Genomic DNA, 288,358 nt, shown 5'->3' on the forward strand with positions numbered 1-288,358 from the left:
AAGAGGACCAGGGTTGGGTGAGATGTTACCAGCAAGTAGTAAGAGAGAGAAAAGGAGCGGAAGTATAGACAGAGAAAGCAGGAGAGTGAAGAAGCTAACAGAGAAGGGGTTAACTGACTGTGGGGGGGGGGGGGTAGGGTGAGCAAAGAGAGTGCATGTTGAGGAATACATAGTAACAAGTAATTGTGAGTCATAGGAGTACAAAGAGCAGAGCAATATGTAATATGGGTTGTAGTGAAGATTGTCATCTAGTTAAGTTCCAGGAGTGTGATAGCAGTCAGTCAGGGAGTAGCTTGGTGAAAAAAACATTTCAGGATGGCAGCAGCAGAGGTAGTGTAGGCATCCAGGTGGTTTCATGATGGTTCAGTCCAGAGGTATGAGGTGGGAGTAGTGGAGTGTGATGGCATGTCCAATTCTGTTCAACTTCCTGGTTTAATTCCCTTTATTAATTCTCAAACCACTTAGGATTTGGACACGTGACCTTGCCTGTTGTTTAAATAGAAGTGCTTTGGGCCCTGAATATGGATGGACTGATGGGAGCAACAGGGAATTTTGGATATCACTTGAACCTGGGTAGGGGAGGGGATTGGCAGGGCAATAAAATCAATTAACACTAATGTGGGACAAATGGGTAGGGAACAGATAGTGCTATGGCCAGATTCAAATTTGTGCAATAAGTGCATCTAAAAGCGTACCATAGACAATCAAACCAATAAGTATGCAGTCATTGTCATGGATGTCATATGTACAATTTAGTGAATTATTTTTATCCAATACTGCAATATTTTGGTGCAAGTCAACAACAGATGGAAAACAAATTTCCCCAGCAAGCACAGAATATGTCAAGATATAGTAAGTTCAGACATTTTGGTGTGATGGGTTGATGTTTTTAATGAATTTTCACTGTGTGTACAGATAAAATATATGAGTATTAAATTATCTTATTTTACATTAACATCACTTTACTTTGTATCAAAATGTTTGTTAATCTTCAGCATAATAATTTTATATGACATGTAACCATAGATACTGTAACTGAAATTAACAGATCCAAGGAAAACAGATCCAAGGTATTGCTCTACCAATAGACAAACCCAACAATTACACATATTAAATCGAGACAACCATTGTAATCAACAGTTTGATTTTGTATTTTTTTATTTTTGTTTATGAAAAAAATATAAAATATGATTTGTGTGTGCTGGAAAATGATACTTGAAGAATGTATGGGTTTCAAATGCTATGCAATTAAGGTTTATCACATCTATTTTATATCAAAATAAGCAAAATAATAATGAAGTAGGCAGTAAAGGCAGTAAAATCTACACACAGTGCTAACTGAACTGATATTTATTTAGCTGTAGTAACTTCATTTCAGTTTTCCTCAGCTTAGAGCAGTGGAGTCAATGAGTAAATATTTGTATATGTAACATATATATATATATATATATGTTGCCATGAGCTAGTGCATGTTACACATTGTTTTCCTTATTATGTGCAATGAGAATTTCATATGTTTAATGGCCAAACACATAACAATAATACTAATCCAGATGTTTATAATTAGATTTGTATTATTTAGATGTTTAACAATTATCGAATTCATTTTTAAATGAAGTAGATAATTTTTATTACAGTGTTATTTGCAGTTTATATATACAGCCCTTTAGTTATAATGTTGATGAAACCTTGGATAATTTGTAAGTGGATTTGGCTGCATATTGGCATAAATGTGCTCTTCTTCCATGTTGCTGGTCTAAGAAAAAAAAAACTATTAAAATCAAATATCCAACATTTACTGAATTGAATATGTGCATCACAAATTAAATGGCTCACTTAATTGCACCCCCAATCTAATTATAATTTCTTCTCTTCGCTTCAGTGCTACATTCAGCAACCAGGAGCATAAAGAATACCTGGTATTTCTGACTATAAAGAGCATGAAACTCAATATCTTTCCACCCATTACAGAGTTGGATGCCAAAGCAACCAATCACCAGGAGTTTGCAAAAATGCAATGGGAAAAAAGAGTCCTAAGCCATGTGTAGGGTTTCCCTTTTTTTTTAGCATTGGGTAAGTAAAACAAAAGCTTTTGGGAAAAGTTTGACTATAGTCACTGCAAACTGTTATTAGGTATTCATTGGAATGAGCGGGTACTGTACAGATAGTGCTGTTTATTCCATGGAGAGGAGAAACAGCAGTGCTTGTTCCTGTTGGTTAATTAGTGATCCGCCAAGATGTATCACATAGGTTTACTGGGTTAACAGTAACAAGTCTCATAGGTTTACTGGGTTAACGTCAGTATTTAATGATCAATTTCTAATCCAGAGACTAAAGCTGCGTACACACTGCCAATTTTTGTCGTTGGAAAGGATCTTTCACGATCCTTTCCAACGACAAGGGAGTGCACGATGCATGAACGGTGCTGTACATACCGTACGATGCCGATTATCGGGCGATAAAAATCTGACGTGTGTACATAGCTTTACTCTGGGCGCAGTTCTTATCAACACAAGACCACCCCAATAGTTGCTATTGTTAATTACTTTGATGGTAATCCCTTTAAGTTCAAAGCTATTACTCTACTAGGCAGAAGGGAATGTAATTTAGAATATATTGAAAAGTTTTGAAAGGAGTTTAGGAAATTTCAAAGTTTAAATTCATTGAATCCTACACTAATGTATATGCCTAAACAAGATTAGCAGGTATTAAAAATTATTTGTACATATATAAAAAAAAAACTGTATTTTTTAAAGTATTCACTATTCCATTTAAGTTAAATGTTTTCCATACGTCATACATTAACGTGTAGCCACTACAGGGCTAACCTATCCCCAGGACACTTAAGCCAATCAAAATCTCATTTATTGACTGAAATGGAGGAATTAGCAATGTAATCTGGAACAGGGCTGTCCAACTAGAGGCCTTGAATGCCGCAAATAAATCAGGATTCCTTTAAAAACATAAATAAACATTGTACGACTATTTCTGGGAAATATTAAAAATGTGTTCAGATCCTGGCCTTCGAGAACTGAAGGTAGACCGCTCTGATCTGGAAGGAACACTTAATATCAGTAAGTGTGCAGCTGAAGATGGGAAAGTTTAGCTCGGTAAAAATCAAACTACTTACAGCTCTATTGTCTGGCAATGAATACAATTCAATGAAATGTATACTCCTAGATATAATCCACTAGGCTATACTGAAAGCATAAATATTGTGCAAATATGACACACATATACTGAAAATAATATTTCCATAGAAAACTATTGTTAACATAAATCCATTTACCTTCCTATAGGTGATATTTTGGCAATTATAAAACATCAGCTGTAAAATTATTTATGTATTCCCTAAAATATACCTTTTTTATTACATTTCAGAAGTAATAGGATTTTTTTTTTCTTTTACTATTTGTGTCTGATTCAAGAGATTACTTTCATTTCCTGTCCTGTAAACACAAGAAATGAGGTAGAAGGACAAAGAAAAAAAAATGAATTTCTCTATCCTGACAGGGGTCAAATGTTTCCCACTCCAACAGAAACTAGAAAAAAAGCTTTAGATACATCCTAAAATGTAAATAGATTTTTAGATTAGAACATGAATGGCCCGAATAATGGGTATCAAAAGATGGATTTTGGCAGCACTAAATAACCAAGAACTGTGGATGTATAAAACATTAATGACTTTACTAATTACAATTAAAAAGTCCTTACAAATGAAAATCCCTGATCACAATATCACAGATATTTAAATCCTTTAAATAGCCCCTAAATATTGGTAGTTCATGCAAGACAAAAGCTTCCAAAATGTTTACCAACGTGTTTCGTAGGTATACTGCTTCTTCAGGGGTAGGTGCACAAGGATGGGATAGGGCATGTACTACCTATCTCTGAAGAAGCAGTATTCCTACAAAAGTAGTCCTTGATCTACAATATTATGATCAAGGACTGTCACTAAATAATATACGTAAATAAAATCATTTATGTTTAAAATATCCACAGTTCTTGGGTAGGTTAGTTGCCGCCAAAATCCCTCTTTTTATGCTCGTTTTTAGGGATGTGGCAACGTCCTCACTTGGGGAGATAGCCTTTTTATATTGTCATATAAATTTAGACTAGCAAAATTACCTAAATCTTTTGTTATATTAGTTTTGGTAATATGCTGCATAAAGGTGGACAACAAAATGTGCCAGTACTAATGCATAACATGATACCGCCAGTTTAACTCTGGAAGCTTGCTGGTCGAAGGAGAAAGTAGAATAATGACATCATTAAACTGATTATGCTTTTTCATTCTTGAATATATGTATAGTAATTCATGTTTTACTATTCTATAAATGTTAATTATTCATTAAATGCAAATTCATACTTCTACTGGTATACAGAAAAAAAACTTGATTTATCACCTGCTGAGAAATATATTCTGGGCAAAATGTGGGTGTTTCTGGCTTAACTTCTCTTTTCTTATGCTTCCAATTCTTCCATTTCCTAAAACAAGAAAAAACAACATTTTGGTCAAACAAAGGTTCATTTCCCTACTATGAAGGTAAATTAATTTAAGAGTGATCTATGAACAAATATAAACCTCCACAACCCTCTAACCCATCCTGCAATTATTTTTTACCTTAATATACTTACCTAAGCCTGCACACAGAGTCCCTTACCAGCACCGTTTCATGGCTGGTGGATCACTAAAATAGTGCTGCAAATGTGCCCATGCTGGCTGCTCCTTGATACTCTCCTCTCACTGACTTTACTGCTGCAGACTCCTCTTCTGGATCCTAGGAGGATCCCGCCACTGGACAGCCAATAAGAAGTGCACTAGGGATGACCGAGAATGCCTCTGACAGTCTTGCAAAAATTTCCCTGAACTTCCAATGGGTCAGCGAAATTTCGGCAAACCGAATTTGCGAATTCCATTGAAGTTCGGTTTGCAGGTTCCCACGGTCCCTGGGCTGTTACAGCCCAGTGACCGTGGGAACCTGTGGTCACAGCTGATTGAAAGCATGCAGGTGCCTCCAATCAGCTGTGACTGCAGGCGAGTTCATCTGAGTTCATTTCCCACGGTCACTTTGCTGTACTTATTGATAAGTAAAGCCCAGTGACCGTGGGAACTTGCAGTCACAGCTGATTGGAGGTACACAGGTATCTCTTACTCTGCAACACATTTTCCAGCACAGTAATATGATACATCTGTTACATTTTTGTTGCAGTGGATAAAAGAAAAGTGTGTTACAGAGTAAGAGATATATTTTACGATAACCTGTAAAAACAAAAAAGTTAAATAAACACAAACACTCATTAAATTCATTTAACAATAATTTTTATTTTAACACTTTTTTTTTTCCGAATTTTTGCCGTCGAATCTCGTTTTTTTTTCATGTCGGGTCTACCTGAATTCGAACAGCCATATTCAGGTCGAATATAAGGACAACCCAAATTCAAACACCAACACTAATTACTACCCTCTGCAAGTATATATATAAATCATATTATACCATCACACTGTACATCCTGTTAAACAATACACGACATTGCTGCCAGCAACCACTGAATTTATTGAAAAGTATTCTGGGTTTTATGAGCAAGTCTTTTTCTATTTTGCTGAACTGGTAACATGATGTATTTTCATCCGTTAGCAGTGTACATTTCTACAACTTGAATATGACCTCAATGCAGAAATCTTCTCTGCTTTATATATTCTTACCAAACTACCAAAAGCATGAACATTCCATTAAATGTAAAGCTATATATATATATATATATATATATATATATATATAGTATAATATAATATTGTATAATATATATATAATATAAAATAAATATATTAGCAGTCATGGAGACCATAAAGTCTCTTTATACATTTAAAGAAACCATCAACAAAATTAAATATCTAGTCCATCTAGTCCATAGCATTGAGACGAGTCTAAACTCAAAGATTCTTGATACCAAAAAGTCAATCCTTGATGACAAAGTGACAAATCACATCACAAAGTCACCAATCTATTTAGTAACATCAACCTAACATCAAAACCTAAAAACATAAAAAAATAAAATAAATATACAATATTTTAATATACAAATGCAGTCAAATGCAGGTAAGTTTGTATATTATATTAATATTGTGAAAATTTTAATATTAAGCAGGCAAAAATGTAAGAAGTGCTCTGATTTTATAGGTGATGTAAAAGTGCAAAGGCTGATGTGGTTAAAGCTAAACTATGCTCCCAGAGGGTAAGCCTATGACAGCCAGAAGTGAGTTAAATTACATGGGCTTGTAAAAGGAATTACTGCAGCAGACAGCTCTGGAATTAAAATTATTATAGCCAAAGCTACTTCTTTATTTTGTTTATTTTTTAATATTTTTTTTAATCTTGAGTTTTGGGTCATATATTTCTCATATGGGTCATGAGAAATTATGTTATGCATGTTATGCTCATGGGTCATGAGAAAGAAAACAAATGGTAATATACAAAATATACTCTAATATGAACAATTGCAAGTTTTTTTCACATTATAATGTAACAAGGAGGTTTGGTCAAAATGAGCTAACATGGGTCATGTAACGAGTTAATTGGTTGAGATCAGTGTATAATTGTTACCTCCAGATTGAGTGCTGACACTGACATTTTCTCGATACGTGGAAAGAAATGCCAGCTTCTCCCTGCCTGACTCTTCCCAGTTAGATCATATGGAAATGGGCACTCCCTGGGGTAAACCCTGGAGTCGCGTGATCTTACTGCTGGAACTGTTGCTGTTTTGGACCATTGTACGCAACCAATGAAGGTAAGTACTAACTTTATTTTAAGCAGTGGCTGAGTGTTTTGTGTCATTCTTTAACCCTTCCTGACCCTTGTAGCCTCACAAATACTTTCACCTTGTTACAGCCTGTTCTGATAAAAATCTATTAGCTGTCATTGCTAACCTCTACTTCATGCTCTAAAATTTATCTTGGCCAGTAATAAAAAAAATAAAAAGAAATGACCAGTTAGGTGCTAGGTAGACAACATATTTAGAAGGGGAACAGATTCCATCAAAGCAGCTACCCTGTACATTTTCTGTATTGGTCATAGTTTATAGCAAACCCAGCAAGCCCTACTTAGGTAAACTTTTCAGCACTCTCCAAATTCAGGGCATCCTCCTGTGTGCTGCTAAAAGTACAAAACAAAACATTTTCAGTTACACACTGATCTGCTTTTAGTCAACTTTAATATCCCAACCTCACTTTTTTAGCATTGTACATAACTTCAACTGTGTTTCTGACTGTTCTCAAAGAAACCTTGGTTGAATATCTAGCAGCAGTTGGCAAAAAGACATGATACAAAGATATTATAGTAAATGTGCTGTGTTTTTTATCCATTGACATTTTTGTACATTTCTTTCCTTTTAAATCAGAAAACATTCTCTGGCTGCAGAATATTCTTATGTTCCTTTTTAACACTGAAGGTCAAATATCTGTAGAATACATTTTTTCTTATGCTTCATGACCATTGCTAACTCACTGTAATTGTTTTTTCAGACTAATGGTTTGTTAAATATTTTATAGCTCAGGAAAGTATTTGTATACGCGTCAAGAGGTTTATCTCTGAAAAAGATGAGAATAAACTCTAATGGAAAACTAGCAAAGGACAAAGAACCTGACATACTGTCTAGCAAGAAAGTTTACCAAAAGTAACTTGTAAAAGATGGTTTTGTTGCTCATTTATTTATAAACCTTCATTTCCTGGCAGAGCAGAACATGCATTTTTTTCTGGTAGAATTATAACTTAAATAATGAAACAATATCAAAAGTTCTTATGAAGAAATACAGGGAGCACTTATTGTTGACATTTGCTAGAGTGACATGAACCACTCAAGTCAAATGCAATTGTTTTAATAGATAGAAGACTACAAGAAAATATGAGAACTGGTCCTGTTTTTTTACATGGATGTTGTTTAAAATGTTTCCTCCAAGTCATACTATCAAATACATATAGTCTTATTATACTCAAACAATAGTCCTATAGATTGAAACATTAACATATATCACCGGGGAACAATTTTGAACACATTTTTTGTTGACTTCAATTTTTAAGCTCATTTAGATTAAAATAGGTATGCTGATTCTGAAAGTGCAGTTAGTTTTCTTCTATCACGTCAGGTTTTTTCTCTACAGCCTATATTAATGCGATTACCATAGAGTGGATTTGTATAGGCTATTCATTTACACGCAAGACAGTGTGGTCAGAGGTTGTGTGCTGCTCTACGTAGTGAATAGGCAAAATTTATTTTTCTACTTACACACGTATTTCCTTTCTTTCAGATCATGTCTGGCTCTGCTGTTTTTCGCCACAAGTGCCTAAACAAGCCTGATTCATTTCGTTATATCTGTAGCAGTTTCACCATTCCCAGTCATAAGGTGTGCAAACAATGTGTTGAGGGTTTATGGATGTGGACAAAGGGAACACCTTATAAGATGTTACTTTTGTACAGTGAAAACTTCAGAAAACTTAAGAAAAATAAATGTAAATGTAGAGTATCCTAGTCCACCATCGGCTATACGCCCAGTCGCTCATTCAGATGAAATCCCAGGGCCAGTTTTCGTTACACTACCCTCTCTTAAAGAACATGATTTTGATGATGAACTAGGTGACAACATTGATGACGTTTGAAATTGAAGAGGACTCTGTTCAAAAGATCAACATTAATTGAGTGATTTGGAACGTGATTTGGGACTATCGAAGAAGGCTTCAGAACTCCTATCATCAAGACTGCGTGGGAAAAACTTACTTGAAAAAGGAACAAAGTTATCCTACTTTTGAACCTCTGCAGTATTTTAGAACTGACAGTGGCTTTGTGTATTGCCATAACATACCTGGTTTATTGGAGGAATTGGGAATTCCAATCTGTAACTCAACTCAATGGCGACTATTCATCGATAGCTCAAAGAGGAGACTGTTTCAAGTACCTCATTTTGGCATTTCCTAGCCTGTCATTTGAAAAAATAAAGGCCAGTGTGTTTAATGGTCCACAGATCTGGCAACACATCAAAGATGAACATTTCATCAGGACAATGTCAGAAGTCAAAAAGAATGCTTAGCTATCATTCAAAGCCATTGTCAAGGACTTTCTTGGAAACACACAAGCAAATAATTACACACAAATTATCCAGAAACTCTTGGAGAGCTACAAAATATTTGGTTGCAATATGAGCATCAAGGTGCATTTTCTGCATAGCCATTATTCTAACTGTACGGAAAACCTTGGTGCAGTCAGTGATGAGCAAGGTGAATGATTCCACCAAGATTTGAAGGTCATGGAAGGACTGTATCAGGGTAGATGGGATGTACATATGATGGCTGACTATTGTTGGAGCATCCGGCAGGATTGCCCTAAAGCTAAGTTTTCAAACAGGTCTGAGATGTCTGCGGAGCACCAGTACGCTGGTAGATGTATTGAGAGGGCAGAATACAATCATACAGCCATGTCATGTGGAGAGGATTGTGGACTGGGTCTCAGGGGCCTCAAGTGCAGCAGGCTCTTTTTCTGCAGCAGTAGCTGCAGGAACCAGCACAGCCGTGACAGGAGAAAAAACAGATGTTAGCGCGGCTAATGTGCTTGTACCTCCCAATGACTCTCCCATGTTGTTTCACAAACAGCCTGAGGATCTGTCAGTGCGAAGTTCTGAGCAGGAGGCAGACTTTGAGACCCTTGGAGAGTGTGGTCAGGACTTGCTGAGCGAGGGTTCTGAGTCAGTGGCTGCATTTGCAGAGGTTGGCTTAGATGAAAATGAGGATGATGATGACCATGATGTCACCTGGGAACCACCGGTGCGTGTAAGGGCTAGCAGCAGTTCTAAAACAGATGAATAAAGGCAGCAGCAGAATGGGGATGGAAGGGGCCGCAAATCTGCCTCATGTGAGTCCCAAAGAAGAGACACACGAGTGGGCACAAGCAGGGGAACAGTCAGAGATGGGGAGATGTCAGGGACCGTGGGTGAGATGGACCTGGAGCAGACGCAGGGCACCCAGAAGATGCAAAGGCAGGCAAAGAAAAAGAGCAGCAGAGTGGTAGCACGCACCTCTCCAGTGTGGTTCTTTTTCATGTTGAAATATCAGCTTTTGTCAGCAGGTTTCGTGGTGTCAGACGCCGCAAGATGGGTACTCCAGTGACCCCTTCAGCTCCCCTAGCTCCCAGTCCCTTCAGCTTACTCTAACAGAGTTCTGCACAAGGCATCAAGCTATGGGCCCAACCAACAAAATAGTCATTGAACTCAATTTCCGTCTAGCCAAACTATTGGCCTTGCAGCTACTGCCATACAGCATTGTGAACTCGGCTTTCTTCCGTGACCTGATGGCCTGTGCCGAGCGGTGGTAAAATATACAAAGCAGGCATTACTTCTCCCACACAGCTGTACAAAGTTTAAATGATCATGTATTGGATAACATCTCCAGGTCACTGGCATTCTCAGTGTCTAGCCAAATCCACGTCACCATGAACAGCTGGACAACCAGGCATGGAGTGGGATGCTACCTGTCCTTCCCCGCTCACTGGGTGGCCTTGGCTCAGTGGGCGGTAGTCTGCAAAAGGCATTACAGCACCTGGTTCCCCTGCCAAGGGATGTGGTGGGAAAGCAAGGCCACCCCAGTCCTCTTATTCCTTTTACTCCATTCCTTCTACGGTCAACCCCTCTCTTTTCGACAGTCCTCCCGAAAGGCCAGCAGCGGAGGACACTGTGGTTAAGCGGGCACACCACTATGGCTCCCTCAAGCACATGCATTGCCAGGCAGTGCTGAAACTGGTGTCCTTGGGGGAGAAAAGTCACACCACCAGAGAACTCTTGTCCGCTTTGCACAGAAAGGTTGTGCCCTCCAGGCTCACAGCAAGCAACGTAGTGTGCGACAACAGGGCCAACCTTGTGGCCGTGCTGCGCATGGGCCGCATAACACGTGCCCTGCTTTGCCCACATACTGAACCTGGTGGTGCAGAAGTTCCTCTGCACGTACCCAGGACTGGAGGACTTACGGGGACCGTCTCGCTCCATCTGCAGCCATGTGCGTTCCCCTACTGCCGCAGCGGCGCTAAGCAAGATCCAGCGCCAACAGAGGCTGCCACGACATACACTGATTTGTGACACCGTGACTAGATAGAACTCCAGCCTGCACATGCTCCAGCGTCTGTGTGAGCAAAAGCTAGCCATCCGCCATTACTTGGTCAGCGTGGTGCATGGAGGCAGTGGGGCCCTTGGTACAGCCACACAACTGAGCTTTTTTTACCAGTGACCAGTGGCTACAGATGGAGACGCTGTGCAAGGTACTGGTCTCTTTGAGCAGGTCACAAACGTTGTGAGTCGGGAGCAGGTCACAAACATTGTGAGTCGGGAGCAGTCAGGCTGGAACGATGTCATAACCATCATCTTTCTGCTTGATATTACCCTATGTGGCCTGATAGAAAGTGGCTATGGGAGAGGAAAGGAAGAAAACGGGGAGGAGGATGAGAGTGATATTACATTCCATAGCGCACAGCCAGCATCAGGAGAAGCAAGAAGGGACACTGGCCAGCATCAGGCATTCCAAGAGGCAGAAGAGGAGGAAGATGATTATTTTTATGATGATGATGATGAGGGAGACCATGTTGGGGCTGCTGGACAGGACCTGTCCAAATCTCATTTGTGCTGTCACGCCCCAGGCATTGTGCAGGCGATGGAACAACAGGAACTGCTGCAGCTTGAAGAGGAGGAGGTGGGTGAGGAGGGGGAGGATGTTTTGGCACCTACTGAGGGACAGGAGGAGGATGAGCCCGGAAAACCCCTCTTTCATATGTGTGTCCACATATGAGGGATGCCTACGGGGGAACCCCCGCATTTGCAGCATCAAAAACCGGGATGATTACTGGCTGGCCACCCTTCTGGGTCACTGCTACAAAGACAAAATGTCTTTTATAGTCCGTTTATAACCAACTTGGCGCAAGAGAAAGAAAAGGTGGCCCGCCTGAGTAGACTACTGTGTGACAGGCTGTGCATGGAGTTCCGAGCACCACATTCCACACAGGGAGCTTAGGCGGACACTGCCTCCACAGTATCCTCCTGTAGGAACAGCAGTAGTGGAAGCAGGCCGCACACATCAAAAAGTCTAGGCCAAGGCAGGGGGGGGTTTTCTGGATGCCTGGCGAAACCTGATGCGGCCACATCAAACAAGTGAAGTGCGGAGGCATAACCATCGAGAACGGATGAAGCGCATGATGCACAATTACGCTGGATCTTTTCTGGCTGGTGGTAGTGGTGGTTTTGACGACAGCAGTTATGAGGAGGATGCCTGTCCTGACAGTAGTGACGCCATTCATTTTTGGGTCAACAGGCTTGAAATCTGCCCGCAGTTGGCACAATATGCCATCAAGCTTCTTTCCTGTCCGGCATCCAGTGTTCTGTCCAGAATAACCTTCAGTGCCGACGGCGGAGTGGTCACAGACAACCGATCACGACTGTCGCCGGAAAATGTCAATCACCTCACCTTTTTGAAAATGAACGAAAGGCGGGTTACTAACAACTATCATACCCCCACTGCAGATGTCACTGATTTACTGACACAAGGACTCACTGGCCAACCAAGATGCCTCTGTGAACCCACACTGCTTCTGTGCTGAGTCTGTGGCTGGATATCACCAACACCCTGTCAGCTAAGCCTGCTTCCGTTGAATTTGTCCGCTAGGTATCGCAACGTACAGGGGTGGCATTCATCGCCAATGTCATGCTTGCCATTGTGCCAGCTAGCAATATACTTTAAATTTCTGCTGCTTTGCGGGAGGCCAACAAACTGCAGATGAAAACCCCCAGTACTGCCACACTGATAGGTACCATAGCCTTTGCCTAATTTTTCAGCTAAGTATTGTAGGATTGAGGGTTGGCATTCATGTCATCCACTTCATGATGCAAACTAGCAATATCGTCTATCTTCCTACCGCTTCCGGAACCACAGCAACAGTGCTGGCGCACAAAACATCTTGGTCTGGCCCTCCTACGTTTACTTAAACATTTCAGATATTTGTATTACACACTTCTGGGTGGCATTGATGATGGACTACACCCAGCTCTAGATGCCAGTTACCAATGCAGTCCATGCTCCGTCTCAGGGCCCACCGCCTCCTCCTGCCTGTTTTGCTGCTGCCTGTCAGTACTCCATTCACTTAAATTGTATTACACACTTAGGGGTGGCATTGACGATGCACTACACCCAGCTCTAGATGCCAGTTACTAATGGGGTCCACACTCCGTCTAAGGACCCACAGCCTCCTCCTGCTGCTGCCGCCAGTCAGTACTCTATTCACTATAATTGTAATACATACTTCTGGGTGGCATTGTCGATGCACTACATCCAGCTCTGGATGCCAGTTACCAATGTGGTCCCTGCTCCTACTCAGCACCCACCACCTCCTCAGGCTGCTGCTGCCTGTCAGTATGCCATTCACTATAATTGTATTACACATTTCTGGGTGCAATGTTGATACACTACACCCAGCTCTAGATGCCAGTTACCAATGCGGTCCCGGCTCCTTCTCAGGGCCCACCGCCTTCTCCTGCTGCCTGTCAGTACTCCATTCACTTTATTTGTATTACACACTTCTGGGTGCATTGTCGATGCACTATACCCAGCTCTAGGTGCCAGTTACCAATGTGGTCTATGCCCATTCACTATATTTGTTTTACAAACTTCTGGGTGAAGTGGCCATAGAAAAGGCCATACAATATAAAAAGTAAAGATTTAAACCTTAAAATGTCTACATAGTTAGGTCTGGATGGTTATCAGTACAGACTTGAGCAAATTGTAGATAGAATACATTAAATACAGTTCATAGGTGTGACTCTTCTGCATGAATCATCAAGTAAAGTAAAATAAGAAACGTAGATAATTTGCTATGGACTTTTAAATGTGTCAAGTCCTAGCAATTAGTAATATTAGTTCATATGTCAACAATAAAATGAACGATAAAAAGCGTTCATTTTGAAATACATCTTTAGGGAAACATTCGCTCCCTAAAACTACTCCTACTGCTTCTCAGTTTTGCAAATGACACCGTGGAAAAAAAAGAGGGCAAACCTGCACAAAATTTTCATCGTAACTGTGAAGCATGGCGAATAGCAAACAAACTGCATTTATGGCTGTCCATAATCAAATACATCTTTGTACATAGCGCATCTGAACAAGAGTTAATTGACGGAAATATGAGTAAAGAAATGGTCACATGAAATAGGTATAATTGCTAATACTATCCAGTGGATGCACTCTAAGAAACATTTTGTCAGCTGGGCATCCATGAATGTTGTAATATCCCTTTTTTTTATTCAATACTATATTCTATACTGTTATAACTGTACTCCTTAGTTTTCATACTATAGTACATCCTAAATCTTACCTTAATATACATATTAATGCAGTACCAAGGATTACTATGATAGCAAGCAAAGATGATCCGTACATGACAAGGACTGTAGAAAGTGAAGCAATTCCTGAAAAAGAAAATAGAATAATTGAATGTAAAAAAAATGACTTTTTATCTTTCCAAAATGAAACATTTCTACATTGAATAACTATTTAATAACAAGGTATGTGGACTGATACATTTGGTTTATATGTATATGACATATGTCACCCTAAAGTTTAATTGGGCTTTGGGGAAAATCTTATAAAGTATTTAAAAAACATGGTGTTAGGTTAATTAGTCCCCCCCCCCCCAATTGACCTTAGATTGTGTTAATGACATATGACCATGGATTGTGATATATGACATTAGATTGTGAGCCCTTTTGAGGGACAGCTAGTGACCATGACTATGGACTTTGTAAAGTGGTGTGCAATATGTTGGCACAATATAAATACTGGATAAAAATAATACTCTTATTTACTGTTAGGTACAATATGGCAACAAGGCCAACAACTCTTTGTCCTTAAACAATAATTATATAACAGCCTCTTAATGCCACACTGAGCAGGAAGCACAGCACAGACTATGTAATGAGTAAATTTAGCTGCTGTCATGTACAGAGGCAGTTACCTTCTGTACACAGTAATAGGTCTCAGATCAACATATATTGATAATAATACATACTTTAGGCTGATTACATTCACAAAACTTCAACAAATAAACAGATTATAAATTCAATTAAACAGCAATCAGCTTGAAGTATTTTAGTATTGAGATCAGCTATTAAAAACATCTCTCTGTTAAAGAAGTAAATAAGCATGTTATTGCCCTGTGATGATTTTAGCAAAATTGTAAGAACTCCACGGAGACTGCATGCTATAAATACATACTGCTGGAAACATGTTTTTGTAAAATGTACTAGTGAAAAAAATAACAACATATAAACTACAAAAAAATGAAAACCTTTATTGATTTGTTTATTATGTTCTTGTATTAAAGTATTTGGCTTATGTTAAAGAAATCATCATACTGTATGGTATATTTAGCTTTAAAATGTATATATATAGGCAACATTTTTTTTCTGTAGTTTTAAGTTAATTGGTAAGTGGTTAGACTCTCTGAGTTTTTTATTGCTGTTCCCACTGTGGAGACATTTTTTTTATGCCTAATGACTAGTAGTGGTCAGATAATTCTGATCATAGTCAATTCCAACTCAGATTTGAGCTTTTCCAACTTCAGATTGGAACTCAGAATTTGAGTAATCAAAGCTCTAAATTCAAGTTCCGAGGCAAATGAAAGTGCTTTTGGAAACAGTAATTTGGGTAAACATGCTTGGGAACAGTGTAATTGTTAGACAAGTGAAATCACAGCAGCTGGTTCCAATTATCCGCAGGAATTTTTTTCCAATATGAGAAAACAAATGTGCTTGTGTATAACTGGAACTAATTGCTGTGATTTCACTTAGTTAACAGTTACATATGAGAAAACAGGGGAAAATCTATGCAAATATGGGCCCCAAATGCACAGGATTCCAGCAAACTGCACTCCTGCTATTCTGTCAATTTGGGCCCTGGAGAAGATTGGAGTCCTGTGCAAATTCCTCAACCCTAAAACCTTGATGTCTTGATGTGAGGGGAAATCTTAAAATGGGGACACCTGTTTTAAGGAAAACTCTCTAGAATGAAACAGTCACATCATAACGACAGGGAGTTAAGGTAAATTTGCCTAGTGGGGTGCAGACAGCAAAACTTTTAGGTTTTAAACTTTCCCTGCTCTATACAAAACTAAAAACACATTTTTTACTACACATAGTCTTTAAGGATTCACATTAAAAAAGTCTGCTCATTTGCCATGCTAACTATTTACTTACCAAACAAACTTTTCATTGATTGACTTCTTGAATACTATCAAACAAATAATAAACAGCAACATTTAACTTTTTCTTCCATGGGCTCTTTATACTTAACCTCCCTAGTGGTTAATTTTTTTCCGGATTTATGTGTCTAAAAGCAGTACATTGTTTTTCATGAAAATTTATTTTACAGTATAATATAATAGCATGAGTATAATAAAGTTTGAAACACAAAATCATGTAAAAATAATAAATTAAGTAAATTTAAAAAAATTTATATATTGAAAAAAAAATTTAATTTTTTTTTTAAATTTTAAAAAAGAAATACATATTATACTTTTACTATTATATGTACTGTAAAATAAATGTTCTTGAAAACAATGTACTGCTTTTACACATATAAATCCAATGTAATGCATTCAATACAGTTTTTTTGTATTGCAATACAAATGGATTTTGAATTTCCCGCCCCACCGGCAACATGAACTCCCCGGTGACTCATCGGGTGCAGAAGCCAGCTGGAGGAAGAAGGAAGAGGACAGAGATTGTGGCGATGGACAACACAGGACGCCGGCGGATCAGGTAAGGCTGTATTTACTATTACTTCCCATAGGATTACCTACCCTGAGTGTGACTCGGGTGTTACCGCTTTCAGCAATTTTTTTCTACTCCGAGTCACACTCGGGCTTACCGCTAGGGAGGTTAATAAAATGATCTGGTAACCTGGTGACTGCAAAGAGAATATAAATGCAGGTTAGTACATAAATCCCCTGACATGTTTTACCCATAGATTTAATGAGGGAGATATGAAACGCATCAGTGGATTTGTGTCTGGAGATGTGTTGTGAACTGCCCTCTACTTTTAAAATAAATATACCTTTATTTATCCCACCATGCACCAGCTGTATACCTGTATGCTCTTCCTCTATTCAGAACTGCTGGTCCTCTTCAGGTTGAGCTATAATGAGCGCAATGAACCCTTTTTCAAGTGATCTAATCCCTGACACACACATAGGTTTACAGTATTCCAGAGAGGGTGGCATTTACTTATCATTATGTAAGCACCACTCCTCAGCTGCTTCTGGAGAAATAAAGGAAGGACTGGACCAGACCACAGAAAAAGAAGCATGTTTAAGGTGTTCTTAAAATAAAAACTGATACGTCCTTTAAAACTGGTTAAATTATTTGTGAGATTTTGCTGAAAGTTTTACAAAAGCTTTCTGTACATCCACAAGTTCGTACACAAGCTCAAGCTTAGGTGAACAAGGCCTAACCAAACACCAAGTTCTGTGGTTAGCATGAAATTCCTCTTGTAGCCTGTGTAAGTCATGTAGAAACTAAATAATGGGAAGCCTGTTCAGATTTGAGGTTAGACCTTAAGATAGAATTTACCAGATGTAGAACATTTACAGAAATGGAGAGTGGTAGAGGTATAAAAAAAGGTATGAAATGCATAACTAAAATTGCCATACCAAAAATCTGTACAAGCTAGCACTGGAGACTGGAGAGACAGAAGACTATAAGGGACACAAGAGCAGCTCTCTGTACAAGTTATATTTATAATTAAATTAAATGCATTGAAATCTGTTTTTCTCTGTAATTTTGTGGGCAAAATCATGTGTTTGTGCCACTGAAAAATTACTGTACTATAGATTAAGAAGAAAAGCACAAACAAAATAGCATTTCAAATGTATTACCATTCATTAATAAATTAATATTTCTAAAATAAGGCTATCACAAAATGCTAAAACAGATTTGTAAACGATTCAAGTTTGTACTATACTCCCCAAATGTCCAATGCTAAGTTCTTCCTCCATTCCTATCCCAATCACTGTTTATGGTGGAAATCAAATAATTTCCAGTTTCAAGCTATTTTTTGTTACAAAAGCAGAAAACTGACAGCATGAAGATGTGCCTGACATTAGAAAGAGTCTTCAAAATCAGTAATATTTCCTAAGTTGACAACAAATGGTTATGTTACCCCCAACATCTGCTTATTTGGTCCTGCCACTTGTTGAAACTGCTCTGACATCTATATGCTTTAGTTACATACTATGGAATCCGGAGGGAACATAGACAAATACTGAAAGTCAATATTAGCAACTTGAAGTCACTGGACATGCTGGCAGGGACGTACGTCAACACAGAAAGGTAATAAAGAAAAGTATACATAATACCAGAGGTGAAAATAAAAGTTAATTCCACAGTGTTTGTTCTTTCAAAAAAAAATGGGGTTACAGTGTATGTGCTAAAAAGTCACCAGCTGGAAACAAGTTCAATGAAACCTTGGAAAAGACTATACCTACCAGCAATAAAATGTACTGCAAGGTTATATAGAAAAACATACTCTCAGGGAACACTTCGTATTTGCATGGAAATATCAGTGGATAAACAGAACCATGAATTAATGTACACATCAAGGCTATTACACATATCAAGGACCCTTCCTGGGCTGACAGCCCATCATTTACAAACAAGAAGTGAAATATAGCAACGTGTATCCATGAACAAGGACATTTACAATTTATATGGTTTAGGTTTAGATTTATTAATATGAAATGTGAGATTATGATTAAACCTTTGACAAGTGATGGCAAACTGTGTGTAATTTGCTACTCTGCTCAATGGAATGTAAAAGAAGAAGGATGATGAGCACTGTGGTTGGAAGTTTCACCTTTCTTAGATGTGTTTATAATGTCTGTACATTGTTTTAGTGGCAGATAGAACAGATTTGGAAGCAAACCATCAACAGGGGAACATTTTCTATAACGTGTCAAAATGAGGGATAGAAAAAAATGCATTCAAAGGTTAATTCACCCAAACATTTGTTCACATATATATCACCTTTATTTCTAGGCACTAAAATGAAAAACTATGTTTGTCTGTTCAAATAGGTTTAAAAAGACAACAACTTCCTTGAATGGTACTTTTTTTTAAAAATGACTAGTTTTTCAAGTGCTGCAAAGAATAAATTTCCTTGCTTTTACATGATTTTATTTATTAATATAAATACCAAGTAGAGCATCATTAGAAAAATGGATGAGTATTTCTGACGATTTTCATTGGGCTAGCTGCACATCATGATTGACATTTATTGACGTAGAAAAGGCCATTTGAGCAAACATTGTGTGGTACAAGGTCAGAAACACCAACTCTGCTGCAAAGATTTCCTTCTTTTCTTTATTGATGTTAAGAACTACATTAGGGCAGCACAGCATGAATGCCCTAGTGTTCACATTGTCTTTCTTACCTGGCTTTAGGAGCATTTCTACTACAACAGCTTGATCCATTTCCTCTGTATAAAAGTGGCATCTGTAGAAACCTTCATCTTTTTTAGATGCTTTCTGGATGCTGAGGGTGATGGTCTGAAGGTCTGAACAATTCACAAGGCTGTGCTTTGAATAATCAAAACCATAACTCAGCTGTTTTCTTCTATGCATTGTAAGTTCACAGTATGCGATAGTGTCCACCTTCCCATCTGTACATTTTTCTAAGGTCATATTATTCACATTTCCTTTCAAAGTATACTGGAAGGTCAAAATAATATTTGAATTTTCTGTAAATGTTGTTTTAGTTGATGGAATTATTTCACCAAAGCCATCTATAAAATAATAAAATAACACTTTTATATATGTGGTCAAAAATATACTTAACAGTAAACAGGTTTTACAAGTGCTTATCTTCCATTAATTCTCATGCAGACTGTTTTGATAAGTCCCATAATGAAATAAAAAAAATATGAACTTTGAAATAACTAAAAATGATTTACTGGTAACAGTTTATAGGACATATACAGGGTATAGGCTAGTAAGCTTTAAAGAAAAACCCCAGAGCATTTCTTGTAGTTGTAGTAGTAGTTGATCCCAGATCTTAAAATACCAATGAAGACTTCCTTGAAGATATTGTACAGAATTAGTTAAGTTGTATTTGGTAAGTAAGACCTGTTTATTCTTTGGACATAATTGCAAATTAGTGTACTAAAACGTAATTATTGCTATCTGCAAAATAAAATGTGGTTTCTTTTATTTTATTCTTTTATGTTTGATTGATGGTAAATGTTTGTATTGTGTTGCATATCTGCAGGTAATATTCTGCTGCAAAAAAAAAAAAAAAAAAAAAAAAGGAATAGATAGATGTTCTAGGGGATGATTAACCTGAGAATATTAACTTTCCTAACTTGTGGCCACACAGTTTTTCCTCTCTTTGCTGTAACAATCGGTCCCCCAAAGCCAATTTCCTTGTTGATATTGGATGTGTTGTTTTACCACCACTCTCATTTAGGTCACCAGGTGCAAAGAAGGACTACCCCCTCCATTGTACATGATGATGGTGGACATTGTGATGCAGGATTACTTTGGTTGCAGAGTCTAAATGACACTACATACCCCCAACGAGGGGTTATGGGATGGTAACCTAATATCTTTTCTGCAGAATGACAAGAGGTCATGGCCCCCAAGCCTCTCACCACCAGGGGCAAACAGGAACAGGAGGCTACAGCTTAGGAAAAGACAGCAGAACAAGTCAAAGACTGGCTGTGGTCAGGGTAGGTGGATGGCAGAGGACATGGTTATAAACAGGCTGGCAGAAGGCATGGTCATGGACATGGTGAGAAAGACGGCTAAATTAAGACGTGGTTGTGGATCAGAAAAAAATATGCACAACTTGATGCACATGTATTTGTGCATCCATTTTAGCCCTGAGACCCTCCACTGGTGGATGTGCAACAGGTAAAGAAGCCTACTCCTAGTTCAGTGCTTGAAATAAAACAGGATGACCAGACCAATAAATGTTGTGGATAAAAGAAATAGGGAATAAGTAATTCTGTTACATCACCCCTAAGAAAAACAAGGAATATATTCCTTACCTGGGGGAAGGATGGTGAGGCAATTGAAGTTTTTAAGCACAGGTTTACCATTGTTATTTTGAAATGTGTCAGGAAATGGACTATACACAGTCCACAGCAGTTGAGCAAGACCTAAACCAATCTTAGGTGCATTGGGAGAGAACTGCAATACATACAAGCAGGCCTGAGAAAAACATTATTTCCTGCTATAGGTCTAAAACTTTATAGAACACATAAAACTAAATAGTATTTAATGTGACCCATTAGATAGAGTCCTCAATAAAAATTTGGAGGAGGGACAGTATATGAATTGTTTCTGCTGCTACAATGTTAAATGGGTAAAGGTGACTTCTGAAGGAAAAAGCCTTGGTTAGGATCAGCCTTCATGTGCTGTAACTAATATACCCACTAGAATAATTTCCAGAAAAGCCATGTTTAATTAACGATGTGCCAAAGGCATTCATTTATCAGTTTATTCTAGATGCTCAGAAGGTTAACATTCCAATGTATTTATTTTTTTCTATAATTAAAACAATCCCTTTTGTTTTGGGTAATTGTACAGCATCTGCAATTTACACCTAACCATTTTAATCATTGTTGATGGTATGCCTTATAAATTCAATTTCCTTCTGGAAATGCATCCAATTATTGTTTTCAAACTACATTATCCTAAAATGTATTTTGTAGAAGGAGAAAAAAAAGAACAACAGTGCCTATAAAATCTTTGTTTTACTGCAGCATGATGTACAGCTCATGTCGAATATTACACTTATTATGACATGTTGAAGAAGAGGGGCCACAACATTGCGGCTTTACGGCTAACTTTTGTGGAAAGAATATTTTTATTTACGGTATTTATTTTTCTGTGTGTTAATTTAAAATTGTAATTCTTTGCCTTTCATCAAACTCTGTGGAATTAATTCTACTTCCAGAGGCTTGAGATACTGTAAATTTATTTAGTAACAGTAAAGGTATAGGTAGCTGAAATTCTTCATTTTTTTATTTCCATAACCATCAGCACTGTGGTTTAAGAGTGATTAGTGTCAAGAAGAAAAAAGTTATAGGTTGTGCATTAAAGCTTAGGTCCTGCTACGTAGAAATAAATACATAACACTCAAAGGTTGCATTGCAAGTGATCTCCTTACATTTATTCCAAAATGAATGCAGTCTGCCTGTGTCAAGTCTCTCTGAGCATCTCAAATTTGTAGAGAACTTATTGACTCATTGAGTACCAATTAATTGATATATTCGAAACACCCGCACTGACATTTCTTATTTTTGAACAATTTGCCCTAATGGGATATTTTATAAATATTACTCTTGCTGACATATGCAAAAATAAGTTCTCCCTCAGGATTTCACATTGACCAGCTAAACAATTGAACCCAATAATATTTTAAAAAACATCAACAGACAACTCATCAGGATGGAGAATGTAGTTCTGGCTAAAACGTCTGGTTTGTTTCTTTTTCTGTATTGTCCGATAACTGTTAGGATGTGACATCTCTGTGATTTATGAAAGTGCATTGAAGATCATTTCTGATTTTAAACATCAACTGACAACTCATTATGATGGAGAATGTGGTTCTGTTATATAATAGACAAGAGGGCAGCAGGAACCAAATACTTATTTTCAAATCAGTGATCTATAGTATTGGCAGACAGTAAACAAAACTAGTATGTTCGTAATAAGGTTTTCAATGCTACTTTTCTTTGAGCAGCCTAAACTGTTATGTTCACCAATACAGAGGTTAAAACAATAACTATTTTTAACCACCACTAAACCTGACCAATGCCACCTGAATATTTTTTTCATCACGGGTTAATAAAAAATGTATTATTGCTTTATTAGGAATTGTGAAAATTAGTGTAATGTAAATGTTTTGGGGATGGTGAAATGCTATTAGGATGTAGATTCTTTTATTCTTTGGTGAATCTAAAGGACTGTATCATGGAACTCTGTGCTGCCATGACTCTCTATATTCAAAATATAACATTGCTAAAATGTATCTTCCCTAAATACTCTGCTGAAAGTTAATATGCTTCCAACAGGCATCAGATGAAATTAATGCATTGATTCCAGTGGATTATATTTATACACAACATTCAGGGGAATAAATATAATGATAAACGTTTTTGGGAGATTAAAAGTTGGGTACATCTCTATTGATACTGGGTTTTATCTACTCTAGAGGACTCCAAGATCAGCTTTACTTATGTTTCTACGTTATTAGTTCCAAACATTCTCAACTTAGTGCAATACATTTTGTAGGTGTAAGTTCTCTTCTTCTACTACTGAATCAACAAGTAATAAAAAAAAGCAAATTCAACCCCTCCATACTAGGTTGGGATTCACAATTTGCTGCACCGGGAAACCCAATATAAATTGTTAGGTAATTAAATGGTCCAAAGGTTTTATGGTAAAGCATGGAAAGTATGTATTACTGGCAATGACCTGGAAAGTTTGTAGTAAAGATTCTAAGACCTCAATTCCTTGTAAGAGGAATCTATAGTGTTTTTCTATGTATAACTGGTAGGTTTTGTATTAGCAAAGAAGGCAGCAATTTTTCTACAATACAGATGAAACTTTGCTTTCTGCTTTGTAGTGTTTGTCCCCCACGTCTCCTTGTTACAACAATTACAGGTCAGCAAACATCAATGCAAGCAATATCATTCCAAACATTGATATTATGTTATCTAAATATTACTTGAAACAGACTAATCTTGTACATGCGGACCGAAAGATGAAAGAAGGGTAAAATTTACAGAGATTTACTACCCAAAAAATGATTACATTACTCCACCTGACAATAAATGTAACATTCTCTTCCTTATATAAATTCACTGCTGTCTGATAGATAAAATGACAATTGTGTGTGGTTCCTGGACCCAGAGTACTGGAATATGATTAGTTTTATGTTTTAGAACGCTTGATCCTATTTACAGTATATTCAATTATTAATATTATTAGGTATTCTAAGTAGAACACAGAATCCCCTAAACTAAGTGAATACTTACTTTCCAAAGCAACTCATTACATGCCCTTTTCCTTCGTTAAATCAACCCTTATAACAAGTGGCAACCAGATGTTTTGCACATTATTCATTTATTATTATTCATTTTGTTATTAGTGCTGGGTTCTTAGTTTAGTTTCCAACAAGACAGTATCTGCCTTCTGTTTGTATGTTGTACTTGTGTAAATATGGGTTATTTTCAGCTACATAAACTTACGAATAAACTTATTTTCACACAGTTTTTAACTTCATGTCAAAAGTACTCATGTGAATCGAAACTATCTCTGTAGAGTTCTATGAATTATATAAACATTGCAATATAAAAAAAGAAGCCATAAGATAAAATATACCAATAGGTGACTGTGGTGTGAATAAAGATAGTAAAATACAGGGATGTACTTTTAAATGGGGTTTTCAAGAAATACCGTAAATCATGTGCCTAAATGCATGACAAGGGAAGGCATTAAAAACGGCATTTCTTACACTGTGCTGAAGCATATGAAATCTAAATGACTGTATCATGGAACTCTCTGCTGCCATTACCCCCCATATTCAGAATATAACAGGCCTGAAATATGACCCCTAAATACTCCACTGAAAGTTAATGCTGTTTCCAACAGGCATCAGATGAAATGAATACATTGATTCTAGGGGATGATATCTATACATAATATACGGGGGAATACTGACATAAATCTAGTTAAACATGGCATAAACTATACAGATAAAATAGTAGCACACAATTTATTGGTAGAAAACTTATCATATTAAAAAAAGTAGTGTAGAAGCTTTTAGAAATTATACATTTTATACAAAAAAAACACATTGAACAAACTTTCTAAAAAGTTTGATACTGCTACTCAGTTAATTGATTGACCGGTGTACCACCTATAGTTACCTATCCACAAGAATAAATACATAAAGCTGCTGTATACATAAATGTATCACTGATATCTTTACAGAGCTGCACTTCTAGTATTACAATAATTAATCTATTATCAATGCTATTTGGAACTGTTGGCACTTATTGTTGCTTCTGTGGATCCACCATTACTTCAAGATTAGTATACAGCCTATTTAGGCTATGTGCCTGCTTCCTGGATCTTTTCCTTATTCTCTTCTCCCTTGCTGTTGGCTCTGGATCACCTTCCTTCCCTGAGAGATCATTAGGATAGATAAGCATGTTTTTAATGTTTTTTTCTGGTAATAGCTGTATGATTCCTCCAGAGATAGCGTGCTACTGAAGAAGCATATTTAATTATGCGAAACGTGTTGGGCCTGGAGGTTTTCATGGTGAACATGTTTATTGTATCTCAAGATAGAGGTTATGTAGAATGTATAACAAGAGTCTTTTGTGGACTTAGCTATGTTAATATTTAATGTGCAATAAATGTGTAAAATTTTATTTATGTTATTTTGTTAAAATAATATTGTGTTCAGCCTAAAAAGCCTCCTTTTTTTTGTGGTTTTGGTACTATTACTTTTGGGGTGTGGCTTGGTAGATAATTTATTTATACCCATAGGTAAGCATTTCTGGTGTTCCTCTCTTAGTTGGCCTCATATCAGCTACCCTCAAAACAAGATTGCTCCTTACTGCCAGTTCTAAGGCAGGGGTCGGCAATTTTTTTGGACTACTAGGCCATTTCAGGAGGTCAAGAAGGCACACTAGGCCAGAAGAAACATGGAGTCCAAGGAAAAGTTTTTTATTTAAAAATACAGTACGATCAATGGGAAACATAATGTTGCATGTTTTTAGAGACAGATACAATATCAGGTTCTAATGGTGAGGAGTTAAGCAACTGAATGTCATTAAGGTGATTATCAGTGAGCTGAGAGCCCAGCTTGTTCTTACAAAACCCCATCTTGGAGAACAGCTGCTCGGACGAATAAGTGCTGCCAAACATTTTGATCACACGCTTGGCACAGGCTAACAACATTGGAAACTGAGCATGTGGCAGCTAATGGTAGAAGTCAGAGAGTTGTGCAAGAAGTAAACTTGGACAAGAGAGCGTCCAAACTCTGCAGCTCAATCAACTCCAATTGCACATCAGAGGGGCGTTGTCATAGGGAAAGTCAAAAGGAGTGCTGACAATCTTGAATTCTTGCAAATAAGAACGCACATCAGTGAAGCTCGAAGAGAATTCATTCTGTAGGGTTGACAGAACACTGATGCATTCTTTGGTGTCAACGAGGGCTGTATCACACTGGGTGAAGGGCGGGAAATGGACAGTCGCCCTTATACAGATTTTTCTCCCATAGAATCAGCCTCTCTTATAATGCTCGCAGGTGGGCTTTCATGTTAATGATGAGCATGTCATGTCCTTGAAGCTTCAGGTTAAGTTTGTTAAGGTAAGAGCTGATATCAGTGAGGAAGCCGAACCAACAGAGCCAAACCTCGTCAGAGAACTTGAGGCCCCTCTCACTGACGAAGGAAACGATCTAGGCCACGACTGAGCCAGCGAACCTCAGTGTTGTAAAGCAGATCGCCGTAATCAGCCTCTGCAGCTTCACACATGTGCTTGAAGATGTGGTGGTTGAGAGGACGAGCAAGCACTGCGTTCACTAACTTCACCACAACAGACGTAGTGGCCTTCTTCCTTGACTGCTTTGTTGCCGCATTGGACAAAGAATATTTCGTCAGTCCATTTGGGGTTGAAGACACGACGTTCGAAGTCAACCTTCCGGAGACTGGTAGCTGTGCGTTGCTTCTGCTCTTTAGGCATAGTAATTGGGGTTACTGTGCAGGAACTCGATGATATCGCAGGAACTCGCGACAATTCAATTAAACCGGATCCAACCATAAATAACTAGGGGGGTGATGTTAGTCCGGACTGGAATACTGGCTAGACCTTATCCGGCCTAAAGGCCAGAGTTTGCCTACCTCTGTTCTAGGAAGTCACCAGTACTAATTGATGAATGAATCTCTCCTGCGGGAAAGGGTATTAGTATTCCTAGAGAATTTAAGGTACATCCAGGACGGCATTAAGGGTAGGGTAAAAGCAGGATGGAACTGTCCTTCGCGACAGGGGAGATAAGCAAAACAATGTAATTTTTGAACATACAAGGCCATCTAGCAGGGACAAAATTATAGGTTCTTGGGGGTTTTTTTGTGGTTTTTTTACTGAAAATAGTAGAAGGGTTTAGCTTTGCTTTAACCTCCCTGGCGGTAACCCCAAGTGTGGCTTGGGGTAAAAAAAGCCAAACTCGGGGTAGCTAAATACATAAAAAATAAAGAATTACCTGGTCCCATCTGTGTCCTCCAGTGTCCTGCCTGTCCACTTCCTCCAATCTGTGCCCCGGGACGTTCTCGGTGACGTTGGTTCATGCATCGGTGTGTGTAGGGAGTGTGGCGAGAATTTCAAATTATTTTGTATTGGATTCAATACAAAATAACTATTGAATCCAATACAAAGTAATCATTATATTATATAGGCTACTGAACAGATATATACCAGGTTTCATTTTTTTTTTTGCACCCTTGTTTTAACAAGTTATTGTTTTTTTTTATGTTTATTATTAAACTTATTAAATATTGGATATATTTCAGTGAGTTATGCCCAAGAATTATATGCCTACAATGTAAAATAAACTTTCATGAAAGACAATGTATGCTTTTATACATAAAATTCCGGACAGAACTAAACCGCCCAGGAGGTTAATAGTTAAAGGTTAGCTTGGGGGTTTAATGCTGAGGATCCGGTAGAAGCGGAACTGAGCCCTCTTATCCGCCTATAAATAGAAGATCAGTAGTTACCATGATGCTCCACACATGACCAGCTAGAACACCAGTCATTTGAGGCACTGAAATATCATGTCTTGTCATATTTTGACTGTAGCATACACTGACCACATGGTAGTTCGAAAAATGTGAATGAAAATCATTTACATTTATTGAACATTTCTAACCTATGTTTCTTTTGGGAAACACAAACTGGTGGTTTTAGTTTCACTTTAAGTGTTCACTTTAAGTCTTAGTTTATGGGTTCAGTGTAAGAGGTAAACGATGGTTATTTTTAGAAAGAAGGGTTAAATGTTGAGATTACAGTGTAGAGGGTTAAAATCCTACCTTCTGTTAAATCCATTGCACAGCAGCTTTTTTAAAAAAACAGTAATGCCTGCAACACTTCTTTCTGGCTCTGTCCCCATATGGAAATTCATCACTCTGCAGTCAAGTGCCAATCATCTTCTGGTTTGGTGAGACCAAGCAGCATCCAGGCTGTCATAAATACATCCCTTGGCATTATCATATTTGTCTGGTCTTTCAGGGCTTCTAAACAGAATTGCACTACTATATTATAATTGAGTGCAGAGTAAGGATCCATTAAATACCTCTAGAAAAAAACCCAACATAATGGGCCTGATTTATTAGTTACATAGTCAGCCAGGGTTACAAAAAGACCATAAATTTTAAAAACCCTATAGACATAATTGATCCAGAGGAAGGCAAAAAAGAAAACCCTGGGACAAATTGCTCCAACAGGGAAAAAAATCCTTCTTGCTCTAGTGAGATAATCAGATATTCCTTTGATCAACAATCTCTGTTATCTTTACTTTAATACCCAATTAAATTATATGTTTCTAGAAAAGCATTCAGCTTTTTCCTAAAGCAATCTATAGAACTACTTCTTGAGGGGGACTATTCCACATTTTCACAGACCTTACAGTGAAGAATCCCTTCCTTACCCGGAGACAACATTTCTTTTTCACCAGATGCAAAAAGTGCCCTTGTCCTTTCTAATGTCCTTTAAGTGAAAAATAGGGATTAGAGTTCTCTATATGGACCATTTATATATTTATACAGGGTGATCATATCCCCCCCCCCCCTTAAACGTCTCTTCTCAAGGGAGAACAGATTCAGTTCAGCTAATCTCTTCTCGTAGCTAAGCTCCTTCTTATTAATAAACCCTCCAATGGAAAAGGGATGGAGGGATAATGGAGGGCATACAAAACATTGGGTTGTGCTTCAGGTGTTTTTTCCATTAGTTGTAAACTCACAGTAAATTTCACAATTGTCTGAAATGCAGGTCGAAAATAATGCACTGGTGCTCAAAACTGAACTGTCTGCTTTTCCTATTTTAATTTTAAAACAATTTTAGAAAAAAACATAACTTATGAAGCATCCTACACAGTATACATACATACTCACTTCCTTCCAAGGCCATATTTTGATTCAGTATCCACTGACACTCCTCCTCATTTTCTGTAATAATCGAACTTTTGGCATTATTTATCAAGGATGGTATGCTCATATTAGCCAGTCACATCACTCATTTTATTCAAGTGTGGAATAGGAGATTAAACAAAAAGTAGTATTCAAATGGCTGCTATGTTCAACACAGACAGCTATTCCTTGGGGTCCTAATAAAAGAAGCCCATTCTGTCTATGTGAGCTTTCTGTTCTATCAGCACATATGCAGATATATTCTTAGCAGAACACACACCAGTAAAATTGAGCATTTCCACTGGGCACAATAAACACTTCAGTATCTCCTACAAGCATAATTAATCTAGAGAGATAATTAACACAATGTACATGTATCAATATATCCATTGTTTACAATGTCAAATTCATTAGAAATATATATATTATATATACACACACACACCTACATTTACAATTAGTATGTGCACTCACAACTTGCATCCAGATCCTATCTATCATCACCATCTGTTTCTTATCTCATTCATCTCAGCAGTGTGTCAGTTTTCAGCAGCATCATTAACATTTATTCATGCTGCAGTAACACTTCTTTTTCATTGATAATGCTTTGTAAAAAAGAAGACGTTGCTGAAAATGTAAAACCTTGTATTGATTGGATGGCATTATGATTACATTGATAAGAGAGCGCAGGGTAGAAACAAAGCAGATTGCAATACCAGCTTGTTTTTCAAGCAGAAAGTTATGGAGTTATAATTCTTATCATAGCTTCACAATTTAAAGTGCAACAAAGCCTAAATGTAAAAATAATGAGCAGGCAGGTTCTTTACTGCAGAATGGACGAGCAATGTATCAATTGCAATAGAATAATCTTATTCGCCTGTTCGCAATTACAGTTGACAATCGAAACTCCGACCATCGATAAAGCGTTTCCTTCAGTTTTCAGGCATGAATTTCAGATAGCATTTTCAATACAGGGGACTGCAGTATACTGTTTGGCCACTGATGTTTTTGGCGCTGTTCTGCAGAAACAGCTGTTAGGTCTGCTTGCTACACTAAATACACATTGAGACGTCCCTGCTGCCTGCTCCCTTGAACTATGCCAGATGTCTGCAGGTGCTGGAAGGAGAGGAAGGCTATGTTGGCCCTTTATAAATCCTGTTTATTAATAATAATAATAATAATAATAATATTAAGGCTTGCCTGTATGTGGAGGTAAGCATATCTTTCAAAAATCTGGAATTTTCAAAACCTGGCACTCCTCAAGTCCCAAAGGTTGCCGGATTTTTGAATGTCAACTGTATTTAAGTAAACCCACCTCTCCTCATTCTAGCACTGGCATCTCCATTCTGTCCTTTTCTAGGTTTGGGATATTTGGCCATCTGGATTGGCCAGGCCAAATAGCATAACTCCCACAGAAATTCATTGATGATTTCCATCATAACCCGTCCCTTCTGCAATTATATATCTGCATGATTGCAATTTTTATAAAATTTGGCATTGAGATACAAAGGAAATTAAGGTATTTCCCCAAATTCTTAGGACACACCACCAAAACTGTCAACATTTGAAGATTTCCTCTTAACCTCAGATGTATGTTATTGCAGTAAATTAATGCTTTTCCCTTCCCTTTTGCTCTAATAATCATCTGAAAAAATTGAGAAGGTGAACTTCCCCATTGAGACAACAGACAGCAACACAAATCTGACAAAGAGTTGAACCTTGACAAACTATGCAAGACCAAAAAAATTACTATATAGAGATTTTAACGTATAGTTTCAATAGGTAAATGGGTTTTGAGCCAAGATTTGAACAATTGGCTCAGAGGATGGTACTCTGGCCTAAGCAGCACTAGGTCTCCGGTTCAAATCCTTGCCGGGACATTATCTGCAAGGAGCTTGTATGTTCTGTGTCCCGTGTTTGAGTGGGTTTCCTTAAGGCTTTTTCCCACATCCCAAAAACATGCAGGTGGGTTATTGGCTTTCTGTCAAAATTGGCCTTAAACTGTGTTAATGACATATGACTATGGTGGGGACATTAGGTCGTGAGTCCCTTTAAGGGACAGATAGTGATATGACAATAGACTTTGTAAAGCACTGTGTATTATGCCAGTGTCATATAAATACAAGTAAAGAAAAAAAAATAACCAACAAAATACCATTTACAATGGATAAACTTTGAAAACTCGTTTTGATTACAAAATAAGTTTTCCTCCAATTAGGAATAATCTGACAATTGTGATTTTGTTATATATCACCCCTAAATAAACACAAGCCTCAGTCTTACCTGCTTGGACCTTTATCCTTTTCTGCACTGAACCTTTTGGAAAGACAGTAAATGTACACAAATAGATACCAGCGTCTTCTTCTGAGACATTTTCCAAAGCTAAAGAGAAGTCTGTTGATGAATTCTCAACAAGAAATGACATTTTACCCTTGTACTTTTCTGAAATATATGTTCCAAAAGTCTGATGAGAAGAAACAATTGGTTCCCAAGATGATCCATTCCATTTCATCCAGGAAGACTGAATTAAAGTCTCATTTATAGAATATATGCAGTCCAAAGTTATTCTCTTTCTGAGTAATACTTTTGTATCCACAAAATCTTCAAGTAGAACATCTAAAAATAAAAGCAGCATTATGTTTGAAATTTTACATTGTTATACCCTGATAATGAATTTAGTTTGTGTATTGTAAATCCACTTTGATCAATAAATACAGAAATTATATCAAGAATTACACTAACAGCCATTAATGAAGAAAATTTTAGGAATTCAGTTATATATAGACGTATCTTACTTTTAATAATCTGCAGTAGAATCAATCCAGCAAAAACCAGCATCTTCTTAAGCAAGAGCTCTTTACATTTGCAAGAAAGTGAAAATAGTTATTCTGTTTTAAAAGGCTGCATGCTCATTTCCTCTATCTAGTTTCCAAAATTAGCTCTGAGACCAGCATGGAAAGAACGGTGTCATGATAATACTTTGCCCCTAGTTGTGAATTGCTATAGCAGTTTATAAGTAGCTGTAAGACCATTTTAACATTTTTATGAAAATGGTTCTTCATTTAAAACAATCTATAGCCAGCCTGTCAAATGCACAGTTAATACAGTATGCATGTAGACATGGCAATATATTTCCAGTTCTGTTTAGCCTATTTGGTAATTCACACAGCCTTGCAACACTGTATCACCAGGGTAGAGCCAGCACTATGTGTTTTGCAGCCATACCCGATAATCACTGCTGAGCTCTTCCTTAAGCTACGTACACACTTCCAATTTTTATCGTTGGTAAACGAACAATGAACGATCCTGCACGATATCTGCGAACGATCGTATGGCACCGATCCTGGTACCTACAGATAACGACACGATCGTTTAAAGATATTGTACACACGATAGATGCGATCGTTTGAACGATACAGGAAGTGACGTGCACCACAGGAAGTGAGCGAACGTTCGTTCACCGCGCATGCTCAGACCATGGACGGACACAGACCATCAGTGAACAACCGTACACACGATAGATGGTCAACGATCGTCGTCCAATCCGATCCGCCGGTCCGGTCGTTCATTTCCAACGACTTTCCTCGTTCGTCGGCGTCGTTGGTTACTTTTTTTACGAACGATTTTTGGCCAATCGGTCGTTCGTCGTTCGTTCGTCGTTCATTTCCAACGATAAAAATTGGAAGTGTGTACGCAGCTTTAGGCTCTTCTTCCTTACTGTAAGTACCTAAATATTTTTCTTTACAGTTCTGTATTTTTCAGTACAAGCTAACTATCAGCATTGTGTAATGCAAAAGAGGCTAACTGGTTCAAATCTCATTTTTACAGTTTGATGCCTGCTATGTATGGGGGTTGTGTCATTATAACGTTTTTTATTTTCACTTATTTAATATACCTTTGCTGAGGATATGGTAATAAATGTTCTATGGGAAAAGTAGCAGTGCTTGTGATGACAGCCAATTACGTGATTGTGCAGTATTTAACGACTGTCCTGTCAGATTTAGTGATTGAAAACCAATCAGCATGGTTCCCCATCACGTGACCACTACGACAGCTAATCACAGTAATTAAATTACAAATGATCCCAGCTAGCTCAGCTTTTAAAGTGATACATTTATATATAATTAATAAAGTTCTAAAAAATTATAAGCTTTTAAGTACAAATATCATTTGTATGCTGTAATTTTCTATTCATCAGCTCAAAATAAAATATACGAGAGGGGACGACAGAAATTAGGTGAGACATTTTTGAATAGTTTACATTTTGAGAGATGCTTTAAAAAAAGCAGTTTTGAAAAATAGGTCTAAAAAGGAAAGCATTTATCAGGAACTCACCAATTATGCTTGTCCCAAGAAACATCAGTTGTGGATTGTCCATCGTTGTCTTGATCTACAGATGATTCTTCCTCCTGAAGATTTCTGCTCTTGCACTTCCAGTGTTTTACTACACTTTGGCTACCCATGTTGGATTCCTCCACACCATCCAAAATTAAGAACTGAATCCAGAACCTCTTACTAATCAGATAGTTAGGATAGACCAGTCAAAATTAACGAGGAATCTAAGGTTCACAATTTAAAGAAATTTGTGATAAACTGTATAAAATATCTGACAGTTTTTTATGAGATACCATGACATCTTTCTCCTAATGGGTGACCAGTGGCACAGAAAGACATCAGGCCCTAGCCAATTATTGTTTAGAAACTATAAATATAAAGTTAATTATCAAAAATTAAACAGTGATGCAAGCTGAGATTTTAAGCTTGAAAGGGGCTACCTTGGAGTTGTTGGGAATTGGTTCACCTAAACCTGTATTAACCCGTTATTACTATGACCTCAAAAACCTACAAATTTTTGGGTGTACTCAACAAATGTGAAAAAAGTACCACTAGTGGAAAGAGTTTTATTTGTAGATAGGGGGATGATAGGTGGAGAATATAGAATGTCAGCCGAGGTAACAACAAATTAACATAATGACAAAATCCCCAAAACGGCCTAGATTATTCATTTTCATATTCATGAGCACCACCTCACCCCAAATCATTGTAAACTATCATATTATTAAATGTGCTCATTTCATATCAAATCACACCAACACAGGCGAATGAGCCAATGGAAAGACAACCGCTTTTTCTTTTCTGCTAGCAGATAGGGACAAGACAGCCTGTTAAGTGAAAATAAACTTTTGGGCTTTCTCTATCATGAAACTACCCTGCACAAAATGTTTAATTAAGGGCATACAAATACTGGGAATAAGTCATACGTGTTTAGTAAAGTTAACCAAGAAATGACCATATTACTTTTTTAATTAAAAAGTATAACTATAGATAACAAAGGACAAACTGAGATTTTAAATGTATATTTTTATCTTTGCAATGGAATGTCCAGTATAACGTAGAAAGAATCAGCCAGTGCTCCTCCTTTAACATTACCTGTCGAAAAAGAGAGAAGTGCAGTTATAACTGACCAGAATTACCATAGATAAAACACCTAGCCCAGATCACTTCTATCCCTGTGAGCTAAAGCAATTAAGCTCAGTAGCTGATAGGCCACTATATCTTACGTTCCTAGACTCTCCTATAACTGGGTCAGTTTGACATGACAGAAGTACAACTGATATTGTACCATTATTTAAGAAAGTTAGAAAAGTTTAAACTTGGAAACTAAAAAACATGAAACCTAAATTCTGCAGTCTGTAAATCCTTTTTTCATCTATACATTTTTATTTATACAAAGTTTTACAGAGAACAGAAGCAGACACACGTCTTGAATGGAATGTGATATATAGAATGAACATCAACATTTCAGACATAAAACATTCAAGAGTCAAGCTTTGTTAGATAGATTCCATAACATATCACAAATTGTTCAAAAACAATAAAATGCAGGGAATTGTCAAGGATATTATGTATATCTGTGTTCAATATAAAGCTGTTGAGGGGTTGATCCAAGAGGATATAGGAGACCAGTAGTGGAGAGGTGGTAAAGAGGGCATGTGAACAGGGGTATGGGAATGAGAAAATGAAGCCAGTAAACATAGGAAGGGTGGAGGGCTAAGCACAGAGATGACCAGCCTTCAGAGGGGGAATGTGGGAAAGTAAACAGAAATAAAAGGGGTTGGAGGTTGGAGTGAAACTTCAAACAGGGATGAAGAAATGTAATGAATTAGCAAGGTTACATTAAATATAGATCATGTCTGACTTACATGATCATTTTTTAATAAGCAGTATATTTTAACTTAGACACTAAAAAATCATTGATGTACTGCATTTAGACTTCACAAGAGTATTTAAAACATTATTTCATAATAGCTTGGTACATAGATGGGGGATTCAAGGAGAATACCCATATATACTAGAGTTTGAAATTTAACTAAAAGTGAACTGCGAAGCAAGTTGCTGTATACATACAGGTAGTTCCCAGGTTACATACGAGATAGGGAATGTAGGTTTGTTCCCAAGTAGAATTTGTGTGTCGGAACAGGTTGCTATTTTAATAAATGCAATTAAAACTTCATTGAGCCTAGACATTTATTAACCCACCTAGCGGTATTCCCGAGTGTGACTCGGGGTGGATTTTCCAGGCAAAAAGCTGTATTTATGAGTCCCACTCGGTGAAGCTTTCACCTAAAAAAACAAAAAACAAAACACACTTGCCTTGTTGCGTTGCAGTCTCGCGGTGTCCTGCTGGTCTCGCAGGTCCTGGGGACACGTCCTTCCTCCTTGATCTCCTCGTCGGTGCGGGCGGATTGGCTGGAAATTTAAATAATTTTGTATTAGATTCAATACAAAAGAGCTGTATTGGGTCCAATACAAAGAAATATTCATATAATATATATATATATATATATATATATATATATATATATATATATTATACATGCTACTGTACAGTTATATTACATGTTTAAATATTGTTTTTAACAGATTTTTGTTTTTTTTAAGTTTAATAAATTTGTTAAATGTATTAAATATGGGTGAGTTATACCTAGGAATTATAGCCTACAATGAAAAATAAATTTCCATGCAAAAAATTGTACCGCTTTTTGCATGGAAATTTGGAGGGAATTAGACTGCTAGGGAAGGTAACTTCTGGAGGAAGCTGTGCTTTGATATGCAAAAAGAAACAACTGCAGAGTTTGTCTTGGTCATTAAAGAGTTACAAGAGGTTGCAGAACAGCTCAGGTCTTAAAATCACCCACAACCTTGGCTGTGTTTGCTAAATAATTTCTTCTGCAAGGCATGCAAATAGACCCCCTCCCCCCATCAAGCCTTTGTCCTGCACACGAACGAGCAGGGAAGCAACATTTGTATCTAGGAGACGTCCATATGTTGGATGTCCTTAACTCGGGGACTACCTGTACTTACATTTCCAGTGGCCCATGTCTTAAAACATTGCTGTGTAGATCCTCTTCCAATGCAGGCATCAGAAATGTCAGTGTGTTGAATGCTAGTTGAAAACTGTGTTGTTTGTTCTTTAGTGACTTACAAGCCCATGAGAAAAAGATCACTGCACGAGCAGGGAAGGAGATATTTGGCATATTTAGAAGTGTTACATATCTACGTTGGCCAGCAAAGCTTTACACTTTGGCCATAAAAAAGGTATATTTAAACATCTTGATTTACAAGCTAGCTTTAGTTTTGGTCCATTGTGACAGGGTCACTTTAAAGAACTGGTTTAAGGAGGGAAGGTAAAAAGAAGTTGTACATTTAACATATTTAGAATAGAAGAATATTAACGGACCACAATCAATGGCATTAGATCCACTTCCATTCAAACTCTGTTATGTCCTGGTCTATTGTAAGCATGACTGCTGTTTTTGCTGAGGGCACAAAAAAAGTAAAATGATTATTACTTGTCAGGACAGTGATAGATGGCTAGAGATCTTAACAAATTGTAATTGTTGACAGTTAAAATTAATGCAGGTAAATGTAAGGTTATGCACCTGGGCCATGATGATAGCATTGTTCCTGTACAGAACACAACTTGTAAAATAACAGCTTGGGAAATATTGTTTGTTACTAGCTGTCTACTCAACAACAAAGGTACAAAATGTAAATCTTGAAATGTACAAAAAGGAAGATGAAAATACATTAGGGAAATATTATACTGTTTCCGCAATATTTTAATATGTAGCACATGAGGTAGGAAATTAAAAATGTGAGGTTTTTCCTATGAATAGGCCACATTTCCACATATGGGTTGTCTTGCTGTTGTCCCTTTTTACTTACCTGGCTGCCTGTAGCCCATTTTTCAGTTTAGTGGCTGCCTGTATTGTTTTTTACAGTCCCCATATTTGAATATGTTTATAATTGTACCATGCATTATCTACTTTATTCATATCATATATATGTTTAAAATGTTTTTGTTTTGCTGTTGAAACATAGGATAGCTTGTTACTATTGACAAATTGTTTTCATTAGATACCAGACCCTTTTTAAGATCTACATTTCTCCTCAGGAACCAATGAATCGCAGAGAGAGAAATGGTGGGAGATGTAGTATGTCACCTATCACCGTCAACATTTAAAACATTTTATTTAGGCATTATAGCTATTAAGAAGACATATGTATGCCGAATAGAGATCCATTGTTCATTTAGGAGATGTAAACTACCTATATCTGTCACATTTTACCTCTTCCTCGCTAAAGCGAAGGTGGCTCTTTCCTGCGCATGCGGGCAGTACTAACCATGGGCGTGCGTGCTCTCCCAAGTTTTTTTTTTTTTTAATATTTTTATTGATTTTCAAGGAATAATGATACATCAATTTCTATTAAATAACCGTATCATACAGATTTATTGTACAATAACCAAACTTGAGGTTGAAACTAAAACAACATACATAATACAATTTGAATGAGATACAATACTTGTACTTTGAACAGGGAAATCTTTAATACAAAGAAAACTTTGTGAATGAATTATAGTTGTCAGAATCAGTTATCGTCTAAATTAACATAGAAATCAGAAGAAGAAGGTTCCGATAATACTAGTCAACAAACATTTTCTTGCCAAACAGATTAACCACCTGGGCGTTTCACTGATGTCTAGATTTCTGTACCAAAAGTGGTACACTGTTTTTCATGAAACTTTTTTTTTTTTTTAATTGTAGACCTGTAACTTACAGAAATATGTCCGAACAAGGGTCTAGTAGATATCATGAATATAAAAAAAGTTTGAAACACACAATCATGTAAAAAAAAAAATTTACTTTTAATAAAATTAAATAAAAAACACAAAAATCAGCTAAACAAGAATACATAAATAAATCAAAAATACTAAAAATGCAATAATTCGGTATACTGTATAGTAATATATTTTTCTAAAACACCTCCCTAGTGTGGTAAATTTTAAAACGTCACATCCCTTTAGACAAAACCACATAAATATATTTTGTATTTTGTATTGGATTGGATACAGGACTTTGTATTGAATCCAATGAATGAAATGAATTTCCCGCTACGACCCCCATCGACGGGCGCATGTTCAGACATCATCAGAAATCGCAGAGGGACGCGTACGCGAACGCCGGGTGTTCTAATTTTTTTCCAAACATCTGTACTTCCATGCAAAAAGTGGTAAATTTTTTGCATGGAAATTTATTTTAGATTGTGGGGTATAATTCACCGAATTCCTCAATAATTACTTATAATTCACCGAATTACCGCATAACTCACCCAAATATGTCTAAAATTTTATAAATTTAATAAAAAAATTTTTTATAAAACAAAACAAAAAAAAAAAGTAGTGTATAATGTAATGTAATTGTACAGTAGCTTATATAATATATATATATTACAATTATATATATATATATATATATATATATATATATATATATATATATATTATATAAAGATTTCTTTGTATTGGACTCAATACAGCTTTTTTGTATTGAGTTCAATACAAAGTTATTTTAATTTCCCGCCCGCACCGACGCATGCAGCGACATCACAGGGAAAACCCGGAGATTGTCACTGCACTTGCCGGGAGAAGAAGGAAGAGGACAGACGTGTCCGGAGGAGCTGCGGGGACCGGGTATTTTTTTTAGAAATCTGCGCTGGAGAACGACGCTGGAACAACAGAACAGAACAGATGATCACAGCGGGACCAAGTAAGTGATGGCATTTAACCACCTGAGAAAAGTTTGGGTTTAACACTTTTTGCAAGTGTTTTTACCCCAAACCAAGGTCGGGTTTAATGGCCGGGTGGTTAAAAGTCATTTTAGGTTACGTTTGATGCAGATTCCAAATATGTTATTGGTTTTGCTAGATTGGCTCTAGTTTTTGAAATAATGACCTCAATATTAACCTTATAGAAAACTAATGAAACACGAAAATTAAACTAAATTGGCCTATGTATACAAAAATAAATTTTTTAAATACTTAATATCAATATATTCTATATTCAGTATATTTACAGAACTAATCACAAAGAAGTCATCGAAAAACTCTGTTTGTATAATTTCCTTTTATGCTGATGATCAGGACAATCATGTTGAAGGCTCCAGCAGTAGTCTGCTATCATGTGTCTATCCCATCAGCCCTGATACCTTTCTTCCATCACCTTTATATCTTGATGGAACCTCTCCCCTTGTTCCTCACTGAAATCGCCAAGGTTTCCTGGAAATGGCTATGGAGACAGTGTACCTTTATGCTCAAATTAGCAGCCACATTTTTAAAGTTTAGGAACAAGTTTTGTACGTGTTCATTATTTTGTGCTTTATGGTTACCCAAGATGTTCTTGACAACTATGACATTGCTTTGCCAGGCAGAAGCTTTAGTATGAGTTATGTAATGTGAAGTTTGAATCATTTATGTTATACATTTTTCTGTAGTACTCTTGCAATTGTTAAATAAAGGGATGTGGCATGTCATGGGATAAGACGCGACCTACACGGACAAACCCTCTTTTTATTTTTCATTAAACTTTATTAGATTTTATAAAATATAAATGAAAAGTTTACAATAACAAGATTATTGTTGAGTGTATGTGAGCTTATCATTGGTCATAATCCAATTCAGTTTGGGCTTATTAGCGGTCAAGGTCAGTGTGGGAAGGACAAACCTCTTTAGACATATGAAAAAAAAGGAGGGGAAAACAGCCTTGCTTTGTTTTGAAGAATAGCCTAATGATGATAATTTAATAAATATGCACAGAAATTCAAAGTATATATAAAGGTATGGCAAACTAAATGTGCATGACAGGTTTACCATTAGCATCTTTACAATAGAAAGAGGTTCTTTATGGTGAAAATGGTAATGGTAGTTTATATTTCATGAATATGGAGGGGTTTAAATAAAAAGTGTCTATTGACAAATCAGTGTCTTTTGGAGATCGCCCCCCCCCCAGGCAGGTAATTAATCTACCCTTCTACACATACCTAGCTAACATTTATTACGTCCCTATTGAAACTAAACTTGAACATTCCCAAAACAGAAATTTACGGGCATTGTTGGTCGCTTTCAACCCATCACCAGGACAAAAAGTTAAGACAAAATGTACCATTAGATGTAAAAAGCAGAAACGTGGCAGAGAATCCCTGCTAAATGATTACCAGACAAAAATTATTGATAGAAGAAGGGTATTCAAAACTGCAAATTTACCAAATTGGTACCAGAAAGCTGGTTGTCTATTGCGGATTATCTAGATTCCCATGAATATTACTAAACTTAATGCGAATGTAAAGACTACTTTTTGTTTTTAGTTTTGGATAAAATGTGTCAGGTAAACCTTTTATTGTTATCAGTATTTCCTGCTTGGGAGATTCAGAACCCTCTTTGGGTGACCACTGTCACTAATAATAAAAAAAGAAGTTTTGACCTACTTACACATTTTTTATTTTCTTCTAAGTAATATTAATTTTACTTTATTTCTGATCTCTTGCAGCATTACTGTATCTTCCTAAATTTGTCTCGCAATGTTTTATGCATTAAAATTCTTCATTTGTAAGTCTGAAGCTGTGCTCATAGAAGTTTAATGATGATTAATATAAAATAATTTTCTTCTGCTGCTAAAACTAACCGCATAAAATAGGACAAAACAATACAATTAGAGAAAATATATAAGTAAATAATATATATATATATATATATATATATATATATATTATATATATATATATTAGTGTGTATTAAAAAAAAACATGAAATATCCCATTTACAGGTGTAATTCACTTAGTACAGCAATAACAGCCTTGAGTCTTTTTTTAGTATGATGCAACAAGCTTTGCACATCTGGATTGATAGGTTATCTGACATTTATCTATTCAAATCATCTCAAGCTTAGTCAAGTTGGATGGGGATCGTCAGTGGGGTCAACTTGGACAAATTGTTGGCGAAATGAACAAAGGCAAACTCAAGCAATGCTAAATTATATATATTAATATATACAAATAAGGCAATGTGATCAATATGAATTTCATCATTTTACAATAAGAAGGATTAACAAGTGCAAAACATTCAAGACAGTTGCCAGTCTTCCCAAAACTAGACATTACAGCAAATTCATCCTAAGGACAGCTTTAACCTTTCACATGGTAAAGGTTATGGTTCATGACAGTACAGCTAGAAAAAGACTGAACAAATATGGTTTGTTTGGAAGGGTTGCGAAGTGAAAGCATCTTCTCACTAAAAAGAACATGACAGTACAGCTAAGGTTTGCAATGTTGCATCTGAACAAATCACAGGACTTCTAGAGCAATGTTCTTCAGACAGACGAAACCTATGGAGATGTTTGGCCACAATGCACAGAGCCACATTTAGCGATACCACACACAGCTCAGTACAAAACAGCTCATACAACAATTAAACGCAGTGATGAAGGGGTTCCAATTTTGGCTTGTTGCAGCCACAGAACCTCCAGTTGTCCATGAACTCTTCTGAATACCTAAGTATTTTTAAATCAAATGTGAGGCTAATTCTTGGCAGAAACTGCAACAGCATGATCTCAAGCACACCAGCAAATATACAAAAGAATAGCTAAAAAAAAAGAAAAAATCAATGTGTTGCAATTGCCCAGTCAAAGTTCAGAACTTTATCAGATCAATATGTTGTGGTGGCTTCTTAAGAGACCTGTTCATAAAAAAAAATGCTAACAAATCTCAATAAACTGAAGAAATGTTGTAGAAAAATGGGCAAAATTTGCCCACAATGATGTGAGAGACTGACAACGTCTCACAGAAAACAGTTACTTGCAGCTAATGATTATGATGGTGTATCTTCAAGCTACTAAGCCCTGTGGTATACTTATTTTCCACACAAATGGCTTGCCCGTTTTTACTTATTTTTTCAATCAACAATAAACCAATGGAATGTGTTGTGTGAGGTCAGAGACTGAAAATCATCTAATGATTTCCTAAAATATCCAAAAATTTATAAAATAAAAGTTGTGGTTAAAAATACTTGAGACATTTACTGGAGTGTATATTTAACAAACGTTGCACACATCATGTAAATGGTATTTTATTAAATCAATAAATAGAACACATATCAAATTTAAAATAATATACAATTCAATACATATTTACAAATAATTGAGAAGTGTAAAGAACACATGCAATTTTATGATAACGAAAAAATTGGTGAACCTGAATCATTAGGTAACATATAATATTTTGGAAGAGAAACTTTTACTTTTTCGTCAATTATTTAACAGCAACATTATTTAAATTTTTGAAACGTTATATTATAGCTGTACAACTACGATGTTAAAAGTTTAGTCGGAATGTAGAGTACAAATGTGGACCAGCATTTTGAATTACTTTTTTTTTTTTTTTTTTTTTTTTTTTAAAGCTGAACCAAACCAGACTGCCACAGGAGTCTCAGTATTTCTCTTAGTGAATATGTAAACATAAGAGCCAAAAATGCCATCCTAACACTGCTTACTGCAATGCTAAAGCCATTGCTGGTTTTAATGCAGATCAAATGCATTTAGAAATAACTACTGAAAAGCAACTAAATATAAATTTTACATAAAGGACCTATTTTCAGCACTGTATGATTCTGGTTCTCGGAAGAGATATATTTGTACATGCTAACATTTCATCTCATACTTCATCTGAAATCTAATGTAAAAAGCCTTTAATATACTTTCTTAAAGCTATTGGTCACTTCTATAAGCGTCTTCACCTCCAGTGGACCAGTCTCATGAAGATGTTTTTATGTGTTGTATATCTGCACCTCATTGACAGCATCATGTACAATGATGGACTGATGGTCTGTGCTGTACAGTAAGACATGGAAGCGCCACCTACACTGCAACTGCTGGAGGAATAGTCAGCAGAAGGCAGGTATAATTAACTGTTATATTTCACTAGACTTAACATGCAAGGCTTAGTAGACACATAGGATGGGCAAGAGCTATGAAAAGGTATTTTTACAAGCTAACTGGAGTTTAGCCCACCAAAAACTAATATTAACTGAAACATTCCCTGGTGGACAATCCATCACTGCGATTGAAACACATAGACTTGAAAGATTCTCCACCAGGGAATGTTTTAGCGAGATCCTACTGCTTCAGTCTCCAAAAGATATATCATTAGCCCAGGAGTGACTAAGCCAACCAGACCATTCCGATAACACAAGAATCAAGTTTGGGGAGACTGACCCTTGCAATATCAAAAACCTATGACAAAAGGTTTCAACTTGCAGATTTAAAGCAAATTAAAAATTATATAAAATATCTCTAAATTTAATCTGGAGCACTATGCAGTTTATAAACTGATATTACTGATTTGTCTGATAGCATCAGTACCTAACCTAAATTGGTTACTGTGCCCGTGGTGGACCCTGAATCATAGACCCATGGCTATTTCTAAGGTTTCTCAGTAAAACAGTGGGCAATGTCTTTGTAATGTATGTTGGAACAGCATTTCAAAATACTGAAATCGACAATTCTTGTGTTAAAGCTTATATGAGATTTTAGTAGTTTGGTTTGTATATATTATAATGCATACCCACTACTACGCCTCTTCAGGACACAGAGGCTCTGACAACTGCTTGACTCAGTGATATGAGGTCTTAAGTACAGCCTCAGATTAGGAGTCGGGGTCCTTCCCTAGACATTGTAAACAGATGTAGGAACTAAAAGGGGTAATGCTAATTTATACACCTTGGTGGACAAAAAGGTTAACACATGTAATCTCCATATCATTCATGCTCTCATATACATGTACATGAAAATGAACAGCAAAGGGTCTGGATAATGTAAGTAACAAAACAATGCTTCTATTGCAATTTTTTTTTGAATGCACAAATTGCTACTAGCTTATTGTAGCACAAAGAAGAGTAAGAAAAATCTTCTGGTTTTAAATGATGTGATAGATTTCACACAGTAAATTTGTCCTTTCTAGAAACATCTGCTCACATAGTATAAATCATGTATCGGCCAGGTTTGTTAATCACTCTAGTGTGTTGTTGCTGCCATTGTCAATTGGCAAGAACTTGCTCCAGATTCTCCAGGCATTTTAAATGATACACTTCATGTCTTTTTTCCAAGCCAGTTTCATCTGTGAATTGGGAAAAATGGCAAACATAAAAATCCACACTAATAGAACATTATCCTGAAAATAGACTTGTAGTATCTTTGGAAAAAAAGACTGTTGAGCTTCATAAAAACATTGCACAGGTCATATAATCATCCTATGTATATTTAAATAGAAATCAGCTTTCACATGAAAAGTGTGATATTCAAGATATCCACAAAACTAGAAATAACCTACACAAGTTATGCTAAGCCTTATGTCCTAACATATGAGTCTCTACTGGTCCTTTAAAGAGACCCTGTAATTTTCCATTCAAGGTAAAGTGACAGGGTCAATGTAAAGCCTCCTTCTCCACACACAATTACATACCTATCTTTCTAAGGACTCCTTCCTTTGCTGCCAAATAACCAGGTGTCAGGTCTCAAGTGGTGACAACTTCTCTCTATCACAACATAATGGTCTACAGTCTGGATTCTAGACCTAAGCTCTTAATAAAGGAGGTCAAAGACAGAAGTGCTATGTATTTTGAAGCAGAAGACACAGAAGTGGTGGAACAGTACTAGAGAGACAAGTATAAAATCGCCATAAAATATGGATCTCCTTAATGTAATTGCAACTCTTACTAACCAATAAGCAGCTTTGGGAGGTAGAAGTAGTAGAGCCAAGATTTGCACATTTAGCTGCCTAAAGCTCTAGTTCAACTTTATCATTATCATTTAGTTTTTACAGAAGATCTTTGCTATTGCAAATTTTTATGATATGATAATGTAAATACCTGGGTTAGGTACACATTACTGAAATACAACAAAACTGGATAGAAATTGTAGATATTTTGCTCTTGTAGAACGCTGTCCCTTATTTTCCCATGATTTGACATGCCCAAGTAGATTTTACTGGTGGTTAGTGAAGCCTGCATTAACTGCTAAATTTTGAGTGTGATACCCACTTGATGTAAATTAAAGTGAACTTGTGCCCAAATCAGAGAAAGATTCTGAAAAAAACAATAGAAGTTTTTGAAAACAAGCCCTTATTTACCATTTTCTATGTAAGCATTATGAATAGAGTGACTACGAATTTAAACAGCCAGTAGGTGTTTATTATTTGTTATAGGATATCAGCTTTACATTAAAATCAGCTAGCGGTCAGGAATAGTTTATTTTAAATTTCTTGTATTGATTGTCAATAGTATATAAATATTTAAATGTCCATAGCTGATTTTCATGACCTTTTAACATGTAGGAAAACTGAATAAGAAATAACTTTCAGGTCTTCAGGGAACCCCTGCTATAAATATTATACACACAGCTCACAGAATATTAGCATGGAGGTCATTGGGAAAAGTTCCTCCTATATTGCGGACCAGTGGAAAGCATTTCAACCTTACAAATAGCAAAAAGACCATTGGTGTCACTTAAAATGACCTGAGAGGCATAAACTGATTATTGCTTAAGGAACCCCCAGCAACCTCTGGAGGAACCCTGGTCCATAGTCTGGGCACGGGTGCACATTTAATATATTTTGGCACCAGATAAAAATGATCCAAAAAAACAAAAATTTTCATTTAATAGGCAGGAAGTATGCGGTTAATTAATAATGGGAAGCCGCTTCTGCACGTGATTAAACCACAACAACATGAAACAAATTCACATGCAGGTACAAGAACAACAGATTAGAAGAAACCCAACCGTCCTTTTAAAAGATGAAAGTGAAAATAAATTAGTAGATTTACTCTATAAATGAGTAGAACACAGTAGATGTGTCACATCACTTACTTCTCCTCATTGCATTTATGGCTTCTTCTATTCTCCCCTTTAGTAAGAGATTTTTCAAGGTCACTTTTGCCTGTAATACAATTGCAGCATATCACAAGTTAAATTTAAGGACAAATGTATACACACCATAAATACATGTGTATTTGGACAGCCAGGCACAACCAATTTCTGAACCTCCCTGCACACTACACTGCATTGAAAGCCCAATATTTAAGGATGTAAGATGGGGGGATTAGAACATTATCAGACAATTATTAGGTTTGTACTGTAGTCTGTTTGGACAGGAGGTTTACACTCCTAGCAAGAAATGGTGAGACATTTAGGTGGGGTAGAATAAAAAAAAAGTAACTTTTAGTCAATGGGCAGAAGCAGTATACTGCATTCATCAACTGTGGCTGCAACAGACTGCAAACACAGGTCAGAAATTCACCTTTGCATGTACCAAGAAAAAAATGCAGACTACTTCTGGAAATATTAGCTGGCAGCTTTTGGATTTGAGACATTAAGGCTAATTTTAGACCTGTGGTTGACTGCAGTGGTTTGCTGCATGCTCAACCTCACTCCCAACCACTGTCATTTAAATAAATTGGAGCAGTTGGGAACCAATTTGTGCTTACAATTGCGGACACAGAAGGATGCTATTCATATCTTTATCCATTAACTTCCTTAAAATATCAAATTTCAACTGCATGACACAGATGTTGAATGCAGTTCAGGTCGAAATGCACTTTAAACAACAACCGTGGGGGTAAACTGCAAAGTACTGGAGCGGCTGGGAGGGGTTAACAGCATCAGTTTGCAACCACAAGTCCTAAAAAAGACAGGAAATCAGTATTTTCAGAAAAAGATATTCAAAAGCATAATCCATACTGGTTTCCTTTTATGACTGAATAATAAAATGTATTTATAGCTTTTATAATGCAGACTCTAAGACATGCAATGTTGTTGGCGAAGACCCTGCTGGGCCCCGAACAAGGAACTAATATGTCTCTCTACTAAACAGCACTGGATAGAAGTTTTATTGAACAAGGCCCAACTAATCAACATAATTTAATAGACTAAAATCAACAGAAATAATTAAACTCCACACTCGCTCTACTTGTCCTGAACACTTTAAATGACCAGAGCAGGAGTAACAATTATTTTACTTTGCCATGCACTCAATTCAAAACTTACCTTCTGATAATTGTGAAGTAATGCCCATAATGCCGAAGCTCCTATTCTCTGACAGTTGGGGTTGTCACTTTCCAGACAAGCACAAAGCTCAGCTACAATGTTATCTATTTAAACAATGACATTGGACATGTATCTGTTTCATTATGTACAATATAAAGCTTTTTCAACAGAAGATGAATACCACAAAAAAACAACTATGACGACAATCCCTTGGGATTAGGACATTCTGAGTCAATTACAAGTAAATGCAAAAGTGGAATACATTGTACAACATTCATAAAAGACATACACATCAATGCCCTGGCAGTTTGACAGGAGTTGTTTTCACTGCAAGTGTTTTTCTCTGTTAACTCTGTAAACATAAAATATTATGTGCAAAGGAATAGAAAAAAACACAGCACTAAAGAAACTAGCTGCTTGTTCCATTTTAAAGTAATTATATTTTTTTTCAACAGTTTTTTTGCTATCCTCCTTTATTACATGTTCCAATGTATATTCCAGTATACACTGTGGATAAATAGTTAGGACTTTGCCCTGCAGAATATTTGACCTAGATTTTACAGTCACCAATGTCTTTTTCTGGCATGGTATTTTTGTGTCTGGGTGGGTTTTGGTTCTCTCTAATAACCAGGATGAAGAAAATAACTGGAAGACCAACACATGAACCAGATTGGGCCAGCTTGATAAAACAATGTGTGCTCAGTTATTGCCTTTCAAAGGATCCTCCTACCATAATAATGTATAGTGCTTCTTATTGGTTACCACAATTATAAAGAGAACCATTTACATAATCATTAGACAATGGATAGTAAAAATGTGTCTGGTAGGTGGAATTTTACTCTTCATCCTAAATTACCAGCACATATATTTTATGTGATAACACCGTTTACTAGGCTGGCTCCAGTATACATTGTGTGTTGGGGAATAGGATATAGATCATACAAGCATTTCAATGACAAAGATCACGGTGACCAGTTTTATGTATGTGCAATTGATAGCATATTAAAATTATTAATATTTATCAATATTATTATTAGGAAAAAATCAGGTTAGAAAAGTTTTGGGTTTAGACAAATTAGCACCCATCAAAATTTGTATTTGTATTGACTTATAGTTATTCACACAATACTTTAATTTAGTTACTGAATATAGGGGACAATCCACACAGACATAACAATAGACAGGTGGGGAAAAAAAAAAACATTTTTAGAGTGTTAAAATGTTAGTTCAACAACTTACAGAACAATAAACTCTGCACTTACCATTGGAAATTATCTTGGGTTTATTGGCTGGGTTAAAGCAGATGTTATGTAAAATAAGAAGGGCTATTGGGAATTTAACTTTTTGCTTATATTTAGTAAGTTCAAGAAGAATTTCCAGGCTTCCCCTCATCTTCATGATTATAAGCTGACCATCACTGAACAAAGACAAATTCCACAAAAATTTAAGCCAGAGGTTAGCTAAATGACTGAGGCTCCTGTTTCCTCCTTTTGGCAATGATAAACTCAGAAAGTGCTGTAGAAAATTATTCTGCAGAAAAAAAAAAGATATCATCAATCTTTTCCATTAAAATCTTTTAATTACCAGCATTATTAATTGAAATTTGTTCCATGACCATTATCTACTGTACTATAGTGCTACATTTCCAACCATTATCTGTAACACCAACTTAAATGAAAAAGAAACAGCAAATTTTACACAGTATGTTCCTAAATTAAATAAAGTTAACCATTGTAAAATATTAGGATACAAAAAGTATTTTGTGAAACAGAATAATATAGTTTATTCTTGATAGAGAAGCTGGATGCAAGTGCAGGGACCGGAAGGTACACTTTAAAAATCAACAGGAAGGGACTGGGCACCAATCCTAGTGTACGCGTCTGACAGAACCCTAAAGGATGGTTTGATCCTTTTATGTTTTGTACACAATAGAATAACGGCTATTTAATATGACTGGTATAGAACATTATGTGTTTATTATTAATACTATAAAAATATGAATCCTCCAATATTCCCTATCATTGAGTTACACTCAACCTTAATCTGAACACCAAACCCCAATGTTTGAGACTCCTGGAATAATTGCCATACCTTCTGCATAATACCCTTGCAGTCTTGCGTGCCAGACAAATTGGAAAGTAGACCAAAGAGAACTTGTTGTGTGTGGTTGGTGTAGGAAGTGGGCTCTGCAGCCATCTTCAAAACATTATGTATTATGGAGCTGCTTGTCTGTGGTTTCTGTGATGACTGAACAGCCATGACTCCAGTGTTCATCCAACATAGAGAGCTGCATGCTTTGACCCAGAAAAGAAAATACATTTTAAAAATCAGGTCATCTTGGAAGCACAACATTTAATGGCTATAGAGTAAAGATTCAACTACACCAAAATGAAAAATTAGAAGTCTGACTGCGGCACAGTAATATCTGATTGGCTGCCATGGGTTACTGCACTTTGAACACCAACATCATACTTTTACCCCTCATTAAATAAAGGTAAGGGTATGTTAAAGAATACCACTCTTGTCTACTTATATAGAAAAGCACAAACAGCAATGTAAATTTGACTTTACTGACAGTTATAACATCAGTAAAAATATATTCTAATTTATTTAAACTTGATACTAAAATCTGTGTTTAGTTTCCAAACCTCCTAATGCCTGTGGCCTCCTGACATCTACACAGAGCAAAATACGTAAACCCTTAAAAACTTCTTCATAAGAATTTCAACTTGTAATTCAGCAGATTGTACATGAAGCTTTTGAAAAGCATTTGTTAATGCTTTGGGCAAGCTTAGAGCAGCTTTGTTAAAGCTGTTAAAGAAAACTTCAGTTTTAGTAATGTGTTAAACACAGAACTTAGGAGAACTGACTGTAATTTTTTTTTCAAATCCTCAGACTACAAGCAGCCATAGTAATGCACATTTCTGCAGTAAAAAATTTTGTCCAGCTGCTTCTAAAGTTCACATTCGTCCACTGGAGGTTCACACCAGTGGTCTGTAGGATTTGCACAGTGTAGAGGGAGGTTTGAACAAAACATGTAAAAAATGCAGTATTATTATCCTTACAGTACAACTTTTTAACAAGCTGTTAGCAGGCTTTCCACAAGCATCAGGTTGTGCTGAAGCCTACGGAAGCCTGATTATCAGTAACACTCAGCACTTCCATTAAGGTCTATATTTAAACTCTCTATACTGAAGCTGATTGGTTCTTTCCCAAACTGCTTGTAATTTGCCAAAAACTTCAACAAATGCTTGCTATATTTACTGATTTTAATATTACAAGCTAAAGACTGCATGAAGCAAACCAAAATACATCATAAGTGTAGAAACCTTTTTTTTTCAAATTTTCTCAGTTAACATTAGAGATATCAATTCTATTCCATGTACAGCAAATAAAAGCACAAGAACACCACGAAAAGTTTGCAATATTTCTAAAATGCTCAAACTCATTGGAGGTTTTTCTTAAAAATAACTTTCCAGGGTTTTAAATGTCTGAATGCTGTACTGTAAATATTTACCTAGATTCAGAATATTTTGGCAGCTATTGCAACTGTTTTTTCGTTTCAGTTTAAAAAAGTTAGTAAGTGCCAAAAGAAAGTGCAGTGATGAAATTAAGACAGTATGGGTGGACCATTCAAAGAATATCACCAGAGCAGTGAAAAACAGCCAGATAAATAAAGCAATACATAAATGCTGCATGTTAACACCCAAGCAGAGAGTGAGATGAAGAGCTTATAACCCATCAGCTTTTCAGTTACAGTTATGAAATGAAATTTAGGTGTGATAGATCTAGGAGCACAAAAAAATGTGTTCATCTTTTTCTTTACCTGCGGGAAAGTTGGCCGTGTAGACACAAAGTAATTGCAAAGCACTGTGTATCAACGCATCATCCATCAAAAGCCATGGCCATAGAGAATGTAGAACCGGAGCAAGCTGACACTCTAGAGCGGCTGCCTTCCAAAGGAAACATTCGATAAAAACAAAATTTATGTTATATTCTATTCACTCAAGATTTGTAGACTTAAAACACTACTATCCTCCCTGAGGGGTTTTCTTTAATGAAGAGAACCACTATGAACCAGCGATTCACAGCAATCAGCCCAGCTACTGCAAAGAGAACCCTGAAGAATCTATAAAGGAAAAATAGTAGTCAAATAATTAATACCATGACAATTTCTGCTAAAAACCTGCCCGCAAGAATGTAATTATAGTGAAAGGATAACTTGAAATTGCTAGTAGTGCATATTGCCCTTCAAATGCTAGTAGTGCATATTGCCCATTAATTGTATTTTTTCAGTATAGTCATTTCAGAAAATATTATCTTTTAGAAGAGAATGCACAATGTTATGAAAGTGATCTGCAGATTAAAGTAGATCTGTCTGCTTGACCAGATTAACTAAAACAGTCAAATACAGAGTTTGTCAGTGCAAATTGGGTCTCTAAAATGCTAGTTTTATGGCTATCTGTGGCCTTAGTACTTTGAACACAAGTGTATAGTTAATGAGTTAGCACTGATCCATATATTTATTTTAGGTTACAAACTAAGAAAACCTATGGCTCAACATAACAGCAATCACACATGCTATTACAGTGTTTCCCACAGCCCCTTCTAGCTAGTTTTTGGGTGGTTTACAGAAATTTTTGGTTACCACCCACCTACAGCTTCTTTCCAGAATAAAATTCTGGGGAGTATACTGTATTATGATGTGCAAATTAATCAAGACTGTGTGAAGGAGTATAGGCACAGACTGTTATGTCTGATATATGCATGGAAAATGTGGTCTCATAAGTTGACTGTATAACCTCTACATGTGTAGTCATTAGAGTTTAGGAGAAGATATCAACAGACTTCTATTGTGGTCAAATCTACCAATATTGGCTTGTTTCAAATTAAAGCGTCTTTGCGATCAGTTATTGAATGGGATCCAATATGGGTAGGAGTATAACGACTTGTAATATACTCTCTGGACTCCTCGGAAGTCGGAAGTCAGGGTCCCGATTCTTTGGTCTTAAAAATAAGTTTATACAAAGAAATTGTAAACTGCAGTTCTACAATGGCAGTACAGCATATTTCATTATTTAACAGTACCAGCACTGTAATCTTGAAGGATCACTATACAAAGGCAATACTGATATTTTCTGGGAGCTGCTTGAGCTGTAAATTACCACACATTATTTTTTTATCTCACATGGCTTCTATTGGTGGGATTTCCACTCTTTCTGCATATATTTTCTGTAAGTTTATAACAACTGTACTTGTCAGATATTTCATTTATTTTATATTAGGGAGAATGCAACAGAAGATGCTGGACCATAATAGTAGGAGAAAAAACTACTAGCTGGGCAAGAACCAGATCAGGACCCACAGAGAAGGACAGCTCCACGTATGAGCTTTGAGGAAACACTTCGGTAATAACTAAAATATTCCCTTTGGGTATACTGAGCAGTTCAGTTTAGTCAAACCACTGTAAACAAATCTATTTACTTCACATTATGGAACAAAGACCTATGTGTACTGAACCTACTCCCAGCTCTTACTTTTTCCTATACCCTATAACAATGATTTTCATTATGATTTAGGAAAAGATATGTTTGTTTACAACAATCTGCTGGATAACTGATAATGTACATTGACAAAAAGGTTTAAGAGCAAAAACTGTCAATAGTGTGAGACAGATGGCATTCTGGAGTCCATGGAAAACTGTTAATCTTTTCTGATTTTCCTACCCTTGCCAGTGTGCAAACAGAAAACCATACGGTGCCCATTTGGAAATAGGACAAATACAAACAATTACCATCTAACAGCTGAGTTCTCCTATTTAAGTTCAATCCAGATTTAAATTCAGCGCTAATGAAAAACAGATCTAAAAATAAAAAATGTGAATAACAAAAGGAATAATCTGTATGAAAATAGGCAAATGTTGACAAGTAAAAAGGGAAATGTGCACCAAACCAATGGAATAAAGTAATTTTCCCAAAGAAAGCATGTTAAAATAGAACTATAGTTACACAACCTAAAATTGTGAGCAGATTCTTGTTACAAATGTGTCAGCCAATGTCCCTTGTGCAATAAACATATTTACCTGGGTGGTTTAGCCAGGAGATTCTTTTGAAAACTTTATTAGGCAAACCTTAAGACAGACAACATCTAAGATGCACTGAAAATGCCATGGAAACCCTCTACAGAACTGCAGTTAGTACTTGACCAAAGTTAGGGCTGACCTGCTCAGAAAACCTAACCTGTAATGCCTACATGAAAATGCAGCATTAAAAGATTAAAAAAAGGTAATTTCATCAACCATATTTGACTTTTTAGCAAATTATTACTGAGTACAGGTACAAATTTATAAAAGCCTCTGTACTTTAAAAAAACAAAGCATAAAGTATAAACGATTTGCCCAATGGCTAATTGGCTGCTCAAATCCTAAACACTTCAGATGACAACTGGGGAAAACAACCACAACAGATGAACTTAGAAAAAATTTAAGAAATGTTGATTGTGTATTTCCATCATGTAATCTTTTTCAGCTTTATTAAATATTGTTCATGGCCTAGTGATAATGATCTGTTTTATTAGAATGCAGTAGTAAATGCAAACAAGGAAAATGACTCAAACATTGTTTTAGCATGCATATAACTATCAGTACCCTGCATGCATATCAATATACATATTTCAGCATTTTAGACATTGCTTTAGCCTGTTTGCTGATTGTTTTATTTCCTGAAAAGTGTACTGCAGGGTTTCTGTCCTATTCTGCATGTTTTTCACGCATTAAACAATCTTACTTTTCTTTCTCCAAAAAAAGAATCAGCAAAGTATCTGGTTTTGAGGTATGGAAAATCATGTGAACAGAATTTACTGTTGATGCCATGATATTTATTGCCGCTGCTAATAGTAGCACTTACTTTGCACTCTTCATTTTTATACAGACAGTTCCTTAGAAGCTGCATCGTCACCTTTAACTGCTTCAGATAACTTTCCTCCTAAAAAAAGTCAGTAATTTCTATCAAGTAAACATCAAAGCAATGAACAAAGTTTTTTTATTATTAAACAGTATTTATATAGAGCAGACATATTATGCAGCGCTTTTACAAAGTGCGTAGTCATGTCTCTGTCCCTCAAAGAAACTACAATCTAATGTCTCTACCATAATTATTTGTTTTTAATATAGTCTAAGGTAAATTTTGGGGAAAGCCAATTACCCTAACTGCATGTTTTCGGAATGTGGGACGAAAACCACACAAACACGGGGAGAACCTGCAAACTCCATGCAGAAGGAGTCCTGGCTGAGACTAGAACTTGGGACCTAGTGGTTCAAAGGCCAGAGTGCCAACCTCTGAGCCACCATGCACAGGCAAATCCAGTAGTTAATGATACAGATTTAGATTTCATGTATCAAAGATATCCTTCAACATATAGTTGCAGTAGTATGTTAGATTGCGTAAAGTCATTCTTCCAACCCATGAAAATCAGAGAAGTCATTCTTATCCAAATTACTATACCGAGACAAACATTACCTCCCATGATGGGTTATATATGGACCAGCTTCAGTTATTGGTTTGCCAGAACTAAGCTGTTCCCAGACAACTTTCTTCTAAATAAACACCAATTTAACCTCCTAGCGGTTAAGCCCGACCTTCGTACGGGCAAAAAAAAATGGCTAGGATGGTTAACCCCGAGTTTTTTCCCATCCTTACTTACCTGGTCCCGCTGTGCTCATCCAGCGTTGTGTTCGTGTTCCAGCGTCGTCCTCCGTCGATCTCCCTCTCCAGCGTCGGGTGCCTTCGTCGTGCCTTCATCTTGTGTTCCGCCGGCCGGCCAGTATCTTGCGTTCCGCCGGCCGGCGGAATGCAAGATGCGGGCGGAACACAAGATGCCGGCCGGCTTCTTACCTGGTCCCGCTGATCGTCCACGTCCTTCTTCTTCCAGCGCCGGATGATCTCTGAAACGAGAAGCCGTCTGGCGGAGAAAAAAAAAAACGGATGGCTTCTCCCTGCGTGCGTGATGACGTCGGCGCGTGTGCGGGAAATTCAAATTGAAACTCATTCAAACATTTTGTATTGGATTCAATACAAACTCCTGTATCCAATCCAATACAAAATAATTCCAATTAAATACAAAGTATATAACTGGTAAATTCAAACGCTCATTTTGTATTGGATTGAATACAAACTCCAGTATCCAATCCAATACAAAAAAATAAAATAAATGTAAATACATTTTTTATATTCATATTATCTACTAGAACCCCTGTTCGGACATATTTCTGTAAGTTACAGGTCTACAATTTAAAAAAAAAATTTCATGAAAAACAGTGGATCACTTTTGGTACAGAAATCTAGACCTCAGTGTAACGCTCAGGTGGTTAAGGGAGAGAAATGAAAAATTCAGTCAACTAGACTTTGTGACAACAATCTTCTTTTACCTAGCCTTGCCATCATTGTGCTGTTACAGTAGCTGCACAGGGCATTAAATATGACTATTCAGTTATAGAGTAGGATTTACTGCTCTTCTGTAATAAAAAACAGCTGGTCAAACATGCAATCTCCTTTATGAAATATAGGTCTAAGTGAGGTCTTGTGCTAGCTTTACCAATACTGGCAATGGGAGTTTGAGGGCTGTAAGCAACATTTTCACAGCAACACAATAGTAATTCCTGGTAAGAATCTAACGAAAATCTTTATATGCAGGGGTTAAAGGCTATAATGATGCGATATACTATAACTTATGCTGTGAAATCAAATTTGGATATTTACATAAACAAAGTACCAAGATAGAACAGTGAAATCATATTTAAGGGCATATACAACACATAGCTGAGTTTTTATGGTCCAAGTCTACCCTTATTGCTTCAGTTTTGGACCTTTTCAGTTAAATAAAGTTCTATGCTCTTATCAACAGCTTTAAAATAAAAACAAAGTATAATACACATTTAAAGATCAATACTGAAAAATGTATTCCCAGGAGATGAGCCAGAGGCAATGTTTGAAATGTAGTTTCTTGTAATGCAAACAAGTAGTCACCATGTACTTTTCAAAAGGTTGCTTATACAATTCTAACCACTTCCTGCAACAGACTTCATCTTATTTCTGCAACAGACTTCATTGGAAACAGAGTAGAACAGATAACATGAATACAGAATATACAGAGCTTCCTCAAACAGAAATGTGTTTACCCTGTTCAAAAGTATATTAAGATGTGCACACCACACTATCTTATCTTTGTGATTTGTTGTCACCTGTGATGTCTGATGAAAAAGCATGCCAATATCTCTACAAGGTTATATTCATATATGTAAGCACAAACACAGATTTAGGTTCATATCTTACATGATATCTCATTGGAAACAAGTTATGTGTGTAGTAGACAGAATGAGTACCTTTTTCTTATGTGATTTTCCTGGTCGAAGGGATTCAAGATTCAGTTGTGCGTGAATGTATTTTAATTTTTCAGTGCATGAATCTACAAAGTGAACTAGAAAAAATAATATTTATAGATAACTAGGAAATACAGGTTTATGAAAGAGATACCATAGGATAACCAATGAAAACATTTTGTTAGAAGAATGCCTTCTCCTTCTGTTAACAGAAAATTAAAACACGTCAATTAAAAATATCCCCTTGTCTGCATCAAATGCATCATCAACAGATCATTGGAGATCAAATCTATTGTTAGTTATGAACATAAATAGGATATTTGAAAGGAAATTCGGAATTGAATATGGTTATCACAGTACTTGAAGCTGAATGGATACACCAATCTGCCAGCCACAGTACGCAGTGAGTACCGGTACTTGTATCATAACAACTGAGGCTTTCCAAAATACCTGCCTGAAAGGTTTCGAAGCAGTTTAAGATATTATAAACCCCACTATGCAGATTTAGTTGTTCATTGCATTCATGCAATCTGAAAACTGGAAACTATTCACAAACATACAATTTATATTCTTCACCTAGTGCTTTGTCAGAGAACAAGTTTTGTTTTATATTTATTTTGATTTTCAAAAGTGATTTTGTATCGGAATGTATCAAATTTTTGGAATATATATATTATATATTTTGGATTTATTTGTGTCTACACTGACATTGCCGATCCTGTCTGCCCCTCAAATGTACTGCTGGAGCCCTATAAAAAAACCTGGCACCTTCAGATATAGGGCAAACATTCCCCAACCTCCCATGATGTAATCGCAATCCTAAAGATTAAACACATAGGGGGATGTGGCCAGACCCCAAATCAGGTTACTTTTTAATGCCTGCTGCATAGCTTCACTTATTTTGATTACTGCCTTCTTAGTACTGAGACACTGCTATTCTGTTTCCAAATCTCAACAATCTTGGGAATTCTGCACTCTACCCTTCATGGAATGGACACTCTTCTGAATATAATCGAACTTGTAAATCACATTCTTTATATTTTTTCCTAATATAAGCTTATTATTTTTCAGAGAAGAGAGTTCCACATTTATGATTAGCCTTCCCAATCCTTGCACCATGCCTATAACTTCAGCTACTTTTATTTCTGAACCTGTTGATTATTTTAACATTTAGTTTCACTGTTGGTATTCTCCATTCCTAATCAATTTAAATTGCTTGAGCTTTTAACAGAGGTAGGAAGTGTACAAAAAATGATTTTTTGCCATCCGATATAGGAGCATTTAGTAACTCTCCCAGGTTTAGGAACTAAAACCAAATTGTAAAAGTTTTATTAAGAGACCTGAGCACTTCTGCTGCTGGAAATCACAGAAAAAGGTTTGTTTGTACCCAAGTTATTATTTTTTAAAACAGCCATGTTTTTCTTTAGAATCTTTTCAAAAATCCATCCTAATTCCTTTCAACATCAGCTGCTTTTTACATTTGTAAGGCAAATATTTAATCTTGCTCTTACGCTTTCATCACAAAGACAAGGGGATAAACAGATGAAGAGCACAAGGTGGATGTTATGGTTTTATTGTAATTACAGAGAAATGAAAAGCTCACCTTGTAGACTGTACACCTGGGCACTTCTGCTGACAGCCAACAGCGAGATTAAAGAATTCACACACACTTGCCTGAGAGGGTCCTCCAAGGATTTCTCTTCATAGCTCTATATCAAATAATATGCTAAGTATTTAATTGAGACTACTAAACATTACTGCTTCTGGCATCATTAGAGCTTTAACTAAAATGCATAAAATTTAAAGCTGTACTCCAGGATCTGCCAAAAAAATGTCCCTTGCAGTTGGATGCTCATTTATGATATAGGAAGGTTGTAAAGATCAGGCTTACTTACCTTCTGCTCCCTCTGCAGCCAGTGTGGCTCATCTTCCATCCAGTCTATAGGTTGTGGATGTAGGATTGTAGGGGATGACATCAGTGCTCCAAACTGCAGCCCAGAACATGGAAGAGCTCTTAATATCCCGCTAGCCATTATTAAAAATTTACCCACTTTTTGGCAGATCCTGTACTGTAGCTTTAAGATATGTAGCAAGTACAGAAGAAAAAGGGTTATTTTTTTTTCTTTATGAACCACATAGATACTAAGACCCTATTCACCACGCTGTAAATTTCATGTATATACATATAACAAGGAACAGTTCTAGTGTTCTACAGTAGAAAAATTATAGTGTGTTTTTGTATAAAATTAACCTAATAAATGTTGATTTCAATTTGATTCCTAAAATAGGTTCCAATACACACTAACTAATGTAAAAAAAATGATTTCTGAAAAGATGGAAAGCAAACAAGCCACTGCAACATCTAATATATGTACTCATAAATGCCTTGAGATGTTTCTCCGCCCCCAATTTATAATGCTGACAGCTTGCGTGCTGTTAATAATGTGAGTCCAATATTGCTACCTGTTAACTACCTGACCCCCCACATTTAAAAAGATGAGAGAGAATCTAAAAAGTCAGCAATATTCAACAAGTAGCTTTCAGACTTTAGGTGAAATCGGAACTTTCTGATTGAGCAATGGCAGTAATAATATTATTACTAATTTAAATCTAGTCTGTTACATATAATAACAGATAATCTGTCTGTATTACTAAATTACCATTTTTTTAGATCTAAAGGTCTTATGCTGTCATTCAAAAAGAATCTGTCTATTAGGACTGCAATGTCAAAAATGCATTTACACAGAAAGAAAAGTAAATAAGGCTGGATCTATATGTACCATTACCTATTATATACCATTTTATGTAAAGTGAAATTTCTGAGTTTAGGTACGCTTTAAGACATTTTAGTTTGTACAGGTAGTCCCCGAGTAAAGGCCATCTGACATACAGACCACTCCTAGATACAAATGAGGGATTCTCTGCTTGCTTGTGTGCAGCACAGAGGCTGGATGGGGGGAGGGGGCGGTTTGCACGATTTGCAGAAGATATCTTTTGCTAAACACAGCTGAGGTTGTAGGTGATTCTTAAGAGCTGAGCTGATCTGTAACATCTTGTAACTCCTTAATGATCAAGACAAATTCTGCATCGGTTTCTTCTTGCATATCAAAGCAGAGCTTGCTCTAGAAGTTAACGAACGTCTAGTTTGTGATTAACTCACAGTGAGTAACTGCCACCAAGCTGCCTAATAATATGTTGGGACAAACATCTGTCCTAATTGCATGTATTAAAATAATGTACCTATTCGGACTTACATATAAATTCAACTTAAGAACAGACCTACAATCCCTAGCTCATATGTAACCCGGGGACCGACCTGTATCAGCAGCCAGGAAAGTGTTATAGCCTTCACCCTTTGTATGCAGATCAGGCAGCAATCCACATGAGAAAACATCAAAAAGTGGGTATATTTTAAGCAAATGGCAAATTGATCACAATCAAGAACCTCTTACATCAAAGACTGACCTGTAAAATTAATTTGCACAGCCCGTTTCCTGTTTTTAAATGTCCATCTAAAAGTAAATGCAGTGTTGTACTTGTCTGTGACTCATGAAGGCGATAATTCCCTTCTTCTACTAGAAGTATGGACAAAAACTGCAAGCTGGTTGAAAAAAGACTGGGGTGACTTCCAGCTAAAGATACACACTCTGACATCAAATCTAGACAAAAAAAATAAAAGAAAATACTAATAAATAAAAACCTCAGAAATGCATTTTAGGTAAAAGCAGAGCTGTCTCTTTTTAGTCAGCAGCAAACATTGTCCCCATCCTTCTTTGCCCTTTATATGAATGCATTTTTCCATAAAAGTTAAATACATTTGAATCGATATTAATATTTATTATACTTTGCCTAACCCAAGACATAAATGAACACGCAAAGCAGTTCTTTTGTAGCTTCAATTTGCTGATTTATGAAAGACATATGTAAAAATAAATTTTTACTTCATGTGAATGGATTTTCTGCTCAACAACAGAATAGAGGTATTATGGTACTCTGTTCTCCACTTAAAACAGTCTGTTCGCCAGGGAACAAAACCTGTTCCCACATTAATGAATATGGTAATATAAAAATTGCATACAGGTTTCTAAAAGCATAAAACAAAGCAAAATAAATTGAAAGTGTTGATAGAAAAAAATGTTAACATGCCCCTTCCCACACCTTGCATTGTAGATGAACTTCGAGTATTGAATATTTGTTAATTTCATCGCTTTGGGATGTTTATTCTTAAACATGAAGTCGTAACAACATCTTAAGTATTGTACCTGTATTTATAGTCTTAGGCTGGTTTTAAAAAAATTCCCTGTAATTCTAATGAGATCCAGTGGGGATCTGTATTGGCATCCAGGTAAGCAGTAAGAACCACAGTCAGCAATGGAGAACAAGGTATCCAAAAAATCCAATGTGCCATTAACCACTGGCACACACAACTCAGCAAGAAAGCCAAAAAGTAACATACCATACATTTCAGAGAGAAGTGTAAATGTCTTCTTGTACAGAGTTGCTCCATTTCTATTTATTTATTAACATACTGATAAGGTCTTTAGGAATTTCTGGAAAGCTTACTTATTTTTGGTGGGTAAATGCTTGCTGAACCTAAAGCTGCAGACTGGCAGTATTTATTTTAAACTGCTTTTATTGAACATTTAAATATCAACATAAAAAGGTAAAGAAAAATAACATGAAGGTAGACAAGAACATTACCCCAAGAAAAAAAGATAGAAAGAAAAAACATATTCTTAAAGGTAAAAATAAAACAAATTTATGCTACCCAGATACATTAGGAAATATCATGTAAAGTACTTAAATCTATCTAATGTTCCCGCTTTTTCTGGGTCAATAAAAATAAATTTAAACCACCGTTGGAGGAAATGAGTAGTAAAATCATCATCCTAAAACTGGGTTTCCAGCATCTCCTTGTAAAATTATTTTAGGATGTAAGTTACATGCTCAACTGTGGGTGGGTAGGAGTGATCCAAGCAGCCACAATCCTCTGCTTTGCTGCCAGGAGACAGAAGCCAATCCACTGAGCTCAGGTAAGTTAGGTAGAGGTGATATCACCCAAATATCCAAAAAAAAGGACATATGGTGTATGTGGTACTAGACATCCTGACACCTGCTGTGCAAAAGTAAGTACTTGTTGCCAAAAATCTGCAATATGGGAACAGCGCCAAAAGTAATGAGATAAAGCTGATAAACTTCTGCAATTCAAAACCCTCAAAAGCCCTATGCAGAAGTATAAATAGGGTTTCTCTCTACATTTCCCTACTGTGCACTTCCTGACAATCTGATACCCCCGAAAAAGTTGGATCATGAAAGACTCTTCACCAGTACCATTTATTGGAGGAGACAAAGGCTTCACAAAGTGGCAAAAACAAGTTAAAAGTTCAATCCAGCCCAGCCACCCTGCACACATAGTCCCTTTTCAATTTAATTTGTTTACAAAGTAAGGTGATTTAACTGTTAGGTAACGCTGTCAAAAATATGTGTCCCGAAATGTTTGGGGAATAATTGACTTTTCAAAAATGTGGCTTTGACAGCTAAGATTTGTATGGTAAAATTTTTTAAACTTTGCATTTAGCTTAATATTTAAACAATTTGCTGATGCAAGGATAGAGGAAAAAACATTACACAACCATGATTTAATCAATAAATTATAACAAAAAGTACATTTAGTGCATGATATAAAAGCCCAAGCCAAATTGTTCTGCACTGCAGTGGAGTGTTTGCCTGGGACATGAAATAGATAGATAGGACATGAAAAAAGGACTGTCTCTCTCTGGTTTTATGTATCTCTCAGACATTCTCTCTGTGTATGTGTGTATATATATATATATATATATATATATATATATATATATATATATATATATATATATATATATATATATATATACACACACACACACACACACACACACACACACACATACATACATACATACACAGTGGATTCAGCAATCTAAAACAAAATTTTTGTGATCAATTTTTTGTTAGGCAATGTTTTTGTCTAATTCATTTAAAATATAACATGAGGTATGGTTACCTAAATTTTTTACACAAAGGCAAATGGGAGGCATCTTCTAAGGACCCATTTCCCACGTGTGGCCCCATCAGTGGGCTTTTTAGACCCGTACTACCTTGTGCATCGCTGCCACTTATTTACTGTGGGGGTACATACAAGTTGAAGACACGGGAGGACTTGTATTGTACTGCAGTGAGAGTACCACAATTTTTTTACAAGGATTATTAAATATGGTATTCTGCTCCAAAAACAAAGACCACTAGAATCAATTGAATTAACCTGAAATTATTTTAACAGTGAAACACATACTACTGCTTAACAGATATAGGTGAAAATGATAAAACTTTAAGGTAATGATTTGATTAGTGCAGAAATAAAGTCTTACCAAGGAATGCATTCCCTTTTTTCGCCACAGCTTCACTAATACGAAGTATAACAGTTGGACCATTTTTCCTCAATAAGGTAGTTAACAACACAAATATGTCAGTCTGTGTTTGGTAAATTGCTGTTTTTACCTCTGCATCTAAAAAAAAAATAATACAATGGTTTGTTTATAAATGTAGCTAAAGTTATGGAAAAAGGTTAAAATCTTTCAAAGATATTGAAACTACTTTATTGGTAAGTGCAACCACAAGAAATCCCACATAGGTAGTCCAAACAATGTAGTAGTAGCTGAAAATTAGCAAGTACAGGGCCCTTCTAATCTGAATTGTATTTGCAGCCCAACTGAAATCATTAGACCTTCCCCTGGCCAGATATTTAAACACTATCTAAGAAGTCATCAGAGTTCTCATTAATCTTTTAAGGGACAACCCACATCTTAACTGCTTGCTTTATACTAATTCAGTGTGCACAACTGAAACACACACAGATTTAATACATTCAGAGGGCTAGGACTTTATAGGGATTCTTCTGTGACAACTGAGTGGGGCAGAGGTGTTGCACCTCAAGATTGTTTATGAATATGTAAATAGATATGTATACGTATATAGAGGTATATATATATATATATATATAATATAATTTCCATATTTATGCAGATAAAATATAGATAAAATATACTTAAATAACAGAGGGCAATCAGATGTCATAACTTCTAGCCTGAAGAAATCTGTGGAGGTGGAGAAAAGATGAAGTTGCTTCTATACACATATTCAATCTCATCTAATACTTGCAGTGTAAGTTAGATAAGATCTTAACAAGGATAAAGGTGTGAAACCCTTCTATGCGTGGGCTAGCCAACATCATGTAAAAAAGAAATGAAGCTCTACATATGCTCGTCGTCCTCAGGTTTTTTAAAGAAAATGCTCACGGGTACAAATATCATCACCAAAGCCTCGATGCTTTTAAAATAGAAGAGCTTATTCTTACTAATTTCCTTATGATTAAGCACTTCTGTGCAAAATGGGCCTTGGTCTGGGTGATGAGATCTGTACATAAGTGAGCATTTCTTTTAAATAACCTTATGGTGAGTAAAATCAGATGCCCACCTTCATCAATATTGTATGTTGTGGAGCATGAATTGGGCACAGTATAAAGCTTGAGGGCACCTTGTGGAGGGGTATGTGATGCCAACATGGGGCTTGCTTTTAATCTAATATCATCTTCTATAAAAGTTCTCATCTTAAAATATGGATAACAGCTGACATGTAAATGCTCTAAAAGTGCAAGAAAGCATCTGATAAGGTTAAAAGTATGACATTTAGGATCAGTAACTAGCAAGTAAAAAAAAAAAAAAAAAACTTTTTATTTGCTAGCCAATTGTTGTGCAAAACCTGTGGCAGACTGGACAGGCCATCACTAAGAAAGAAAAGTCTTCAGTGTAAAATATGCAATATTGTAGGCAGCTAGTCCTAATTGTTTTAAAAGCATTCTTTACCAAAGTTAGTGTCATAAATCATACATACCCAAAACTTTGTTATGGTGTATAAAGAGCACTGAAGAGAAAGTCGCCAACAGTGGTCTTAATAATTCATCTTTGATCAATAAATTAGCATCAACAAGAACATATGAACACAAAAATCCTGACAATGAGGACAGGTAGTCAAGCAGAGCCAGCACCTGTATAACAAGTAAAGACAATAATTGGTGAATATGACAAACATAAGGTGCAAATAAAAAATATATAGGTTGGACTAAACCCCAATGTTAATAAGACTACATTCAAAACACCTGTATACTAATCAGAATATCATTTTTTTTTATATTGATTTTCAAAGGTTTCCACTATAGCTCTGTGCAGGTCTCCTTGAATGTATTTGACAAATTCCAGTACCAGTGCCCCTCAATATTGTGCATGTCCTTGCTGTGCAATCATTAAAAGTGGTGGATGTTGTAGACCAGGGGTGTCAAACTCAAATACACTGAGGGCCAAATTGAAAATTTAGACAAAGTCGCGGGCCAACCTTGAAATTTATTGAAAAAATTAAGGAAATGTTTCCTTCTCATAAGATATAAACCCTTTTGATATAAAAACAGAGGTTTTGCTTCACATTCAATCTGGAACAAGCTTATAATAGAGAAAGAGGCATAAAAATTATTAAAACCTATTATTTTATTTAAGAAAAAATCCCATGCCTCTTTCTCTATTTGTAGCCTTCTGAGTTAAATTTCAAAAGTAACCTTTTTGCAAAAAAAAAAAAAAATAGAGCTGAGGGGGTAAGCTGGAAATGCCAGACGCGGCCAATGCGGAGCTAAATGTGGCCTGCCGCTGAAACTCTTCTTCATTGAAATAGCCCCACTACTAAATTTCCCATCATTATTTGCGTCTATAAAACAGTCCAATGCCGGGCCACACAAAGGAAGAGAGCCCGCTGGTCTATATATGCAAGTGATGCCGGGAATTGTAGTAGCGGCGCTATATCAATGCAGCTGCAGACCAGCTGCAGTTCATAATTAGGATTCCTTTGGGGGCCAAAGAAAAGGACGTTGGGGGCCAGAGTTTGACACCAATATTGTAGAAGCAGAAGCTGGCCATCCAAGCCAAACATGCAGTTATGCACTGTATTGGGTGACAGTACTCCTCATCGAGACACAGTGAGTAGGTCTTTTCACCATATCACAGGGAAGTCTCTGTAAAAGATTTCTGCTGGCAGAATCACTAGGTACAATCATGCAAGTGAAAGTAATACCAGAAAAACGACAAACTTAGATTATAGAAAGGTAACAGACATATATTGTGACTTATACTTAGATTTTATAAAAAACTATCACACATTTATGTTTGAACTTTGGGTTAGTCACATTAAGTAGTGAGTTGGTGATGGAAACATTTAACAGTCAATGTCTTTTTATAAGAAGCATTGCAATCCCTGTTCTCTTTTATTACTTCCTCTTTTGCTGGTGATTGCCTTAGAAAGGTAAAATAAATCGCACACAATCCCTTTATTAAAGCTAATGCTGTATAAAGAAAGCCCTGCAAGTCAGAAGGGATACTGACTTGTTAAAGGAAAGCTTTTAGCTTCATCAAAGCTAACACTGATCTACAAAAAAGCCATAGGCCTCTGGTGAAATACCGGAACAGGAACTGATCATATCTCATACAACCACCTTTGGCTTTTTAGTAAGCTCCTAGGATAGTAATTTTATATAACATTGAATATAGGGTACTCATCAATAATTCCAACAAGTATTTCAGAGGCTCAAGTGAAAAAGGAGAAGCAAGAAAGAGAAGCATTGTAGTTATAAATAAAGTAATAAAAGTAATAAAAACAAACAATTCCTGTCAAGTAAACAAAATATACAGAATAAAAATTAAAATCACAATACACAATACGTGCCTCAATGCACTCCGGACAACACTTAAGCATCGCTCTAATAAAGCATGCAGTGCTCTGAGGGGATCTCCTCCCAGTCCTGGATAACTGAGCCCTGGGACAGTCTGTGGCACTACTTGGCTACAACAATACTTAATGTTACAGGGGGTTTCTATTGGATTCAGGTCTGGGAAAAGTAGGGGCCATTAATGCTTACACCCTCAGACCACATGATGCCAGGCATTACCTGCACCGGGAGGAACCCAGACCCCAATGGACCAGTGTAAGGTCTAAGGATTTCATTCCAGTACCTAAGAGCAGCCGGGAACCAATAGGTAGCATATGGAGCTCTGTATATCTGTATATATTATACAAGGGGTTAAGCCATTTGGAACCATTTTCCTTTGCAGCATCCTAATGAACTTGATCATTCATTCTATTTGCATGTGCTGTGATCCTCCTCATGGTATTTTTTGGATCATATGTAATAATACATCCATCTTCTCAAGAAGCAGAGAATTTGGATCTCTGAACCATGTAGAAATTGGTGGCACACTTAACCTGTTACATGAGTATCTACTAAAAAATCCCTAGTATTGGATGGTATAATGTCCAACACTAATAAGTTTTTGTTGAAGATGAAAATGTGAAATGAGCTGATGCACATTATGACTGTCTTTTTGCACAAATCCTTTTATGTCCCCTTTGATGTAAAGACATCCACCTATGTGTGATAGATACATACACATTTTCATGTATTTTTTTTGTATATTGTTGACTTGTCTTGCCTAAATAATGTCTGTGCTGAAATTTAGCTGTTGATATGCATAAAGATTTCCTTGTTTATTTTATTTCATTATTGCATTATGTTTTGTAATTGGGCAACCTAACATCCCTTCATCGGCATTATATGTGGGGACCTGGGCTACCATTTTTTTCTCAAAAAAATGTTTATTAAAGTTTCACAAAGGAAGGTGTACATAGCAAATTTTCACATTCAACGTTACAATATAATAAACCAACGTTTGACAGGATGAGACTTATGGGATACTACATTACGTTCAATGTCCAACCATGAAAAAAACAACAACTGCTTAGGGCCACCCTCAGAGTGGTCCCTTTAGGCGTTCAAAAACCAAACTTCGTAGATTCTTCTATAATTAAGGCTATAGTCCTTTAAAAATAAATAATAGCAATGGGGGGAGTGGGGGATCCCCCCAGTCTGAAGCCTCCCCCTGGGAGGACCCCATAGAGTTGGGGGTTAGAAGAGTGTACGCACTGGGGAACTGGTCGTTACATAATGAGAAACTATTTTGCCAAACAAACTCGGTGTGACACAGGACAGGAACTTAATAAACATGTTTGGTTCCACCCGATAGGTGGAACTATTCAGGGCGACCATACTTTATGGAAACAGGACATGGAATCTGTGGGCAAAGCTCTCATTTTTTCATTGACCAGGAACCAGGACATTTTATTTTTAACCTGAGCTATGGTCGGAGTTGGGCTACCATTTTAACCCTTTGTCTTGACTTTCTCCTTCTTGCTGTATATATCAAATCTAATATAAAAATGTTCAATGTTCCTATGTTCTTAGATGTATTTTAGCCCAAAAGAGGTAGGATTTATTGAGCTCTTGAAATGTGTTGACATGATCATTGGTGTGGCACTGGTATTGAATTTTCAGTGCCTGAAACAGACCTTGGACAGAGCCTCCTGCTGGTGTGCTTACTTAATAAATGTTTAGTTATTTGCAGAACAGCTATACTTTTTTTTTTTATTGTGCTCAGAATAACCCCCTTATCACATACAAGTAAAAAACTATACCAGGTATATTACTCATCTGTCTAATCTCAAAGACATCCATTTTCACCTTTGCCAGAAGAAAAGCTACAATCGTGTATTCATTCAATACTGTGCGGAAAGCAAACTGACCTGTGACTTTTTATTCCTAGCACGACCTTCAGGGGTGAGTGAAGTCTTGAGATCAGAAAAGCATCTTTCGAGTACAGCTGGCTTTAAGAGACTGTAAATGAGAAAACACAAAGGAAAATCAGCAGCTTCTTTTACACGGTCAGATTACATTCCAGAGCAAATACAGAAAGGACACACTAAAATATTCAAGAGCTGCCGTGAGTTCTATCATTTCTCTTTTGTTAGGCATTAATATACAGCTGGTCATGCAATAAAAATATAATGGCATGCACATTTGTGCTTTGAGGCCATTATCATGCTAAGCTATAATACCATGAGTTACAAAATGTGAAACTCACATAAATGAGAAAATGAAATAATAAAAAAAAAATTAAAAATAGAAAAGGCGCAAGGTAACAATACAATGTAATTGCAGGACAGAAAGTCTTGTAGAGCAACATACCCAATATCAGAACTAATTATAGTGCAGTTTTTGGCCTTTCTGCACTACTAGGATTGACTTTAAGAAGCAGTTTATATAAAGATTAATATAGTGTCATATAGATACAAAATAGATTAGGATCCTTGGTATATCATAACAGCATGCTTTCATATCTGCCCTAAAGCAGAAGCTCGAACAGTCATACTGCCTGAGGTTATGCAGATGTGTACAATAATCTTTTTTTTTTATTTGAGTCATGGGACTTTTTGTTAGTGCCAAGCAATACGCATAAAAAAAAAAAAAAAAACAATTAGCAGAAGTGTTTTTTTTCTTAGGTTTAGCAAAATTCCTAAGAAGAACAATCACACTAGTTCATACATGGAGACAAATATGAGGCATACATATCAATTTTCTATTATTTACACACATTAAGTTGTAAGAACAATTTGTCATTTCAATGAGAGAAGGTCTCTCACAAGACCGTGCAACTACTTCACAAGGAATTACACAAACTTGAATCACTATTTTGCACAAACAACATGCAGGTGTATTCAATGGACACTAATGGGGACAACACATTGAGCACACTGTTTCTTCCTAAAAATTGAGTGTTGTCTGAGGGGGCTCACAAAATTACCAACTGTTGACAAGTTCATCAAATCTGGCCCATAGTTTAAAATAAGTGTTGTGACTGCTTTGGCCATTGTATCAAACATGTACATAGTATATGAGATGCATTACTATTCACTAATGCCAGTATTTCAATAAGAATCAGCTGTTGTCACATGCCAGTCATCACTGAAGCTAAGGCCAAGCAGCAGTTCACATCTACACAAGTTATCTTGTAGACACCTTCAATGACCCTTTGCAACATAGTGGATTCACAGGGCTAATCGGAACTCTTCAAACACCCAATGTAATTATATATTTTCTACAGAAAATATTAACGATTAGTCACAGCTGTTTTTATACAAAAAAATTGCTTGTGACTAACCTTTTATAACTACAATTTTCACAAAGAAAGCAGGAAATTCCAGAAATACATGATTGACGGTTTTAAATTCATATTGATGTTTTGCTTGTTTTAAAATGATTTAAAATGAACAGCTATAACATACTCACTTAATACATACTAATATTAGCAATACTTTTTGATAAAGTTAAAATTCTATGCATTAAGCAGACTGGCTTGTGCACTTGAGAGCACAGTGCACTTGTGCACTGTGCACTTGCATACAGTTTGTGCACTTGAGAGCATACAGGATCACATAAAGTTGCCCTAATTAATGTGCCCTGTAAACTAGCAGTGTTGAGAATTGCCGATGGTTGAAAGCCTATTAGTGTTAACCCCTATGTAGTGATAACAATTATTTATTAGTGACATCTAACAAATACTAATTCAATTTAAATCTGCAGCCAAAGGACAAATAAAAAAAAATCCTAAAACCTGACTAAAAACTGTTCTAAACTATTAGTCATGAAAGGGTTAACATCAAACTACATCAAAAGTTTTTTTCATTAGCATTAATGAACACATATATGAAAGGGGTTGCTCCTAAATCAGTGGGGTTCCAACATTTAAATAAACCACTTTTTTGTACCTTGTTAAATCTGTAAGCAAATTTGCCTTAGATAAAGTGTTGACAACATCTTCAGGATTTATTACTAGCAGATTCTCCAGTAATCCGCACACTGCTGACAAGAGGGATGGTGTGACTAAGGAACACTGGTCAGACGCGCACAAAGAAACAGAAAAAATCTCCTCAGAACTTAGAGATGCTGTTCTTGCATTGTTGTTTTGACCTGTTGTGAATAGTCATAATATTAAGATAGATTAAAGGATAACAGGTATCATGATTAAATACAGAAATAGAACTCTCGTACTGTATCACAGCGACTCAACTGTAAGTTTTTATTAAAAGGTTTTGTTAAGGACAAATAGTTATGGAATAAAAATTAGAATGTATTCACGTATTATGGATGATTTTACATGGATTAAGCCATATCAACACATGCTGTGATTACAGAGATGAATCTGACAAACTGATTTATTCACCTGACTAAAGAATGCTCAAATGACAACAAAATAGGATTCGTTTTAAGCCAGCTCACACAAAAAATATTTATTAAAAAGTATTAATACTAGTGCCATAACGCAGTCATGCTATGAAGACTTCTGGCAACACATGGCTGGTGCTTCTCCAGAATGATCTTCTGTTTGGATCTTTTTCACGATGACATTCTTCCTATGACTGCATCCGGCCACCTTGATATTGGCCATCTACTAATTTTTAGATCAATTTTTACAAGCCTAAATGTCTTTTTCAGTGTGTTCATTTTCCCGAATTCCAAAACAACATATTCACTTGGGCTTAATAAAATAAATCATTTATTGGTTTTCTTGTCTGTCCACAATTTCCTTAATCTGTACTATCACCAGCGCTTTAAGGCAGCAATACTTTTCCTGTCTTTCCTAATCACTATCTAGCTTTAACATCAATATAGAATAACACTCCAGTCTGGACAATTCCCATCTTTTTGACACTGAGCTGTGTTTGCGTAAGCAGTGGAAGAGATCTGACATCTGCTGAGTCAGAGCTAGACCTCTCTAATCAGCACGATGTATGTACTGTTGCTTCGTTTTTGTTCTTTTTAACTTTTTTCCTTCCCGAATACAGAGATTTTTCCTCACTTCCTGTCATGGTAACAGTAAATTATAGGGAAAAGGAAGGGAGAGTAAATATGTCTTAAGGTCTGATTTCACCAAGTGTGTTGGGTACCCAATGTAGACCCAGAGAAAAAGCTTTCCTTATGTCCTGTGGTTTTAAATCAGTCCCAACAGGGACAGACAAGCAACAAAAACACTATCTTTGTAGAGTGTGAAAAAATTTCCGCCTCTGTCAACTTTTGTTGTTCCAAAATAACAATGACATTTTTATTAAGTGTATACCTTGATCCAGCCCCTGGTCAACTAAATTTTCTAAAACAGAAGAATCAGAGACTGCAACCTGAAGATTTGAGTCATTTGTAATGGAGGATCCAGTATGAATCTAGAAACCGGGAAAGAAAAAAAAAAACAGGTATGGGTTAAATGCAGAGAAGTCAAAGAAGGCCAAGCTATGTGACGAACATTTATAAGGCAATGGGGTAACACCCTTCATTAAAGGCAAACCTGAAGGGTATCCATTGCCAGAAAGCCTGCTATTGAGTGAATCCAACATCATTTGCATGTGGCTGCAGCTGTGGTGCCAATTCAGGGCAAAACTACAGTCAATAACGTTATATCACTTTCTCCAACATTGTTGTGATCTGCTGCGTGCAAAAATAATTCAAGAAACTCTTATTTTTCTTATTTTTGAACTGGCGAGAGGTTGGGACAGCAGTTGGGACTGCGGCAGACTACAAGTCTGAAATTATATTTATTCTTACAATGTTTACTCAACTCTACTGTATATGAGAATTTTACTAAGGTAATGTTTCATGCACTGGCTGGCATTTTATTCAGGCCACAATCACTCAGTCTACAGCTGTAGTATACAGGTCATTGGGGTACAAATAAACACAGCAATGAGTATACACCGTATGAAATATAATAAACGACAATACATTTGTAGGTATGTCTTAAAATATGCAACCTGTGTAATTTTCTGTTATCGATTTTAGAACTACTTTGCTCACTCAGCTATAGATGTTAACATTTCATTGATTATTTCATAACATTTCTCAGCAGGACTGGAACAAATAAACTTGGATGTACAATTAGCATGACATGACTTGATTATTTCTTTTCAAAATTCATTCCACTTTGGTGGATGTGTGCACCAGGAGATTGCACCGTCACAGTGTTACAGCCAGTGTCTGCTTATCTTCCCTGGCATTCTGATAAGAATGTGTAACTATAGCTGTAGAAAGCTGCTGACTGACAACTGCAAACTTGTTTATAATGTTTATTTTTCCACAGAATTATAATTCCTGTTTCTTGGAATTACCCATGGTTTTGTGCAAAATGCTTAGAAATAATTATTTTTAAAGGTTTCGAAAAATATCTGGAAACAAACATGGCAAAATATAACAATAACTTTAACACCAAATTTAGCTTATTAATAATAATTTTATGTCTCCCCAGCTAACACTGTGTATTTCAGAATCAAAACATTAAATGTTATGCAGCCTGCTATTTCTTGATTGTCATGAGAAGACAACCCCTCATTTAGTATACAGGACCCAATATCAAGGAATGGCCTCCCCTACCCAAATGTTATGTGATCAATCACCCCTGTATCCTTGTCTGAGGTCTGAAGGCACTTTACATGTCTACAAGGGGCAAAAGAGCTTCTATGATGTCAGGTCAGAATCAAAGCACAAACAGTACTGGGCCTCCTCTATCCCAGTTTGCCATTATGTCTTTATAAGGCAAAAACTTTAAGAATGCAAACACTTACTATTGTACTTAAAGTTGATTCAGAACCAGATGTAGAGATACTGGGAGTGCTGTTCCAAAAGTAAAGGGAGTCTTCAGAGCCTAAAATGCGAACACATCCAAATTAACAACACACGTGCAATGCAAAAGTGCATGAAAATTCAGTTTAAAAATGACTGTTAAAGATTTTACAATCTTTTTAATCTTTTTCAGCGGTCTGATTCTGTCCAAATTTCCGTGCAAAAAAGTGATACAATTTTTTTGCATGGAAATTTATTTTTCAATGTAGACTATAATTCTTAGGCAAAACTTACCAAAATATGTCCAATAGTTAATACATTTAAATAATAAACTTTTAAAAAAAGCACAAAAAAATGTTTTTTTTTTAAATTAAAAAAAATATATAAATAATAATATAACGTTTATTATGCAATTTACCTGTACAGCATAATAAATATATATATATATATATATATATATATATATATATATATATATATATATAATAAATATTTCTTTGTATTGGACCCAATACAGCTAAATCCAATACAAAGTGATTTTGAATTTCCTGCTGCTAACTTCTGGCTGCACCGACGTCACAGAAAACCCCGTTATCTCGGCTCTGCATTTGCCGGCTGTAGATTGGAGGAGGTCGACGTGTCCCCAGGACCTACGGGGATGAGCAGAATGCCGGGGGACAGCGGCAGAGCAAGATGTGTTTTTTTTTTAGGTTAAAGTAACCCCAAATGTGACTCGGGATTACCGCTTTTTGAAATTAAAATCTACCAGAGTCACACTCAGAATTATCGCTTAGTAGGTTTAAGATATTATTATGTAAGCTGCCATTGCCGACTGCACTGTAAAGAAGGCAGATTGCCTAGATGTCAGGCAGACCTTTAGGTTTTAGTAGTTTTGGTCACACGACTGAAACGAGCATACAGTGATTGTATGACAATTACAGTTAAGTCCATACATTTTTGGACAGAGACAACCCTTTTCTAATTTTGGTTCTGTACATTACCATAATTAATTTCAATTGAAACAACTTAAATGCAGCTGAACTGCAGACTTTCAGCTTTAATTCAGTGGGTTATACAAAAATATTGCTTAAAAATGTGAGGAACTAAAGTCTTTTTTTAACACAATCACTTCATTTCTGGGGCTCAAAAGTAGTTAAATTTAAAAAGCTGAAAATAAAATGTTTATTTCTAATACTTGGTTGAAATCCCTTTGCTGGCAATGACGGACTGTAGTCTTGAACTCATGGACATCACCAGATGCTGGGTTTCCTCCTTTTTAAGGCTCTGCCAGGTCAGCTTTCAGTTGTTGTTCGTTTGTGGGCCTTTCTTCAACAAGTGAAATGCATGCTCAATTGGGTTCAGATCCTGTGACTTGGCCATTCAAGAATATTCCACTTCTTTGCTTTAATAAACTCCTGGGTTGCTTTAGCTGTATGTTTTGGGTCATTGTCCCTCTGTATTATGAAACCCCTCCAAATCAATTTGACTGCATTTAGATGGATTTGAGCAGACCGTATGTTTTTGAACACCTCAAAATTAAGTCGGCTACTTCTGTCCTGTGTCACATTATCATCATTAGTGTTCCAGTGCCACTGGCAGCCATGCACGCCCAAGCCATCACACTGCCTCCGCCATGTTTTACAGATGATGTGGTATGCTTTGGATCATGGGATGTTCCACGCCTTCTCCATACTTTTTTCTTGCCATCATTCTGGTAAAGGTCGATCTTGGTTTCATCTGTCCAATGAATGTTTTTCCAGAACTGTGCTGGCTTTTTTAGATGTTTTTGAGCAAAGTCCAATCTAGCCTTTCTATTCTTGAGGCTTATGAGTGGCTTGCACCTTGCAGTGCACCCTCTGTTTTTACTTTCATGCAGTCTTCTCTTTATGGTAGACTTGGATATCGATATGCCTACTTCCTGGAGAGTGTTGTTCACTTGGTTGGCTGTTGTGAAGGGGTTTCTCTTCAGCATGGAAATGATTCTGCGATCATCCACCACTGTTGTCTTCCATGGACGTTTAGGTCTTTTGGCGTTGCTGAGTTCACCAGTGCTTTGTTTCTTTCTCATGATGCACCAAACTGTAGAATTTGCTACTGCTAACATTGTAGCAATTTCTTGGATAGGTTTTTTTCTGTTTTTGCAGCTTAAGGATGACTTGTTTCACCTGCAAGGAGAGATCCTTTGACCGCATGTTGTCTGTTAACAGCAAAATCTTCCACATACAAGCAACCCCCCCCCCCCCCCCCAAATCAACTCCAGGCCTTTAATCTTCTTAATTGCCCACATCAGCCCATGAAATAGCCTTTGAGTGAAAAGTCCAATTACTTTTGAGCCCCTGAAATGAAATTATTGTGTTAAAAAAAGGCTTTAGTTCCTCACATTTATATGTAATCTTTTTGTTCAACTCACTGAATTAAAGCTGAAAGTCTGCAGTTCAACTGCATCTGAGTTGTTTCAATTGATATTAATTATGGTAAACGTACAAAACGTACCAAAATTAGAAAAAAGTTGTCTGTCCAAATTTTTTTGGACCTAACTGTACATGAACATCCTAGCTGTATACTTATTCTGGGTCAGGGATCCAGATGGTAATAAAGACAGAGGGCCTGACTTAATAAAGCTCTCCAAGGCTGGAGAGGGTACACTTTCATTAGTGAAGCTGGGTGATCCAGCAAACTTGGAATGGATTTCTTAAAAGTCAATAGCTATTTGTTAGCAAAATGTTTTCAATCCTGAACCATATCCATTCCAGGTTTTCTGGATCACTCAGCTTCACTGATAGAAGTATAGCCGCTTCAGCCTTGGAAAGCTTTAATAAATCAGGCCGAGATAATGAAAACACCAACTGGGCTTGCAAAATGCACTTGGTGGAATACTGAGATGGAACTTCAGGAATTTCTTAAAATATTTGGCACTACTTTGTCCCTGACTGTTCTGCTTCATTATACCTGACATTTCCTTTTTCCAAATGGGCAGACTACAAGCAGCTGTGCTAATGCACATTGTAAGGCATATTTTACTGTTACAATTTGGAAGCCTATCATGATAAAAGCTGGGGTCCATGCATGTAGATAGCAGTAGCTGCAAAAGGGTTGCTGGGATTTAGGAATGCTTACTTGCAACAAAGGATAAAAATGATGACAACAGGCATTTACAAAAAAACAAGTTGGTACTTGTTAATAATACACAGTACTTTAGCAAACTAAATGCCATTAAGTTAATGTACTTTAGGAGCATGCAAACCTAAAATAATTGGGTACAAACTTTTTGGAACATGAAAACTGTGTAGAGAGAAATACAAAGGCTTTTATTGCTATTCTTTTATATATAAATATTAGCTGCCTGACTCAGTGGTCCAGAATGAGCATGTTGTGTGTGAAGTCAGAGCTTCATTTGTATGTCTGTCCCAGGTCAGTGAATAGGAAATTGTTAAAGCTATTATACAAGCCTAGCAGCCTGGAAGGAAGCATTTTCATAAGATGACATATTTAGCTGCCATATTGAATTCTGCAAAAGTTTCCACACTGCTATGACTTACATACTTGCCATGTGAAGTTCTCAGGCATCTACTAAGTCAATTACACAGCAAATGCCTTCGGGCTGATTGCTGTAGACAAAACACTGAACTCTGCATATGTACGATTACTATGAAAAGCCCAGAAACTTTAGATGATAAACCTCACTGTCTTAGTCCTAGAGATATAAGATGGCTATAATATAAATAAGGTTGATGTATAACTTGTATAAAAAGAAAAAATATTCTAAAGTTTTACTTAAAATAATGTACTGTGGTCACTCCACAATACATTCACCTTGAAGCGTCTGCAAACCAAACAGCAGCAGAATATTCATATGTAAGGACTATGTAGAATAGCCTTAAACCTACAAAATGAAAAGCCAGACATTTTTAAGGCTGTAAGTAACCCTCAAAAATGATTATACAATTTTTCTACAAATTAATGTGTCACTCTATGGTGAAAGCACTGGACCATTAATGCATCACTGCACATCAGTGGATAAATTGATTAGTTTCCATCACTTTTAACTTTTTTTTTCTGAATCTATTTATTGTAATTTAATGCAAGGGTAATTTTACTTACAGTTCAGATGTTCATGTGCCGACTTATATGTAGAATCACTAAAGTCAAATGTGTAGCGTTCCAAATAGCAGTTTTTAGTCATGTTGCTGACATGTTCATAGAAATGGTTGCTGTGCAAGAAAGCCTCAAGTGCACCTTTTCCTGTTAATGGTAATCCTGTCTCCTCATCATGTATGATTGGGCCCTGGAAAGAAAAAAAATATGTATTATGTAGGCAGAGCAAAGTTGGTATTATAATATTACCAATTTGATTTAGGATATGTAAGCAGATTTGTTTTTTTTTCAGGGGAACAGAGTACAAAGTTCAGCCATCTATTTGTAATGAGTGTCAGTGGGATTGATGATCATGTGAGAGATCAGTGACCCTTGTTTTGGCTTAGGTTGGGTTGTACTCTTGGGTAACAAGGGTTAAGCACAATTCTGAATTGAGAACTTGTCTTTGAAAGTTAAGTGTTGAAGCACTCAAACAATATTGTAACAAGCCATTTAAAAGAATACTTAGCTTTTTACTAAAATATATCTGTGCATTTGTCTAAACACAAACAATATATACATTTATGAAAAACTGGCTTAGGCTTAATATCAGCTTTTGCTGAATTTACTTTCAACCATCAGTTGCTTTTATCATCTTTATTTAGAAAGTGCTTTCACACTTTCTCAGCCAAATTACAGATCTGATACTTTTGATACTTCTGTGCAATTCTTGAGCTTGACTCATTGGGCACAATAGCAGTGCAAAGGTGGCAAGATGGAGTGGGTCGGTAAATATAAGCTTTGCCTCTGATGAAGGCATATTTAAGCATCTCTACATGTTTGAACCAATGGTCACCAGCCAAAGGTTTCTCTCTAGCAGTGACAGACAGCGAGATAAATAATGACAGACTAACTCTCAAAAATTCTATGAAAAAGTTTTGGCTTTATATACACTCTTTAAACTGTTGTTTTTTTTTTTTTGGTCACTAGAATGTAAAGACAAAGACTACAAACCCAGTCAGAGTTTCACTTTAGTCATTGGCTCCATTAGGAAGATTTTTCCTCATTTTCTGTGTTAGAGGACAACCCTCCCTATGCTTCCAACCCCAGGAATAATTACATGTTACAAAACAACACAGAACATCTGGATGACAAAGTATCCTAAACATATATCTCCTCGGTACCTTGACAGATTAAGGTGTAATAATGGAAGTGCAAATAACTTGGAGCATTTCCCAGATTGCATTCAGGGAACTGGAATCTAGATTGAATGGTTTCATGGTGAATGAACAAATGACCAGTATTTTAACTCATAGTCATGACACATTTTGGTTATACAACGCCCCTGGATTACCCATATGCACCCTCTCTCTTCCTCACTTTTTTCCCCCTTTCTTCATCCCCTCTTTTTTGCATCGTCCTCACACAGGGGCTCAGCTTCTATATTTTTTCCCCTTTTTACAGGTTGAAGAATTTTGTACCATTAAAGTGGTTATGGGTCACTTGCTGTTAAAATGATTGTTGGTGTAAAATTGTTGACCACCAGTAGATGATGCTATGTGCTCATTTAAAGTGCTTAACAAACCTAAATTTGGAGATACTGCAAATGTTTGTTTCACACTTTACATGAGGACACAAAAATCTTGGTTTTTACTGGAGTATATACTGTAATCATTAAAAAAAAAAAAAAAAAATAGATTACAGTATATTTTATATAGGTAAATTAACAGATGGTAATAATTAAAGAGAATTTAACTTTTATTATACAGGTTTAGAGGGACAATCTTGTATATATTAGTTTAAAGTCAGAAATACAAGAACTACAAACATACAAAACTTTAAAACCAATTGCAAACTTTCAAACTAATTTCAGCTTTTTTGTTTAACAGTAAGCCCAACCAGTAACCCAAAATCTTAAGCAACTATGACTATAAAAGGATTGTCCATTGCGCATTTCTTGGCTTTCTGGGTATTGTTCATAACTACACTAGCCGGGGGTTATTACGGGTTCAGGTGACTCCTTCTGGTCCCTCCCAACCTAAAGTTACCTAGAGTAACCAAAAGCAGGGGCACCACATTATATTATCCTAAAATACAAAAAGGAAACCCTCCACTTTCTTCACTAAGTTATTTCACTTTGACAGGCAGGTCATGAATTTTAAACCTGGCTTTTGACGAACAGCTAATCATACATAGGGGCTGCACAACGTACGCTTACCAGCTGTTGGAATTTATTAGAAAGCATAATTTTATTTATTTTTAATTTGCTGCCTATGTGGAATTATTGCATTAGGGTTATTTTGGGGTTTCTAGACACCTGTACTTGATCATGTATTGGCTGAACTGCCTTGAATGCTGTAAACAAAAAAGAAACGTGTCATTACAAATTTAAATGTACTAAAGCCACAGCAGCATGTGACTAACACTACACGCTGAATAAATACTTTAGAATGCAAGATAACATGCTGTTATCATGAATAATTGGTTTATTTGGTAATTAGGAACTTGATCACATTTTATTTGTGTGAAGCAGTGAAAATGCAGTCTCTGAAATACGACTGTTATGAAACAGTATCCAGTGCCAGTATAATGCAATTTTCTACATTGGGATTTAGCCAAAGCACAAACGCAACAGCAAACTATTTTAGAAGATGGTAATAAAATACCTTAATAATGCTCTATGTTTAATTTCCAGCTCATATTGTATCAAAAAGAAAAATAAATTAAATAAAAAAATTAGCTTTGTGCCCGTATACTGGAAATATAAGCACATATAACTAAAAAAATATATCAGTTCAGTAGATACAAATTTAATTTTTTTTTTTGCTGTCAAAATAGGAATACAGCCATTATTTGTTATCTGAATTTGGTTTCCTGTGTTACAGGTTCACAGAGAAGCCAATAAAATACTTAGCAATTTCCCTATTTTCTTACTGTGTCCATTTGGACAAACCTTTCTTTCATGTCCTAATAGAGTCACTAATAAGGAGTAGGTGGTAACATTATTAGGTTTCAACTCAAATTAAAACATCTTGAGACTTTTTTTTTAGCATTAAAACACAATAATGGTGCTCTTAAATTTAACTTTTGCAGAGTTTGAAAGTTCTATCGAAAATGATGGCACATTAAAAAAAGAAAATTTGAAAAAAGCAGAAAAGCAAGGGGGGGGGGGGGGGGGGGATTTAGGGGCTAAAAAGAAGGGTTAAAGAATAAAAAGTATCTAGAGACTGCAGATGATTGGATCAACAAGTTTGTTTGATTTTGGATTAAACCAATAACTAAATTCACAGGGACTAGCTAGTGGCTCCAAAATCCAACCTATTTTTAGGGGCAAGTGCCTAGCCCGTGGAAGAATATGAGCACCAATCTCATTAATTTGGGAGTGAGGGTTTGCCCTTAGGGATAGCCAAAGTTGGGGGGACTTGCTGCTAGGGGGGAATGCGGCCTTGTAAACTTACTCAAAGAAATTACTCTTACAAGCACAAACTGACATTGGTATTACATTTCCACCTGCCAATTTAGAAACGATAGGTGAAGAACCCCCTAATATTTGCCAGCAATAACAACATGAAGAAGTGTATATTTATGGATAAGTCCACCCAAAATCTCAGGTACTAATGTTTACAGGAAAATTGCAAACAGCTCTTCGTTTATGCATAGATAAGCCCAATGAAACACAAAACCCAAAAAAGGACGTTACTAAGGACTGTCTGTCCAGAAAGCAACCAAGAGCTTCTAAAGTGCTTCTGTATGTAGATCAAGTTGCAATTGCACAGCACAAATACATCAATATGTACTTTTTACTTCTCTACTCTATATGGTCATTTTAAAAAATTGCCATTGATGTGAGGAGTTTTTTTCCTTATCTGATGGTATTAGGGTGGTTAAAATCACAAATGTATGTCTATATATATATACATATATATATATACACAGCAACAGATTTTTACGAGCTGGTCAATTCAGAGGAAAGGTTCAACTGGACAGGATTTTGTTACCCCTAAAATGTTTATTGTGCCTAGGAAGTACCCTGAACGATTTTTCTTTTGCCTTGATTTCGAATAAATAAATAAAAAAAAAAGAAAGCAGTGCACTTTCTGTGCCAACAGCCCCATAGCTGAATATCTGCATTGTGATTGTAGGGCACTGCTCCCTGTGACTGATGGTTTTCTTGAAATCTGGAGTGAGCTCACTGTAGTGGTAAAAAAAAATGTACCTGAAGACTGGCTGCCAAGTCTTGTCTTGCTCCCGTTTCATTCAGTGGATTTTTTTCTCCCTAGCCATATCCTCCTGTTTTTTTTTATCAAACTCACCAAGTAACCCACCAATCACAAGATTATGAATCATCAGGGACAGTTCTAAAATACGGAAGTAGAAGAGCAAGAAGTCCAGCATACACAGCTATGCATATAGGGCATTCACAGTATCTAAATGATATTCTTTTCACATTAGGTATGAATGACAGCAAAAATACATTTAAGTTTCCTAAAACTTATGCAGTAGCTCCCAATAGAAAATAGGGAAGATTTGGCAATTGGTTTTAAGTTGAAGCTTACAGTCACTATCAGTATTTTGGTATTTTCACAATGAAAAGCATGCTTGTAATTTCTATTCCTTTTTGATATACTTTACCAAGTTCCTGCCAAAAATAACATTAGCAATATAATTAGGAATGAGATAACACACGTTCCACTACTTAGGGTGGTATACAAATGCAGACTAAGCGATCTCTGTTGCAAGGAAATGTAAATCAAGAAAGTGAAAAAACTCAAACTTTGCATAGCTATTAGGAGAAATATCAACATAAGCAGTTTTCGTGCCTGACTGCTAAAAGACAAACACAGAATCGCTGGATGTGTGTAATTGAAGCTTGGAGAAAAAAAACTATGACAGAACAGCTCCTTATTAACAACGAAGAATTTTGTCTGTATGTGGAAAATGGCAAACAATTCATGTTATGACTTTGTGGCTACTAAGAAATACAAATTACACAGATAATCATATGGTATTTTGCTGAATGGAAAATAATTTATAATGTAGCCTTATATTGAAATAAGTGACCTAAATCACTTCCACATACAGTTCTTAGCCTTTGTGGGTAAGGCTACTAAATGTTACAACAACCCCAAAACTTGTGTTTGTGTTGGAATAGGAACACTGAAACAATTTCTTTAATGTAAAACCGATTCTATATTTCTGATTTTATTAACATTGTTTTGTGGAGAAAAACCTATTTATTATATAAGGTTGTTTTCTGAGATACTTTTAAACAGCCAAAATTATATTTCGCAAGACTCAAAACTCCTGTGTTTACCTTTGTATTTAATGAAACTTTTTTTTTTTTTTACTGCAGAATGGACATCACCTGTCCCTTTTGCTATAAAACAACTTGCCTTCATGCAATTTTTCTTTTTAAACTTTTATGTCCACTTTAAAACTCTTCTATTGCAGGTAACCAGTGTTTACATTTTGCAAAGTAAGGGGATTGGGTTCCTTTAAGATTTGTGCTAATCTTAAATGAATGCCCTAATACAAACCAATTTTTATATATCATATGTATGTGTAATAAATATAGGAAAGGGGATGGAATAAGTAGCAGCTGAATCTGGCAGTCGGTTTTCTAGCTCAGGTCAGAAATTTTGATTAATTATAAAAATGTTTGCACTATCATGGATTACTTTATTAATATTTTTTAGTCTAATTCAAGAGTTTTAGACAATGCTGCATAGGTAAATGCTGCATAATGACAAGGAACCAGGCTATGCGCATGGCAATACAATATGCTAACAAACTGAATAATTCAGAAAACATGTTTTAATGAGGAAGGCTTTGATTTTATTCAAAAGGTAAAAATCCCAACAAGGAACAAACATTAAATAAAAAAAAATAAAAAATAAAAATTTTAATGGCACACATACATGTATACATTAATAAAAAATTACAAACCTGAAAAATAGACTCATTGGCATCTTCTGACATTGGGATAACAAGCATGTTTTGAAGAATGAAGGCAGCCTGGAAACAACAACAACAAGATCTCAATACTGCCATCAAGCTGAAACATCAGTTGCAACAACTAAGAACACCAATGTATTGCTAATCTTAGACATGTCTTTTCATACCATTGCAGAAATGGAAAAAAAACTGTTAACAGATCAATTTTATTAATGGGAATAAAGAATAAACAGGACTAGATGGATAAGAGGATGTTCTTCAGTTTTAATATTTTAATCTCTAATTAGAAATACTTGCTAATACAAATTTACACTGTAGATAAAGAAGCAAATCAGTATGTTATATAAACTAATAAATAAAACCCATAGGCCTCTGGGGAAAAAAAAAAAAACAAAAAAAACAACATCTCTTGCAAACCCCGACAACACCACTCCTGGGTTTGGAGGACTGCTGATCTTCACCTTTCCTCTTTTGATGATGTCTTTGATGCAAAATCCTTCATTCTGCACTTTTAGCCATACAAATTAGGGTAAACAAAGTGAATCAGGGTTACCCTGTTCTTACAAAGCCTCCCCATGGAACCCCAGGGTTCCTACTGCAAGATTTATCTTAAGCAGTGAGCAATGAAAAATTGATGTCCCACCTACACTGACCACCAAATCCAAGATGACAATTTTCCACTTACCACCAATGCAGGAGGGTCAGTTCTGCACTGAACTTTAATCTTAGAAGAACTGAAGGACACAACTATTTTATAGATTCTTTTTTATGGTATGATTTATATATATTAAATAATTCATTTTAATAATACTACTGGTGGTGATTTTTTAGGGGTTATTAAAAAAATATCTGCCAGGGGTTTCCAATATGTACATAGGTACTTCATATTATGTATTCTTTAAATTAGAAATGTCTACAATTTATTAATCATGGTAATGTGCTGTGAGCTGAAGGAGTTCCTGAAGACCTGAAAACTATATAAAATTTCTATATTGTATAGCTTGGGAAAGGGAAAAGAAAGCTATCAGCAGCTAATGGCCATAAGCATCCTTTTTATGCTACTTGAGTACAAGGTATATGGATTTACAGGTAGTCCTCGGGTTTTGTGACTTAAGTACACATTCAACTTAAAAACACATTCAACTTAAGAACAAACCTACAGTGCCTATCTCGTATGTAATCCAGGGACTATCTGTATTGATGGCTGCTGATTCAATTTATTTGTTAAATTGTTTCTTTATTAAGATGGATTCAAATAACTGATATCATATGAATGGATCACTATTGCAGCCCAATTATGTAGATGACAGCCTACACACAATGGACCTGATTTATAAAAGCTCTCCAAAGCTGGTGAGAATACACTTTTACCAGTGAAGCTATGTGGTGCAGCAAACCTGGAATGGATCTGGTCTAGGATTCAAAACATTTGCTAACAAATAGCAAATGACTTGAATGATGAAATCCATTCCAGGTGTGCAGGATCACCCAGCATCACTGATGAAAGTGTATCCTCTTCAGCCTAGGAGGGCTTTATTAAATGAGGCCCAATGAGAGTTGAATCCCAAAATGTACATACACAACTGTGTGCCTAAAGGCTAATCATCTAACATTGGTAGTACAAGGCAAAAGATACATGTGTGTATCTCTCTCTCTCTGAGAGATATATTTATATCTATATATACATATACCGTATTTTCCGGCGTACAAGATGACTTTTTAACCCTGAAAAATCTATGACAAAGTCAGGGGTCGTCTTGTACGCCGGGTACCAGTACTTACCTGCAGTGCTCTGTGTCCTCGTGAGTCCCCTCTCTGGTCTGGCGTCCCTGCGAGTCCTCCTGTGCCTCCTTCTGTCTTCCTGCTTTTCAGCTTACACGAGTCCTCCTGGGCAGGCTCCCGTTGCCTGTTACCAATCCTAGATGCCCAGCACTTACCACCTGTTACCAATCCTAGATGCCCAGCACTTACCGCCTGTTACCAATCCTGGATGCCCAGCACTTACCGCCTGTTACCAATCCTGGGTGCTTAGCACTTACCGCCTGCTACCAATCCTAGGTGCCTAGCAGTTGCCAGAAGTCACTCAGAAGGGGTAAATGTTTTTTGCTGCTAATATGAGCTAAGCCTAACTTCTTACGCCACATTCATTATACTATTACACTACTACAAAGGATTACACTCTTATAACTTAGAACACTAGTAAGTTGGGTCACAATACACGGCAAAATACTTAGAATAGAAAAATTGGATATACTAACGGGGTAGGCATTACAAAGTTGTAACAAATGATTTGGAGAAGGTAGAACACTGAAACAATAAGAAGTTACTGATTACCCATGGCATAAACAACTGGGAGCACTAAATTTGCCGTGTTTCGCCACACCCCCTTTTTTACCACCCAGCTACAGCTTCCTACCACCCGGCTGAAAAAAATTTCTGGGGAGAACACTGATATACACACACACTTTACACACACACACACACACACTTTATATACAACATATACTTTACTATAATAAAATAAAAGACAAACAGATAACTGGCCACAATTTCCCCAATTACCAAACCTCCAGAAATGCCAATGTCTGCAGTAACAGCATGCAATATGCAACAATACGGTTACATAACTTCTCATTAGGCACTAGTATCACACACTTTTGTTTAATTGAATGCAGTCAGTGTACAAAATTATGCATAGCTGTTTTTGTTGTAAAAAGCCACCACTTTAGTGATAATAGAAGATTTCAAAGTCTTGGACAAAAATATTAGTATTCCTAAATTAATACAGAAAAATAGATTGAATTGTATTTTGGAGGAAAAACAGATAGACATACAAATAGACAGACAGATAATCTTAAAGTTCATAGATGAACTGTAAAGTACAAAAATGACAAGGTTTTAATCTAGCCACAAGCCTGTACAGTTTTACTGATCTGTCCATCTTAACAGCATGCAATTTACAGTTCTGAATGTCCTTTGGGGCCCAATTAGTACACTTAGTCACTGGCAGAACTACACACTAAAAAACTAAAGTCGTTGCCCCTCCAGTTCAGATTTTAATTAAGACTTATGGTTGATTTGAGCACAAACATGCAGTGATTGGGGCCTGTATGTAGTATAATGATCAAAATGCCTATCCAAGGAACCCTATTCAGAGGCAAAGTGATTTACATGCCAGTTACATAAATGACTGTACACATTCTACAGCTTCTAAACTGCTGCTGCTTCCTCTCAATATTATCCTGTAAATGAAGGGCCCCATTAATATTTCTTACAACAAAGACAAAACCTGCAGAATGTTCTCATTTGAGCTGTTCCAATTAGTTCTAGGGTTTTGTGTTATATTATGTGGTATATTGCATTTATTAAATATGTATTAACAGCAAAGGCCACTCTAGTATAAAAAAATTGGGGAATTATAAGCCTTTCTTACTATCTCTCTATAGATATATATACACACACACAGACATATACTCTTAATTTGAAAATATTAAACTCTGGGCTGTTACACTCATTCCTAAGTTTTAAAGGTTTCTGAGTCATTGACCTAGAAAAGCTATGCAGATCAGAGGACCTGACTTTTCCCTGAAAACTCTAGCCGTGTGCTTATTGAAGGTCTAGGATTTTGAAAGGGGTCAAGGAAAAAGGCAGCCAAGCAATTCTGATTTGCTGACAGCAATAAACTGAAATTACGGTCATTTTACACCTTGTGGTAATTTTACATGGAGGACAATTAAGAAGACGGTCTACTTAAAAAGGATATTTAGTTATAGTTTGAGTCTAAACACTTAACCACTTGTTTCTTATAGGTCAAAGATCTTGCCTGCCAAAGTACTACTTTACCAAACTAGGATTTTTTTTTTGATAGTTCCTTTTAATTGATTTTTACAACATTTGAAATTCCTTAAAAGATAAAGTTGAACCCTCTTGTAATGGTCATACAAGATGTGGAGACCCAGATTACAGATTGGATTATTTAATTCTACATTTCAAGAAAGGACATGAGATTTATATTTTTTTTAATACTTCAATCTTGATTGTATAAAAATAAATTTTTTTAAAAGAAACAACTCACCTCTCTGCGAACTATGCTGCATTCATACTGGTCAAGAAAGATACTTATCACTGTTCCCCATAAACCTCCAGAAATGTTCCGACAACTGTCTGACAATGTAACACAACCTTCTTTAACGGATGTCAAAGCCGATCCAATTCCCAGGCTAGTGAACCTTACCTGCAACAAATATTTTAAAATATATAAAAAGAGTGATACATTTGTATGAAAATATTTAAGACTAAAAAAAGAGAGCAAAGGTAAAATACATACACAGCAACTGTTCTAGATATCAAACGATTCGTAATTTTGTTTAGCCTGTCTTACTTTGTTTTTCAGGGGCACCTACCAGACAGCATAACCAATTGCCACATTCCCCAAAACCTCTCAACAAGCCACACTTTAAAAGAGGTCTAAGACCCACCCTGACTGGTCACCCTCCTATTGGGTGTTACTTCCCCCTCCTCCTAGATTGTAAGCTCTTCTGGGCAGGGTCCTCTCCTCCTGTGTCACTGTCTGTATCTGTTTGTCATTTGAAACCCTATTAAATGTTCAGCGCTGCATAACTTGTTGGTGATATATAAATCCTGTTTAATAATAATACCAAATATTAATCCCTGTACATTTCCATGACTTCTATAAAACCACATAAGAAAGTAAACCCAATAATGACCCAAAGAAAAATACACAACTTCAATCCCACAGAGCAGTCGATCCGTCTGGAGGGCTCTTCCATCGGGTCCCACGTTGTCCTGGCATTTGTCTTCAGGCCGGCGCCCCAGGCATTATCATCTTCTCTTTGTTCTCCTTCATATGTCACACGAGGCGCAAGATCGGGTGACGTAGATGGGAACTTGTCGATCTTACTGCGCTTGCACGAGATTGGCAATTTCTTTCCCTTTTGACGAAAAGGCTTTTTCTGCGCATGCCTGAGCATCTCCCGGAAGGAGCAGCCAAGAGCCTCCCAGGATGCATGACGTAGGTATCCTGGGAGGCTATCGAGAATTAAAAGGGCGGTGCTGCATTTCAAATGCTTGGCTGAAAACCCCTTGCTTGCAATGACAGCCTGTAGTCTTGAACTCATGGACATCACCAGATGCTGGGTTTAATCCTTTTTAATGCTCTGCCAGGCCTTTACTGCAGCAGTTTTCAGTTGCTGTTTGTTTGTGGGCCTTTCTGTCTGAAGTTTAGTCTTCAACAAGTGAAATGCATGCTCAATTGGGTTCAGATCAGGTGACTGACTTGGCCATTCAAGAATATTCCAATTCTTTGCTTTATTAAACTCCTGGGTTGCTTTTGCTGTATATGTTGGGTCATTGTCCTGTATTATAAAACGTCCCTAATAAATTTGACTGCATTTAGCTGGATTTGAGCAGACAGTATGTCTCTAAACACCTCAGAATTCAATCGGCTGCTTCTGTCTTGTGTCACATCATCGATAAACACTAGTGTCCCAGTGCCACTAGTAGCCATGCACGCCCAAGCCATCACACTGCCTCCGCCATGTTTTACAGATGATGTGGTATGCTTTGGATCATGAGCTGTTCCATGCCTTCTCCATACTTTTTTCTTGCCATCATTCTGGTAAAGGTTGATCTTGGTTTCATCTGTCCAAAGAATGTTTATCCAGAACTGTGCTGGCTTTTTTAGATGTTTTTGAGCAAAGCCCAATCTAGCCTTTTTATTCTTAAAAGCTTATGAGTGGCTTGCACCTTGAAGTGCACCCTCTGTATTTACTTTCATGCGGTCTTCTCTTTATGTTAGACTTGGATATCGATACGCGTACTTCCTGGAGAGTGTTGTTCACTTGGTTGGCTGTTGTGAAGGGGTTTGTTGTCTTCTGTCGATGTCCGAGTCTTTAGGCGTTGCAGAGTTCACCAGTGCTTTGTTTCTTTCTCATGATGTAGCAAACTATAGATTTTGCCCCTCCTGATATTGTAGTAATTTCCCAGATGTGTTTTTTCTGTTTTTGCTTAAGGATGGCTTGTTTCATCTGCAAAAATCTTACACATACAAGCACCCCCCTCAAATCAACTCAAGGCCTTTTGTATGCTTAATTGGTAATGACATAGCGAAGGAATTGCCCCATACCAGCCCATGAAATAGCCTTTGAATCAATTGTCCAATTACTTTTGAGCCCCTGAAATGAAGTGACTGTGTAAAAAAAAGGCTTTAGTTCCTCACATTTATATGCAATCTTTTTGTTCAACCCACTGAATGACAGCTGAAAGTCTGCAGTTCAACTGCATCTGAGTTGTTTCATTTAAAATTAATTGTGGTAATGTACAGAGCCAAAATTAGAAAAAAGTTGTCTCTGCCCAAATATTTATGGACCTAATTGTACAAATCTTCATCAGATATACATAGCCCCGCTGGAAGGGGTCAAAGTATACCAACCAACTATCCATCTTTGAAAGAACTTTATCCTCATAGAAAATTTAAATCAAATTCCTTAAAATATCATTAAATATCACTACGAATAACATTCAAACTGACCTTTAGTAAATATAAACCTTAATATTTTGCTTGGTTATTCAACAATTTAATTGGAGAGAGCGTACCTTTAAGTTCATTAAGCTATTTAATACTGAGAAATTTAAAAGCAGATGTTCACTGTAGCTGATCCTACTGTGAAAGGTCAGAAACAAGTCAATGACATTTAATTACCAAGTAAATTAAAGATACATTCTGTATTCTGTACTGGCTCCTTGTTCTTGTGTTCAGTTCCCATGGGCATAACAGAGAAGAAGAGTACACACATCAGAGACCCATCACATCATTTATTTAAAAAAGGAGTAACACATCTGCAGATAACACAGTGAATGTAATGGGCTTAAAAAGAACACACTGGACTTTAGTTAGGCAAGTATTTTTTTTTCATCTCTTACGGGTGATAAAAAAAAATCACACAATATAGTGTTCCAATATCCAGCCATATTGTGAACCTTCTGATTTAGTTGTTGTCCTCAATTTCAAATGCTAAAAAGGTTTTTGTTTGCATAATTCTACCAATAAAAAAAGTCTTTGTTAATAAAGCAAATACATGATGTTTTGCTGTGAGGCTGAATCAAAACAGAGAATTTAATGAAAACCTTGCACTTGTTAGCCTGCTATCATAAATAGATTACACCGATAAAAAGTACAGTTTAATGTACTTGTGTTTAAGGCACAATTCAAATTTTTTTTAAGGTTTTAAAACCAAAAGGCAAACATGAAAGACACAATATATTTTCAGCACAAATATTTAATACATGCACAATTACCAAAGTTTTATTGATTTTTAAATGTTGCAAGTATAGAAAAATGCCTGTTGACCATGCCAGACATGGCGTTCTTAATTTCTTATGCCCTATGCACATTGAATTCATCAGTCCAATTCTCTCGTCGGACTACAAGACATCTTTCCTTTATATTATGGAGAAGAAAAGGGTGTTATGTAGTCCAACAAAAAAGACTGGGTTAGGGACCCCGACAACAATGCACATAAAACAGAAACATTGTGCTGTCATGCACGTAAAACAGAAACACTGTGCTGTCATCCCAAAAAGGAAGTTAGGAGCACAGTGATTTTCAGGTAGGTCAATAAGTATTTGAGTGGAGAGTGTTTTTAAAAAGAGGGAACTGTGCAATCAATAGAGAAATGTACTGAGTACATATTAACCTAAAAGCAATCATCTGATTCAATCCCATTTATGTTTAAAATACCTATAACTTTATTACCTGAAAAAATATAATATCATATTTCAGTGGACGTAACACTGTTGGTGTAAAAAGTAGTACTGATAATAAATAAGAATAGACAGACAGGAAAACAAAATAATGATGTTATTATAATGGCTAGGGTATGTGCACTAACCTCTGGGTCTCTGTCTACCCACAACGGGATTAACCATTCCAAACCCAGCCGTGGTATGACCTGTTCTTCAGTACCATGATCATATGGTAAGGACCAAAGATGCACCCAGTCCTGAACAAACACAAAATAGAAAAATATTTAGAAAAATCTATTTGGATTGAGAGTATAGGTAGAAACAATGCAAGGCTACCGTTGAGAAGATTTTAAACAATTTCCTGGCCCGAAGAACCAAAAAGGAAGTAAAGCATAATATTCAGACAGTAATGACAACCTGAGTTGCCAACCTATCAACATATATGTGTATGAGTTGTGGAGGACCACACAAACTCCTGATGAACAGATGGAGGGCAAATGAACTTGCAGGAATATTTTCATTATTGATGGAGTAAATATAAATCTAGATGATACTAAATTATTTTATACCATACAACAGTTTGTGGCTGACTAACACAGTGACAGAACTGTGATTGGTTGGACATTGAGTTTGCTTTCCCTTATTCAAAGCACTACACAAGGTTATCCACTCCCATCCTTAAGCTCATAGCAACCATCATCCATTTAGCAGCTTTACAAAACTCCTAGTTGTAGACTATATATAGAAAACAATGTACAATTATGATTGTGTATCTGAATGACTGGGGTACTTGTCTATCTAATGCACTTGATATAATTACTACTTTGGAAAAGTCTGTGATCTTTCTTTTGTTTATTTTCATTTCCAGATCCCTTGTGACACCTATAACATTGAAAATATAACATTCAGTTTTGGTCCAAATTACCGCTAAAAGTGTGGGGCTATGTGTCAGGTAAACTGAATGAAAAGACATTCCAAAACTCTTCTTCATTCAATGCCACTTACAAACCTAAATACATTATTGAATATATACTTAAATCTTTTGAATACAGTAATGCATAAATGGGAATGGTCAACACCTTGCAGGTCATTAAATATGGGTGTTATGCTTGCCCCAGTTTTAATTTGTATTATATTGCTTTGCAGTTTTCACACATAAATCATTGTAGAAACCCTGAAGTACATGGGTACCTTTGAAACATTCCAACCCACTGCTTAGCCCATTCTCTAGGTTTTGCCTTTTGATGATTAAGAAAGTTATGTTTAAAAAAATAAAAATGCATCTGAATTTGAATGCATTATAAAAACTTGCACAAAAGAAAAAGAGTAACCAGACAGATGTTGGTTCTTGTTTTCAACAATAAAACAGCAGCTGGAACAAGATAAGGTTTGAATAGCCAACAAAAGGTTCTTTTATTTACAGCACCAATTAATGGGCCACCGCGTCATTTTGTGTAGTTAAAAAACTGACAGTGTACAAACAATCTACTTTAGCTGCCAGGATATGTATTGTAATGTGAAGTCACCTGTATGTTCATCACTTCAGCTAAGGATTTGCATCTGCTACATTCATGAACTTAAAATAATCCAGAAAGCACATATTATATAAAAGATATTTTACATAACATGCCAAATAATAACGCAGTATAAAAAAGGAAGCCCAAAGATGGGAGAAACAAAAGAAAGCTGCAAAACATTAAAAAAAAGCAAAGGATGCCATAAGGAGGAATTAATTGGTATTTTGCTTCAGTGCCTCAAAGGAGATACAGTTTCAAACAGCCATCTGCACATAATCAGATAGGTAGAAAAGAGATTTTAACGGATAAAGATATTTGAAACCAAGTCGCTGAACCATTGCTGCCAACATACTAAATTCGTCAGCACAAGGTATATATATATATATATATATATATATATATATATATATATATATATATATATATATATATATATATATATAAAACTGTCTAGCAAGGGGGAAAAACTCTACTAAGAAGTCTCATGAAAAATAGTTGGAAAGAAAGTAACATTTATGTTTCTGGCATCACAAGGATGCCTTTTGCTACACATTCTAGCTCACAAAGAGCACCATTTCCATCTCTCACCGTGTTCCTGGCTTGAGCTGTCATCTCATGGGACAAGTGAAGCAAGCACAATACTGTGCTCTTCGTGACACCTTTCCCCATATAGGAAAAAGCATTTCCTCCCCATTCCACATAAAACGATGAAATGATCTGATAAGAGAAGAAAAAAACAATTTCATGGTAGCTTGACTTTTACGAGTGTTCATAGAATAAAGTAAAACATCACAATATACTTAGAGCTATGTATTTTTCAATATAGTCTCGTTTACAGTAATGATACCAGATTTTGTTGTTAGAAACAACTCTTCCTACTATGGGACACAAAAATAATGAAATGTGTCTGAAATAATATGCTAGATATTTTTTTTTATCATCTAGGGTTCATATAATCAGCTGTGTAATTCTAGATGTAAAATGTGGGCAGACACATTTCAAATGAAAATAAGTTATGCTTTAACTTGTAATAGAGAGCACATTTCTTTTTTTTCTTTTAAAATGTCTCATATAAATACACATACATACACAGAAGTTGCCACTTTGGGAGCCTAGTTCTTGGTCATATGATCCAGTGTGAGATTTATTTTCTTTTGCTAGCCACAGGCTCATTTTTATAGGCAGACCATGTATTAAAAATGGGTAGGCCAAACCTTTGATGCCCTGGATATTGTTTACTGTTACTAAAGCACACATTTTACAACTGTAGCTTTATAGCTGTATGTTGGCGGTGCTTCAGAAAAATGGAGCCTCTCTGTAGTTGCCAGTCACCTCATTCTAGGAATTAGGTTATAAGAGGTGCTTTCGCTAATCCTTATCCAGTAAGTTGTTTCCTCCCCACAAAAGTAATTTTAAACTGTAAACAGAACAATTCTATTTTCACCATGAATATGCCTTATTTCTACACTATAGTACTGTACAAGAGATTGTAGCAACCGTAGAAAACACAAAACATTGCACTGTTTTGTGATGGTTACTAAAAAGTTTGGTCAGAATACAGTGGTACTTTGGCTATTGAGTGACCCTGCTAACGATTTTTTTCAGCTAACAAAATTTTTTCCCAACTGTTTACGGGACTTGGCTAACGAATGGTCAAAAAAAATAAGGCTTCCCTGCTGCTTGTGTGCAGGACGAAGGCTTGATGGGGGGGAGGGGGCTGTTTGCATGACTTGCAGAAGAAGCATTTTGGTAAACACAGCTTGTGGTAAACCACAGAGGTTGTGATGATGTTAAGAGTTTGACTCTTCTGCAAACTTTTGTAACTCTTTAATGACCCAGACAAACTGCAGTTGTTTCTTTTTGCATATCAAAGCACAGCTTGCTCCAGAAGTTAATGAATGTCCAGGCTCTATAATTTTTTTTGGTTTTTGCTTTGTTTGTGATACTCTCACAGTGAGGTTTTTTTTACAGTTACTGACACCACACTGCCTAATAATATGTTCGGACAAAGATCTGTCCTAAGTGTGTGTAGAATCCAGAACAAATTAATGATTCTCCATAGAAACCCATGGGAAATCACGTTTCGGCTAACAAATGTGATTCTGGAACGAATTATCCTTGTTAACCGAGGGTATCACTGTACAGGAGCACTAGACAGTTGGGACATAATACAAAGAAGAAAATTTCGATGTACTAAGGTAGTGAACATTAAAGGGGGGCAGTAGAAAGTTGACAGAATTATAGGGGTGACTGGATTCCCATGGCAACAGCAACCGGGAACACTACATTTGTCATATGTTGCCCTACCCACTTTTTGACTACCCACCTACAGCTTCTCATCCAGCTTAAACACATTCTGATGAGAACAGTGAAAATTAATTGATCAACTGTAATTTTGGTCATTAATGATCTTTTACCTCAAGAAGGCTGGTCAGTAATTTCACACAGATGGTGACTGGCTCTGTTGTAGGACAATGTGAGCTCCATCCTGGCAGTGATGTGACATGGACCATGCCTCTTAGAGTTCTGGCTAAAGATGGAAGTCCATAGAAATGAGGAGCATCGGACACTTTCAAACAGTCAAGCAAACGCAGGGCTAGTTGTGTTCTGATTGCTCCAGCGAGGGCCATGCACTTCCTGTCAAACAAAGTTTACAAGCTTATGAGGTAGACACTGGAAAAAAACTGGAGGGCCATAATAAGCAGATAAATGATTTAAGGGCTGACGATGAGAAAAATAAATATAGAAATATAGAGCTGGTGCTCTCCGTAGCTGAGCAGATCTAATTGGCTTCTATAGTCAACCACTTCTCATCTAATCTGTTTCTTTTTTAAAAATGGTTTGTGAATCAGCCATTTACCACATAATCTCAAATATAAAACAAAGCAAATATAAAATGGGGGTACTTTTCTGAATTTAAAAAAATGAAAATAAAAACTTTGACCCATGTATAAACCTACGGCACAAGTGCAGTAATCATTTCTAACATTCAAAACAATTAATACATATTTATCAATATAATGCCAATAAAATAACATGAATAAAATGAACATGAATTAAGTGACAGGTGACAGTGTAAAGGACTGGTGTGACTAGGGTTAGGGCAAAAGTTACAGCCTGTCATTGACACCCCCCACACAAAGACCATTTGATAGGCTTGGGACCCTACTATCCATAAAAACGGTCCTCTGAAATGAGGTTTGCCAATGAAAGATTGGTTCAAAAAGACAGTAGAACTTAAACAGCGGCAGGGGTTATCTTTAAGAACAAAGCCTCATTCCCAATTTTTTTTTTTACCAGTGTTGTGGGAGTCTACAAGTAGAATTTAAAATGAAAATTAAATTTTTAAGCACCCTTTAACTTTCATGTCAAAAAAATCTCAGCTTATACTTATATGATATGGTATATGATATATAGTTATACATATATGGTATGCTGGATCAGCTTTGTGATATTGTTGGGAAACAAACAATATGGGGGAGTTTAGATACTTAAAGTCAAAAATCTGTTTAAAAAAAATGAATAGCCCATTATTAGATAAAATGACAAGCCCAAGCTTTTTGCTGCAAAATTCTTCTTTAATCCAGAGACCTCCTAAGCAGTACTTTTTATGCACCTAGATTTCCCAAGCAATGGCCAGTGTAATTCAATCCATTTCCTTCAAACCCAGACTGTCCTGCTGGAGTCTCTGACTAAACAGTGACAGAAGCAGTGACAGAGTTCAGCTCTTCTATACAGGGAATAAAATGTGATAATATAGAATATGATTTTTTTCATTCATTTTTGTTTTTTTCGACACTACATAGTGTTGAAGCTTTAAAAGCAAATATTAATGATATTAGTAGTGACATGACTATGGACTTAAATATAATAAATAATATATATAATTAAAAACTGTAGAATAATAATAATATAATATACAACATGAAGGTGGAAATATTACTGGTACTTCTTCCCTAGGCATTCTTAATCTCTTTAAAGAGTAATGGCTAAAAGTGAATGCATACTGCATGTTACATTGGACATTCACTGAAATTCTACTCTGTAGCATTCTTCCAAGAAATGACTATAAGCATGTTATACATCGTTAAACAAGCATTAATAGCTGTCCTTCAAGAACTGTTTGACATAAAATAAGTAAATAATCAACCAGTCAGACTAAATTTATCCTGATTTATTTTTTTCCACAAACACAAAAATATATATTTTTAATTAGAATTCAAATCTTGACACAAAGAAAACACAAAAATACTAAACAAAAATGTATCTTTTTATTGGTCTATGAAGAGATCAGTATTCAAGCCAGTTTCCTGGCAACAAACAAATCAGGTGCCAAATTTGTAATGTCTGTTATAAAACAAATTATGCAGTTGGCATAACTTCCATCTTTGTCAATACACAGCCTCTCTTAGTGTGATACAATTGCAGGTTTGAAAAGACCTCTTCCTGTGACCTTCCACTACTGACAATTTACTCTTCTGTTCCAAACACAATACATGAATTATAGACAATCGATCAAAATACAGAGTTAATGGTACCTGGCAAGTACTGGAATTCTAATCCACATTTAGAGCTGGGGAACTTGAAATAAAAAGTGCCTGGAAAAATTACAACAAAATACATAAAGAAAATCTAATTAATGGGCCTACTCTTTTATCCTCATAAACATCTTGATAACTATATCACTGAAAAGACAGCTCTAAGAGGACTGTAAGGTTGTCGTTGTGCAATCCAGCAGAATTTGGCCTGATTGAATGACAACAATTAGGCCTATGGCTACCTTTAGGCAAGAACAGTCACCCATAGGTAATCATTTATATTGGATTGTTTTTTCCTGTCCTAATATACATCCAAAATACCTAGAACATAAGAAAACGTTCAAGAATGAGCTATTTGCTATCTATTCAATCTTGATAGAAAACAATTTGAATGTTCTGTATGTCTGGCTGCCATCTGTCAATTAAAGCAAAACTACATGATTTATCATATAAAATTTGTAGCAATTTATACCCAAATCCTACTAGAATGGATATTTGCTTCATCTATAGTCAGGCTTACTTGTAAGGATCTCATAATGATGCTCATTTTACCAGGACTATGCTGTAACCCTGCTACCAATAGGAAGCCAAGCAATGTCTAGTTGCATTACAAGTAATTACACGAAATGATTGCAGCTTATGGCTACAAATATGCTTATTGTAGGCAAACACATTTGTTCCAATATCTATGCTAGATTTCAAAGAAGAATTACTGGTGTGCAACGGGATATCCACATGTACATTTCACAAGCCTGTAGTCCCTGTCATTAGGTTGTATTTAGAAGATCAAAGCACATTTCGCCCTAATCTTGAATTTACTATAATGGTACTAAAGCAGTAGCTTCCTGCAAATGTCTATACATACTGAAAAAGATGATAGCCCAGATACATAACTATATTACATACTGCTGTGCCGGTTGTCAGCTGAAATCCACTAATCAGATGATCTAACAGTCTGAAGAAATATTTCCTTGCTGAATACAATTTTTTTTCCAAAGCAATATGTGCATTTTCCATCTTGCCTTGTGTTTTTAGCTAATCATTAAACCAATGGTATGACCATTACCAAACCCCTGGCTTATTGCCAGCAAGCTCAAGCAAAGAAATTGACAATTAGATATTTCCTATTTCTCCTAATCATGCCATTTCCACAAAAGCCTTCTTCCATTTCTGACACCATGGAACAGCTTCTATTCAACCACAAACCCGTCCAATCTACCCAATTCAGAATAATCAAATGAAAAGCATATTACAATCTACTGATACCTGGCAGCGGCTGTGTTGGATCATAAGAAGTGTGACATGTGTCATGAAAATTTCATATACAGAGCAGAGATCTCCTTAAGCACCTTTGGTAATCAGCTATCCAGCTTTAAAATATTGTGTTTTTAATAAAAGTACAGGGAGCAGCTTTCCATGCTAAAGACTGAATACTGATGAGGAAGAAGTGAATACATATCACTAGTTCTGGCAGCATGACAAACTGCTAGAAACATTAAAGGATTGGAGTGAAAATACAGGAATCATAGATATTTTATATATGTGAAAGTAGTGGAGGATTGTTATCTGTGAAATATTGGAAACTAAGCATGTGCCTTGATAAATTTAACATATGGGAAAAATAGAATATAATAAATAATATTATTATTAATAATAATAATAAAAATATACAATGGAAAATAAAAGTAAAACATTGTGCTTTCCAATTAGAAAGTCCAGAACTAACTTGACTTGTCAACTAATGCTGATCACTGTAAATCTTCATATGCAACCTAACTACTAGAAGAGGGGTAGGTGTCCTTTATCCAACTAACTCAGCTGCGTGCTGACATATTTTCTGCTATTTATGTGCTTACAGACAGGCAGTATCCAGGTATCTGAAATCCTGAAGAGCCTTACACTCACTATCTGACAGATACAAAAGGGTAAATATAAAATATATATAAGAAATACTTTGAACTCAGATGAGAAAAAAGCCTTTAACTTTTGTAAATTTTTTTTTTTTTTAACATTTAACTTTTTGTTTTGGTGCAATGCTGAACAAATGATCATATTGTCCCTTTAAAATGTACATTGATTAAATTAATATAACAGACATACAAATATACACCAGCTAATAGACAATCAGTAGCGACAGAAGAAGGTATGCAAGCACAGAAAATATTTAAATTACAGAAAGGGTCATACCTTGCAGAGATAAAGATAATATTTACAGTTATAAATAGTACCAAAGTATCCATGGGCAAAGAGGTTGCTTTGGCCTGCAGATATCTGTAAGGGTATATATGTGATATGCCACTTATTGCTTTTTGTGGAGGGAGGGGGGGGATCTGGTGTAAATGTAAAAGGTTTTCCCAACCCTAATAAAATTTTGGCCTGTCTCAAAAGGTATGGAATTGAATTTAGCACCACTGTTGTTACATTTAGTGAAGATCTTTTTGATTGGTATAATGCATTACAGCTGGCAGCATGGTGGATCACAGTTTCGCACTCTGGCCTTGCAGCGCTAGGTCCTGGGTTTGAATCGCAGCCAGGACACTGTCTGCATAGTGTGCATGTCCCACATGCTTCAGGAATCAGGTATTTTGACTGTTCCATGCTTCTTCCAGGTCAGTAATGCAGGAATACAAAGCATAAGCTACCGGTAGACAACAAAGCAAAGTTAATTTAAGTAAACGTCAGCAGGCAGGACCATGTAGGACCATGTACCAAGTTTTATAAACCTCATCTTCTCTTGATGTCCTTACATTTTCAAAGGTAATTTGGTGTGTAGGCCAGTCGGAGAGCAACACCCTGACTTTGTATTTACCAAAAGATTTAGAACTTATTATACATTATTATTTTATGTTTGTTTTATATTACAACCTATTAGGCAGTATGCATCTTTCATTATGTTTCTATTTTATTGCTTGTATGTATTAAACTAACAACAGGTATCACTGCACTTTGTGGAGAAATGTGAAAAGTGGCTTATGTGGTCAGTGTGGATTTGTATGTTGCCTACCTTGGTATTGGGGATGCTACATGTTTAATATTTAAATAGTTGCAGTCTAGAGTGGATAAGGACTTTCTAAGGCACAAAAGAGAAAAATCTACACTCTTTTCTGTGTAGCTGAACTCCCTAAATAAATGCAGAAGCAAAGAAATAAAGTAATGGACCTTTTAGGTTCTATGCGGATAGATGAACTTAATTTTTGATACCGCATTCATTAAAAGGTTAATTACCATTAGAAAACATATCAACCATGAAAATTCCCATTAAGAATGAAGTGAAAACGAGAACAGCCGGTATCCATGCGAAGCTATTTTATCATTAGATTTGCTGTTAGCCAATATTGCTCTGCAGAAACAGATATGTCTTAGACTCCTTAGCAGTATGCATTCAACTATTAAAGCTAAGAGGATTAATTATTCTACACTGTAATAACCAACAATTAGCTCTTTATTTCTAATAAAGTTTTTTTGGCTTTCATATTTCTATACATAACTTAATAATGTCCTGGATAATGAACAAAATAGTCTAGTGAAAAATGGAATCATTAACATGCCTATAATGAGCTGCAGGAAGGGAATGTCAGAAAGAAGATAAAAGTGCTAAAACACAATGCATAAACCAACACAGGAAAACTCAACAAAAGTTGTCAATACACGCTGACCGGCCACTTTATTAGATACACCTATTTAACTAATTGTTGCTGAAAAGATCTAATCAACCAATCACATGGCAGCAACTCAATGCATTTAGACATGTAGACATAGTCACGATAACCTGCTAAGGGTAAAACCAAGCAACAGAATGTGAAAGAAATGTAACTTAAGTAACTTTGAATGTGGGATGGTGGACTTGTCAGAGTATTTAAAAAACTGCTGATCTGTTCGGACATTTATTTACAACCAGGGAAAATATCAATATTTTAGAGGAGAATGGCCAGACTCTTCACTTGTTACCACAACAGAGGTATGAACTAGATGGGCTACAGAAACAGCTGCAGGCCAAACTGGGTGCCATCCCTGTCACCTGAAAACAGGTTCCTGAGGTTACAGTTTGCACAGGCTTACTCATATTGGACAAAAGAAATTTGGAAAAACATTGCCTGGTATGAGGCTCAAATTTTGCTGAAACATTTGGATAGTAGAATAAGAATTTTGTGTAAAAAATTTAAGAGGACAGATCCATTCTACCTTGTATCAAGGGTTCAGGCTGGTGGAGGTTGTGAATTGGTCTGGGAGATATTTTTGTAACACACTATGAGCCCATTAATACCAGCTGAGCATAGACACAGCCTACCCTAATAATGTTGCTGAATATGTCTATTCAAAAAATTTCCAGCTGGTTTCCAGAACATAACAACCAGTTCAATATACTCAAATGCCACCCACAGTTACAGATCTCATTCCAATAGAACACCATTGCGATATCCACTGTATATCCACAACAAAGATGTGCAGCTGAATAATCCGCAGCAATTGCTTCATGCCATTAGGTTAAATTGGGCCAAAATCCCTTAGAAATGTTTTCTTCACCTTACAGAAGATATGCATCAAACAGCTAAGGCAGTTATGAAAGCAAATGGTGGAGGGTGGGCAGCAATATTAGGAATTTGTACCTAAAAAAGGGGCCACTGAAAGTGCATATCTACTACTAGCTTGCCTTCTAGAAAGCCCACAAAGCTCCTTTAAATTTCAAAGTACGTACAGACTTTTTTTAACGTTCATGTATAATTCTGCAAATTCTTACTCTACACAAGTTGTATCCAAAACTCTTATTGGAATGTTAACACACTTTGGTAACCATGTAATGGTACTAACTAAACTTACTATCATTTATCCCTGGGAATTTTATTAGGTATTTAAATGCAAAATTGATTAGTTAAGTTAAAGCCCAACGCAGAAAGGTTAGGTCCATGAGTTTAAATTCATGATGGTTTCCACTGGTTGGTGGTCTTGATCCTGATGCTATAGCATCAGTACTATATACATGTAAAAACACAGTATTAAGAAATAGAGAAATGGATCATAACCTCCAGCAGAGTCAAACATGTAGCAGGAGACCAGAATACCCAAATACTAAAACAATTAAGTAAGTGATTCTAAGCCAATGTGGGGAACAGGTGATGCTGGATCAGCTTTACCTTGCAACAAGGAACAACGTTGGACAGGACTTGACTGGTGGGTTTAGGGAAGTATATCTTGCTTTTGAGGGTATCGAAAAAATAACCTTGTGGGCAAATTTTGATTTTTGCCCAGAAAGGAGCATAAAAAGCCCTGGCAGAAAAGGCAGTTTACAACAGTCTAGAACTCTTGATCATAATTACACATTCCTAATTATATTTTCAAGTCTCATAATTGAAGCATAAACATACATTGGACAAAAAAAAATAAAATAAAAAAAAAGTGTATGGTAAGTTTTAATCTTGACATTAAATATTGTTTAAATGTACTGCTTGGATAAAACCAAATAAGTAAAGAAAATGCTCCAATATTAATAGTACATAAATCAACAGAAAAAGACAAACGTCCTTAAAGCCCAAATTGACTAATCCAGTGTAGTCAAAATCTGTACTTAAAATGCAAGTTGGCACTTACCGATCAGTAACTGAAGCTAAACAGAGCATTAGTGTGTTAAAAAACACCATCAGCTCTTTCTGCAGATGCTGCCTCACAGCTGCTTGTGTATCATCCACGTCCTTTTTGGCCGTTTGCTCTTTCTGGATGATTAGATCTAGTAGTGGACTTGGGCTCTGAAAAGCAACAGAAAATTGGAATTTTTATCCCGGTGATCCACTCGTTGAGGCATATATTGTGACTGGCATAAGTGGTCCATTTAAAATCTCTCAAATAAATAAATATAAATTATATATATATATATATATATATATATATATATATATATATATATATATATATTATACATATACACACACACACACACACACACACACACACACATATATAGACACACCTAATTACTTTATTTGACAAAGGATTTGATATTCTGTTCTACCATTTTTGTGATCTACCTCTCTCCCATGATGCATGACCACCTCAGCAATATTATTATTCCCTATTTTGATTTTCCATTATCTTGTGTTGACTCTCTGCTCAGCATACAATAATAAAAAAACATTTCAAATAATAAAAAAAAACATTCAGATAAAAACAAAGGGCTCTATTTCTAAAACAGGGAATCTGACATTCCCTTAAACCATTGGTCAAACATGACCGATCGCAGAGCCCTGACTTACCCTTCCCTGCTGTTTACCAGCAGCCATGCTGTACAGCTATAGGGATGCTGGGAATGTCTTTCGTCAGACAACACCAGGAACTTTGTGTCCAAGGCTCATGTAAACAGTAGGGAGTGGGGAGGGAGGCAGAGAGGGCAGTCTGAGGTGACTAGTGCAGTTCAGGCTCTGGGTTCAATTACCGAGATACCTTTGTACAGATAAGCAGTTTTTTTCTTGTGCAGCAAGTCATTCTCCTATGAAAGGTGAACTGTAGCTTTCCTGTCACAATAGTATTGTAGTGCAATGTCTGTGCAATGTTCTGCCATTCAATGCCTCATTAGCTCCAGTCACTTCTGTGTAGTATACTCGGTTTATATATATATATATATATATATATATATATATATATATATATATATATATATATATATATAAATAAATGTATGTTTAGCATTTTTATTGTTGGTGGATCATTTTGACTTGGTCATTTTAAAAGTAGCTCGCAAACCAAAAAAGTGTGGGCACCCCTGGTGTACAGTATTTTATTGCAGCAGCTTGTGATTACTTGTATTTTTGTAAGTATATTGGACATTTTTCCTGACCAAGTTTTCCTTAAACACCAAGTAACAGCAAATAATAGATCATTATTACAATGATTTATTATAAATCAAAACAAATAGACATCAAGCAACAAGGAACCACACAAATCACATTTTTTCCCTTGGTTTGGAAAACAATATTTGTTATTCAGAAAGAGAGCCAAACTTTTACAGCTGCACAATTAGAACTGCATTTATAATGTTGCTATTCATCATTATTTGGACTTGGTATCAGTTAAAAGTTGTAAAAAAAAGGTTCTCTCACTTGAAAGGTAAACAAGCAAAAATAAAAAATACTAATGCTTTATTTAAAAACTATTGTAACCAATGCAATAAAAGCCCATTTCGGCAGGATCCAAAGTGGTAGTATGTTTTCCATAATGCTAATGAGTAAATGAATCACATTGTAAACTGATGTCAGCAAGCTTAGAATATAAGCTGAAATCGGAAGAAGCCAGGTTGGGCAATTTTGGACTATACAGACTTTTAGAACTATATGTAAAATTGGACTAAAAGATATAGAATGGAAATGCCACTAAACAGGGCTGTTTTGAGGGCTTTAAGTGACCCAGTCAACAGACTACTAATTTTGGTGGCAATGTTTCCATGAGAATTTATGTGCAATAACATCCATTGGACATACTATCTACCTGTAGAAGTCAGTTGTGCAGAAATCCAAAAGCCCTGTAACTGCTGCCATCTTGAATGAAAAGACAACACCCACAGCAGAGCAGTGATTAGAGTGAAGCTTTATAGTATTTACCTTTGCTCCTTCTCAGGCTGCTACATAAGGGGAGAAGGGGCTGGGCAAGCAAACACAATCTGAAATTCCTAGAACAGTAGAAGTCTATGACGTAAGGAAGGATGGCGCTAGGTAATAGAAACTGTTTGGAGTGTCAATTCCCTGGAAAGGCTCATAGCCAGTCAGTAAAAAACAGGACAACACGCTACAAGCATGCATTAAAACTCTTGATTTTTCTGAGATTTAACCAGCCTTCATTCAAGTTGATAACAGGGTCCTTTTAAATGCATTTGGAAATTAACTAGCGTACATAACTGATATTTCACTTTTAGTTTTAACAAAGAGAAAGGAAACAATATTTAGAATGATATGACATATTATAGCAGAAGAAGAAGACAGCTATACTGAAGATACAGATTTCCCAGTACTGCATTAGCACATAAATGCAAGGCAGGATAGAGCTATTACAAATACTCAAGATGAATAGTTCATTGTGCCAGCAACCAAATAATGTTTCCTGATTATCATACAATGTCACTCCTGCTGCTGTGTTTGCTTTTTTTATGGAGACCCAGAGCATTGTAAGAGACAGATTCAGTGCTCCCACCAGAATTGCTTTGGCAGGTGAACAAAATAAATGTATACCCTTTACAGCTAAATTATCTTTATTGGCCATGGATGTTAATGCTGCATCATCTGTCAGAAGTGGCAATTGCAACACTCTAAGGTACTATTCTTACTTGTTTAAGTAGCATCTCCAGTATCCATTGGAGATCTTGTGAATCTGAGCTTCTACTCTGTTCTCTCAGGATCTTGTTTAGGAAACTTATCACATCTGCCAGGAGCTTTTCATCTTCAGCACATGCTGGTTGAACCAGCAAAAACCTACAGAGGAGAAAGAACAAACATTAACCTTTCTTGTGCTCGGGGCAACACAAGCTGCAGTAGCAGTGCTTCTATCTATAGATTTAGAGCATTTAACAAAGAAAAATGTATGTTTCAAAGTAAACTATATTCTGTATATTAAAAGACAAAGATATTTAACACTTTAGTTGAAGTCAAAGACTTTTTTTTTTTCATTTTAGCAATTCTTTTTCTAATAAGCTTGCCTTATCCTTTATGTTATTAAATTGAAATCATGAAGCATGGTTTTTTCACTTCGGGTGTGCTAGAGAGAATTCCTTCAACCTACTGAGGGTTTTGTATAATTTCTCCCAGTGCCATGTGACTTTATCACATTACAAACTTGAGCCCCTGAAGCAATAGGGTCCCCTTGGCTAAATTCATTGAGGTAGGAAGTGGGACAATCAAGTAATGTGAATGGATTATAAAGCCCCTTTTTTATATATATATTTTTGAAGGGTCTTTATGAGCTCAATTTTGGTGCTTTGACTTTGGCTTTATAGGAGTGGCAAAATTAGTCTATAACCTACGGAATTTAAAATGAGTTTCCAAAAGTAAAACAAAAAACACTGTAAGGAAACTACTAAAAGTGTTCTAATATACTGAAAATCACCAAGCCTATGTTAACCTACAGTGCTCTGAGAATCCTCCCTCATGTAGAAAGATCTTATTAAACAAAGGCCTGTGTATATGTATGCAAAAATAACAGCTTGAAATGTATGAATTATGAAGTAAAAACACAACTAAAGTAAAAATGCAAACAAAATTATAGGTTTCTTAGATTATCTATTTCCAGTTCCAGTAACAAAAGTGATGTTAAAATGTATTATTGTGGTTTTTAGGGGAATTATATTAACTTAAAATAAAAAGGTATAAAATAGCCAGTAGTATATGCAGGAGCCCACAGTCTGCCATCCTCTTCCCCAGCTAGGCCAATTTTCTGGCCTGTTCTGGTCAGAAAAAACTCTGCCCTATTCTGCCTGCCACACAATCTTACTGGATTTTTTGGGAGTCTGTCATAAAAGATGGGGAGAATTTTTAAGGTGGGATGGAGTGAGCAAGCTTCAACGGGAAATCAGAAGTGTCCATGATTTAGGTTTGGTGATTGAGTTGAAAGATGCTGTAGGTATGTATAGAACCATTTTCAGGGTTGAAGAATGGATTCCAGGGTTTTGCTCCAGAGATGATCATTTTTTGTTTCTCTGGGATCGATTTAAACCAGTTTCCATGCATTTTTTATGTGCTTTATTTTGGACACACAGGAATAATTTTTTTCATGTGCTTAGATAGCGAAAAAAAAGCCGGTAACATTGCAGAGTACATGCATCTTCTACATCAGTGATCCCCAACCACCGAGCCGCGGACTGGTGCCAGTCTGTGACTGGTGAGTTGGGGGCTGCAAATGACAGGAGGCAGAAGCGCCAGCAACAGTTGCACCAGCAGCCCTCTTTACACTGATCAAAAGCTAGTGACAGTGTGACAGCAGAAGCACAACCAGCGGGAGTGCGGCCGGATCTCCTCACACTGCTTACAAAGGGGCTGCTGAGAATAGCAGGGCAATGTATGTAAGGCTTACACTTCTCTAGCATTCTCAGTATCCCTGCCAGCTGACAGCACATCAGCTTTCTTACACTACTCTGATATTCTCAGCTTATGTGCTGACAGGAGGCCGAGCTGCTCAGAAAAGCAGAGTAGTGTAAACTGTACATATACCGGGCTGCAGGAAAATTTTATTCTATGTTATTGGGCCCTGCTGTCAGAAAGGTTGGGGACCACAGGTTTAAATATTCTGGTTCATTCCTAGTGGGAATGGCAAATCCCAGGGAAATTTGAGAATCAAACCAACCACACTAAAGTTTACAAGAAAACAGTTGTACACATCCCACAGTTTGCTTTGTTGGGGGTGGGGGTGGGGGGCAGGGGAGAGAGGCAATGTTAAATGTTTGGGGACATACTGAAATGCACAAATATACATAGGCTTCTTTAATACACACATCTACAGCTTTTCAAACTAGATTTCCTTGCATTTTCATAATGGTTTAACCATTAAAGGATTCTAAAGCAAGAAAGTCAAGGGCAAAGCAGACATCATCATTTTACCATACTACAGCCTACAGAAAGTTAACATTTTAATAAGCGAAAATAGAAAATGAGCAGAAAATTGCCATTAACTAGAAAAACATAATACATTAAAGTCACCTGAGGTTTGCATTCATTCTGGTTGAAAACATATTTCACCTTGTGTTAAAATAATTTACTGCACAAATTAGGTGAGCCCAAGTAGATGATTTAGTCCAAAAGCAATCTTACTGTTGCCTGAATCTCAAATTAAATACTCTAAAAGGCTGAAATCCTTTTTGCCGCTGTATTCATCATGCACATGTATGAATATTTTAGTTGTATCAGAGATATTAGAATCTGTGCACGGCTTCTCACCTGCTCAGTGCAGTATGCCAAGGCAAACACTTCAAGGCAGACATGTTATAGTCAGTGAGGCAGTTTAGAACCAGTCTGTCATTTAGGAGATAAAAATTCATCCTAGCAACAGCAGAGCGCACTTCCCCATGAGACACAGCCTGAACGATATAACTCAGGCAATCTTGCAGTCCAGTGGCTGAGTGTGTCATCTTCAATGTCAGAACTTCTTCTGAGGATAACTTTAATGTCTCTAAAAAACTTCAGAGAGGGAAAAACAGAGTCTCAATCTGAAAATGGAATGCACCCACACGCAGAAACAACAATATAGCCCTAGCAAACATGTGTAGATGTTTGTAATACTAATGTGTAAAGACAAACTCTAGGGAAGAGAATAACATCCCTTAAAGCACAGCTTGTAATAACTTTTATATTCTCAAAAAAATTGTGACCTGTCAATTGTAAGCTTTTCTACAAAATACCAGGAACAGCCTAGCATGCACACTAAATGCAACTTCTCTTATATTGTTTGCATGTTGACTATTGGATTCCCTTGCCTAGGCATTTAGTGACTCAAAGTACTGGAACAGAGGTCCAGCATGATAGCCAGCCTAAATATTTTTAGGAGAGGGCAGCAATAGCAAATATCATAACAGGTTCCCTTTAAGAGAACAAACTCCTAAAAACTCAAATGGTAAAGAGAGGTTCCTTACACTAAAATGTCTGCAAGGATTTGTTTTAATGTAGCAATATGGATAGTTCTTTTGGTTAGCCTGTCCTATTTAGTTTGACAATGTTGTACAATGGGACAGTGTGCATTTTTTGTCTACATTTTGTCAACGATAACATAAAAACATAACCAACAGACATGCAAGTGTAGAGTATCTGCAAAAATTCACTGTGACAAAAAGTCTAACCAACTCTATGTAAGGAATGACAACTTACTCTTTAGTCTCATGGTGTTCCTTGTCTACGCTTGACAAGAGGTTATCAATCCCTTGGTACCAAGACAAATTCCAAGCCATCCGAAGCATGTCTGCTACTGGCTTTGTCGTTATCCATTCCGAGGATAAAGGAGAGGACATAGTGTATGGACTCACTGCATGATAAGTGCTAGCACTGACAGGAAGGTTAAATCTGAAATAAAGGTAACCATATAACATAATTCTAGGAAGATTAAACAGAGTGCATGAGCTTATTATAAATATCTCTGAAGGGTTGACATACACAGGTTATATGTGGCTGAACTACCTAAACATTTTCATTAATCTCATTTCTTAGATCTAATCCCTTTTGGACCTCATAGACCACTAAATTCATAATTTTAAATCCTGCGGACCATTTATATGAATGTACCCCCCATTCTTGAGAAATTGGGGTTCAGGTGCTAGAAGACTCCAGCAATGAGTAACGGTAGATTTTTTTGATGGGCAGAGTTCTTGTATGTTCTGACAATTGCCAAAATTTTAGGGGGTGCTAGTCACAGGTGTCCCCCACTTGAACCTACATTTTCAGTTTTGTACATCTCCCCGTTCCAAAGAAACTGGGGTTCAAAGTAGGGAAGGGTACAGGGTAGTGTAGTATGACATTTCTAGTTTTCTGACAGGTAGGTATAAAATTTGGGGTTCACGTTTCCTTGCTATGTAAGTCACCTCGAGGGTCCATAATTTGTATGTGTAATTTCTGGCTTCTAGACACACTTACTTTTAAAACAGCAACCCTGATGTTCAATTTTAACTATTTTTTATATGACCCTTATATTTTGAAAGTTGTTAAAGGTGGGGTACTGCTAGTTATGAGGGTCCCCTTTGTACCCTGAACATTTCAGGTCGGTAGGACATACTGTTCAGGAGAAATGGAGGTTTGTACTGGGAGAGATGTAAGGCTGCAGAACATGACATGCTGCATTCGTACACAAACAAAGCTGTAAAACTTTCCTAACTATGACGTCATTGTACACGCCCCCTGGTAGATTTATTTCAGGAGTAGAATCCCTCTCCTCCGCAGTGTCTACGGGAAGAAGGGGATCCCCCACCAGGGATTTCCTGTCGGCGGCAGAAGGGAGCCACAACAAGGAGGCTGAGGAACCGCATGTGGCTCCGGATCCGCTGTTTGATGACTTCCGATCTAAACCATTTCACTAACCAAAAGACTACTGATATTTAGATAGGGTGGATGTCTGTTAGAAGAGCTCAATTTTGTGCTGTGTTTCTATTGAGGATATTTTCTCTCACTTCCTGTCCTTGTGGTGGGGTGTAAAACGGAAGTGAAATTACCCAAAAAGGAAAAACGGACAACAACCTTGAAAAAGGGTGATCTCTCTGCATTTCAATGAAAAAGGGTTTATTTCTGTATATGTCTTCTTATCTCTGTGAATGCCATCACTACGGCAGAAAGTGAGCTAGGTTCTCCTTAACCTCTCTAGCGGTTCATTTATTTCTGGTTTTATATGTCTTAAAGCAGTACATTGTTTTTCATGAAAATTTATTTTACAGCATATTGTAATAGTATGAGTATAATAAAGTTTGAAACACAAAATCATGTAAAAATAATAAATTGAATACACTGAAAAAATTTATATATATATATTTTTTTTTAAATTGAAAAAAATGAATAAATATTATACTCATACTATTTTAATATACTGTAAAATAAATGTTCTTGAAAACAATATACTGCTTTTACACTTAATAAAAGCCAATGTATTGCATTCAATACAGTGATTTTGTATTGAATACAATACAAATGGAGTTTGAATTTCACGCCCTGCCGGCAACGTACACACGAACCAATGTCACCGGGAACTCCCCTGGTGACTCATCGCGTGCAGAAGACGCCGAAGGAAGAAGACAGGGAACGGCGCAGGATGCCGGTGGATGAGGTAAGGCTGTATTTACTATTACTTTCTATAGGTTTACCTACCCCAAGTGTGAATGGAGATTACCCCTTTCAGCAACTTTTTTCTACCTCGAGTCACACTAGGGGTTACCGCTGGGAAGGTTAATGGGGACCCAGAAAAACATAAAAACCCAAGAAACATTCTAATTCTTTCCCTTTTAAAAAAGCTTTTACTGAATCTCTTTTTAGAAGGATCCAAAATTCTTTTATGCAATTTTAATAACATTTCCTGACATTTGTCTTCATCTTATATTATGGTATACACCTGCATATCAGGGATTCACTAAAGTTTTAGAGAAACAAGTCAATCAGGCTTGACAGCATTTCACAAAAGTGGCATACCAACATGTTGCAGGCCATAGGGGAAGAATAGCTTTTGGGGGACCTGATCAGTGATGATTACAGTAAGATCTGCAAGGTACAAGATTGCAAAGGTGCAAGTTATAAGGCTCTAAATCAGGGGTCAACAAACTCCAGCCTTTAGGCCAGATCCGGCCTAGCCGGTAGTTCGTTCCGACCTAACGCCCCCTGGCCGATCCGGCCTAATGACAGGGGGCGTTAGGAACTACCAGAGCAGGAGCTCCGCAGCTGCCTCCTTGCTGTTTGCTCCCCTATTTGCCGTGGCCGGCGTTGATATTCCGCCAGCACGGTAAATAGGGGAGGCTCCCTTAAGGGAAATCGCTCTCCTCCGGTGGCAAACTCCTTGTTGGCAATAACAGAAGTCAGACGTTTCTTGTGGTTGGCCACCAGGTTTGCACACATGTCAGGAGGGATTTTGTGCCACTCCTCTTTGCAGATCCTCTCCAAGTCAGTAAGGTTTCGAGGCCGAGGGTACAAAGGGGACCCTCATAACTAGCAGTACCCCACCTTTAACAACTTTCAAAATATAAGGGTCATATTATAAAAAATAGTTAAAATTGAACATCAGGGTTGCTGTTTTAAAAGTAAGTGTGTCTAGCTCCCTCCAGATTTTCCATGGGATTAAGGTCTGGAGACTGGCTAGGCCACTCCAGGACCTTCATGTGCTTCTTCTTGAGCCACTCCTTTGTTGTCTTGGCCGTGTGTTTTGGGTCATTGTCATGCTGGGATACCCATCAACGTCCCATTTTCAATGCCCTGGCTGAGGGAAGGAGGTGCTCACATGGCCCCGTCCATTGTCCCTTCAATGCGGTGAAGGTGTGCTGTCCCCTTAGCAGAAAAACACCCCAAAGCCTAATGTGTCCACCTTCATGTTTGACGGTGGGGATGGTGTTCTTGGGGTCATAGACAGCATTCCTCCTCCTCCAAACACAGCGAGTTGAGCTGATGCCAAAGAGCTTAATTTTGGTCTCATCTGACCACAACACTTTCACCCAGTTCTCCTCTGGATCATTCCAAACTTCAGACGGGCCGGTACATGTGCTATCAAACTGCAGACGGGCAGGTCCATGTGCTATCTTGAGAAGGGGGACCTTGCGGGCTCTGCAAGATTTCAGGCCATCACAGCGCAGTGTGTTACCAATTGTTTTCTTGGTGACTCTGGTCCAAGCTGCCCTGAGGTCATTAACAAGTTCCCCGCTGTGTAGCTTCATCACCGTTCTCATGGTCATTGCAACTCCACCAGGGGAGATTTTGCATGGAGCCGACTAAGAAAGATTGACAGTCCCTTCATGATTCTTCCATTTGCAAATTATCGCGCCAACTGTTGTCACCTTCTCACCAAGCTGGTTAGCAAAAGTCTTGTAGTCCAGTCCAGCCTTGTGTAGGTCCACAATCTTGTCCCCGACAGCCTTGGAGAGCTCTTTGGTCTTGGCCATTGTGGCTAGTTTGTAATCTCTTTGTCATTTCTTTGTCAGATGGCAAACGTACAAAATCAGCAGGGAAGCAAATACTTCTTTCCCTCACTGTATGCAGAAAGTATTTGTTAAAAAAAAAAAAAAAAAAAAAAAAAAAACTATACTTACCTTCTAGATACTGTTACAGGCAAGCTGAATGGAGGTGTGCTACTGGATGTAGTTTGTGACCTGCACATGACAAATTGTATATACAAAAATATAAATAAATAAATCACACACTATTTTAGAACTCATCTATGCACACAACCATTTTTTTAAATTTATTTTTCCAAATAAAATTCTAAGGCCCCGTAATATACAATGAATAATGGCACAGTGGCATGAAAGGAAGGAAACTAACACCAAAACCGGTGACATTCACCATTCCACAGCAATGGGAAGCAGAAACTGAAATCCCCTAGTGAGTACAATAGAAGATATCAGTGGTATTTACAAAGCTCCCCAAGCAGCAAACAAATCAGGATGTTAATGTATCTTATTAAACTAGCATATATGATCATGTCTACACAGGATGAAAAGTTTATACAGGTTTGTTTAATCATCTGGTTAATCAATCAACTACTGTCTCATCCCTTAATCAGTTGAACAACCAAAAAGCACGAATGGGACTTTTAAAGGCAGTAATAATAATGTAATGTGCAGTATGAATAATGTAATTTATTACTGCCTTAAAAGTCGCATTCTAGCTTTTTGGTTGTTTATGCTCAGAATGAAAAGTTTCCAGACATTTACAGGTGTGGACATAATCCATTGACAGGCATAATGACAGGCTCATATAGTATGTTGTTTATTAACAGTGTACCTCAATATTTTGAAAGAATATTAGTAGAGGTAAGACACAATATAGATATAGATCCCACATATAAAATTGTAAAAAAAAAAAAAAAAAGCTGAATAAGACATCTGACAGCTATACAGTCTGTCTAAAATCTGTTTCAACCAAATAATACTCTTACCATGTGTCTATTCTTGATATATTATCAAAAAGAAGCAGACACAGTACCGCTCCAGCTTCATTTACAATGCAACTATCATTTTGCAAATGCAGGGACACTAGAAAAAGAACAAACATATAGTCACTGTTTTCACAAATATGACTGAATCCACAGATGGATACATTCAGCATACATTTCATTTTAAAGTAAATCTTATTTGCAGAACCAAAAGTTAGAGATATTTGACTTTATGACAGCAGCCAGTCTGACCACACTGCATACTAGTTCGCAGTAAGCCATGATACACACATATAAATAGCATAGGTTCAGATTCACTAAATTAGAAAAAGTATGCAACAGGACAAAAACAAATCTTTCTTAAGAGGTTATTTACTTTGTAATAGTTTAATTGGGTCGCATGTTCTTTTTTAGAAGTAATTAAAGATTTGAGATTAAAAAATCCTATCATATTTATTATTTACATACTACCGGTACATGCTATGTAGCAGAATTGGAATACAGACATCGTACCTCTGAACAAAGTAAGGAGTAAATCTGGTTCTTGTGCCAAAGTAAGGCGTAATACAGGATCGGAATACACCAACTTGCGTAGGAGTGTTAAGCACGGACAAACCATACACTCAAAAGCCTGGGAAAAAAATGACTGTTACACTTGCTTAAAACACTCAGAATACATTTATTGTCATATATTTGAACAATAATGTTTGTTAGGGAATGACCTTCACACATGAAAGTTTGTCTTTTAGAAATGTGGAGTCATTGCTCTAAGCAATGAATTAGCTTTCAGCTGATAACATTCAAGTGGAAGATTGAAATGAAACAATTGAAACTCTTGTCCTTAGAGGAAGTTAGGTTATTTACCATGATTACCTATGATTTGATACAGGTTCGTCAATGTATGCAACTTAAATAAAACCTCACAGTGATGAACTTGCCACAGAGTGAGTGAGTGTGTGTAGTTTTATATTAAAATTAAAAAATACTCTGCCTTCTTTAATAGATTATGTAATTGATGTTTAACTTATGTATGTATTAGGTACTAGGTCATTGATTCTCTATCAGGGAATATAAAAAAAAAAAATATATATATATATATATATATATATATATATATATATATTTATATATATATATGATTCAATAATTGTCTGCATTTGTGTATTCAAATAGAATATGCGACAACATTGGCGTGCAATTGAGAAACAAAGAAAAGCACTGTAACCCTATAATAGAAAGGACCTGCATGGCAGAATCACAAAGTATTGTTATACTAAAATCTTTAGACTTAAAAATAAAGGCAAACCCGTCCAAGCTGACTACATTCAATGAGAGTGACCTTTCTTTGCATAGAGAAAATTGCAATGAAGAACATAGTGGAAGTAAGGCAGATCATTTCAGTTTCCTTCTTTACAAAGTATTTTAAGAGTTTAAAATGACTCCAAGGTTCACATTAAGTACTTACTGTACCAATTAGCATTAAAAAAAAAAACAGTAAAACTAGTGCCTTTTATTACAATGTCAGAGAATGATTTATTTAGAGTAAAAAGGAGGAGTTATTGTTCTCAACAATCTTTGCATCAGTAATGACCGGTTATAATGACACAGATCTTGTACAAAATTGGACTGACCTGCCCATCCTGGTGCACACATTTCTGCAGTACATTGCGTATAGTCTCCACAACCTTCAGATCTTTAACCACACCATGCATTGTAGTATCTGTACATAAGTAAGAAAATGTAAGCAAAGAATACCCAGGAACAAACATACAGTGAAGGGAAAGAAGTATTTGATCCGCTGCTGGTTTTGTACATTTGCCTTCTGACAAAGAAATGACCAGTCTATAATTGTAATGGTAGGTTTATTGTAGCTGTGAGAGACAGAACAACAACAAAAGAATCCTCATAAACCCAGTGCTCAAAATTTAGAGCTTGATGTGCATTGTAATGAGTGAAATAAATATTTGATCCCCTATCAACCAGCAAAATTTCAGGCTCCCGGGTGTCTTCATTGTATACAGGTAACGAGCTGAGTTTAGGAGCACCCTCCGTAAGGGAGTGCTCCTAATCCAAGATCGTTACAGTACCTGTATAAAAGACACCTGTCCACAGAAGCAATCAATGAATCAGATTCCAAACTAGCCACCATGTCCAAGACCAAAGAGCTGTTTAAGGATGTCAGGGACAAGATTGTAGACCTACACAAGGCTGGACTGGGCTACAAGACTATCGCCAAGAAGCTTGGTGACAACAGTTGGCGCGATAATTTGCAAATGGAAGAAACACAAAATACCTGGGGCTCCATGCAAGATCTCCCCTCATGGAGTTGCAATGATCATGAGAACAGTGACAAAGCAGCCCAGAACTACACGGGGGGGGGGGGGGGGGGCCTTGTCAATGATCTCAGGGCAGCTGGGACCATAGTGAGGCTGTGAAGGCCTGAAATCTTGCATAGCCCACAAGGTCCCCCTGCTCAAGACAGTACATGCAAAGGGCGGTCTGCAGTTTACCAGTGAACATCTGAATGATCCAGAGAACTGGGTGAAAGTGTTGTAGTCAGATGAGAGCAAAGTTGACCTCTTAGGCAGCATTCCTCCCCCTCCTAACACGGCAAGTTGAGCTGATGCCAATGACCCCAGGATACAATATGCTTTGGGGGTGTCATTCTGCTAGGGGGACAGGACACCTTCACCGCATCAAAGGGACAATGGGCGGGGTCATGTACTGTCAAATCTTGGGTGAGCCCCTAATTCCCTCAGCCAGGGCATTGAAAATGGGTCATGGATGGGTATTCCAGCATGACAATGACCCAAAACACACGGCCAAGGCAACAAAGGAGTTGGTCAAGAAGAAGCACATGAAGGTCCTGGAGTGGCCCAGCTAGTCTCCAGGTTGATAGGAGATCAAATACTAATTTCACTCATTACAATGCACATCAAGCTCTGAGTTTTAAGCACTTGGTTTTTGAGGGTTCTTTTGTTGTTATTCTGTCTCTCACACCTAAAAATGTACAAAATCAGCAGGGGATCACATACTTCTTTCCCTCACTGTATCTATGTCCTAACAAGTGGTTCTCTCCAGGAATTATTAACGTTGTGCAATCCCATATATATTACCTAACACTCCCTATGGATGAATAAAGTGTTTCACAGACCACAAAGACACCATATTGCTTCCCTTTCCATCGCCAAAAAAATATAATTACCATAAAAACAAAAACTATAACAAAGGCTAAATAAAAAATGAATTCTAAATGATAACAGACTCCAAATGGCCACAGCACAACCACATATCAATATTAAATTTACATTACTTACATAATAGTTATATGACATAAGAGTAGAAATATCAGATCTAATTTGTTAAAAGTAAATACTGCATAACCTGAATACTGAATGAATGCATATGTGCTTTTTAATGTCCAGCTACAATACTGTAAAAACTGCAAAGATCCTTCCAAGCATTGTCAGTTGGTTATACCATCACAAAACAAACCATTACTCTTAGCAAGGAACCAAAGTCTGCTAATAATGCATGCTGGCCTATCTGCTTGTGTTTAGATGAATCAGCCTTGACCTTTTTTAACATGGAGGAACCCTTAAAAATACATTTCAGGTCTTAGTGAACCCCACCTGCTATAATTGCTATATCCACACCTTACAGTACATTAGTCTGGTGGTCAAATTTAAACTGACCTGAGAAGCAAACCTCTGAAGAAACCCCAATTGAGAAACACCATGATGGATTGTACTATATGGTAGTAGGGATTATACAGATGTATAGTCAATAATGCTGCCCCGTACCAATTCGTAGTGCTGTAGTAGTTAGTTTACACAAATTACATGTGGGGCTGTCGTAGACAGTACAAAATACACAGAGTCCTATGGTGTGCGGGGGAGAATATAATGGCAGCAGATTCTAGACTAATTTAAACTTGAACACTGTGTTCATTAGGGTGCAGGTCCATGCTGTCCCATTATTAGTAGCGGTTTCATTTCTTTCATACAGCCTTACTGACATGCAGACCTGTAATGTACAAATTTAAAGATTAAGAGGCAGAAAAAAAACGCTTACAATTGAAACTCCTTGTTCTGGCTATTCCCAAAAAACAAAAACAGATTTGCTGTGACCTGCTGATGTATTCATTCTGGAGAAGAGCAAAGTTAACCTAATTGATTATTCTCAGGTGAAAGAAAACCAAACCTCTTGCTTAGATTACCTTGTGTTATAACTGCCAGCTGTTCAGCGGCTGATTTGCGAAGTGCTATGTCCACAGTTTCTGAAGTTAAGATTTCAGCCACTTTCTTGACAGTTTCTGCCTACAAATTCAATACATTGCATACTGATTAAAAACCCTTGTTCCCTGAAATAAAAACTCAGCTTCAAGAACAAGAAAGGCTAATTGAATTATAGAAAAACTACAGCCTGAATTGTGTTAAGAGATGTCACAGAAAGAAAATAAAGACGCATTAGGAAAACCCAGGTCTGTTCTAAATAATAAACATTTGTATAATTTTTTAGAGCAATGATTCAGGTTATGAGCAACACAATAAAGGTGATTGCTAAATTACCATGCAGACTGTCATTGCTAGTTTCCTGGCTGTAGTGCTGACCCTTTGAATTCACTATTCTGATTTCCTAATCTAGAACAAGTATACAAATATTGTTCTGCGACTTTTCTTATCCGTACACATGTCCTAAAGTACTGAAACCAGTAAGAAAGCATTACAGCCAATTAGCTATTTCTAAAGGTGGGGGTTTCAGCACAAATTTCTTTCATGATAAGTTTCTTTAAAATGTCACTTTGTACTTTTGGACATTTCTGTAGACAGAGTGGTGTGTGTGGGCATTTGCCTCAGTCCAGGCTGTGGGCTGCATGTAAACGGACACTGGCTAGTTTGACTTATGAGAACAGACTACGGATGTCTACCATAATCTAAGCTAATCGATACACTGACTGCATTGAGGAAATACATCTTTGCCAAACATTTACCAATAACACAACATGAAAAAATGATTGTTTCTAATTGAACTGAAAGGTTAAAAAAAGGTTGTAGAAGCTTAGACCCTTTTAAACAAGCCAAGCATATCCACCCCATAGGCATAATTAACTCCATTCAGCAGTCATGGCCTTCTGAGTCAGTGGTAAGTCTTCATTCCCAAATTTCCCTGGCTTTAGCATATGGACCCATCAACGTTTTTGGGGATATATTGTACAGATGTGGCCAAGGCAGCCAACACTTGTAGAGCACAGTTTAAATAATATCCAGATGCCTCAGCAAATGGACCAAGGTAAATATGCAACTGGTGGGGGGCTTCCAGGTTAAATCAGACAAAAAGAGCAAAAAGCAGAAGTACATTTTGGTTTAAAGTGTATAAAAATGAATACATATTCATTTATTTAAATGATAACCAGGGCATTGGGGGTTGGCAGGCAGCAGTGAAACAGTCTGTAGTAATGCCCTGGTGCTCAGTTTTGGTAAAACCTGTGTTGTGTTATTTACAGCATAAATTATTTAATGACCTTCTCATACAATTTAATTTTGAAAGAGGAAAATGTACTGTATACAAAGAGGCAGATAAAGAATGAAAATATCATAAAAATGTCAACTATAAATGAGGACCTAATGAATATAAACAAATGAAACAGGTATACCTTAAATTTGCTGTATTTTTTTTCATGGGCTGATGTGGGCAATTCCTTCATTATGTCATTATCAATTAAGCAGATAAAAGGCCTGGAGGCCTGGAGTTGGGGGGGTGAGAGGTATTTGCATGTAGAAGATTTTGCTCAAAAACATGGACTTTGCTCAAAAACATCTAAAAAAAAGCCAGCACAGTTCTGGAAAAACATTCTTTGGACAGATGAAATCAAGATCAACTTTTAACAGAATGATATCAAGAAAAAAGTATGGAGAAGGCATGGAACAGCTCATGATCCAAAGCATACCACATCATCTGTAAAATATGGCGGAGGCAGTGTGATGGCTTGGGCATGCATGGCTGCCAGTGGCACTGGGACACTAGTGTTTGTCGATGATGTGACACAGGACAGAAGCAGCCGAATGAATTTTGAGGTGTTTAGAGACATACTGTCTGCTCAAATCCAGCTAAATGCAGTCACATTGATCTGAACTCAATTGAGCATGCATTTCACTTGTTGAAGTCAAACAGCAACTGAAAGCCGCTGCAGCAGATAGAGCATTAAAAAGGAGGAAACCCAGCATCTAGCGATGTCTGTGAGTTCAAGACTACAGGCTGTCATTGCCAGCAAAGGGTTTTCAACCAAATTCTAAAAATGAACATTTTATTTTCAGCTTTTTAATTTGTCCAATTACTTTTGAGCCTCTGAAATGGAGTGATTGTGTAAAAAAAAAAAAAAAAAAAAGGCTTTAGTTCCTCACATTTTTGCAATCTTTTTGTTCAACCCACTGAATAAAAGCTGAAAGTCTGCAGTTCAACTGCATCTGAGTGGTTTCATTTAAAATAATTGTTGTAATATAAAGAACCAAAATTAGAAAAATGTTGTCTCTGTTCAAATATTTATAGATCTAACTGTAAAAAAAATGTCCATCAACCTAAAAAGCATATATATTAAACTAAGATCAATAAATATGTTAACCTTGAAAAAGGATATGGCCTTATCATCCAATTTAAGGTCGACTGGCTTTTCTGTAATATAAAGACTAACAGCTTTCGATATTACACTTCCTTGCAGCTCAGGGCGCTTGAATCTTGAATCTCTTTCATTTAGTAGGTGGACTGATAGCCACTTAATGCCCACAGAACGGAGCCTAGAAAAAAATTAAATCATAAAAGCTATTGAAACATTGTAAACTAAACCGTAAAGCAGTTTATTGATAACCAATGTGTCTACAAACCCTCCGAAAAAAACTATTTTACTTTACGACTGCAACATTTACTTGCAATACTTTGAGACATTTTACCCTAGCACATTTGTTTCTAATATCTAAACTACTCTTCATAACTTTTTACCCAATAACATCTAGCAAAACTTACAAAAAGGCCCTAAAATGCCACAGACAATTTTAAAATTGGGGTGTTCACAGAAAGATGTTCACTTAGCAAACAGAATATTCACTTTGCAGAGCAAATATTATTATTATGAAAGTAAGCTGTATCAGCTTGGAATATACAACCATGTGGTAGGGAAAACCCCAGCTAAGTGGTCTATCTACAAGAAAAGAATATCCTGTAACTCAACTAAAATATCACTATTCTGCTCTAATTAAACTGTATTGTCAGCTAGAATGATCAGGTAGAACAACAATGAGCTAGTATTTTGAAAGGGAAATTTAAAAAAAAATAAAATAAAATAGAGCAACCTAATTCCAGTATTGAAGGCCACATGCAGGCCAGATTTTGGTATAAACAGAAATTTTCTGACTCTTTGTAACTTAATTTTTACTTCATTTAAAAAAGGGTTTTGGTTTCCTGGGGGCTGCAGTTAAAGACTTTTGCCACAGGCAGTTCTAATAGGCCTGTAGCTAAAATAATAGTGATCTAGTCCATAGGGATTCATAGGGAGCACCATCTCTCTCTCTGACCCTCTCCAGTCTGGTTTTAGAGCTGCTCATTCCACCCAAACAGCACTTACTAAAGTGGCCAATGACCTCATCAGAGTCAAGTCTCAAGGCAACTTTTCCCTCCTCCTTCTCCTTCATCTTTCCTCTGCTTTTAACACTGTTGATCACCCCCTTCTAATACAAATCATGCACTCCATTGGTATCAGTGACACTGCTCTCTCTTGGTTTCCTTCCTATCTGTCTGACCGCTCCTTTCAAGTTTCTTTCAATGGTAATTCCTCATCTCCCCTCCCACTCTCCTCCCTGTTGGTGATCCCCTTGGGTCAAATGCATCTGTCCACCCCTGACTGTCTCATGCTGCCTGTCCGCCATCTCATCATGGATGTGTGACTGACTCCTGAAACTCAACCTGGATGAAACAGAACTCATCAAACTAACTGTTAACAACACTGTTATTTGTCCCTCCCCTCAGGCACTTTGTCTTGACTTCACCTTTGATTATGCCCTCTCATTTACCCCCCTATATTTAGAACATTTCCAGGTCCTGTCACTTTCATCCATGGAACATATCTAAAATCCGCCCCTACCTGTCCCCAGAGACCACAAAACTCCTTGTACAAGCTCTTCTCTCTGGTCTGGACTATAGCAACATTCTCCTCTCTGGTATTCCACAAACCCAACTCTCTCCTCTACAATCTTATTATGAATGCTGCAGCCAGACTCATCATCCTTCTCACCGCTCTTCCTCAGCTGCATCTCTTTGCAGTTCTCTTAATTGGTTTCCATTCACTTTAGAATCAAATTCAAGCTCCTGTGCTTTGCCTTCAAATCCCTCCACAGTTCTTGTCCCACTTACATTTCTGACCTGGTAAAAAAAATACTCCCCCAGCCCCTCTCTCCGCTCCTTGAATGACCTACAACTGACTTCGTCACTCAAAACTTCATCAAACGCACGGCTCCAAGACCTTTCTAGAGCTTCCCCAACTCTCTGGAATGGTCTTTCTCGTCCTATTCAGCTTGCTCCTTCTTTCTGCTCATTTAAAAGAGCACTCAAAACCCTTTTCAAACTTGCCTACCCATCTTCTTCTGTCTTTTGAAACCGTCACTACTTCCCTCCACTACATATCTCCCCTCCTATTGTGTGTTAATTCCCGTACCTCCTAGATTGTAAGCTCTTCGGGGCAGTGTCCTCTCCTCCTGTGTCACTGTCTGTTTTTGTCTGTCAATTGCAACCCCTATTTAATGTACAGTGCTGCGTAATATGTTGGCGCTATATAAATCCTGTTTTTAATTAATAATAGGGATAAATATTGTGTATGTATGTCCAGTAATGTTACCATTTGCATGTATTAATTACCTTTGGAATTAAATCAATGTCCTGAACTAAGATGCCAGGTTGGTTCTAGGGGAGCCAATTAACCTACACGTCTTTGGGATGTGGGGGAAACCTTTGGTGCCCCAGCAGCCTCTCACCTAATGACTTTTTACAAAATTACAATTTTGCAGTCAGGACAAAAGGTAACTAATTCTACCCTTTGCCTGCAGCAGACCAATGACATCTCTTGACGGTGTTCTTTTTATTGATAAAAAAAATTGAGAATTTTTAAAAAAAACTTAAACTGTTGCTGTACACTGTAAGGTATCAGAAATTTAAAAGGAAAAAAAGTGACTGCTGTCAACATTTAGATAGCACGAAGGTACTAATGTGCAATATGATGCACATAAATACAGAAGTTCACTTACGTTAGCTTTTTTGCAAACAGAAATCGAAGAGCAGCTTTTAAAAGAGCTGTTTTAGGTAAAGTTCCTTCACCCTTTTCTGATGTCTCACATAAGGTTAGGATAGAGTTGCCCAATGCATCATCTACATCTGCAAAGCCCTGAAATAGAAAAAAACATAAAAGAAACAACTTAAAACAAAACTGACATTTAAAACTCATTTGGCAATAGAGAGAGAAGACAAAAATAAAAAATAGCAACAAAGAAGTTCTACTTCTAATAATAAAAGCATTATAAATGTTGAAGGTCAAAAAAAGGGCCCAGAGATCTAACAACTAACCAAATAACACTGCCTTCCATCTGCCTACAGCAGTTGGAAGTATGGTGAGGATTATGTTTTTATGGATTATTACACTTAGCACAATGATAATACACATAGCAATAAACCCAAACGAAAATTTGATATTATGGGAAAGACTAACTACCGTGTTTCCCCGAAAATAAGACCTACCCCGAAAGTAAGACCTAGCACTATTTTCTAAACCTTCCCTAATATAAGACCTACCCCGAAAATAAGACCTAGTGTAAATCTGTCCAGTTCAGAAAAAAAACCCACCCAAAACTGTAATTCAGCCTAAAAAATCTAAAGCTTAATACCCCCATCTAAAATTTAAAATCCTAATCTAAAGCTTAATAATCCGCACGCAAGCCCTAGCGCCCCCCCCCCCCCCGCACGCGGGGGTCCGTAACAGCCAGCCCACCCCTGCTCAAGATCCCCCTTAACTACATACAGCAGGTCAGAGGAGAAAAAGAGAAGAAAAGAAAAGCATACATAAATTAAAAACCGGAGGACAGTACTCACCGAGTCGTGTTCTTTCCCTGTGAAGGCAGCGGGACACTGAAAGAAAGCATGCGGCAGTGCACACTCCGGAGCCGCACAAGACGATGCTTTCTTTCTAGTTCCGGCTCCTGTCACAGGCGGAGTGATACTACATGCACTCCGCCTGTCAGAAGCCAGAACTCGGGCTCGCGTCTTCCGAAAGGTAAGTTTTTTTTTATTTTTAAGACCTACCCGGAAAATAGGACCTAGTGTGTTTTTGGGAGCCAAAAAAAATATAAGACAGTGTCTTATTTTCGGGGAAACACGGTAGTGGCATTTAGAGCTATATATCTAAAAGTGTAATATTTATTTCACTTAGCTGTCTGGCTTACTGCTCTTTATTAGGCATAGCATTAATGATTGCTAGTTTTTTTCTTCTTTGGGGTTTTTAAACAAGAAATCAACTTTGTGTCTGGAAATACTGTTTACTATTCTACAGTCTTAAATATTAATGTCTTCTGTTCTGACAACCTCCGGGACCTTTAACATATTAATGCATGAATGTTAGTTATTAAACCTCTTCTACATAACCCAGCCTGCAAATGTGTGCTTGTATTATTCAAACATGTCAGTGCACCATTAATTACTATAAAGGGTTCGCACAAAGATACCGCCAAAAGTCTAAATCAGTGTTGGACAACAGTGATGAAGTGTAACATGTCTGCTGCATTAGTAAACAAATGGATATCTTTGTCTCAGTGAAATCCCTTGCATGCAAGCCTATCTTAGAAATCAGTTGAGGTCCCTTGTCCAATCTGTGCTTAAGCTTGATTATTAGACATTATTATTACCTTGTTTTGCTATAGTGCTGACATATTACACAGCTTAAGTACTGATACAGGTAACCAGTTCCTCTGCATTATTGTTATACAACTTAGAGATGGTTTTTGTAAATAACAAGTATTAAGAACATTAAATTTAGTGTGACATCAACAAGGTACTATAAAGAGCTAGAGTAATTTTTTTCTGCTGCATATTCACAGTTGCTTTGAAAGTATAAGTCTGAGATTTGGCTATCAAATAGTAATTTGATTAAAGTATTGCACATTTTCACAAATCATTTGTGAATCTGTTTTTCATGCTTGATTTCATTACTGTCATAAATGAAGAGCTTTTTAGACCAGCCACACTATTCTTTTCCAATGGCTCTTCCTAATCAATATCAGTCACATTCTGTTAAAACTTGCCGACTCATACACTTTAACTGTGGGAAAGAGAAATGAAGCACAACTTGTGTGCGTAGCATGGCAAAGGAGGATGCAGTGTCTTCATATTAATGAGAAAAGATGAAGAAGAAATTAAAACCATAATGATAAGATTCTTTATCTAGCGGATCTCCTCTCTATGAAAAACTAAAACAATTCTGAAACATTGCAAAACTATCACTTAGTATCCAATTTGTTGCTACTAACAATTCTTTTGTCAATAAATCTAATAATTAAAAAAAAAATTCTGCTTTCACAGGATTAATACACAAGTATGAGTAAATGAGCAAAAGATAAAATGGACAATACCTGTAAAATTGGTATAACAGGATTAAGTGCTTCAATAAATTTATTCCAGCACAATGCAGTCATCACAAGTTGTCCTTGAAGTAAAAATGTTAAAATGGCCTTAGCAGCACAATAAATCTGTAAAACAAAAAATAATCAAATTCTTTTCCAGGATTTTATTTTCTTTAAGGACATAGTCACATGGTAAAACGCAAGGCTGAAAATATTAGTTTGAATAGACAAGTTCCAAGCAACACAACTGTGTCAGGGTTTTCCCAGCAACAACAGAAGACCAGCAATAGACTCAGAAATTGGTTAAGTGTGTTTAATAAAGTGGTGAACATATACAAATCAAAATGGCACTGCAAATAATAGGGAATATTCTGCAAAAAAAACCTAAATAGTCTAGAACTATCAATGAGCCTATATTCATGCAATGTACAACTATATAAAAAAGTGGAAAAATTGGAAGGCAAAGGTGTCCCTAGTTGTCACATTCTGATTGATACCAGAAGCCTCTCAAATTGAGGTTATTGACAAAAACCCCTAGGTAGCCCATGAGGGGAATGTAATGGCAAAAGGGAACTGCTGTACTGATAAATACCTGAATACCTTAATACCTCATATCTACCTGTGTACTTGCAGTGTAAACTGAGTTGCAGTTGAGTTGCAGTACTCATGTGTTAACAAAGGGCAAGTTGATGGGAGAGACAGAGAGATGATCTCATCAGTCTGATACTTCTCCTTTTAGGTTTCCAGTTGTAGACTGAGGGGCAGTCAGTAACTGTATGTATAACTGCAGTACAGAAAAAGTTGGTCTTATGCCTTGCTGGTCAGGGTTGTATAGATCTTGAGATTGGATGGGGAGAAATACAAATACTCTGGCAGACAAGAACTATTAGTGTAAGTATTTTATCTTCATATTTAGCTATTTGGCTGGAGTTTAGCTTTTATTATGTATTAGCCCACATACAGAGTAAAGAGGCTCCTATATCAGAGCTAGTCTCCTCTAGCTTTGAGCAAGCTTCAGATTACATATTCAGGAAATGCCAGGAAAAACACAGGGCAAGGCAGATTGGACACAAGTGAAGCAGCATGCTGCATTAAAACTGAAGCATGGAAAAGCAAAGCAAAGATGAAGCAGCCATGGAGACTCAATTGTTTTTAATGAAAGCTTGGGTAGTGCATTATGGATGCTTACAAAAATGTGTTTGAAGCAAAACATGGGTATTTTATGTGTGCCTGCAGCGGTGGAGACTAGGCTTCAGAGACTAGTGCTAGAGACATATTAACACAACACATGTGGTACCCTTTCCTCATTTGACACCATAAATGTATTTCTAAAAAACAAAAAAGCGTGCACAAATAAAATAGTAAAATGTGAATGGATACCTCTTTGTTAGAATCTTGCAGACCAAATGTAATTATTTCATAGAGGACTTTTGAATGAAGTAAAAAATTTATACTACTGCAAATTGAAGACACCGGCTTTGTCACATTGTAAATTCCTAAGGCATCCTAAAAGTAATAAAATAAATTGTCAGTACACACTGTATAAAAGGCACATATATGGCAATTGTTTATATTTCATATATAAAATCAAAGATTTTTATATCTACACAGGTAGCCTGAATAAGACCTTGGTCAAAAGTATGTGATCTGGTGTGTAACAGTGTTACGCTATACTTTATATTAATTAAATGCATCGATGACAATTTCAGTATGGTCAAACCCACACTACACAATTACAGTAAACATAAATCGAAGAACAAAGCACCAGTTCATATGCAGAAAAACAAAAGTCCCTGTACACAAGAGCCAAGTTAGGCTGTGCATCCCTCATCTCTTATAATGTTAGGTTATTTAAAGCAGCACATTTTAGTGACTAGGAAACCATAGAACAGAGACAGCTTAATACAATCAGATACTTTAGGCTAAAAGCGACTACAATGGCCATTTAAAGAAGATTTAAATGTAAAAAAACAAAAAGTCACCAGGAGGTGGAGGGTTTTTTAAATCCCTTTTTTTTTTACAAAATAGACACGCAAAGCTCCAACTCCTGGTGGCTTTTTGTTTTATCCCTACACTGCACGCACCCAAGTTACATAATCAGTAACTATCCTGGAAGTTTATGATGAAGATAGTAGCCTCCTGGGACACAGCTCCGACAGGTTCCTTGACCTGCTGTCCATACTTGCCAATTATGGCAAAAGCTCAATGGCAAAAGCAGCAACACAATAAGTTCTGTTTAAAGTAATGATTTCATAGGAAATCAACTATAAATAGGAAAATGTCATCACCCCAAGATGGGGATGAAAAACTGCGTGTAAGAACAACGGGTAATTGGTTGCAATGTGGTTGGGGAAAAAGCACCAGTCATACCAATACATTCATGTTCATTTGTGCTACAAAACATAGCCAGATTGTGTCAGATTTAAAGTGTTTTTAAAAGCTTACTTATTTTTTTTAAAGGTAAGGGTGCCTAAGATCCAAGTTTATTAAATGCATTAACTTCTGATTCTGAAATTTTACTATGTATAATTTTTTGTCCTTAATCCAAATAAAATCTAAAAGCATTTGAGCTCATTTTGATCAAACTAGTTTTAATGTTTTGGTACATTAATAATTTCATGAAGTGAAACCGTTCATTATTACCTTAACAATTTCAAGACAGTTATTATAAGCCTCAGCTCTCACAGCAGGCACCCAGTGGGACATCATGCGCAGGAGTACTTTCTGAGACTCTTCCAAAAGTACAGGACCGCTTTGTGCAGAGTTATATCTGTAAAGAGTCATGGATGGCAAAATTCATTCATCACATATTAAAACTACAACAATCCTTGTAATAGGTCAAATAATAAAAGGCTACGTCAAAAGTATTAAACATAATAAGGTTTATATCCCAGCTTATTAAGAGAAACGTCACTTTGCATTGTAGGAAAACACCAGAACATAAGAAAGATTTCTTTAATTGGTATTGCCTGACCTCTGGTGGCTTCAAAAGCAATGGATTTTACTACACAATTTATAAACAACAAAAAATATACACAGATTACTACATAAAGGATGATTGGTACATTTTTAATGTGTTTATGCATTGCAGAAAAATTAACATAACCAAAGCAATCAAGAATCATTAATTAATCATAATACATTAGGTCAGAAGTACAACCAACAACAAGAATCACACTTTTAGAAACCACTTACATGTCTGAACAAGCGTAGATGAATTTTCGAACCAATGAGAAATGCTTGTGATAGGGAAGGCTAGCGAGGGCTTTTTCAGCCAATTCCACCAGTTCCAAAAAGTTTGCTCCCTACATAAATTAAAAAAAAAAGTACATTTGATAAATCAATAGTGAAGTAAAATTCTGGATTCTAAATCCTTGCTGACCAACCGGTGGGTGTTTGGCACTTATTGTGTGGTCATCAGGAGATTTGCCAACAGTCTGTTTTCTCAAAATATACTTTAAAACGGGTCTGAGCAGTTAAAGGATTTGGTTAATTTCTTTTACACTACCTTTTTTCGTGTTGTCGATGCCTATTTTTTGTGTGTGTTTTTTAAGGTTAAAAAGTAATTTGCACTAATTCTAGTGTCAAATTAAAAGGACCATTGAAGAAATGATCCTAGACTTAAGACACATTGCATGAGACTGCTAGAGATTATCAAGAACGTCCCTGGTATCAACAATTCCTATGTCTATCTCCTGCAGGCTCTGGTCATCATTTAGTCTGATCTCTTTAAGTATGCCGTAGTATCTGTCCATCTTCTGTTGCATGTCCTGTTTTTGTATAATTATTATGTGTACACCTATGGTGCCTTTAGAGGCTCTTATAACAGGACAATAATCACCAAATTTAATGGATGCATAATGACAAAACATAATTTCCAAATAAAAGTTTAAATTTGGACAATCTCCAAAGAGATCAGAGATCTCCTTTCACTTTGTTTCTGTGAACAATATATGTACTGCATCATTCCAAAACAACCCTAAGCAATAAAATTTTTAGACGGTGGCCTAAAGGTGGCACGGTGGCCTAAAGGTGACACTCTGGTCTTTGCAGCGCTGGGTCTTAGGTTCAAATCTTAGCAAGGGCACTATCTATATGGAGTTTGCATGTTCTCCCTGTGTTTGCGTGGGTTTCCTCCAGATACTTCGGATTCCTCCCACATTCCAAAAACATGCAGTTAGATTAACCTTATTAGCGACCTGACTGTACTAAAGACATATGACTATAGTAGGGACAGTAGACGTGAGCCCCTTTAATGACAGCTAGTGACATAACTATGGACTTTGTAAAGCGCTGCGTAAAACATTAGCACTATATAAATACTAATCAATATTAACAATAATATCAAACCCTGTACACAAAATATTAAAAAACAGCATTCAATCTACATTCACTGTTGAGATTAACGTACAGTGTATAAGCCTTTTTTAATTTGTGTTGGAATTCAAACTTATCAGACATCAACAAAAGCCCATCAACACAGCTTTTATACCCATTCACTGATAACACTGATACCTCTGGCTATCTCCTTATATTCTGGACCAGAGAGCACACTGCAATTCAGCATTTTAGTGCTATAGATAATAATAAGCCTCAAGCATTCATCACACTTTTCTTTTTAATGATCTTTTAGACCCTATACTTAGACAAGGATAGTTTATTAATGGAATAATAAAATATGAATTTTAAGATAATCAACCTCTATAACTTGGTTCTAACTATAGTAATTTAGTAAAGTTAATCTTCCAAGAGATAATTCACTTATCTTAGTAAAAGACACCAAACTCTTCACTCCAGCCATCCAAGCATGTGCAAGTAAAACTTTTTTTTTAAAAAAACTAAAAAATTAAAAACAAAATATTCCTTGCAGAGGTATATTTTGGTGAACAGCCTAAACTCCTTTAGTAAAATGACCCCCACACCTACAAAGCAAAACAACTGTAAGCAGTGAGATCCTTTTTGCAGAAGGGATAGGCTATGTCTCTTCTGCAATAAAACAAACTTTCCTGCATTTCTGCTAGCTTTCGTAGAATGTACAGCAGCAACCTATTCACAACTCAGTGTACAATGTCGGCATACCTGAAAACTGCGAATGAATTAAGTCCCATGAAAATATGTGGGAATCACATCATTCCAACCTGGCCAATCAAGTTAGCGGAAAAGTACTGGGTTAAGATGCCAGTAAAGGAGCTAGGAAAGGGGTGTTAGGTTCTACTTTAGGGCAATCCCAGTGTCCTGTATACATGGAAGCCCCCTGTGTTAAGATCCCTAGAAAGTGGGCGTGGGGCATACTAAAATGAAAAAAATCACAGGTAGCAAAAATTAAGTAGACATAAAAAAAAAAAAAATATGGAATATGTGGAAGTAGAAAACACTGCTTGTAAAGGCTAAGGTAAACATTACAAAAACATACTAAAAGCCTTCATTAGATCAACATTCAATTTATCAAAATGCCCCCCCCCCCCCCACCAGTTCCAATCACTATTGTAAGCTTTAACACCCATTCAAGATTCCCAAAGACTTAATCAGAGATTAAATGGTTCCTTCCCAGGACAATTTGGTCCCTAGAAAGGCTACTGGTTTCCAGCACCATTCTTAAAATTACTTACAAGAATATTACTGAATAAGCAATAACATATATGTATTCCATTATAGTATGCCATAACTGATGTTTCCTACTCTGCAGGGTGCATGTAGCGCATACATAATGTATATTAGTGAACGGTGTACAGTAACTGTTTTAAACTGCTGGTATTTTAAATTGACTAAAATAGTTCAAATGAGCAGGAATATGACACTACAGGGTCATTTAGCATACATAATCACAACCATGCCTGTGGTTCCACATGGCAGGCACCATTTCCACATACTGGCCACTATTATTCCCTACCTGTTATAAGAAATGACTGATACAAGAAAGTGATGTACTACATTAGTAAGCCTTGTACAAACCTCTTTGCTTGAACAGGACATAAAGGATGCTGTACACTCAATTGAATACACAGTCTCCGAGGCTTGTTTATAGACCCCGTAGTCCTCAGAATTCAGCTGCTCCATAAAAGCTATAATGGATTCATGAACGCTGGGATATGCAATACGAAATGGCAGGTCGACAGATAGGAGAAACAAAGCATTCATCAAGCTTTCCGGCAGCACATCGTTTGCCTTAAGAGGAACAAAAAAGATTTACGTACATATATAAATACATTTCAAAAGCATTGAAGACTTTATTTACACTACCACTAATTTCAGATAAAGCAGCAATGCAGCCACTTGCACAGTATAACATTTTAAATATTTCATTGAAAAACATTTTATTTTAATATTTCATTGAGTGACAAAAAGACATAAAACCCTGCCATCAATGTGCCCAGTCCAGTTCCCTAAAGGACCAATTTGGATGAGCTTGTTCAGTGAGCTCTCCAGTCTTCTACGGAATGGTGCCTGGGCTGATTATAATTCCTAGCTCCACTGTAATGTCTTCAGAAATCAAACTCACTAAAGGGAGGCACTTTTGTGACTTAATGTGCTTAGCACAGCATGTATTTTCAATGACTAGGAATATGAGCAGAATATCAACCAATCCATTCCGCCCTCATTATTTTTAAGTCGCTGGAGTGAGTCACAGTTCTTACACAATGGGAGTTTTTTTTTATTTTTTAATCTGCCTGCTCTTCAATACTCCGTTATAATAACTAAAAACTTAGAATGCCAACAAAAACAACTGATACACTAAAGCTGTGTTAATGGCACATGTAAGTTTGGCTGCATATATAGTATATATGCATTTATTTTGATATTTGTGTTAATGGATAGCATATGTTTGTGGAGCTGAAAATGTTTAAAAAGAATGCTTACAAATCCAGGAAAAAAATGCTGTAAACATCTTGACAACAGGCAGAGGGCAGCAAAAGCCTGCACACAGCAAAAAAAGAAGACATTCTATACAAAACATGTCTCTAGCAAAGTTCTTCTACAGGCCAACTAAACAGCCACAAACACTTTTAAAAGATCAATAATAAAAATGTAAATTCCCTTTGTTATGTATTCACGTTACCTTCTAATACTTTATTCTAATTTTATTCTTACTGCAAAACACCAATAAAACCCAAAGTTCACGAAAAAGGATCATTTTAATTTAAGTTATAAAATTTGACATCTACATGCAATGTATAAGTTACAATAAAGCATGAATAGATTTGCCATATTTGTAAAACTAAAAAATAATTATATATTTATGTACGGTTCATCATTTTACATAGCAATGAATATGACTAAGGAGCCTACAGCTTCAAACCCTATAAATCAGTCCATAAGTCTGAAAAATTTGTCAAGGTCTTTTGCATAGGAAAGCATAAATTGAGTTTGAGTAAGTAACAGATAAAGATACACAATGAGATTTAACTGACATGGAAGTTGAATTCAGTAAAGTGCCCATGGGAACGTGAAGCTTTAACGCATCACAGAGGGTGTCAAATTTCCTTTTCTAAAGTAACCAACTTTTTAACTTAAGATACAAACTCAGCATACAGAGAACCTGGCACTGGATGTCATTCTGGTCAAAAGACAAGTAGTGAGGATCACAAGGTGGTGAATATTGCAATAAGTGAACCCTGCTTGTTCATGGGGATTTTCATTTTACAAAGAAAAGGTCCCAAATTTAAGCTGGTAAATGTTAAATGTTATTTTAATCTGTAACACTAATGTAATTTATTATCTACTAATACAATCTTAATCCCTGCAAATGTGTACTTACCTTGTAAAGCACTAAATGTATTGGGCTGTTATGGAGTAAGATAGTAGCTTGTCATTTATGCTAACAGGAGAACTATACAAATAGATGACTTTATAACACAGAATATTGGTTAGCATTTGAAATCCATCTAATATTAGTTTAAAGTGAATTCACAATTGACAGAATTGGAGGAATAAACCAAAAATAGAAAAAGGATACATTCACAAAGCTTTAATACCAGGACAGTGACAGGATAATATAATAATTTAGCTACATGACTGTCATTTGTACAATGCATTAGGATCAGCTCCAAATAATCACCAAACATTTCTATTCTTATATTGGTGGGTTAAGCTTTAAAAATTGAGCCTTTGAACCCATTAACAAAGTAATGAACATACATATTGCTGTGCAATGTGATGCAATTCATTCTTAAAGGCACTCAATCACACTTTCTGAAAGGGCTGCACAGCAAGACAACACACTATAGTGGACTGTAGTTAATTCCTGAAAATATGGACAGTCAAATTTTTGGACTGCTTTGGTGCATTGGGAAGCCTTTTCCAATTCAAAGAAAAACATAGTAACATGTGACATGAATGCTTATTGATGCACATGCTCTGAACCAGTACATATGTAAATGGCCTTAAAGAGAAACTAAACCCAAATCGCCAAAAAAAAAAAAACTTAAATCCTGCAGGGCAGTTTGTTCTGGGCGCTCCCATCTTCTCTTCTTCTTCCTACGTCACCTGACCCAGGCACGAGGTCGGGTGACGCAGGATGAAAAAAAAAAAACGACAATCTCACTGCAAGCTCACTACAAGCTCCTCCTTTTGTGCATGCCTGAGAACAGAACACGTGTTTTAAAAAGTGTATCTAAACCTATATAAAGCAAACAAGCTTTAATTGTAGTGTTATTAGTACTCAGATGCAGTGCCTGCATTTTTCTTTTTTCAGGCTTTTCTTATTTTCCATAGGTGATCTTGCGAACAACACACTTCCTAACCTAGGTTGACAACACTAATTCATTGTTTTTTTTATATATTGCATTTGTCACACTAGAATGCATGCTCCTTATTTGGGCTTTACAACAACTCCTGCTTCCTTTATCTTTAGTTTTTTTTTTACTTGACGACTTTTCCAATAATACACTTCCTGTCCTGGAGTGACAACAGTCCTTCACTGTCCTGTATCCTTGGAGGAGCTTTGTTGTCATGCTAGGCTGCTTGCTTCTAACCTGGAATACAAAACAGCTCATCTTCACCTCAATGACATGTTCTGTACTGCACAGAGGTAAAGTCCCCATGGATAATAACACTTCTTAGAGTTCAGCGTAGCAAAGGCAGAATGTGCAGGAAGTTAAGATCTCACTGCATTTCTGATAGGTTTCTTCTTTGCACTTGAACAGAGCTTATAGTCTTTATTGCATTTTTAGTTTATAAACCCCGAGATGCCAGTGTTGTCACACTGTGAACACCAGTAGTCATGCTAAGCACCTTTAAAATAGGCTGGCACCTATGTAGCTCAGAACTGAGGAAAATGTGTTGTTATAGTTTGACAGCTTGTTGGATTTCACAAGCATTCAGCTTTAAACTGACTGCTGTACAAACTCCATTACGGTGCCTTGTAATAGGCAAGTGAGAGATCAATACTGAGAGTTATAGACAAACAATTCTTAGCTGCAGCATTATATCTAAAGAGTAAACTCACTCCAACTCGAGCTGTAGATAGCAGTTCAAAAGGGAAGACCATCGAGCCTTAACTGGGGTATTAATATTTACCAAAACAATCCTGAGAAAGAATCTTAAAAGGTTTTGCATTTCAGGATTGCTCTTCATCCCTCACCTTTTCCACCGGGAGAAGCGTTTGCAGCAGTCGCATTGTAAAAAGAGAGATGCTGATAAATGCCATTCTGTGGTTCACAAGAGAAGAGTCAGGCTTCTCAGAGCTATTGTTATTTTTATGATACAATATAGCCTCCCCAAGTGTATCCAGCACAAAAAGCAGTTTACATCTCTGTAAAAAGAAAGCACAAAAGTGAGTTTTTATTACATTATTGGAATAGGTTTAAATCATATAAGAGATGTGGAATTTATTGCATCTGTGCTCAAGAAAAAGACACCCTTTCCAAAAAATCATTTATAATCAAGTTCATATTTTGCTGGCTTGTGGTCCATGCATAACCTTTCTAAGAAAAAAAAAAAACAGAAAAATAAAAAGGTGTTATTGACATTGGCTTATTATTTGCCTTCCCCCTGGTTACCACAGCAACCTGCACTGCTGCTTAGGCCTTTGGTACCCTGGTGAACAAAGAAATGCTTTGTGAGCATGTTTTTATTGATGCAAACTTAATATAGGCTAGATGGCTGGTATCAAAATTTAATTGCTGGTCAAAGATATTTAGTGCATAGCACGTTGTTTCCATAATCACAATGCTGCTATCTCACCAGTTCTTGTCCTATGAGACTCCGATCCTCCCATACGTTTTCTGAAATGGCATCACAAAGCAACACCAAGTTTTCACTAAGCAGTTCAAGAACACGTTGTGACATCTTTCTTCTTTCTGTAAGTGTAAGAAAATAAACATGTTTTCCATGGCAATTCATTAAACATAAATAAATTATAAAGGTCAGCAAACAAGCCGTTTTTGTTTGCCACAAAATTTCCAACAATTAATTCCATGCATTTTATAAAACATTTACCATCATCTGGATGGAAGCGCCTTCTTTACCCCTCTGAACACAATACATAATACCAGGTTTAAATGTATGTAAATTATCACAAGTATTTTTTGGGAAAAATAGGTTTGCAAATCCTAAATTTGGTGACATCTGTCAACAAAATAGATTTTACTGGGTCACCGTTATCAAAATACAGAAAACAAAAAAGGATTCTAAAGAGAATTATGAATGAGCAGATTTGCCAAACTGGAATCTTCCCAAGACTTTGAAACTTGATTAATAAACAATAAAGAACAAACATCCAATTAAAGCTGCAGTCACTCTTTATTCTATCATATCTATGTAATGATGGGTTTTCTGCTCCCAATGATACTTGTCAGAATGAGAATGAGTAGAAGACATAATTAAATAGCCTGTTGTAAATATTTAAAATATTTCAATTAATGGCATTGACAGTAAATTGTTTACAATTATAAACCAATCTGTCAAGGTATCAGTGATGCTAGTAGGCCTATGCCAAAGAAATACTCATCCTAGTTAGAGATTTAAATGGACACATGGAAATCCAAAAAAGACAAAGATGAAATCGTTGCCAGGCGGCTGCTGCAAAGGCTGACAAAATCCTGCATTGTATTAAACAGGTAATAATATAAGAGTATTGTGTACTCTACATCCAGAAAACAAGTTCTATCTTGAATCCCTATATACAAAATACATGTACTATGTACTTAGGGAGGTTAAGAGGCAGGAAACTTTCTTATGTAGCGTGAATGAAAAATTATGTCATTGAGGCAAACTGGTAAAGTTAAGAAAAAGACTACATACATTTTAATCAATAACTGGTTATAAGATGCCATTTACGATGGCTGCAGTTAGATGAATATAGCAGTGCATACAACAGTTGGGAGATCACCCAATATCATGATTACTGGGCCAAAACCAAATACATGCCTAATAATTTAATCCTTTCCTCTCTTCCACACCCTGAAAATGATTAGGCTCACACAATGATATCGTCTAACAAATCAGAAAATATTCCTATACCAACAAGCTCCCCGTAGCTGTCAAAGGACTCATAATGGACACCTAAGATTAGACAAAAAACAGCCTAAAAACAATACATTATACTGTGATAGTTTTTCATTTAGACTATCTCAAGGTTTGCAGGTTTGGCTTTCTAGAGATGTAACCCCTTCAACAGTTTTGAGTAGAACGAGTGGTCAATTCATTTTATGTGTGTGGATACTGCAATATTTAACTTTTAGATTAACTAGAGGTTTGTCTCGGGACAAATTTTCTAGACATATACCCCCTTCCCTTAATTTGAAGCAGCAATGTGTACCGTTATTCCAAACCAGTAAGTGTCAAAGAAGTGTGAAAGAACAAGTAAACGTCAATGTAAATTAAACAGCTTTTTCACTAAAAATTACATCTTCAGTTAAAACAATGGAATTCATTTTTTGCACCTGTATGTAACGTCTTTCCCACTGTTAGGTTGACTGTCACCTTGTGGAGGTTTCTTTAATGCATTAAATTGAAATTTTTTTTTTTTTGCTAATGTAAATTATGTTTTCTGTGAAATTGCTACTATGGACTGAAACTTTGACCTTTTTCTGCACAAGAGGAGACCAGTGAAAAGCACATGGGCATGGGCATGTGATTAAATAATCATCAACACTATCATTATTAGTGGTGGAACCTCACTTTATGGCTACAAAAATTCAGCAGAAGACTACCACCAGCCTATTAAGGCCATAATGGCTAATTGAACTCAAGAGACTTTGGAATGATGGAAACCTTAGCAGTCTTCCCTCCAAGTAGATAACAAAAGGTGATTTAGGCTGGAAATGTCCAGTGGGAACGGGTGTTTACCTTTAGGCAGGTTGGTTATTACACATAAAGCATTTTTATCTTTCAATAAGCTGTTATGTTACCAGGCTTTAAAGGCAAGGCTGTATCAACCACTGCTTCAGGTGTGATAAGGATACCTTCTATGCTCAGAGATCTCTATGTCCCCTCCACCTTTTGTGGTTGAGAGGGACCAATGCTGCCAGACAGGAACTGTATTTACTAAATCAGAATCCAAAAATGGTTTAGGACAAGATGCAGGAAAGTTCCAGGAACCTGCTTTACAGCACAAGAAAAATATTAGCATTTTTTGTTTTAAATCCTATATTTCTAATGTTTGGCGAATTTAAAGAATTATAATGCTATAATGATATTCTGTTTTTTTTATAGTTACATGCTTCATGTTTGATAAGTGACTGACCTGACTTTAACAGCGGCACTGCACTTTCCAAAACCAACACACAGAACTGAGGGAGACCAAGTTGCTGAAACTGCAGATCCAGTGTATCTTCATTTTCAACTTCTGCAGGGTCTAAGTGACCTCTGTCTAGTAGAGACAAGTGTGATGTCCGGTAATTGGCATGTGCTTGAACGCTGTTTCCACTTAAAAAAAAAAAGTCACATTGTCAAATGATCAGTTTACAATAGCAATATTATGACCCAATACCATCAATGTTTTTATTTGTGAATTTATTATAATAAAAAAAAAAAAAAAAAGTTTACAGCAATGTTAAACTCTGTTAGGCTGGGTCTACATGGACATTTTTTAAAAACGCATGTAAACGTTCCTATTGCATGTATATGCGTTTTTATGCACTTTTATTAGTTTTTTTAAAGCTTGCCTTTTAAATGCTGGAAAACGCCTAAGCCGCGGTTTCCCATGTTTTTTTTGTATCACGTTTTACCATGCTTTTAACTAATTTGCATAATAAGTGCTCAAAAATCAATGGAAGGTTTACCTGCGTTTTGGGGGGGTTTCCAGCGTTAACCCAGCGTTTTAATTTTTTTTAAACGCTGCAAGCCACCATTAAGATAAATGTCATAAACATGCCTCAGGGAAAAGTCCTAGTAGATTAACCCATTGTAATGCATGGGGATTTCAAACAAGGGCTTTAAAAGCCCCAGGTTAAACGCTGGGGAAACAGTTCATGTAGATTAAGCCTTACCTGAACAAAAAAAAAAAAAAAATAGGAATTTAACTACATATAGAACATTTTCTTAATTCTGCTTGAAATAATAAGAGACATAAAACCAGCAAAAAATAGACATAGTATTTAATGGACTGACAAGATAGTATTAAATGGTTGCTACAAACATAATAGAAATAACACAGAACAAAAAAGGTCAGAAAACATACACAATATCATATTGTGGGTTCTTGCTGTTTTTTTGTAAGAGGAGGTAGAATATAAAGCAGAAGTTAATTTACAAATCAGATATTACAAGATGTAAGAGACCAACTATTGATGAAATCAGAGAGTTTAACTCTGGATTAAATTGTCAAACAGCCAGTTTGCTAACCTATAAAGTAGGGTATCATCTGAGACTGTGTTCAGGAAACTTTTTCAAATGGCATATTAATGAATCAGTGTTTTTCTCCTGCTTTTTCTTTTGAAGTGCTCTTTGCAAACAAGTAGGTAGTCTGATAAAGGGATCTGAGAAGTAAAATACATTATCTCTGGGAACCTGGTCTATTGATCAGACCTCATTGGCAATCTGCCTCATGAGTCAGAAGACTGCTTAAAGAATTCCCATTCACATATTAAGGCTGTTAAAAGACCTAATGGAGGCACAGTGCTCAGAACAAGAAAATAAGAATTAAAGATTGGGCACAAACAGGTAACCTCCCTAAATCTTGTTATTTAGCCTGGAATAACTACAACATGAAATATTGTTTTCCTATTAAAAATTACTTTAAACCTTAAACCTTTGAAATGCAACTCTATTTTTTGTTCACTAAAATTCCTACGACAAGAGTTCCTTTGAGGTATACAAACACTTTTTCTGCACACGCCATTATGTTAGTGCATTGTATATTATTATAAAACAGGTCCATACATTGATATTTTATGTCTGAAATCAGATATGTTATGCCTTGCGTAGTGCCCACATTGCATCTAATAATCTAGTTGATGCAATCTTAATTTCAGATTGATGTGTGTTGTTAAAACTTTTTTAGACTATTTTTCATTGTGTTTTTCATTTTAGTTTGCAATGTCTGTATGATCGATTAAAATGTATCAAAACGAAATATCGCAAGCCTGAAAGATTCAGGGACACCAACCTTGAAGACGAAGCATCCCAATCTTGTCCATCTCCTCTATGTCTTTGACTGGTGCGTCCCACAACTGAAGGCCGGAGGTGCTCATTTACAGGAGAAGGGTTCTGAGAATTACGAGTGGCTGAAGTGTAGTAAGATACAGAAGAATTCTGGGAAATCACTTCTGTAAAGGGGAAAAACAATAAAAAGTATTTTGCTTTGTAGTAAAAAGGAAATTAGTCTTACGCTGAATTTTACAAAAGCTATACGAGTAATGCAGAAAGATTTTAAAATATGGGCATCCCTCACACTCTCCTTTATGGGACAAGTGGCGCTAATTAAAATGATCACCTATCCCAGGTTACTATTCCTTTTCCAAATGCTTCCAATTTTTTTACAAACCAAAGATTTAAAACGCATTGCCTTTTGGTTTCGCTCATTTATATGGGGTGGCAAACATATTGTAGCCAGTCGTGCTGGATTAACTGAAAAACGGTGGATTGAATGTACCAGATGTGGCTCTCTATATTCAGGCAGCATAGTTACGTATCTTAAAAGACTGGATACACGGCACATATTTTTATACAAATTTGCGGGTGGATTTCTCTTAATATTCTTCCCAGAATCCCATGGCTATTTTCCATACCCAAAAGGAACTTCTGCCGGAGGCAATACAATTGAATCCTTAAATTTATTCTTTGTGGCAACTCTGGGACTTTTTACGAAAAACAGAATTACTTAATGCCCATAACTTCATTATATCTCCCCCTGGCAAGCAATGCTGATTTTACACCTGAACATGCTTCTTCATTGCTAACGACATGGGCCAAGCAAGGTCTTACCTCAATCAGATTACTAACTAACCCCGACACTCACAAGGTATACTCCTTTTCTAGAACTAAAAAATCAGTTCCCCTTTATGGATGGAACTGTTAGATAATTAGCACCTTGTGATTGGGATAATCCGCTAGATAAGATGTTACTGTCCCCTCAGGTTCCCACAAAAGCTCTCTAAACTTTATGAGTTTCTTCAAACTGATTTAAACTATGAAACTTCTAGAGTGAGCATGGCAAAGTTGCAGACACATTTTCCTAATTTACTGGTCTCAAAAATCCTGCCAATGACAGACTATCCTGAATGGCTATTCCAGCAGTTCAGTATAGAGAAAATTTCTTTCAACCCTCCCATAGGAATTACATCTCACCTCAAAGAGCCTATCATATGGGTCTCTCAGATGGGAGTGCATGTTTTAAATGTGGAGCCCAAATGGCTACACTTTAATCATAATTTCTGGGAATGCCCCCTTATTAAGCAATTTTGGATGCAAGCGGTACAATATATTCATAGATATTTAATGAATATTATACCATTCACGTCAGAATGGGTAGTTTTTGGTCTAGTGGAGTAGAGGGGCATCCGGTTTACTAGAGGCACCAAACGATTAGCACTTTTACTCTCAGCTATTGCTAAGAAAACTATTCTGCACTGCTGGTTAGAGTCCACTCCCCCAACGATGCGTCTCTTTAGGACTAAACTACAAGAACTGTTTAGAATGGAATGAATGGAGGCTTCTTTCCATAAAGAATCTAAAACTCAAATATTTTTTGAGACTTGGGAAAGATTTATTGACACATTAAATTTAGCTAATGAAACCAAATTGTACAACTGTTTCCGTCACACCACATGGTACCTCGAAAGAGAATTAATAAATGACCCCCCTATTGTTATGTAACTTCTAGTTCGGTCTATTTTACTGTAAAAGCAATAATATATATTTGTTGTATGTTTTTTTTTACCTAGTATTGACCTATTTCAGGGTTTACCATAAAAACATGTGTAATGTTTTTAAAAAACAAATGGTGCTGGAACAATGCAGGCACCACCTTATGGGAAGTCACTCAGTTTAAGGAACCCCTGGCAAATTCTGGAGGAACCCTGGTTGAGAATGCCTGCAAATAGCCATTCTGCGAAGACTTGAGATTCATCCACCCCTATCACAATGGACAGCTGATACAATCCTGAACTTTTTTAGTTACAGATTTAAAGCCTGGCTAATTATTTTCCACTCCTGTTTCTAGTGCCAGAAATCATTTAATACTGACATTTTGCTGGAATTTACTATAAAAGAAATGAGTTAAGCCGCATACACACGTGCATTTATTGTCGTTGGAAAGGATCTTTCACTATCCTTTCCAATGACAAAAGACTGCACGATGCATGAACGTTGCTGTACATGAACATTGCTGTAAATACGACACAGTTCTGCTTTATGCAGAGGAGAGGGGGGAGAACAACGGAGCAGCACCCTTGCATTACTATCGTTCATCGTCTGTGGATCCACAAGGACGGTCGTTCGGACGATGGGCTCTGTACACTAGCCAGGTTCTCGCCTGATATCGGCCCTGACCCGATTATCGGGTGAGAACCATTGGACGTGTGTACGTAGCTTAAGTTGTAGGAACATTATCCAGAGGCCCATTCACTAGATTTCAAGCAAGAGTTGGTAATATCATTACTGTTTTGCTCATTTTCCTCCTTTCTGTGAAAGGTACACTTAGCACACCTCTCTGCTTCTTCTGTTATTTCTGCACCCCTTTGTTGCTGTAATTTGATCCTCAAAGGGTCATCAGACTCCCTGCCATCAGTAGCTCTGATATGAGGTAATAGGAGTCAGTAATGGGATAAATAGCTCTAGGAGACTAAACCTTTGCCAGTATTTTCTGGACACAGCTGCCACTGTTCAGGTCCTAATAAAAATGCTTAAGTCACACAGGAAAATGTGATGGACTAGTGTCTTATTAAACCAATGTAACATAAAACAGTACAAACCTTCAAACACTTACCCTGTTTAGTACTTAAAAACCCAGGATCCCTGTGAAAGTTCAATCTGCTCCTCAACAGAGTACTTAAGTGGTGCAGACAGGACACAGCCTGGAATGCCAAATGCCGTTGCTCATCTTTTTCAGATGCAAGGCCCAGTAAAGACAGAAGGCTCTAAATGCATAATAAATTTGACACAGAGCTAAAGACAACTATTTGACATGCACATTCTCAGACATTTAACAGAATAATTTAATGCGCGCAGGCTGACATAAAGCAATGCTTAGTTAAATAAATGAAACATGTGTCAAGCTGATAAAATAAGTATTGAACAAACAAAAATAAATGCAAAATTAGAAGGCAAATCTGAGGCATCAAGTTTGGAAAGCTAAGTGGTTAGTAATTTTGCCTGGTTCTCTGTGCTTTCAAAGGATCTCTCTGTAAGCCATTATTTCCCACGGTTTTACTATAAAACTATAAATCCCCAAGATCTACTCCTTCACTCTGCTAAAGAGATACCAGCTTTCTCCAACCCAGTCACCTCCACAAAGCATTCAGTGTCCAAAATGTAGGAAATTCCACAAACAAATCTGCATGGCTGGTACTCTGTAACAGAGTTGGTATCAAGAGATTTTCATTTTTCAGGACAAAAAGAATCTATAGATTTGGTAAATGATAATGTGATCTGGCACTGATAACAATCAAGGTTACCAGAGGAACAGGGAATACTTGTGGATTTGTCTAATTGAAACCACACAATCTGCAGATGGCCTTGTAAAGCCACCAGAATATAAAAACTTTCCCTGCTGCCTTTGCAGGTTGGGTCAGAGTCTTCTGGGATTCTTGAGGCATGCAAATAACCCACCTAGGGGAGGATACCTAAAAAAAAGCCTGGTTTAGTAAAATGGGGGATTACCATAAACCCAGTTAGCCTATCCTGGAAAGAAATGAAGGATCTTTAAACCAAACAGTGTGAAAACCAGGCAGGAAAATGCCAACAACCTATGTAGAATATCAACCAAATGTAAGAGTGGAATGAGCTAAGATTTTGAAGATGTCCTGGGTACTTTATCAACTGCCAGGAGGTATCATGTTACTTGCTAGCTTTTAGCCAGTTTAAGACTATAAAGTGAAAACAACTCCATTTAATAAGCTATAAATGATATATTTGCTTAAAAAAATATCAAAGTTGAATACTTCAGAAAATATATGCTGGTCCCTTGCTTTCGGATATTATACTGCAAATTGCTATGATTATGTTAATTACCAAAGCTCTGTAATATTTTTAGACAGAAGTAGGTCCAAACCTCAATAGACCTATTGCAGCCTATTAAGGATTCTTTCAACCGTTCAGTTCTCAGTTTTATTTGCGTTTGACATTCCTAGTCCCAAAAGTAAGGCTCCAATAAAATGAGAGCAATGAACAATTATTTTTGATGAAAGGGTGATCATTTATTACATCTGGATAAACTAAAGATGTCATAAATCAACTTCCTAAGTTCTTTAGCCAAATAGCATCTCATATACCTATACCATAAGTGAAGAATAAGTCTCCTGCATTTGTAGAAAATCTAAAAATCATAGGATGTTTGAACGTTTTATAAGAAGAACAGTCAAGTTTGACTAACCTTTACAATCTTTGGTCTTTGCAGAAAGATTTCAGCAGGAAAATCTTCCATTACAACATCCTGCAGAAGTTGACAACTTCTCCAAATTAAGCCATGTTTTTTGCTTCTCAGGGAGCTAGGGAAGAAGGTTTACAAATATGAAATAAAGAAGATACTGATGAAATGCAAAATACAGAATATGACCATACATACATACATAAAAAAAAATCAAAACAAACAAAAAACAATTAGGGCTGGTGACAACAAACTGTAGGAATAAAAGAGATGAACACAAAGGGCTCTATTTATAAAACAGGGAATCTGAAATTCCTTCAAACATTCCCCTATAGGAATCTTCCAGGTCTATGTGTTTCAATTGCCACATTTCAAAATCGTTCAAAAGACTTTCCATAATTTTTTTTATTTGCTAAGTGTGTGTGTAGCATGTCCAATTTTCAATATGGATTTTCCAACAAGCTCAAATCAGTGTGATGGTCTGGTGTTCAAACACATTTGATGATGCATTTAACACCATATATCCACCACTGCCACTTGTATGCAGAAGTTTGCACCCCTCCAGTGGAATTCACAGGAACCATAGTTCTATTGGAATACAACATTTCAGCATTTTCTATGTCAGAATAAGGTATTTTCTCTACTCTTTCTCGTCTGCTTATCTGTCCAAAGACATAGGGGAAATTGGCACACTGCTGTGGGCTACTGTGGTGACAAGAGGAACCTACAGCAACACCCCCTCTAAAGCAGAATTGTTTAGAGATAAAGTTGCCATGTTGGGTCAGAAGAGAAGATATTGTGTGTCTCCTTTTATTCCAGGGATGCTGAATAGGATGTGAGGGGAATTCCAAAATTTTCCCCAGAACAATAGGTTGGGGGAAATCTTCCAAAGGAATCACCTATTCCAGGTACAACAAAAAGAGAAATTTCCAGATGGGGGGGGGGGGGGGTTCTTGAGTTCCGTGTTGTGTTTCTGGGATAGTTTAGACAAATTTCCCCAGCAGAACAGAAAAAAATGGACCCCTTTCCTACTATATTGAAACCAAATTTTTTTTTTTACTATGCCTACAGTATTAAAAAGTATTTGTTGTATCTGACTACCTGTGATGCCATGGCACATCTTTATTTTAGTGGCTCCTTCTTTATCAGGAGAATGCAGAACACAAAAACTAAAAGTACAAGGTTTGCCTCCATTTTAGAGAATGTCCTTTATGTTTGAGAATCATTATATATACACGCTTGCTAAATGAGCAAGAACATATTTTAGTGGAATCTTACAAATTAAGTTTAATCTGTTAAAATTTTGCTTTACCTGGTTTTTCCTTTACCCACTCGTCAATGTTTTTAGAAAATCTTTAAATAAAATCTGATTTTAGCTCCAGTGATGGCATCTCAAAGTCTCTGAAATGCAGGCAGATTATAGCTAGTGATAATGGGCTGCAGGAAGCTGAAAACAGCAAGCTATATGTCCAAGGCAGCAACAATAAAACCAAGGGAAAAAAGGGCTAGAAAAGGATGGATGTCTTACAGTTTTCTATGACTCTGCAAGGGGCACTAAGCCAAAACTGTAAATTAAGATACAATTATATGGCTAGATAATGTTTCATGGGAGGACATAGGTCCACTTTAATTTCCCCTTAACTTTACACAAAAAAAAAAAAAAAAAAAGTCAGATCCAAAGCTGCAGAAACCTAGAACTCTCAATCTATGGACAACAGATTACTGCTTTATACATACCGCTATACCATACTGCCACTTTGCCTTGAGGGGTCTACATTTTTTCAGCTTTTTTTTACAAACCTTACATGCACGGTGCCCTTTGCTTCTTCAGCATATGCCATGGCACTCAATACCGGTTTATTTTTACAGTGAGAAAGCTTTTTGTATTTCACAAAAAGTGCTTAGTGTAGCAGAAAATATAAATATAACACATATAATTGGGCTTTGCTTTTTACATTTGACACCAAGCAAAAAAGAAGAACCTCTGTCAAGTTTAGAAAAAAAAAATCAACTTACTATGTATTTATTCAGTAGACAGACAGAAAAGCATAATAATTTTATAGAAAAGAAAAAAAATTTTGCATTTTTGGCATTCTAGAGATCAACAGCAGATACTCAGGGTTTACTGATGAAATGTACTGACTTTTTATTTATTTGATGCTTTATACTTCTGCACAAAACAATTCATGAATACTTGTCTTTGAAAGATAAAAATACATTCAGCAATGCAAATGAATGATAAAGTGGCTGAGCAATTAAAAAGCACTTAAAGTTGTGCTTGTGCTAGCTAAAATATTGCAAGAGACGGGCATATGGTATTTTTTCGTGTGCGGCAAATATTTTCCTATAATTAAAATAGTTATGATAATGAAGCACCTATTAAAGCACCCCGGCATACGGTTAATTCCAGCCTGTAGGAAACAGAATTGTCAAATGTCCGCAAACACATCCATTCAAAAGGGACACCTGCACGTTTTACTGGTCAGGGCTAAGAGCTGACGTTTACAATTCCACAGCCGAGACAATATAAAGCTGTAAAGGCTTCAATCATCCCTCAAGATTGTTTGCCATCAGTAGCTTGAAGAGCACAGAAATTAGACTGCACTTCAAACCTCAATTGACTTCGCTTTTTTACATGATGCAGACTCAAATGTCACCACATAGCAAGGCTAAACAAAAACTGCAACCGGGAATAAAGCATATAAGCAGTACTAAATCCTCAGAGGACTATAACAAAGCTTCTGTATTCCTACTATTTATTCCTTGTATCACTTGCCTGATAACGACATATCTTTCGGCCATTTGTGATGCTCTGGGGAGTTGACAAATATATGTATGTTGTAACACATCCATTTGTGAAATCTCGAGCTGGCCTTATGTCTGCAGTTTATCTGTGACGGCAATAAATATGCTATAGTCCAGCACCTTATCTAGATAATAGTAAACAAAGGTGGTAAAATAATATAATTCCGTGCACCTTTTCAATAGGGTTCCTTGCAGATTGGAAAACTAATTTCCTAGCTAAAAAAACAACTATGTATCCTGATTTAATTACACATGTCAACACTAGAGAAAAACGTGGCAAACATAATTCACACTGATGCAAAATTCTATTAAATTTGACATCTCACTTAAAATCCCATATTGTGTGATTTATTTATAATTGTATATTTTCTCCCTATAGGACTGTCTTATTAATACTGTATAGTCCATCTTCACCCTCTGACAAATTTAATTTAGTGGGATAAAGTGGTGAAAATATATATTAATTACATGTATCTAGTTCAGATATTTTTGTATAGGTTCTAGAAGTATTTGTTGCCCCCAGGAATTGATCGCACATGTATCTATTAGGGTACTATAGATAAAGCGGGTTGTATCTAAAAGAAAAAGGTTAGGTTTTAGAATGTGCACATTGTCTGGTCTACTCAGAAAAATTAAGCATAGATCAAATATTTTCAAAACCCACAACTGAAACTTCAAGTAGAATGAGGTTAGAGGGTGAGTCAATGTACAGAGCTAACCAACAATGTAGCTGTTCCATGGTACATGGCAATGTAAACATGGTCTCATTTTAACTATAGCGGCAGCATACATGGATAGCAGACAGAGGCACCAGTGGGTGGTTTTACAAACCATTTTGTCCTGGAAGCCTAAAAATCAAGAATGATCTATAATATAATTTATCATTCATAGTTCATCAAGTTGCTACTTTGTCCCAATTCCCACCCATGCACTAATTGGTCAGTAAAGCTACCAATCACAGTCATTCTACAGCAGGGAAGGGTGCAATTCAGAGCTTTAATTTTAGAAATGAGCCTGGCATTTGAAAAACAGATCTTCAAAGGTTTTGGGACAGGTTTGCAATGTAGGTTCCTTCGATTTAGAGATTTTGCCATTTTACCAAACATTAAAATATGGTACTTTAGCAAAAGAAGTGCTTATGACTTATTAATTGGTGGTTTAAGTTGGGTATTAAAATTGTGTTTAAATCATTTTGGAATGAGTATAAAAATATGCAAAGAAAGCCAAAAATTATCAGTTTACTGTAACACATGTATAAACCATTGAAAGGATATTAACCTTGTATCATTATTCTGTATATTGGTACTAAAGGAATAACCCAAGTAATGTAAAAGCAAAGTAAGGCTAACTATTTTCAGTTAAATGAATAAATGTACTAATTAAAAGGATTGTACTTTAAAATAGTGAAAAAGAGTTCAGTTTGTGCTGTTTTTTCCATTAATGATTTATACATGAGGTCAGAGGGCTGGCAAGAGGCTAGGAGGTAATTAAAATAACAATGGGGGTTTAATGAAGACCTAAATTATCGAATGTACGTATTCTACAATGTCCAGAGGCTGCCGCAGCTGTCAGCTTTTAGTTATGACAGTTCAGCACTGTGTTATTTGGATAAAAAATACTGTGCATAAATATCCAATATATTTGATCAAGTGAAGCCAAGTATGAATTAGAAGGGGAGTAAAACCATGTTATGGGTTAAGATTATATTTAATCTAGGTATATGGCTCAGGCCATATACTGTGATGTGATGATGGACCAGGCTCCTCCCCAGTGTTTGCATGAAGCCCACTTTACTCTTCAAATCAGAAGCTTCATTAGGGTAAAACAAATTACCGGTCTCCCCCTGGTTTCTTGCTTCTATCTACACTTCTCAATAAAGAATTGAGGACATCAAACCAAAAATACACTTTGAGCAATCCACCAGTGACGTGCCAACCACACTGGAAACTCCACCACTGAAATGCTGACCAGGCAGGATAGTCTGCTAGGGATGTGACAACACATTAGACAGTACGGGGACATGCAGAGCAAACAAAACACTGACAAGGAAATGCTGTAGATTATTCATACTTTGACATATTGAGACATGATGAGTATTATGACCTTAGGACAGGTGTCCTGACATACAAATGTGTACTGACAAACCAATACACTAAGATGCTGATAAATTTGTGCTGAAAGAGACATACATTTTATTTCCTGATCCTTACTACATGTTTCAGCAAATAAATAAATTAATCATTAGGGACTGAAGGTATGAGTGTGGGACACTTCAGTCAAGACCTCTAGAGAAAAAAAAACAGCAGATAAACCTCAACACAACAAATTCCAAGATCGAGACAGTTGTGAGTAACTAAAGAAAGAATCAAAGTGGAGCTGATTTTTAAAATAAAATACTATTAGAAAAAAATTGAGTCTTACCATTCATTTGAGGAGAGCACATGCTTATCAGTTGTAGTTAACGTCAGCCAAGGAAATGTGGAAAACTTCAAGCATGTGGCTTTACCCTGATACACTGTTTGGTGACACAAAAAGTAGGAAAAATATTATAGCATGGCTCAAGGAAAATACTTTTAATCAATGAAAAAAAAAAAATTATTATTTAAACATCATTAATTATTCTGTAATACCACAATATTACTAGGTCAATTGCTTGATAGAGAACAGGGAATAGACATATATACTGTAATAGAGGAAAGTCGTGGAAATGTAGAACACTGCAGTGTTTTCATAGTCGGGCAAACTAAATAATATAAACATGCAGGTGGGTTGAGCTATTTGCAAGCATTTTAAATGTGAAGTAGATAAATTCAATCTTCAATTGAATTGAATCAATTCAATCTTTCAATATGACTTTAAAATTTAGAGTGGTACCAGCAGTTGTTTAACAAACAACACAAATAATATCCTACAGGGACAACTAAATTTAGGACACACAGGCAGTGACCAGGAAAAAAAAAAAAAAACGGTTGCTCAACCATAGGGGATTATCAATTCCAACCCTGAAGTCCATGCATCTGCAATTTCTGGCAATTTTATACAGATGACCCTACACTGTTATTATCCTGACTATTATTTCAGATCTATGCTTTTGCTATAGCATAAAACAATAATAGTGTTTCAAAAGACTTTTGCCTTTTCATGATGATGATATTGCCATGGTAAGGACTGGTAATCATTGCATCCAGAAAGAGACGGACTAAGTGTCCTAAGCTGGGAACTGGAGCAGCTATGCCATGTACCCATATTTCCCTTATAATTGTGCAACCTCCCTCTTATGCCCCAATGTAAGGGATAGGGTGACACCAGTGTGAAGTGGAGTTTGACATATAGTAATTTCAAAGATATGCAACAACCGTGATGATTCAATTAGCAGGACAGCCAGGTGCACAAATTATTTAATAAACTATTAAACAGCTTAACTTGACCATATCCTTGAAAATTACAATTCATTGAAAAATAAAAATCACAATTACCCAGATATTGAGAAAAGTAGGTACATTTCCCAGTTCTGTCCATTACAGAGTGGTGAAATGTAATGGTATGTAAGCCATAAGCACTCAAGGTATTTATACTGACCGAGCCCCCTTAAATGATATAAATTTTTAAGGACAAAACAGATGTCAGAATGTAAAGACCTTTTAACTAGAAAGATATATTATTAGATTTAAGGTTTTTCCCTAACCATTACTACATTTTTTTATTGCAGTGCCATACCTCCAGTTTCTTCTGGCGTAATTTCTGTAGGTTGAAGCCTTAAAGCATCTTGTTGAAAATATCCAGAAGATCCATCATCGTGATGCTGTATAGCTAAAGAAAATACACAGTTGCAGCTCCAAAAGTACATTGTGTCCCCTGGCACAGATATGTAGTCAGACATTGTATTGGCAGTGTATATTTTTAGCAAGATATTTCTGTGAGGCAAAAGTGTAGCATAACTGCTAGAGCAACCCTTAAAAATCACAATTTATAGAGGGTATACAGAGCGACACAAACAGTTTAAATGCTACACCAGAGCAACTAATTATCAGTTCAATAAAAATAGCACTTACTCTCTTCAACAACTAAACTAAAGACACGTGGTGATAACTGTGGTCAGGAGCAGAAAGTGAGGGGTAAATGGGGGCAGAGGGTTTACACCATCCTCTGTTTAACAGAAACTAGGGAAATGCATGGAGTGAAGTACCGCTAAAAACAAGGTATGAGTGATTGTGGGCACGCCTGGAAGTAAATTCACACAAACAAATTTAAGTCTTAAAGTGTATGCCTGAAAAAATCATACATTCAGCAAAATTCACCAATACACAATACATTTAGTATGTTTTGTTGCTTTAAAAATGGTGCAAAAAATACCAGTGGGCAATTAAATTCCTATTTGAGCTGACAACACCATTCTTAACTAGTAATAACACTAGTGAGTATTAATTTTACATAAATAATATTAAATACACAAATAGTAGTACATCGTTATTAGTAAATATAGTTCATGGTATTTTAAGATAAAAGATTACTTCATTTCTCAGTAAATATTTTAAAATAAAAAAAACACCTATAGTGTAGACATCTACCAATTAGGAATAAATGTATAGAAATTCCTTGACAAACAGTAATGCCTAATAAGTACCTGGATAGTCTGGTCCCTGCCAGGATTTGTTCTCGGGTGAAGACAGAGGCCCATTAAGACTTTCTGTAGGAAGAAGGAAGAGACCATCCAAAATACCATCCACAAAAACTTGAAGATTTGGTTCAATGTTTGGCCGAAGCTGAGAAAAGAAATCTACGGCACCCATATCAAGCAACCACTGAGCTGCTAGAGAATGCTGGAGAAAAAAATAACATACAGAAATTAAAAATATATTCTGTTCAGAACGTTTTACATGTAGCAAACTGTCCCTAGCTGCCTATGGGTACCGGGGGACAGGTTTAGAGAACAAAACAACCTTTCTCATGTTATCACAGCCATTTGTCAAGTGATCTATGCTGTTACCACTTCCAATACCTAGTGTGTACTTTGAGATAATATACCCATGGATTATTTAAGAATATATCTTTAACCCAGCTGAGTTCCAAACGTACCTTTAAACAGAACTAAAAAACAATGATTAAACTAACCTAAAAATCCACTTCCTTTATAAATCTCCTGATTCCCTGCAGACCCAATTGTCACTACAGGAGACAGTAATAATGTGGAGGTCATCAAGAGGAACCAGCTAGTGCCGCAGAGGACCAGGGGAACTTGCACAAATTTATTACCTTGAGCAAAGAAGTTCAGCAGCCTAGGTAGTGGAAAAGTTACATATTTACAGTCTCTATTCACAGGTACAGGTATGTTTTAATGGCACAGCCACGTGTTAAAAGCAACTAAAGATTGGATAACACCCTTTTGCAACCCTTGGACAGCGGTGTACAGACTGGAAAAAAATTAAAATAAGGAGCCCATCATTTGGGCTGCAGTGATAAAAAAAAGGAATATGATGATAAAGATGACCTCATTAGTCACATTCGTTTTGCCCAAAAAATATGGACCTGACTTATAAAATAGTGAATTGGCAGAAAGATCTTACATAGTTCTGTGTAATACAAGAGCACCTTGTCTTTTAACCATGGAACTCCTCTTTAAATAATAATACACACATAACTGTAATAATAATTTGATCTCTGTGATTTACAGGACAGGTGGTGAGCATCTATTACATTGTTTATGGATAAACTGAATCATTGATTTAACAAAAGGAAAATGCATGGTGACAGGTCCACTAAAGGTGTTAATTAATTTGGAAAATGCATTTAATTACATGCTTATGTCAAGTCTTATTTGATATCTTATGGTTTGACCAATACATATAAGTGAGGTTTTTCACAGAACTATTTTTACTTATGACGTCTATTTTACATTTTTCACACCTGGAAATAGCTTTTCTTGGCTAAATAGAAATACTTTTTTTTGTTCTTATCCTTTTTAACATATCAAATTTTTTTTTATATGTTTTTATTTAAACAAATGGTATAAGGATTGGCAAATTTAAAGAACCCCCCCCCCCCTTTGAAGCAGGAGATTGGCAAGATCAGCAAGAAGCCAGCATTTCAACTGTAATGAACAGGGTGGTTATGTCATTTTCATATATGCAAGTAAATGAAGCTTATGATGAAAAATATAAATTATGTACTACCCTTTTAGTGGCGAAAAAAAGAGAAATAAGTGGCAATCTGTTATCTGTTTAACACTTATTTACACATGTGCCCCATAGCATTTCAAAAAAAATTAAACCTTTATCCCTTTTTTATTGCTCAAACAAGACATTGCACTGCATAATATATTGGCGCTATATAAATCCTGTTTAAAAATAACATTAATAATTAACACAAATTCCTCCAATGCAGAGAGATATATCCAGTCAGACACAACATGCCACTCCAGCCAGAGCCCTGGACTGGTTCTCTTAGATCCAGTCCAGCACTCTGGCCTTTGCAGCGCTGGGTCTCCAGTTCGAATTTCGCCCAGGACTCTCTCCGCATAGAATTTGCAGGTTCTTCCGGTGTTTGCCTCGGTTTCCTCCCACATTCCAAAAACATGCAGTTAGAATCATTGGCTTCTCCCCAAAATTGATCTTAGACTGTAATGATAGGGACATTAGATTTTGACATGTGGACTTTGTACAGTGCTGCGTAATATGTTGGCGCTATATAAATACTGTGTAATAATACACAAGCCTGAAGAATACCCACTCTCAGCATTTTCTACCCATATGCTGCCTTCACAGCCCCACTTTACACAAAACCCCAGTCTATCTCTTCCATCTTTGAGGCAAACACACCAACTGGACTACACATTCTAGACTCTAATGTGCCATTTCCATGCAAAACTGGTCATCCCAGTATTAGTTATTACATCTTCATTGGTTTTCACAGAGCTTATAACTATACATAACTAGGTATACAAAACAACAACCCTGTTACATTTAATAATGGGTACAGTAGAAGATTACATACCTTAATTAATTTCTGTAGAAGCACAAGGACTTCCTCCTTCATTGGAACAGCAGGGAAATTAAACCATTCAAGAAGATGTACAAATAAAGACTTCTCCTGAACTAGGTCCACAACACCAATGAGATTATGGTCCAGTTTACATAGTATGTTCTTAAGAGCTCTTTCTCTTATCTCTACAAGCTGGTGACCTGTGAAAATATTGGCCATTTCCATGTCAACATAAGAAATAAAAACAGAACATAACACATTTGTAATATTTGGAAAAAATGAAACAGACATGAATGGTACGAAAACAGGAAAAAAAAAACAATAAAACTACATCCTAAAAACTGTTTTAGTTACTGAATTAGTTTTTGAGCATAGTACTGCGATTTCAAGCCAGAATAAGGCCCATTTCAAACATCCAGCTATGCACAGCGCCATACCACAGGTTTAACCATGCTGCCAATTGCATAACAGCAAAGGAGGTAGTCTGTGGTGCGGTTTGCCATGCGTCAAGGAATAACTTACTGTACAGCTTGGAACCCCAAGTGTGAAAGGGAACTAAGATTTTTTTTCAAGGAAATTCTACTGAATAGGATAAATTAGAAAAAGTTGAATGAGAACAGTTAAACCTGATAGATCATTAGCAATTGGATTCAGAGAAAATGGGTAACTGTATTTATGAACTCCCTTTGGGAAGTGACAAAAACAATACTCTGAAACACAATGAACGTGTTGCTGGTATTTGGCCCACAAGTGGGGAAAAGAGGGTGGGGTAAAACAAGCCTGGGGCTTCAGGCCTCAAAAGAAAGGACGCAGCAAGATTCAGAAAAAAAAGATGTTGGGCTACCTTAAGGACAGGCAGAAATGTAAAATCAGATCTGCATAATGAGGGGAAACCGCTGATGGTTAAACTACTCTTTGATGAAGGGAAAGACAACCTAAACTGAGGGATCATATTTATATGTCTATATACCAAAAACTTGGAATCTGTCTGTGTTCTTACAAACAGCCTGCATCTGGCCACTCTATCTGTGTACCAGATCTATGCCTGCTGACATCCATTCTCCGTCCTATGAACTAAACTGTGGGGAAAGACTCTGTGTCAATGTGGATGCCATCCTCCTTAAAGCGGAACTAAACAAAAAATCATCATCGCCTGATCTCACACCTGCACAGTGACTAGCCACTTAGGACATGCACAGAAGGAGCAGCCGGAACCTTACGGGAAGCGTGACATAGGTATCCCGGGAGGCTCTGTGCTCCCAATAACTCTTGATCACCGCTGTGCTCCCATTAGGTCCTAATTGCTGCATCTTTTTTTTTTAAACTTTTTTACCGTATATAGAAGGGTTGTCTATTCTTCCATGCATGTAAAGTAAAAATGTTGAGTTTAGGTACGCTTTAAGTTCTTCTGAATTTACACTCAATAGGTAGGGTCCTGCTTTATAAACCTGGGCACCAAAAACACAAACATTAAACTAAAACAAAGCAAAAAAAACATATAAATGTATTACCAAGTTTGTTGATCAGTGAAGAAAGATCCATTTTTGCGTATTACTTCCCTGCTACCTCTTCTGGTTGGCCACCTTCTGCAACAAAAAACAAATGGTATAATCACAAATCTGGCGTGGGCCATTTATATCACTGAGCTATAGATTTTTCATAAATAAATCTCTAGCCAAATATGGAAAACATTTGATTTCATTACTAAATAACTCGTGTATTTGTAGTGAAAGAACCTGGCATCTATTGTGAGATATCAGGATTTTACTGCTCTGTGACCTTTTATTAAACAAGACATTTGGAAGAAGCACTGTTTACACCATTGCCTTGCGGTAACATGCATAACCGGGAGGCTCTGTGCTCCCATAAAAATTAAAGGGGTTGTGCTGCACTTAAAAAAAAACAAGCTAAATTTTTTCATAAAATAAAAGGATTCTCTACTCTTTTATATAAGTAAAATGCTCAGTTTAGGTACCCTTTAATACTTTACTATATACTCCCTTTTGTTAGTATTCAATAATATTTTTACAATTTATTTATGCAAAAGTTAATTAAGCCAATTGGAGTGTTTTTCATAAAATACTGTTTGTTCTGCCTAAACAATAAACATTGTTTATTTTGCCTTTTGTAATTAAATATATTTTATATCTATTTTCAAACAAACATCATCTTCTGTAGTGCTGATGATCTTCTAAAACCACTTCCTACATGCACTCACACCAGTGCCGGCTGCAAGTCATTCCTCTGGACCAGCATCCCAATATTGATGATGGCAGAACGGGTAATTTGTGTCATACCAGCCACTTGTAACCTTTTCAGGGGGGCATGTAACAGGGGGGGAACGCATAGACAGTTGTCATTCGTTATAGGAAGTGCTTTAACAAAGCCAAGGTGGGATCAGCAGGTATTCTTCACTGGGCTAGTATGGTGCTAAAGGCTCAATGCTGGTCCGGGGGATACAGGACCCTGTATACCTTATCCCTGGGTATTTTGTATAATTTTCTTCAATCAACCAGCTCCGAGAGGACACTTTTTCATTTTTTTTAATGAACATTCATTAAAAAAAAAATGACACATTTCAAGAGTCCTTCATGCCTCCACGATTGGCTTACATTCGGTCCTGCGCCGTCCTGTATTCTTTCTTTGTTTGTTTTGGCATGGAGGAACCAGCAGGAGTAACCATCTTCTTCCTGCTTACATCACCCGATCTCTCACTGCACAGGCGCGAGATTGGAACTTATGTTTTGTAAAGAAAGCCTGAGATCAGGCATGCACAGAAGCAGCAGCTCGAAGTCTCCTGGGATACATGGTTTCCTATTCAATCTCTACTGCCATGGCAGAGGGGATGGGGCACCTTTTCTATTTTGCAAAAAAAAAATATTAAACATTTTTTACTTGCTATAAAATTATCCACCCCTTAATATAAAGTAACAATGTGGTTTTTGCTCCACTTTGATCTACACAGCTGCAGGCCCTGCATAGTGGGGGGGAAGATTGCAGGCTGCAGTAGCCAATCACATAGCGGTGCAGCAAACCAAAAGGTAAGTAGCATATAGGTAAGTACTATACACTGCACCCCTAGGTATTATTACACATTTACCGCCCACTGCCAGGGAAGACCTTTGCTGAACCTGAGTAAGGATTTACACAATGCAGTAAACTGAAATACAATTTTTTAAAGAATCATCTCACACCCTCCTGCTGATGTGCATTGCAATATTCTGCTTTAGGTCCATTTGGTTATCATTCATTTTATATGGGGGCAGAAAATGCAGCTATAAGCTGTGTAGCATCACAAGCCCATTTATTATAAACATGCATTAATGCTGCAATATGTGAACTCAGCACAGACATGAGGAAATCTATGGAAGTCCATGTGTTGAGGAACTACATGTCCCAGCATGTACACAGTCCAATATATAAGCTGGGAAGTTACTATGCTTCCTATGAGTGTATGAGCCTGTATATAATAGCTGATAGAGGTTCCTGTGGTATATAATGCAGGAGAATAGTGCAGAGGTTGTATTAGAATCTATGGAGCCAGCCTACATACCTGTCACTGGTCGGGCTGATACCTCTGTGATAAAAAATACTTCCATCTACTGCCAACAACACTACACTTCCCGGCTGGCTTCAGCCCCTCCCATCTACTAGGCTGAAGCCAATCAACACGCTGGGCTCTACCTTTGACTACGAAGTAAATATGAGAGAAGGGCGGTGATTGGTGGAGAGCGTCAATGTGACGGTTACTAGGGCGTGTTCTAGTGTTCTGTGATTGAATGGAGGGAAAGCGGGAGGGAAAGTTGTGTTTGCGCTACACATGGCTCAGGTGGGGGTCAGGTGCCTGTGATACCTCTGTAATATAACCTATTACTATGGAAGATGTGTATTATACAGAATATAGCCGAGGAGTAATTGTATTGTTACACCGTTATTGTCTGTATTCAGTGCAGGGGACATTACAAACTCTTTATTAATATAAATGTCACATTCCATGGAAAACTACTAGACGAGTTTAACTGTACAAATGCATATATTTATTATTTACAACACCTCAAGGTGTATACATTTTTTTATTACATTCTCGAAATTAGATTCACATGGAAAAATGTGTGGATCCTGGGTGAAAGTTTTTTAACATTGGCGTGTCAATGCAAACTTATTCACCTTTACCTTGAGGATCCATCAATCCCTCCAGGGGTTTCCTGGATTGGGTCCTGCGTCTTGGTATCCTACTTTATCCCAAGGTAGAGGAAGCTCTGGGCGCCGCCATCTTGCTCCTTCTTCGTGCGTCACCTAATCTTGCACTGTGCAGGCACAAGATCATGTGACATAGATGGGGGAAAAAAAGAGTTCAGATCACGATGCGCATGCGCAAGAACACCAATTTTTATTGAATAAAAGGCTTCTTCTGCATATGCCTGAGATCGACATGTGCAGAAGGAGCAACCAGAAGCCTCCCAGGATGCGTGACTTTTGTCCCGGGAGGCTCTGTGCTCTCGTTTTGCCTTTATGGCCACGGCAATCAGGACCGATAGGTGGGCGAGGGATTTAAACCTCCAAAAAAGAAGGTAGCTTTTACCTTATATAAAAGGGTGGTCCCAATAATGTAAGGTACACATTTTAGGTCTGCATCAAAACACCAAATGCATTTCACAACAAGGATTCCTTTGTCACACTTACCTCTTCCCCTCTAAAGCACAGACACGTGCGGGCAGTTCTGACGCTGGGCGTGTGACTGGTTCTAAGCTTTATCAATTCCGTCCAATCCGCTGGCCAATCTAGCCTCTGGACCAGCCCTGGCTATTTAGCTAGCTCACACGTTATACTAAGTGTTCATGCAACAAGTCTTCCTGTACACCTGCTGCTTAATTCAGTGTTTCCTCTGTCCAGTTCCTGTGTTAACTCAGCCAACTTACCTGTGCTGTTCCAATGTTCCTGTCTGTCTGTGAATATCCCTGCTTCTCCTGTGCCTCCTGCTGTTTCCAGTGTCTCCTGTGTTCCCGGTGTCTGCAGTGGCCCCTGTGTCACTAGTGTCTGTCTCCTGGATCCCTGGCTATTGACCCCTGGCGTGTGACCTGATCTCTCTTGCCTGCTGCCTGCCTCGGCCCTGGTTTTCCTTGACTATCCTCCTGCCTGGTGATTTGGTACCATGCTTGCCCACCTTGGTGTGCCCAAGGACCGCAACCTGGCCGTAACCAGCGGCACAACATCCTCACCATCAGAGGCTCTGGAGAAAACCTGGTTACTGCTTGAACTCTGCACCATGGCCCTTCTCAGGGCTCACACCACCTATATACACCCCCTAGTGGTCCTGTCTCTTTGTGCGTGACATCCTTTATATTAGATTTTAAAATAAATAATTTAGAGGCTGGAAGAAAGGTTAAGTGCAAATACTTTATAATATTACATTTACAAAATAAATAAATAATACATTTTACTGGGGCTCCATAAATCCACCCAAAAGAGGAAAGAAGGGCAGAGGGAGGGACAGTGGGAAGATATATTTCTGTACATGTTACAACAATGCAGAAGTATAAATGGGCCCTAATGCATAGACCCCTGGTGTATGGGGTACTTTTACATAAACTGATACCATTTTTTTATTGAATTTTCTGACTTTCAGTAGTCTTATTACAGCCAAGACTAAAAACTATTTTATTACAATTTACTATTTTAATACTACTACTTAACTATTTTAATAATATATATTTCCCAATTTTCAATTGTACTTATTTATTTCAGTGTCCTGCCTAAAGTATTTAGTGCATATGGATGCCTTTAGGAACAAATGAAACCATGGCGCACCAATATACATACAATACATTGTGCTAACATGTACAATAGCAACACATAGGTGTGAATCCACCTTAAAAAAATCCTTTACAAGCCATAAGAATCAGTAACATTATCAATTTCATTCTGTCAAATTTCTTTCTTTTTATTAATAAAAGGACTGCGAGCTCTGGCAATCCCTGCCCGTCCAGTACAGGTAGTCCTGCTCGCTCATGTGCAGGACCGAGGCTTGATGGGGGGGAGGGGGTTTGCATAACTTGCAGAAGAAATCTTTTGCTAAACACAGCTGAGGTTGTGGGTGATCTTAGGGGTTGAGCTGTTCTCCAACCTCTTGTAACTCTTTATTAACCAAGACAAACCCTGCAGTTGTTTCTTTTTGCATATGAAAGCACAGCTTGATCCAGAAGTTTATGAATGTCTAGGCTTCATAAAGTTTTTTTAAAGGTGGGTCGCGAGAGCATGGAGACCGGCGGTGGTCCGCAGCTTTGGCCGCTGGTGCATCGGCCAGAGCTGCAGACCGTGTCTCCCATATGAATCGTAGGCTCAGGGCAGTGGGCAGGTTGTGTTTCTGGACACCACCTGCCCACTCTCCTATCGCAGGTCTGAGCCTGGGCAGGTTCTGGCATTATGATGTCACTCGGGGAAGTTTCCCCTTTAAGTGACACAGGACGGTCCGGAGTCTGTAGATTTAGTGGTCCGTGAAAAAAAGGTGCAAAATGTTGGGGAACACTGACCTACATGATGTCCCCACTACTGGTGGAAAGGAACTACTGCAGGGCAGCAGCACTGCACTAAATGTGTTCTTGTCCCCTCCTGTGGGATAAACTAGAATCCCAAAACAAGCTTTTATTCTATCTGTAGACTACTAATCTCCCTTTCCCCTATGTAATAGTTAAACTAGACATATATCAATCCAGCCTTGGCAGCAAACAAAGATCTTACTACAGACGGAATTGAAAAGTGAGTTTAGCCACCCAAGCACTGGAAGCATGTTGTTTACAGAATTACCAGGGGGGTGAAGACTGAAATAGAGAAAATTAATATATTGACTTTATCTAAGAACTGGTAAACTACATTTTTTTTTTATTTTTATGACTTCGGGTACAGATACAGTTTTGGTTGTCAACATTTTCATTCAGCAATGGGGGCAATGAAGGGGGTACCAGAGGAGGCATTGTTTAGTTTTATAGAATTACAAAAAACTTTTGCCAGTGACTAGATAGATAGATAGATAGATAGATAGATAGATAGATAGATAGATAGATAGATAGATAGATAGTTATATGTCATTAACTTGGTCTGCAACCAAACTGAGGAGACGCCAACTAACCTACCAGTAAGTTTTAGGTATGTGGGAAGAAAACCCACACAAACCTAATGTAGATAATATCCTGACCAAAATTCAAACCTGGGAACATATATTAGGTGACCAGGATACCAACCCCCAAACTTAAGGATATCTCCTAACCTCCAAATTTTGAAAGAAGTGCTCATCTTTTTCCCGGCTCCTATTTTCAGTGCAGCTCTCTGTGGGATCTTGTGTGCTGCAGTGCATTTTTCTCTGTCTGCTACTTAAGAACTAATTGGAGTGTCATTAAAAAAAATGATACTGCATTAATGCATTGCCATAACGCACCAATCTGCATGGGCCCTGAAAGTTTGCATGGGTCTTTAAGGTTGGCATACTGGGTGGCACAAGACAAGAAACAAACCAGCTGGGTAGGTTACACTGAATGCTGACATTCATTTATATTTTTTTTATAAATACTTTTTTGGACATCAAATCAATTGAAGAAAGACCTGAGGGAAGATCTTCCCAGATTTGGAACACCTAAGCTTCTAGCCATACTGGATTCCACATCATTAGTCCAAAAAAAAGGATGTGTCCTATTCTAAGTGGAAGAGTGGAAAAAGACATGGAGTAACCATTTTCTTTATTTTCTTATTTTCTTTATTTTAATACACTTAAAGGTTGTTGATGAAGTATATACCACAAAGGGGATCTTCTATGAAATTTTTAGCCTTTGGACTTTGTTTCTAATATTAAATATACACTGTTTTTGATTGTTTAAGGTGTAAGCATTAATGTTTAGCACTACAAAGATAAATTTATATTTATAAATATGCCTTTTAAAGTTTTGCTACTTATTTCATGTTTTTTGCTGGCTGCTGTGTTATTGGTTATAAGGGTATATGCAAGATTGGTAAAAGATTCACAGAATATTGATTTGTACTGCTCAGATACCAGTATGCAACCAGGACATTATGTAAATGAATGGAGAAGTTTTTTAAGGTAGTTCTGTTTTCTGTTGTATTGGTTGCTTTTTTTGTGCTAGTCTTAACTGTTTTTTGTTCTGACCAACTGTGTGAATAAAATGTACACATCTCAAGTTAGGGTTAGTCAGTTTTGCTTGCCCTGAAAACGGGATAGGCAACCATGAGGACCATGAAACCATTTTTCCCCAAACCATAGAAAATTAGTATTAGCTTCTGAAACACATCTGAACTCCTGGCTCATGTGACCATCATGATGACATACTAACTCATAAACTTCTAAATTTTCTAAAATACCTCCCAAGAATCCTTACAAAATGCCTTCATGGAAAACTGAACTGTGGATGTTCTGCCCAGAAATGCCAAGAGGAGGGCAAACAAGTTTCTTTGCAGATGATTTTCCCCTGTTGACTAACCATGCCTTCTTCTGCACTATGTCCATGTGTGAAAGCCACTATCTTCATAAAAGCAGGACTTTTGCTTCTGCATGACAGAACCCTTAGAATGTAGCATAGTGGCATATCACCAAATCTCCAAAGACTGGCTCAACAGTACAGCCTTAAAGCCAAGCCTTAAAAATAAAAAAAATGCAAACAGGCAGGTCCTTTATTGCCAAAGAGACAGGTGATGATCCTTCTGCATAAAAATAAACTTACCTTCCTGGTGGCAATTTTTATTTACACTCACCTGTCCTCGCTCCATCCAGGGTGTCACCATCTTCATCCAGTGTTCTTCTGGGTCAAATATTGGGCCATCTTGATTGACTAGGCCAGGATAACATGAGTTTTTTCAGTCCAGGCAGCCCTGGGGGATGCCAGGATTCCTGGCATATCTCTTAGATTGTAAGGGCAGGGTCCTCTCCTCCTTCTCTGTCACTGTCTGTATCTATTTGTTGATTGCAACCCGTATTTAATGTACAGCGCGGCGTAATATGTTGGCGCTATATAAATACTGTTTATAAATAATATTAATAATATCTCAGCATTCACTGAGACGCACAGGAGATGTTCAAGACAGGTACTAGGTAGGACAGAACAAGCACAATTATAGGGAACAGCTTAGGCAAGTTTACAAAACAATACTTTTTACACAATGGTTTTACTTTCTTCAGAAGCTGTATTGATTTCTAACAAACAAAACATTTTACAAACAATAACCACAACGATCCAATCATGGTGAATGCTGTGGACCCATAGTATAAATTAATGAGCTATAATTATTGCAGCAATATTAATTACATTTATACATACAAATCCTATTTATTCAGCAAAGATGTGTAAAGCTAGAATTACAAGCTGCCTGATGTTTGGGCATGAAAGTGCTTGTGGAAGCAATTAAAATATATTTTTTACGAAAGATGCATACTCTGTAAAGTTGTGAAGCCGTACTTCACATCTTTTATTTTGCTTTTTCACACAATTACCACTTTGATGTTCAAAGGCTTTGAAACGTTGTTTAACTCAAAGTTCAAGATGCTAAACGAATAATTACTGAAAATGGAGCACCTTTGTTTTTTGTTCAAAAAACGTGAATACGTTTCTGTATCTGAAGTACCTACAGCTGTGCATATCGCCCCTTTAATTTAGAAGGGATTTGCTATGTACCAGCATGTATGGAATTGACTGTTTTGGGTCTAGTTGGCTGCAAATTCTCTCTTTCTCGGGTATTAGTACTAACTTTTTATAGAAAAAATGTAGGTCTTTGACTCTAGCTATTGATTATTGAATCATTCATTCTTAGGCCAGTTTTGAAGTTTAGGCCTTACATTATTAACACATTAGTGACCAGCTAATTATAGGCAGATGCCAATGATATGCCAATGCAGAAATTGGCAAAATCAGCAAGCTTTGTACTACAATGTAGTGGCATCCTCACTCACATTCCTGATATCTTCACTCATTCTTCATTCAGTTTGGCAGAATAACTGTATTCTATTCTCACTGTATAGTAATTCTATTCTTTCCCAACATAATCAGCAAATATCTGTGTTAATAAAATAAATAGAATAACAACAAAAGAAACAAAAGATGCATACAAGTAATTTAAAAAATGCAATAAAATAACTTAATAATATCAGCAGCAGTTAAAAAGATAAATATCAGAATAGGAAATATGAAGGAATCAGAAAATTCACAGCGCTACACATGGGCAACAGTATCAGGTGCTTTTTTGTAATTGACATTCAGTTGCTATTTCACCAAAGCCGAACTTGTTTTGAAGAGAAACTAAGAAGCATGCTGCCAATGGAGAATGGATTCAATGTTTTAGTGCACGAATTGTGGCTGTCTAGACAGGGAAATGTAAGCCAATAGCTTAACCCAATTTTTTTTGTACATATGTTAACATTTATTTGCTTAAAAATTGTATCAAGCAAGATCATTCCTAATTTTGCAAACATAAAGGAAAAATTTACCATAAGTTGCATTACCATTTATAAAAATAAAATGCATCGTGTGAAAGTTGTATCTGGTTTGAGCTTTTGTGAACAGCCTTGTGGGGCATGAGGTTGTGATGTGGTTACCACTTTCTAATGCCAGGGAAATCGCTGTCTCTGGAGAGACAATACATGCAGCTTCCCCCAGTGGCAACACCATAGAGGATGGGGGCGGTAGTGAGCTGTAATGGTACCACTTACTACCAGTAGCTGTCAAATGTGCATATGCTGCTTCTTTAAGAACCAGCACTGTGGGGCGAGTCACCCAGTGGCTGGCAAAGTTCCAGCTGCCAACAGCTGTGCGAAATCACCCAAGTCTGAACCTGCCTTAAAGTTTCTAAAAACTTTTTCTCATTCATATCATATGTTGGCGCTATATAAATCCTGTTTATTAATATTAATATTCATCATTCCCTTGTAAGCAGTTCCTTGTAACGTGTTAGTGGACTCTAACAGTCTAATAAAACATTATTTTTGTAACATGCAGTTCTTGCCTCTGGTAACATATCTGTGGTCATTTGCAGTATGTTGATGGCTTCTAACAGTCTCTTGTGTTAAGACGGAGGTATGTTGATGAATGTTTCTGCTGTCTTGCAACAGGTTGACAGTCTAATCTCTTGCAAACACTTGTTACAGTGTTATCAGAAAATACTGAAAAACTTATGTCACAAATGCCCCATTATTCCACAACTATTACAAAAAGACTGATAATAATGTGGTGTTTTTGCAACAGATGCTTTAGAAATTTAGCCTTCTAAAAACATGCATAATTATTTCCAGTTTAATTTAGTTAGAGTGCAACTTTAGAGAAGCCAAAGAAGGAATGTTATGACTCAAGCTGTAACCTTGCAAGATGCAAGATGTGTGGCACGATGAGTCTCACTGCTCCTGTGCGACAGCAATGTCTCTCTGTTTGTATAAAACTGGCACTCTGCTCAGTTCTATACAGCACTACGTGTTCTGTACATCACGCTACTTTACACACTATGCTATACTTTCTATTCTGCACATTATTCCATTCTGTGCACTGTGCTGTACAATTTAACATTACATTACAGCATTCTGTACACGGTATATTCTGTATACACTATGCTATAGGTTATATACCTTACTCTCCTTTATCCTGCACACTGCTCTGTGTGTTCTAGACATTTTTCACTATAATTCTCTGTGCATTCTGTGCTGCATGCTGCTTTTTGTGCTGTAAATTGTATACTCCATACTGTAGACTATGCTTTACCTTCTATACTGCACTCTCTCTTTTCAATGTTCTGTTAGTTCTACACTCTACACTGTGTTATGTACGCTGGTGTTTCTCAGGTCACCTTAAGTGACACCAATGATTTTTTTGGGTGACATTATTTGTAAGGGTGACATTCTTCCCACTGGCCAACAATGCTGAGAATGCTAAGAAGCATTCTTTCTAATGACCACCACACTAATGTGCTGTGAGCTGTAGATGTAATAATTATAGTTGGGATTCTCTGAACACCTGAAAGTTATTTCAAGGTTGTTTCTCGTGTTAAAAAAACACTGATTTACACTTTACTGTACATTCTATATTGCATATTTCTCTGTTCGCTGTCATGCTCTATTCTGTACACTGTTCAGTATGATATAATCAACACCATGCTACTCAGTATATGTAGGGCCTGTGTTAGAATCATGCCATGGATTCTCACTGCAAGTTTGCATGTATTCCCAATGTTTGCATGGGTTTCTTCTAGCTCTCTGGTTTCTTTTACAAACCAAAACATACTGATAGGCTTACGGGCAATTCTCAATTTGTGTATGAGTGTAGTAGGAACATCCTATAGGTGTATCCCCACCTTTTAGATTGTAAGCTCTTCTGGGCTGGGTCCTCTCGTCCTTCTGTGTCATTGTTTGTATCTATCTGTTATTTGTAACCCCTATTTAATGGATAGGGCTACGTAATATGTTTGCACTATATAAATAAATAATAATAATAATAATAGTGCTGAATGAATGTTCTCTTTAAAACGCAGTGTAAGATCTCTGTTCTGTATTGCTCTATTTTGTACCGTCTGTACTTTGGTATTAAACACTGACCCATTGGCCTTTGTATACACTGTACTGGTATATATATATATATATATATATATATATATGTGTACTGTCATCTGCCCCCCTTTTGAAATAAAATATATATATATAAAATTGGATATATGTATCTATGTATGTATGTGTGTATGTTCCACCATCACTCGAAAACACATCAACACATTTCAACCAAACTTGCTATACATATGACTGAGACTCATGTGAGTGCACCAGTCATCTTTGTACAGCGCTGTGCTATATGTCAGAGCTATATTTGGATGTATGTATGTATGTGTGTATGTCATCACTCAGAAACACATTGAGACATTTAAACCAAAATTGCTAGACAAATGACTCAGACTCATGTGAGTGCACCGCTGATCTTTATGCAGCGCTGTGGTACATGTCAGAGCTATATTTGGTGATCACTCGGAAATGCACATGGACAGTCAAACCAAACTTGCTGGACATATGGCACAGCTGATCTTTGTACAGCACTGTGGCATATGTCAGAGGTATATAAATGTATGACTGTGGGGGGACATTAGAGTGTCAGCTTCTCTGTACAGAGACAGATAGGTCTAGCTCAGGGTTTCATTGTACAGCACTATATTATGTTTCAGAACTATATAAATCCATATATAAAAAATTGCATGTATGTATCTATGTGTGGATGTCATCACTAGGAAACGCATTAAGACATTTAAACCAAACTTGCTAGTCATATGACTCAGACTCATGTGAGTGCACCCCTGATCTTTGTACAGCGTTATGGTATATGTCAGAGGTATATTTGCATGTATGTACAGTATGTGTGTGTGTATGTGTGTATGTATTGCTCAGTGACAGTGTGCCTTTTGCTTATATTTTTACATACTTTTTATGGACTCTTTTACAAATTTCTGGCCCGTAATAAAGTCTTCGAGAAAACAAAAGGCAATCAAAGGCAAAAAAAAAATGAAACAACACCGTAGACAAGAAAATTACTATAGCTTTATTTTATTCTTTTTCTGTATATTATAAAATTGCAACACATAAATACCCAGGCAACCTTGGGTTATCAGCTAGTTGAAAATAAAATAAAGAAATTATTGTTAGACCTTCCAACAGCTGGATTTTACCATACACACAGACAAGGAACATTGTGCCAGAATATCAGCCTATGTATAGACAAGATTTCTTGCATGTGTTGCTTTTGTGATATTGAATACTAACAAGGACACAAGAGGGCATCCTTGCTCTTTCAGAATGCTTTTTCTTAATTATGTTTAACTATCAACATATTCAAAGCTTCTACTAATTGGGCTGTACTTAATACTGAAAGGGTCTAGTAAAAGTTAATGTGACAAGATTAAAGGGGCTAGGCATGCTGGGGATATATTCCCCACTGCTGTGTATATTTATACATGGCGTTAAAAGCCCACTGAACATTTCCAAATGAATGGCATTCGGCACAGAGGTACCACTTCCGCAATTGATGCCCTTGTCTTGGAGTCACACTCTGTCCTGTAAATAATATCTTGTGTAATTCATGCAGGGTTTTTAGATTCTCTCCCCCACGTTTATGTGACATATTTGAATTGTGATGCTTTGGTAGCTGTTAATGAAAAACTATTGTAATAAAATAATTTTCAAATACACTGACATACTATGTAATCTGCATTTTTAAATAGTATCCTTGCTGTGTAAAATACCTTGACTGCCCTCCCTCTGGAAATGCTAGTAACCTGTATCTGGCTCAATTTGTTACTGACCCAGTATAAATTTATGGCAAGCAAAGTCAGAGTATGAACTTCTGTTCCAGCCATGATCTACAGCAACACAAAGACACAGGAAGGTGTTTGAATATAGAGGGCAATTTTATATCTCACCAGAGCAAATCTACGCAGTGTGTAGATGTTATGCAAATATGCACATGTAAGGCAAAGCAACATTTTTTTAATACTGTACATATAATTTTAAATAAAAAAAAACCCTGAACCTTTTTAATGCCTACCTCTGTACCTGCCGCCCACCCAGCTGCCATGGCCTACAGTGCTGCAAGTGAGAGACTATGTGCATGGGCAGGATCCAAAGTTAGGCAAACCATTAAGGCAGTGATTTTCAACCACTGTGCCGCGGCACACTAGTGTGCCATGAGGGATCTTTAGGTGTACCGTGGGAAATTATCTAATTACCATTGTCGAGTGTCTGTGCTGTAGTGACTGGCAGAGTAATGTAATACTCTTCCATGTCAGTGGGTGGCAGTAGGTAACAGTTTTCTTGTTCATTCTTAGAGACAAAAGAATTAGCTACAGAGTGTCATTTTGTAACATTTTTGATTTGTGGTGTGCCGCAGGATTTTTTCAATGTAAAAAAATGTGCCGTGGCTCAAAAAAGTTGAAAAACACTGCATTAAGGTATCCGAAGCCATGACTGAAATTTCTGGATTCTCAGAGTGTATATATTCATAGTACCTACTAGTGTCTTGTTCCTGACAACCTGCTGCCTGCTCTGATCTCAGTTTGTTTTTGACTCTGCCATCTGCCAGCAGCCTACCCTGACATAGGTTTGCTGTCCCCATGCTGAAGCCTTCGTTCCAGTTGCTAGTTTATGGAGAGTGTGAGGGCCATGACCTAATGACACTTAGTAGCAAAGTAGTCAAGTAGCCATTAGGGTTGCCAAACCCTAATGGCTCTCTTGGGGAAGGGGGGAATGTTGTCTGGTGAAGACCAGGTGTCACTTAGACTTTATGATCCCACATCACCTGCTAGTGGAATATTGGGAGAAGGCTCATATGGCAGCACTGGGTTTGATGATACCATGACTAGGGTAGCTCGTACCTTTGCCCTTCACATTCCCCCCCATATACCTCCCCCCTCACTTACCCTTGCCAGCCCTCCCCCCTCGCTCTTCCCCTTTACCAAATAACACTCCACAACCTGATGCGTTTAAAATGGCTGGCAAGCAGCCGTTTATTTAACAATAACTTAACACTTTAATATTTCCATAAATTAACTCTGTACATAAACATAACGTAACATGTACATACAAAACAACAAATAAATAACACACAAACAACAAATAGAATAACATTAATTAACCATTAAATAACCACTATCTAAGCTCTAATTTAACCTTTTCTTTACCCTAACCAATTCTTAATATAACCAACCATTTTCCCAAACCAACTAGGTCGCAGGTCCGGAAGGTAAAGTCCGCCACACCACCAAATCACCAGTAATTATCAATACCGCCAACCCATTCTGGCCCCTAGCAGCTCATCACCACCGCAGGGGCCTCCACCGCTCACCACTTAAGGAGGGGGTCTCCACCACCTTGGGTGCCCCCCCCACCAAAAGTGACCCAGAACTCTTACCTTCCACCAAACCTCAACGCGCCTCCGCACACCTTATAACAGGACGGGAGGGTGGGAAATTTCTTCTCTCAAAAAACTGTCCTTGACTTCCGTCTCACCCTCCTTTTACCCTCTCTTATCTCCACCCACTGAACTTCCGAACCAACCCTTTTTCTCTCCCCCTCCTCTCTCTACAACTCAAACTTAACCCCTCCCCCCCTTTCTTCAGTGCAGTCCGAGCACGCCTGTCATGAAGCCCCTCCGCACATTTCCCTGCTCCGGGCCTCTCTTAAGTTGGTGAGAAGACATCTTTGTTTTGTACATACAAAATATACAGGGGTATAAAAAGTACAGAAAAAAAGTGCCTAAAGTAAAGATGCATGCCAAATATGCATGCTGGGTGACGGTACGTAAACTTTTTGCGTGTACAAAATCAGACAACATAATATTGTTCATCCTTTTGTGTACATTACTAGGACTTCAAATACATATCCCTATTTCAAATTGCAAAGTGTATTTACACCTCCACCCAATTAGTATATGGAAATTGCCTGCAAACGTACACTGAGTTGTGCTAAAGACAAACCATTTAAAGCTGACACCAAAATAAATTATTCTATAAATTATTTTTATTTCTGTACCTCCTATTTTTTTACTCAGTGTATATGTAAATTTCCTGCTTTCCTTGTGTGATTATTATAATATTATTTTTTTGGCATTCTTCAACGATACATATGCACCATAAATTGTAGTAAAACACTTTTTCTGTGTACTAAATGACACCATGCACATACGTATTGTTCATTTTTTGGTTTAGCTGATAAGGTCTAAAAGTGATAAAGAGAATTTTTATGTTCAGGAGACAACTTTTTCAACAACTGCCATTCTGACTCCATGATGCAGAGTCCTGAAGTGCCAGGACACATGAAACATTAAAGAACCCAAAAACAAAATAAATGTTATGTATTGCACCATACCAGTCCTTAGATGTGGTGGCTGTTTTGCTTTTTTTCTTTACTTTTACCCATTTGAAAGAATATCCAATGTTTTCTTATTCAAATTTGTGAAAAAATAACAAACAGTTTCCATGAGGTGTGCTTGTAATCCCATTATATTGTTGCCTTTCGGTATAGAGGGGCCCCTATCCCTTTGTATCATTCTCAAAAAATGTCCCTATTCATTGGTGGTCGTTGGTTACTTTCCTAAAACAGGAGCTAATTGGGGCACCATAAAGTATCATAAACACACCCACAACCCAACCACTGATGTTTCATTCTCTATAGGTTACCTGTTTCTTTGCAAGGGCAGTTCTATCCTGTAATGGACCCCAGGAACTCCGAAGATCCTGTGTGCATGTACAATTTATATTTTCACCACTGTTGTTAGATACTTAGCTTCTGAAAAAAGACTAGTCTGGATTGTAGTTCACATGCTGTTCCATAAAGAATTTCTCTTATTCAAACAGATTACATGGGTCATAGTCCCACCTCTGATTCCTTCTCTTGAATGTAAAACCAGGGGACAGATTGTGATTACTATGTTCTGCCTGAATTAGTAGGCGTTCTGAATGCTCTCATTTCATTAATTACATCCTATTCTTTTAAGGAACTTAAAAACTGAAATGACCACTGCTTAAAAAATCATAGGAATCATATTATGGAATCATAATATAATAAATAAAAAGATAAATAGATAAAACACACTTACTAGGTATTAGCACACACACCAGAGTGAAGGAAACGACTCTGGGGCCATCATTTATTGCTAGCTGCTACATTCAAGTCTCCCCAAACATATGTTTTGTACTTTTTGCTCAGGTTGTGATATCCCTTATTCTTTTCTTACTGTAACTGATTTACCTAAAAAAAATTTTTCTTTATGTGCTTTTGGAGCACTGATAATATGGTTGTCATTTTTGTGTTTGTTTTATATACTTCTCTTTCTGCTACACTTTTTCTTTTCTTATATTTCTTATATTTCTTTTTTTACCTTACTATCCTGGTTTTGTCTCCTCTTCCTTTCTGGTTCCTGCTGTTTTATTTCATATATTTTTTTTTTTAGATCTAAAACTTCTGTTTTTGTTTAAACAAATTTGTTTTTTGTCTAATATTAAAGCAAAGACATTGGTGATCATCACTAGAACCCATATTTTATCCGACTTAAACATCAATCAAATGCCTATTGTCAGGATATGATGTATTCTGGTTGGGCACTTTATTAGTTGGTTTCCCCTTTCCATGGGCCTGACTTATTTTAGCTCTCCAAAGCCAGGGAAGGATACACTTTCATCAGTGAAGCTGGGTGATTCAGCAAACCTGGAATAGTTCTGGTCCAGGATTAAAAACATTTTCTAGCAAATAGCAAATTATTTTTAAGAAATCCATTCCAGGTTTCCTGGATCACCCAGTTTCACTGATAAAAGTGTATCCTCTCCAGCTTTGACGAGCTTTAATAAATCAGGCCCAGTGTCTCCAGCATACTTCTGTTCATGCTTGTAAGCATAGTTTGAAATTCTAGTTAATGTCTAAATGTCAAATTACACATAATTCAAATATTTCTATTCTTTGTTATTTAGGTAATTATCAGTTAATAGGTTAGTATAATGCTTTGATTGTCCTGGAGGCCTGTTTTCCTGGAGATAGAAAATCCCTCTCTGTTTTGCAGGCAGACCCAGGGGTTTTTTAAGCAGTTGATAATGAAATCTATAACACAGAAGACATTCTTTTTGTCTATTATAGAGAGATAAGATCTCTGAAAATGAGCTCATACTCTGAAAATCTTCTGTATAAAAAGCCCATCTATTGGGACATATAACAACTACATCAACATTGCACTCTTGACAATATCTAAAATGTACCTCTTGGCCCTCCTGATAGTAGCACCAGGTAAACACCTACATTTTTCAACACTTCCACACCATGCTAGACCACTTACAGTTTATTTTCATTCATATGCTTGTTTTGTCACTTTAGATGCAAAATTAAGTTTTGACAAAGCAATTTATTTTATCCAATAACTAAAAAGTCTTTATTACCCTTTGGTTCCACTAAGGGATATCTCCCTTCACTTCCTATTCTAGTGACAAAAAATATTAAAGAAAGGAAATGAAGGAGATCACATTAATGGGAATCATTAGGCAGCAGCAAAAATCTGTCAGTTCCAAAAAAAAAAATCATTTTTGATGGAGTCTTAAAACTTTAGGATAAATGATATATCATTACAGGGCAACCACCCAACATTTTTCTGGTGAAGAAAAATGCATCTACATAATTACCATGGGCATCACAATTTTCCTTATGTTCACCTTTTCCTCTACAAGGCGAAAGTAGGATTTTTATTTGCAGTCAGCTACATAGTAAAGAGGAAGCCAAGCTCATATAATAGCACCTTGCATACTGTCATAGTGCAGGAATGTTTATATACATATTTCCAAATGATGCGAGTAGCCCCCTTTTATCCAAAGATGCTTGTTTTTTTTATTACCAACGCTTCAAGGAAGAGAGAAAGCTAGGTGATAGCGTGTAAAGGGCAGACATAATTGTTAAATATAATTTAAGTCTGTTGCTCCAAACTACAGAATAACCCTTCGGCCATAAAAATGGATAACTGATTTCTTATCTTTATTTATAAATATAAAATGCAATCTTGTTCTAACACAGCTGTGTAAAGAGAATATGAATGTTTACACATTTTAGCATCTATTCTAACAAGGACACGGAGAATTGAAACAAATTGTTGCTGCTGCAGTTAACAACAGAGGGGACAGATTTGTAGTCGTCTGTAAGATGGTAATTTACAGTTGTTGTCCTCTGTACTCCATTAAATGTGTCTCCCATAGGCTCGAAGACAAAATTTACTGAAATGCTATTGCAAAAAGTCTGGGACTAGCCATAAAAGTGATTCCAGCAAAACATGCTTGTAAAATGTGCCTTATTAATAATGAGTTATTTTTGTGCTATAATCCGAATAGCTCTCAGTTCAGGATCAGGACATCTTTGCTTTTTACGTAATCTCTTTAACACTAAGATGAGAAATGGCTCTGCAATGCATTGCAAGCCTAAAAATATATTTTTCTTTACAAAGCAGTTAATACTGTGCTAGTGAATTACACAAAGATGAGCAAGACAAATCTTTCTTTTTAAGTACAAAATACATATGGTGTAGATATAAGGTGCTCGTTAATGTATAAGGTGATAGTTAGTACAAAATATGTGTACAGCATTGCATTACTTCGAATAGCTAGGGGATAGAAAGCTCTTGTTCACTCTAGAAAAGGCTATCTGCAGTGTATGCATAAGATGATATTGTACCTCTGCACATATCAAAGAGAATGTCCCAATGTAATAAGTTGCCACAGCAACGCTATATGCTGGTACTAAACTTTCCTGCTATTAGCAACAAAATTGGACCCTAATTACAGAGTACTGATTGAGGATGCCAGCAGAGACACTATTCACTGTAACAAGGAGGACTGCATAGATTATTTTCTCATTTCAACGTTTTTTTCATCATTTACCCTAACTGGTTTCTTCCGTTAATGATTATTACTTTTTCCCATGTTAAACCGTTGTTACTCAGCAACACCATATCTCATTTCGGTGCTCCAGTAGGCTCGCCAAATTGTACAACCTTGGTACATTTTGTAACTGTATTATTTTATGGTATAAAAGAGGAAACATATATGTCATAGTTTTAACAAAAAAGCAGGTCACAGATTCATCAGGTTTACCCTTTATAAAAATCATTCATCAGGTTTAACCTTTCTAAAAATCTTTTTGCATGTAAGCTTGTAAAATTTTCTAAAGAAGCATTTCTCTTTGTTTTTTACTCCAAAGGAACCCTTCAAAAAATTTCAGGTTTCAGTAAAACCTTGCTAAAACCAGTTCAAAAATGTACCTACATTGGGATGAATACCTCTACTTACAATGGTGTTTAGAATGCTTTCCCTACAGACAGCTAAAACAATCACCGGTGTCCTGCAGGTTTGCCAAGTGGCAATGGTCCTGGAAGTAAGCAGGCACCGTCAAATGGGAGGCAATCAACCACAGACAAAGGAACCTTTAGCAACCTCCAGAATCCTGATTTTTGCTTGAGAATGGCAGATCTAAAGTGTTGGTGGCAGCTGGTTAGCGGTGACTGAAAGCTGGGTGAATCTGGATGAGATGGTCAATATTAGGGTATATAGAGAGTCTAATCTCCAGCCATAAGGAATATTAGGGTATATTTACTAATCTGGAATAGGTAAATACTAACGTTGATATGATTTGTTCCTTTTTAGAACAATAAATTATAAATATTAAACATGTATTATCAGTTGTAAAATTATTATTATTTTGCACTAAATTGACAATAAAAGCCTTTCTGTTCAGAGCTGTCTAGAGGGATACCAGATATATCTGGGGGACCTAACAGTGGATAACAATTATTCTAGGGTCAGAATAAAAATGGCAGCCTTGCCATGTCCCATTCCTGATGGAACCTAAAATGTTACACCATTCACAGAGACAGAAGCTAAGGGTAAATAGCTTTAATCTAGGACATCATATTTGCCCTTACACCAAAATGTTTTCTGCACCATAAACTTTCAATCAACTCTGTGCTGGGGCATATCAGCAAGAGTATTATATTTTTTGTTTTTCTTTTTAATGATTTACATTGGAAATTTTAAATTTACAACAAATACAAAAGCTGAATTTAAAAAAAAATAAAGATTGACAATGAGTTACACAATACATCTTACTGATAAAGTCATGTCCAGCCGGGTCCAAAAACATATTGTAGTGACGTTGTTGCACACCCTGAAGAGCCTAAGATATACAGTTAGCTGAACAGCAAGATTAAGTTAAAGAGGTGAAAACACAAATTTCAGTTGTAATACATACCAAATATGAAACAGTAAGGATCCAGCAAACTGTATGATTTAGGAAGCTGACACCATTCTGTAATTGAACTGATAAATGTACACAATAATGAACAGGCTATCAAAAAAGAAACCTGAAATAATCTTATAAATCTTCACTCTGTCAGTGCTTTTTTGGTTGTATGCCTGTGTATTCCTCATTGGTTAGTACCAGTGGTCTGAAAAATTTGAGACTTGTGATAAAGTATCAAAGTTAGTGCATGTTTAGCTGGAACGTCTGTAACTTTAACAGACAAAAAGTTTGGTGATTTAAGAGCAACGGTCTCCAGGGTTGTGTTTGCATAAACAAAGCATAGCAAGATTTAATCAGCAAAGAAGAATAGTGACCAAAAACCAAAGCTGAATTATAGCATTGGTTTCACCTCTGTCATAGATTTTGGATGGTAAACTGTTTTTAAGCAAACAGGGTCCTTAAGGTGGATAATGAGTTCTATTGTCACTGTTACTGCAATAAATCTGTGTTGTTTGGCCACAATCTTTATTTGTGTTTGACAATCCCTGGTATTTAGAATGACTGAAGACTTGCCATGCATTGTGGACACAAATATACGTTTTTCTTTATCTAAACAAGGGGTGCTTGTGCTGGGGTCCACTGTTGCAGAAACAAATTCTGTTTGGATACTTATGTTTACGAAAAAATAATTTGTCATATGCTTCACTTATGTCCTATATGTGAGCTATATGTCATATACATATGTTCTCCTTTTTAAATGTAAATCAAATTAGGGTCAGACCTGCCTTAGGATTGAGCAATCCTGAGCGTCTCTCAGCAGCCACTTGATCCCTCAGCACACACCAGAGCACTGGTTCTTAGGCAGTACACACATGCAATAATTATAGTTGGAAAAGATCTTTCACGATCCTTTCCAACAACTAAGGACTGCATGATGCATGAACGAGTGCTGTACATACAGCACTGTTCTGCTCTATAGAGAGGGGAGGGGGAGAACTTGCATTACGCTTGAATTACGATTGTTCATCGTTCACTGTCCGTGGATCGGCCAGGATGGTTGTTCAGACGATGGATGACGAGTGCTGTACACACCCAAGATTCTCGTCCAATATCGGCCCTGAACCGATTATCGGACAAGAACAATTGCACATGTGTACCTAGCCTTAAAGAACCTGGGTCTGCACCTTTGCCAGATAGCACTAGTGGTACAAAAATACCTCACTGCTGCCCCTAATAATTTTCTATGGGGCTGCCTTGAGGTAAAGCTACTTGTAGTGTCTCCTCCAAGGCAGCGGTTCACTGACATGAAGGACTGTAACTGCACCGCAACTTAGCCTAAATTTCATCTTGTCACAAGTGCTGAGTTTCATACTTTGTTGTTTGTTGTTAGATCAAGTGGGAGTTTTCATTATTAAAATCTGTGCATGTAATGCTGCATACTGGACCAATGCATTATATATTCAGACTCAGAAGAAAAGAGGCAGCAGGGCTTGGGAAGGATTGTTTAAAGCCTCAGGCAGTTTGGGGGTGTGATGTGCCTGAAGGAAGGTAAGGGTTATTTTTTAATTTGAATGTATTTAATATGTTCAACATACTGTTTTACATATTGTGTTACTAACCACTGACTCCTGCACATTACAATACATACTACTGACTGTATGTAATGGTGCTGCATTACATACTACTTACCTTATTATTCCAGATTACATACAAGGATGATTGCATGATTGCAGACCCCCATCCCCCAGTGACAGATCTCAGTGCAGACCTCAGTAACAGACCTACAGTGCATACCCGAGGCAGAGCTCAGAAGGCAACGCCACTGCAGAAAACATTACAGACCCCCAATAAAAGACATCAATGCAAAACCTCATCACAGACTCCCAGACAAACCTCAACACAGATCCCCATTTTGAAGACCTTAGTACAGACCACATTGCAGATCTTTAAGTAAACCCACTTTGCATAACATTACTTACCTTTTCTGCACTTCTTGCAGGAGAGACATCACTGGACTAAAAGCAGGAAGTTCATTCCATACTCTCCTTTTTCTTCTTTTATATACCAGTAATGGTGTCACGCATGGACAGACAGGACCAATAGGCAAAACAGGGTACCAAATCACAAAGCAGAAGGATAGTCGAGGAAGGCTATGGTTGAGGCAGGCAGCAAGCAAGAGAGGTCTGGTCACAAGCCAGGGGTCAATTGCCAGGGATCCAGGAGACACTGGTGAAACAGGGAAAATCGATATGTGCAGAAAAATGGGATTTTAACGGCATCTATAAATTTCCTAAAATATTTTATTAGTACATCATAATAAAAAAGTGATATCGGAGACATTTATATCGCAGGGCCCTTGGGGAGGAACCACTCTGTCCCTATATTACACAAACATACATCCCTTTTACATAAAAGTATCAGCATAAATATATAGTTGAAACATTATAGCAAGTCTCACAAGAAGTGCCAGTGTGTCATCGACGCGTTTCGTGGTGTAACACCACTTCTTCAGGATGAGGCTTAATGAAACTAGTAATTATAATGGTACAGAATTAAACCTCTAAATTCTAGTGTCACTTTCTACGGGCCAAAACAGGTTCACACAGGAAAGGAGCAAAGATGGGCGATGGGTGCTAATAGACAGGAAGCAGCAACCAAAAATGGCAAAACCACAAGCCAAGAATGGTTAAAGTTTGCTTGGGATAAATGAAACAATCCTCCATACGAAGAAGTGGTGTTACACCACGAAACGCGTCGATGACACACTGACACTTCTTATCAGACTTGCTATAATGTTTCAACTATGTACTTATGCTGATACTTTTATGTAAAAAGGGATGTATGTTTGCATATTGTAATATAGGGATACAGTGGTTCCTCCTCAAGGGTACTGCGATACAAATGTTCCCTATATCACATTTTTATTATGATGTACTAATAAAATATTTTAAGAATTTTTAGATGCCCTTAAAGTCCCGTTTTTCTGCACATATCAGTTTTGTCCATAATTGGGATGTGGCATATGGGCATTTAATGCTATGTATTCAATGGTCGCCAACCAATGAACCCTCTATTTATATGTGCTAGTGACACAGGGACCACTGGCGGCACAAGGAACACAGGATATACTGGAAGCAACAGGAGGCACAGGTGACTCAGGGACAGACAGGAACACTGGAACAGCACAGGGAAGTTGGCTGGGTACCAACAGACTGGACAACTAGAGGGTAACGCAGAAGCTTGACAGAGGAAACACTGAATAAAGCACCAGGTGAACAGGAACTAGTTTAACAGAATTAGGGGCTTGGTACAATGGTGACACATTGCACGAACACTGGGTCCAGTGTGTGAGCTAGCTAAATAGCCATATGACTAAGAGGCTTTTTCCGATGAAGCTGATAAAGCTTGCTAGTGTAGGCATGCCCAGAGTCAGAACCGCCTGCATGGGGAGAAGGAAGAGGCAAGTGTGACATTACCCCCCCCCCCCCCCTTTATGGGGCCTCCCCACCCGCTGAGTTCCAGGTTTCAGAGGGAAGCAAAGATAAACCCCTTGGCAAAAAGAGGTGCAGACACATCTGTAGTTGGGATCACGACCTCTCTGCAGGACTGAAACCTTTCCAGTCAATCAAGTACATCAGCTTTTTGTGGAAAATCTTGGAATCCAAAATTTGATGGACTTCATATTCCTGGGAAGAATCGGGTGCAGGAGTAGCCAGTGGAGAGAGACAAGAAAAGCGATTCAGCACCAACGGCTTAAGCAGAGACCCATGAAAAGAGTTGGGTAACTTGAGATGTGGAGGCTAGCAAAGTTTATAACAGACCGGGTTGACCTGAGCAGAAATAACATATGGACAAATGAAATGCGGAGCAAACTTCAGAGAAGAGACTTTGCAACGGATGTTTTTAGTGAAGAGACTTTATCCCCAGGTTGGAGGTACCTTACAGCGATGCCGATCTGCAAACTTCTTATGTCTGAGAGCTTCGTGTTTCAAATTCTCACAGGTAGAAGACCAGATACTGTTAAAGTTCCTTTGCAGGGCACTGAGTGCAGGTACTACTCCAGAGCAGGGTATAGGAAACGGGAGACAAGGATGTTTGCCTTAGACAATGAAGAAAGGAGACTGGTGCTGACATGGGTATTGTGGGCAAACTCAGCCCATGGTAGCAGAGTTACCCATTACAAGGATATGTAATTTCCTCTATGTAAATTGCCAGAAGGCCACATCCCCAAATTCTTAGAAATTTAAAGGAGAACATGGAATTTTTGGAACTTTTCAGGCCAATCAATTCGTAAATAAAATATTTTCCATAAAAACCTTTATTTCAATATGAAGTAAACATCAACACTCTTTAAACATATAAAAACATATGAAGTAAGCAGTGTCTCCTGTACAAACACCAAGAAATGGTTTACAGATTTGTTTACAGTCAAAACGTTTCCAGGAAAACTTCAGGACAATTTCAAATGGACTGCCTCTTATATACTAATCAAATGATAAATAATAATACCATGCATATTGTAGGGCAATGATTTGTGAGGTGCATTGATTATCAATTTACTTGTGTATTTGTTCTTTGTATGTACACATACATCTTGTATACATATAATAATTCTTTGACTATGTACTAATGTTATAGATCTCCTGAAATTGTTCTGAAGAAGCAGACCTTTTTTTCTGCGAAACGCATCGATAATCTGGAAACCATTTCTTAGGGTTTGTACAGGAGATACTGCTTACTTCATATGGTTTTATAGGTTTAAAGAGTGTTGATGTTAACTTCATATTAAAAAAAAAAGGTTTTTTTGGAAAATATTTTATTCTGGAATTGAATTGGCCTAAAAAGTCCCAAAAATTGCATGTTCTCCTTTAATGTTAACAGAGTTACCCAGTCATCATGGTGGGCAGATACTCGAAGATATTGCTCCAGGGCCTGGTTGACTCTTTCTGTCTGCCCATTAGTCTGCAGGTAATAGGCTGAAGAAAACTCAGCAGAAATGCCCAAGGATGTACAGAAGCCTTTCCAAACGCGGGAGGTAAACTGAACCCCACGGTCAGATACAATGTGCGCGGGCATATCGTGGAGCCTACAAATTTCACGGATAAAGATTGGTACCAAGGCAGCTGCCGATGGTAAAGCAGGAAGGGGTATAAAGTGGGCCATCTTGGAAAAGAAATCCATGACCATCCAAATAACTGTACAGCCATCAGAAGGTGGAAGATCTGTAATGAAATCCATGGGAAGGTGACACCACGGCTCCTTGGGAATGGGCAAAGCAAGGAGTGGACCCACCGGGGCACAGGTAGACGACTTTGTCTAAGCACAGACAGCACAGGTCTTGACATAGTCCGTCACATCCTTCTGAAGGTTGGGCCACCAGTACAGACAGGAGAGAAATGTGAATGTTCTATAAATGCCCGGATGACCAGAAAGTTTTGAATCATGTGCTCATCGTAATATTCTGGTGTGAAAATTAGGTGGCACTAAGGTTTTACCCAGAGAAATAGCAGATTCCTAGCGGATTCTAGGATGCGGTCTGGAGGGGTGATAAACTCTGGCTCTGCAGCAGTCTCACAATCCTGTGGGTCAAAGGAGTGAGAAGGAGCATCAGCTCGGGGGTTAACGGAACCAGGTTTGAAGGTAATGATAAAAAAAAAATAAAGACCAACAGGCCTGCCCAGGGTTAAGGCGGCAAGTAAATTGTAGGTACTGGAGGTTCTTATGGTCAGTAAAAATGGCAACCTTGTGAGGCAAACTCTCCAAGAGGTATCGCCATTCCTCCCGAGCGAGCTTGATGGCTAGGAGCTCCCTGGCCCCAATAGAATAATTCCTTTCCGCTAAAGAGAATTTCCATGAGAAAAATGCACAGGGGCGTCAAGCTCAGGTGGGGGTCTGGGAGAGGATAACTGCCACAACAATGGATGAGGCATCAACCTCAATGAAGAAGGTCTTAGTGAGAATCGGCCTAACCAAAGCTGGGCCAAAAATAAAGGCCTATTTTAGGATATGAAAAGCCTGAATAGCCTCAGAGGGCCAGTTCTTAGTGTTAGCATCCTTACGGGTCAGTAGCATGATGGGAGCTACCAGCGCAGAGTAATTCCTTATAAACTGCCAGTAATAGTTTGTAAATCGCGCTGAGTAGCCTTAAGACTGCAGGGCAGTGGCCAGTTGGAGATAGCAGCAACCTTGTCAGGATCGATGGAGAGGCGTTCTTTAGAAACTATGTAACCCTGGTAGGGTACCTGAAGGAGTTTGAACAGGCACTTCTCTGCCTTTGCATAGAGACCATTGTCTCTCAGCCGTTGAAAGACGAAACAGACATGTTGTCTGTGAGTAGGCAAGTCTGGAGAAAAAAATCAGAATGTCATCCAGATAGACAACAACACAGATATATAAAAGATCTTGAAACACCTCAATAACAAAGTGTTGGAAAACAGCCAGGGCATTACAGAAACCGAAGGGCATCACAAGGTATTCAAAATGCCCATCTCTGGTGTTTTCCATTCATCCCCCTCTTTGATCCTAATTATTTTGTATGCAACTCAGGGGTCTGTCTTGGTAAAGATCTGTGCATCACGCAGACGGTCAGGAGCTCAAGAATGAGCGGCAGAGGGTAGCCGTTGATGGCATTTAGACCGCGGTAATAAATGCATGGCCGCAGAGTCCCATCTTTTTTCTGGACAAAGAAAAACCCTGCCCCAGCAAGGGAGGATGACTTACAAATAAATTCCCATTGCAGAGTTTCTTTGATATACTCGCTCATTGCCTTGGTCTCAGGGAGACTGAAGGAGTATACTCGACCATTTGGAGGTGTGGAGTTAGGAATGTGGTCTATCGTGCAGTCACAGGATCAATGTGGAGGTAGTTGCTAAGCCTTGTGTTTGGAAAAGACATCCTTGAAATACATATATTGACTGGTAATAGATGATGCAACCTCAGGAGTGGGGAGAGCAAGAGGCCTGATAGGTGTGAGCTTGGTCAAGCATTTGGAATGACACAAGGGACCCCAAGTCAATATGTATCGAGTAGACCAGTCCAGCACTGGGGATTGTAGTTGAAGCCATGGAAGGCCCAGTATGACTGCAGAGGTTACTTGAGAAAGCACAAGAAAAGTGATCATTTTTTGATGTAGTACACCAACAGACATTTTAATGGGTCTAGTCTGGAAGCGGATAAGCCCACATGAAAGGAGGGTCCCATCCACTACAGAGATTCGCAGAGGCTGTAATAATGGCCCCATAGGCCAAGCACATTTCTTGACAAGGATGGCTGAATTGAAATTGAATACTGGAACAGCACAGGGAAGTTGGCTTGGAACCAACAACCTGGACAACAAGGAGTTAACACAGGAGCTGGACAGAGAAAACACTGAATTAAGCACCGGGTGAACAGGAACTAGCTCAACAGAACCAGGGGCTCGGTACAACTGAGACACATTGCATGAACACTGAGTGCAGTGTGTGAGCTAGCTAATGAGCCAGGGATGATTAAGAGGCTATTTCCTGATTGGCCTGTGAAGCTGATAAAGCTTGCTGGTGTGGGAATGCCCAGAGTCAGAACTGCCCACATGCGCAGGAGAGACGGGTCTGGAGGAGGTAAGTATGACAATTAGGAGCAGGTACAAGCATCTGATGCATGGGAGGAGGGAGTTGGCTGTTCTAGGGCCCCTGTTTGCTTTGGCAGCTGCGATCCATACATTGGTTGGGCTCAGTAGAGCAGTAATGGTTGTCTTTGTCTGATGGCAGCCCTTAGGATAGGTTTCCCTCCACTTTCTGTCCTAATAAAATAGTTTGACCAAACACTGAAGTAAAATTAATTGGGGGCTCTAACCCTTCCCCACTGTATCCAAAACTAAGAATATACACTTTTCTTCCTAGATGACTTTAAGATTGCTGAAGAGTTAAGGATTACTTCTTAGCAATTATGGCCAATGTCTGTTCACGCATTATACAGGGATATAATGTGCATTCAACAGGTAATATATTCTTTTGTGAAATACTATTGTAATGCTAAGTTGACCCCCTTTTTATTTTCCCGTTTACCAGAAAAAGACTATCACAAGAAGTGTTGTCTATTAGAGATGATCAACGATCGACTTTTCTGCAAGTCAATTTCAAGATCACGTGTCGAATCGGGCCTTGTTCGAACATGTAAGCGAGAACACCCTTGTGAATTCAGCTGTTGAATTTGAATTTGAATCAGGCTCCCCTGATTGCTCTTGCAGTCCTACCAGAACTGTAGTAGTATGTGTTCTTGGGATAGCACACTGACAGGAGGATTCCCAAGGCTGTGCTCATGAATAAATGCAGCCTTGGGAATCATTACAGGATGATTCCCACGGCTGCATTCATTGATGAGTACAGCAGTGGTACTCCTCCTGTCAGTGTGAGTCGCATGGTTGTGCTCATCAAGGAATGCAGCAGTAGGAATCATCCTGTAATTTCCTCGAACTTCCGATGGGTCTGTGAAATCGGTTCGCCAAAATTTTGCAGACCCCTCCAAGTTCAATGAAATTTTCGCGAGACTGGCAGAGGCCTTCTCACTCATCCCTAGTAGCAAGGTTTCTGGGATCAGTGTATCTACAGCTGTAGAAGCAGGTAATAAGGTAAGTTTTACTCCAGTTCTATCATCCCCAGTACAAAAGAAGCTATTAACCCTTGCAGTAGGAAAATCCACTGCAAGGGTTAAAAACATTGTCCCCAGAGTTCAACTTTAAAATAGTTTTAGGAATGTATGTTGTAAATATAACATTTACTCATGAAAACACAATTCAGGTAATATACAATTCTCACATAGTAAAATTTACAGATTTTCTTTTGGCAGTCAAAGTAAAAATAATATGAATTTAAGTCTATGGCTGTCCATCATAACCTATTCTTTCCATCTCTAACACACTGTTTAATTTCATGTTATCCTTGGAAAGTGCTTGTTACTGACAAGAGTAAAGCTACGTCTATCACATAAAAAATCAATGTGGCTTTTTTTTACTTGAGATAAATGGTAAATGACACTTTTTCCAAAGTGCCCTTTCTTAAAAGAAATGAACACTGAAATCTTGGGGTCAAGGAGGATCCACACAGTCTTTGCATTATAGACATCAAACTGTCCTCCCTATTAACAGGGCTCTATTTCTTCTTTTCCAAGGTAAAGTATTATAATATTGTAAAAGTATTTATAAAGATGGGACAACATTTTATCTTAACTTGAAGAATGACAGTTATGGGAAATATTAAACTAGAGTAGAGAAATAGAGATCTGAATTTTTTTCAGGTAGAATTCCCATAGTGTACCTGTATTAACAGTCTCATTTAAACCTAGTTAAATATTTCGCTGACAAAATAACAAGAAATATGAGTTGTTACATACTGCTGGCATGGAAGAAACCTGTCAGCTGTCACTCAGGTAATGATGGAAACCAAACTGCATGTGAGCCAAATTGTACTTAGAGAGGAAAGTATTCTATGTTATCCTCCTTCATCATAAGGCAACTGTGAGCTACAGTCATCACGAATAATATTTTTGGCAGTTTACTGGTAAACATAATAAATACAAGTAAATAGCAAAAAAGTATATCAACAATTTTTCACTTATTTACTAAAAGAAAAGTGAAGAAATCTGGACAAACTCTTGATTTATAGGCATGTTTAAAGAGCATTATGGTCCATCACTTAGGGGCAAATTTCTAATCATTTCACATGTTTCATTCAAAAAAACTGCTTTGCAAATAAGAAAATATTGACACATCTGGTTAAGGGCTATTTATAAATGCTTTTGGAGTTGAGCAAATACCGGTGATCAAATGTTCTAGAGTACAATGTAAACATTTCTGTTGAGCAAAAAGTCAAAGTCGAATGTGTCCTTGGTGGCAAATTAAAATATGTCTAGAGCAAATGTGGAATTATATATTTGCATTTGTGGATATTAGAGATAGGCATACACTCTTTGGATATGGTGGAATAGGTTTCTTTAGCAAAGAGGATTTATGTTACCTTAACGCGTGACTTACATCATCCTGTCATGGCCATTAAAGTTGACCTATCATTGGCTTTAGGAGCAAAAACAGAAAGATGATGGTGGGGTCCTGTGATGGAACACGGATAGTTGAGTTGTGTAGGTTTAGTTCCACTTAAAAGTATTTTTGCATCTTAGTGAATGTTTTTAGGATTTTAATTCCTCAAAGAAAATACCATTAAAACATTCAGTCTTAACATCAAATAGCTCAAGAACATTCATTTAGATAAAAAAATACACCAAGAACATTTGATTCTTTTAACTTCAGAGAGGTTTGACTAGAAAACCTGCCCTTGAACTGCCCTGCACTTGAAAGAACTTAGTCAACAAAGAATACCTTGTATTAAACTAATAATATCATTCAAAGACCATTATTCAGGAACATTTAACAGAGAAACCAATACACCAACCTGTATTATAGGCAATATCTTTGTATTACTTTTGTTGATTGATTAATTGATTTGGTGTTTCAAAATGGTAATTTTGCCCATGCACGTTACATTTTCCCACTACTTTTCACCAAAAAAGACCTTATTGCTAAAGCTTTATTAATAATATGTGTTTCTGTGACAATCAAACAATTTTTAGATCTGTCACAGGCACCAGAAGTGAAAGAGGCTGAGACAACAAAACAAATATATTAGTGGTACCCTTTCCTACACTATCCAAAACTAAAGAAACACACTTTTCTAAGAATACACTTTAGTGTGATTAGTGTGAAAGTACATTATACCAGGTTATATTCATAGCATAATATTTAGGTTCATAAGCTCATGGACAGAATCTAAAGAAAAATGTAGATCTACAGTTAAACCTTCAACAAAATCGCAATGAAATGGAATAAACGTACTGGTTGTAGAACATATCCAAGTTGGCAACATATAAAAATTGACTGTGGGGTTTCTACCCTGTGTAATATAAGCTGTTCACATAGCAAAGTAAAATAACACCCTACAATGAAATTCTCAGCATTAATTTTACATCATTCGGCCACTAATTTCCCTTTGTGTTGTGGTAGGAAAGACTGCAATATTTGGGGGTCCAGACTGCCGGGTTCTGCCAAGCATCACTGCCTCATTGGCACAGAAGTGGCCTCAAGTACAGAACTGGCCTAGTTAATTGCTGATACTTTGAAAGACTGCCGAAGAGCATGGAGAGATATTCCTATCCTATATCCTAAATGTACAAAGAATTGATACTGAAATATTTCACGGTACTTATGTCACCCCCTTTCCCTCTTACCAAATGGGGCTTGGCTCTTCTTCTCAGTGTTTGAAATGTGAGGCCACGGAAACTGACCTATATTATATACTTTGAAGCTGCCCAAATATCAAAGAATGATGTAATCTAGTTGTATCATTCTCATTGTGCTGTCTGGAAAATTAGTTACCCCTATCCCCAACTTAGGCTTTCATGGTATTTCAAATAGACTGAATAGAGGCTTCCTTGGAAAAAAAAGATTTGAAGGTAAATGTCTCTGAGATGTGGGAGATACATATTGCTATTTTGCCTTAATTTACAAAATATGTATTGCATCAACATTTGATCAGACCTTGTAGTATGCCTACCATTTGTTAAAGAACAGGGGTGTCAAACTCTGGCCTGGGGGCCAAATCTGGCCGCCAACGTCCTTTCTTTTTTTTTGCATTAAAATAGCGCTGCTACTATATGCAGGCAGCTGTAGGTCAGTTTTTTATTTTCAGCATTCATAGCATCAGCATTTTCAACTATATACTAGGTTGCTGCCAGTACACCATTGTATTGCAAATGTCTGTAACACCACACTAAGTTGCTGGGCTTTTTATCACTTTATATGAGTAGTTAATTTATAACAGAAATATTCAGCACTTATCAGCTACAAATCCAAATGAACTGATGTGTTTAAAAATATTCCTAAAAACACCAACATAAATGAAATCATCATAACCCCTTTCTCGTATATCTGGCACATTTTTGGAAACCACAGGAAGGAAACACATCTTGCATAGCATAAAAACACTTATTTTATAAAAAAAAAAAAAATTAAAAATATACTCACATGTAATAGTAAATTGGTCTCTCTATATTTTTCTTTCTAACACTTTGGGACACGTGTAAATAGAATGGCTGACTTACAGATAAACTTTGAGAAGTTAGAATGCAGAAATAATGACTCTTGTATGGTTGTTTTGCCATTATTTGACCTTGTTGTTCTGGGCTCTTGCGTGATTTTAATTGTTTTGAAATTCAAAAATCTTCCTGTCTATAATATGTGTAATTGACATTGAGGTCCCAGGGTTGACATTGAATGCAAGTGCCACAGTTTAAAACTAGACAATTTTATGTGAGTATATGAGCAAGGCTACCAGATAGATAAAATGGTGGCTTGGCCAAATATGAACTAGGAGCCCCAAATACACAGCAATACAGCTCCCTCCACCCCTGCTATTTGTTAATTGGGGCCATGGGGAATGTGGAGGTCCTGGGCACTTGTCAAGTTATCTTTACTCTAAATCCATCCTTGGCTACTAAGGAGGTTTGCTTATAAATAGATGACTGCTACAACTTACTTCTAGGACACATTTAAAGTCAGTTTTTTCCTTTGCAACAATTATTAATCATGCAGAAGTCAGCATCTCTTTAAAAAATGTCTTACTTTCTAGAATTAATCATGTTGTAATGGGTGCTCCTACAGTTAGAGATAAATGTAGCACAATATTAAAGAATAAGACACAACATTGGCTTCAGGTAGGGTTCCATAATGGGTAAAGGGCAGTGATGCAAATACAATTAAGGGTTTACAGCATTGATCCTTTCCCAGCTTACCACACACTGCAACTTCTATTCCTTCAATTGTAAGTGACTGGCTCCGTAGAGAAATAATACATAATCTACATGGTATATTTTCTAACAGTCATTCAAGGAATGTGTTTCTAAGATATTACTCTGAAAATCTTTGCTCAATTTCCAATAATGTTGCTGTTTCTACAAAGAGTTTATTCCCCTGCTAGCGTGAGATTTAAAATCAATCAGTGCTGACATCTTCTTCCAGTAATGCCATTTATTTTGGCCGAATGCCCTTGTACTCTCACTTCTGTGGCTAAAACAAAACAGCAATTTTAAGGAGGAATGACAGCATAAATCAGTTATCAAAATAACATATTGTGAAAACACAACCAATGAACCAGCTTTAATGTTCATTAAACAAATATTTCTTGCAGTTTGCCAGTACATGTATAACAGTTTCTTTGTAAAACTATTGCTAATCTAGTTTATGGAACTTTATTTTTATTTGTTGATTGAATTATTCCTAAAGGAATATATTTTGCAGGAAAGAACAATCATTTTACAAAATGAACTACATTTGGCTGGTATATGCCAATGAGCAATTATTTATGTGGTTAATTTTTAACATAGGGGACATACATTTTCCCTGTATGGTATTTATCAAGAAAAAAAACATGGTTTCTTTTTTTACCATGAGCAATGCCATACATAGCAAAATTAATGAAGTTTTCCCAGCTTTCTTCCTTTTGCCTTAAAGGCATTTCCACTAAAAAGTAATTCAACATCCTAAATTTGTACCTGATGCTGCACAGTTTGGTGTTGATTTCTCATCAGATGTCTGAAAAACATACACAATGGTGTACCAGTGCTGTCACATGGCAGGCAGGAGAATGTTCACAATTAGGCCATACCTGGAAGTACTATTTACTCCTACTATTTGGTGTCTCCCAACCAAATGGAGAATTAAGCAAATGGGAAGTGGGTGGTTGTGAATTTTAGCAGTAAAGATTTGGAATGTGGAACTTACTGAATATGGCATACAGCTGACAACTCTTTGTTTGTCAATTAGCCTGTTGTCGCAGATCCCAGTAGGACCTCCATCCATCACATGACTTTCCCTATTTAGGGAAGTGACTGGCAACAGGAAATTGGCCTAACAAGGAGTTAATCTTGACCTTGTTTTTAGGTTCTAGTTTTTCATGTTTGCATTTCCTTTTATTGATACCTTGGTATACTGACCCGCGCCTGTCTGAATATTCTTGATTGCCACCTGCCCTGACATTTGCCTTGTCTGCCTACGCTTTTGCCTCACACTCCTGTACACCAGTTTGGTCCTAGTCTGTCAGCAGTTACCAGCTGCTCAAGGGCCACAACCTGGCAACAGCCAGCAGTGCAACATCCTCACCTCTAGAGGCTCTAGAGAAAACCAGGCTGCTGCCTAGACTCTGCGCCTAGTACACGTCTCTGCCAAGTGGGCTGGTGACACGGAGGGTCCACATCCCCTCCTGAGATAATGTGACACCTGTACTACATTTGGAAAACACTGCCAGCATACCCTTAAGGTCAAAAGGCCCTTGGGAGGAACTTCCTTAAAAAAAAACAAAATTAGGCTTCAGAGCAGAAGCAGAAGGCCCCTTGGAGAGGTCTCTTTAATACATTAGAGCTTTAGCTCATAAAATTAAACTTTTTTTGATGGGGATAGGGTAGAGGAGGATGATAGAGGGGTAGCTCTGAAGGAGGAAAAAGAGGCTACGTCAGAAGTAACACTAACACCATGCACTTCCTAAACACATCACACTATCAAAAAAAAAAAACACACAATAACTGTACAATATGTGTTTTAGGAAAAGAATGTACAGTAACTTTTCTATTTTTTGGAGGGCTGACACACAACATTGTTGTCATTAGTCAGTAATTTTGCACCTTTAATTTTTGGGGGCCTAACAACAATGAGACACCATTCGCTTCTTAAACACACCACAAAAAAACCCAAAAAGTTAATAACATGCTCTGTGTTAGAGGCTGACCTCCACATGCAAACAAACAATGTCTGTTCTAAGTGGGGCAGCTCCAGCAGCATGACTGACAATGGGCATACGATTGACAAACACTACAAACACATCTGCTGCTATTATTAAACTCTGCCTACAAACTGACCCTGCAGAGTAGAAAAACAGAAAAAGGATCACATACCATCAGTACGTATATCTTGTGATATCTTACTCACCTAATTCCATAGTTGCATGACGTTTTGGTGGCTGTCCAGTCATGCATGCATTGATATGGATACCCAAAAAAGACCCCATCTCCTTTTAATGATCAGAAGGGGGGTGATGCCATCACAAGGCGGGGGGTGCTAGGAACAGACTGGCCTGGGTAACTTGCGGTGCTGGATTAGCGGCCCCTTGCATTTAGAAACAGCCCTGGCAAGGAACCTTGATGACAGACCAGGGTGACTTCATCTTGGTTCAACAGGCAAGAAAAAACAAAACCCTACAGTAAAAGAGTTTTGGCCTTAGGAGTTAGCAAATAGAATTTATGCCTAGAGATCAGCTTTAAATGTAAAGGTAAAACATCGAATACAAAGTGTATGTTATTAATAATATTATTATTATCATTATTAGAATTATTATTAATATTATTATCATTATTAGAATTATTATTATTAGTAAGCGGTGACTTCCATTAAGAGGAAAGTGTTACTCTTAGAAGAAAGAGGCATGTGCTCTTCATAAACTACCTGGTATTTCACACAGGAAAAGGAACTACTATTTCTGTCTAGTATAGATAGAACATATCTAATTACAGAAACATTGCTGACAGATTTATGTTCCCAGCATTCAAGGTACCACTTTACTGCATCTCAGTTATCATTTGGATTTGTCTGTCTTTACTTTAAATACAATAGTATCTTTTGTTAAATTTAGCTACTTAGCTATAACTATTTAGCTACTTATAGAATAAAAGGAATGTATCTGGAACTTGAAAAAAAAATAAAAAGACAACACAACATGCAGAACTGCATCAAAAAAGGTGTCATAACATCTCACATCGAAGTCACACGTTTTCACGCCATTCTGAAGCTGTGTCAAAATTACACCTGCAATTTGAAAGCCATCCTGCTGTGTTTGATAGTACCATCCCATACATACAAATGTCATTTTGATGTTTCTGGAACAATGGAGGAAGCAGTGTTTTTAAGTAACACACATAACATGCTGTTGATTTATCACAGTAAAAAGTTTTATCACAGTCAGAGGAAACCATTTATATTGTTCAAATTGTCAATTCAAATTGATTTTATTACATAAATATATTGTCTCACAAATAGACTTTGTATTCTGCAAATTAATATAAATGATTCATTTACATTGTGTAAAAAAATAGCCTAAGGGGGTCTCCCTGAACTTTGCAAGCAATGCACTCAATTTTAAAATGCATTGATTCCAATAACTGGGTGAAAAAAGGCCATCTAGGGCAGGCATGCCAATATGGGGTTTCCAAACCATATCCAGCTCTATAACTAATAAAGGCTTGAAAGCTTATGGGTTCTTAGATTACTTTCTAAATGAATACTTTGGTGAATGTATTTGTCACATGTTTCCTGTTTGTGGCTAATGTTTTAGCCAGTGGCAGCTGTAGCCAAAATTGGGTCCCTGTGCAGAACTTATTTGGTGCACTCCCGCCGACTTGGGGGCCCCCGTTGGGGGGTGTGCAGTGGCACACTTTGCACCTCCCTGTGTCCATCCCTGGGTGTTATTACAGTTATAAATATATTAAAAAAGTACTTTGGTATTATCTGAAAGTTGGTGGAACCCTCAGTACATCTAAGGTGGACTCCTTGAAAGGGCACAAGTTTGCTAATGAAGAGTGTCCCTTATTTTCAGGAAAACCTGTACTGAGTAAATACTAAGATAAATTCTTATCTCAAAGAAAGCCACTACTGGGAAAACACAGAGTACACTGTTACTAACCTTTCCTGAAAATGCTAGCGGTTTGGCTGCCATGTTAAACATTTGTCTTAAAGTAGGTCTGAATCCAATCCCTGACATCCCTTACTTTGCCGGGATCAAGGTTTATTTCCTTTATCTGATTTCAAATATAGTTTTGAATCTTTTTTTATACCTAAAGCCTTTTTTTTAATATGAAGTGGTACTCTTGCTAAAGGGGTCTTTGTTAAAGGACTGGTAAATACTGTTTAGTAATAATAATATTAATAATAATGATTGGAAATTAAAAGTCCTAGCTTCTGTGATATCTTAATGGAAAAATATACGCTTGTAAAAGGAATGGAAAATAAATTCTATTATATATTATATAATTATATCATAATAAACTAATTAGCATTTTAGGCTGAGCAAAGTGTTGGATCCACTTCGTAAATCCTGTGTTAAAAATAATCTATATTAATTTTACAGAACAGAGAGTATTTCAAAATATCTTTGGAGTGGGGATGTGAAGGTAATAACATGTTTCCTGGTGGGTCATACCAATCGTTAACGTCGTAAGTGGGGAGGTGTTGAGGTTACACTCCATATTTATGTTCCAGATAATTTTTTTTTTTTTTTTACAACAAATAGATCTTCTTATTCCTTTGTCCTGAATTAGTAATAATTGAGAGAGAGAACTGAGAGAATGTATACTGTCCTGTTTCACAAATGCACTCATTCAATCTATCTTATACTGTAAGTACAATTAAGCATCAGCCACTCTGCTCTTCAGTATTTAAGGAAACATCTCTATTAGTATGCCTGTCTAAAGGTAAATCATTATTACTAGATGCAGATATTAAGGCTACGTACACACGTGCAATAACTATCCTTGGAAATGAACGATCGTCCGATAACCATTAACAAAAAAGTGAACAACTACTGGCCAAAGACGCCGATAAATGAGAAATGTTGCTGGAAATGAACAACTATCCTGGCAGATTGTATTGGGCAACGATCGTTTCTGCGGTACACTTTCTTTTGTACACCTCGCTTCCTGCATCGTTCAAATGATCGTTTCTAGTGTGTGTACATTATTGGTGGATTATATTTGAACAATCGCATCGTTACAGCATGTACAGAATCGTGCACTTTACGATAGTTCAAAATAATCGTGCATAATCGTATTAATTATTGCACGTGTGTACATAGCCTACATTTTGGAACATAGCAATGAATGAATGCTTGTCGAAGTAAGAAAGCCTTACTTGTTTCTTACAAACCTAAACATACCTAAAACAAAAAGGTAAACCTTACATTATAAATTGTTCAAGTAAATTTAAAATCTAAGTGGATGATTATAACTTTTATAAAGCACTGTATATCAGAAACAAACAAAAAACACTTGTTTTTACATTTTGTTGCATCTCAGTGATGTTATTCTGCACTTTCCTTGCAACGACTTATTATTATTGCTAATATTAAACAGTTTTTATATAGCGACAACAATATTATGCATCGCTGTACATTAAATAGGGGTAGTAAATGACAGACAGATACAAACAGTCCTCCTTCTGTGTAACTGTACCTGTCTGTCATTTGCCTGCCCACTAGAGTTTACAAACTTAGTCTGCATACATGCACCTTGAGGAGTGCAAGGCAAGGGTAGATTTCCTGACAAACATACCTACTAAATTTGTGTTAAAATGGCTGTTGGTCCCCATTGGAAGGGTGACACTGCAGGAGAACAATCCACAGAGGAAAGAGATTTGTCTCCATATAACCAGAAGCCCCAGTTATTTTAATATGCTCAGCGTAGGACTGTGCATTTTTAAACCTTTTAGGCAATTCTGTTCCTTACTATGTTCAAATCTAAGTGTTACTTATCATCATTTTCCAGCCAGTTAGTACAAGAAATGATTCAGTCTTAAACTCTTTATTTATTCAATACTATTCTGCTGAATACAAAAATGCTATTCAGTCTGGCAAAACCCCACTGAAAAAACAAGGTCCATCAATACAAGCGATTCACTTAAGCATTAAAGATAATACATTTTCTTTATTTTTAATCCATTAAAGCACACTTTAAACCTTTCTTATTTATTATTCTAATACACTGTATACATAATAATATTAAACTATGTTTGATTTTTATTACTCTTGCCCCCTAGTACCGTTCATTGGACAGAGCTCAAATTCTCCTATGAGCTCTCTGTGGTTTTGTAACCTTTGCTGTAACACTTATCAGATAAAAAATGTAGAAAGAGACATTTTTCTTACTGTATATGTAGTTAAAATGAAGTGAGTGTTTTAAAATTCATAAAGAAATATATCCTGTGTGCTGCTGGCCATTGTTTTTTCATTTCTGAATAAAAAAATTGACTGTCCTGTTCTGCCCTAGGCAAGCCTGCATTGTTTATACATGGTGTTTGAATATTATATATCAGTTTGGGGATAAAGCGGTCTGTGTTTTTACACTATACTTTGGAAAAGCCCCAAACCCAGATGCCTTCACTAAATCTTACCATAATGTATTTTATCGCAAACAGTAATTGTTTCTGACAATACTTCCCATGGGCTCATATTTCTTTTCTCTTACAGGAGGGAATGGTCTGTCACCATGTTCCTGTTATTGCTCCACGTACCTTTTAAAACACTGACATCAAACTATTCATAACACCTATGTTTTAAGACTACCAACATACACAAAAAAAATTCTATTTGGTAAAAACATAATAGAATGGATATGATTATTTTCCTCTGATTTTTTTTAAAACAATGCAATCATCCTTTTTTATTATTAGATTTGCAAGCTTCCCACCCTTTTTATGTTCATTTTGAATTCTTTGTGTTAAGTTCTTTAGATTTTATCATGAGGTACATTCTTTAAATGTGTACCTTACATATTTCATTTTTTCAGGAAGTAAGAAATGGCCTCCATATTTCCTTATTTTTCTCCAAGAGACCGTTGAATAGAACCTGTTAGAATGGCTGTTGTCTCGAACAGTGAAGTTCCCCAATCCAATGCAAATCTCCCAAAGGCAGACATGTCATTTGTTTGATGCTGCTTAGATGAGCTTTGCCCCAGGACTAGAATCTCTTCCAGAAGTCGGACAATAGCAGCCTTTAGCACTGGATGCAAGATTCAGTTGTGATGGATAACCACTACTCTGACAGGTTCTCTTTAAATTAATAAATACATATAGGTTATTTTGGAACATCACCTAATCTACTATTAAGTAAAAAGCATTAATGTGCATACAAAGATTTACAACAGTGCGATATTTACCACAGGTTATTATCTGAGGGCATTAAATCCTTTAATCGAAAACCATTAAAATCAAGAATGAACACAGATAGCCTAGTAACAATATTCCTAATTCCCATCAAAGGATGTCATGCACAATCTTTTCATGGTTCAATCAGACTACATTATATCAATCAATGTCTCAAACCATGACACAAAAAGATAGAATTAAGGTACATGCCATTTACAGCCTAGCTAACCACTGTGTTTTCCTTTACACATTCTTTACTAGGAGGAACATTTTAGCAAAAAATATTTTACATTGTATTTTTTAAGTCATTTTTCTATTGATGAAAAATTAAAACCAAGTAATTTTGGAGTTTAGAAGTAATGTGTTTTTATAGCTCCAAATTGTGTGCATTTTTGTTGGTCATATAGAAACCCATTTACCCCACCATATTTATAGAAGGCACACTTCTATAGGGTCCAGAAAGAAGAATTTGTATTGCTTAAGGTAACATTGTTACTAATCATATAGCTCTCTGTTCACAAAGGTTACCACATGGGTCATGTTTCTAATAGCAAACCTGAGTTTCTTTTTCCATTATAGGTGAGCAGCAGTTTTTTTTATTTCCCCCATTCCCTTCCCCACTGCCAAAAGCATGAAGTTAGTTTTTGCCTGCAGCTTCATTTCAAACCAATATTAAACCTTGTTTTAGACATAGAGCAGAATGTGACTCTATATATAGCTAATTTATCAAGCAAGATCGGAAGTTCACGCGCGTGTATCCCCAATCCCACATTGTACTCCTCTAACCTATTTATCAATGGATTTTCAGCCGCCGAGAATACGCTGGCGTATTCTCACAAAACTTTTGAACTGAAATGATCTGACGCTTCGAGGCGCGCATCTCCGGCAGCTTGACCCCAGTGAGCTTGCATTAAAAGTAATTCTTTCCCTAACAAATCATTTTTTCAAATGGCACGCATCTTTCACTTAGCCCTAAATAAAAATGTTTGTGGTGTTCAAATGCTTCAAACATATATATTAGCTAAGAAATAAGCATATTTTAAATGACCTAATATTTTCAGGTTCTGAAAGAGTTAACTGATTTCAGCTTAGGATGCCTGACCCGAGGATCCGCCTGGTGATAAATCCATGAGTACTCTGGCAGGTGAAACCTTGCTTTTACCAGCGGACTAGATCATCCACCCACGTTCTTGTTTGCTTCTATTGATAGATATAGAAAAAATTTGTATTTTTTTTGTTTGTTTTTTTATGTGGTCTCCTTTACAGTCTCCCAGGATCTTTTAACCTTGAGTGATCCAACAGACAAGTAAATTGTGATTGTTTTTAAGCATTTTCTTTTCTATGAATTGTTGAAAGGCTAAAAACAGCACAATTGTCCTATCTGTCCTACTCAGATGTTGTGATGCGCATTGTTGTGCGCCAGTGTGAACCCGCTATGTGCACATGAATGGTGTTCCAGCAGTTCAAAAACCACTTTTGCAGAGAAGGACCTTCATTCGGGTACGTTTTTTGTTTTTTTTTGTGTATAGTTTGTTTTGCTTCATGTGCACTCATATATGTACATACATGCATATATGTATGTATGCATTTATATGTGTACATATACATATCTAGATTTGGCCAAACATTGCTTATGTAGCCTGAAAAGCAGGACAAATACAATACAGCACTATCTAGTTGCCAACAAAACATGATTTAACTTATTTATTATGACTTATTATTATTACTTAAGTGCTTAATACATCCTAATAATTGAATCTATTCTGTAACTGGATGATAACATCTCTTTGCTGGGAACCTCTGGCAAGCCCCAGGAATGTTGCATCACAGACTACAAACTACACAGACTACATTCATGGAGGATATTGCTTCTGGTAAAGGAGGAATCCACCTTTATGTGCTTCCACTACCAAGCTGAGGTGAGTAAGTCAATATATATAGTGGGCCAAGGTCCAAAATGCCATTCAAACCTGCAAAAACACCCTGAAAGGCTGGAAAAGCAGGAAAATGTTTGGCACAAAGTATATTTGTCCCTGGAAGTTTCATATACGAGTACTATTTGTTTTGTGTAAACACCTAAATAATGCATACACTCCAGTATTTAATGATCATTAGGTTAAGCAACAACACAACATCTGTTCATTTCTAAGAGTGCCTGACCCTGCTTGTGAGCTTGGCAATCAATGAGCTTTGATGTTGTGCTTGGCAAACTGGACCTCCTTCCATCACCATCAGGTGTGTTAGAATGAGTATGCAACTCAGCTGGACAACTAATTCACAACCAGTTTGAACAGCAAGTGGAAGTGTGTTTGTATACAATAGGGCTAAGATCAGACAGCACAGCACAATGAGAAGAAACCTACAACAATTCCACAAATGAACACAGGAGTTGTGTAGAACAGTGGTAGCAAATCAACATGAGTGAAGTATGTTAAGCCCCCTAGCGTTCTAATTCTGTCCGTATTTCCATGCAAAAAGCATTACTTTTTTGCATGGAAATTTATTTTACATTGTAGGCCTATAATTCTTAGTCACAGTTCACCAAAATATGTCTACTATTTAATAAATATATTACATTTAATAATAAACTTTAAATAAAAAAACACAAAAATCTGTTTAAAAAATAGTGAAACATGGAAACATGTAATATTACTGTACAGTAGCATGTAAAATATATATATAATATAATTATATATATATATATATATATATATATATATACTATATCAAGATTTATTTGTATTGGACTCAATGCAGCTATTGTGTATTGAATCCAATACAAAATTTTTTAAATTTCCCGCTGGTCCTCCTGCTTGCACCGACGCATGTACCAACGTCACTGGGAAACCCCGGAGAATGTCTCTTCAGGAGGATCGAAGAGGAAGGTCGCCACCCAAGTACCTGCGGGGACCAGCAGGATGCCGGGGGACCCCAATGGATCTTGAGTGTGACTCGGGATTACTGCTTTTAGCATGTAAAATCCATCACGAGTCACACTCCGAATTACCGCTATGGGGGTTTAAAGAAAAACCAAAGCATTTTCAGCAAATGTCAGACCATTTAGAGGACCATCAGGAAAGAAATAAAAACCATGACAATTTATTCCTAAAAAGAAAACTTATAATACATTCAAATATCATTATGTGATAATATGGCTTGGAGAATAAGATAAAGGCAACAAGGGGGGTCAAGTACCAATTTGTAGTGGAAACCATGCATACATTTGTACTAATTATTTGTGAATAAAATGACAAAACCTTTATTAACAGTGATTACATATACATTGTAAGAAAACAGGTTAAAGAATTGCTAACCAATGGAGACCATTATTTTCAAACAGGCACAAAAACATTGCAGCAACAGATGAAGCTAACAATAATGAAGATTACAAAAAAATCACATCAATGCATACCATCCAAGCAAATTTACTTGAATAATCACCCCCTAACCAACAAACCAGTCCAGTTAAATTAGTAATAATGAAAATGCATATGTATTTACATCCATTTAAATTTATTTTGACATACACACAAGTACAAGTACAAGTAAAATCACTAAATGTTCATTGATACATGTGTTATAACATCTTTGGCAACAATCATTTTTTCAAATATTTGATTTCTCTAAAGCTAAACTATAATGAAATTTGAATCAGAGCCAAAATGCTTAGGAACATTTTTTTTTCTTTCACATTCATACTATTGTGAGATGACATATTATAAAGTGCTAATTATTATATATACAGCTTGATATAAATTAGTTTGCAGTACTGCAACCAAACTAAAAAGTATCAAAACAACAACTGCAAATCGAAGTAGAAATAAAGCAATTTTGTGACTTAGTATAATGTAACATAAAACTTTAGCATTTAGCAAAAAAAAGATCAAGCACTAAAGATTCAAACTGACCTGTAATGGACTGTAGATGCGCACAGAACAGGGACCAGGTGAGCACTAATTGATTGCTATGACAGCACCATTGACTGAGCTTAACTGACCCACCTTAATCGCACAGCTGAAAATTGATCACCCTAATTAGCAAATTCTTGACCCCTCATTGTCAATGCTGTAATCCGGCAGGCGAGTGCACTAGTACTCGGCACCGGTTCACAGTAATGTGTCCAGTGGAGCAAATATGGGCATGGCGAGATTACGCGCATTCGCTTGATAAATCAGGGCCCATGTGTCAGTGCTGGGCCACTCAGTGCTATTACAAGGAAGACCCTGTGTGAATTCCCCTGACTCCAAACTTACACGGGGCTTTCTTTTTACTCCTGCCTGGCAAATGATAGAAGTGGTAGGGGAGTGAAAGGAAAGCAAATATAATTCCATCCAAGGTCTGCATTAATGTGAGCCTATTGCTTTGCCACGCATGAGTACAGTACAGATTAAGTTTAAAATACCAATGACTTCTTAATGATGATCATTGAGAGGGTCTGAGAGGCATCTGTTGAGAAGATCAAGTAAATAAACCAAATGAAGTGGAGATAAAATACTGATTTCTGAGAAATCGAATCCTTCAGTATATTTAGTTTATTTGAAGCCAAGCTTACACTTAATATGAAAAATGCATGAATCTTAGGCCAAAGTTGTTTAATTTGTGTGTGAAAAAAAAAATAAAGATATTTGGTAAAAATGTCTTTTATTAAGAAGTAGAAACTATAAAAAGTGTTTTGGTTTTTTTAAACAGATACCCATATATATATGTTAATTGGGAATAACACATATATTTTGCCACCGGCATTACTGGCAACAACCGATGTTCACTCTGATGCCAGATTTCACTGACCATATATTTTGTGTACCATCTAAAAAATAAAGTCATGTTTGCTTTGAAAGTAGGATAGCTAAATTTCTAACCAATAAATAATGGAACAGTCACAACTTTGGTACGTCATAACATCAGAGTACCACTGAGATATTTTGAAAGTGAATGAAAACATAAATAGTTTTATAGCTATAGAAAAATTCAATTTAATATATTGCTTTCAATTGCACCCTTATTTTCTCATGTGGTTGCAATATTTCTTGTGAACATCACATCAGCTTCAAAATGATTTTCAGGTTATATAAATAAATCATTACTTTCTTTCACTGTTTTCTTTAGAGCAGTTCCACATTATATTCTTTGCTTAAAGTCCATGTATACCCAGTAGCACATTTTAAGCTGAAATAGACTAATTGTATTGGAGCTCTGAGGTGTGATTTGGTACCCTAATGTGCCACAATCATTTTGTCCACCATTTATTTTATGATCACTGGGTTATTTGTACTGTTTAAGTTACTACAGAATTATTTATTCTACTAAAAGCAGCATGGATTTACCTTGATATAGATAATATGTTTGGGTATAATAAAATATTATTTTTTGTTTATCAGCACATGTGAATGGCAGGCATTGATGGCAACATTTAGCAGTGTTAAGATGAATTCACACTAGCTGTGAGGTTGTGATGCGTTTACTGCTTCCTCACAGCAGGAACCACTGCCATTTGGAAATCCCCATAGGTATGAATAGGGAGTGCAGTACAGTGAGCGGTAGTAGTACTGCTCACTGCCATTAGCTGTTTTTTGAACCAGCCCTGTTGTACAAATGCTTAAGTGACTGGCCAGGTGTCATTTGTGGGGAACCGCTCAACTCAGAGGCAGGTGTGAAATTACCCTTATTGTTAAATATAAAGTTTGATTGATGGAAACCAAGCAAAATAAAACCTCATACCGTAACAGAAAACAGTAGGACTTTCTAGGCATAAGAAAAGTCTATGTGGTCAAAACTAGGGTGTTGAGCTTAGGCTGTCGTCCAAGAAATCGTCCAAATAGTGGATGACCGAGTCCACCTCCGCCACAGTCCTCACCACCCACTCTAAAAAGGTACTGAATTTCTCGAACAATGCACAAGATATCGAACAGCCCATAGGCAGACAACGATCCACAAAGTATTGTCCCCCCCACTTGCAACCCAACAACCTCATGCATTGCGGATGAACCGGCAAGAGTCTAAAAGCGGCCTCAATGTCCGCCTTAGCCAACAACGCCCCCTTTCCATACCTGCGCACCCAGGAAATGGCCGCATCAATGGACGTGTAGGCCACCGTGCAGTCCTCCGGCTGAATCCCATCATTCACCGATCCCCCCGGCGGGAAGGACAAATGATGTATCAAACGGTACTTACCCGGCTCCTTCTTGGGCACCAATCCTAACGGCGAAACCACCAATCCCGCCAACGGCAGGGACGCAAACGGTCCACTCATCCTTCCCAAACTTACCTCCTTGTGCAACTTTTCCGCCACTACCTCCTCATGCCGCAAGGCCGATTTTAGATTCCTGGCTTCTCCAAGCCCCTCCCCCACCTCACTAGGAATCCAAAACCCCTCAGAAAACCCCTCCTCTAAGACCTTGGCGGCCGCCCTATCAGGATACCTACCTAAAAAGGGGCGCATCCTTTCTACCCTCACTGGCGTCACCCCCTTTTCCACCCTCACCTCCTTTACCTGCCCCAGCCTTAAAACACCTGGAGAATCCATGATTACCTCCACAACCGGAGCATTCATGCCTAAATCTACATCCAACCCCGAATTTACAACCTCCTTCGTTAAAGAGCCAACAAAGCCCTTTCTTTCTACCGGCCGACGGCCCCGGTGCCTGAGGACCGCCGGCCCCCCCAGGAAAAGGCTGAACCCCCCCCCCAGTCCTTGGGCCCGACATCAACTTCATCCACAGCCCAATATCTTTATGATCCCACCGAAGCGAAGGCCTGACTGCCTTCCTTTGCCGGAATTGCTCGTCATATCTCAGCCAAGCAATCCCGCCAAACATCCTGTGGGCCTCCCTAATCGTATCCAAATAGCAAAACAAAGGCGCACATAACTCCGGCTGCTTTTCCCCCAAGACACAGGCCATAATGCTAAACGCCTGCATCCAATTCATAAACGTCCTGGGTATCATCCGATACCTCCGCATGTCACTCTCCTCCTTCCTGCCCTCCCCCACCACAGTTCTTTCCAAATTAAACCTCTCCAGCGGCAACAACGTGAACACATCCACATACTCACCTTTCAAAATGCGCTCTCTCACCTCATCCTTTAAATGTGCCCCAAGCGGGCCCTCGAAGCACACATATACCTCACCTTTTGCCGAATCTCCAATCCCGCTTGGGTCCCCTGTTGAAGCCCCCCCGCTCGCCGCTTGCTCTTTTTCCCCTTCCCCACCTGTGGCCTCCCCGGCCTCCCCCCCCCCCCCCCCACTAGATTCCTCACGCACGCCAAGGGTTTGCTGTACAGATGCCCTTCCCCCCTTCCCCATTCCCTCCCCTCCCTTATCCAGCCTCCGCACCATTTCTTTCAAACCTGCCAAGACCTCCTGCACACATCCCAAATCACCCCTCCTGACCTCCCCCACACTCCCCCCCATATCAGGTACCACCATCCTTGGAACTCTGCCAACCTCCTCCCTGCACACAGTGTCCCCACCCCTTCGGTTGCCCCCCCCACCCAGCCCCTTCTCCCCCTGCCCAGGTAGCCCACCTACATCACCTCCAAAACCCATCATGTCCATACCCCCTCGTTTGCCATGCAACCACATACAGTCCCCAAAATCATAGCCTCTTTCCCCCCACCCCCCAACCGGACCCCCCCATGTCCTACCTTGCGGCCCCGCGATCCGGGGACCCGCCGCTCCAGCCCTGGCACCCTGCGCTGCCTCAAGCGCCCGGTCCGCCGATGTGTCCTCCTCCGATGACGACACTTCCCCTTCTGATCGTGGAACTTCCGGATCCTCCATGCTGCGCTCCCTGTCAGCCGCAGCCCCCCGCCTAGTAACCGACCTAGTATGGCCCCCAGCGCGGGAAACCATAGCACGGGAAGGGGTCCCCGCAGCCAGAACCCCCCCCTGCCGCAAACGGGAGCTGTGCCCCCTGTCAGCCACAGCCCCCTTTTCACTCATGGTGCCACGAACTCCCCCCGCACGGGAGGGGACTGTCCTAGGTGTGACCTCTCCTCCTAAGGCCTCACCCGATTCCGCAAGGGGGCTGCGCTCCCTGGCAGCCGCAGCCCCCCCCTCAGAGCTCCGCCGGCGACGGGGATTCCTCCCTGCGCAAGGCCCAGACCTAGGCAAGCGTCGCCCGGCTGACCTGCCAGAAGGGTCCCTAACGGGGCTCCCAGGGTGGCGCTGAGCTCTGGCGAATGGTTCTGGGCTCAAGCGCACCGGAGCCCTACTTCTCCGAGGCCGCAGCCCCTCTAACCTATCCTGCTGCTCACTATGCACCCCCCCAACTGCCTCTGCTACTCTCTCCTGCAGCCAAGCTTCACCCTGTGAAGCTGCCGCAGCCCTAAGCTGTTGCATTAATGCGTCAATAGACTCCATAATGCCTACCTGCGTCCAGTCCCAACTTCTTCTTTCAAAAAACTGACCCAGATCTCCGTTGCACCCTCCTTTTACCCCTTCCTATCTCCACCCCCTTCAACTTTTAACCTGATCCTTTCTCATCCCTCTTGCTCTCACGTGCCTTCCAAATTAACCCTTCCCCCCCCTTTACTTACTTTATGCAGCCCGAGCACGCCTGTCATGCCTGCCCTCGCAGATTTTCCCTGCTACGGGCCTCTCTTTATAATTGGATTTCTCTGTGGCGAGGCCAAATTTCCACCAACATCAAAAAACTTAAAATTGAATTTGCTTATAGTTTGTCTTCTCTGTTTAGTTTCCTCCCTTCATCAACATACTAATAAACTTTTGAAATCTTTCTGTATTTTTTACATACCTTATTTTAGACCTTGTGATATCAGCACTGTGTTTCTTTATTCTATGCAGGTAGATCATGACTGATATAATGGGTTGTATATAGTTTCCTGAAAATAGCAGATGTTCCTAGATAATGATCATGTGTGATTACGAGTCTCTATGACTGATAGGACTGAAATCAAGTTTTTAAAAGGGATTGGACACCCCCCAGCCAGGAAATGAGGTAGGCTCTTTCTTAAGACTGCACCTTATAATGCACACTGTTAGAATCTCATGCACAGTAAAATAAAACTAAGTATTTTCAGTACAGTAGATAAGCCTATGCATCTGCACAAAATGGAAGGAAAGGCCCAAGCTCAGCTTTAAGACACTTAAAGTGAAACTAAACTGAAAATTAAAAAGATCACACTTACCTTAAAAAATAGTGAAGTCCTCCATCAGGTCCCACCCTGTCCTGGAATTCGCCTTAGTCATGGTGCGGAAGAAGTGCAGGGCGTCACCATCTTCAGCCTTCTTTTCCTTTTTCTGGGTATGTCACCCGATGCACACTGCGAGATCAGGTGACAGGTAGCCCACTGTAAAGAGGAAAAGGAGTGCTGATCTCACTGCGCATGCAAGAGATTGGCATCTCTTTCCCTTCAGTGTAGGAACATACCCTTACTCTGCTTGCCTGAAATAGGGCATGCGCAGATGGAGCAGCCAGGAGCCTCCCAGGATGCATGATATAAGTATTCCTTTTTATTTATTTATTTTTTTTTAAAAAAAGGGTGTTGCAGTAAAAAATCATAATGTTAATATTTTTAGTTTATATAAAAGGATTGTTTATGTAAAGTATTAATTTTAGTTTAGGTCTGAGAACCAACACTCCTCTATTTGGTGCATAGTAATATTCATAGTCACTTGGTGAAAGCTTTGCTCCACAGACAATGCAAGGATTGTCATTCTGGATTTAGGTACTACAGGAATGTATCTCTTGGTAACAATCATTGAAGGTAAGTAAGTGAGATCCATACTATTTTATGTTATGTCTAAGTCTATGTTAAGTATAAAAGATATTCTTCAACTATAAAGTTCCAGGGTCATAATTGAAGCCATTTATAGCTTACAGTGTAAATTTGGCAATAGACATTTGCAAGATTTTCCTAGCTACCTAAATATTTGGACATTGCACAAATACCCAGTTCTTTATTTTTTAAATTGAAGGTCTAAGTTCAAGCATTGACCTTGATTTTAGTAATGTTTTCCCCTCGAACCAACTTTTCTTCATGAATACTAGAAAAAAAGGTTTTAAACTTCTTTGAAATATTCCACAAAACCTATTATTATCAGTGTTTTACCCCCATATATTTTTAATAGCCTCCAGTGTCTTTCAAAATAAAATCTTTATCTAACAAATCTGTATGGTCCTTTCTCCCAAGGGAAAGCATCATCAACACTCAATGGCTCTAGTAAATCTATCTTAAATGGATAAAACTCAGACTGACTGGATTTCTGATAAGCACACAATGTTATTGTTGTTTGGGTCAATAAAGCATTTGATTTTGTTGATAAGATTTAGTGCGCAGAAAATAAGCTTTGGGGGAAATAATTTCAAAATTAGTAAATTATATACATTTCCCTAGGTTACCTTTTCAATAACATGTTAAACAATTTAATAATAAACTGCGGAAACACACAGGGCTGTTTCATTTCCCAATCTTATTATTACTATTCTATGAAGATATTCTTATTAGGGAGATGGAAAAAAAACAAATGCAATAAATTATGATTATGGCCAACATGAAATTTGTGTATTTCCAGAACATTCATTGTTCATCTTAATATTTTTAGTACCCTTCCTGTTTTCGGTTTTAGATACATTTGGACATTTTTCAGATTTAATAATAGACAGCAGCATGTCCAAAATGTATTCTGTAAAGAATAATGGCTGGATGTGATGCAGAATGCATATAAGGTGAGCCTAATAAAACTGGATAAAACTATTGCTTAAATAGAGACACATATGTTGTCAACAAACGTGTCCAAACACTGCACATTGAATGATTACATACAACCTAAACATTCTAACAAGTTCTGTAATGTTACATGCAATGCTAAATACGCTAAGTGACATAGATATTTCAGAATGTACAATAATTGTCACAATTACAAACATCAAACAGGAGTAGTGGCACATTGTGGTAAAAGCAATGACAATATGGGCTGATAATTACAGAAAGTGAAGCTATCCTCAATGTTTCAGGTAATAACTGTGTCCTACTGCAGTTTGAATGCCACAAACCAGCTAGAATTACTAGAAAAATGAGAATGTCTCTTTTTATTCAGAAAAAAGCAGCAAATGCACTTGCAAAGCAAAGTTAAATGACAGTCGGAAACTGTTTTTATGAAAAACTTAGCCTGTATGTGTTTCTCGAGGACTGAAGTTGGATTCTTTTGGCAGGGATCACTTTTAATCCTGCAACACAGCAGATATGTCATACAGTACCCCTTTTATTGTGATCTTCAGTGTGCATCTCTGGAGATGGATTTGTTTAATAGCCAAAGTCCCAGTCTGTGTACAACAGTCAATAACAGTTGATTCATCTTCTATTACATTTTGTAACTGTTACATGCCGATTAAATTTTTTGTATGACCGTGTCTTTAGAAAACTACAAAACAAAAACTTTTTAACTACAATTCTCTTCTATGTAATGCTTTATAAATCCTTATTGAATCCAAATTTTCTATCCTTCTATCTTGAGTTTTTTTTTAATGTTTTAGGTCACTATTTTTATAAATAATGCACTATGCTGTGTATCAGAAACACAAAAAGATTGCAATACAAAAATTGTGTTTTGTATCTACAGTAAAATGGTATAAATAGAAATAAAACAATTCTTAGAAGAAAATACTTTCAGTACCTTATATGTATAAGTCCATCACAAAAAAATATCTGTATCAATTTGGCATGATTACTAAAGGTGAAAGGAATGGACATATTCCGATTTGATCAAATCTGGTCAGACTAGTAAAAACTTTTGTATTTATTTGTGTTTTTTTTTATTAAGTCATACTATACCTATCAAAAACCTCTATAGTAGTGACCTGAAAGGCACACATTGCTCATTGCTCAAGGAATCACTAGCAATCTCTAGTTGAGAAACAGTGTGATAGAGGGTTGCCCAGTTAGCCAAGTGGCATGAGTTTCAACTAAGGTATGCTGGGTCAATAGGCATAGTCTCCGATCAGGCAAGCTAAGCAATGGTTAAAACAATTGTCAAAACCAGCTGCATGCTGGAAAACTTCCACTAAGAAGAAGGTGGTTGGTATCTAGCAGACGACAAGTACAAGAAACAAGTATTAGTGAAAGTCAGGAAGACTAAGATTTTGCACCGGAACTATCTAGAAACAGCAGAATTGGCTTTAGGGTTAAAGTGGAACTAAACCCGTGATTCTCCACATTCCTTTGCAGGGCACCGCCTTCTTCTTCTTTCTTCTTGTCATGAAGATGATCTTCAGCCATCTTTATTGACCATGCTGGGATGATATAACTCCCAAGCAGGGGCGTAGGAATTCATTCACCTGTCCTTTTCTGAAATAATGCCCTGGATTTTGAAAAAAGGAACTTTAGTTCTGTTAAAACACTGCAGTATAATCATCATGTAGTCACACCAGCAAAACTGTAATTAGGAAGATCAGCCCGAATCAGAAGGATTGATTGAGGTTAGAAAATGAAGTTAGACCACAAAAAGATATTGCATTAGGATTCCCGTACCATCACCCGGTTTGATATTATGTTTGAATAGAGTAATATATCTATAGGGATGTTTCCTTAGCTGCTCTCTTGCATGATTGGCCGAATTATTGTAAACAATGATGGCATAAGCCCCATCATTACTGTTTACATTTGTTTAGCCAATCCTGCAAAAGCCCAGCCAAAGACATCTGTCCTCAGCTAACCCCTTGCAGTACTGGCACTACACTATGACAGAAGCAGAGGCTCTGGCAGCATTACTATGCCTGTGTTACCACTCCGCCCACAGATCATCTGTCCAGCAGCCTGCAGCATCCTCAGCTTCCTTTTAGCTGTGCAAAGATATACCTTTTTTGGCATGTCCTGCACTTTTTCTGAGGCTGTGCTCAGTTGAGGGGTATTTTAGGGAATGCGAGCAGCTAATGAGCAGAGTAGTTACTGGTTCCAACCTTGTTCTGCTATTGGCTGCTAGCTGTATTTATACCTCCCTGATTCCAGGCTCTAGTAGCTGGATCCTCAGTGCATTTCCTGCCACTCTGACAGCTAGTTGTTTGTTTGGACTCTCTGTATTTGACATTGCCCTGTTACCTGACTCAGCTTTGTCCGCTGCCTGCCCTGACCTCGGCCTGTTACCTGACCTTGCCTTTCCTGCCGCCTGCCCTGACCTCAGCCTGTTACCTGACCTTCGCCTTGTCTGCCGCCTGCTCTTTTCATTAGACCACCTGGACTTTACCTTCTGCTGTCAGCTGAGTCCCTGATCTGCGCTGTCCTTACACCAAAACCGTCTGTCCCGCTCAACCCTGGTGGGAAGAGCCTGGGGGCGGCGACCTGGTGTTCTCCTGCAGCAAACCGGCCATTAGGGTTGCTGGCCCATCATCCCCTGAGGGGTGCTCTGGTGACAACCGTGAAACACTTGGAGCCCATGCCCCGCGTAATCCTGCTCACCTGCCAGGGGGCGCAGCTCCAACAGTCTGTCAATGACAGGTGTATAATGTAAGATCTGAAATTATAAAGGTAAAAATCCAATTTACAATCCAAATAACTTTAACCATCAGTAGGCACTAGCAGTCGGGAGGGAGTAGTTATCTCCAAATCAAAGTTCCAGCAGAGCTCCCTCTTCTGCTCTGTCAACAATTCAATTGGGTGGGAGATCACTCTGACTGACTATTGCTGCTAGTACTGGCTTTGATAAAAGTCAGCACCTATGTATAAAGAGATTGGCTAATGACATTTTCATGTAAAAAAAAACCTTGATTTATGTCAAGTGTATTTGATACAATTCTTTGGTACTCAGATTTAAGGAGGATCTGAGCTCTGGAAGCTCTGCCAAGAAGGCAAGCAGTTGACAAAGGACTAGTGGTCTCCATGCAGCTGATCTTTCGTTGATACTGTGTGGTGTCTTTGTGTGGTGGTAGCCATCCTGGTAGCAGTGGAGTTTGGGTTTCCCAAGTCAGACTGTCCAGCAAAGACATCACCAAACCCCATAGAACGATCAGTCAGAGGCAGCACTGTCTAAGACAGTAGATATATAACTACTGTATGATATGATGTGCAGATGCAATCCAGTTCAGAAGATTCTAAAAGAATGATATAATCCTGTTGTTCAAGATAGCTTTATTTAGTTTGTTTTATGAACATTGCTCAAATGTGCCTCAGTTTAGGCTAAAGTGTATTCAGTAGAACTGAGGTAAATGTTTGGATTACAAATGCCAAATTGAAGTTTTCCCTGCCAATCAAGCCATCCAATTATAATTTGACACAAGCAAAGGTAAACCTATTGGCAATGTAAACAGAGAATGAGTTTGCTTCAACAACAGGGTTTTTTAGACAATTTGGAGATTGGCCCTGTTATTAAAGCTGCAGCACTGAATATGATGCTGTAGAAGCCCTTACATCCCAGCACAGATGTTTTTGAGGACCAATTTCAGAAAAAAAAATGTACTTTTTTCAGTGTTCCGATTAGGGAGAGTTAACATCTTAAGATGTTCTTGATAAAAAAGCAAGCCTTGACTTTTTAGACTGATTTAAGGATTGCATTGTAAATCACAGTCTTTACTGGGCAATTTGTATTTTAATTTTACAATCTGTAGATCAAACATCCCTATTTTTGTTTACTAATATTTCAAGGTGAAGGTTTTCTTAAACTAGTGCCCTATAAACCTTGGTTGTAGGATGAAAAAACACCACCATAAGGAGATCATCATTTTTCACAGCTTCCCTTCTAGCTGTTTATGCTGCACGATGAAGTGAGCAGTACACAACAGAGTTTATGAAGTTGAAATATGACAATCCTATAGAAACTGCCTATATCAAACTATTTCTTTAAGGGGAGCTACATATAGAATAAACCCATTGTCACAGCATGCTAAAAGTGTAATGTTCAGTTATAAAGCAATAAAGTCTATTCTGCCTTGCTTTTTATTGGCTCTTTAATTCCGTTTGGGAAAGTAAATTTTCTAGAAGGTGACAGATGGTATTAATGAGAAATGTGCAGTTAGCAATGCTACTAATTCATTCTAACTCCTAGGGGTCAAATTACTAAAGGGTGTGAAAAACCTGCATAATTTTTCAGGCTGCTGCTTGTATCAGCTCACCAGGGTGAATGCTGAAAAAGTCTAGAAGATTTATCAAGGCGCAGACCTGGCTTGTTTTTGTTGTGTCTAAAGCAGATGTGAACAGATGTTCAAAATGGCAGCTCTCTGTAAATGCTTATTGTATGATTTTTATTGTTTACCTGACAAGAGGGTGAAATGCAATATTTTGTGGTACTGCGGAAAAGGCAGTAATGAACCCCACTCCTGAAATATTATATTTCATTCTAAGCAGACTATTGCTGCCTGGTATAGATTAGGTTTAATAACATAATGTAAATCTCCCTCTATGAGCATCTGTTCCCATCTGATGTGCTAGCCACTGTCACAATACACAGGAGGATTAGCTAAAAATATCCTGCTGCTGCCATTAATCCAGTGAACAGGTATATTTATTGGTGACCTTCAATTGTTTAGTGGCTATTAAAAGTTTAATTCTATCTTTGAGTAAATATTCGTAAAATGCAGAAAAATCTAAATATCATTTTAATCTATACTATAAAGATTATAGTATAGATTAATATCTGGATTAACAAGATTAATATCTGGAAGCTGAAATCTAGGCTAAACAAATAATGTAGTATATTTATATTTTGAGATATGTGTATTATTATGTGCAATATTTCTTCATTCTTTCCAACAAATTACATTAAGTAAAAAATATACCAATAAGAACAAAGTATGTATACAAGTGTATGCCTCAAGTTGCATGGATCATTTAACTTTAATAAAAGGGTTCTTTTTTTAAAACTGGCTACCATTATGCCAGCTTTTGTAAGGTTTAAACACATTTAGAAAGGAAATCTAAAGTCACAGTTCTCACAACAAGAATTAATAAAGAGCAACATGAACAAAAGTATTTTTTTTTTATATTATTTTGTTACCCTCTTCTGGCTTGTTGTGCACATTTATGTAAATCATTTTCCCTGGATAGGCTATGTATCTAAAACCATAACTTTTTTTTAATTTTTTGATACAGTAGAAAGGGGTTAGGTTTTTTTTTTCTGTATGCGTGTCCCCACTTCAGAGGTTTATCTGTATGTCTTGGTGACATTTAATAGAAAATCCATAATTTTAAAGTTGTGACTCGAACAACAAACATTAACATTAAACTGAGAATTTTGGTGATCACCTAATGACGTGTGACAGTCTAAATTGATGAAAAATAGGGCAGAATGGCAGCTATTCTTCCTGTAGTGGACTCCATGAACTGGACCCAGGAGGAGGTCTGGGGCAGTGGTCGCCATCCTTTTTGGACCCACAGACCACTAAATGCACGGGGGAAGGGAAGAAACTTCCCCGAGTCTCGTCAAGATGCCAGAACCTGCCCACTCTCCCATTCTAGGTCTGAGTTTGCAATTGAAAAGTGGGCGCCCACAGCCCTGAGCCTTCAATCCATACGGAAGACATGGTCCACGGCTCTGGTCGGTGCGCCCCCCCCCCCCGGTGGGGTCCTTCTCCTGACCCTGCTGGTGGGTGCACTGGCCAGAGCCGTGGACCACAGGTTGGAGACCACTGGTCTTGGGCATTTCTAGAGCAAGGAGAACATTTTTTCTTACGCAGGAATAGAGGGGAGTTAATACATTTCATATTTGACCCTTTTATTCATGCGAAAGCCTTTGTGCAAATTGTCACACTTTCATTTATTCACTAATATAAAAAGTTGAAGGTATGACCATGTTTACAAAATAACATTTTGTATCATTCCAACAACGTTGTGCAGCACACAAGTACTAATAACAACAAACACACACATACAAACACAATTGTTCTTTTTTTTTGTATAAAGATGCAGATGTACATTTTAAGAAAGCAATTCTGCTGGAAGATGCTATTTCACTATATTCCCTCCTGTGCACAGTTCTCCAATCCTCCCACTTTTTTTCCTAATGACAGCAGGATGCCATTCTCATCACAGTACATATACTAGATACTACAGAGAGGGAGTGCTTGGTCAGACAGCAGACAGCAGTATATCACAACACTTTTTTTGCTATAGCAGCATGTGATACAGTGGTTTGTTACAATCTGGCATAGAAGGGAGTAATTCTACACCAACAAAAATAAATAGATGAAAACTATCAAAGGCACGGGAACCACAAACTGGCATATTGTTAAAAAGATATTGTTTTCAACTGCCATGATTTTTACAAAAAGAAAAGCTGAAGTTTGATCTTCTTATATTTTGCTTTCTGTGCTTTCCACTTTGCCCTTCATCAACATGACAATGAAAATAAAAAATTTCTGTTTTCATTTCATAACTTATGTTTGAACCAGTGAAGTCACCACTTAGTCTCTGTGCTCCAGTAGGAGAGCCAGCTAGGTGCTCTACATTTTGGCTCTCTGCCTTAAAGTGGACCTGTCAGGAAAATAAAAAATACCACTTACCTTTATTTCTGCAGGGACCCCAATCCCTCCACACCTGGCCTCAATTCAGTCCTGTGTCGCCCGGGATTCATTCTTTGTCCTGGCATTGAGCAAAAGCTGGTGCCGCCATCTTATTCGCTTTTCTTCCTATGTCACCTAAACTTACCCTTCGCTGGCACCAGATCGAGTAATGTGTCCTGCTGTAAATGAAAAAGAAAGAGTGTTGATCTCACTGTGCATGCATGAGATTGGCAATTTTTTTCCTATTGTAAAGAAAAGCCTGTGCATGCCTGAAATCAGGACACTAGAAGATACCTACTTTATGTATCCCAGGAGGCTCTGTGCTCCCATTCATTCTTTACCCCCCAAAGGAGAGGGTATTTTTTAAAAAAAAAATTAGCTTATTTGTTGGTCTATATACAGAATAACAGTCTTGATGCAAGCAGTGAGCTGGCTATTGGGAGAAATTATGTAAATATTTAACATTCCTAGGTGTGTGTATTTTGGTTTAAATAAATGGGCATTCCTAGACAGGCAGCAATTACATGCAGACTGTCCTAGGTTATGGCCATATGTGATGCTGGGCCTCCATAATTAAAAGAAATGAAATCCAACAAATGAAATGTCTGGACCAGAGAAACTAATGTTAGGAAGGTAAGGGTTAGATGATGATGGGTTCTATCTGATTGCTGCAGCTTTTATGAACAAAGTACACAATGTAAATTCAAATCAGTACTTTCAGTTTTAAAGTAAGCTTTTAGTCCAACTTTAAGTATTAGTCTGACTCTAATTATTTGGCTGGTAAATACTGTATGTTATATTCTTGTTGACTAAGTGAATAGAGAACTAAATCTCCAATTTTAATAGTTGTGTGTGAGCTTGTTGGGGAGATTTCCCTTCATAGTTTTCTCAAGGGAGTTAAAGCAATTCTCTACTTTGACATAGAAAACAAATATGAACCATTATTAGAATAGCTGTCAGGCATTTATCTGTGGGCAGTGGTGACTTTGTGGTGTTCTGAAAAGTTTCAATAGGGCAACAAGCATGGAGACCCCTGAGTTCTATGTTGGATAATACTTTCTATGTTACTGACTACTGACCCCTACACCTGGCTTTACATACTTCTGACCCCTGTACATTGCATTGCATTGCATACAACTTAGTGACATTTCCAGTTAGGGGTCGTTGGGATCCAGGTGAGGGGGCATCAATGTGTTGTGAAATCTAAGGCTGACTTTGGTTGAAACCCTGTGGGGCTCCTTTGTAGTTATATACATTTTAATTGGATCAAATACAGAAAGCAAAAATGATCAGTTGTATTATAAATTTAAACAATATCAATAAAGCAATACTATGTGTTTTTACAATTGTAAGCACACATATTGGAAATGGAAAGATGACATGTATAGATGTGGACATGAGAATTCCAAAGAGAAAAGAAGTAAAACTAGTATTGAAAGATATTAGACTATCAAGAAGGTACAGGAATGAAATTTTTACCACACAAAAACAATATAAAAAAGGTATATACTGTAATAAAACAGTAGCTACTGAATGTGGTGGTGAAAGAAAGGTTACAAATTATTAAAAAAAATGTTTAGGGTATAAAGGTAATACAATAATGTCTTAGTAGGTAAAATTCCAAGTCCAGCTCAGCAGTGTACAATGCAAAAGTACAATTATACAAGCAAGTGTTGCTCTTCTAACATGTCTTTTGCCTAACATTACAACAGTATATGGTTGACAGTACTGGTGTACAGTATTAAAAAATCAACTAGGTTTGGAGTCATCAATTATCCTGGGTTTATACCCCTGGAGCCCCTGAATATTTGTAAGTGGTACTTAGATGAAACATATGTACCATGCACAGTCCCCCCAGCCAGTGCCTCACACAAGGCATTTAATAGGACAGGTTCAGGGGTGGGAACATGTAAGCTGCATTGAATGCAGCAATTGTTACAAAAGAATCACTAAAAAAAATGTGAATGTGTTAAAAGGCACTCTTTGGGCCTACGATCCCAGGCGATGCCCTACTGCAGAAGGGCGTGCACAGCCTATTCCCTCTGGCGCCTGCCGTCGTGGTAGCACCAGGGTTTCAGGATCAGTGCCCTGAGGGTTGCAGCATCCCTGTAGCTGGGTTTTTTCCTGAATGTAATTGAGCTGTGTGCGGCTGATTAGCAGAGGAGTTCCTGTGTAATCCCATGCTATTATTGGATGCTGGGGCTTTATAGTCTCTCTGTTTCCAGTCACTTGTGCCTGGTATAGCGTTTGCTGGGCTTACCTGTACTAGTTATTTTGATTGTTCTCTGTTGCTGACCATTGCCTGTTCCCGACTTTCCATTTGAACTCTGCCCGGACGGACCTTTGCCTGTGACCCCGACTCTGCTTGTGCCCGTTCCATTGTACCTCGCTTGATGGACTGATCTCCTGTGTTTTGAGTTTCTGGATTCTCTGATATTTTCTGTACTCTGCATTTGTGGGCTCCTGGTCAGCTGCTGGCCTATCTCCAAACACCTTCCCTTTTCACCAAGTCCTGGGGGCAACCGAGTGCTGGGAGACCCAACCAGTGTCCTGAGGCTAAGCGGGGGCTGCTATAGGTGAAGACTGCGGCGTTAGATTGGGGGACTGATGTCTGGAGATTATTAGTACTGACCAGAGCCTTACAGAATGTTACCTATGAGAACAGGAAGTATTTTATAAAGCTAAAGGCCAATGTAAGTAAAATCCACCATTATCTTTGGTTACTGAGGTTTGGATTTCCTATTGAAAAAGAGGAAATCTACAATTATAGTTAAAAACCACAAAATGCACTAAAAAATTGCAGTTAGGCAGGTGTTTAGTGCAGAAAGGGACAGGCGATGTTCCTTCTGCAGTAACTTGTCTTACCTGCTTAAATTTTTACAATGCTCAACATTGGTTGCCAGTGATTCTCAGCAATCCTGAATTCCCTTGCTGGCACTGGGACTGAGAGAACTGTGCAAGAGTTACACCATCCCGGCCCAGCCAGTAAAGATGGTGGAAGATTTGGATGCAGAAGAAAAAAGGGGGGAAGATGGCAGCATTCAGGTGAGTATCCCCAGAGTTTAGTTCTGCTTTAATAGCAAATTTAACTAAATGTAAGAAAAGGAAACTGTTCAAAGAAATGATAGTAACCATTTAGAAATAATTAAACTGTGTATATTACAGGAACAACCTAGAATGGTTTTTCTAAAATCATTTGCTATTATTTGACAAATGTTTTAGATCCTGGACCAAATAAATTCCAGGTTCACTGGATCACACAGGATTTCGCATGATAATCTATCTTATTCAGTCTCAGCTTTAATGATTCAACTGTTTCACCAGGTATATGAGCTGGTTTCCCCATAACAAAGCAAAAGTGGATTTACCAAAAAAATGGTCACTTTTCCCACTGAACAGCAGATACATACTGGACAATCTGGTACCAGCAGGAGGAGCTGGATAGGAAATCTTTAAAGGGGTCCTTTATATGTACATAAAGGTGACTACCAATTTTATGGACATACACAAATTGAAAGAAAATGCCAGAATCTCATCAACTAGCAGCAGCGGTTATAATTGCCCTTGCTCGGATATGTGGAAAGAAGAAAAAAAGGCAGAATCTGCCTTTTGTTAGAAGTTAGTGCCTGGATGAAAAGTAATGAGAAATAATGGACAACAATCTCTCAGGGCACTTTAATATGATGAGGATCAATAGACAATGATGTGCAGTAATAGGCACTGATCTCTCAGGGTCCTTTTTATTTGTAACCATTTCTTGATGGCATTTCTACTATAGAGAATCGATGATAGGTGGAATATGCTCTTTTACTGTGCACAGCAAAATGCAATCCTGAGAAAGGAATTATTATCGGATGCTATTTAGGAATACATAAGAAATATTATCAGCCACATATATATTATGTTTCTATTAATATAGGTAAAAATAAAAAAGACTTTTAGCTGTAGCATCTCATATAGTATACCTGACTATTAAAAGCAGGCAAAACAATGCAAAAATGAGTTTCTAAAACAAAGGGGGGAGGGGGCTATTCACAGTGCAGTTATTACCATACTATGAAATGAAACCAATTTATATTAATATTAGGCTTAACATTCAGATCAGTGAAATATTAGAGAAAACATGTTATTTGAAAAAGATACTTGCAACACTTAAAGGGCTTTATTTATAAAACAGGGAATCTGACATTCCTTGAACATTCTCTGGTGGGAATCAATTACTGCAATTGAAACATATGGACCTGGAAGATTCCCAGGAGGGAATGTTTGAGAACATGTCTGGTTCTCTGTTTCATGAATAGAGCCCAAAAGCCTATTACAAATATCCAAGCGTTCAAAGCAATAGGAATGCTGACATTATTGAAACTTTATTGGGAAGAATCTTGTCCTATATTCACTTTCTACCGGTAGTGAATGTTTTAGTCATATAGAGGGTCCTTTTCTTTTAGGATTAGTGAAGTTATTTCACAGAAATTACAAATTTTGATCAAGCCAGATTTGACCAAAAAATGGAGAAGCTCTACTTTAGCGTAATTTTGGTATAGTGATCAAAGCAATGACCAACACTTCATAGATCTATCTCATCTATGCAATTTGGCATTAAATAATTATGATCAAATTTAAAAGTGAATAACAAATAAGTGGTAATCTGTTATCAGATTGCTACCTTTTTACATTTTTAAATATCACTCATTGAGCTGCTTGGGATAAATTTAGGGGTAGTTTGGTATATTTTATTTCGTTTTCTTTGCTTTATTTTTTACACTGTCTGTTGCTAATGAAAGGACTGTGCTTGATACATGATTAGTTCCAGTTTAAAGCAGCTTCTGTAAGCCTCAGGAGCCATGTAAATGTAAAATCACACTGCACCCTTAAAATACCCAAAACCACATACACTCACAACTAATGATGTTGGGATCAGTGCAAGGTGGTGATGTTTTCACTTTTTACTTTGTAAAAAGTGTTTCATATTTTGGCAGCCTTTCTATTGTATAACCAGTCTGCTAACCTGGAGAAATGGTAATTATTAGCAGTACAATTCTTTGTAAAATAAAAAAAGATATAAAATTTTAAACAAGGTTCAAATTCTGCAATCTTTAAAATGTTGATGGATAGCCTTGAACCCACAACTTGGGTTTACTGGAATGGAAAACTTACCAATACTCCAGAACAACTGTTACATGTATCAAAGGAATTCAGATGCATTTTACTTTCAGTAATACTATTCTGCCCAATTTAAAAATGCTAGTATTTAAAACATTTGTCAACAATTTTATTTTTTAATAGAGGGACTCATAAAACACATATCCTTGCCCCTGAAAGCTTACGGAGGCTGGGGTGTTTTTTTTTAAATTTGTAGCTACAGAGACAGTAACACAGAGGAAAAGATAGCTCCCCTGTCACCAGACACATACAGGATCTACCTAATCCACCATGCAAAAAATAATAGTAAAAGGACTGTGCTTAGGGAGGGGAAAGTTTGGATGAAAAAGGTCTCTCATTCTAGAGTATGTGTATATATACTCCAAGCCATATTAGATTTCCCTTGTAAAAAATAATAAATACATTCTTGTGCAAAGGTTGACCTTTATTTGTGTTTGGACCTTCTTTATTTAGTAGGTTGGGTCACAATGAAGCTTTGGGGAATTTGAGGCTCCATGATCACATTAGAACACTCTCCTATAATGTGCAGTAGCAAGAATCAAGAATCAATATCCTGAAGTTTCCAAACATCCCCCACGAGACCCTGTAATGTTAAGAATAGACCAACAGGTACCCATGAGTGAAATGAGTATTTGATGGTGGGCAGCCACAAATACAGCATTTTAGTGCAAGGACTTCACTTATAAAAACACAAATCTCTTTGGGAATGAGTGTTAGGATGGTGTATACTCCTGTACATACATTTGCAGATGCCAGCAGATTACATATATGCATTGCAAAATCAAGAGGAACATAAGCATTCACAAAAATAACTGTGAGATAGGGGAAGTGGGAGTAATAAAGAATAGAATCACTGTGACCTGTGTAACATAAATTTCTAATTTTACTGTAAATAGTATCAGTATAAGAATGATTACAAGCAATCTTTTTTTTACTTCCACACAGTATAAAAAGCTCCACTGTGAATATTAGGTGTGGATTACTGTGTATTGTTGTTTTAGGGATACGGTTTGATAATGACAAGCTTGAATATTATACTGTAATAGTACATTATATCATGATTCTATTTTACATTAAATCAAGCCAAAAAAGAACACAATATAATCACACTATAGTACATTATAGGGAATCTTTACAAATGTTATGAAGCGGCAATAACCGTTATATTATTAAGCCACTACTGACAATATATATATTTATTTTTTCTTTGTGGAACAGATATGAGCACACAACTTATAAATGTTCAGTTAGTATAAGTGCACCTAAATTGTGACTGTATTGAAATAGAACATATCGCATTTTGTAAAATTATCATATGATTGGTAGCCGATAGAGGTAATGACATATCTCAAGAGACCGAGGGCTAAGGTCACTTCCTGGCAAAGAAGTATCAGTTGACAACACATTCCATACAAGTTATTTAAAACCCACAGATGGCATCCTAAGTAGCAATGCATAGGGCTGACATGCAAGTGGAAGGACAATATTTATATAAGGTAACCTTAACTTTGCATTCATTTTCTACCATATTGTTCTGTTTTACAAATTCCTTGGAATATTCATTGGACTAAGTCAATGGATTTACATGTTGTCACAGCTAAAATGGGTTGTAAGTATTTAGGGCATTGAAAAAGAATATTAAAATAATGAATGTAGTGAAGGGGGGATTTATACTTTTTACTTCTAAATTTATTATGAGCTGAGTGCATACTGACAGCAATACAATATTTTAGTGCTTGTCTTCAAAAACTTAAAAAAGAAATCCATAGTCTTAAAATAGTTTTTTTTGTTGATGATATTTAAAGTTTATTAAATTTCATCAGTTTATTCAGTTTAATTTACATTTTTTGTTGGCTACACATATATTGGCACGGTAGTGCTCCACGTCACAGTATAAATACTTCCATACATTGCAGTGATGCATCTGGACATTTGAATAAGGGGTGTCCCCTAAGCCCCACCTCAACACACATTTGTACCCCTATTGTGTGTTACCTATTTATTGTACTTCAGTGGCCAGTAGTATATAAGTAATTATGTGTTTGTTTATATGTTCCCCCTAATGTGATTTACTATCATGCTTAAAAACATTTTAGATCTCATCTATTAGTTTTACTATAAAGATTCTAAACTGCAAAAAGATAGCTGCTTGGCTGATTGTCCTATACCCATGTGAGTTAGGCAGGCCAGAGGGTCTTTTTCCAGAAATTTGGGATTGACAGGAAATGCCTATTTTTGATGTGTTTCATTGGTCTGTTTTTATACTAGCATTTAAAATGAAATCCAACATCAGAATAAATGGCACCACAGTACATCAACAAGGGTAACACACCTTAACATGTGACACAGTAACGAATGTGGTGCTATGCTGCACAGTTGTGACCCAGCCTTGATATTTATTGACTAACTGGCCTCTGCTGGAAGTCTTTTATTACTATTATTCTTAATATTATTATTAATAATAAACAGGATTTATATAGCGCCAACATAATTCGCAGTGCTGTAAATTAAATTGGGGTTGCAAATACCAGACGAATACAGTGACAGACAGGACCCTGCCCCAAAGAGCTTACAATCTAGGAGGTGGGGGGAATTAACAAACAATAGGAGAGGAGATGTAGAGTGGTGGGAAGTAATTTTAAAAGACAGAAGAAGATGGGTAGGCCAGTGTGAAAAAATGGGTTTTGAGTGCTCTTTAAATGAGCAGAAAGTAGGAGAAAGCCGAATAGGACGAGAGGATATAGACTATCTCTATAATATTAAATAAAAATAAGTTTCTCAAACCTCACCTTATACCTTACACCTCGCTCAAATAAATACAAGTAAGAATGAATACAATACAGCCAACGTGTCCTCTGTGTACATAGCAATAAAGTTGCACGCATTTGACAGTCTCCCTGCCTTGCCGCGGGGGTCGCTGGGAGTTGTAGTCGTACGATGCCAGTCCTGCTCCTCCTCTCATGGCCGGCTCTGTGGGGCCGCACGGAGCAGTGGATTGGGTCTTTGTGAGGGGCTGGAGAAGGCCGGGCACGGAGTGGCACAAGAAGCCGTACAGACCGTCATTGAGGTGAGGAGACGAGCAGCTCCTGGGGAAGTTTTAGCTGTGTTGTCGGGTAGGCCGGGGAGGAGACGCCGCAGGGAGGGTGCGGGGAGAGGCCCGCTTGGAAGGCTTTGTGGTGATTAGGAGGCCTCCAAGGCTGGGGGGAGAGTGCAGGCAGCACAGGGTATAGGGGGACGGGGGGATAAGACGTGATAGACCCCTCTATAGCTGGAGCTTGTGTCTTTGTTGTCCTGGAATTCTCCCCTCCCAGAAGCCCTGTCCTCTGCATAGGTGTATCTATAGGGAAGGGGAGGCAGCTGTGTCAGGGCATTGTTACCTCCATGTCAGTTCTGTATCCAGGCTACACAGGCCCCAGGTTCTGGATGTATGGATGGGGTGGCCTTGTTATTTCTCAGCTGATTACTATTCAGTAATATAAGGTGCTGATCACAGCATTGCATACCACTTGTTGCTGGCATGTTTACCTTATAACATGACCACAGCATTATTATACAGAGTTACCCAATCCTAAACAAAGTATCACAGATACCACTGGCGTTATTCAAGGCTGAGCTCCTATCACCGGTGAAATACATCAATGTGAACCAAACAGTGTTACTGTATATCCAGTCCTGAGGTTTACACACTTGGTTATTTAGAAATATGCAGACAGGATATAAATATAATATTAGATAAACAATAATTACTGTCCGCTAATAACACTTCCAGTAGTGTCAGGTGCCCCCCTTAAGTGTCCTCCCTTCATTACTGGACAGTGAAAGAGCAGCAGGCAGATTGCTATGGTCATCCCTATGCTCAGCTGTCTGCTTTTACCGCCATGACCTTTGTTTACATATTTGTTATGGACCAAAATTTTCAATGTGTTTTCCAATAACATTTTACAATATTTAGTTTACTTACTTGTAAAAACTATGGATTTTCAAGATCCATGGCACTTCTGCTATCCTAGATTATTATTAATACACCGTATTTATATATCTCCATCATGTTACGCAGCGCTGTACAAAGTCCATAGTCATGTCACTAGCTGTCTCTCAAAGGAGCTCACAACCTAATGTCCCTACCATAGTCATATGTCTTTATTACAGTCAAAGTTTAATTTTGGGGGGAAGTGGAATGCAATGTGGGAGGAAACCCATGCAAACACTGGGAGAACCTGCAAACTCCATGCAGATAGAGTCCTGGCCTAGGTTTGAACCTGGAACTTAGCGCTGCAAAGGCCAAAGTGCTAACCACTGAGTCACCATGGATGTGATGGTATTAGCCCCAGCAGGGGAGGCATGCTGGGCACAGAGTCATTAGACAGGAAGAGGGGGGACACAACAATTACATATCAGTAGGTAAAACATGCAGTAATGTTAATTGGCTTCCCCCCAAATTGACCTTAGACTGTAATAAAGGCATATGACAGAGGTAAGGACATTAGATTGTGAGCCCCTTTGAGGGACAGCTAGTGACATGACTATCGATTTTTGTACAGCGCTGCGTAATATGTTGGCATTTTATAAATACTGTATAGTAATAATACTGTGTGTTTACTTTCAGCCTTTTCAGCTGATGGTGGGCTCTCCTGTACATGTATGTATGATACATATATATATCTATCCCTGCCTGTCCTATTCTTTTCTGTTCTCAGTCCAGTAAGCTCAGGTGTTTACCTAATTATTAGTATTATTATTATATAGTTATCTGCATGCTTGTTTCCTGTATATGACTGCAACTACTGAAACCAAGATGTCTGCTGTACATCCAGGCATTAATAGGCATTCTTTAGTATAGGTTCAGCAATGGCGCATTGTTCATAATCTCAGTGTAAGGCTATGTACACACGTCAGATGATTCTCGTTGAATAATAGCTTCAGGGCTGATATCGGACAACAATCTGGCGTGTGTACAGCGCTCATAGTTCCTGGATCTGGTGTGGCGGATCCACGAATGATTGTAATGGAAGTGAAGGGGAGAGAGCATAGTGGGCAGCACGGTGGCTCAGGGGTTAGCACTCCGGCCTTTGCAGCGCTAGGTCCTAGGTTTGAATCCTAGCCAGGACACTATCCGCGTGGAGTTTGCAGGTTCTCTCTGTGTCTGCGTGGGTTTCCTCCGGGTACTCCGGTTTCCTCCCACATCCCAAAAAAAACGTGCAGATAGATCAATTGGCTTCCCCCCAAATTGACCTTAAACTACATTTATGACATATGACTATAGTAGGGACATTAGATTGTGAGCTCCTTTGAGGAACAATTAGTGATACGAGTATGGACATTGTACAGCGCTGTGTAATATGATGGCGCTATATAAATACTGTGTAATAATAATATAAATAATAATAATAGCAGGATGCCGCTCCGTCAATCTCCACCTCCATAGAGCAGAATGGTGCTGTATGTACACGCTCGTCCATGCATCATTTATTCTTTTGTCGTGAAAGTTCCTTTCCAACGACAATTATTGACCATTATAGTGTACCCAGCCAAAGTCCTCTTCAGTACCGTTTATGACACTGATGAGCTTTCCGACTTTTGGCAATGCATTGATGGCACGTGCAGCACAGTGTACATTGTAGGGAAGATTCTGAACAGGCAGGTAAATTTGTTTATTGCATAAAAGGCATGCGTTGTCCACTGCAGTGAGGAGTCTAGCTGTTCGCAAATTTTTTAAATTGAATTCTACTTTATTTGCTTATGGATGGGCTTTTATCTGCCAAGAGTTCTTTCAGTCACAATTTAGCTACCTTGAGACATTTGTCTGCCCACAAAGGTGACCATTTGTAAATAAACCTATGAAGACAGATGAATGTCTGACCCCAGGCAATTCCAATAAGGTTGCCCAGCACTATCCAGTGATGCCAGAAGTTTCTGGATAGATTCTGATATTAGACCAGATCTGTCCATTTGGTCCAGGGGATTTGTTTGTGTTGTAAAAATAATTTATCTAATTTGTTCTAGATTCATACCCTAATCTAAACAAATGTATGTTTTAGCTTATTTTATTTATACTTTTCTATCTCTTCTATCACCGATGAGATAAAAGTGATTTTTGTATTTGGTTTGTATTTGTAAAACCTTGGAGAAATGTTTGGTGATATTTAAAAAAAAAAAAAAAGGTGTCCATATGACTTAGCTGGACTACTGAACTTGTTGGTGGGTGGTGAGCTTCTGCCAAAATCAGAAAGTAAACACAACATCCCTGGTGACTATGGCACAGACTCACCTTTGTGCAGACAAGGACAGGTTTAGGAGCCTTCCATTGCTGCGTCCCAGGTGGCTGCCATCTTAGCTATTGACTCTGTTGGTGATCCTCCTTCTGTCATTGTAGGCCAAAGACACCAGGGCTTTATGTTTTTTTTTTTTTTTTTTTTTTTTTTGCCAAATGAAACCTTACATGTGCAGCACGTCTGTTAAATATTTGCCTTCACAGCACATCTTTTTCAATGAAACCATTCTCACCTGGCCCTTTACTTGCTGTGCATGCATGTGGCAGTCCACTGATACCTATGGTCATCCTTACTTCTATGGATTGCTACAGGCTGCCTATAGTAAGGAAAGGAGCTATGACACACATGAACTTCAAATAATGGAAGGACTAAGGAAAGTCTTCTGGGTTCTTCTTCGTACGTCACCCAATCTTGCAATGCACAGGCGTGAGATTGGGTGACATAGATGGGGTAACTGTGCATACGTGAGATTGGCATTTTTTCTCCTATTGAAGAAAAGGCTCCTGCGTATGCCCGATGCCAGGAGGGTGTTGCACTTAAAATAAATACAAAAGGACTTTTAGGTTTAGGTCTGCTTTACATGGTTTTATTCAGTATTTTATAAAACAATGTTTTTATTAAAAGTCTAAAATATATATCTGCATTACACTGCACAAAGAAAACCAGAAACAATAGCTGCAATTCAAATGCTCTTGTTAGTGTTGGGATTTACACAGCCCTCGCCACATTGGGAAGTGGTATGTGTACTGTGTGCAGTGATCAGATGGCGTTCAGGAGTCCTGGTATTCTCATGTTCTAATTGGTATAGTGTTTTTTTTTATATTTGTAAAGTGAATGTAAAATAATAGTTTGCATTCTGCAATGGGCTTGCCAGTTTTCCTGATTTTTGCCTCCCAAGGTTGAGTTTATACGTTGTTCACGGACAATAGATTTGCTTACCATCCAGGAATAAACCTATGTTAATTGCATTCCATGCTAGAGTTGTGATAACTCTTCCTAGCAACTGCTGTTAACACCGTGATTCATCCAATTTTACCCTTTTGTAATCACAGAATACTGAAGAGAACAGAAAAATATTGGCCTGCTAATTTAAATGCTTACTGTCAAGATTGTGATACTTTGGATACCAGTCTGTTAAAGTACTATACAGCTCACTGAAAAATGGTGTAATTGACAGTAAGTACAACTGGGCTGGTAATGGTAGAAGATTTTCATGGAATGTTCATTTTCCCACAAAATATATTTTTGTGCTTATTTTACTGAAATCAAATTATAGCAACATTATTTGTTTGACAGGTTATGATTATAAAATAAAAACATATATAAAAATATTAAAAAAACATAATAACAATAAAAACATGATGAGATGAGACCACTAAGGTTTTTGAATATGTTTGCTAGTACTAAACATCCTTTCTGAAGACACACTTGTGGTAGGTATATTGTGATACTTAATGATAATGTATTCCACGAGAGACATTTCTTCCACATGCACTTTTCACAAAGCCAGAAAGTCAGCTTTAGTTCTGACTGTAGTAAAAGAAAAGTACATGTTCACCTCAGACAGCACCTTAACATGGAATATTCATTTCCTGAGGTTGACAACTGTTTGGATGAATTGATTCACTGTAAGAACCCAGACATACTTCTTTCTTTCATCTTATTGATAGTGGCGCTGCTTCTTTTGGTCAGTTCTGTGCATGGTCATAAGGATGCTGCTGTTGTAAGGTTGTTGCATCCTTTCCTTAAATAACGAACGTGTGTTGTGTAATGGGGAGTGAGATCTCACGAGATCACGTGCTTCAAACTGTTTGAGATCTCGCGATACTAATGAAAAATGCTTTTGCTATGGTTATAAGGCACTTCCGTATTCATTACAGCGGTGGGGTGGGGCGATTTATAAAGGATAGCATTTAGCAGGGAATATCATGGGGGGGGGGGGGGCAAAGAGGTTTAAATTTAGATGAAGCTATTGTTTAATATTAATAAAGGGTGTTTTGATTTTGCTATGGGTTCTAAGGAGTATGTAGTTAGTACATTATGTAATGTCCTAGCAGTTTAATGTCTGATGGGCCATTCATTTGTTGGTGGATATGGGTTATTTCTTAGTACAGGACTTTCTGCTCTGGTATGAGAGAAAATCTTTTTACTTGTGTGTTTCAGGATTCACCATTGAAAAGAAAAGATTAAATTATTTTGGCCTTTTTCAGACAGCATCCTGCCATGGACCACAATAGCAATTCTGAATCTAAAGCTTTAATTCATAAAAAATAAATAATAAATTAATAAATAATTGAACATTGCTCCAAACACCACACACTTATAACGATTATCAGTGCTGAAGTGGCGGGTTTCATCTAAGTGCTAAATAATTGCTTAAAATATAGTAGATCTTAATAAAATAAAATTCTTCTAATCATAGGGCCTGCCCATTCTTTGGGTGCCTTTGATGCATCATATTCTAAGGCATGCCCATTCTACCCACCAAAACTTAGACTGGACTCCTGGCAGTGGTTTGAATGACATTAGCTGATATTTGTCTTGGAAGGCTGAAGACATATAGAAGCAGAACAGACTGAGAAATATGACTATTCCCACAAAAGGAGTTATTTTTAAATAATTTAAATGTTTTTTTTCCTTTGCTTCAAGCTTTTATAATGATTAAATATCATGTGAAAAAGCTAAACACTTGATTTCACATCTCTAGGTGTGACAGAATAGTGGTCTCTCCTATGATGAGAGATGCTCTATAAAGGCATACAGCAATGTGTTGTGATCTCTGTCTTAGTCCTGTTAATCTGTCACATCTTTGGTAACAAATGTTTTAATATTAAAGGAAGCCTAAGCAGATGAAAAAAATGAGTCACTCCATCTCCTATTCTAGCAATTTATCAAATATAATTCATAACCCCCCTCCTTTTTCCCAAATGGTTTTGTACATTTCTTCCTTATACAAATCCTAAATACAGAATGATGTCGCTTGGCATTGCATGACATCAGTCTCTGCATTATTCGCCTGTGAATTCAGATTAAGGGCACAGCCTTGACACCCTGATGTCATAGAATGTGGGTTGAATGAGGCGTATGTAAAACTTGTTTTTCAACCTGGAAGAGAACTGGTGATGATTTAGTTACTGGGCGAGTCTTCAGGGGACGGTGCCAGTAATAGGGTGAGTAAATTTATTGGTTATGTTTATCCTGGTTTTTTTCTTGAAGAAACATTTTGCATGGCTGCAGCCTTGGTGTGGTTTGAAGTGCGACCTTAAAAGTTTTAGATTTGTTTGAAATGGGTGTATTGATTTACGCAGGTGTTCAATAGCTTGCTGCTGCCTACAGTTTAATTGTGCTTTTTTTTTTCATCTGCTTCCAAATAGGCGTAACATTGAAATGTCTTGTTAATCATACGTAGTATAGCGAGTCATATAACTATACGACGTGTCCTATATCATTTCCATAAATAGTGCATGTTGTGATAATTATGAACTATTGTAACAAAACTATGACTAGTGGATTTACAATTATAAATGGCAGCCATTGTTACACCAGGACAGAATTGTATTTTGGTATTCAGTTTATTTGCTTAGTTTTTGTTCTTTCTCATCTGCTTGGAAACTACTGATATGTAAGATGGAACTGAAATACTGAAATTATGATAATTATATCCCATAGGCTTGCCCTTCAGAACATGTATATTTATTTCCTTCAGAAAAACAAAATGCATTTAAGCTGAATTGCAGGGGAGAGCTGTGTGGGGGAACTCTGGGGAGCTGTGCAGGGAGGGGGGGACCAGCACTCTCTGGTTTCCCCATAGGGGATAGCTGTGCAGGGGGGACTCTTTGGTTTCCCCATAGGGGAGAGCTGTGCGGCGAAATCGGTTCACTTCAAGGACAAGCACAAGCACTATAGAAGGATCGTGCTATACACTCACAAAAATACTCCTCCAAACAGCCTAAGTTGATATATATTTATTGTTTTTTTTTTTTTTTAAACTAATTGGAGAAGCACTTTTTTTTTGTAAAATTTTGAACAGACTTGAAAAATGATAATCTTTTTCTCATAAATATTGGGGATGCCTAGTGACATATTAATGCTCCATGCTGTATGTAAGTTAATTGCGAATAAATAGAATCAAATTCTGTAGAAATCATTGTGGAAACCTTACAAAAAACAATAGGAGACCTGAGACAAAGAAGTGTGGTTGCTCCCAGATAGGTATTTTGATTATGTTTACTTTAGTTCTTTCAGTGCCACTGCTTATATTTTTTTTTTAGATAAGCTTCTGCCTATTCAGGGTAAAGCTACATACACACTTCCAATTATTATTGTTGGAAAACGAACGACGAACGTTCATGCACGATATATATGAACGATCGTATAGCACCGATCCTGCACATAGAGTTAACGACACGATCGTTCGTAGATATTGTACACACAATAGATACGATCGTTTGAGCGATAGAGGAACTATGTGCACGACAGGAAAGTGAACGGACGTTCGTTCATCACGCATGCTCTGAATATGGACGATCAACGAACGACCGTACACACGAACGATGTTCAACGATCGTCGTCCAATCCGATCCGTCGGTCCGGTCGTTCGTTTCCAGCGACTTTCCTCGTTCATCGGCGTCGTTGGTTACTTTTTTACGAACGATTTTTTTCCCAATCGATCGTTCGTCGTTCGATTGGAACGATAAAAATTGGAAGTGTGTACGCACCTTAAAGTGACAGCATTTGTGTAAAGTACACCCTTCATTCATTGTTACCCGATTTTCTCGCATCAAGTACCATTGCTTTATTTATGTTAGCTGGTACCAAAATACCTTCTGTCAGCTTGTAATGAGTGGGCTTCATGTAGGTCCTTACATTTTGAATGAATGGCACATGACAGAGACTTTTTAAAAAAAATACATAAACCCAAAACCAAAAATGTATTTTATTTTGGTTTGCTATTTTTTTTTTTTTTGTCAGAATTGTTCAGCTTGACAACAAAGAGGATGTCTATGTTTTCTTTAGCATAATTTTCCTTCTAGGAAACGTTACCCAATTAAGCCATGCAAAGATAGCTTTGTGTGTCAGCACCTTCAGGCCAATAAGCAGGCCGCTTGATCTTTCTCTTTTTGGGGTGGGGTAAGATTTCATTTTTTAAAATTATTACGAAGCTTTAAAATTTTATATTCAGAACATGTTTCTGACATGTTGAGTTCCGCATCTGTACAGGACCTGAACAGGTGTGTGGAGACAAGTTATTTGCACAGTGTTTAGCTTGCTTTCTACGCTGTGGTAATATTGCCTCCTGTGTCTAGGCCATCCATACCTGACGGCTGCAAGGCATTTTTATTTTCAGTGCTCGTATTGAAGTTGTAAGGCTTCTCTGGCAAGAACACTTACAGTTCAGTTTTGTTTTTAGGGAAGTGGATCAATAAATATTCCCTCTTACCCTTTAAGTAGCATCCACCGCCAAAAAAAAATTCCTTTAACCTGTCCTTGTATTTTTACTGTTCAGCCCTTACTGACGTTTTACAGCATTTGGAAAAAAATCCCAACCACATAGTTCTCCTACAGTGCATTTGTACCCTTTATACCATTCTTTCCTATAGCTAGAGTCTTTTATAGAGAGCTTGGGCTACAATGAGTGCTTGCACTTTAGGCTCTGGTCAGGGTTTCTTTGGTGATTCTGTTAAAAAATGTGTACAAAGCGTAACAGTTATTTCTGTGCCCCGTTGTGGTGGATAAGGATATAGTCCCCCTTCCTTCCAAAAAAGATACTTGAAGTACGCAGAGCAGCCAAAATCTTTTAAGACCTTTGCAATGGAATGGCATATCTTTTGGCAAAATATTGTTTTCAGTTAGATTATTATGGGTGGCCTAGATGGGCCCAGAGAGTTCACTTTCCATTTTTGTTGAGGATCAGAGTTAAAACTTAGTATTCTGACATGGAAATCAATTCAATGTAGTAAGATAAGATGTCTTGTCAAGCTCGGTTTTCTCTCACATGTTTTTTATTTGTTTACAGGTGATGCTTACAGAAGCTAAATGACGCCATCTACACAAAGAGGTGAAGCAGTGATTAATGGCAGCGTGCTAGGGCGCATCCACCGGAAGAGTCCAAAAGCAACAGGACTTGATCTCTTGCCATAATGAAGAAAATCAGTCTGAAAACATTTCGCAAGTCTTTTAACTTGAATAAGAGCAAAGAGGATAATGATTTTGTAATGGTACAACAGCCTTCATTGACAAATAACTTTGTGAAAGATGACTCTCTGTTTGGCAGTTGCTATGGCAAAGATTTGACTGGGTGTGAAATAAACAACGAGGAAGAGAAAGGTTGCAAAAATAGGCCGAAAAGTGAGAGTTTGATGGGAACACTAAAAAGACGCCTTTCAGCAAAGCAGAAACAAAAAGGAAAGGGAAGCACATCTGTGAACTCTGCAGAAGAAGACACATTTTCTTCTTCATCTGCGCCTATAACTTTCAAAGATGTAAGATCTCAGAGATCATTAAGATCAACATCACTTAGGAACCACCATTACAGTCCAACACCATGGCCTTTACGACCAACAAACTCTGAGGAGACCTGCATAAAAATGGAAGTTAAAGTGAAGGCTTTGGTTCACTCCACCACTCCAAGCCCTGCACTTAATGGTGTACGAAAGGATTTTCATGAGTTGCAGGCAGAAAATGTCTTTCAGGAACAAAGCAATGTGTTGAAAAGTACAGAATCTCACAACGGAGATCTCCATCTACATATTAATGAACATGTGCCTGTAGTTATAGGACTTATGCCTCAGGACTATATTCAGTATACTGTGCCTTTAGATGAGGGAATGTATCCTTTGGAAGGGTCACGCACTTTCTGTTTGGACAGTTCATCACCGATGGAAGTTTCTGCAGTACCTTCCCATATTGGAAGTAATAGCTTTCACGAAGAGGAAAGTCAGGTGGCCCCGGATGTAGTGGTGGCTCCGGACATCTTTGTTGACCAGTCTATTAATGGTCTGTTGCATAGTACTAATGGAGTACTTTTTCAGAACTCCAGGGGAAGTCACAATGATGTCCCTCCACTTTCACCATTACTACCTCCAGTTCAAAACAGTCAAGTCCAAAGGAACTTTGCCGGACTTAATAGCACAGATGCACACATGTCTGAAAACATGCGGTGCCATTTGAATTTTGATCCCAGTACTGCTCCAGGTGTAGGTCGAGTTTATGACTCTGTACAAAATAGTGGACCTATGGTAGTCACCAGTCTTACTGAGGAGCTTAAAAAACTTGCCAAACAAGGTTGGTACTGGGGGCCTATAACTCGCTGGGAGGCAGAAGAAAAACTGGCCAATGTTCAGGACGGCTCTTTCCTTGTTCGAGACAGTTCTGATGATCGTTACCTTTTAAGCCTAAGTTTTCGTTCTCATAGTAAAACACTTCACACTAGAATTGAACACTCAAATGGTAGATTTAGCTTTTATGAACAACCCGATGTCGAAGGACATACCTCTATAGTGGATCTTATAGAACATTCCATCAGAGACTCTGAAAATGGAGCATTTTGCTACTCCAGATCCCGAGTACCGGGATCGGCCACTTATCCAGTTAGATTAACAAATCCAGTATCGCGGTTTATGCAGGTTCGGTCGTTGCAGTACCTGTGCCGATTCGTCATACGTCAGTATACCCGAATAGACCTGATTCAGAAACTCCCCTTGCCAAACAAAATGAAGGATTATTTACAGGAAAAGCACTACTGAACTTGTGGGAATCTTGCAATTTTGCACTTTGGGAACAAAAAGAGATTTAAATACAGTTTACAAACTTTCGCTACCCGAATATTTTGCTGCCACACCAATATAGTTTGGAAAATTTAGTGTAATGCATTATTCTTTTTTTTTTTTTTCTTTTTTTAATTAGTAAATGTTTTAAAACATTTTGATGTCTGAAATCACCATCTTTTATCAACATTCAGAATCACAATGTGAAATATTAGATTCTCCTATTTTTCCATGTTCTTAGCTGCTATCCACTGTGATTATTATGCATTAAAAGCACACATTTCATGTGTTCTTTGCCACCACTGACATTAAATTAAAACTGTAGATTTCGGCTTTTGGTACCTGTCTGTGTTGAAAGTACACATCTTTCAGACCTCTATTTTTATAATGGAAACTGTAATTTTAAAATGTAATTTTTTCCTCCCTTTTAACATAAGCTTTTAATAATCAACAAAAGGCCAATTTAGCTGCACAGTTACTGATTTATTACTTCAATTTTGCAATACTTAAGTTTTACGTGTGTATGTAGCTTTTGTTGTTGGAAAGGACCTTTCATGATCCTTTTCAACTACAAAAGACTGAAAGATGAATGAACGAGCGCTGTGCATACAGCTCCATTTTGCTCTATGGAGAGGGAAGAACGAGCAAGCGGCACCCCGCTACGCTCACTCACCTTCACTTGCATTACAGTCATTTGTTGTTCGTGGATACGTCAGGACAGAGCCACAAAAGAGGCCAAACAAGCGCTGTACACATCAGATTCTCGTCCAATGCTAGCTCTTAAGCGATAATCTGACAAGAATCATCTGACGTGTGGCCTTAGTAAAGTTGTCCTTCCAGTAAACCCTCTTTCATCCTGTCTGGTAAAATACCTTCTTCCTTGTCTATGTACGCTGTGTGCTCCTATCTTTCACTGCATCATTTTGTGAGGAAAAATATCCTAGCCTGGTTCTCTTTCTTTCCTCTTTGGCCACATTTATTCCTATGGATGTACAGTAATCATAGTGGCTTTCAGCTGTGAAGCAGAGTATAGTTCATCTGTAGAAATTAATACAATTGGTGCTCTGTGGAAAGAGGACTGAAGTAGGACATTTTACCTTCAAATGGTATGTGCTATAAATAGAAGTTTAATGCACTAAAGGTAGTAAAGGTAAAGCAAAGTAAGTAAAGGTAGTGCACAAAGTGTAATGCACTGGGTGGTTTACTGAAAAGTCAACTTTCATAAAAGTATGGTTGTCCTTTAATGGTCCAAATGGTGTTTCCCAGCTTTAATCCTCTACCCCATAACCTAATTTTTCATTCAAAATTTATCTAACAATAGAGGAACAAAAGAGTTTAAAAATGTTCCCCAGTTGCTATTTCTGATTCTTCCTGAAGATGAGGAGGTATTCTGTAAATCCTGGTGCAGTTTTCATGAGTTACAGTATTCAGGTTTATATGTCAATATTGTGCATAGGTTCATTAACGTAAGTACATTTGTCCTTTGTTATTAAAGCCTAACTCCAGTTAATATCGAAAACTATCTTTGCAGTCAGTCTACCCAAATGTGGCAAGAGTTAAATGCTCATTTCTGCCCTAGGGGCACTTTGAGTTTACTTCCCTTATGTCTCTCTACACTGCAGCCTTCTCCTCTGTGACCAGTTATTCACAGTCTCCTCTATGAGAAGCTCTGTGATGTGTTCACAGGCCTAACATGATCCCTTCAATCCCCTCATTGAAGATGAGGACACCAAGGGCCTGTATACAACCCTGAGTGCAGTACAGAGGATGATTGTTAACTGGTGGAGCAAGATATACATCAACCTGCTTTTTACACTAACTTTAAGCAAATATAATGTACCGTGTTTCCCCGAAAATAAGACACTGTCTTATATTTTTTTGGGCTTCCAAAAACACACTAGGTCTTATTTTCAGGGTAGGTCTTATATACTTTTTTTAATGAAAAAAAACACTTACCATATTCATGTAGAACAATGTACATTTGAGAGTTTTATATGGTGACCCAATTGTAAATTAAACTCTTCATTGATTCATTGCTACCGGTATTGGTTACTGAATTCAGCATTTCTCTTCTTGCACTGTTACTGTATTAAATCAGCCAGCTTGTCCTTACAAACCTAAAATCAGCTCAAAATGTGGCTGGGGCAATGATTGCTCACATTTTTATTTTTTTTTAATTTTTTTTATACCGTAATTGTGCTGGTTAAAAAAAAAAAAAAAACTTACCTTATCAGAAGACGCGAGCCGAGTTCCTGGCTTCTGACAGGCGAAGTGCATGTAATATCACTCCGCCTGTGACAGGAGCCGGAACTACAAGGCAAGCATCGGCTTGTGCGGCTCCGGAGTGTGTACGCCCGCTGTCTCCTGCTCGGTGAGTATTTTTTTTTTTCTTTTCTTTTTCTACTAGGTCTTATTTTCGGGGTAGGTCTTATATTAGGGCAGGTTGGGGGGGAAAAGTGCTAGGTCTTATTTTAGGGGAAACACGGTACCATTGAAGGGCAAGAGTATCTGCTCTGCAAGGGTAGCATTCTACTTTCACTGGAGTTGGGCTTTAAATGCTTAATGCTGCAATTTGATTGTGGTAGCACATGTGAAAAGTTGTCAGAACACAAGCTTATATTTTCAAATCCGTTCTGCCTGTCCTGGAAACACAACTTGCTACATTTTACTCTTTTTACAAAAAGAATATTTGGATGCTGCAGACTATAATTCCACGTCTGTCTTTTATTTTTATTAGCGCCAGAGATTTAAACAAAAAAAAAATCTGCACACTTTAATGGCCTATTTACTTTAATATGATGTGCCAATTTGTGTCAAGGAAGTCAGTTCATTTAAATTTAGTTGAAAATATTAAATTATAAGTTCAGCTACCAATTCTAGCAACACAGAAAAGTGCAGTGTTGTGTGTTACAGCATAGTTCTGGTAGCAAGGTGCTATTAATCTAAAATTAATAGCATCTCTGTGTACTAAGGTAACTAACATGCATGTTAACACAATAGTGTGAACAGTACCTTAAATGGATGAACTTGGTCAAATATCTGTTTGTGTCTGTGGGAAAGTTACTCTCATTTGGTGGTTGGAAGCAAAAATAGGGCAATTCCATTTCACATATGTAAGGTAACCGTTTACCTAGGGTTAGCAAGAATAATTAGAAAGCTGTTTTTTTTTTTCAGCTAATTTTTTATAGTTGATAAAACCACAGGCCTGGTGTTTCATGGAATAACAGTGCTACCTATATGGCCGATGCAGCAGAAGTAGATAGGCTCAGGCTTTTTTTTTTTTTATTTATTTAAGGTTATTTGACCAACAAAATGTAAACTTGCAATTAAAATTTGGAAGTCTGTCCTTGTGTTTTTTTTTTTTTCTTTGGACAACAAATTTGTTTCTTGGTTTTTGCTAGTAATAGTTTAACAGCTATTATAAATACCTGATCAATTCAACCGCAGCAACTGGCCTGGATTCTTGTCCTGGAATCTTCAGGTTGTGTGCAGACAGAACTTTACTGAAGGTAATGCTGAAGATGCAGAGAAGGTACTGAGGACATTGGGAGAGTGACTGCCAGAAGTTCTTATGGTTATGTAAAAGTATCAAAATAATAGGCAACAAAATAAACTAAAGGTTGGGATAGAAAACGAGGAATCTGATGACTATGGAAACAACTGGATTTTTCCCTCCTAGGTTAGGAATCACGCTTACACTTAATTCTGCAGATCCCTCGATCGTGTTGGAGCTTCCTTGATCGGCTCTGGGCTGTCTTTGAAATCTTCGTCCCACCGGGTGCAACCATCTTTGGTCCTCTTCTGGGTACATCACCTGATCTTTTCTCTGCAGTTGTCTGGAGTTCCAAAGTAATATGGTATTATAATGAAATAGTGATCTTACATCATAAACATCTTTAGTAGTTTAGAACAGAGCTAATGACGCTTTATGCACCCGGTCAATTTACTTTAATTTAGCAAAACACCTTTCAGAAAAATTGAGTTAAACCCTCTGTTTAGATACTACTGATATTACTTGCTGTCTTCCTGTTCTAGTTACTGCTACGTCTCTACATTTAAATTTCAATCACTGTAACGGTAGGACAAGAATTCTCCCTAACTGCGTTATGCAAAGGAAAAAAAGGCAGAAGTATTAACACTCCCCGTGTGTAAAAGGTAGGAAGTTTGGCTTTAACCCCCCCTAGCGGTAATCCCGAGTGTCACTCGGGGTAACTTTAGAATCTCCCCTTCCTTTGCCCCGCGCTCCAGCGGCGATCGGATGGTCCCGCTGTGATGCCGGGGCGCTGGTCCGTTGCGGGGCGTAGCTGGGTGGGAAATTTAAAAGCAGATTAATCTGTAGTTAGTTCTGAGTAATCTGCTTTTAAATACCACCTGGGTCCCGGCCATGCCCAGGACTTCTGCATTATGCTTCACATCTCACTGCAGATGCGAGCAGCAATAGCAAATTCAGGGGGTGACCACCCCCGGAATTTGCTATTGCTTCAACCCTGGAATTTGCTATTGCTGCTGGCATCTGCAGTGAGATGTGAAGCACAATGCAGAAGTCCTGCATTGTGCTTTGCATCTCTCTGGAGATGCAGAGCAGCAGCTCCAGCGTCGGGGTGAGGCGGCGGGACATCCCCACTCGCATCACCTGGGAGGATGAGTCATCTTCCGGGTGATGCAAGTGGTGATGTATTGGGGGGTGTGTCTGGGAGGGAAATTTAAAAGCAGAGTACAATGTAATCTGCCTTTAAATGGTTTTTACAGTACAAAAACATCACACAATGTGAAATAAAAACAAAAGTACATTTTTACATTTTTTTTATTGTAGGAATTTATTGTCTATTTCATTTTTTTTTAATTAATCTTTATAATTATGTATTATATTATAATTTATGAATATAATATAATAAATAAATATAATTATCATACCCGGGAGTTAATCCTAAGAATTACAGGCCCACTATATAAACAAAAATTTCTATGCAAAAAAAATAGGATCACTTTTTGCATCAAAAAACTGACAGAATTAGAATGCTAGGGGGGGGTTTAATCCATACTACCTTTTAAAGCTGAACTCCAGCCTTACCTTTCAGTTTTTGCACAGTTTTGTACAGATTTCTGTCAAATTGCTTACTCTGATTTCCCTACATGTTGTGAGCTTTTCATAGTGTACATTAGAAGTTACAGCAAGTCATTTATTGACTGGACAATGTCCAGCATCACCTATCCTTTTCCTCCCAAATCTTACTTTCCCTGTCCCACCTTGTTCATTTATTTCATGCTCAATATAGCAGAATAAACTTCAGCTTTGAGATACAAGTACACTTCTAAATGCTTTGTGAAGAAAACATAAAACAGTTCATTTAAGATGTAGTGCATAAAGATGATATTATTCAGATTAAGCAAAAACATGCCTTGCATTTTTTTCCATGGCAATCAAGATTTAATGGGAGAGCAGATCCTCCTGGGATACCTACGTCACACATCCCAGAAGGTTCCTCTGTCCTAATGTCGGGCATGCGCAGAAGGGGCATTTTTGCTTCTAGGGGAAAGATGCCGATCTAGTCTAGACCGTTGGATAGACTAGCGCTATCGAGGGACCTGTGGGATTAAAGGTGAGTGTAATTTTTTAGTTTAGTTCCGCTTTAAGGTTCTTGATGTAAAACTTAGTCTTGATGTAGCCTAAAATAACTGTCAAAAGTAAATTATGTAGGCTGTCGCTTCATAGATCTCCTTTTAGGAATGGTAGTTGCATGTCAGTCATGTTGATGCTTTGTCTTTAATGGTCTTGCTCACCAACCAGCAGAGATAAAAGACAGAATGGGCCCTAGGCAAGGTAGCAGCTTTGCCCCCCTAAATTCACAGTTATGCTGCTTGAAATAGGAACAGAAGCAGCCTCCCAGTTTGTATTTTCTACTGGTATGGTCCCATACAACACTAATTGTTAATAAGTCAATCATTTATTGTGAAGGGACAGGAAGGCACAACACTTTAATCAATGCACTATTTCTATGATTTACTGAAGGTTGTATCTGGGCCATCTTAATGTCCAGCAAGTCCTAGGCTGCTACCTTGGGTTGTGTTTTTTTTCTACTGTTGATGTACAGCATGCATTCTGCCGGTTTATAGGTATGGGAGTCAGGCATCTAGTAATTTTCAGAGAGGGGACAGACTTTCATGACAGATAGTGCAGAATATAGTGTGTTAGAATTTATTTTATGCATATATATGTGTATGTATTACACACACACACACACACACACACACACACACACACATTGCATAAATATTACAACACTCAACATACGATATTACAGAAACGAGTTTAAACAAACTTCAATAAACAATGTAAATATAACCAAAGTTGGGCAATCTTGCAAAGGTGATAGGACATAAGTAAAACAAAGTGTAGCCAAAAATTTGCTCCTCCTCCTCCACCCTTTAAGTGCAGAAATATTATTGTACAAGTGTAATATATCCTCACACAATGCACCTCCAAAATAACTCTCGATGAAAAATGAAAACTCCAATCCAAACTTATTTAAAACCATAGGGCTCTCAAGTGGCTAGATGCTCAGCCAGCAAGTGTATAATTGTACACATGGTGGAGGCGGATGAACATTCCTTTTTAACTGTTGGCTGAGCATGTGGTTACGAGCGCCTTTTAGTTTTTAAGAAGCTTTATAATAATTTTAATGCTACACTATTTTTATTTAGTTTTTTTCCCATTTATGACCTGTAAGTGTTTTTATCAGGACCTGAAGTAATATCTGAATGTAGGTATACTTTGACTGGTTGCTTTCTGAACAGAATTTAGTTCAATTAGACCTACTTGATCTTGTGTGTTTAAGTTCAGAGGAGTGCATTTAGAACACAATGTGTTTCTTGTGCACTTAAGGTTGGCGTAAACAGGAAACACAAATTCGGATTTACCTTGTCCCACATGTGTAAAATAGTTATATTGGCTTTTTGATGGTCACATATTTGTTGTTTTTAATATGGTTTATTGCAGTTTATTGGCGCACACATTTATTAAAATATCTTCTGTCTTTTTCTTTTACTTTTTTTTGGTTACTGAAGTGGTTTTAGTCCCTTGCCATAGGTGAGGTGTAGCTTAAATCCCAGTTCTTACATTGCGGACATTCCTGTATATATTTTCATATATGCAGTGACGAGAAAAAGAAAGTAGACCCTCTTTCAATTCTAAGGTTTTAGCAAGTTTTTGAAATAATTTAACTCTAACCTAAAGAGTTAAGAGTTAAATTTACTCTAACCTAAAGTGTAAAACAACATACAATAGAGTTGACTGTGTGATTATTTATTTAACAATAAGCCAAAATTGAGAAGCTATTGTGTGAGTGAGTAGAGCACACGATTCAATAGCTTGTAGAACTACCTTTAGCAACAGTGACTTGGAGTAAACCTTTCCGTCAGTTTTTTATCTGTCTCCCAGGTTGTTGTGGAGGAATTTGATCCACTTTTCTTTAGGACATTGCTTCAGTTAATTGAGGTTTGCCGGGGCATTCTTTTATGTACATCTGACAGCATTTCAATTTAGTTGAGGTCTGGAGTTTAACAGTGCCACTACTACACCTTGATTTTTTTTTCTCCAGGTATTCCTTGTAGGTTTGTTGGTGTTCTTGGGATCATTTTCATGATCCCATTTTAGTCAACCTTTAGGTATTACACCAATAGCTTCACACTTGACTATAAAATACTTTGGTACAGAGGAGTTCTTGGCCAAATGTAATAATAAATGAGCCTTATGCATGACAGTTGGTATACAGTGTTTGTGGTCATATGCAATGTTTGTTTTTTTGCCAAACCTGGCACTATGAATTATGACCACACATCTCCACTTTTGTCTTCTCTGTCGAAAGGACAATGTTCCAGAAGTCTTATGGTTTGTTCAGATGCAACAAAGAAAAGACATTGTTCTTGCAACCCTTTCAAACAAACAATACTTATCTACCTAAGTTTAAGACTAAAGGATGTAGGGACCAGATAATTTTTTTGTCATGTGTAATGTATGCAAAATCTTGGAATCAGAAGAGGGTGTATTTTTTTTTTTTCATGACTGTAAAAACAAAAAAAAATTTGAAAAATGTTGTGGCTTCTGAACAACCCCCAGGGCAGGTTTACTAAAAAACCTGAACGGAAAGAAACATACAGACGTTCCTTGACAATATCTTAAGTCTTTGACCTTTACCAAACATGCTGTTGGTGAAGTCTGAGCCACTAATTTACATACTTGTACAGGTTTAGAGACTGCAATTTTTTTGAGCTTAGCATGTCACCAGCATTTTCATAAGTAAAGGTCAACATGTTGTCCTGTCACTGAATTCAGAATAAATGCTAAAAGCATCAAATAGTAGCCTAATAAGTGCTATTGCTGAATATCAAATAACTTTTTACAATCTTCCATTCAAAGCCCACTTTTTTGGCAAATTGTAATTACCATGTCACCAATCACTTTTGTAAAAGCATTCTATAGGGTAGTAGGTTGTAATTGGTAGGTCTGCAAACTTCATCTTCCATTAATCAACTTTCTGTATGAGAAATAGCTAGAGGTGTTAAATTTAAAGTTGAAGGTGTCAGGCTATACATGGCGTACCCTCAGTCCTATACACTGTGAAATATAGACTGGCAAGTGCTCCATGTCAATGTAGTGGCAGGGGAGGCTTAGTTACGTGTAATCTTTACTTCAACAACGTGTGATTTACTGTTTGTGTTCCATTACACGACAACAGAATACTATGGCTTTACCCATATGGAGTTAAAACACTGGTTTCAGATCTATATAGTGCACAATTTTTTTGCTATAGAGAAATTTGAACTTCACAGCTCTCAAATACTGTCTTATGATCTCCATTCTCATTGAATACATAACCTCCTGCCTTTTCTGTGGGTGGGTTAAAATGAATTTGAGACATTTACATTATTAAAGTGTCTATACTAAAGACTAGGACACTCCCAAAAAATAGCCCTAATTTAATATAGCTCTCCACGACTATTTTTATATAGAGCACAGATGGATGGCAAAAAACAGAAGTTAAAGTTAGGTAATAAAATTATACCAGTAACACTGCAGAAATAATACACAAATCAATGAAATCACAGAATAAGTGATGAGACACTAAGAAATCTATCTAGATGCAGCAATTTTACAAAATGACATCATTTTGTATGAAGGGGAAATGCAAAGTGTATTTTTTATCAAATGCCTATAAAATCTTGAATACTAATTTGTTGCTCCTGCCTTCTATTTACGTTACAGTCTGTTGAAGAAAAAAAAACAAATTAACATACAAATCTGAATTTATTATCACAGTGACTTATCTGACAGCACACTCACATTTTAGGCAATCAATGACTGACACGTTGACCTGTAGTGCTCTTTAAAAAGGACTTATACAGTATATCATAGTCCCCAGACCACTATAATTTCCTGGTATTTATTGCCATTTAATGTTTTACAAATGTGCGCAATGAGTCATTACTATATGAAATGATCAAATTTTAGAATGAGTTTTAATTCACCCCAAGCATTGGACCTTATTTAGCATGACACCAAGGGAAAAACTATTTGTAGTAATTGTCTATTAGTGCTAAACCACTGCACAAAAATTGATACTAATAGATAGATTATAAAGAAACGTTTAGAATTATGTTAAAAACAAAAGTCAATCAGTTAACTGTGACACTTTTTATTAAAGTATGTTTGCCAGACACATGTTCAACTGCTTGTTATTGCAAATATCTCAATCAGCCAATCACATGGCACCAACTCAGTGTATTGTGACATGTAGACTTTGTCAAGGTGAGCTGCTGAAGTTACTATAAAACCTGCGCTTCGGATAAAGAAAAAAGGTATTTAAGTGACTTTGAATATGGCATGATTGTTGGAGCATGGAGTTGGTCTTAGTATATCAGAAACTTCTGATCGGCTGGGATTTTCACACACAAGTATCTAAGATTTCCAGAAAATGGTCTGAAAAACAGAAAACATGCAGTGTGCTGCAGTTCTCTGGGCAAAAATGGCCAGAGTGGTCCAATTTAAAAAAAAAAAAAAAGGCAACAGTAACCCAATTACCTACTCATAAAACTGAGGTATGCAGAAAAGTGTCTCTAAAAGCACAACATATTGAACCTTAAACTAGACAAGTTACAGCAGCAGACCACAAAACCTAAAACTTGGCACTTGAGGCTACAATTGGCACAAGCTCACCAAAATTGGACAAGAATACATTGGCTGGCTTGATGAGTCTTGATTTCTGCTACAACATTTAGATGGTAGGGTCAAAACTTGGTGTGAAAAGCATGAAAGCACATATCCATTCTATTTTGTATCCGCACTTCAGACTGGCAGTACCAATTGAGCATTTTTTAAATGCCACAACTTACTATAGTATTGTTGCTGACTATGTCCATGCCCATATTCCATGTGCCATGCCACATATTCTCTTAACTGTTTTCTTGGACATGAAAATGAATTCACTGAATACTGAAATGGCCTCCACAGGTGTTGGAAATCACATCATGGATGTGCAGCCCTCAAAAACTGTAGCAAATACATGCTGGTAATATGAACCAAAATCCCAGAGGAATGTTTCCAGCATTCCTTTTTATCATGGAGAATTACAGCAGCTTTAAAGTCAAAAGTGGATCCAAACCAGTACAAGCAAAGTCTACCTAATAAATTTGCCAGTGAGTGCACATGTATATTTTCAAATTAAAGTTTATATTTGAATTTGATTTACCCTTCTGTATTGTAATAATAGCTCCATCATCTGATTTGGGTACAATTTTTTTATGCCTAACCGATTCTCCAGTAAGGAGTGAATAACTATACCTTAGTGTAAAAAGATGTAATACTACCATGTATACTCAAATATAAACCAAGGTATCCACTTATACATTAAAACCAAAAACTAACTAGAGTAACATTTAGGGCACAATATGCGGCTGTCTCTTTTAATGTTCAGATATTTTCTCAAATATAGTAATCAGCACAAATGACAAAAAAATGAATGTGAGTAAATATGTACACGGTGTGATATTTTCAAACCTTTACTGAAAAGGGGACAACATTAAAATCACATCTTTTCCCAGAATACATCTTGAAGTTTTTTTTTTTTATGGGTATAATAGACCACTTGCTCCTAAATGATTTTAAGTGCATTCTTGTTGGCCACCAGTAGATGGCACTGTGTTTTCATGAGAAGTGTAACAAACTCAAAAAATGTCTCAGATGGTGAAGTTTGTTATATGTTTTACATGAGGACAAAGTGCCACCTAATGGTATTGAGTATAAACCAAGATTCTTTTTCTAATGGCATTTTTAGGTGAAAAAAATCTTTTTTACTTGTTTATATGGTATTTGTGATTCTTCTACCGATCGCACCATTTTTCACTGTACTGTTTTAAAATCCTGTAATTAAAGCAGATGATAAAGTATAGATTATAGACATTTTCAAACAAACAAACAAACAAACAAAAAGGCTCGAAGATATTAGAGTTAACCTGTCATGATTTTATATTTCACTATGTTATTTCCTTTTATGACTAATTTGGATGTGGCAGAGACGGGGCAAAGCTGACATCAATAGGAGTCAAGAATTACCTAAACGGCCTACATCTTTCGATCGGCCAATCATTTTTACATGCTAGTGAAGGTAATATCTGCTTAAACACTTTTTCATCATATGCTCATTTGGAGTTGCCCAGGTTTGTGACAAGTTTACTACATGAGTTTTAATATTTTAATAAAAAACTGCAGTCTAACAATCCTCTGAAAATGTTTTACCTTTTATGCCATAATTTATTTCCTTCTGGAATACCACAGAGCTCAATCCAATAATTGCTATTTCCCTTTAAACAAATGATTGCAAGGAGCTGAAAAAAACAGCAAAAATTGTGATCATTCTTATAGCCAGCTCCAGCATCTTTAGAATGTATTTACATGAAGGAGAAGAACATTGGTCACAAGGGAGTGCATAAAACCGTACATAAAAAAGACATATTTTAAATTGGGTATCAAAGATTGAACATTTAAGCATTTCCTTCACATCTGCTCTTTTCTTAAAAGTCTTCTGGTTAATTTGAATAGCCTTAATAGTTTAAAAACAGCAGGGTGCCACATTACTGGGAGGCTGTTATTTGACAATAATGTGGAATAAACTGTCTGAAATTAGATGTCATATGATAAAATGAAGCTCATTACTGAGAATCACCAAACTTATTACTCATGTATATGAATATATGCCACATCAGCTTTCCAAACTGCACGTCTTGCTTACCCAGAAATCAAATTACCTTTCGTGATTGAAATGCATGCAGTGTGTGTTATTAAATAAAAAGAGGGCAAATATGAGGCCTGCAAATTTTCAATTTCTCTCCTTTGTTGTTTATTTCCTGTTTACCCTGTAGAGCTGTTTCTCTTATTCATGATAGCAGTTTATTAAATAAAGGAAAGGATCAGCCCTTACTGTTAATAGTTTTGTTGATCTATCCTGCATAAAAACAAACTCCAGAGAGTTTATTCATTTTATTCTTTTACCTTTAATCTCATGGCCATATTATCATCATCAAAAAAATGCACACTTTCATTAGGATACAAGCAATATTTCTTTATCTGTTTACATGTCTGGTAACTGGCAGATGTCAGTGAGCCTAAATCCAAGGCAAGTTGGATGGGGTAAAACGAACCTATGACCACAACATAAAACAAAAACAAAGCCCCTTCTATTCTCTGTTTACAACCATGGAGGTAGAGACTATAGAAGCGCAGAGCCTCCTGGGATACATACTTTATGAATCCCTGGAGACTTTGGGCTGCTCATTCTGATTTATGCCTGAAGACCAAGCATGTGCAGAGGGAGCTTTCGGTCATTAAGAAAAAAAGGGTGCCAATCTCATGCATGCGCAGTAAGATCAGCAAGGACAATGCAGGACCGCATGGAAGACAATTCCAGAGCAATCGAGGGATCTGTGTAAATAATGGTAAGTGATTTTTTTTGTTTTTACTAGTTCTGCTTTAATGCATGGCATGCTGCAGTGAAATGTGAGTCTATTAGATATATGGTAATCCTGATTTTACATAGCTATTGTTATAATTAGTAAAAAAATTGTATTTATATAGCACCAACTCAGAGCTGTATGTTAAATACAGATTTGTATTTGTTAGAATTTATAGATTAAATAGGCACTCAGTACAATACACAGGCCAAAAAATAGAAAATACACTGGCAACCAATGGGCAGTTGGACAGCACAGTTAACACTTGGTATGATATGTGGGAAACAGAAGTTATTAAAGTATGTGGAAAAATAGTAATTTGGCACACCACGTGTGCATTAAATGGGCATATATGATGAAATATTAAAAATAATAAATGAAAACTGACAAAAAGTGCCAAGTTCGGTCTGCCCCCTTCCCCCCTCTTCTTCTTTAATTTTTACCTTTTCCTTTACAGCTCAGACACTGATATGATGGCAGGAGTAGTCTGTCTGTGGCCACTCTGGAGGAAAAGAGAGCAGCTACTATATGACACTGCTGTAACTACCTATGTCATCATTTTAACGCCTGACATGGAAGGAACAATTGATGTCCTGGAGGACTGTAATTCTAACTAGCTTAAAGAGGAACTAAACCCAAAAGTGCCTAAAACAAAAAAAATCCACATACCTTCAATCCCACAGGGCAGTCCGATCTATCTGGAGGTCTCTTCCATCGGGTCCCGCGTCGTCCTGGCATCTAACCGCTGTCTCTTCTTCCCTCTTCTTCTTTCTACGTCACCCGACCCAGGCGCGAGATCGGGTGACATAAGTTGGGAGAAAAAAATTGCCGATCTCACTTTTTCCCCATGAAAAAGGCTCCTTCTGCTCAAGCCTGAGCTTCTCAGGCATGTGCAGAAGGAGCACCCAAGAGCCTCCTGGGATGCCTGACGTAAGTATCCCGGGAGGCTTTGCACTTCCATTCATTCTTGATTGCCTAGGCGATCGAGAATTAGGGGGCGGTGCTGTACTTTTTTTTTTCTTTTAAAAACAGAATTTTTACTTAAACTAGAAGGGTTTTCTACCCTTTTATGTAAAGTGAAATTTCTGAGTTTAGGTACACTTTAAGAGGTAAATATTACAGGACATATGTGCTAAGAAACACAAGGAGACTGCTATTGCTTTTATTCTTCTGAAAATACAAGCTATCAGTTCAGATGCCATGGTCATCCAAATAATAACACCCAGCATTGGCATAGGTGACCACAATAATAACCATGTTGTTATGTCATTGCCACAACAATAACCCCTGCATTGATGTCAGTGGCCACAATAAACTTCTCCCCAGAATTGGTGGTTATAGATAGTACTGTTAAACTTCATTCTAATACAGGTGCTTAGTTGCAATGCTATTAAATCCCCTTCAAATGCTGGTCAGTAAAAGCATTAATAACATCTCTCTGCTTTGGTGGTTGGGGGCACACATTACTGTCATGCAGAGATTACTCCATCCAACAGCACGGTGTTAATTTCATTGCCAGGTACTGGAATGCATGAAGTGTTACCCAGTACCCTGCTGCCACTTTGCTCAAGGGTTGACCCAGCCCAGAAATAAATATACAGTGATACTTCAGCTAACAAAGATAATTAATTCCGGAATCATATTTGTTAGACAAAATGTGATTTCCCATGTTTTAGTAGAAAATCATTTAATTTGTTCTGGATGCTGCCCACAATTTAAAAATAAGTTTTATAAAAATAGTAAAAAATACAATATAAAAGATCTTAAACTGTGTGAGCTAATCCCAAACAAACCAAAACAAACTTTATGGAGCCTAGACATTAATTTCTGGAGCAAGCTGTGTTTTAATATGTAAAAAAAAAAAAAAAACAACTGCAGAATTTGTCTTGGTCATTAAAGAGTTACAAAATGTTGCAGAAAAGCTCAGCTCTTAAGATCACCCACAAGCTCAGCTGTGTTTAGCAAATGATTTCTTCTGCAAGTCATGCAAACTGCCCCTCCCCCCCTCCCATCAAGCCTCCATCCTGCACACAAGCAGCAGGGAAGCCCCCCTTTGTATGTAAAGAATAAATGCTACAAATCCCACCTACCTACTTACGAGAAAAGTTTCTCCCTGTGCCACTCTGGAAGCCTCTCTCTATATAGGTCAAAGCATTGTCTCTCTTTCTCACTTTCTGACACTAAAAAGAAGGAAGTACTGTACATTCGTCATGTAGTATGTTATCAGGTGTCTTACTTCCTGCTGTTTTTTAAATTTGTTTTTATACATTCGTTAGCTCAGTCCATATGCGTTAGCCAAGTCCCATAAACAGTGAAAAAAAAAAATCAATAGCCGAAAAATGTAGTTGTCAAGGTACTACTGTACGTTTAGACTTCAAATAATCATAAGTCTTAAATCATAAGAACATAATAAACCACTTGCAGAAATACTAGTGGCTGGCTATATTGCTGTCTGGTCTTGTCCAGGATTACAAAACAAAATCTCATTGTGCCCTCATTTTGGGGTCTGATAGTATATGTAAAATTACAGGAGTTTAGATTTTGTGGAGAAACTTGGTCTGTTGGATTGCTATAGAGGCTACCCTGTTGCCAGAAAAAAGTACCATATTTCCTGACAAAACTTCAATTTCCATGGAATTTTAAATGTCAGGATTAGGAAGGGTACTAATGGAGGATTTGGAATCAGAATGCCACAGTGGAAAGTAGTAATGTTGTTACACAATGCTACCATCACTGCCCCCTGGGCCCCAGAATGTCACTTGATTGGAGAACATTACATTGTTTCATGGTAGATACATCCCTAATTAGTGCATTACTAAATCTGGTCCTTTATTTCCACTTAACCTTTCTTTCGTCCGTGTAATAATTCATTACTTTTATTATACAGCATATGAGCATTAAACATGCAGCGTAATTTCACTCCCAGAATTCAGTAGAATGCAGAGGAAAACGATCTGTGCTTTTTTTCCCCAGCAAGCATTAGAAATGAAATAAGGTGCTTTGCAAATGTAATACAATTTAATTTCTGGATCATATGGAAATAGCGCTTTATGAGGGAGTTTTGCAGCTTTTGTAAGATAAATGTAAAATACGTAATAAACGGAGATGAAAGAAACTGATGAGCCTCATAAAAAAATAAAAAAAGCCTTCTATGCCTCAAGCTGTACCAGTGCTCTAATTAGTTATCTGATTTATGTAACTGAGTTTCTGTATCACTTAAATATTGTGTGAACGCTGAGGCCATTGCATCTTTTCACTCCCCCAGATAATAGACTCATAATGAAAACAAATGTACACTTATAGGTTAATGCCATAATTTATTGAGAAGCATGTTTAGAACTTCTTCTCATAACCTTGTAGACGATAGACAGTAATGTGTTCCATCTCATTGTGAATTAAACAATACTTAGTACGTATCAAATTAGCGGTAATGATTGAGGGAACAGAAAGGTCATGTTATATAAAACTTTGTAAATTAGAGTATAACAATGTTTTGAACAAAGAAGGAAAAATGCTTTGTAACACTTTATGTCTTGTGTTAGGAAACACTAACCAGTTCCTTATAATAACCATGTTTTTGACTGATCTACTCTACTGTATGTATTTCAAAGGCAAAAACTTTTTTTTTGTGCATGCAAAGAAGGCTCATTTTGAAACTTAAAATGCTATTCATAAATCCTCAATCTATGATTTGTTACTCTATATTTATAATTGAAATGAAATCGCACTAATGCTCAGTTACCTAAAGCAACCAGATTTTTAGAAATATATAGTTATACCTTAACTATAAACTTTAGGGGTCAAAGAATTCTGCACATTATACTTTCACATGAATAATGTTCAACAAACTGCACTAAATCCTAATGAGTTAAGACAGGGGTGTCAAACTCAAATACACAGAGGGCTGAAATTAAAAACTTAGACCAAGTCGGGGGCCAAACTTGAAGCATTTTATTGAAAAAATTGAAGTTTTTCCTTGAATAAAAACATTTTCATATGGAAACAGGTAAAGAGCTGTTTCCATATGAAATATGCTTAACATTCAATCGGGAACAAGCTTATAATAGAAAAAAAGGCCTAAGTTCTTTTTTTTAATTTTATTTATGAAAAAATCTTATGCCTCTTTCTTTATTTGTAGCCTTCTGAGTAAAATTTCAGTGGTAATCTGTCCCCAATGTTTGTTATTGCTTTCACCAGTTCTCTATATTATATTTGCAGGAACTTTTTTGGCAGCCACAACACCGCACTTTATTATGTCACAGCTCTTCATTTAACCATTTCCAATCATCCACACCACATACCCTGCATAATGTACCCATACCACCCACCTTTCATTATCTGTTGGTTCTTCCATCCCCTTCCCTTTATTTGCACCATGTTCTCTGACAGCCCCCCTCAAGTCTTTCAAGTCTTCTCTAGCACCTCTGCCCCCACATTCCACACTGCATTCTTCAGGAGCTGCAACTATACCATTCAAATTATTCTTCTTTTTACCATGGCTGACCTTCAAAGTTATGGGGGTCAGAAATTATAATTAGAGCTGAACTCCAGCGTTACCTTCTTTTTTCCCACATTTGTAGATAAACCACTCCGGTGCTAAAAGTGACTATTAATAATAAACAGAAGACTGTTCCATAGATGCGAGTAATGCCGAGACTAGAATTTCCAGCATTACTTGCGTCTAGAACTGCTGAATGTGGAGCTACGCATAGGCAGATAGCTGTTCCAAAAAAAGCGAGTGATGTCGAGACCACAATTCCCGGCATTACTTGTGTCTATAGAACAGAACAGGCCGCTGCTCTATAGAGGCGAGTGATGCCGGGAATTGTAGTAGCGGCATCACTCTGCAATACTTAGTGGCGGGCCAGATGCAATTCATTTTCATGACTATTTGGGGTGCCAAACGAAAGGATCTCGCATCCCCTAAGTAAAGGGAATGTAATGCATTTTTTTGTCAAATGTTTATTAATATTTTATAGAAAATACAAATACAAAAAAAATTAAAAATATATTATATAAAAATATAAAAGTTTCTGAGCATGTTGGCACACATCAATGAAACAGTCTACCCCAAGGAGCTGGCGAGGGGCCATAGTAGCCAGGTTCACCACAAGAGTCCAAGAACAGTACGGAGAAAAAGGCCCTCCTTCCCTACCAATAGGGAGATCAAATATATGCTCAAAATAAAGTATACCTTATCAAAGAAAACATTTTTACAAACAAACCAAAAACAGACAAGGGTGGAAAACACCAAAGTATAAAAAATGGAGAAGGAAAAACTGAGGGGAAGGGAGGGAGATAAGGGGGGAACAAAATATGAACAATACTCTGAGCCTTACAGATCTGTTTTAGATTCTTAAGAGACTGAGAAGATTCTTTAAACCAATCCCAGGCAGCGCAAGTTTTTTTTGAATAGTTCGTATTTATCGTTTCGTATTTATCATCATCTTCCGCAACCAATTGTGTCTAATTTTCTCCATTTCAGTAAGCTATTCTCTGACAGTAGGAACTGCCGTTTGTTTCCATTACCTGGGATTAATTACTCTGACAGCTGTAAGGGAATGGCGGGGTAATCCTTTTTTAATGGACTTAATCGAACCTGGAAATATGGATAACAGGACCTCTTGAGGGTTATTAGAAATATGAGAGCCCGTACAAACATTAAATAACGGAATGATGGTATTCCAAAAGCAAAATATTGCTGGACATTCCCACCACACATGTAGCATGGATTCCTTGAAAACAGAACAACTTCAACACATATCTGAATGATCAGATGAAATATGGTAAAGGTCCACCGGACACAGGTACCATCTGGACAAGATCTTATAATTGGTTTTTTGAGCCTTACAAATAAGAGTTAATTTATAGGTTAGAGTGAAGGATTTCTCCCAGTCATCAGCTGGTATGTGTACTCCAAGCTCCGATTCCCAATACCTTGTATAAACTGGATTGTTAGATACAGTAGACTGAATAAGAAGACTGTATAATTGAGAATAATATGCCTAGGACAATCCGGAGACCTCAACAGTTCCTCGAATCCTGTCAAATCCCTACTTAAACCAGTAATATTTGGGATAGAAGAAACATAAGATACAATTTGCTTATACTCAAACCATGGAGCCATCCTACTTCCTGTCGAGAAACATAGAGTGGAAAAAGAAGAAACTCGCCTGTTCTGTAAAATACTCCCTAGAAATCTGTCTTTATGCAAAGACCAAGTCAAAAATTTAGTTTTCCCCATGGCTGGAAGAAAGGCTGGATTATCAAAAATGGGAGTCAGAGGACCTGGACTCGAGGAAAGTTTCCCCCTCTTAGGAAAATGATCCTAGCTTCGTAACAGATCAATTGTGAGGCTGAGTAAGGTGGTAGATGTACGCAGGAGAGAGCTGTCTATCCAAGGTAGAGAACGAAGATCTATGTGAGATAGATGTTCTTCTATAAGAACCCAGTTTTTTAAATTCCCTATTATGAAACCAATCAATTATGCGAACAAGTATGGAGGCTTTGTAATACAACGTCAAATCAGGAACCCCCATCCCACCCCTGGACTTAGCAGTGGCTAATGTACGGTAAGCGATGTGTGCGCGTTTTGCTTTCCATATAAAGGTCCAAAATAACCTATGCAGTTTACGTAAATACCAAGCATGTAAGAAAATGTGGACTGTCTGGAACACATAAAATAATTGAGGTAACACGTCTATCTTGATAGTATTAATTCTCGTAAACCAGGAAAGAGGTAGGTTGGCATATTTCTGTAGGTCACAACAAGTTTTAGTAAGTAGAGGAACATAATTACAGACAAACAACCTAGAAGGATCTGAGGGAAAGGAGATACCTAAATATTTTATTACATCATTACATAATCTAAAAGAGGTATTATTGCTAATAGACCTTATTTAATCAGCTTTAGGGATACGCTCAGAACTTCAGACATAGAAAAATTCACTTTTAAATTAATGAAAGTACTAAAACGCTCAAAATCCTTCAGTATGGATGAAATAGAAGTATATGAGGACGTAATATAAAGCAAAAGATCATCAGCATATAAAGATAGTTTATGTTGGGTGTCACCCAGCTATATACCCTTAACATTTCAGTTGTTTCTGAGCGCCACTGCTAAGTGTTCCATAACCAAATCAAATAATAATCGGGATAACGAGGCAACCCTGTCTGGTCCCATTAGATATCTTAAAGGAGTCAGATAAAGCCCCATTATTTCTCACTTTGGCAGATGGGGAAGAATACAAAGCCATTATTCCTGAAACCATATTAGAGCTTATTTCTACCTGCGCACATGAAAGCCCAATTTACCCCGTCAAAGGCCTTCTCTGCGTCTACTGACAATAAATGCCTAGCTATCCCCAAGGTTTTAGAATATTGCGTTAAAAGAATAGTTTTAAGAGTGTTATCTCTGGATTCTCTGCCGAGGGTAAAACCTACTTGGGCCTTGTGTATTAAATTAGGCATAGGGCGAGGGAGTGTTGGCTATAATTTTGGAGAATAATTTTATATCTACATTGATTAAAGAAATGGGTCTATAGTTCGAACAAGCCGTATGGTCCTTACCAGGTTTCGGAAGGACTGTAATATGTCCGCCAAACTTTGTGGCGGAAAGAATGTATCATACAATATGGAATTAAAGACCTTTGTCAAGAAGGAGACAAGATTTAAAGCATGAAGCTTGGAGATCTTTGAGGTATATCCACCAGGGCCGGGACTTTTACCCACTGGAGAAGATTTAATAGTGGAGGAGATCTCCTCCTCCCTAAAGAGGGATTCTAAAAAGGATATCACCTCCGGGTCTAAGGTAGGTAAAGCAGTATCAGCAATATATTGCTGAAAAGACGTCGGAATTCCCTGGTTCGGGTGCAGCTGATATAACTCAGAGTAATATTTATAAAATGTTTGGAGAATATCTTGCGGGTAAGATGTCAAATTCCCTACAGGGGATGTAATCCTTTTTTTTACATTTTTATATGTAGATTATTATATACATTCTTTCTATATGAATGATTATTTGTAGTTAAATGAATGTAAAATTTTTATTTCATAGTTACATATCAAGTAAGAAAGTGGCACTATCTATAACTGCTTTGGTTATTGTTTACAGCACTAATAGCTTAAGCTCATATTTACATGCCAATGACAAAGGGAAGGAAGATAAAAACTGAGGGATTACCAATATAAATAGTAAATAAGGTTTTACAATATTAAACAGGACAATATAATTTCTATAGAAGACAATATGATGCAAAAAATCACAACAAAGCTTGACTATATGAGTGAATGGCTGCAGTAACAAAATTACTTAACAAGTAAAGCATAAGTTTTAGGTATTTTACCCAAAAAATTCTCACACCAGGAGGCGACTCTGGTATGGTACACATTTTGTCGAAAGGAGAATTGCTTCTTCAGACTATTTATGCAACCAATATTAGTTTGCCTATTCTTGTTGGGGATACAGATGATCAAAGTATTCTCTCTTTCCTCCTGAACTCTGATGGAGAGAGAGAGGGTCCTCTTACTGACAGTTGCCTGGGAGTCAGAAGCCAATGAAAGGTCTGTTCCTTTCCATGAAAATAGGTATTGGAGACTTTGTGTTCTGCACCTGTTAATGAGACCTTAGTAGTTCCTATATGCATGGGCTCCTTCAGGTCCCATTTCAGGAGGGAAGAGAGTATTTGAACAAAGATGATGATGGTCAGGTTTTCAGAATCTTGGTGAGCCCATACTGTATCCCAGAAAACGACTTTCAGTTTGAGGGTGAGCACTATCCATTGCAAGGGAAAATTTTCTTTAAATAATTATCTTAAAAAATGAATCACACGGGCTTTGTCAGTATATTTTTTTTCCATTTTGAACTGGTTTTTATAGATCACTTGTTTTTTTATGATTTTTTTGTCAGTTTTTGGGTTATTAGCCCAGTGTCTGGCTGCTATCTGACCTGGGCACTGTCAAAATAAACAGGTCACATTTCCCTATATCTATGAGCGCCATGTATTCTAGCCTACTATGAAAGAGAACAAAGAGGCTAAATGTGTGTTTTCTGTCAACCTGAGATGACACTGATCACTAAGATTGTTTATTTAAAGCATACCTAAACACACAATTTTCACTTTACATAAAAAGGTAGACAATCCTGTTAAGTAAAAATTCTGCAGCACCGCCCCCTAATTTTTGATTGCCTAGGGGGTCGAGAATGAATGGGAGCACAAAGCCTCCCAGGAGGCTCTTGGGCGCTCCTTCTGCGCATGCTTGAGCATCCCAGGCATGCGCAGAAGGAACCTTTTTGCACAAAAAGAAAAATTTGCCGATCTTGTGCATGCACAGTGAGATCGGCATTTTTTTTTCTTCATCCTACGTTACCCAATCTCGCGCCTCGGTCGGGTGATGTAGGAAAAAGAACAGGAAGAGGAGGAGAAAACGCCATCTTCAGGACAACGCGGGACCCGATGCAGGACACCCCCGGAGCAATTAGACTGCCCTGCGGGATTGAAGGTAAGTAGATTTTTGCCGTTTTGGGTTAAGTTCCTCTTTAAGTTCATGTTTTTGTGAATAAAAGTGGGCAGAGTGTGCCCTGAAATCAAAGTGAATTCTGAAAATGCAGTGAGTGCATTTATATTACACAGTATTTTTTTAGCACCATCATATTACACAGCACTGTACAAAGTCAATAGTCATGTCACTAACTGTCCCTCAAAGGAGCTCACATGTATAGTCCCTACCATAGTCATATGTCATCCAAGGTCAATTTTGAGGGGAAGCTAATTAACCTTACTGCGTGTTTATGGGAGGAAACCCCTCAGGGAGAACCTGCAAACTCCATGCAGATAGTGTTCTGGCCAAGTTTTGAACCTGGGACCTAGCACTGCAAAGGCAAGAGTGCTACCTCTGAGCCACCATGCTGCACTGGAAAGATTGGATTTCCCCCAAAACCTTGCATAAAACTTTTGATTTGGAATGGCCAATGCTATTCATTTTCCATGTCACGGGTGTATGGACGATTTATTCATCACTGTTGCAACATAAAATATGGCAAAAGAAAAGATCAGTCGGCAAAGACCAATACATTCCTGTGTACAAATGTAATTGTAAAACCTGGGTTTGCAGGGGAATTTGGTGCAGTGCAAAACAACTTAAAAACTAATTGGTAAATTTTTTTTTGAGCTGCAGCTTGCTGACATAGTAGGATAAAGATTGTAGCACTAATAAAATTTGAGGTCTTAGAGAAATTGTAGCCTAGTCCTAATGCAAACAATAGAGTTTTAGTGACTGCTGTTATTGCCTTCAAATCACTGATTTATAATGCTCATTATAGACTTGTGGTGTGTGACTTTCTAAAATCTGCAGGTTCAGGAAAAAGCCTGCTGTGTGTTGTTTCACAAGTCTCACAGTGTAAACTGCAATTCAGCATACTAATAGGGTTTCTTTATGAAAATTAAGCACCATCAGTACATCATGCATTTTATCTTTAAAATCCAAACTCTGTAGGCTTAGCTTTTCTTGAGGACCACTGAAGGTGCTGTGTACTGAATTGCAAACAAGGGCAATAAGCTATTTTCTAGGTAGGTGTCATGCAGCAAGGTCAAAAAGTTTGCCAAGAGCATGGTATATGTAAAAAGGGAAATAGAAACTGTTAACAAGTAAATCGACACAATACCCTATTACACCATGAGATGTTCCTTCACCATTAATCAAAGTACAGGCAGCAAAATTATATTTTGTATAAACAAACGTGCATTTTTTTACTTATTACATTGTAATCAGTAGGAAAAAGTCAGAAATATCAGAGTTAAATTGTCTGCATACTTGCTGGGGATGTCTGGAAGACACAATGGGCCATGACCCAAAGGATAAACAATGCAAAAAAGTATGTCATTTTGTCAAAAATAAATGTTTTTACATGTGGACTATTGCCGGCTGCAAACTTTGTATGTAAATTGCAAATTGTGACCAAAATTGTTAGGGGATGGGAAGTCAGGGGGAGCTGACAAAAAAAGCATTTATAGCAATAAGGCTGGTAAATAACATCAAACTGTTCTTTATTAGAATCCTAATGCTTGCTGATACAATAGGTTAGGTCAATCAAGTGGTACTTTAATAAAGTGCTCTGTATGACAACATCTTGTTCTATATATAATGGACTGGGGTGACAGTTTTAATGCAATGCAAAATATTGGTAACATGTTTAACACATCACTGTAGGATGTGCTAAAAATGTAGAAATTATCTATTGTAAAAAAATAAATAAAATGTGGGGGAACCCCTATTTTTTAAAACCAGACTCTTTATTAGGCCTAGGACCTTGTGTGGAATGGTAAAGGGGTACTATGTACATCTGTATGTAATCCTCTGTATGTAAGGGGGCAGATACCTAAGGGTCCTGTTAATAAAGGGGGCTTCCAGATTTCAAATAAGTTACCCATCTGCAAACCCCCACAACATAGGGGTTACATTGTAGGGATTAGGTCATCTTGTCCAATGATGGCCCTTGTCACTGTTGGGGGCAGGGGAGGGTCTGGTTTTTGTAAGGGTGGAAAAGGGCACTACACGCTTTTTGCCCCCTTTCATTTGACAAACCAGATTCCAGAGAACTCCTAAAGTATAGATAGGGGGTGCATATGCTTGCACCCCCATTTTCTATCCAAGAAGGTCCCAAGTTTAATAAAGGTCATATTTAAAAATTGAGAAGTAGGGTTTGGATGCTACACGGTTGTTTTCTATTTTTTCCAGTAAGGGGACAGATTTCAGTTTTTTTTCTGACTAAAGTTTACAGCAACCAGCAGGGGAAAAAGCTACTTCACAAGTTTACTTTACCTTGTACAAGTCAAACCAAAAATGTACCTTGCAATTTTGTCATTTGTGTGTTTTGCATTTCGGTTTGGAAGCCACACATTCTGTGCTAAAAATGATCATCTTTAGGGACAACATCTGGCTAATACCTATTTCAATTGTAGACTGTAAGTCAACGTCTTACCTGTTGGCTACATACAGCATTGCACAGCTTTTGTTGAACCAGAATATCTATGCGTGGATGACACTGTTTAGAACACTGGAACTCGTAAGCACAAGGCTGACAAATCTGGTTGGCATATTAAGCACTTTGGCAGTGGCATCACTAGAGGACCAAATGCGGGATGGAAGACTTTATACGCAGTTTACAATCTGGGAAATGCATACAAATAATCCTCTTGAAAAGAATAAAGGGCTATGTTATACTGTTTTATGTGGCAGGCCTTTAAGCTTGGATGTTGAAAGCCTCACACAGCTTTTGTAGTGTAGTCTGTGTAACACTGTTTTTATCTGTAAAAAGAATAAAAAATATATATTAAGCTCAAGATTATTTGATATGATGATGATCAAATATCTTAGGTTTATTATTATCTATTCTCGTTTTAGCTTTTAAATCTGCATTTAATAGATTTTCTTTTATTTTCTTTTACATTACAGTATCCTTGGATACTTAGGCAAAACACTTCATTGTTTGCTTTTTGAAACCCACCCTATAAGAATATTTGTATATTGTAATAGCGCTGGCCAGGCAGCAACACTGGTACCACCAACACATAGAAAAAAGGAACGTAAAACAATTTTTTAAAAACCTATCTAGCAGTTTCGCTTACATTTTAGGTTCCTCTGCCCTGATCTCCCTCTTCAAGTGTTTATTCATTCCTCACAACCATAAGGAAATCTTTTCTCTCACATTTATATCATCTTTATACATGCACTTGTGTCACAGGTTACAGTCTCAGAAATCTCATTCAGAAAATAATTTTCTACACTTAGTCCATTAAAGTAAAAAATGTTATTTGTAGTTTTTTCACTGCCACTAGCACAGCTACGACTCCCTTCTGTTACCTTGGGACTGTTACTTTGTCTTGCTGCAACATTCAGCAGCTGCAACAGGACCCCTACATTGTATGTTACATTACATTTTTCAAAAAACAAAAAACAAAAAAAGAATATTATATTCTTACATCTTGTTAGTTTCCTTTTCTGGCATCCATAGAAGTATACATATGCATGGTGCTCACTCCAACCATAAGATCAGTTTATAACATTGTGTCAAAAAGCCCCTCCACCATTCTTGTGAATAGATACAAGACAAGGAGTAAAAAATAATGCTTCCAGAGATAGGTACCAAAAAAGGAAAATGATGGAATGTAAGTGTTTGCGACATCTCAGTGTGAATGTCCTTTGTTGACCTTCCCTGGAGAAACAAAAACTCCAGGACGGCCCGTAACTCAGTAAAACAACATGAAGCTTGCTTGTGCCTCTGCCATCACAGGTTCTCACAAATAGAAAAAACAGTTTTAAGAATCACAAAGACCTGATAATTGCACAGTTACATACTAAGATATTAGCTTGTAATATGCCCCCACACCCATTTTACTATTTTATCTAAAAGGGGGCAAAGCCATATAAAAATGGTGCCTATGTGGCTGCATACGTAAAGGACAATATCTCATCCATCCATGTGATAGTCCTTGATAAAGCTGTGTGGTCTTTCCTGGCCCCTATTTGGATAACCAAGGGTCATTTTCTGTTTTTGAAGGACAGACAATGTTTGAAGTACTGAAAGCATTTAGCTTAAAAAAGTTTTGACCAATCTAAAATTGGCAGCAGCCATTCTTGGTTATGTTGAAAAACTGGCAGAAGTTTAGGCATAAATACAATACAAGTCTTCCTAGCGCCTGGCTTTCGAGTATTATGGGTCCTCTCTTGCCACACAGAGGGCAGAACTCATTTGTCTGTTATTCAGTTGATGTAAGTAAGCTGAGCCAAGATCTCATTATTCACCCACTTGTCCCTCTTAGTGGGTGGGTCCCTGACCAGTGTTACCCACTTGAAACACATGAAAACACACGAAAACACACATGAAAACACATGTAGGCAATTTGTAGCCTGCAGTTTGAAAAGTTTTCCAAATCGATGACAAACAAGCCATTTATCATATCCAGAATCGTTATTTTGACCAAGCTTATATGAGCGTTACATCATCTGGTATATGTTTTTGCTCAAACACTTATGCACCTAAAGTGTGCTGGGTGCTGTTAATTTGAATTTGAAGCTACTTACCTTGTTTCGAATATATATGTAAAGTATTGTTTATAGACTGAAAATAAGTCAGAAACTGGTATTGTATGTTATGTTTTTTATTGGCACTTAAAGAAATGTAGTTTTCACACACGTATGTTGTAGGTATTCAAAAAAAGCCCCATTATTTTGGTGCCCTTATCAGTTCTAATATCGGCTAAAGTTATAGTCACCAGTAGAGCTGTGAGAAAAGTACCTTTAACACTAAGAAGAGATCCCTCTGAGAATAAAAAAAAAGTGCTCCATGTCCCTGGGCTACAATGATTTAGAGGAAATATTATGGATCCATGGGATTAAAAGGCTTTTGGTTTGCAAATAACAAAAATTTCTCCTACACTTTATGGTAAATTAGGTTAGTGGATGTCTTCCTTGCCTTATGCAGGGTTTCTTCTATGGCTGTGGAAGATCCTATATCATCCAGAGTTTTCATTTTTACCTGCTCAGCTTTCCCCAATGTCAAGAAAGTATGATAACGTAGAAGAAGCCTTCTGAGCTTACATTGTCAGCTGCTTCAGTAACAAAAACCAACGTCTTCACAGCCAGAATGGAGGTATGGCTAAGACTATCTGGCACCAACAACAGCTTCTGATTCAGAGACCACTCATTGTTTATAAACCTTGTTGAAAGATGCCAGCATGCTCATATATAGAATACAGAATATATGCTAAAAATGTTCCCAGCAACTTCCCACACAAGACAGTGGACTGAAGCCAGTTATGTAAACATTGCTCTATCCATATCCATTTGAACATCTTTAGCCTCACTCTTGCTGTACAGTTCTAAGCATGCAAGCAGTAAAAATAACTTCTGGAACACCTAATTTGCGGTTGCAGTCTTATCCAACTTGTCAACTCTTGAAATGTAGTGTGAGTGGCTCTCAATCCTCGTCAGAATTCTTATCTTGGAGGACAAGGACTGCATTTTTGATTTCTGATTTAGCTTCTGTAAAAAATATAATAATTAACTCCTTTTCCGGTTGATATTCTGAGGAATTAGGCCCCTTTTTCTCTAGTTGTGCTGTTGATGGCCTTGTCCAGTTTCTCATCTAAAAGTGCATTGTCATCAAAAAAAATCAGGTCTGCTTAACGATGCATCAACTGACCAAGGCTTCAGTTGATGTGCTTTCTTAGCAACACATTTAATTATTATAGAATTCGGCTATAAAAACAGATGGACTTTAACTCATTCAGTATTTTGATAATTTGCACTTTGTTTTAGCACAGACTCAAAATCTAAATCCATTTTCTAATTGCTCTTGAAACACCACAACCCTTGCTATCTGATAAAGTCTCTTTAGGTCCATATCAATGAGATTTTGAAAAGAAACCAAATCATCTAGAGGTAGAGTAATATTCCTAGCCAGTTTAATGATGGATATGTTTACAACTATAGGTACATCAAACAGCTGAGCATCCGTATCTGCCAGGGAATAGAATTTTGATAAATGATTGTGAAAAGAGGGCTTCTTATTGATTATTCTCCACTCCTCCAACAATAACTACTTGATTTCAGCAATAACAGGATTTATTTAATTTTAGAGAAAAAGATTTTTTACTTTGCTCCTGGCCTTAGTTGGCTCATTTCACTGCATTATATCCTTTATGGCTGCTATAAAAGGATCCACTAATGCAAAATCAAAAACACATGGAGAGATATATTCTTTCCTGTGATCGTTGTGGTGCTGTGTTAGAAGGCTGAGCAAATATGCTTGGCACTTGATTAGTTGTAAACTCTTTTCGGAAAACTGAAATCATTGAATCAACATGACTCTCCACAGGGTAAGAGATTTTCCACTAAGGTGAGCAAAAATGTTTAGAAGCTCCGTGTGATCATAATGGGTCTTGTGTTAGGACTGAAAGGAAAGGAGTGATGATGATAATGTGGTCTGAAGTGCCCCCTTGATGATTCTCCTGCTGTTCAGAGATAAAGGACAAATGATAGGTGCCAGAAGATAGCATGATTTCCTAATACTAAAGACCTGGACACTACTTACCTAGTGGCATGTTGAGGATCTTTATGGAGAGATGTTTGAAAGTCCATGGTATCTGTGCCAGAGAGGAAGCCAGCAAAATATAGGGATAGGCATCAGGAGAGACAGAATCTCTTCTCTCTTAAAGCAAAAAAAATGTTATCATAAAAATTGCTTCTAAAACCACTCCCTCTCTTCCTCTACTGCATGTTACCGTTTTAGTCCAGGTAATGAAAAACTGTACACCATCGGAATTCAAACCCACTGGGGGTTTGGGCCTTATTCCAAGCAGAACTGTGCTCATGTAAGATTGGATACTGTGACCCCAGCCTGCATGCAGAATTCCATTTTTCTAAAATGGACTACCAGCACTGACCCATGGAGGACTTAAATAACAGGTAACAAACAACAGTGCAATACTTTTGTGGGTATATCACTCAAGAAACATAAGCAAGAAAACCTAAGGAAGGTACAAAATGAAGAAAAAGGGGACATATTCCTTATTTAAATCAATTTCTTGCTAGATTTGCCAAAATGTTTTTAGGATCATTTTTGTGTTGAAAGACCAATTTCTGTCCTAACTATTGGCAGATCACTTTGCATGTTCATTAAGCATTCATGGTTGCAATGCAGAATTTATATTTGACTTGCAAGCTGCCCAAACACAACATCCCCAAACCACAATTTTTTCACCTTTATGCTTCACACTATAAGGTTCCCCTCGAATGCTATCTTTGATTTGCATAAAGCTTATATATTGTAACTGTGGCTAAAAAACCTTTTTTTTAGTAGTAGTGCTCTAGTGTTCTTCTTGGGCAACAATGGCATTTTTACTATTTCCAATGATATTTAAATTGCTGCCATCTGTATCATAATGTAGGTAAATGCATTTTTGACACTAACTGTTGCAAGTGTAATTTTTTGGGTTCATAAAGAACCTGGAACATGGATTTAAACTGTTGCTTAATGTTGAGGTGTACTTAGCTTTTCCATATAAAAAATATGCCTTTTTGCTTAAGATTATGAGAAATCATACATCAGTTTTATGTCTCATTTGTTAAAGCATACCTCCAACATCTGTAGCTCTTGTTTAAATGAAGTCTATTGTTTGCCTGTTCATATATGTGAAAAAGTCAACCTGTCATAGGTTAATCTCTCTGAGATCCCAATTATCGACTCTGTGTCTTAATAAAGACAAAGCCTGCTTAGCAAAATGCAGGCGATACTATTATGAATATGGGAATAAGTGTAGCCGCACATTAGCGAGAGCCTTGAGGGGACAGAGAACGCACCTTTGTCCCATTCATAGTTGATCGGACAGGAGTTAAAGATTTCAGGTTCAGGACATTGCGGAGGAATTTAAAAAATTCTATAATAATAACGCACTGGACCTTGCCTCTCCATCTCCCTCTGTAGTAGGGGGCTGTCAAAGAGTACTTGACCAGGGTCAGGATGCCCATGCTTTCCTCCAGTGATATTGAAGTATTGGAATCTCCCATTAGCGGAGAGGAAATTCTTAAAGCAATAGCATGTACACCTTCTGGTAAGACGCCTGGACCAGATGGTTTCTCCCTAGCTTATTATAAAAATTTCAGGAGATATTTGTGCCCCATATGGCAGACACTTTTAATGCTATTTTGGGAGAGGTGGCTCCACTTCGGGACTTCCTGTGGGCACATATCACAGTTATTCCTACGGAGCGAAAGGATCCAGCCAACTGCTCCAACTATAGACCCATTTCCATATTCAACCAGGACCTAAAACTTTTTGCTAAAATCCTGGCAATGAGGGTACAGAAGGTCATTAGAAAGTTAATCCACACTGGCCAAGTAGGCTTTGTCCCCTAGCGCGAGAAGCGCAAGATAAAACCGACACGAGATTAAGGCGCTTAACTGGATTCAGCTGGCCTCTACACACTCTTCGCCTGTCTTCCTGCTGTCCACAGAATCAGAGAAGGCATTTGATAGAGTGGACTGGACATTCATGGACCAGACCTTGCTGCATATTGGCTTGGGGCTGAACATGTTAGTCTGGATTAGGTCACTTTACTTGTGTCCTTTAGCCGCAGTTAGGGTCAATGGTACCCTCTCAGAATACATTCCCATATCAAATTGTACTCGTCAGGGGTGCCCTTTTTCTTCGCTTATATTTATTTTGACCTTAGAGCCTTTGTTACAGGCTGTAAGGGCCAAATCAGACATTGCAGGGCTTAAACTGCTAAGGTTTCTGTATCTTTTTCAGACCTTGCCAATCTGGCTCCCTAAGTCTTTTAACAAAATTAATGCAGACATCTTCCATTTTTTTTGGAGGCATTGCAAGCCTAGACCAAATTGTAACCTTTATTCCAACCCAAGACAACTGGGGGGCTAGGTGTCGCTAATTTGTACAAATATTATAAGGCCGCTCACCTAGGGAGGGTGGTAGATTGGGCCAAACATGGCCAAGCAGTGGGTGAGACTGGAGCAGTTGGCTGGAGGTCAAAGTTTGTCTTCGGCACCCTGGTTGGATAGTGGTGTAACTGGGAAGCTTAGACAACAGCATTTGATAGGACCCACCCAGAGGGCGTGCTCAAAAATGTTCCCCCCTTCTCATATAGCACCAGCCTCTTTCCCGCTTTACCCGGTGTTGGATAACTCAGCCTTTGTACCAGGTATAGATTAACCATATTTTGTCCACCTTAAAGAGCTGGGCTACCATAGGGCAGTGAACTTTATTTGTAACAACTCCTGGCTATGGTTGGTGGACCTGGCTAGCCTGAGCAATTCTAAACCAATTGGTTTCTGGAGAGCAAGGCAAAGGGCTCATTTCTTACACTCTTTACCACAAAGTAATGGGTTTGCCAGACCGCTAACCCCGTTTGAAGCCCTGTATTCAAATGTGGGGACAGATAGACACATTCTCTCAGCCCTTTATGCTATGCCTACTTCCCCACCCAAGGTTACCCCTCCCTCGTTTATGCTTGCGTGGGAGAGAGAGTTAAATATTACACTCAATTCTGAGCAATGTCAGAAAGTGATTTGGTTAACCCACCATACATCAGTTAGTAGTAGGTTCCAGGAACTTAACTACAAAATTCTGACTAGATGGTATCCTACTCCTGTTCTTTTATATAGGTTTTACCAATCAATCTCAGAACAATGTTGGCGTTGTGAGGTGGAAGAATGTACATTGCTCCATATTTTTTGGTCATGCTCGGTCTTACGTCCGTTATGGAACAAGGTCAGGGAAGTTGTACAAAAATTCACTGACCACTCTGTGCCTGACGACCCCTCATTTTTTTCAGCTCCAACACAGTTCCCTCTCTATGAGATTCAATAAAACTTCAGTGATAAGTCATATGTTGAATGCAGCGAATCTGCATACCAACAAATTGGAGATCGAATATCTGCCCCGTGGAAGCGCATTGGTTCACAATTGTTAATGATATTATGCTTATGGAAGATCTAACAGCCAGCCTACATGATAGCTCGTAAAAATTTGAACGCACCTGGTTCTATTGAAAGGAATTCTTGCTATCGCTAGATGATATCTGTGTAAGATAATATGATTTGATGTAAAAGATGTAAAAGAGTACAAGATGTTATGTATCTCTCTTTGTGCACAAACTCAGTTATTTACCTGCCTGTTTCCAAATATTGATTGTAACACTATTTCCTTGGTTTCACATTGTATATTGATATGTATGCTGTATGGATTCATGTTGCACTAAACTGAACTGTATGCACTTCTCTTTTGACCCTGAAACCTGAAGATCTGTATTTTATTGTACTTGTTTTGTACCCGTTTATTTTATTTGTTTGTATTTTTGTATTTTTGTTTTGCTTTGTTTGTTTTCTTATTTACAAAACCTAAATAAAGAGTGTTTAAAAAAAAATGTCAACTAGGTCCCTGACTGTACATTAAACGTTTTACGTCTTCCTAACAAACAATTGTAGAACTAACTTTCCTATTTAGCTGTTTGTACTATACAGTAATTTATTCCTATAAAGCAGTGCTTCACAAACTTTATGACATGGGGGAACCCCTTAAAATAACTTTTAGGTCTTCAGGGAACCCTCCTATAATTACAATTATACACAGCTCAAAGTACATTAATGTGGTGGGCAATAGGAAGATTGCCTCTTACACTGCTGGCCACCCTTTCAGATAGCCAAAAAAATAACTGGTATATGTTAAACTGACCTGAGAGTCAGAAACTGCTCAAGGAACCCCTTGCAACTTCTAGAAGAACCCTGGTTGAGAAACACTGCTAAAGATTCTCAAATATCACAATAGACATACAGTCAGATTTTTCAGGCAGTTGCTTAGAAACATTTGCTGTTTGAATTCATGGCAGACAGGCAGGCTGGCAGAATTCCTCTCCCAAAAATGTATGCAGAGCAGGACTTCTGACTGCATTGATATGCATACCTCTTGTTCGGGTTCAATGGCCTAAAATGCTTTAAAGTCAACAGTCTAGTTTAATAGCAAGGTAACTATAACTATATTTCTTTTTAGACACATTTATTTAATGCTTTGTATCCTGCAGATTTTTAAAGGTAGATATGTTTTGTGACAATTTATCAATACAAACCTCAAAGCCCAAAAGCCTATTTAAAATGAACTATGTCATTAGTCACTTATGTGATTCAAATATTTTAGGCATCTTACTAAATCTGTAGTGTAACCATTAACACAAGGTAACATTCTGGATGCAATTAACATTTCTTTTTAGGTCTTCAGCCAGAGTTGAGACACAGCTTATAGAATCTTATGCAGTCTTTGTGCTATAAATCAGAATTTATCTGAGTGCCCTTTGTGACCCTGAGCTGTATGAAATAAAAATGTTATTGGAATCAGAGCTGCAGTGCAGTTACCTGACTAGTTATAAAGCAGATATTTATTTTTGCAGCAGCAAGGTTATATTGCTCCTGTATTAATTCATGTCCTTGTAAACCTAATAGAAGAATATCAGCGAAGGAGACAGCCTGTTTTGTTCTTAATTTTTTTCTTGCACTTTCTCTTAATTGGCAAATTGATGGTAAAATAATGGTCCCAAATGAATCTGTATGATAAAATAAAAATTCTTTCCTTGTCTAGGCCTCTTATTAGTGTTAACTTTAGTACTAATTATATAAAATTATATATATATATATATATATATATATATATATATATATATATATATATATATTAGCATCTCATTGTAGTTGTAATTTTTTATTTCTTGGCAGAAAACTGTTTGTTGCTTTTTTCTTTTTTTCTTTAAAGGTATTCTACTCAATGGGCCTGATTTCATAAAGCTCTCCAAGGCTGGAGAAGATACACTTTCCTTAGTGAAGCTGGGCTATCCAGCAAACCTGGAAAAGATTTCTTCAAAGTTATTTGCTAGCAAAAGTTTTGAATCCTGGACCAGATCCATTCCAGGTTTGCTGGATCACCCAGCTTCACTGAGGAAAGTGTATTAAAGTGGAGAGCTTTAAAAAAACAGGCTCAAAGTGTTTGTTCTACTCAAGTGTTGTGGTAATGTGAAGATCAAGTATTACTAGCAGGCCATGGGTTAATTAGCAAACTGTGTGGGAGATAAACACTAAGTGAGTTTGTGAAGAGAAATTAAAATGTAGACCTTGAGGACCAGAAGACCAGAGCACTACTGAAGCATAATACTAAGTCTACGCTGACGCTATGTGTAAACACTTTTAAATACCTATAAAGCTTTTATATTCGTTTTTAAAAATTTATAAAGGCATTTTAAAACAAGGTATGTGGCAAAAAAATGTAGAATTGGAAAAAAAAATGCCCCTAGAATGCCCTGAACACTGCCCAAAATGGGCAGAAACCCATAGAAACACCCCATTGTATTTCACTAGGGGGGAATGGAGCATTTATAAGCTTTATGTGTGTTCCTAACAACATTTTTGGACATTTATGGGTGTTTGTCAGGCATTTTAACACTTTCCAAATGCTGTAGGGTACATTTTTTTACAGCCTATCAATAAAATGATCTAATACGGACTGGCTCTTCGGAATTGGATTTTCAAACATGGGCATTAAAATGCTGTGTTTAAATGTCGGGGAAACAGTTCATGTAGAGGTAGCCTAAGGCTGCTTTTAAATGTTGCCTTTTTGCTAGTAACTGAACTCTGTAAATATGTAGGACTGGTATTTGAGACATGACAACTGTTGTATTTGTGATAGAGCATCACAAGGTGTGCCATTGTGCCCTGAACATCATCGTCTGCCTCCCTTTCATGTGCACATGTCTTCTGTAAGGCATTTGGGTTCCTCCCTATAACACTCTTTGTACAGTAGATCCAAATAAAAGACTCATCATAGCCGGGGTTTTAGACCTAGCTGTGTTATGATTGCATCCAAATGTGTATAAGGTTTATGTACATCTCCCTCTGTACTATTACTGATCTAGATGCTAAGTTTGATTGATGGCATTTTTAAATCTCTGCATCACATGTATGTAGATTCCTATAAAAGACTCAACATAGTTGGGGTTTGAAATCTAGCCTGTTCATGATCAATTCAATGGGGACATCTCTCTCTGTACATCATGTGATCTAGATGTTCAGTTTGTGTTGGATAGCTTGACAGTACACTTATAATATATATTGTGCACATATTTGTACCACATTCACTTTTCAGGAAGCCATTGTAACAAGAAGATGGGACTGCATGAAATACAGTCAGGATTACAACTTTCAGTACCCACAATATTATTTAAATAGATGCTTAAGGAATAGCATAATACAAACATTTATCTTTGCTTCTTTTCCATTAACAAAAACAATGGTTCCATGGAGTCCCTCTCTTCCCTGCCATACTATATACATGGGAGAGCTGGAAATGGCCTACTGTCCCATATTAGCTGGACTTAAATTTCATTTTGTTGCAAAATAGTTAAAGGTATTATGTGTCTGGTTAGCTTAATAATTCCCATGGAAGATAGAGGATGGTTTTACATGCACACACGCTTTGATTGCTCTAAGACATTAGTGTTTGCTGGCATATACCTAGACATAAACTTTTGGCTCAGCACTTTTGTTTAGCATGTGTCAGCTTATGCAAAGGGTAGAAATTGTTTACTTGCTAAGCTATAACAATTTAGGTGCTATGTGGACATTCAAAGCAATCTTCAATACATTTTGTAAAGTTGTTTTTGCAGTACTCCCCTCCAACCAAAAACATGAAGGGCAAGTCCCATTTTTTTATTATAACATCTACTTTAATATTCTGTCTTCTTATAAGCTACATTGCATGCTTATGAAGGGGAAATCATGCTATTTTCTTAGACAGTTACGTTATTTATGTACAAATTACATAATTTTTTCCGATTGCCACATTTATAAAAGTGAGAATTAGCTGAAAATATCAATTTCAGCAGAATCAACACTTTTACTGCTGGAGCATGTGATCACCAGGATTCTATTTGGCAATCATTGTAATCACCCTTTATATATGACAAGTGCCATCTTTCAGCAATAAAAGTGGTGATCCTGCTGAAAAGTGAATAGGCTGATCTTTGAAAGTATGTGGTTAGTACGAGAAATATCAAGCTCTATAGTAAAGTTAAAACAAATTTGCTTTATAACCTCAAAAAAGCAAATTAAAAAATTTCCAAATCATGATCTAAAACAATTCACCTCGCCCTTCCAGTTCCAGTTTTATTTCAAGTAGAGCTAAACCTATAAAAGAATAGATTACAGTTAGGCAGGTTCTTTATTGCAGAAGAGACGGGTTATGTCTTTTCTGAAATAAAACAAAATGACCTGCCTGTTTGCAATCATTTCTCTAATGTGTGCATGAGCAGTTCAGTGTATGATCTGTGTACATAGCTGGCTGCCAGAACAGAATAAACTGAAGTTTGCATGTGAGAGAGTTACATCATTCCAGTCAATGAAGATGGCCAAAGATCCCAAACCCAGGAAAGGATTTCTATGCCACAGACAGACGAGTTTAGTTAAATAATTGCAAACAGGCAGGTAAATTTATTTAATTGCAAAGGAGACATCACTTGTCCCTTCAGCAAAAGTGAACATTTCAGCTTAATTGTTTTTAGTTAGAGGATTGGTTAATTGTGTCTGGACATCTTACAACCATGAGAGGACATTAAGTAGTGGAAATTAATGGAGGGGCATTGTTGGAAAGGAGTTTAGTATTGCAAAGACATCTGTTTTTATTTTTAATCTGTCCACAGCTCAGAATTAACATAACAAAAAACTATGAAGTCCATTTAATGCAAACTAGTAAAAAACAGATGCATGGTAATCAATGTTGTAGGCTAGATTGTTCTATGACTGCAATAACATTAACAGAATGCAAAGCCTTTGAATTCAAGCATATATATTTGTGAACTCAAGCAAGACATGCTTTCGACAAGCACTAGGGTTTCCTTATGGAAGGGAAAAGTTACTTGCCCCCATACCCAGAAGTACTGGATATCATTGTTTGCTCCTGATGGGGGGAAAAACCTGTGGGGAAGTAAAGGCAAAGCAAACATGTGCTGCTTGTGGAGCCTTTATGAACTTTAACATGTTGCTTTGAAAGTATGACATTCCCGAATCCCTTTCCCGCTGACACTTGGTGCACATTATGTTTGGTAGCTTGTGTAGTAATGTACAATGTACTGGGTGTTTCTTGCCATGTAGAACAACTTAGATAACAAAAGAAGCATTAACCAATACTATAGTTCCCAAAGTGTAACTTTTATGTTAATGAGCTCTGGTTTAATGAGCTTTGAATGAATTGTTGCAGTGCTATTCTATAAACAGCACTCAAACAAAAGTGAACTCTAGACTACTTTGAAAGCTCCATTGAGGGAAGAGATAACAGGAGACCTTTAAGAAATATGTTAAAAGTTGAATTTAATTGCTGACTGATAGGGTACTGCTTTTTATCAGGGGACTTTCTTTTTATAAAAGGCAAAGTTTTGTTGATGATGAGTATTGTATACCACTCCTTATGTTGCTTTGTACACACATAGAGAAGTCATAACTGAAAACAGGGAAAAAGATTTGTATTTTCATGAAATTGAGCTAAGTTTTGTATTAAACATATTATGTTTTTCTAATGATATTTTTTATTTTATCATTTTATAATATGTAATATAGAGAGGTTTTTACTCCTGTCTTAAAGCCTAACAGTAGGTAAAGAAAATGTCTAGCAGTTGTTAAATTAAAAAAAAATACTTTCTCACCAATACTCACTTTGATTGGTGCTGAGTTCCCTGAATTTACAGATACTCTGTTGTCTGGTCATCACTAAGGCTCAGGCTCATAGTCCTGCTGCACAAAATAGTGCTTACACTTTACTACCTGAGAAATGTTCTCTGCGGAGGAAAGAAGACGCCACATGTCAAATGACTAGACAGAAAACAGTAAAATAGGGTTTGTAAAAATGTAAAATAAATAGAGAAATGGGGCTAATGGGGAGATGGGACAGACTCTGGAAGTTTGTGGTTGGACTTTACCTACAGTCAAGGAAGATCTAAACACTAAATGAGATTTATCTTGCTAAAATATCCCATAAACCTCACACTTTTTTTTTCTTTTAGAAAATAAGCTTTTCTCCTTGTTTTCAACCTTTTCTGCATTTGTAGGCTAATATTCCCCCAAGATCCTCCAAGCTACTTCCTGTTTCATTGTTCAGGGACAGCGGGTGCAGACATCTTCTTTTTCTTCCAGCTTCTGCTCACGTCTCCCAATCTCACATTTTACATACATGAGATCAGCACTTTTTTTTTACATTCCAGGAAAGCCCTTTATGATGTGTCCAAAGTCTCCTGGGATATGTGACCAAAGCATCCCAGGGTGCCACGGGTTTCTCATTTAGTATTTTACAATTCAAAAATGTTTCAAAAAACTGAATTTTTAAAAATATACTGTACATAAAAGGCTTAGCCATCCTTTTATACAATGTTAAAAATGTGGTGACAGGTCCACTTTAAGATTTAATATCTCCCAATCTCCCATATGAAAATTATTTGGTGTATTTGAAAGCTTTGTACAGGAACTTAGATATTTTATTGAGGTCTTTGTAGTGTATTGAGGTCTTTGATTTCATATACTGTGCACTACACGTGCTGTGCTACTTGAATTTTTTTATTGCATTATGTAATAAAAAATATATTTTATCTTTATAGAAATTGTATGTGTTAATTGGAGTTATAGCCTTTTCAAATGCCCTTTGTTCTCCTTTTGGAAACTATTGTCATTGTGCAGTCCCTTTAGCCTCACCCAGAAGTAAATGTGACAGGGTGACAAATCCAGATAAGCAATTCAGAGACAGGCATACGCATTGGCACTTTAATATGTGCCTAAAAAGGACCTTCATGGATGCATTACTAGGCATTATTTTATTGAAAGTTACTGATTTATAAAGTAGGTAAAAAACTTACCTTTTGAAAATACGTTACCATGTTAGAGTTTATATAGGATTTATAGATTGGGGTTTCATCTATTTTAAAGCAGGTCCTTGCTAACATTTAAATTAAACACTGCTCATTGGAATTTAATAAAACATTCCCTGTGAGAAGGCTGCATGAAATTACTCTTGCCCAGGTGAGAATTCTGAAAAGCAGGGTGTAAGATGAGTAAGCTTTACTTTTCTCTCCTGCATTTTCAACAAAGGTCCACTTTCAACAACATTCTTCCTAATCCCAATACAAAATGTTTAATTTGTGCCAAAACAGCTTTCATCATTGATTTTTGAAATCTTAATTAGTCCTGTTTTTCCCCGAACACCTTTTTTTTCTTTAATACTCTTTTCATTAAATATATGTGTTAGAATAACAATTGATAGTGACTTTTTTATTGCTTTGTTAATTTATTTTAATTAAAAAGGCAGTACTATAATAATGTCCATATTAAAGGCCAGTTTAATGAACTGCAAATCATAGGACTTGGTCTCTATGCATTACTTTGCTAGCGTGCTAGTGGAGTATGATGAATAAAGGGATTCTGGTAATGAGAGGCCAATGATGAGAAAGAACAGCAAGGGCATCTTGACTTAATGACTTGTGAGAGCTGTGGGTGCTGAAATCCACACAATACCTTATTCAGTTAGAACCCTAAACATACAGAAAATATGTCATTAAATATATTTATAAAATGAAAAAACTACATTAACCTAAATGCCAATTCCTTGGATGCACATTTGAACATTAAAGATGTACACAAACGAATATCAAACTCAAATATTCATTTTATTTTATACTTACCTTAGAAAAAACACAGTGGAATGCAATGACATCAAACAGCTGGAAACCAACATAATTTCAGTTATTTGTACGCTGTTGGGTTCTGACGTATTGTAGTATGTTACTCCGAATGGAAAACAATATCTGTTCCTGCACTGGCACAAAAGTTTAATGTATCAGGCCAGTAATTGGCACTGTGTTGAGTAGTGGAGAGACATAGAAATGACTTAGGCACAAGGGTCACAGAGGCATAAAGGTAAGAACGAGAGATACCGATGTATTGGTGGTCATAGCACAATGGAACTCCAGCAGTAGGAAGGTAAAAACCACACATGTGTTCCTCAAACATTATTTTCTACCTGGTATTCACCTGGGCTGATTTAAAAGAGCTGCATCTGACCCAGTTCTGGATCCCAGGAGTGGTAAATGTAAAAATGTAAAATGACCCCCCCTATAAAACCTTCTAACCTATCAAGATTATAATTCAATGTAAATTTATGAATTTCTTAGCCAGATACAGAAGTGATGATAGGATTTAGGAACATTCTTCTGGACTAAAGTTACTGGAGCACAAGGGTCCCAGAGGTACAGAGGTCACTGGAGCACAATAGTTACTGGAGCAGAGGGACCATCTAAGCATAATAAAACTACTACAGCAGCATAGGGCTCTGAACAAATATATAATGCCAAACAATGCACTCCTAAGCCTAGTTGCAGTGTCCCACTTTGGGTGAAACCTGCAAGTGCTGGGAGTGAGGAACCAGATGAGGAACCTGGTTATGGATCCTGGCAGTAGTAAGACATTACAGTATCTATGCAGTAGGCTCAATGTTCATTAAAATGTTTAAACATTGTTTCACAAAGCTCAGCTACTTACTGCAGCCTCCAGATTGTGTGCTGACAATTGTTAAAAAAATAACCTCTAGTCCCAGGGAGGCAGAGGAGTACGGCGGCTGAAATGCAGCCGTGGGAGTCCTCCTGTGTGCGATCTCCGGGCACTAGAAGTTAATTGAGGGCTTGCATTGCAGCTGCGGTACTCCTCCTGTAATGATTCCCTTGATCTTCTGATGGGTCTGCAAAATTTTGCCAAATCTGTATCTGCCATTGGAAGTTCAAGGAAATTTTCGCGAGAATGTCAGAGGCATTCTCGCTCATCCCTGGAAGCCACTTTACTAAACCACAATGACTGTCTTTTATTGATAAAAGGTACATTTTATGCTTATGGTATTACACTGTTTCTGTATATTGTGACACATCTGGAAATGATTTTTGTAGACTTGTAAAGTTACTGACTAGTCCACCTTAATGTGGTGTTTTATGTAGGTGATAGCTTTACTTTAACACATTTAAAAAAACAAAAGAAAATGTGAATAAGCTGCTTAGCTGAATATGCAAGACAGGCTCATTATCACTCTTACAGTGAAGTTATTTAGCTCATACATTTACAACACATTTCTCTGTGTGGGCATGTTTTATCAACAGCCTAGTACATGCCTAAATAAAACGATCTCATGCAATGACCTTCCCTGACTTGTTTGGTCTGCCTCATTTTCATGGAGCTTGAAGAGATTTTACATTTTTCAGTAAACTGTCATAGAGTGATCATTATTTTCTATTTATGCTTGCTTTGAAAATTCATGAAAAGAGTAGAAGTAATTGAATAAACAAAAAGGAAGGAAACAACCACATTTATATTCGATGAACCTTAATGATGTAATGTAGATGATGTAAAAAAAATGTATCTGCTTTTAACTATTCATTGTGAGTTTAGAATAATAGTTTGAATGGTAATTGTTGTTACAAGTTGGTAAAAGTATATGAAAACCCAATCACTAAATTTTCCTATACACTTTAACATGTTGATCTGACTTCAAAAGTCATTTTTTCAAATCTGCGGCTTTCATTAAAATAACACATTGGCCCTGATTTTTGAAAGCTCTCCAAAGCTGGAGAGAATACAATTTCATCAGTGAAGGTTGGTGACCCAAACCTGAAATGGATCTGGTGCAGGATGAAAAATATTTGCTAATAAATAGCAAATTACTTTTTATGGCTCTTTATTTGGTAAAAAAAAAAAAAAAAAAAAAAGGTAAAACAATATTGTTTGATATTTCTACTGCATATATTCAAATATAAACAGATCGAAATATAGACTAAGGCACTTATTTTCTTACAAAATGTGGCCATTGTTGCTATTATTCAAAGCTATAATCAACAGAGACACCAATAAAATGAATGTAAATAAATATACCCATGCTGTATTCTTTTTAAAACATTTTTTTTAAAAATAAAAAACAAAATAAAATAATCTTCCTATTCTTTTCTTTCCTTTTCTCTCTTTTTTTCTCCTTCCCTTTTTCATTGATGTTCTTCCTTTTTACATGTTATAAGTATTTTGTATGTTTGGATTGATTAATTATCTTTTGTGCAATGTTGTGGGTTACCAGTAGATGACACTGTGTCCTCATGTAAAGTGTGTAACAAACTCATCAATTTAAGTTATCATGCAGCTGTTCCAAAGCTTTAGACATAAACATAAACCGAACTGGAGCTCACAGTATACTTTCCAATGGCCAAAATCCCATTTCTGGTACTTAGGAGCACACAAATCCTGCTAACATATATGAAGTTAATTTCTCACCAATCTTGAGAGTTATGAAAAAAGATTTTAAAACTTGGTCCTTGCTCACATTGCCAATAATGGGTAAAGTAGTGCTGATTAAAATGATAAGATTTCCCCGCCTGCTGTCTTTTACAAACTGTTCCAGTATATTTGCCCCTCCAAATGTTGAATAAACCTCGCATTCTGACAATATATTTGGGAAGGCAAAGGTGTCCTGGAGCCAGCCTGGGAGTTCATCTACAACCAACGTCCTAACCAGGCCTTAATTTTCCAGACATAGTCCTATATAATCAGGCTGCACTGATGTATATCCAAAAAGATTGGTTCCATAGGACTTTCTACTTTACAAATATTTAAATACACTACAATCGTCATTTACCCAATGGCCATCTTCCATATTTATAATGAACTTCTGCCTCACCAGACTCTCAATATTCTTCTGTTGTATTCAGTATGCCAACTATGGCACTCATTACATTGTAAAGCTATGGTAAATGCCTATTCCTCCTTGGTTCTCTCACTTTGGGGTAATGGTGACTTTGCGGTGATGTTTAGTTAAGCCTGCAAAGGGACTAATTCAGTTCATCTTCTTCTCAACCCATCTTCGTGCAAAGCATTCTCCTTTTCAGAATTAAAGAAGAAATTCCCAATTATGCCAACCAGCATATTTCTTCTTATTAAAACTAGAGTCCATTGTGCTGGAGTGGCCAGACTCCTGTCTCTTTCTGATTGGCACAATCTTCTAGACAAAATGTTTGTGACGCTTCCCATGCCTTCTAAAGTAATTTCAAAATTCTACAACTTCATGCAGGTAGAGCTGCATTATTCAAAAAACAGCTGGGGATTGGCAGAGACATTTCCCTTAAGTGATAGTACCTAAGCTCTTCAAGATGTACCGGGTTTCATGAAAAGCTATCATGACAGTACAATACCGAGAGATGTTTTTTACACCTCTTCAACAAATCTTACATATCCTCTAGACAAGCTTACCATATGGGATTGACAAATTTGGCTACTTGTTTAAAATGCATCTTTATATCACAATTTATGGGAATGTCCAGTGATAAAAATTTCTGGCACCAGGTGATACAATACATTAAAACTTGGGTATTAACCTACTTGTCATTTAGACCAGAATTGGCTATATTGGGTTTGGCGGACAAGAATGGAACCTGCTTCTCCAAAGGTTGGTATTACTCCTATTGGCATTGGAGAGAAAAATTACTTTAAATTGCTTGATCTCAGTTTCCCCCCCTTCGATGCGTCTTATTTTAAACAAAGTTTTAACAACTGTTAAAAATGGAATGGTTTGGGGCCTCCCTTTACAAAGATACAAGGACACAATTGTTTTTTGAAATGTGGGAAAGCTTCATTAACACCCTCAATGATCCCATTAAAACTTGTGTATATAACTGCTTCCTTCACACCTCTTGGTATCTATGCAGAGCTATAGAATGTTATCCTTCTATTTTATTACATGATGGATAACTTCGGGAACCATAATCTTGACAACCCCAAAGACTTCACCCATAAGCTATCTATTTTCTTCTTTCACCTAATGTATCTTAACCCTTTTACGCTGTGTAAATCCATGTTTTGCACCTTCAAGTATTCCCATGTATGTATATTGTTAACAAGGTATTTTGTATTTTACTTTCAACAGTTGACTTCAATAAAAAATACAAAAAAAACTTAATCCATAGTTTTCATTTACTACAATGAATACAATCTATCAGCTTTCAATCTCAATTTGACATAGACATATAATGTAACACTATTTGCAGAAGCCTGGTCTACTACCTAATCAATACAAAAAAACAGTAACAGAGGAAAATATAAATACATTTGCAAATAAAGAATCTACCCTTTTTGGGCAACCTAAGAAATAAAATTATATGGGAGGGAATTGCATCACAAAGAAAATTTATGTGTATTGTTTTTTATGTTGCAGCTTCAGATGGCAGCTGATATACACTGCTACCTTAATCTACGTTGTATAGCCATAGTACAATATTTGTGGCTATTGGCGCTGAAAAAATACACTCTAATTTGCACTTCAAACTAAAACTTGCCTTTTCTCTGCCTCTTATTTTGTAGCCAAATCAAGCCACTTGCATTTAGTCCAGCTGCAGAACAATACACTCTAATTTTTATTGCAAAACCTATTTCTATGATCTATTGCTTTCTATTCAAGTGGTCTTTACCAAACCCATATATGTAGTCTTTATTTTGGGAATACCTGGGGATACAAGTATGATAAAGAGATGAAGAACAAACATGTTGGGTGGTTGTAGTCTGTTTTGACACTTTTTTTAAACTTTTAAGGCAGTGTATTTTGGTATGGCATAAAAAAACCTCACAAGCCATGCTAATATTTGTGCCATTGACCACATTTTGCCTTAATAGCTTTTGAGTAAAAGTATAAAGTTCTATCTTTGTTTTAATGGTAATATTTTTCATAGCTTTATGTCTGTAATGGTTATTACATCTAGTGGCCAATCCAATATAGGTATATTATTGCTTGATAAAAAGATTGAATGCTGCAGTCATAACCTAAAAATCACTTTTCCTTCAAGTTTAATCAATTCAGGTTGGGGGGCTGTTGCAGTTTCCAAGCTAAATGTACAAGTTGGAAAATCAATTGCACAACCTAAATGTAAGTCTCTGTCTATGAAAAATGTTCTTCTCATTGCACCAAATACAGTTTAAAGGTATTTCCCAAGAGTATAATTGAATTTAAGGCTTGTTTTTTCCATTTCACCCTTTATACATGAAAAGACCCTCCACTTGCTGTATGTTTACTTTTTTCTTTGTCCTCATGGCAGAGGCTAGCTTTCCATAACATTTTCAAATGTATCCTGCTTATTAACATTGAACATGATCAGAATTTAGTATCCCCTCACTCCTCTGGACTTCTGCTTTCACAGATGTTAGGTAGGATTTGAAGAACCACCATCTAAACTGAACCTGAGCAGATTGGTTTATCTCTAATAATTTTTAAAAATAATTTTCTATATATCATTTTAAATATGCTGTGTTTAAATATTCCTAGTTATGTTCATTATGCCTCATGAGGATGAAATGTAATTTCACAATGGGCCTAATTAGTGAATTTTATTATAATACCTTTTTCTATGGCTGTTGATACCTGGTCTAAATGGACACTTAATAAACTGAAAAACGGCCCTTCCGAATAAAAAAGATTTAACTTACCAAGAAATGAATGTCCAAAACATTATAGTGCTACTGGTTCATTAAAATAAATGTTTTAATTTCCCTGTTAATGGAAGGGGACAGATATGGGGAGAACAGTACGTTGGCTTGGATGCTGTGATCAGAAGCTGCAGAGCCTCATTAAAATATGTTTTCACATTTAGAAAGTTGCAATGAGCACAAAAAGATCACTTGATTCATAAGATGCTTTCTGCTGTGACAATGTTGAAAAAGAAAACCTGTCGAAAGACGGAAGATAAAATTTTTAATGAGTTTGTATTTGTAACAATCAGTAAAAAAAAATCTATCTCCAACTGTTTCAGCGGCTGGTAATTGGCAGCAGAAAGCTCTTATAAAAGATAGAAAAGAAATCCCTGCTGGTTTAAGACAGGTGGACTTCAAATTGCATCAAAAGGCAGCCTCATAATGTATGATACAGAACCAACCTGCTTTGGCTGAAAGTGAATTTCTTATTTAGTCCACTTCTCTCTATTTAGCATTTTTACTGGTCTATTTTTATATGTCTGCAAGACCTCATAATAGGAAATAAAATGGATTTTTATAATAGATTCACATTAAACTACTCTATTATTTTGTTAATTAAAAATTGTAGGGCATTTGTCAAATTGGTAGTTTTTCAAAGTAGGTAGCTACTGTGTTTGAAAAACCATTGTGCAAAAGGAACCTAAAACTGCCAGGAGATGATGCTATTATGTGTATGCTGGATATAGCTGTAGGATTGATAAAGCAATGTTGGCAGTGGTGAGTGTCAATTTATTCAATGTATAGACTTGTTTATGTGACTATAAACCATTATAGTACACAATACTGATTTAATAAAGCTCTCCAAGGCTGGAGAGGATACACTTTCATCAGTAAAGCTGGGTGATCCAGCAAACCTGGGATGGATTTCTTAAAAGTCATTTGCTATTTGTTAGCAGATGTTTTCAATCCTGGACCAGATCCATTCCAGGTTTGTTGGATCACCCAGCTTTACTGATGAAAGTGTATTCGCTCCAGCCTTGGAGGGCTTTATTAAGTCAGGCCCAATGTACGGGTTAGTGTATACAGTATGCAGTGTGCAAGGGAACACTCTCTTTTGCCTTTTGGAGCAAGAGTTGAATAACCATTTTTTCCTTTATCTGTAGTAGATGGTAAAGTTTCTTTCAACAAAATAAAATTATAACTTATTAGAACAATATGCAAGCAACTTACTGCACAGCTGAAATATATTTTAAATTGTTTTTTATATCAAATATATAAGATTTTGTTCATCCACTTAATATTGAATTGTTCCAGAATGTGATGGTGATACTCAAGGTCATCACTGTGCGTTCTCTTCCAAGCCCTCTGTGTTGTCATAGGGCAGTCATAAGTTTACAGTGCTGCCTCTTCCTTTCTTTGTCTGATTGTTGCCATAAAGGGGATTATGAGGCAGTAATGAATGCATTAACAAAATTCATTCTATGTGAATATTTATGTTGCAAAGTAATAAAATATACCATAGATTACCTTCTGCTGGCTTCCTTACTTCTCTGCTGTGGCATTGAACATTTTGGAAAATACTATGGTAATTCATGAGAACACTTGACACTACTGCTTGCTTTTCAAACTTTAAAAATTTGTGCTTGAACAACCCTTAACCAGGCTACATACACAGTTACAATTTTTGTAACTGTGTATGTAGCCTGGGTAATGGTTGTTCAAGCACAAATTTTTAAAGTTGCTGGAAACAATTTTTCATGGTAATTTCCAGAGACTAAAAAGTGACAGATGAACAAACAAGCACTGTACACATAGCACCGTTCTGTTATATGGAGAGGGTTTAGGGGAGAACGAGCAAGCGGCACCCTGCTGATCTCTTCTCTATTGACTCGTACAGTGGCCCTTCTCAGTGACAGTGATGGTCATTCATGGATCTATCAGGACAGATCCATTAACGACATCGGGTGGCAGCTGTACACGTCAGATTCTCTCGTAAAGGTGAGTCCGACTATTTGTATCGGGGGCGAGAATTATCATATTTGTGTACATACCTTTAGACTGGTATTGGAAACTTAGATGGTCCAATGACAGATCAATGTCTTTTTTTTATTACATGAACATGGTACTTTGATAAATATGAGCAAAGTGCATGTTTGTTTTTCGTATTGTATATTATATAACTGGCCTTTTATAGCAGCCTTTTCCAACTTTTTTAACATGGGAGAACCCCTTGAAATAGCTTTTAGATCTTCAGGGAACCCCTATTATATTTACTATATCCACTGCTCACAGTACATGTGGTGGTCAGTAAGAAGAATGTTTCTTACATCGGTGTCCAGTGGGGGAAATGTCACCCTTACAGATAAGTCCAAAGGCTAGACTAGAAACTTTTATCTAATTTCATCTTTCAGTATAATGCAGAAAAACTATACCGAGCTACTACCAGCTTATTAAAGAACAATATATTTTTGATGGATTGTTATCTAATGTTCAATCACTTACTTTATTTCATTTTGTAAAGGGCAGACTGTTGATAAACTTGTGCAATTAAAAGCTCCAATCAAAAAACAACGCATGACTGAGCTCACACAACTGATAATATTGCCAGGAGGACTGTAAATTGGACATCCAAGAGCTGATGATTCCTCACTTCAACTGGTGACAGTTATTATGAGGAAAATAACTTCAACAGAAAAGCAGACAGAAAGAAAGTTTGCCTCAGTCTACAACTTGCTTAAAATTTTTAACTAGGAATTGTAAAACAACTGTAGAGAAGAAGCAAAACACATATGCATAAAATGACCAGGTTTTTATTGTTAGCGATGAATTGAACACTTTTAGTTCTACTGAGCATGATTGTTTTCCAGTCCTAAAACAAATAGTCCAATCAAGATAACAGATAGTTGCTGAAAATACAGACTTTATTGTGGTATCTCCAAAACTATCAGGGGAGAAACACTTAGAGTCAGTGGATATGAGACTTGTGATATATGTTTTAACACGTGTTGTTACCCTGTTCTCCTAAAGCTCAGTAGCATTATTTGTGTGACATCAGTAATTTCAAGATACACTTTTTAGAAGTTTTATGTATGTGCTTTGTTTGGAAATATTTTTTTATTGACAGCTGAGCTGTAATATGACAAAATGTACCAATACCGTCCACAAATATTGTGGTTTTAGTTTTCACTTAATACCAGCTGTCTACATTTGCTGTTATATGAATTGTATCAGTTATTGGCACATGGTATTTGATGAAGACATATTTTCAATAACTTTTTTTTATTCCTTTGACACTTGTAAACATTGATTGTTGTTGACAAACCTGTTAGCTATACACTGACAGTTCTGGTAAAACAAATGTTGTCATTTAGATTAGAATTTAAAATGCTCAGTTTCTATGTTTTAAAGCTGATAACTGGATAAATGTTAATCTGTCTAATTAATCACCAGCATTAAAATATGTGTTATCTAAATGCCCCTTTTTACTTTCCTGCCATCATGTGACACATTAGTCTTCTCTCTTCCTTTTTTGGGCTTTATTTTGATCTTCACTTCACTGCCTGCGTGACATAGACACTTCCTATTGGCTGGCCAACAAGCAGGGTCCTCGTTTGATCCAAAAGAGTAGACTGCAGCAATGATGCCAGCATAAGACAACAGTAGGGGAAGAGTGTGGGTACATCTGCAGCATAGATTAGTAGTGTATCTGGAAATAGTATTGCTAAAGCACTGGAAGTCCTTTAATTTTAAAATATAAAATTAGGAAATAGAACTTTTTATGGTATCTGGCAATCCTTTCCAATAATTGCTTTGCCCTGATTTAAAAGAAGTAGGCAAGTGAGCCATTTGGTTCTTAAAGTTTAATGGCTGCTAATAATCAAACAAATTGTCATACAGTGAGTTCTGGAAAGATGGCTGAGACAGTCACTGAACAGTTTTAGAAGTGTGGTGATATTGATGCTACTTCACACCACCATGGACATTTCAATTGTACATCAAGGGGTGCTGGAATTACATTTACTGCATCCATGTCTTCTGTACCTGTTTTTATTAAGCATCTTGAACTAGTATTTTCATTGTAGCCTACTACCGTGTTTCCCCGAAAGTAAGACCTACCCCGAAAATAAGACCTAGCACTTTTTCCCCAACCTGCCCTAATATAAGACCTACCCCGAAAATAAGACCTAGTAGAAAAATAAAAAAAAAAAATAAAAAAATAAAAGCAAACATAAATTAAAACAGTACTCACCGAGCGGGAGACAGCGGGCTAACACACAGCCGCACAAGCCGATGCTTTCCTTGTAGTTCCGGCTCCTGTCACAGGCGGAGTGATATTACATGCACTTCGCCTGTCAGAAGCTGAAGTGCATGTAACCAGGCTTGTTCTAGTGAGCCCTTAAAAATGTGTTAAAAAAAAAAAATTAAAATAATATACTCACCTGATACGCGATCCTGCGTGTGTTTCTGGCTGCAGCAGCGTCTCTCTTCTCTCCTCTGCCAGCATCGTGTCTTTTCCTGTTTGTAAAGCAGGAAAGAAACCGGCACAGCGCCACCTGCTGTTCCATGTCCTAACTGCCGAACAGTGGAAAAAAAGCACAGAGTGATCAGAAGGGGAATTTGCAAGGGGAATTTGGGAATATGGTGTTTTTTTTCATTAAAAAAAGTATATAAGACCTACCCTGAATATAAGACCTAGTGTGTTTTTGGAAGCCCAAAAAAATATAAGACAGTGTCTTATTTTCGGGGAAACACGGTAGCTATCCAGGAAGAAAGAAGAGTACAAAGGAGATGCATTTCTTATTTAGAATGAATGTGGAACACTTTTAAAACTGAAAAACAAAATAGTAAAACCTTACTGTTTGAAAACGCCAGATGTATATACCCGGCCCTAAGCAAAATAAAAATGCAAAGCAACAGTTTTTGTCTCCCTGTTGGCAATTTTTGTTGTAAATAGACTTGAAAGGTGAAATAACTGCTCAAGTCAAACTGGGGAAATTATCTATAAACACACTGTTTAAAATCACATAGGAATACAAGAGGCCTACCAGCCTAAAAAAGTACATCAATAAGTAAAGAAAACAACAAATTACTTTTTCTCTATATATCTTCAAAAGATGTGTTCTATTTTTATTCATTTATTTATGTTTTGAGAAAGTGTTCCACTCTGTGAACAGATGAAACACATCCGATGAACAGATGATGTAGCAATTACAAAGTGCCAAACCCAACCATCTTCTGAAAATGCTAGTTGGGGTGCTTTCATGTTTGTTTGCTTCAATACTTTATGAATCACTAACCCTGAACAAGTATGCAGATCAGGAAAGTCAGACATCGTTGTGAATCCTTAGATCTCTCTTTTGTCAGATTACTGACTTGGGTAATAAAAAAGAGATTCAGCACAATGAGCAATCAACTAGCACTCTCAGAGGGAGTGGTCACGAAAATTAGCTTTGTCTTTTCTCTTATGACATATCATTTTATGAATATCTGATCTTTACTACTTTTAGTAATATTTTGATCTGGTGATGCAATGTAGTCCTACGGCTGCACACAATGACCTCAATATTGGAGGCTGAAAAAAAACACTACAAACCTTAAGCCACCAGTATAGAATGCACTAGCTTTTTGGACTTTATGAGCCATGTACTTGATGACCCCTGGTTTGGTGGGAATAGAATGTTCATCTAATGTAATGGTTCTCTAGAAACTTTTACCAATTAACCAAATACCATGGGTCCACAATAGAAATCTGAAATAGATATTACATATTATTTTGATGGATCATTGGCAGAGCAAATCCAATCACTTATCAGAAAAGCAGTTTGCCAGATAATCTGACTGACAACATTTCTTGAACAGGTAGATCAGTACCTGAAACTGTGTCAAAATATTTGGTTCTTGAAGTACATTAAAATTAAAAATCATTTCTGATATTAGTTGTTGACAAACAGAACACTGACTAGCCTTATAATTTATTATAGCCTGTTTAATACTATTATTGTATAACACCCTTGCCATGTTTCCTTTTTTTTCCTCTTTTGAGTTAGAGATTTTGTTTATTATTTTACGTAACCACCTTGAAAAGCTAGCTCTATTAGATTTACTTTTAGCTGTTACATTTGGGCACATAAAAATTGCAGGTTTTATAAATTTTATTTTATCCACTTTCCTGGTATTTTATTTCTCATTAAAAGTTACGTTTTGTCATTTTCCTTTGCAGTTGACTTAGGGTGGTTATCATTTAGGGTGTATTGCAGCTTTTTATTGTTCTCCAATGTTCTAAATCCACCTTGCACATAGAGAATTGGCAATTACTCCCATATGCTAGCATACTTTACAGTAAAAAAATATGCAATGATCAGTGAAACTAAAGCACACATGAAATTACTGTTAACACATATAACTAACCTTAGCAGCCAATACTAGGCACTGCTCAGCACATATGCTGCTGGGGTACTAGAGTTTTGCAAAAACAAAACCCTTGACTGAAAAAATGGAGCCTTATTTTGGTTGACATGGTTCATTCAATTTATAAGCAATAGTGACTTGTGTAATTTTAACAATAGTAATTTTAAGCCAGCGTAGTATAAGGAACACATGGTCTGCCTTTGCTATTATAAAAGAAGTGTGTTATATACTAGATTGGGAAGCATTTAGCAATTGTGTTGCACCAAGCCACGTGTCTTAATAGTGGGAGAAAGGGTTATGGTTAAGGAACAGGACCTCATCCAGGACTATATGTGGTTGAGGTGGTCTGCAGGGTGAGCTTATTGGAATCTAGTCCCTATTATTGTTTTATTATTATTACACAGCATTTATATAGCACCATCATATTACACAGCACTGTACAAAGTCCATAGTCATGTCACTAACTGTCCCTCAAAGGAGCTTACAATCTAATGTCCCTACCATAGTCATATGTCATTATTGTAGTCTAAGGTCAATTTTAGGGGGAAGCCAATTAACTTCACTGCATGTTTTTGGGATGTGGGAGGAAACCGGAGTACCCAGAGGAAACCCACACAGACAGGGGGAGAACCTGCAAACTCTATGCAGATAATGTCCTGGCTGGGATTTGAACCTAGGACCTGGTGCTGCAAAGGCTGTAGTACTAACCAAAAATGGTAAAATAATCCCAGAAATAAACACAATAACCATGGAAACAATTCTTTATTTAAATAAAACACTTTTAAGATCAAAAGCAAAGATTTTAGTTGGACATGTCTGCTTTTACTAAACATATTAGGTTTCACAGGTTAGCTTGCGGGTATGCTGGGAATAACTTTTTTCTGTATTTATGTAAGCCAAGCCTATCTGCACCTTACTGTTTATCTCGTTTTAAACAGATTTTAAAAGCTTCCATTTGATGTCTATTTTTGTATGAAACACCTCTTAGAAATCGAAATAGATGTTTTCTAAAAAAATCTGCACTAAGCTAGTAGTCAAATCATAAGTTTCATTTTGTTAAGATTGCTTTTTACACTTTTTAAGAATTAAAGTGAAACCGTACATAAAAATTTAAAAAACTGCGAGCAGGCTGGTTCTTTTTTGTAAAAAGGACAGGTGATGTCCCTTGTGCAATAAAACAAACTGACCTGCCTGCTTGCAATTATCTCTATAATGTACAATAAGCTGCACATACCCAGGGTAAAGCTGGCTGCTGGAAAAAAAGAACCCAGTAAAGATGGCTAGTGCTGGACAAGAAAAGGTTTATTTCCGAAGGGCCATACAATGTGCCAAATAACCTGCCTGCTCTAAATTGTTTTTCTTTTTAAGTTTAGTCTCCTTTTCTGAGATGCAGGTAATGCTTCTTTTGTTACTGCAACAATCTCAGGTGGTGATAGGCTGATGGTAAGGAAATCATTTAATTGTTTAGAACAGAATCTGCAATAAGGCTTGCTAAATGCCTTTTATGGAGGGCGGTGAAGTCCAACAAAACTACATTTGTCTTTAAGATTTAGACATGATTGTTTCAGTAAATTGAAAGCCTTTAGATGGCAGTGTTGCCTACAATACTGAATTCTTCAACTTAAAGTTCATCTTTTTAAATGCTGTCAGTTAACTCTTGCTGATTTGATGATTTAGAAAAGCAATAAAACAAACTACAAGATAAAATGTAGCCTCCTTTTTTCCACATGCTGTTTGAAACATGGAAATAATCTGTGTACCGCTGAACACATCACTGTTTGTGACAAAAATTGGCTTTTTCAATCACTGGAATTTGTCCCATTGTGTCGTGCTGTATTCGTTCTGCTGAATGAGAACAGCTCGCTGCTGCCTGATTGGGAAAACGAATGGAGAGGAAACAAATGGTGCCAAATACAAAAAAGCTTTAGTATGAGATTGGAATGGTACTCAGATTTTCCTACACAGTTTACCATAAGGGACACAAAAGAAATCATGCTACTAAAACTATTGAAAATATTGTATGGGTATTTCCTGGCAGAAATATTCATCATTATACACAAGTAATTACATTACATTTGTGTACTGGGTGTTACTTCTGACAGTACATGCATTGAAAACAAAATATGTTGTGATTTAAAATACAATAGTTTAACTAAAATGCATAGAGTTTTAAAGGAATCCTCTATGTTCTGTAAACTTTGTACAAATCAGATTCCAAGCACATGACTTGTGATTTCAGAATATAGTAGTGTCTATTAGCCAGGAGCCTCCTCCGCTCAATTCTCCATTCTGTTACTTTACCGGTGATATTTGTTTGCAGAGGTCATCTCTGGTTAGGCTATAGCTGTCTTCTGATTTGCTCATCACTTATACATATATTAGTATCATTTCCCTGCTTGCTGGTAAATTGCTTTAGCACTGTATATCTAATCAAAAATGAATAAACTATGTTATGGCGTCCTTTTTTCATGCTGGGATCAAGATGATCACATATTAAATAAAAGCTATCAGCTTGGAACACTGATCTTAAGTGTTCAAGCCCAGCAGCAGCTGAATTGTATAGCTGTTTAAATAAGATTGAGGGAAAATATGAAACAGGCTTTGAGTGAACTTGGAATAAACACACAGGGTTAATTCTCCTTCGTGTTGGAAATGTGACTTTGCGTAGGATATGACTGACATGTGACTGACGTGTAATAAGTGAGCTGATTCCATATTTTCCCAGAAACTGGAAATCCTCTTAAATAGTTACAGTTTTGCCTCTCTTTATAATGTCTAGGGAGAATATTATTTTTGCAAATTCCATTGTTGATTCTAAGAGCATCTTTATAAAGGTCAAGTTTAAATGAGAGAGAAGTTGTATGGCACTCTGCATGTTAGAAGTTAAAGATTTAAGTGTACTAGTGAACCCCTTGATTAGATGTCCCCAAATAGATGGGCATGACCACTTTTGTAAGCATCACAATAGTTACATTTAATGTAATTTTTAGAACTAAAC

At 37.2% G+C, this 288,358-nt stretch overlaps 3 protein-coding genes and 1 long non-coding RNA gene across 6 annotated transcripts; 1 reads left to right on the forward strand and 3 right to left on the reverse strand.

Annotated features, from left to right (window-relative positions):
• Positions 1-1,127: 1,127 nt before the first annotated feature.
• Positions 1,128-32,187, reverse strand: CD226 (CD226 molecule). The gene is made up of 6 exons (XM_072411500.1): positions 32,066-32,187; positions 31,554-31,886; positions 19,503-19,853; positions 14,392-14,485; positions 4,407-4,488; positions 1,128-1,756 (listed from the first exon to the last, which is right to left on the reverse strand). Exons 1-6 carry the CDS (start codon positions 32,106-32,108, stop codon positions 1,667-1,669), a joined length of 993 nt encoding a protein of 330 aa, XP_072267601.1. The 5' UTR covers positions 32,109-32,187; the 3' UTR covers positions 1,128-1,666.
• A 10,528-nt stretch (positions 32,188-42,715) lies between these two features.
• On the reverse strand, positions 42,716-158,082 carry RTTN (rotatin). Of its 2 annotated transcripts, XM_072411502.1 has the most exons (50): positions 158,021-158,082; positions 155,979-156,053; positions 154,480-154,667; positions 152,114-152,309; positions 151,207-151,299; positions 149,911-150,004; positions 144,691-144,805; positions 143,086-143,236; positions 140,266-140,425; positions 138,403-138,584; positions 135,900-136,015; positions 135,298-135,468; positions 131,670-131,882; positions 128,913-129,022; positions 128,361-128,487; positions 127,098-127,223; positions 125,727-125,843; positions 123,357-123,493; positions 120,689-120,860; positions 118,286-118,385; positions 115,698-115,786; positions 114,580-114,697; positions 114,070-114,166; positions 113,222-113,281; positions 109,326-109,517; positions 108,402-108,641; positions 105,803-105,947; positions 103,084-103,238; positions 95,377-95,596; positions 93,548-93,676; positions 91,589-91,699; positions 87,754-87,912; positions 83,670-83,738; positions 77,751-77,934; positions 73,652-73,731; positions 72,160-72,259; positions 70,811-71,012; positions 68,789-68,879; positions 65,006-65,159; positions 63,484-63,621; positions 60,542-60,735; positions 58,680-58,785; positions 57,080-57,174; positions 54,606-54,683; positions 51,527-51,653; positions 49,792-49,994; positions 48,963-49,230; positions 47,701-47,804; positions 46,525-46,594; positions 42,716-44,776 (listed from the first exon to the last, which is right to left on the reverse strand). In XM_072411502.1, exons 2-50 carry the CDS (start codon positions 156,007-156,009, stop codon positions 44,697-44,699), a joined length of 6,657 nt encoding a protein of 2,218 aa, XP_072267603.1. In that variant the 5' UTR covers positions 156,010-156,053; positions 158,021-158,082; the 3' UTR covers positions 42,716-44,696. The 2 variants fall into 2 exon arrangements, with proteins under 2 accessions (XP_072267603.1, XP_072267604.1); XM_072411503.1 differs by lacking the exon at positions 151,207-151,299.
• Positions 158,083-207,251: 49,169 nt separating this feature from the next.
• Positions 207,252-221,685, reverse strand: LOC140330917 (uncharacterized). Its single transcript, XR_011920819.1, has 4 exons — positions 221,627-221,685; positions 213,675-213,853; positions 209,641-209,695; positions 207,252-208,546 (listed from the first exon to the last, which is right to left on the reverse strand). It is a non-coding gene; the product is annotated as an uncharacterized lncRNA (long non-coding RNA).
• An 87-nt stretch (positions 221,686-221,772) lies between these two features.
• On the forward strand, positions 221,773-233,206 carry SOCS6 (suppressor of cytokine signaling 6). Of its 2 annotated transcripts, XM_072411505.1 has the most exons (3): positions 221,782-221,904; positions 223,444-223,476; positions 231,126-233,206. In XM_072411505.1, the coding sequence occupies exon 3, from the start codon at positions 231,250-231,252 to the stop codon at positions 232,852-232,854; it is 1,605 nt and encodes a 534-aa protein (XP_072267606.1). In that variant the 5' UTR covers positions 221,782-221,904; positions 223,444-223,476; positions 231,126-231,249; the 3' UTR covers positions 232,855-233,206. The 2 variants fall into 2 exon arrangements, with proteins under 2 accessions (XP_072267605.1, XP_072267606.1); XM_072411504.1 differs by lacking the exon at positions 223,444-223,476 and having other exon boundaries at positions 221,773-221,904.
• Positions 233,207-288,358: the final 55,152 nt, after the last annotated feature.

This window comes from Pyxicephalus adspersus, chromosome 5, assembly GCF_032062135.1.
Source record: "Pyxicephalus adspersus chromosome 5, UCB_Pads_2.0, whole genome shotgun sequence".
NCBI classification, from domain to species: Eukaryota; Metazoa; Chordata; class Amphibia; order Anura; family Pyxicephalidae; genus Pyxicephalus; species Pyxicephalus adspersus.

Coding starts and splice junctions, on each gene's coding strand:
- CD226 (XM_072411500.1), bottom strand. CDS start 32,108: ATGCTGGTTTTTGCTGGATTGATTCTACTGCAGATTATTAAAA. Junction 31,887..32,065: donor TCTACTGCAGATTATTAAAA/GTAAGATACGTC, acceptor TTTTATTTTTAG/ATGTTCTACTTGAAGATTTT. Junction 4,489..14,391: donor GCATTAATATGTATATTAAG/GTAAGATTTAGG, acceptor TTCTTGTTTTAG/GAAATGGAAGAATTGGAAGC.
- RTTN (XM_072411502.1), bottom strand. CDS start 156,009: ATGGATCTTTCTTCACTGATCAACAAACTTG. Junction 114,698..115,697: donor GTGTGCACCAGGATGGGCAG/GTCAGTCCAATT, acceptor TTTTTTTCCCAG/GCTTTTGAGTGTATGGTTTG. Junction 46,595..47,700: donor TACTTCACAATTATCAGAAG/GTAAGTTTTGAA, acceptor ATTGTATTACAG/GCAAAAGTGACCTTGAAAAA.
- SOCS6 (XM_072411504.1), top strand. CDS start 231,250: ATGAAGAAAATCAGTCTGAAAACATTTCGCAAGTCTTTTAACTTGAAT.